Here is a 211,775-nt window from a genome sequence, read left to right as displayed (position 1 = left end):
GTTGGCACTTGTGGTTCTCCAAGTGCCAACATGCCCTGGCTGCCGTGGGTATGCTGGTGCTTGTAGTTATACAAGCAACAGCATGGCCACAGTTTTTAGGGCAAAAAAAAATGGTGTCAGTTTGTTTTTTTAACACTTTCTCGCCGTATTACCCTACTACCCACAGCCCAGGGGTAGTAGGAAGAGCCCTAGTGCTATCAGCACTGGGCTGGTTCTAGGGGGGGGGCCTGCTCGTTTTTTTCGGCGGACCCCACTCCCTAGGGAATCCAGCCCAGCGCTGAACAGTCTAGGGTTGGTTAGTCATTATGGCAGGGGGACCCCTGCCGTGCGTCCCCCTGCTATAGTGCCGCCAACCCTGGCTGGTTTGCCTAGTGCTGGTAAAGTGAAAATCGGGGGGACCCCACGCAAAATTTTTCCCCGATTTTCACGGGACCAGCACTAGTCAGGCAGCACTAGGGTTAAGCATAAATAGTGGGGGGACCTCACGCTTTTTTTTTTTTTTTTTAAACTTTTATCTATTCTTTAACTTTTAACCAGGGCCAGTGTAACAGTGATGTGTTGACAACTCACTGTTACAACACAGGCGAGTTTGCAAAACACAGGAGAGGTTGCTAAACTCGTGAGTGTTTACATCGCTCAAAATCGCCAGAGATGACCAGAGATTTTGAACATGAGTGTCAATATCGCAGCTTGATACATTTCCATTTTTTTTTTTAAAACTCGTGGGTAAACACCCTCGATTTGCCGCGATTTAAACACGCTGGCAAACTCGCACTTTGATACATTTACCCCCTGGAGTGAGACGGTTCGTGAAATGTAATCCCTGCTCTATATTCCACGGTCAAATGTAAGTGATATTATTAGAAAATGGAAGCGTTTAGGAACTACAGCAACTCAGCCACAAAGCAGAAGACCACGTAAAATCAGAGCGGGGTCAACGACTGCTAAGGCGCATGGTGTGTAAGCTGAAGAGTTCTGAATTTTCATCTGACTGTGTGGCAGTCAAATGGGCGAGTCTGGGTTTGGCAGATCTGGGAAAATATTATCTGCCTGACTGCATTATGCCAACTGTGATGTTTGGTGGTTATGGTATGGGGCTGTTTTTCAGGGTTTGGGCTAGGCCCCTCATTTCCAGTAAAGGGCAATCTTAATGCTTCAGCATACCAAGTCATTTTGGACAATGCTATGCTTCCAACATTTTGGCAACAATTTGGGGAAGGCCCTTTTCTATTGCAACATGACTGTACCCCACTGAACAAGGCAGGAAATATAAAGACATGGTTTGATGAGTTCGTTGTGAAAGATCTTGACTGGCCCACACAGAACCCTGGCCTTAACCCCATCGAACACCTTTGGGATGAACTGGAACAGAGATTGCGAGCCAGGCCTTCTTGTCCAACATCAGTGCCTGACCCCTCCCACAGAAACACGCCAACATCTAGTGGAAAGCCCTCCAAGAAGAGTGGAAGCTGTTATCACTGCAAAAGGGGGACCAACTCCATGATAAAGTATATGTATTGGAATACAATGTCATTACAGTCCCTGTTGGTGCAATGGTCAAGCGTTTGAATACTTTTGTCCATATAGTGTATATAATTTGTGTATATTGTATATTATTTGTGTTAAGTTGAGCAAAGATGCACTTATTCATGTGTATTGACTTTTGATGTAAGTTATAATGTATTAATGTTTTTACCGCTCTTGATGTCATTGGATAATTTTCAAACTTGCCTCTCAAGGGACATAATAGTAGCAGCTAAAATATATGTTCCTGTGCAGCATAAAGTACCAAAAGCTACAATAAATGTTAGAAATATGGCATATTTTTATTTTGTTAAGCTATGTATAATCTCCTATGATATTCAGTCAGCTGGAACATTTACTTTGAGACACCAGCTATAATGATGCTAGGTTAAAGCTCTCCTGTTTATAAGCTTTTTGAATAGTATCTCACCCCATTTAACAAGGCATAGATGCCCCTCTCTTTATCTTGCAGTTTCATAGAATGTCTGGGAACATTCACAAGCGGTTTGCTCACAGTCAAGGTTCTGGTCAGAGAGCCACAACAATCTGTAAGAATAATACAGAGAAATAAATTGGACTTGACTTGCAGCCAATGTTTGTGAGAGGCAATCCTAGGAGGGAATATTTCTTTTTTTATTCCATCATATACTGCAAGATACATGCTCACAAAGAGCTTAGGACCAGATTTCCACACAGAAATGAGAAAAAACTTTAATTTCTAGAAATTATTGATAGAGATATTCACCTATCATATTTCTGCAATCCAGACTTTGACATACACTCCACCCATGGCAGGCTAATTTGATTTGACCTTTACCTGTATATAGGTGACTGCAGGGCTTTGCATGGTGTAGCAGCTCTGAAAATCTGTCACCTCACAGAGTTGCAATGAGTGACACACATGTTTAAGCTTCTGGCTTGCTTCTGACCTTCCCTCTGGATCATCCTTGTGTACTGCGCTATCGTTTGTTGGCATCCGACCCGGACTGTACGACCATTCCTGTTCTTTCCTGCTGCACTGTTAACTAGCTTGGAGAACCCGCGCACCTCACGCAGCCAAGCCCATACCTCCGTGTGGGGGGTCCCTGGTGAATACCGGTGGGTGCATTAGACTCCGCCCCTCTGTCTAGTGGTGTCAATATCAGTCAGCGGCAATCTCAAAAGTAATTATCGTGACAGTATATTACCACAACGCTGTTTTGTTAGCTAGTAAACTAGATATATGGTAGGTATATTCTGACTATGTGATGGACATAAGCAGGGGCGGTTTAAGATATTTGAAAACATTCTGAAAGTGGCCTCATGTAGTAGGTGTGGCCATTTTTTTTAGTGGGCGAGGTCAAATCAGCAGGAGGCAGGTCACTGGTGTAGGTGCTGCCATGTAGCCAGATATGGAAGTGACCAGCATGCTATTGCTTTAGACGGTATTAAACCATCCTCCAAACATACCAGCAAAGCTGCGCACTCCGTTAGCTGCAATTAGTTCCCCCTTAAAGCAAACCAGCATAAAGAGGGACATAATTCCCAGCAGTCGGGACAAAGTCCCACCACAATCGAGAACTTTGTCAGTCTCTCCTACCTGTTCTTGCAGCTTTCACTACCTGCTGGTGACTTAAGTTCAGTTGCTGCTGGAATGGACCAACTCCAATTGTAAATCAATAGCATTCACAGTTAACAAATAGACTTATTCCCCCTAAAAATTCCCCCAACATTATATTATTAGCATCTTCCATTACTTCAATAAATACCCACACAGACAGGCTACAGCAATCAGTTACACCCCGACATTACAGTACAACCCCTCAGCACATTCATATTACTGCAACCCATAACCCCCCTCCCCACCCCACCCTCAATCCAATATCACCCCTCTCCTCCCACATAACACCAATAGCTGAGAAGCACCTGTACTAAAGTCCTCCACAAATTCTGCCTGTCCCCTCCAGCATTGCACGAGTCTTGGGTTAGGATGCAGTCTTGTGCTTTAATGAGATTTCTGTTTGGAAGCGTACAGATAAAACTCATAGGGGGGAATTCAACTGACCGCATTACTGACAAAAGTAACGTGGCCTGCGCTTTATTACTGATATTACGGTAATAGTGCGCATAATTACCATTAATACGTTGGCAGTAATAGGCTGCGATATTCTGGGGGGCATTGAATTCCCCCCTTAAACCCCTGATCCTTACAATTTACTAACCACTGAAACAAACCCCAGAAACCTGGTGATTGTTATATTTAGGATCTTAAATTACTCAGGTGAAAGACTAATATTTTATGCTTGATCCATTGTGTTGCAATAATTTATGACTTAATATTTCATGACTGCCAAAAAATAACTTATTCAGAAGTTATTCAGCTTCAGCCAGAAAAGATTATATTATAAAACCATTTCATCTGTAACATGCTATTTCCACCTCCCTGCTAATATTGTGTATACAGCATGTATGTATTTTTTATTGTATAATTTGTTATTCTCTTACTCAATGACATAAGATGTCTAATATTATTTAGGAAATATAGCACTGTTCACACGTGAAAGGTGAAACAGCTAGAGTGCTAAAAAGGTCACTTATTTTGCATGACTAACTTTTGTGACAAAATACCAAAAACCTAGAGTCCCCACACATTATACCAATACCAGCCCCACCTCTCTCCCCACACTACACCAATATCACACACACATCTCCTGCTGTGTCTGCCATTCAGATACACATCACTTTGAGCAGGAAGAGCATCAGAGCTCCCTTCCCTTCTGATCAGGTTCCAAGTCTTTTCAGCAGTCACTGAGCAGTGAGTGATAGCCCCTGTTGCTGGCTGCTGACATTGCGAATGCAAGGGGTCTGGGTGGGAGGGGAACGGTAGAGCAAGACAAGAAGCAGGAAGGGGAGGGACCATTCTGCCTGAAATAGTACCACTAATTCCACAGCGCTGTACAGAGAACTCACATCAGTCCCTATCCCAATGAAGCTAAAAAGTTTAGGGGAAAGAAACATTAAGTGGCCTCATGACTTAATGGGGCTTGCCGGCCTACCAGGAAAACCCCCGATGAGGTCTATGGCCAATCTGCCCCTGGACAAAGGGCGATATAATATGTTGAACAATTAGATGTTATGTGCACAAGATTTACACATTGTTACTTATTTGCAATACTTTAAACACTTAGGGGGGTATTCAATTGTTAGCGTTAACGGAAAAAAACGAGCGCTCAAAAAATTTTAGTGTTAATACGGTAATTACTCTCGCCGCTCCCTGAGCGGGGAGCTGAAATTCCGCGAGTAAACTACTATATTAACGCTTTTCTCGCGCAATATTACCGTATAAACGGTAATATTTTTTGAGCGCTCGTTTTTTTCCGTTAACGCTAACAATTGAATACCCCCCTTAGCATTTACTTTATTCTGTTTGATTTTTTTATTATATATCATGCAAGTGTATTTTTTTGTCATCAAATCATACTATGCACAGCGAGCAAGTTTCAACCTTTATTGTTGTGGTGCCATGCAAAGTACAATCAAAGGGTCACAAACCGGCAAATTGTTTCCCGCATTGACTATTGCAATTCTTTGGTTCTGAAATGTAAGTGGCTACAAATATGAAATTCTCCATTGGTTGTTTAAAAAACATCAACCTTTTGGACATTATTTTTATTGGTAAATGTAATGTATTTTTCAAAAACATTCCTCTACTTGTTGGTAACTTAAAAGACTATACCTTATTGGAGATTTTGGGCTAGATTTAATAAGAATCGAGTTTGGTGGCAGTTTTAAACCACCACACATCGCCGAAGTTTAGTGGTCCAAACCACGGCATTTGCTATAGGGCGTTTTGAGGCTGTGATTTAAAATGGATGGCGATGTGTAGCGGATTGAAAGAGCTAAACCGACATCAAAACTGCCATCCAAAAGACAGGACAGGACAGTTTTAATACCTGTTTCTGAATGGCTTGATAGTAAACACCATTGACGTTTAAATTATTTGGACAATCATTATTTATTGATCAAGGGGCAAAATTAATTTAATATTAACTTATGGGGATTGTTTTTTCCCCCCATTATATTAAGGGCACACAATTATTTAATTGTTATATTATTCAGACACTATGCAATGCCAGTTGTGCAACATAAATAAGTATATCCATCATTAACAATCACTTAATATTATTATATATTCACATTTGCCACATAATATATTGCTATAATAGTGCCCCCTTAAAAAAAAAAAAAAATTCTCCCTAAGTTAATATTAAATTCATTTTGCCCCTTAATTAATGATTGCCCAAATATTATAAATGTCAATGTTGCTTTCTCTTATGTTCTGAATGGCAAAATAGATCAATCAGCAGCAGTTTGAACAATCTCGCCACTCACAACCACCTCTTTTATTTTGGCCATTTGGATGGCGGTTTTGCAAAACCCAGCTTAGTAAATCCAATGGTCTGTATGTTCATCATTTTTAAAATCGGGACGGCGATTTGTAAAGTGGTGGTTTTGAAAATGACAATTCTGGCCATTTTGATGGTGGTTTGGGCTTTAGTAAATCTGACTGTTCAAAACCGCCGGAAAAATCGCAGAAAACTAGCGGTTTCAACAAACCGCCCTTTAGTAAATTTATCCCTTGGTGTTCTCCAGAATTTGATGTAGTAAACCAACATAATTTGTTTCCCATAAACATAAATCTACCTGACGTGCATACCTACTTAACTGTCTGCCCTACGGCTGAGGAGGAAAGACTGTTCAGTGTCAAAATATTCTGGTACCATTAGATACACTGTTAGATTGCTAAATTACACTGGCGATATATTTTTACTAAATTGAAGCTATAAGGATTTTTTTTATTGTGGCAATAAAAAAATATTTATCTTTTGGTGGAGTAAAAGACCTATTGATGAATAGGTCTCTTCGTCTATTTCTTCCTGCTTCTTTAGATTATCACATTATCACACTTACATGTAGTGTTGTCCTCACTAACATCACACAAGGACAGGTCACTATTTTCTACAAGACCAGAACACTCATCTTATAATGTAATTTGTGCTACTGTGAACATTCCAAGAATCTGATTGAACAGGGTGTTCTGTCCCTGCATACTTCAAAATTAGGGATATCTGGATGAGCTAGAGAATATATAAAGCTGATCTGATAATTAGTTTTGCCTTCAAAGCCATTGCCGTTTTAAATTTCCCCTGCAAACTCGCTGAATATCGGCAACTTGCAAAATCCGCACTTTAATACATTTAGCCTCCAGGTTTTTGACCACCTGGTGCACTGGAAAGGTTCTAGTTTTTCTGGACCTATCCTCAAACAGAGGATAATGCATTTCATATCTAGTTGTCATGCATAAAGAGTTTATATTCTGTGGAACAATATAAAACATAATTAATTGTCTTATTAAAATTGACCTCCCATGTTGCCATTGGGAAATCTTTAAAAGATTAAACGTTTTCCCATATTCATATCAAGTGTGATAAGGGCACACTTCTGGTGATGCATACACAAACAACTTCTTCTTGAATAAACAGCGCTTTTCTTGTTCACTTTACAGATAAATAGCACAATTTCCATCAGGATGACACCAAGAAACCTAACACTGACTAAACACAGCTCTTCTGTCTAGACACCGGCTACTATCTGGGATTGGTCACACTGAACAATGATTCATTTTAGCCAACACATATTTGTGGTTCTTCAATGTCCACTGTCAATATTTCTTTACAGTAATAAAGTTGGTAACAGATGCTATTGACACATACCCCTCAGATCATTACAGATGACATACAGTTATTAATATTGTGTATAAATCTGAAAAATAGCATATCTTAGGGATGATATATGCTTAAGATATAAGATGTGAATTTAGTATTTATATAAAAACCAATATGTACGTGATGCCTGTATAAACAATAAGGCTATAGTTTGATAGTAAAGTAATTGATAGGAATAGTCCCCAAATAAATTTGAGACTAATCCATAATAGATGGAATATCCTACAAAGGTGTAAGATATCCTAGATTAATATGTGGGCTTCAGAAAAAGATATAACAGCTGTATCTGGGGACGATCAGGAGATAAACCAGCTGGTTAGGGCACTTGGTATCCTTAACAGACGATCAGATATAGAGGTAAAGTGCCAAAATAATATTTGGTGAAATATGATAGCTGTATCCCCTGGATCGTGGGTTTGCCAAAGCCTTACGGAGCGAAACGTGTGTTGGCATGTTCGCTTTGCTACACTCCTTCCTTCCGCTCTAATCAGCTGAACCCCCCGATGATGCCGAAATTATCATTAGGCGGGGACTTTTCACATAAACCCATCATTTTAGGTTGAAACTATGCAGTAGACCACTATAAAACAAATACATAGGTGTGCAGATCTCACCCTAGTGATCCCACACACCTTTACCAGTAGGCCTCTCTGTGTGTATTTGGGCCTCCTAAAATCGAGACTATTATATTCCATCTTAGACTCTCCAGCATGACCCCCTCTATCGTGTCCAAAGTGCTCTGTTCCCAAACTTCGAATTTAATTTACTGTTACAGTTACCTGTGCTGAATTAAATAATGAATGTGTTTTTGTTTTTTGAACACCAATTACTTAACTCAGCACGGGTACAGCAACTGCAGATTAAGTGGGGAATGGGTGAGATTCACAGGGTGGAAGGGGGTCATGGTGGAGAGTGTGCTATCTAACACGCATATTGAACAATCTGTGTATATTGGCCTAAACATCAACAGTCTTCTAATTAATATTTACCTGCTGCCTCTGCAGAATAACTAGATCTAATTCATATCTGCTATGTCTACCATGACTTAAATAAATAACATGTGTTTCTTTTTGTATGTTCAATACTTATTACATAAACAACAAAAGGAAGTCTCAAATTCCAGGATTTCCTTGAGCTACTGAAATGCTTGACAATAATTTTTGAAGCCAGCACTTTATAAGAAGACGCCCTTCTGCAAAGCACAATTTTAGCAGGCACAGATACGGTACATTCACTAACCTGCAGAACCGATTACACAAATTGCCTAGAAATTGAGGTCATATATTTGTTAAACATTCCTGATATTAAACATTAGTGGCTACATTTATTTATGGACTATGTGCGCACTTATACCCATCAGTACATGAAACAGATAAACATGACATGACATATCTGATCTCGGATATAAGACATTAAGCATTAACTGAAAGCTCAAGTAGCAAGCTATACGGCAAGGAATGAGTACTTGAAAATTTCACAACACTAATGGGCATTAACAAAACTAAAGAGTGTATTAATTAATATGCTAAATAGCTTGTCACTGGAGCAATATAATTAGAAGAGCGGGTGCTCACATGTTTAAATTTGCTTTTTAAAAGGTAAACACTGCTTTAGACTACTAAAGGTGCATTTATATAAAGCAGTCACAAGAGTTGTTACAGATTTCAATTATTTTTATTTGTGCATATTTATATTTTCCATTGTTGCTAATTTTTTAGTTCAAATTGCTGTCCACACCTTTTTAGAAATGTTACCACTGTGTATTCGAATTAAGTAGTATTCTTCATAACAATTGTAAAACGACTCCCCACAAATTAAGCGGACTTGCATTTTTGTAATATACAGTTGCTGCTACAGGTATTGTTTTGTGTTTTTACAAATGGTACGTTCTGATTAAGTTGGCCAACCTTAACTCTACTGGTAGTCAGTAAAAATGTAGTGGAATTTTCAGCCGCCAGCAAATCTTTCTGAGAACATAATGGTTGTCACAGGAATACCAGATTAATGTAACTTAAAATGACTCTGTAAAGTTGTAAACCCCTCACTTATAGTCCCTACACCCCACTTTCTCGAGATGCTGCTAATACATTTAGGTATCACATAATAATGTGTCCAGAAAGTGCTGGGCCTCAGGAAATTGTTGTAAAAATTGTAAGTAATAAGTATTTCCAGAGGTTGCAGACATTAAAAGTTATTTACAAACAGATAATATGCAGACGTGCAGCACATTTAGTGTTGCTCAAATATATTTATATGACCACTTTGCATATACTACTTTGGTGGGGGGAGGTTTAGTCCCCTTGTGCAAATGCTTTGTGCAAGTAATTATGGGAAAGTCCATTTTGAAAAAAAAGTTTTTTAAAATGTCTCTCCAAAGCTTTCTATCACTTTTAGACAACCCTCTCAATTTGTCAATGATCTTATAGGTGCACACTTGAGGCAGGGGGTTTGCTGTTGCCAAGAAACGCCCCTTAAGACCCTATTTCACTGTAGATTAGATTTATGCATTTTTGCATTCATGAGTAAATCTGGCTGCAGCACAGTCTCCTTGGAGCACTGTCTCAGCGAGCTAAGGAGACATCAGTGTCAGTGATCAGAATCAAAAAGTTGCTTATGACTGTAACCCTTAGATGAGACTGACGCCCCAGAATGCCGTGTACATTGGCCAGCACTCTAGCGCTTCTTTCAAACATGCTCATGGTGGAAGTAAGCTCATACGTATACCATACTTGCCAACTCTCCCGGAATGTCCGGGAGACTCCCGCATTTTGTGAGAGTCTCCCGGACTCCCGGGCGAGTGTGGCAAAATCCCGGATCTGCCCACTTCCTAGTGAAGTGTGAAGTGGGCAGAAAAAGGTCACAAACGCCGCGATTCCTGGTGAATCGCGGCATTTGGCCCCGCCCGGGTCCAAAATGACGCGGATTTTGATGGCCCGCCCCCCATGACGCTCACCTCCTCCGCAGGCTCCCGGATACCAACATTGTAAGGTTGGTAAGTATGACTTATACTGTATGTATATTGTGGCAATTGGGATACTTTGACACCTTCTAGTGGAGGAAAGAGTGATGGTACCTGGGAAACCACAGCCTAAAGGTGCAGAGAGGGTTAAATCTACTCTCTCTCTCTCACACACACACACACACACACACACACACACACACTCTCTCTCGTGATAATATATCTTAATATACCTAAATTTGAAGCGTTTACAGTGACAGACATTAATAATAATGGATAATCCTAGACAACCTTCCACAAGAATGGGCTATAAAATCCAGTTGTGTGAAGCAAAGTGGTGCATTTAATAGAAAGGGTTAATGTCACCTTTAAACAGAGTAATGTGAAGGAATGGGTGTTTTTTCCTGTATGTCCAAGTAACGGTTAGAGTGAGCATTGCCTCTACTCAATTCATATTCAAATATCAAGATACAAATTGCAGTAACAGAGTGGAGCAGTTAATGAACACAAATAGTTATTTGTCCCTTTCTGACAAGCTAGGGGCTCCCACTTCCCCATCCAGACTCCATAGCTCAAACCGCTTCTTCCGCACTGAGTTACACTAAATGTGCTGTTGATTATTAAGCAGATGGGCTGCACATTCCTTTAACCCATGCTATTTCTCCTCTGAATGCTGAGAAGGCGCATCCTGAAGAAATTGAATAGTATTTTAGGTTGTGTGTTGTAGTCACAAAACAATTATATATTTTGTATATAAAATTCTATGCAAAGTTTCCTGTATCTGTGATGTTGGTTTTGTGCTTTGTCTGTAGCATGTCCTGTATTTGTCCAGTGTCTTAGCAATAGCTTTTCACAAGGTTTGTGAAGGCGAGAATGCATTGATATTTAAAACCATAAGCTATAGCCTGATAGGCTATTATGACTTGGCCAGCATAGGAACAGGATTAGGAGGGGCAGATGCAATTGGCCGCAATGTTGTTGAGAACACACACACACACATTGCGGCCGGACTTTATTACTGTTTATACGGTAAAAAGCACCTCTATGTGGTGAGAGCATCTCCACGTAGTGTCTCGTGGCCCTTCTGGGACACTACGGGACGATTATATTTAGAATTAAATCTGCCCCAACATGTTGAATCTCAGTAATATTGAAAATACAGTTAAAATACTGCATTGTTCAAATAAAAAAAAAATAAACTACACAAAGAGGAGCCTTCAAATAGCTATAATACAGTTTACATGTCTGGGGTGCTAAGGTTTTGGTTGCACTATAACGTAATGTAATGTCATTTTGCTACTATTTTATATGGAGGTATGGATTTTATAATGTTACAGTAGACTATAATTAAAATGAGAACTGTTATGACCGTCTAGTTGCTATCCAGTAACGATTGCCACTTCCAGTGATGTGGTTCCAAAGCACAATGTGATTTTAAAGTAGCAGAATAACAAGTCAGAATAAAATAAGTACAGCCGTTACTTAGCAGGCGCTCTGGATCCAGTATACAGCATTCAATCCAGAAGTCTGTGGTCAAAGAGACTGAATACTGGTCCCAGAATCCCTGCTTATATACAGTTAGTGATACAGTGAAAACAATACATATAAGTTGACTTGCTTCCATAGGTTTAGGCTTCAGGAGGGTCCAGTGCAATGTAGGTCATTGGCCAATTCAAAAGATCACATCCAAAGGTGGGGGTCAGCTCTCCTGGAGATGCATTCCAATCTTCCTGCCAATAACCTGTTTAAACTGGTCTATTTGCATTACACAGACAATATCATTCTAACCATTTATTCCCTACAATCCAGATCTAGCATAGGCAAGGTGCGATCAGTTCAGCGATTGAACCTGACGTCTGCAAATAAATAGGGGCTTAGAATGATACCAGACATGATATGTTTCCTGTGACCTGAACCTTAGATCTCACTAACGTATATATAACATTATAATATTTAACCATAAACTCTGCCACTTTCTACCTAAATGACTATGTGTTGCAAATACTTTTACATATGAGCTAATTACAAGTGTATGCGTGCGTGTAAATGCGTGTATAAGTGTTTGCCACGTGTTGCGGTTAAATTATGCTCCTCCACGCCGTAGCGTTCTATTCGCATACCTTCAGACAAAAGACAACCAAGTTGTTCGATATTAATTAAAATGATCATATCCAATTATCTGACTTCGACAGAACAGAGTATGCTGTGGATGTGCCGCAGCTCTCGCATTTTTTGCATCTATTCGTGATCATGGTTGATGCTGAATGATAGTAAGGAGGTGGGTTCTACAGCCATGTTTTAGGTCGCAGCACCCTTTCTTGTGATGCATTCTGAGTGGCTGAGCACTATTGTTTGATAGTAGTGGAACTGCTGATACAGCGCTCACTCTGGACCTTGCAATCCTGTCATCCAGAGGAACAGTCTAGGTAGGTGCTGGGGATAACATATTATTGTGTTGTATCTATTCATATATGTTATCAGGTATATACTGAGCTTTCTTATAGTATTATATGTAGGCTTGCAACTAATGTGGAACCACATGTTCCAGTATTTCTGCCAGGTTTGCACCACAGTTCGCAATTTACAGGTTGCCTCATTCGTGATTTTATAATACATTGTGTTAGATTATTGTGAGCCTAGACTTGCTTAAGACACTTGCAGAAAATTGTTATGTACATATACCAGCATCTATGGAGGGAAACCAGATCTATTGGCTGGCACACTCGCTATTTCATGGGCCTCTACCATTGTATTCCCCCAGGGGGGGCTTTCATGCCCCAGTCAGACACTGGCCACTGCTCACTCTCATCCTAGCTGCTGGCTGACACTACTTCCCTCCCCATGTTATAAGAGCAACTGGATTGGTTGCTCTGAACAAGTAGGTGGGAGGAGGGATCCAGGACAGATTGGTGGTATATGGGGAGTTACAATCTAGGGCAGCGGTTCCCAAAGTGTGCGCCGCGGCTCCCAGGGGTGCCGCGGCGCTGTCACTGGGGTGCCGCCGGCCAGCCATAGAAAAAAACAAAGAACACAAAAACTTACCAATCCGTGCGGCGCTGGGACCCAGCATCTTCCTCTCTCACGCAGCTTGTCATTCAGTGGATTGGTAAGTTTTTGTGTTCTTTGTTTTTTTCTATGGCTGGTGCGCGGCAGAGGGGGCAGAGTGAGAGGGAGCGGGACAGCGTGAGAGAGGGCAGAGGAGGGGGACAGCGTGAGAGAGGGCAGAGGAGGGGGACAGCATGAGAGAGGGCAGAGGAGGGGGAGAGCGTGAGAGAGGGCAGTGTGTCTGGATGCAGAGGGGGCAGTGTGTCTGGATGCATAGTGTCTGGATGCAGAGGGGGCAAAGTGTCTGAATGCAGAGGGGGCAGAGTGTCTGGGGGCAGAGGGGGCAGAGTGTCTGGATGCAGAGGGGGCAGTGTGTCTGGATGCAGAGGGGGCAGAGTGTCTGGATGCAGAGGGGGCAGTGTGTCTGGGGGCAGAGTGGATGCAGAGGGGGCATTTTTGCATACAACTAAATAAGTATTTCTGTCCTGACCTAAATACTTATTACAATTTTTTGACCCAACTACTTCTAAAACAGGACTGCTCAGTAATTATTTTAGAGGGGTGCCTTGAAAAAATTATGGAGACTCTAAGGGTGCCGCGAACTGCAAAAGTTTGGGAATCACTGATCTAGGGGACTTGTTCAAAAGTGAAAAATATGGATATATGATTTGTGAAGACAGAAGAAACATTTTAGCTCATGTTCAATGCATGAAATACTTCTTCCAAAAACAAAGTATCAGATTAAATAAAAAAAAAATAAAGAATCTTGTATAATTGTAAAATCCATTAACTGCATCATTAAGCACAGAAATATTTTCATACATAGAAGCAGAAACCAAACAATTTAAGTATTAAAATCTGTTTGTCCACTGACAACGTCCGTAGATGTGAAAGCAGTGGCTGATTATGTCATAGTTTAATTACAAATTAATTATTATCAATATTTTCTTTTTATGGCTGGGTATTTATATGTCACAGCTCTGTGTACCCTCTCTAAGAGAGAGAAGTAGGCAGAACCCCATCAGAAGCCTGTCAGTGACTACATGTCACATTGTGTGCCTAGAGCAAGCTGTTCTCACTGCAGTCTGATCTTCACGCATCACCACCAGCAGCCACAAAGCGAGACATTGAAACAGTCGCCCCTTCTAACATTACGGCTAACATCGGAGTCTATACTTTGTCAAGTCACACACTGTATTTATTTTGGGAGATGTGCTTGCAAAATTACAAAGTAATTGGGACGTCCTTGTGATTGACGCACTGTCCTCTGCAACCAAACAACAGCTGGCCAATAATACAGCATAAAACACAAGATCTTGCAGAGTAAGGCAACGCATTAAATGCTCTCACTTTATTAAATATAAATCCTGCACAAGCTGGAGGATTAGCATTTAACATTAAAGGGGAAGTGAAATAAAAAAGGAAGTTATATAGTATATTGACCTGTCCTTTTCTGAACATCCTCAAAGTATTTTATCCTCCTCCTCTTCCAGAGATGCTTGGGAAAAGGTAGGCCAGAATAGGTATCACTGCTGTGCTCTATGGAGTTGCTGTGAGCATTTGTACAGAAATCACTGACAGTCATTTACAATGAGTGGGCACAGCCCAGTGCAAGGCCAAGATTGCCTGTTTGTGATGTCATTGAGAATGCATTTGCGCTCTCTCTTTCTAGATGCTACATGATATGACACCATTCTACAAAAAAAGCAGTTCAAGGAAGTTTAGATTATATACCACAATGTATATTTATAATGATAGAGACATAGAATTTGACGGCAGATAAGAACCGCTTGGCCCATGTAGTCTGCCCATTTTTTTTTATTAACCTATGGTAACCTCAAACCAGTTGGCGGATCCAGGGGGGGGCGATTGGGGCAATCCCCCCCCCCCCCCTAGCAGGGGTTTGCTGCCGGCGGCTGCTCACTATGTGCAGGTTTCGTTCAGCAGGTTGTGTTTTAAAAACAATCAGAGCGTCTGGGCAGCACACTCTCCCTGCCTGTCTCTACCGAACGGACCTGCACATAGTGTGCAGCCTGGGCAGCCTTAGCTGTCAAGAAAGGGTGCGGGGACTAAATCGCCCTCCCTAATTCGCCCCTAGTAAAATTATTTTCTAGATCCGCCCATCTACCCTATTTGGTCCTTTAATCTTTGTAAGGATATCCTTATGTCTATCCCAAGCATGTTTAAATTGCTCTATTGTATTAGCCTCTACCACCTCTGATGGGAGGCTATTCCACTTATCCACTACCCTTTCTGTGAAGTAGTTTTTCCTCATATTTCCTCTGAACCTACTTCCCTCCAGTGTCAGTGCATGTTCTCATGTTCTAATACTTCTCTTCCTTTGAAGAATGTTTCCCTTCTGCACCTTGTAAAACCCTTGATGTATTTGAAAGTTTCTATCATGTCCTCCCTTTCCCTCCTCTGTTCCAAACTATACAGAGTAAGATCTTTTAGTCTTTCCGGGTACGTTTTGTGCTGTAGATCATGCACCATTTTAGTTGCTCTTCTTTGTACAGTCTCTAGTGTATTTATATCCTTCTAGAGATATGGCCTCCAAAACTGAAGACAGAATTCTAGATGAGGCCGTGCTAATGACCTATAGAGGGACATTATTAATTCTTTCTTTCTGCTACGGATTCCTCTCCCTTTGCAACCAAGCATCTGACTTGCCTTTCTCATTGCTTTGTTACATTGCTTATCTGCCTTTAAGTCACCTGAAATAGTGACTCCTAGATCCCTTTCCTCCTCAGTAGTTTCCATTATATTGCCATTAATACTTTATTTAGCCTTTGGGATTTTGAGACCCTAGTGCACGATTTTGGCATTAAACTATAGTTGCCACGCTCTTGACCATTCCTGTAGTCTACCTAGATCATCGATCATTTGTTTTATCCCTCCTGGTGTGTCTGCCCTGTTGCATATCTTTGTGTCATCTGCAAAAAGGCATACTTTCCCTTCAATACCATTTTCAATATCTCCAATAAAGATATTAAAAAGCACTGGTTCAAGTACAGATCCTTGGGGTACTTGAGTGGTAACCTTTCCCTCCTGTGAATGCACTCCATTTCCTATAACTCTTTGTTTTCTATCCTGCAACCAAGAGCTTAACCATTCAACCATCTTAGAATCCAATCTGAAGCTTCCAAGTTTATTTAACAGTCTGCGATGTGGGACAGTGTCAAAAGCCTTACTGAAATCCATATAAGCTACTACTACGGCCCCCCTTGATCTATTATTTCAGTCACCCAGTCACAAAAGTCAGTAAGATTTGTTTGATGTGATCCCCCCCAGTTAATCCATGCTGTTTGGGATCCTGTAACTTACTGGATTTTACGATATTCTACAACTCTTGCTTTTAAGAGTGTTTCCATTATGTTGTGAATAATGCAATTAAATGTACACATTTGTGGTTAGTTGCTATCGTATTGTACACTGTTGCGATCACATCTGTTTTATTAATACTATTGTTTTGTTGTGTATAAAATCAGACTTTATATAACATTATATTAAGAATGCTTTTGTAACTCTTTAATGGCGGGAGCCTGAGTGGAAATACTTGTGTAACCAGTACCTGGTGGGTGACTGGAGAGATGAGCAGTTGGTCACATGCACAGTTACAATGGAGAAAGACACAAGCCTCAAGAACGAACAACTGAAGAGCTGACCTATAGTGAACAGTGTTATTGGACTGTCCCTGACCTTTGACCTACATGAAAGTGACCAGTGTAACTGTGACTGAAACTCCTGTTATACAATTGACCGTCCTGCATCCTATTGTGCATTAATAGCTCATCCCTTTGGAAAGCAAAACGTTCATTATTGAAGCTTGGCGTTGGTACTGGCTGCGCGTGTGCTTTAACCTCAGGCTTTTGGCGCTATTTTGAAATTTTTTGTATATTATTTCTGTACTTGAACACAACTCTATTTTTAATAAACTGCTTTTTCTGCTTTGGTTCCACAACCTGATCGGACATCCACTTATTTACCTTTAATATAGTTTCTGGTTAAAAAACAAAAATTAAAAACAGCCCCCACCCTAGAGGGTTCAGGATCACTGATGGCCCAAGTCTCTGGGAACAAGTCTATGCTTTTCTTTATCTGTATATTCCTTAATATTTGAAGCCAGCTTGAAAGAAGGACATACAGGAAGTTCAGTCATTGCAGAACCTGCTAACATTGCTGATTGGAATATATTAGGGCTGAGTTCCAGTCCACTCAAACTATTAGAATTAGAACTTCCCTTCTCATTCACCTCTTAGCATGATCGTGTCCAATGCACTGAAAATAGAACAGGTTCTAGGTTCTATATAGCACTAAGATGTAAACAAGAAGGATAACTTGTCATAGAAAACAATGTTTATCCAGGCTAATATGTTAATGTCTTTAGTGTTCTACTGACTCCTCTGGATCACTGTCTGCCTGATGTATCTGTGAGGGGAATATGCCAGAATAGCAGCACATTGGAAACCCAAATGTTAAATCCCAGGAGGTTCCTAACACTATGTTTTGGGGGAAAGGGCATTTTAGGATAATAAGGGGAGGGGTAAGGGAAAAAGGATATTTGAAAAGTACAGAGAAATGGAAATTAAATATAGGGTGGTAAGAAGAATAGATATTCTATTTTTATCACATATTCAAACTATTAGAGGGATGTTGAAAAAATCCAATTATTAGGTGCAAGCAAACTACAGGAGTTCTGCATTATGCATTTATTAGAAAACAGTATCTGAGTGTAGAGGCAGCCCTTTCCAGGGTTGTATAATATCGATTGAAGTCTTCACTCACCAAATGGGGTTGCAATGCCTCCACACGGATCTGTCTCTCTGGGCTCATATTTGGTAACAAGTTAACCCGTGCATGATACTCATGCATTCTAGTCAAATCAAGCTACTTAAGGTCTTAAAAAGGTTCTTGTCATGCGTTTGGGCCTAGCCCAGGCCTCCTCAGGGGAAGAGCGTTACTTCCCGACGCAAGCGGCCTTTTTAATGTGTGTTCATGAGGTAAAATTACCTCACAAAAATGAGTTTGACCCCTCAACTCGTAAATTTAGCCTTTACTACCCCTCCCACGGGGGGAAGGGGGGATGATGGAAGTTAACTGACTTGACTATTCTAATTTTTTTGTCAAATAATGTCAGTATACCAAATTTCAGGTCAATTGGATGAGCCCTTTCTGAGAAAATAGTTTTTTCCACACACACACACACACACACACACACACACACAAACACACACACTAACGCACGCCTCTACACATGTGTGTTCATGAGGTAAAATTACCTCACGAAAATGAGTTTGAGCCCTACCAAATTTCAGCTCTTTTTGAATTTTTTTTCCCACACACACTAAGAATTTAGTAGGTCAGTGTATAACTCCGCCCAGCAGGTGGCGCTGCAGCTTGGGTTTTTTTTTCCACACACGCACAGACAGACAGACGCCACTAAGCATTTATATATTAGATAGCTGGGGACTCCACCCACCAGAGGACAAGCTGGGAGAACTGGCAACTGTGCTTTTGATGCTTTCTGGATTACTATATATGTGCTATAGGCTCTTACACTAGGGGGTATATTTACTAAACTGCGGGTTTGGAAAAGTGGAGGTGTTGCCTATAGCAACCAATCAGATTCTAGCTGTCATTTATTTAGTGCATTCTACAAAATGACAGTTAGAATCTGATTGGTTGCTATAGGCAACATCTCCACTTTTTCAAACCCGCAGTTTAGTAAATCTAGCCCTAGGTGTTATCACAGCCTTTCAATTTGGAGGGTGCTGCTGGCAGTCCCATTCTCCAATTGCTTGATTCTTGCTCCTGTGGGCAATCTCTCGGATGCTGATTCTTGGTATATTCTTATTTATATTGCAAGTGAAATACAATAATGAACCAGCAACAGTTGTAATAAAGATTATATGCTGTCTTTCCTTAATTTTTTTCCATGCTATAACTATATAACATGTATATTGCTCATTTATTGATCTATATGCCCCCCTAACTAGTCTATGCCCAACATGACCCCTTCTCATCAGTCTGTGCCTTACCTACGTCCTCCTCCCTTGCTTGTAATCTTCTAAATCTGCTGTTTAACCTGCAGTCCACATGATCTCTTTACCATATGACTGGAATAGTTACATGACATTGTTATGCCCTTAATGCAAAGGGGAACTAGTCGCTACCATAGCAGGTATGGCCGGTAGAGGGACATATAGGAATAGAGTTCCTACACCTGAAGTAAATGGTGGAACAATATCCACTTTAGCGCCTTTCTTTGATTAGCCATATACAATAAGGTTTAAATTTGACAATTTGTTGGTGAAAGTAGATAACTATTTCTTTGTCTCCCTGTGTCATACCAAAGATAGACAGTAAGCTCAAACAGGCAGCAAAACTGCCTTAACACAACTACCTTGTTCATGAGTGTTTCCTCTGCACTGCCTGGCTTTCTAGGTGTGCTCTCAAATCTCCCACCTTACTTCCTGTCTGCCTTCTTTGTTTATCTGCAACTCAATATCGTTGTAGCATTCCATGCCTGCCTCTATTTTCTCAGGTCCACCATCATCTTTCTTGTCTGCACCCTATGTTAAATTATTTGCCATCCCCAAGCCATTCCATCTCGGCAGCCACCTTCTTGCATGTCCTCCTTTGACTTGGGATTGAAGCTATAGTCTGATTGGTGGCTATCGGCAACACTTCCACTTTTCCTTTTTAGAAGGTTTTATAAATAAACCCCTAAGTCACTTAGCTTTTATAGATCATTTTGCCCATTGAGGATATTGTCATGGCAACAAGGATGTAAACTAAGCCCCTAAGCCTAATTCATTGAAGTTTCTGTAGCCTCCTTTATGGTGCTTGATGTTCTCTTCATATAAAAACCTTGCCCTAAATGAGGTGGCATTTCCCTACCTTACAGGTGTGCTGCTGTGTGATTTGCCCCTTGCTACATATTTAACTTTGTATTCGGTTTGCTTCAGTGCATGTGAAACTCGAGCAGTGGTCCCATGGATCCATTCAGTAAACAGCAGTGGTGGCTTAGAATTCTGTTATTGTACTCTGTTACCTGGCTATTGTTGGGATAATGAAAAGAACAGAAAAGAAAACAGCTCAGTTTCAGAGTTTAAAAGGGGAAACTATCACTTGGTTCTCCAATGGAACCCAGGAAATTTTCCAGTTCCAATTAAGGTCAAAATTAGGTTAGACATATGAATAAATAACAAAAAAGTTAAGAGCACTTTTAAAACAGAGACTGAACAAAAGTTTCTGAGTATCAATTGCTAATGAAATCTGTGTTGCTAGCAGCTCATTTTGAAACATATTGTAGCCGTCTCAGATATGCTAGTAAAAATGGCATACATCCACAGAAGACAAAAAAAAGTTTCCAGTCCATCAAAGGGTTTCTTCACACACACAATACATACTTTACTATTTAGTTAGTGCCTTAAAAAACGTTGCTGCAGTGAGCCTGTTATGGCACAATAACTCGCGTTTACTATGCAGATGGGAATGTCCTGCAGACATCCAAATTTCAGGGAGTCCTCCCAGACTCCTGGCAGAGTGGGCCACAATGCTGAAGCCCGATTTATTATTACTATTATTATTATTATTATTATTATTATCTTTTATTTATAACACGCCACAAAAGGTCATGACATATACAGAAAGCAGTGATCCATTGAACATTACATGATACATAAAGAACAAAATACAAAAAACAGTCATACTGAATAAACAAATATCCAAATAAAACGTTAATGCAGATCAAATTATTTATGGGGCATTGAGTGAGAGTGATGGTACATAGCTTAAGAAATCAGGGCTAGAAAAGCAGGCCTAGATGTACAGTGGGTGATGGAATAGTAGAAGGGGAACACAAGAAAAGAGGGTCCTGCTTGTGAGAGCTTACATCCTAAAGGAAATGGGTAGACACATATAGCGATTGATGGAGAAGGGGTTAAAGCTGAGACAAGGGAGTTAAGTGGAAGTCTGATAGGCTTGAATAAAGAAATGAGTCTTAAGGGCACACTTGAAGCCTTTTAGAGTAGAGTCTAACCTGATAGGGCGTGGGAGATCGTTCCACAGCTGGGAAGCAGCCCAGGAAATATGGCCGAGTGACAGCAGGAGACATGAGACATAAGGGAAGGGGAGAGGTCACGGGATGAAAGATAGATTTGGGTATGATCATCATAGAGGTGATATTGGAGGCCAAAGGAGAGGATAAGGTCACAAAGGGAGGAGGTATAGAGGGAGAAGAGCATGGGGGGCCATTGAGAAACTCCGACAACTAAGGGAAGAATGAGGGATGTGGAGTCATGTGTAGAGACTTAAAAGGAGCAATTGCTGAGGTGAGAGGAAAACCAGGAGAGGACAGTGTTACAGAGGCCTAAAGATTTGAGCGTTTGCCGAAGAAGGAAGTGGTCAATGGTATCGTATTGGAGTGGGTCAAGGAGTGAATAATAAGAGAGAAAAGAGGTGAGAAGGTTGTAGCCAACCCGTTCGAGAAGTTTGAAGGCAAAAGAAGGGAGCAGATAGGGTGATAATTAGAGAGAGAAGCAGGGTCAAGGGATGTTTTTGAGTATAGAGGAGATGGAAGCATGTTAAAGGAGGAGGGGAAGGTTCTAGAGAAGAAGGATAGGTTTAGGAGGTGTAAAAGGTGGGAGCAGGCCTCAAGTATAATGCGGTCTTGTGGGCAGGTGGAGGGGCATTAGGAGGAGAGAAGGAGGGTGGGCTTGTAAGTAGGGGTAACAGTGGGGAGGAGGAGAAGGACATAGCATCTACAGAGGAGAGTGGGAGGTTGGACAAAGTCTATAGGGAAGGGGGAGTGGAAGGCGAAAAATGGGTCTGACGGGAGATGTCATTACGTATTGACTCAATTTTTTAAGTGATGTGGGTAGAAAAGTTGAGTAGCAGAGAGTGATGAGGGGATTGGGGAAGGGAAGAGGAGAAAGTTGAATGTGGTTGTAAGGTGGCGTCCCCGCTGTTTCTCCTTAAAGCAAGGACAGTCGCCTGGTGGTTCTGGCCGGGGGCGTCCTGTTGCTAAGCAACATGTATGCAGCGTCCCTTTGCCATCCTTGCGCCATTGGGCGTATGCGCAGTTGTGTGTCCCATTGCTATGCAACGGACACTTTCATTGTTTCGGCGGTCAGCCACGCTGACCGTCTACTTCCTTCCCCAATCACCTCCTTGCTGCCTGTATTTAAACTCCCCTCTGGCACCATTAGAGTGCCAGAGTATCAGGCCTCCTGTCTCCAGCTATATTCCTGTTTATTGTTGTCTCTTGGTTTGACCAGGCTTCCTCTGACTCTTCTCCTGGATTGCAATATTCTGCCTATTTGTTGTGACCTCGGCTTCCTCTGACCATTTTCCTGGATTGCGATATTCTGACCTCTTGACAAAACTATATGTGGTGAAACGTACGTTGGGGGTTATGGGTAATTGACGTCATTAGTGACGTCAAACCCGGAAGTAGGAGCTAGTGAGCGGCGGTACCGCTGAATGCTCTCTGATATAAACAAGTTATTTTACTGGTCAGTGGTTCTAATATTCTTTAATAGCCCGCTTCTTTTTCTCCTGGGCCAGCAATAACTTTTTGCTATCAATCGGCGCTGTGTTGTGTTTTCACAAGGAGGGATAATGTTTACATGCGCAGTACACTATATAATAAACAGCGCTGGTATCTGTGGGCTCACAGTATCTATGAACTAAGCCACTAAAGTCCTACTAACTGATACAAGGGACAATGTTTATATGCGCAGTGCATTATACCAATAAACAGCGCTGGATTTTCTCTGTGGGCTCACAGTATTTATGAATAAGGAACAAATATAACAAGTGACAATATTTACACACATACAATGAGCGTCTGACCATACCCAGGCATAGCAGGGGTCTCTCTTTTGATCAGCTAACAATTATACTAATTCAGGGACTACTGACCCCAAACAACTTATAAATTAATGTTATGCTGGTTAATTTTTAATCCATATATCTGGGATTATTTTGATTTAACCTAGATCCAATAAACCCATTTATGTCCTGGTATTACTATCCCATGAGATTTCTTAGACTATTTAGTCCCAACACTAAGGACGATTAATTGGATGCTATTGCCTGTTTATTATTTAGACCACAGACAAGACATAACACCAATTGGAATCCATTCTCTATCAGGATTCATAAATATCTAAACTTTGAGTATAGAGGGTTGGCAAACTATTTATGGGAACTATACCCTTAAGTATTGTTTTTGCTCTCTTTTATTGGATTATACAACAATTATACACCCCTGCTATCCTCCTAGCTCTACTGTCCGTGGTATATTTTTATACACTTTTTGTACTTGCTTTCACACGTTCATTTTTTCTCTTTTATTTCACTTTTACATTAAGAGGGGTTCTCCAATCTCAATAGAGATATGTTTTTAATTTGTCAATACTAATAAAGGCATTTGCCCTATCATAATATAAATTTAAATGTTGGACCATTTGATATGTTCCCACCATACCATTATTAAACCAGGTATTTCCCTGGAATTTGAGAGGTATTCTCAATTACTAAGACCGGATTATGAGTGCTCTAATAATCCATTTTTTTCTCTCTTTCTGTCCTATTTTTGCAAGTACACTCAGGAATTATTGAAATAAAAATAAAAACAAAACTTGAGTCAATACTCAAGCCATAGTAAAAGAGCACAGACACCACATCAGAGACCACCTCATCATAAAGAGACAGAAAGAGAAACACAACAGACATAAGAGTAGGAGGCACTGGATACTTACCACACACCAAAACACAAAAGGCACCTTGTACAATCCCAAAATATTTCCCGAAACTGTGTAACAGATAATCTGTTAGGGAGGGGGGGGGGGCAGGTAAGAAAGAGAGACAAGAAAAGGGGCCACAAATTAAAGCAAAATATAAATAATTCTGTCAAGATGCAGTCCCTAGTCAAAGTGACAAGACACAGTGCAAGAATAATTTCCAATACTTTACTCCTATCATCCAAATCCAAATTTAAAAAAGTAAATGTAAACCCCTTACTTCGCAAAGTAGAGAAGCTTATAATTAAATTAGCATTGGTGTATTAAACAATAAAATGCATCGCAATGCTATTTTAGCTCATAAAACATACTTTGATTTGTGAAAGATAGTGCGCAAATACCTCCAAGCAGCACTTCTTTGTCTGTCTTACTCACCAAAACCACTGAACTCCCAACAAAAAACAAGCACAGCAAATGCTGTTTTAAAGGGAAGCATAATTAAAGAAGTATCTGAAGATGCATATGTTGATGCTGCTCAGATGACGGCAGACACTGGTGCGTTTAGAGAGCGCAGGGGTTTGTTGTGGGCTAAAAATCCCCCATGCATATTTTTGCATTGGATTACAAAAAATTATGTAAGTGTATGGGGTTTGTTTGATTACATTTTCTGCTAATATACTTAGGTGTTTCTTCTGTGTAAAGAATCAGGTTTCTCAATTGCAGATATGTTGCATGATCTATTATTTCAGTGTAGTCTATATAACATATGTACTCTTTAGTCTAGACGTTAGTGTGGTGGCTAGCCATTCCATCTGGCAACAGTAGGGTACTAAGTTTGCATCCTAAATGAAGAACGTAACTGTACAGACTTTGCATTTCACCACATGCGTCACTGAAAGAACAGTACGCAAGTATATGGACATGTTTCAGATTGCGTACCATTAGCCCTTACATCCGTATTCATGTTTATTGACATTTTTAAAATTCCTAGGACACAATTTTCGTGATGGAGAACAAGAAAATGTGTATGTAATTCTTTATTGTTTATTCTTCAACCTTCATGTTGGCAGTAATGCATGTGTTGAATTGTATGTTTGTTTAAATCTGAAGTATGCCTTACCGGTTAGAGAAATCATCTAGCAACAGCAGGGTCATGAGTTCGAAACCAGAATCATTCATGTATCTGTGCTGACTTTATATATCCCCATGTTTCTGTGGATGTACTCCAATGTGTCACTTATAGAAGAGTACGTTAGTATATGTTTCGCCGTTTGCTATGGCTAATGTTGTGCATATTTATGATTGCGAATTTTTAGGCGTTACATCCGCATCCACAATTATTTACATTTATAAATTTCCTATGACACATTTTTCGTGATGGAGAACAAGAGAATATGTGTGTGTAATTCTTAGTGTTTATCCTTAAACCTTCATGTTGGCAGTAATGCATGTGTTGCGTTGGGAATTTTCCTATCCTAAAATTAAAATTGTGCATGTACAAAGTATTGAGGGCTCCAATATTTCATTGTAGAATTGATAATAATAACAAAATTGATTGATTGTTACATTAATTAAAATTAATAAAGTACAACTGTTTGTTATGAGAGACATTCATGCTCGGCTTTTCCTTCTAGTCTGTTTCATACACATACTGTTTCCACCGGCACGTTGGCGTAGCAGTTAGACAATCCACTTTTCCTCAGTGGGTTCATGAGTTTGATTCCTACTACATTTTGTGGAATATGACTAAATGGCATGTTGAAAATTGTGTGCAGCTACAACACAGAGAAGCAGCTGTTCAAAAAAACTTGATTGCAAAGACATAGGAAATATCCACAGACGAAAGTTAATAAAACCTAAGTGCCCAAAATATTAAAAAAAAGACAATCAATTTGAAATCCAATTATTATTATTATTACAATTATTATTATTAGTATACATGACTGAATTTCCATATCCAAAAATGTGAAATGTGCATCTACCAAGGATTTATGTCTATAATATTTCAAATGTATAATTATTGACATTAATAAAAATAAAAAGGGAAAAAAGCATGTTATGAGAGAAGTTTATGCTCAGCTTTTCCTTCTAGTCTATTTCATGCACATATTGTTTCCACTTGCACGTGTTTTTAGACAATCCACCTTTCAACAGTAGAAACCTAAGTTTGAATCCTCACGAACGCCCTTATCGCTCTGGAGTTTATATATCCTCCCAATGTTTGTGTGGATTTACTATTTGTCCCTTATGTAAGCGTACGCTTTGTTTAAGTCCGCACACATTAACCGTTCAATTTTCTAACTAGCTGTTATGCTTTTATATTATTACTAGCGAATTGTTAGCTGTATTTAACAAATATCAGCAACTAACTGTTGACACATCAGCCACTTTACAAAGCAATTTATTATAATGGTGGTTGAAATTAAAAAGAGGTTGCTTTTAAAAAAAAATTAACACAATGTTTAATGTTTGATATAAATCTAAATTATTTAAAAAAAATTCTGGTGAAGTGTATTAAGATGTATGTTGTGCATATTTATTTGTGAGTGTTTTAAATGAACAATGCTTTTAGAACAGTTTATTGTTGTTACTCAGCGCTGCTATAGCTGGTTTGGATTTAAACATGACCCTGAGCTTCCTTATGTTTCAGCAAGGAGTTAAGATAAAACTCATAGGTTTTTTTCTTAACTATCTGACGGCTCTGGAGGTAACGCCTACTCTTCTTAAGTCAGTACAAATAATGCTTATTCTTCTTACCTTCTTTCGGATCTCCGCCCATTCCCCTTCCATTCCCAACCCCTTTGTCTTAAGTTGTCAGAAAACTTCTTAAGTGCAGTTACAATGGATTTTCATCTTAACTTAAGAAATTCTTAGCATACGCAACGGAATTTCCTTCATATCTCCCATTTCTGGGCATGCGCAGAGAAGATTTTTGTAAGATCCGCAAAATACAGCATATCCAATCGCTAATGAATCAGGCCCTAAGAAAGGAAGTTTAAGCAGTAGCAATCACAATATCTGAATAGTGTCAATGGTGATATATCTCATAGGAAGCAACAAGATGTTAGCTTTCAGTTTCTAAACCTAATTCGAAAAATAACAGCTACAATCTGATTGGTTGCTATGGGTTACAGCACCTGTTTCACAGTTACTTGTGCACTGTTTGTTTTATAAATGCCCTCCATCTTCTTTATGGTGCTATTAACATTTACTTGTTAAGCTCCATTTTTTGGAAAGCTTTCCCCCCTAAACTATTGGATTGATATAGACAAAATGCTTATTGGATAGTGTGAAAGGATGGACCGGTGGGTTTACCACCGCCCCGTTTATTTATTCCAAACGTTCCCCTCCAAGCGCTATAAGGGGCGCTCTATGAAAATAAATACATTTACACTCCCAGTGCCATGACTTATGCATATCGGCACTATGCGCCGGTTACTAACTGGTACCACAGCGCCCATATATAAATATATATATATTTAAATTAATAAACATTCCCTTTAATATATCTGTACACCCCCTAGTGCTGGGGTTTAACCCATTCGGCACAATAGCATCGGGTATTAACTCATTCAATGCTGTTGCAGCCTTCTTGACCATGGGGGAGGTGATGAGGATGCAGCCACATATAGATACAGATATATACGCATAGCCATGGTCCAGGACACTAATTACATGCAAACCCATTTGATTTACAATTACAGGGTCAGAGACACAGGAAATGGCAATCCACACGGCCTTGAAAATCACATTTGTGTTTTAATGCTATCGCGACAGTGTTAAATGACTATATGCCAACATGACTCATTTCATGAGGATCTGACTGGTTCAGGATTTCCCACTTATAATTTGAATGAATTAACTAGACTTAATTAATTAATGTAAAAGGCATGTTTGATGTAAACTAATTAACTGAGCCCAGGTTAATACAGTCAAAATGTAAATGGGAAATCTAGGACAAGACATGTCTCCCTTATGATAGTAATTTTGGCACGTCTGTCATGATCATACTAGCCAACTTATGGCAAGTATGATCCGGGAGCCTGCCGGGGAAGGTGGGCGTGCAGGGGGCGGGGCTCCAAAAATCGCATGATTTTGGGCCAAACGCTGCAATTCCCGGTGAATCGCGGCATTTTGGAGCCAATTCTGCCCACTTCAATAGGAAGTGGGCAGATCCAGGAGATTGCCACACTCTCCCGGGAGTCCGTGAGACTCACGCGAAATGCATTCCGGGAGAGTTGGCAAGTATGGTAATGATACACTTAGCTAACCTATGGCTCACCAGCTGTTCCTGAAATGAACTTTCCAGCATGCCTAGCCAAGCAATATATTCTAGGATATGTTGTACAGCACCTGAAGAGCCACAGGTAAGTAAGGACTATAATATAGCTTTTTGAAGATTTTTTCAACAGTTATAAGTAATAACTTAATAACTAATAAAGAAAACGGCATACATATTTTGTGAGAAACAGGATACCTCAACATTGCAATTTCAACCACATTGATATAGCCTGGCTCCAAATACAATAGCATAACAAATGATTGCAAACTGCAGAATTATGAGGAAGGAGTCCTATCCCCTCCACTACCACCACAAAACCTCATGCCTCCTTTTGGAGTATTTCATTACATTACTGTGTGCAAATTGCAATCCTGTATTTGGACTTATTTTGTCAAATTAAATCTCTATGAGAGAAGAAGATGTAAGAAATGAACCTATACGGTCATGGGCTGTGGGGCCAGTCCCATAATGGACTACCTGCATTTTTTTATATTTAAAAAGTTCTTAATAGGCTGCATAGCCAAGGCTTTCCCCTGGGCTAAAATTTGCCAGCCAGCCCCTGAATATCGATGTTTTAAACACGTTTTTTGGTCTGAATACTTTGTGAGTAATGATAAAATTTCATGTGTGACACATAATGGAGAAAAATGTAAATTGTTCTGCTGCCAAAATGTCATTCATTCAAACAGGTTCCAATCAAGACTGTAAACTGGACATAAATACTTAATGTTCAGGACATGGGGTAAGAGAGATAAATATGAGACAGATTTGTTGCGTGTGATCAAGGCACGGGTGGGTAACTATTGTAATTTAAGTCTCTTTGATCTGCCAAACCATTAGTAGAAGATGATTCTAGTCAATACATGTTTGTTTGCATTCCCAGTAAAAAAAAATCCACATAAAAGTAGATAGAAAATCCCTTTTTTAAAGAGATGTACTAAATGTCTTAAATCAGCTTCCTCAGGAGGGTGTGGTTCTGTTTCCACTTGTTAACAAACATGTCTTAAAGGAAGAATTATCACCAAATAGGATACATTGTGCAGCAAAGAATGTTTTGATGCTTGTTTTGTACATAGCGACTGCTTGTTTTGGGCCAAATTCTGCATCTGTATGGCTTATTCAAACAAGCATTTTAAGTTTTTTTTAATCTGTTTATGATCATGTTCCACACAAATAGATTTGCCACAATCCACATTTAAAATAAAATCAAGCATAATGCTTTATACCACATAGCTAACTACAAATACTTTTGGCAATAAAATAACATTAAATGTTTATGCAAGGATTTGATAGTTCTAATTTAAATTTTTTGACATGGTCCATGATTGTTGTTATTTACTGTCCTTAGATGCCCAGGAGAATCTGGGGTGAAAACTTTCGAGTGCTTACCTGTTACAAGGTGTGTAGGGATTCCCTGTAGTGTCGTAAGTGGCTTCATCCATACCCACCCACCTCCGTGAACACGGGTTGGCAGAGGAGTGATGATACTTATCATTTAATAAAATTATATAGAAAGTGTTCACAAAAATAGTAGAGCAGATAATTTCTTTGGTTTCAAAATGAAAGGATATACTAGGAGTAGCGACCAGTGGTGAGTAGATCAACATGTTTTGTTCCAAAAGAGTTAAAAGGAATCATGAAGACATGTTTTGTTTTCTCTTCTGGCAACAAATTGCTTGTGTTCCTGTACAATTAAGGAAACACTTGATGAAACAAGGCACACAGAGATATGCATTTCCCAGTTACCCTGCCAGCAAACAGTAGATGTATTATCCAATGTGATATGATGCCAGGAACAATATTGTGCTGTGTTGCCTGGTTTCTAAGTAAACCTTAACCAACTTCAGTGAATATATAACCTCCTGTTGACCTCCACTGGAAGACTCGTTACCGGTTACAAAGTTCATAAGGGCACTTTGCCCTCCTCTAGCTGGAAACATGCTGAGCTTTGTTGTCTCCGTTATGCTGCATTAATTAATTGGCCATTAAGTGACCAGTATCTATACACTGCAAACAGTTAACTCTGCTTACAAATTCATTTATAATGCGTCAGATTGATGACATGGTTACCTGGCCATTAGCAACAAGCATTCGTCATCATCATCAGTTATATATATAGTGCCACTAATTCTGCAGCACTGTACAGAGAACTCATTCACACCAGTACCTGCCCCATTCGAGCTTACAGTCTAAATTCCCTTACATACATACACACACACACACAGACACAGAGAGAGAGACTAGCAGCCAATTAAACTACTAGTATGTTTCTGGAATGTGGGAGGAAACCAGAGCACCTGGAGGAAACCCATGCAAACACAGGGAGAACATACAAACTCCACACAGATAAGGCCATGGTCGGGAATCGAATTCATGACCCCAGTGCTGTGAGGCAGAAGTGCTAACCACTAGGCCACTGTGCTGCACTCTTTTGTAATCAGTGTTCCTAAGGACAAGAGAAGCATTTGAGCCGATTGCACTTAAACATATACATTTGGATTTAAATACACTAAACATTTACCTGCAAGGTTTAAGTTTTTATGGTAGTTTCAAATCTGCTAATGGGAGTTTGCGAGGGAGTGGTTAGGATGAAGTTATAGAAGTCCTCTCTGTCAGTTGCTCAGTGTCAGTTTTTCTTCACAAAATTCTGTGAGAGACCTGTGACCTGTGCCAGCAAAGAGAGAGACAGGATTTGTATCCAGATTGACCTGTTTTTAATTGTGTTATTTATTGCTAATATTTCCAAACGTAAGCGGATGGCTTCCCGCAGGGCCGTAACTAGGGCAGTGCGACAGGGGCGACCGCCCAGGGCGCAACGCTGAAAGGGGGCGCAATTTAGGAATATTTTAGGTTAATTTGGTTAAAATTGAGGGCTAGGGTGGCGGCATTTGTCTTTCTCGCCCAGGGCACTAGAATTCTAAGTTACGGCTCTGGCTTCCCGTCTTCTCAGGCTAAAAGATGGCTCCCCTTATACTTACCAACTCTCCCGGAACGTCCGGGAGACTCCTGGATTCTGGGTAGGTCTCCCAGGAGAGTATGGCAGCCTCCCGCATCTGCCCACTACTTAGTGAAGTGGGCAGAATTAGATCCAAAATGCCGCAATTCTCAGGGAATTGCGGCATTTGGCCCCGCCCCTCTGTCAAATGACGCGTTTGCGTCATTACGTTATGGGGACGGGGCCAAAATGGTGTGATTTGCATAGCCTCGCCCCCAAAACACCCACCTCCCCCAGGCAGCTCCCGGACGCCGATTTAAGAAAGTCGGCAAGTGTGCTCCCCCTTCCTCAAGGCGGCGGGCGGCCACCCACCCCTCCAATTACATCCGACAGAGAGATGCCCAGTGTTGCTCACCGGAGTGTGATGCCCCCTGCTGTCCCTATGGGTGTCCCTGGATCTGGGGCATTCATTGGTGGGAGTGGGAGAAATTCGGGAGTCTCCCGGGAATTCCGGGAGAGTAGGCAAGTATGGTATTGTGTGTGTGTGTGTGTGTGTGAAAATGGGGAATATTTTTTAAAAGTGATTATGAATTATTTAATGCCTGTGATGGTTGTGGGAAATGGTAATATTTATTAAACATTAATGCTATTTAATTTATTGCTGGGGCGGTTTGGAGGGAGGGAAATAGGTTTATTTATTAAATGGGAATATTATTAATTTAATGTCAGGGCTAGTTGGAGAGAAATAGGTCTATTTATCAAATGTGAATACTATTATTTGTTGGAGTTTTCTAAATTGCATGTACCCATTTTTTTTCCAAATAGGGCCTCCAATATTCCAGTATCCAGGCAAGCGGAAAACGAGCTAAAGAAACCAACAGCCACAAGTAGTGAAAGTGACAAGAACAGGTAGGAGAGAGCAGGACAGTCTGCCAACTTTCATGAATCTGGTGGGAGAGTCCCAAAATTTGGTGACTTCTCGCTTACTACAGTTGGGAGGTATGTCCTGATTCACACTGTACTGCTTGTGAAGGCAGAACTGCGTGCACCTAACTGTCACGCACACAGTATTGCCTGTGTATTTGTCTAAAATGATAACCGTGTTACATCCTAGGGGCTCACTGTCTAAAGTGCCCAGGCCCCCCACAGCCTTAATCAAGCTCTGGGCCAGGGAGTCAGATTGACATCTAGTGCTCTGCTCCTCCTCCCAGCACAACCCCAAATATAATTTGGTTTAGGTTAACCCTAAAACAATTAATAACCCTGTTAATAAATAGGGCAAAACAAAAACAAGTCCTTTTGCTGGCAAAAACATCAGGTTTTTAAAGCAAACGGGCTTGGTAAAAGATAAAAATAAGGTGCTTTAGAGAGAAGGAACATATAAAATAAAAAAGTGCAATATAAAGTGAGGTTTGTTTTTGTTTCATTATTTATTTTATTCAAGATTTATTTATAATAATAATAAAGTATTGCTGGATTAAGCAACACTAAAATAGCTTCTTTTTTTTTTTATATTGATAAATATATATTGCCCCCCGGGCTAAAGTCTGCCAGCCAGCCCCTGACGGTGCCCCTCTGCTTCTTGCCACAGTCACCTATCCAACCTGGGTTCTGGATTGCTGTGTCCCTTGTGCGACGTGTACTCAAATACAGTTCCACAGGTCCCAGGATAAGTTGCCGCCTCCAGCACACGGTGTTGGCCTGGATGTTAATCGCAGGGGCTTACAACATCAGTATTAATCTGAGGTTTATGGCAGAACGAGGGTGTCGCATATTATACCAGCATCTAATGTGTCTCTTTCTTCAGCTCCTCAGTTTCAACCGAGAGAAAATTTATCTACCTGTGCTGTGGAAATAATGGAGTGTCGGAGGATGCCAGGCGATACATCAGTATTGCAAATGGAAGAACGAACATACACAGAGTTTGGGTTGAGGGCATAGAGGCCTCTATGGCCGGTGAGTATGTTTCTCTATCTACATACAGTGCACATCATTTTAGTTTGCTTATAGATAGCACGAGAGAAGAATCATCAGCTGCAGAACAGGGCACGCGCAAGGTTCTGAAATTGCTTCAGACACATGTAGGTAAAAAACTGTCACGGTTGGCTTATGGGAAATTGATCCCTATGCTCTGCTGGATGTGGCTTAGCCCACCCACAGGCGCAGAGTCTAACAGGCAGGTGGTTTTCACCAGGAACCCCCGCAAGGAGGTATGGATTTAGTGGCACCAAACCTGCAGGTCGCGGTCCTGTGAGTGAGTGAACAGCAGAACGGTGTGGAGGAGCCAGGTAACACGGGTAGAGACAAATGAGGCGCAAGGAGAATAGATGTCCTGTGGTACAACGAGGAAAAGCAGAGGCTGTCACAATGGTGTATCCAATGGTGATTGGTAGAGATACTTGAACAGCGGGAGTACAGCACTGGAGTATGCTGAGCACACACGGGAAAGCAGAGGTAGATGAGGGAGAACAGCCAATGAGGCAGTTGCGGCTCACAGTGATAGCGGTTATAGAACTGGAGCTGTCACGATGAAGTACATCAGAGATGGTAAAGAAGTACTAGAGCAGCAATAGTTCAGTACAGCAGGAGTCTGAGAGTAAACTGACGTGGTGAAGGTAACTCGTAGTAACAGCCTATGATTCACAGTAGTAGTAGCGGCTCTGAGTGGTGGCGGTGAGAGAACTGGAGCTGTTACGATGAAGTACACTGGAGATGGTAGTAGCGGTGCTGGAGCAGCAATAGTTCAACACAGCAGGAGACTGAGAGCAAACTGAAGTAACAGAGGTAACCCGTAGTAAGAGCTGATGAGTCACAGGTATAGTAGCGGCTCTGAGTGGTAGCGATGAGAGAACTGAAGCTGTCGCGATGAAGTACACTGGAGATGGTAGTAGCAGTGCTGGAGCAGCAATAGTTCAACACAGCAGGAGACTGAGAGCAGACTGGAACACAGGCAAACCACGAGGAGAACAGGAACCAGAACCACAGGCTACAGGAAGTGAGCTTGAAGAACAGGAATCAGACAGGTGAATCCAGGAGGTTTAAATAGTGCCCCAGAAGTGCTTAGCCAATGAAAAAGAGGGAGGAGGTCCTGAAGTACAATAGGCTTGCACCTGCACAGATCTGAATATAGCTGAATGAATGAATGAAGTTAGTCTGATGTTGGAACATGGCAGTTTCTAGATAAATGAAATGCGGGTAATGGGACAGGTACTACTTGTGGGACCGAAGCGTTACAGAAACATTTGTGTGCAGCGTACCAAGTAGTTCCCCGTTTGGTAGCACGTGGGCACGATATGGTTAAACGTTCAAATACCGCCTTGTATTTCAGTTGCAGAGATGCACACCCTGCCACCGAATGCCCCAGATCCGCTTCAGGCTCTGGCAAGGGAAGAGGTGCTTTAGTAGCTCCTGCCCACTAAAGCTCCCTCTCCGGTTAATCTGCAGGCACTAGGACGATGGCTTCGCCTTTGTCATGACATAACTGTGGCTGAGTTTTTGAGACAAGGTTTTACTTTTGGGGTTTAGAATACCTGTCCAGTTTGATTTGCACAAAACAGCTCCGAAAAATTTGAAATCTGTGTATACCTTTCCATACATATTAGTGGGGAAAGAAGTTTGTTTGGGCCGCATTCCCCTTCTGCAGATTCAGCAAAAGTGATGGGGTTTGAATCAAATTCAATTTTCAAATTCATCTACAAATTTGTTGGTGGGTTGTTGGTTGGCTTAGGTCATGTGATTAAAGGACGGCAGCGGTGGTGGGAAAGCACTGCAATCAGCGACTGATACACATGGTGCTATAGATGATTGGCCGCAGGTAATTTCCCTCTACTTGGCCCTTTGTGTGAAGGACCCCTTGACCTGCTTCGTGTGGGCATGTCATTGTGAGTCTAGAGGCGGTGTAGTAACTCTGACACCGGTCATACAGTAAGGCAGGTTATCTTTGGTTAGTGGATTCAGGGGCCATTTGGCCATCCACTCCTTTGATTCGGGTCATAAGTTGGAGCTGTTCCACAGTTGCTTTCTCTGCCACCAAAATATTTTTTAAATAAACTGTGACCTAAATTTGCCACAGTTAATATGTGTCCGTATCTTTATTTAATATTTATTGAGTTAAGTTATAATTGTGGAAGGTTTATGTGAATGGTAGGGTGGGCATCAATGATATGCAGTTTATGTGATTGTATTGACAGGTATAATATACCCTCCTTTTACTCCACATCATGCATAATAAGGATTGTTTACATAACTCATTGTGACTACCTTTAGTGTTACTGTTGTAGGAAGTGTCAGATATTGTACAACATTTATAGCCATATAACTGCTTCATTTATTTATTTTTGGTTCATTTATTGTTTGCTTAACAAATACAGTGGGTATTATTGGATGGACTTTCCACAACCCACCTTCTTCCATACCCTCATAATAGTATATCAATAAGGTTGCTCCTTAGAGAACTCCACTGCTTTTCCTATAAAGTTGGCACCAGTGCCTACTTATACTGGCAACCTATTCTTGATGGGCGATTGAGGGGACATACCTGATGCACTGACTCCAGTAGATAAATATTGCAGTCAGCACTAAAATTTTTGCCTCTCGCCTATTTCTGTTATTCTATTTTCCACTGCCTATGTAAATTATACCAACAGGGACTGTAATGACATTGTATTCAAATACATATACTTTAATATGGAGTTTATCCCCCTTTTGCAGCGATAACAGCTTCCATTCTTCTTGGAAGGCTTTCCACAAGATGTTGGAGTGTTTCTGTGGGAATCTGTGCCCATTCATTCTGCAGAGCATTTATGAGCTCAGGCACTGATGTTGGACGAGAAGGCCTGGCTCGTAATCTCCATTCCAGTTCATCCCAAAGGTGTTCGATGGGGTTGAGGTCAGGGCTCTGTGCAGACCAGTCAAGTTCTTTTACACCGAACTCATCAAACCATGTCTTTGTAGTCCTTGCTTTGTGTACTGAGACACAGTCATGTTGGAATAGAAAAGGGCCTTCCTCAAACTGTTGCCACAAAGTTGGTGTCACACATCAATGCAGAAATCACAGCTAAGGAGCCCGGAATATGGTGAAACACACAATGTATATTGCTGGAAGGTACAAACCAGATGGTGTAGAAATGAGGATTGCAGGGAGATGCAGAAAGCAAATACCAGGAACACAGCTGATGCAGGTAATATGAGGAAATCCCAGGAAGTGGGTGAACCAGGAGCACAGCATGGAACAACAGGGAACAGCACAGCAACAACAACAACAACAGTGACCAGCAAGGTGCGCAAGGAGTAGCAGGTATAAATAGGGAACACCCAAGTGCAGGAAATAATTAGTGCAGCAAGGTAACGCCTAAAAGACAGAGAAGCAGGCAAAATACCAGCACCTCTGGTGGATCAGAGGTACTGCCAATACACAATCAGTGAAACACAATAATAAAGTCCAATCCAATCTCAGAGGCAGGAGCTGCTGGCATGATGCAGCATCCTGACACGATGCTGCAGAGGAAGCAAATCAGATCCTGACAGTTGAAAGCATAGTATTTTCCAAACTGACTTGGTATGCTCAAGCATTAAAATTGACCTTCACTGGAGATAAGAGGCCTAGCCCTAACCCTGAATAACAGCCTCATACCATTATCCCTCGTCCACCAAACTTTACAGTTGGCATAATGCAGTCAGGCAGGTAATATTCTCCTGGCAGCACCAAACCCAAACAGAGAAGCGTGTTTCATCACTCCATAGAACACGTTTCCACTGCTCCACATTCCAGTGTCTGTGTGCTTTACACCACTACATCCGATGCTTTGCATTGGTCTTGGTGATGTGAGGCTTGCATGCAGCTGCTTGGCCATAGAAAACCATTCCATTAAGCTCCTGCCGCACAGTTTTGTGCTTACATTAATGCCAGTGAAAGTTCAGAATGCTTCAACTATAGAATCAGCAGAGCATTAGTGACTTTTATGCACCATACACCTTAACAGTCGTTGACCCCACTCTGTGATTTTACATTGTCTTCCGCTTAGTGGCTGAGTTGCTGTTGTTCCTAAATGCTTCCACTTTCTAATAATATCACTTACATTGGACCTTGGAATATCCAGCAGGGATGAAATTTCATGAACTGTCTTATTGCAAAGATGGCATCCTATCACAGTACCATGCTTGAAGTCACTGAGCTCTTCATTTTGTATCACAAATGTTTGCAAATGGAGACTGCATAGCTAGGTGCTTGATTTTATACACCTCTGGCGACGAGGCTGATTGAAACACCTTAATTCAATAATTAACAGGTGTGGTCAAATACTTTTGTCCATATAGTATACTATTTATTTAGTACATTATTTTGAATGACACACAATATAATCCTGTCTCTTAGTTCACAGGTAATCACTCCAAAATCACATTTCTTTGTCACCTTTTAAGTGTGGGCACATATGATTCACATTTTTGATTTGTTGTGTCAAAGATATGTCTGCTCATGGTAATATTTTTTACTGGAAGACATATTTCTTCAAATGAGTTTAGTAGTATTTTGGAGACTTCTCTATTTCCCCCCCCCTCCTCAAAAACCAACATTTTAGATTTTTCTACTGCCTCTGCACCAGCTAAGTTAAGCATATTGTATGCCTGTATCTTTTTGTTTGCTCCGAGAGTCCTGGAATACAGTAGACATGCCATTCTTGAATTGATATTATATACATGGCTAAACATAGTTAAACAGCTTATAACACATATTTCCTGTACAAAATGAGTAGTTCATTGAGGCACATTTACAGACCTTATAGTACTTTCATCTTTTCCTAGAGGGGTTGGGTCCCCTTTCCCCTCCAGTGCACATACTGGGGAAAATGTTGTCACTAGTTATCATTCAGGTAAATAGATGTATAAATGTATGAAATAAAAATAAGTTAAGAAAATGTTTACGAGGTTGAGGTGGGGTTGTGGGGACATGATGAAATTTTACAGCCACTACTCCAGTTTTGAGTCAGGACTGGAGTGCAGAAGAACCCCCTTCTCCTGGTGGTCTAGTGGAGTTGCCAATACATTGAAGCCCTCCCAGTAGGGCTGGATGGGTTTGATTAGGTGGTTTGCTGATGCTGTGCACCAAGAATTAAGTGCCAAACCTCCTGGAGCTAAATTCAGTTTCCAGGCGCTACACCTCTGGGTGAAAGAAGGCATACAGGAGATGTTGGAGTTAGGTGTTAACCAGGCCACGGGAATCCTCCTCTCTTTGGTCCCCAAGAAATTCAAAACAACATGGTTTTGATGCAAGTTGAATGATGTAACAGTGTCTTATTTATGTTCTGTTAAATGAGTTTGAAAGGGCTTGGTTTACTTTTTTCACAGATTTAAAATATAAAAATATAGAATTATAAAATAATACCAAACATATGGAACCAATAGGAAGACAGAAGAGAGGGTCTGGGGAAGGGTTGAGGGCAAAGGCAGAAAAAGGGTAATATGTGGGTAGTGAGGAGGTTTGGGAGGACCGTCAAAAAGCTAAGAATAATATACTATTAGAGACGGGGGAGTAAATGATATATAGAAAACCATGATTATCACCTTTGCAGCATTGCTAAGATTTCTCAGAAGAGACTTCTTGTATTTTCTGATGGGTATGTTGAACAAAGTTATAAGCCAAAAGTCTGGATCTGCTGGTACTTCGCAATTCAGAACTTTAGTTTTTGGTATTCTCACCAAATATGCATGTAACTGCCTTTTCCATTAGAGCATTTCAACAGTTGCCAGAGGTCCCAGAGCACATTTTCTTTAGAAAGCTTAGGTATCTGTAGCAGCATGCTATAATCTTGTATTGGGTATCTATACCTGAAGCACTGATTGAACATGCATGGGTAATTTGGAAAACTTTCCACCATTTCTCTTTGCTAATTTCTCTATTCTTTATAAAGTGACAGGTGGGTAGGAGTGTGAGAGGATATACAGAGTTTCAAATAGGGTAAGTTCTCTGTGAGCTGCTTTGACTCGATTAGCAGAGTTCAGAAAGTGGCAAATCTGTCGGTATTTCCAGAATTCTGGGTGAGTTGCCATATTGGTTGAATCTCGGATGGACCTCTAACAAGTTCACTAGCTGACCCACACAGGAGACCACAGCCAAAGTCCAAACATGAAAAGCTGGTAAGTTCCCTTTGGGAAGTCTGAGTTAGCAGAAAATAAGTTAGTGGGAATACCTAGGGGGATATGTATGGTGAAACTTTTTCCAACAAGCAAAAGTTGGCAATATTGTTGGATGGCGGACTGGAGACAAGCTCGGTAACCAAGCTGCAATTTCTGAGAGGAGATAGAGGAAATGTTCTTCTGTAGCTACCCTTTGTTTGATATATTTTGCTCTAGTCCACTCCAGAACTCAGCATTAAAAATTGGTAATAGCTAGATATGTGTGGATGCTGAAGGCTTTCCAGGTATTTATCCTGAAATAGAACACCATGTGCGGAGTTTTTCTACCTCGCATAAACCGACTACTTTGCAGGGATACAGTCTAGAGCTATATAAATAAGGTACAGATGCATAGCCAGATATCAGGAAGCAGGAGACAATAAGTTGCAGAGCCAAGTATCTGGACCAGGAGACTGCTGAATGCAGAGCCAGGAGACGGCTTGATGCAAGAAACACACAAGACACAGATACAGGAATCAGGAAGCTAGCATGTAACACTATCACTGACAATGAGTGCAGGAGAGGTTATAAAGTGCAGCGGTCCAGTCAAAGGGAGACGCACCTGAACTTCATTGCAGATCTAAGTAACAAGCAGAATGCAAACCAGATGAAAACCTAACTATGCCACTTGGTATGAAGAATGCACCAGCCACTTTCCAGCAATTTCCAGCACCTAGTCAACCACCTGCTGAAGTGGTTTGAAGAATTTGTGGAGGAAAGAGTTTGCAGCTCACTGTCTAGATAGGTACCAACGTTCTTTGGCACTGCAGAGTACGACACATGGTTTTTACCTGACTTTAACACTGTAACCTAGCCCCTGGCAAGCTTCACCAATATGTGGATTTGTCAGGCGCCATCCCCACAATCCTCCTAAGTGCAGGGGATGGTCGCCTGCTCTCCGCCACTCGGTGCATCCCGTTGCCTAGCAAGCTTAATTGATTTTACCAATTATTACCAAAAATTTATCAAGAATTTCTCCATTCTTATCTTGCCCATCATCTCTCTTACCCGAAAAGGGAAGATGGGTCAGATCTTGGCCTCAGGAGGCTATACTTGCATTTAAGGCCTTGAAACAGACTTTCTCTTCCACCCATTCAGTGTCAGCCGGATCAAAACAAACCCTTTTTATTGGAAGTTGATGCTTCTGTGGTAGGAGTGCGGTGCTCTCTCAAAACGATTCCTCCTGTAAGCTCAGACCTTATCGATTCCTGTCTAAAAATTTCTCCTAATGAAGCCAATTACTGTATCGGCTACAAGGAACTGTTGGCCATCAAAGCTGCTCTTGAAGAATGGCATTACCTGTTGGAAAGGGCTCTCTTTCCCATCACAGTATTTACTGACCATAAAAATTTAACCTAGCTACAGTCTGCTCAATGCCTAAATCCTAGACAGGCTTGATGGTCACTGTTTTTCAGCAGTTTCTAATTGATTCTGACTTTCCGTCCGTGCACCAAGAACTTCAGGGCTGATGCCTGTCACGCTTCAAAGTAAGTAACAACTATGGAGCCCAGGATGTGATAAAGAATATAGGTGTTTATTGATCAAAATGCAGATAAATGGTACAAACCAAATAATGCTGAAACTGAGCAGGAAAATCAGAGATGACTGGATACTGGTTGCAAGGAGTACTGCAGATACAGGAGGAATGGTGAGATGAAGAGGGATCCAGAGTAGAGATATGAAGTCCAAAGACACAGGAGAACCAGGAGACAAACCAAAGGAGAAGGCAACAAAACAACAATGACCAGCACAGGAGAGAGAGACAGGTATAAGTAGGGAACACCCAGGTGCAGGAGATAATAAATGAGATGGGTAACCCCTAGTACTAACAAAGAAAAAAAACAACATCAGCACTTCCGGTGAATAGAGGTACTGCCATAATATATACAATGCACACAATAAAAAAGTCCAGAAGGCAGTAGCTGCCAAGCAAAGCAACATGCAATGCAGGGAGCTGCAGCAAATCTTGACAGTACACCCCCCCCCAGGGCATATTCCAGAAGCCCAAATTACCAAAAATGGTTAAATTAATCAGAATCATAGTACACAATGGGGGGCTCGGCATAAAGATCCTCGTCCATGGACGAGAAGGCAAAAGTAGTCGTGCCAGAGCGAAGTTGAAGCACGGCAGACCCTCCTCTCTTCTTAGGTCCTCTCCTTTTACTGGATTTCCTCGGAATAGGAGTCTGAACCAACTGGATGGAGCACAAAGGTAGTTCTAGGACTGATTAGCTGGGTGGTATTGCCAGATGCACAGGTGACCCACAAGGTGACACTGCAGGAAATGGTGTAAACCTGTCCATTACCCCCTCGACAAAGAGTTGTAAATCCGATAGGATGGGATGGTTAGTCTCCATATAGTGGTTTGCCCATTCCAAGGCTTTCCCTCTAAAGTGAGAAATAAAAAACAGTACCTGTGTCTTTGGGTCACTGACGAGACTAGGTACAGAGGAAATGTATGAAGCACCAAACTTCAGAAGAGCACTAAGTTGGCATAGGTGCCCCTAGGTGATGGCTCAGTCTGGAGACCCTCGGCAAGAGGCGGCTTGGACTGGACACACTTGGAGGAGGACCTGGACGAGGCACACTTGGATGAGGACAGGCAACGTCTCTGGAACAGGCTTTAGGGACAGCGTCCTCTCTGAAGCAGGCTGTAGCTCAGGAACAGAGGCAGCGGCTGGCGACTCGGAACTGGAGGCAGCGGCTGGCGACTCGGAACTGGAGGCAGCGGCTGGCGACTCAGAACTGAGGCAGCGGCTGGCGACTCGGAGCTGGAGGCAGCGTCTGGCGACTCAGAGTTTGAGGCAGCGGCTGGCGACTCGGAGCTGGAGGCAGCGGCTGGCGACTCGGAGCTGGAGGCAGCAGCTGGCGACTCGGAACTGGAGACAGTGGCCGGCGACTCGGAACTGGAGGCAGTGGCTGGCTACTCGGAAATGAAGGCAGCGGCTGGCTACTCGGAACTGGAGGCAGTGGCTGGCGACTCGGAACCTGTGGCAGGAGACTCGGGAATGGACACAGAGGCTGGAGACTCAGGACCGGACGCAGTGGCAGGAGACTCAGCACGGATGCAGAGGCTGGGACCTCGGAGCTGATGGCAGAGGCTGGGACCTCGGAGCAGGAGGCAGAGGCTAGGACATATGGACTGGTGGCTGGAACTGGCGCCTCAGGACAGGCAGCTGGAGCTGGCGCCTCAGGACTGGCGGCAGAAACTGGAACCTCGAGACAGGTAACTGGGGTTGAAAGATTGCGCCTCATCCCAGGGAGCAAAACAGGCTGAAATGCAGCTATGGGAAGTGAAGTGCAAACAAATTAAGAATGCGGAGGGGAAAAAACAGAAGACGGTTCTGTAGGCTGTTGTGGTCTGCAGAGAGGACAGTCTTGTAAGAAGTGAACATTACTGGCACAGTAGAGACATACTTTGTTAGTTTTTCTACGCCACCGCTCCACTTCAGTCAGGTGGGGACATGGACAACCTATGAACCTGGAGTTTGTTACTCCGTAGTTCTGGGTAAACTGCAAATTAGACTTTTAAGAGGTACAATATGCACAGACTCAGTGGCAGAGAAAGTTGATTGATGTAAATCAGCAGTATTTGAATTGTGTGAAACAAAATCTGACAGTGTTCTTAGTGGGTCCATAAGTAAGGCAGAAAACTGAGCCAGCTGAGATTGCAGCAACATCATGTCTGCTTGTAGAGTCTGTAGCAATAGTACGTCAGTAGTTAGTGAGGAAGATATGTTGCAAGAGGAAACAAATGAAAAACAATTGCAAAAGAGTCCCAGGAGAAAATCTGAAACAGGATTTTCACACAGCTCCAAAGCTGTCTTTTTGGATTGTCATACTGTCAAGCTTCAAAGTAAGTAACAGCTATGGAGCACAGGATGTGATAAAGAATATAGGTGTTTATTGATCAAAATGCAGATTATTATTATTATCATTATTATCATTTATTTGTTGGGCGCCACAAGGTTTCCGCAGCGCTGTACATAGTACAAACAGTAGACCATACAGGGTAAAACAGTACAGAACAATAAACACAAAGTACCAATGCTTCATAAACTCCGGGACAGACAAATGGAGTAAGGACGGAGCAGAAGAGCAGGTATGGAGACACGAGGGAAGAAGTGCCCTGCTCAAACGAGCTTACATCCTAAGGGAGGGTGGACAGATCAGACACGAGAGGGAGCAGTGGTGCCAGGGGAGAAAATTGGACATGGGGAGAGAGGAAAGAGCGAGCAGAGTAGATGAGGGGTTAAGTGGATGGTTGGTAGGCTTTGAGGAACAGGTGGGTTTTAAGTGCTTGTTTGAAGGAGCACAGATTGGGAGCGAGACGGATGGAGCGAGGGAGGTCATTCCAGTGCAGTGGGACAGCTCGGGAGAAGTCTTGGATTCTGGAGTGGGAAGTGGTAATTAGAGTGGAAGAGATGCGACGGTCATTAGCAGAGTGCAGGGATCAGGTAGGAGTGTGAATGGTGAGGAGGTCAGAGATGTAGGGGGCAGTAGACCGGGAGAGAGCTTTGTAAGTGGTGGTAAGGAGTTTGAAGAGGATTCTGTAGGAGATGGGGGGCCAGTGTAAGGCAAGGCAGAGAGGGGAGGCAGAGGAGGAGCGGCGTGAGAGAAAGATGAGTCTAGCAGCCGCATTGAGTACAGAACGGAGGGGGGCGAGATGAGAGAGGGGGAGACCAGTGAGGAGAAGGTTGCAGTAGTCGAGGCGGGAGATGATGAGTGCGTGGATGCTGGTTTTGGTGGCGTCTTGTGAGAGGAAGGGTCGGATGTGGGCAATGTTGCGCAGTTGAAATCTACAGGTTTGGGCAAGGGATTGGACATGGGGGGCAAAAGAGAGAGAGGAGTCAAGGGTGACACCCAGGCAACGGAGCTGGGTAACAGAGAAGATGGTAGTGTTATTAACGCCGATAGAGAAGTTGTGGTGGGAGGGGAGTCTGGGGGGAGGAAAGACAATGAATTCAGTTTTAGAGATGTTAATTTCGAGAAAGCGGGAGGACATCCAGGAGGAGATGGCAGAGAGGCAGTCAGATACACGACAGAGGAGGGAGGGAGAGAGATCAGGAGAAGAGATGTAGAGTTTAATGTTGTCAGCATAAAGGTGATACTGAAGACCAAAGGAGGAGATAAGCGCACCAAGGGAGGAAGTGTAGAGCGAAAAGAGTAGGGGGCCGAGGACAGAGCCCTGGGGGACTCCTACTGGGAGAGGGGAGGGGGTGGAGGAAGAGCCAGACGTGGAGACAGAGAAGGTGCGGTTAGCGAGGTAGGAGCAGAACCAGGCATGGACGGAACCGGAGAGGCCGAGAGAGAGAAGAGTTTGAAGGAGGGGGTGGTCCACAGTGTCAAAGGGCGCGGAGAGCTCAAGGAGGATGAGTAAGGAGAAGTGACCCTTAGATTTGGCTGATAGGAGGTTGTTGGTAACTTTGGCCAGGGCAGTTTCAGTAGAGTGGAGGGGGCGGTATCCAGATTGGAGAGGGTCAAGGAGGGAATTGTCTGAGAGATATCTGGTGAGGCGACAGCAGACTATCCGCTCAAGAAGTTTGGAGGCGTAGGGGAGAAGTGAGATGGGGCGGTAGTTGGCGACAGAGGTGGGGTCAAGATTGGGTTTTTTGAGGATAGGAGAGATAAGAGCGTGTTTAAATGAGGAGGGTACTACACCGGAGGAGAGTGATAGGTTAAAAAGATGTGCCAGGTAGGAGCAGGTAGTGGGAGAGAGAGAGAGCGAAGGAGGTTAGAGGGGATGGGATCGAGAGGACAGGTGGAGGGTGGAGAGGAAAGAATAAGGGAGCGAACTTCTTCGCCTGATGTGGGGCAAAAGGAGCACCAGAGTTGATTGTTGGAGGGGGGTGGAGCGATGTGGACAGCGGGTGAGGGATTTGAAGCGGAGATGTCTGAGTCTGATGACTTCAATTGTGGAAGAGAAAAAAGTGGCGAAGTCAGCAGCAGAGAGGGAAAGTGGGACCGGAGAGGGAGTGGGAGAAAGGAGGGAGTTGAAGGTGGCAAAAAGGCTTCGGGGATTAAAGGACTGAGAGGAAATGAGGGACTTAAAGAAGGTTTGTTTGGCAAGGGAGAGGGCAGAGCAAAAGGAGGAGAGGATAAATTTAAAGTGGAGGAAGTCAGCCAGGGAGCGAGATTTCCTCCAGAGGCGTTCCGCAGTGCGAGAGCATTTTTGGAGGAAGCGGGTGAGTTTGGAGTGCCAAGGTTGGGGAATGAGGCGGCATCGGCGGATAGGAGAGGCGGGGGCGACAATATCCAGGGCAGTAGTGAGGAAGTGGTTGTAGAGAGACAGGACGCCTAGTCAGGGCAGGCCAGGGAGGGAATGGGAGAAAGGAGAGAATCAAGAGAGGAGGAGAAAGAGATGGGGTCGATCGCTTCAAGGTTGCGTCTGGTGAGCGTAGCTTTCGGCGGGGGAGGAGCAGGGGAGGAGGACAGAGTGAAAGAGAGCAGATGATGGTCAGAGAGTAAGAAGGGAGAGTTGGAGAAATCAGAGAGATCGCAGAGATGAGAGAAGACAAGGTCGAGTGAGTGACCAAAATGGTGGGTGGGGGAGGAGGTCCACTGGGAAAGGCCTAAGGAGGAGGTGAGGGAGAGAAGCTTGATGGCGGCAGGGTCGGAGCAGTTATCGATGGGGATGTTGAAGTTACCAAGTATGAGGGAGGGAAGGTCAGAGGAAAGGTAGTGGGGGAGCCAGGCAGCGAAGTTATGTAGGAAAAGGGAGGTAGGGCCAGGGGGACGATAGATGACGGAGACACGGAGGTGGATGGGAGAGAAGAGATGGAGTGAACTTCAAAGGAGGAGAAAGAGAGGGAAGGTAGGGTGGGGATGACCCGAAAAGTACAGCAGGGGGACAGGAGGAGGCCACTCCACTTCCTGGACGTTCATTTGGTTTGGTTGAGTGGGTGAAGGAGAGGCCACCATAGGAGAGAGTGGCGGGTGAGGTGGTATCAGAAGGAGTAAGCCAGGTTTCAGTGATGGGTAGAAGGTTAAGAGAGGTAAGTTTGTTACGGATGGATCTTGAGTTCCAGAGGGCGCAGGAGAATGGGAGGGAAGGATAAGGAGAGATGTGGATAAGATTGTCGGGGTTAATGGAGCGAGGGGGGGAGTGAGTTGGACCAGTAAAGGGGGCTGGGAAAGAGGTTGATGGAGCAAGGGGGAGAGATGGGACAGTGAGAGAAGGACTGGTGAGGACGGCCCGGAGAGAGGATGGTTATAGGAAAGGAGCGGAGCGGCATAGTGAGAGACGGGGGACAGGAGTGAGAGACACACAGCAGCAGAGGCAGGAGGAGAAAAAATGGAGTTTAGTTAGATAAGTATTGACGGAGCAGAGAAGGACAATAAGTGGGCCTATATAGGATTGAGGAACGGATTGAAAACAGAAGGGCAGAGGCAAAACAAAATAAACGATGCAAAGTGGGGAGGAGTAGGGGCAAAGCACTGTAGACAATGAGAGTAGAGGAGAATAAAATAACAATCTAAGCAATGAAAACAATGTGTGGTGGGGAACAATAAAATAAAGGTGGGATGAATAAGTATGATTCTTTAAAAATAAATAAATAAATAAGCAAATAAATTCTAAAAAAAAAAACGGTGGTAAGTTGAGATGAAACACAAGAAGCAGTGATGGGGCTATAGAGAGCTCTTACCAGGAGAGACGGGAGGAGAACTCAGGAACGGGGGGAGTCCAGGAGGATTTAGGTAGTCACCGAAGCCGGAGTAGAATAAGGGGTCAGGCGATCTGGAGGTAGGCGCAGGAGCTGGAATGGTCCAAGGGGTCAAGCGATCCGGAGGGATCAGATTTCCAGAGGGTCAAGCCAAACAATTCAGTTCAGAGTCCGGCGAGAGCAGGTGGGCCCAGGGGGTCCAGAGTTTAGGTGAGTTCGGTTGGATAAGGTGGAGGGACCCGGGGGTAAGGAGTATAGGTGAGTCCAGTAGGATAAGGTAGCAGCACAAGGAGTGGCAGGAAAGAGAGGGCCTATGAGGACCAAGGAAACGGGCAGGGGGCACAAGATAGAGGGTGTTAAATGTACATGAGCCCTGTAGCTTTATTAGCCCATAGGTCTATGCTGTTATGATACAAACATATTCCAGGGCAGGGGGCACATGAGGCAGACCAGTAAGGAGGTTAGACACTGGAGACCCTGAGGCAGCCCAAGATGGAGGCAGTGCAGAGGGGCCACAGAGACCACAAGGGATCGGGCACAGGGGCACCACGTGGAGAGGCAGCAGGCGGGACGGGACACAAAGGGTTAAGTAGAATAACCGCAGTAAGCAGGCTGAAATTGCGGCCTGTGGTGTGGTGGCAGGAAGCAGAGGGTGCCTAGGAAGGGACAGCAGGCTCACCCTCAGTCGGGGCGACGGGAGACGGCGGGAGACCCTCAGTTGGAGCGGCGGAAGACCACAGCAGTTGGAGACCATAGCAGTGGGAGACCACAGCAGATGGAGCAGCAGGAGTCACGGAGGGGATCAGCTGGAGGAGAACAGCAGCGTCGGTCTGGAGGAGCAGGAGTGAAGCAGCCACAGGAACACAGCAGCATAGATCCACAGGACAGCGGGAGCAGCAGTCATGGAGGTCCAGACGGCAGGCGATGAACAGACGAGCAGAGCAGGAAGAGGAGCAGCAAAAGTCAGCAGCCTGGCGGCACGAGGTCCAGCATCAGGTAGGAACACGAGGAGGCTGGAGAGTGAGGCCAAAGCCGCGGCCTGGTTTAGAGACAGTAGCAGAGGATCAGCGGGAAATACCCAGAGGGAGGGAGACAGAGTTCACCAGCCATTAGTGGTAGAGCACGGTGGTAGAGGAGGCAGGCATCTCCGTGTTGGAATGCGGGGCCCAGAGGGGTTCCAAGCTGGGCTCCAACGGAGAGCAGGAGAGCAGGCAGGACACGTCTGTCCTGTTCAGAGGTCAGGAATAAATGGTACAAACCAAATAATGCTGAAACTGCACAGGAATATCGGAGATGACTGGATACTGGTTGCAAGGAGTACTGCAAATACAGGAGTAATGGTGAGATGCATCCGGAATAGAGATATAAAGTCCAAAGACACAGGAGAACCAGGAGACAAACCAAAGGAGAAGACAGCACAACAACAATGACCAGCACAGGAGAGAGAGAGGCAGGTATAAGCAGGGAACACCCAGGTGCATGAGATAATAAATGAGATGGGTAACCCCTAGTACTAACAAAGGAAAAACACAATAGTAGCAGCTCTGGTGAATAGAGGTACTGTCATAATATATACAATGCACACAATAATAAAGTCCAGAAGGCAGGAGCTGCCAAGCAAAGGAGCATGAAATTCAGAGAGAGCTGCAGCAGATCCTGACAATGCCCTTTCTAGGTCATTCGACTCCTCTGACAACGTTTCTTCTCTGGTATTCAAGCTCATTATTACCCCATCTAAAGTTTTACACTTGACCAAATCCTCTGTCAAAACTCCTCCTATTGGCAGATCTTTTGTCACCACTCATTTGCGCACCAAGGTCTTGGCATGGGCTCACAAGGCTATGTTTGCTGGACATGCCGGTATCAAGAAGACTGTTGCTCTCCTCTCCGTCTCTACTGGTGGCCTTCCCTAGTCGCCGATGTTAAGAAATATATTCTTGCCTGCGAAGTTTGTTTCAGACACAAGACCCCCAGACATTCACCTCCGAGTCTCCTTCTTCCTCTCCCTGTACCAGAGTCTCCTGAGACTAGTGTTTTTCATGGATTTTATCACTGACCTCCCCAACAGCCATGGTTACAATTCTATCTGGGTCATAGTTCACCGTTTTTCCAAGTTTGCTCGCTTTATTCCTTTGCATGGACTACCATCCCTTCTACTTTAGCACTACTTTTTATAACGAACATCTTCTGCTTTCACGGTTGTTTTCTGGAAATCGATTTGGACCGAGGGGTGCAGTTTGTCTCTAAATTCTGGAGAGCATTCTATAAACATTTAGGGATTAACCTGAAATTTTCTTCTGGGTATCACCCACAGATGAATGGCCAGACCGAACGAGTTAACCAATGTCTAGAATCTTATCTTCGGTGAAACTGCTCTGAGCGGCAATCCTCATGGAGTTCTTACCTTGGGCGAAGTTTTCTCACAACAACCATCAACACGAGTCTAATGGTCTGTCCCCTTCTTCATTCTTTATGGAAAATATCCTGTGTTACATACTCTCACTGAGCTACCCGAATCCTCAGTGCCAGCAGCTCAGAATACAGCTCGTGATTTGCCCGGGTTTGGTCCCAAGTACAGTCTAAATTGCAACAATCTTCAGATCTCTGCAAACGAATTGCCATAGAAGAAACCTTCTGGTTCTCCATGTAGGGGACAAAGTATGGCTGGCTAGCCGCAACCTTAAGCTCAAGGTCCCTTTCATGAAGCTCGCACCCCGCTATATTGGTCCTTTTTCAATTTCTCATATAATCAATACTGTTACCTATAAACTCCGGTTATCTCCTTCTCTCCGGGTACATAATACTTACCCATTAGTGCGCCAGAGTATTAGTTCACACCAGCTCCAGCACGTCCTGTTTGTATGCTCTTTTGTGTTTTGCTGACTTCTGGCTTGTTCCTTGGCTTAACTCCTGATCCTGATTTGGTACGGCACAGTCCATTTGGTATTGACCTTCTGATCATCCCTGACACTTCTTCTGGTTCGCCTTGTGTACTGCGCGACTGTTTGGCTTGACCCCGGATCGTCTGACTATTCCTGTCTACAACTCCACCGCACTGGTAACTGACTTGGAGAAACACATCCCATGCAGAAAAGACCATATCTCCTTGCGGGGGACCCTGGTAAAGACTGGGGGTGCGTTAGACTCTGCAACTCCCTGTTCAGTTGCACAAATACCAGCCGGTGCCCCCTAAAGTGTCTATAACCGTAACAGGATTGCTAAAGTGGTAGACTGGCATGGTAAATAAGAATAAAAATTACGTTTGCCTGGACATTGTTACCCCTCATTTCCTATATTAAATGGGCTATGATCAAGATACTTTTTACCCCTTTTATGTTTCCCGGTTGCCCCACGTTCAGTAAGAGGTGGGTACCGAACCTTGTCCAATATTGAAAGAACTGCATATTGGTTTCTGAGAACACCACCAACATCTACAATACCTACAAGTACAGTTTTACACGCTCACATCTTGCATGATCTAAGAAGTGCTATCCATTGATTGAGCAAATTTAATTTCCCTGGCTGCTGTGACATGAAATCTTTCCTCATAGAGGGGTCAGCCCTGAAAGCTCATTAAAATGATGGATAATGCTACAGGAAAGAAACGCAGGGTATATTTTTAGATCCTGAGTGGCTAGACAGGCAAAATAATAGAGGCCAAGCCAATGAAAGGAAAAACCTTAACACCTTTTTGTCTCCAGGGAACTGCTTGTGTTGCCAGGTGCTGCTAAACCTCTGCAGCAACTCTGTAATAACAGTCCCCTGTTCCACACTGTCATCTATATCTCTATAACTTACACAAAATGTAGGCCACCCGAGTGTCTAAACACATTTTTCTAAGTTACCAGTCTAGGCACCCATGTACACACATACATTCCTTTACTGAAGTCATGGTTACAATCTGTATGGTACATGAGAATTAACTACACTAATTGCTGCATTTAGGACATTAACCACTTATCTTCCTATCAATTTTAAATGCTATATGCATGGCTGCAGTTTAAAAGTATACAGGAAATTGTAAACCTTAAGATCAACTCCATCAGATCCCACAGCAATTATAAATTAAAAGACTAGTGGTTACTGGCAGTAAGATACTCATTACCAGCTGCCACACAGTGTTCTCCTTTTCAATGTCAGTTGATGATACAGTGGAAACAGCTTATTAGTGGTCAACACCAGTGGGTCAGTTAAAGCTGTGGCCATACTGTCCTCATATGATACACAAAACACCATGGGCCTGATTAGTCATGGAACGTTAACAGCGATTTTGTGTGTGTAAACTGCACTTTATCTGCGCATGCCCAGAACCAGACCGTACGCAACTAAACGCAGCAACGTTCATCTTCGTATGCTAAGGACACTTACTACAGCCAGGGCCGGATTAAAGGAATGGAGGCCCCTGTGAGATGAGCCGCTCCAACCCCCTTCCCCTTTGTGCCCACTCACGAGATCTTCTCTGTAAGGAGATTACAGAGCACCGGGGAAGGTTCAGCAGCATCGATCGGGCCGGGGGCACCCCCGCCCCCACACCGGTCAATAATGCTGCTGAGCACTTTCAAGGGCCCCCTGGATGCCAGAGGCCCCTGGGCTGTAGCCCAGTTAGACATCGGGTTAATCCAGCCCTGACTACAGCCTACAATTTCCTGGTGAGAAAGAGGCGTGGAAGGGTAGTTCATCCGTAGCAATGTACAGGAAGGGCGTGTCAAACTTGAGTGCACGTAGCCATGTCTGATTCAAGCTTTGGGCATCTCAAATTACTTGTTTTGCTGCCGTATCGTTTGCTTCAGCTACAGGGCTAGTCTAAGTCATGATTAGTAGTGATGACAGTCTTGTATGCATGTTATAACAGGTGTTTGCAATCAGGAGCAACAGTAAAAATGTATTTTATGTACAGAAGACATTAAGATCATCCTAATAAATGTTCAGAGCAGAGCAGACCCACACCCGAATCCATCAGCGCACGTTCCTTGTTTAATTAAGTACAGAAAGACGACTTACGTGCATTTTAAAACAAAGGCACGTTGCGCTCAGTATACCTTCCTTGATGAATCAGCCCCCACAAGGTTGACTTCAGGGTCCACAACCCTGGCACACTGTCTGCACTATAAATACTTCTGCCACTGATGTTGATATTACTGAGTTGTTAAGGTGACATGCAGTCTCTAATAGGGATAAACCCTTTTCCACCTTTCAATATAACAATTCATATCATTTTGATGTCATTCCATTATATGTTGGAACATTTAAAATGTAAATCTCTTTACGTCCAATGGAAAAAAAAGTGCTATGAACTGTTGCTGTTATTATTACTTTCCAATTAATCAAGTATAACATAAGGTTCTATGACCTTTGCGTACATGCAATGTTTTTATACCTTTTATAATGTTTTTATAATGTTTTTATGTGCTTAGTTTCACAGATACATACTGAGTTTTATGTGTTGTACAAACCCCTTTAGGAAAGAGAAACATTTCTGTTTTCTTTTTAAAGCACGCAAGGCTTTTGTGAGCAGGTCAAGCGTGACTGGGAACTTAATAGTGGCAGTTTGCTACCATTACACCTTATCAAAACTATGATCACAACCCGGGAGGCTCACGTTTCATGTGGATGTTTGCTTTTGACCAATATGATAACATTCACTTTACTTCCGTACTTGTACTGCCTTCAGCCCACATTTATTCTCTTGAATGATACCCTACGCAGTTCTTCTTCACGAGTCCCCTGGCCACCAGAGGCTATTTACAATTTACTCCAGTAAAGTCTTTTTCTTGAGTATTCTCATATCTTTTGTATTGTTGTCTCTTAACCTAATTTAACAACTAAAAAACTGTAAATATTCTGATGCCACAAACTACCTAACACCAATGGCCATACCAAAATGTAAAACTCATGAAAGTTTATTGGAAGACATAATATTGTCAGAGAGGCTTACCTGGGTTATAAAGGAGAAATAGGACAACCCACTCACTTAAAATCCATTACTGTATTTGCAATAACAACTTGTGAGTGGAGAAAACACACTCTTACTTTTAGTCAAACGATAACATGAGACAAAATGTTAATCCCATCTACACAGAAGTAGAGTCAATCCTTGGTCATTTTAAGGGAAATTAACTGGGTCTTAGAAGAGGATCATCTGTATTTCTCTCATCATTTATTATGATCTCTTAAACAGTAAACGCAATTTCAGGAAATTCCAGACGCTAGTGAACCCCACTCCCTACGTCATTCCTGCCGAGGCCGTTCCTCTAGCATCGCTCTAATATTATATTCTGTAGCTTTAGCTTCTGCTCTTTAATATAAAACATTTATAAGCTTTACGGCACAAAATCATCTGGACCATTTGATGGTCTAAAAGTGCTTTGTGAAGTGTAATTAATCTTATGAAAAGTTATAAATGTCAAGTAAGATCTGTTTACCTTATACCAAGCACTATTAGCATATATCGGTGAGTGGCTGTTTTTTGTATACATGGAGTAAGTAATACTATTATAATATAGTATATATTACATTTTTGCACCTGGGCCACCTAGTTCCGCCACTGCTTACCATGTGCAGTGAATCACATCATAAACTACTTCATTGAACAACGAGTGAGTAGAAGAGTGATGATGTCATTATTATTATCCTATGCTTTGCCCCTCCCTCTTGACGACACAACTGGTATCACCATGTCACACCCTCTTCTTTCATACTTTGTGTCCGCATCTCCCAGAAGTAAGGTATGAAAAGTAAGCAAGCCTGGATAAATGTTGAGGGAATGTCAGTGTTAGTTAGCTCTTTGAAAATACTCCAATTTTCTAGGGACACCAAGGGAGCAAAACCTGTAGCTGGGTAACATTGTTAATCAGTGGCTGTATTGCAGTGTTGCATATCCCTATCCTTTCTGCCCCAACTTCACAGGCGTATTACTATTGTGTTTGTTTACAGTGCTGTTGCCCTTCCCACATGTTAGTAATGTGGGTGCACAACTGGGTCTTGATATTTGGATTTATGCCCAAGTTCCCTGCAATTTTATAATTATACAGGCTAGCTCAATCTCCTTACATCCCTGTACTCTGAGTGTTAGTATGTGGAAAGGACACTTGCACTTGCAAGTTTGAAAACCAATTTGGCAGTAGGAGATCGCAGTTGGTTGGTACAGTTATAGGCATCAGACTATCCCAATAAAATCCACTGCTTTATAAACATCTCCAGCACAAGCTTATCAGTTGCAATAAACTTTTATAGTGTCTTAGTGATTCTCCTTGGGGATAATCAGATTCATTTTTGTACTGTTCACTGCCTTCTGTTGCATTACTCCTGATTGCCCAGTATCTGGTTATTCATACACCACTCTAATGTCCCTTGTCTCTTCCTCTCTTTGGATATGGCTGTTCCACATGGTAGAGGTAACTTTGCTGTTCCACGTCATCACAACTCCACAGACACCATAGGCTGATTTAGCAATTTCAGGCTTGGAGCTCTACTGATCTCTCTGCATGGCTCTTACTAATCTCCCAGTTGTAGCTCTGCCTAGTGCATCCCATGACCACAACTCTCTCTCTATATCTTGGATGTCAGGTCTCTGTTCAGCACACCTCCAGTCATCTACCTATCATGGCTTATAAATGAACTGCACTAAGACACTGCTCATACTCCAACCAACTACTTGGAACTAAATTAAGGGTAGGTGGTAAACTACTCCACCTGAATATCTGTACATCTCTATCTCCATCAGAAAGGATTAATACTCTGTTGTCATACCTAAGCCTCATTGGATAGAAACAAACACTTTTATATTTGCATGGGATTGGATCCATATTTAAATCCTCTGATCACATGACTAACAATCCCCTCAGCCTGGGGTTTAACTTGCTGTCACCTCTATTATAGCGCACAAGCCACTAAGCAGCGTTCAACATAGGGGGAGTTACATTGCATTTACTTTCCTGTTTTTATTCCAACCTTTGTTGGCTATGGTAATATTTAAGGGATTGTCCTCTTACACACACACACACACACACACACACACACACACACACACACACACACACGGTTGGCCATGGTACTTAAGTATAAATTATTACAGATTCTGTGGTAACATGTTTGGATGCAAGGAATGGAAGGGGATACCTACTGAACAGGGAGTGGTTGCACCAAAGCGGACATGTAATAAGCAGAAGTACGCAAATGTTTCACTCCAGTTTGCAATTCACATAAACATTGTTTGTTCAAGGACCAAGATCAGATTTCACAGCAGCTCCTAATTAACAAACTAAGATCTTGCAAACATTGGCTTCAATTTTATGCATCCACGTGTAAGCATTGAAATGGGCATAGTTTAATGCTGATCCTCCAACAATAATGTAAGTTAATAGACTTGTATGTACACACACACACACGTACTGATAGGTCTTCAGTTTGCATCCACTTCGACAATGCCTGCAGCGTTTAATCAGTACAATATAATGCAGTTCTATGGGAGCACTCATTTAGTACACAGTACACTACGCTCCAAATGCTGTGCTAAAAGTGAGAATGCAAAGTTTTATTTGTCTTTGCTTTTAACAGGTATGGTCAGTGTATATGAACCCTAAAATTATAGAACTGATGTAATTTATTATAAAATACCAATTTGATCATGTGTATAAATGAACCACTTACACGGAGCTTTAAAACAAGTGATTTGGATTTACATTAATAATTCCAATGTTATATCAAGTGCCTTCATTTGTGATAATCTCCAGAAGCTCTTACATATAATTTTTTTAGTTGAATACATTTTTTTTCATATACCTTATTTAATATAAGATTGAACAATCTTACAGCGACATTTAAACAGAAGAGTCAAAAGATCTATAAGAATATAAACTTGTCAAAACAGCTGGAAATCTAGAAATACAGATGAAAGTTGTCTGAAACATAACTGCAAGAAGGTCGAAGCAAAGTTCAATGGAATAGCTGCTGAAAAATAGTGGACATATTAGGTTTTGCAACAAGGAAAAATGGGTAGCGGTGGTGATGGGGAGATGACCAAAGTGAAGGGAGAGGCGTAGAGACTGGGGGGAGGGGGGGGAGGCAGTAGAAAAATGAATGGCTTTATGGAAGTAAACTGAATTGTGAGAGGGTAAAAGCTCAAGACATACAATTAAGTCCATATATATTTGGACACTGACACCAAACAAGCTGTTTACCAAAACATATTCAAGTTACAGTTATATACTCAACATGGGCCTAAAGTGCAACTTTAACATGAGGGTATTCACATCCTAATTGGAGGAAGGGTTTAGGATTTACAGCCGTTTAAAATGTAGCCCCCTCTTTCTCAAGGGATCAATAGTAATTGAACAATTGACTCAAAAGTTGTTTCATAGGCAAGTGTGGGCTATTCCTTCACTACTACTCATCAATTAAGCAGGCAAAAGCTATGGCGTTAATTCCAAGTGTGTCATTTGTATTTGGAAGATGTTGCAAGATAAACAGACCATGATGAGGCATCAAAAAATATAAAATTCATCAGAGAAATAGCAGGAACCTTAGGAGAGGCCAAATCAACAGATACACTCTGAGAAAAAAAAAAGACTGCACTGGTGAGCTCGGCAACACAAAAGGGCCTGGATGTCCACAACAGTGGTAGATGACTCGCAGGATCTTTTCCATTGTAAAGAAGAAACCCTTCACAGCCAAGTGAAAAACAGTTTCCAGGAGGTAGGCATTATCATCATCATCATCTAAGTCTACCATACAGAGAAGACTTCACAAAAACAAATACAGAAAGTTCACTAAAAGGTGGAAACCAATCATAAGCCTCAAGAATAGAAAGGCCAGATTAGGCTTTGCCAAAAAACCATCTAAAATAGCCAGCCCAGTTCTAGAACAGCATTCTTTGGACAGATGAAACTAAGATCAACCTGTACCAGAATGATGGGAAGAAGAAAGTATGGTGAAGGCATGGAATGGCTCATGATCCAAAGCAAATCACATCATCTGTAAAACATGCATGGCTTCCAATGGCACTGGGTCACTACTGTTTATTGATGATGTGAAAGAAGACGGAAGCATCCGGATGAATTCTGAAGTATATAGGGATATATTGTCAGGATAATCGGAATAAACAGAATTTAGGAGAGAGTGAGAGGGCGAAGTGTAGAACTGAGCGTATTAGGTCTCAAGACATTCAAGAGGCTTTATAATTTGGGACAAGACCACCAGATATGTAGAAATGTACCAGGAGCTGCGCATGCTCTCCTGCATCTGTCAGAGCCATCAGCGTTCATCTTGATTAATCCAGTTGGTATATAGTACCAACAGTACAGCAATTTGTAAGCATTTTCTTTGATCTTTACACAAATAGGACTGGAAGAGGCATGTTCCCAAATCTCTGCCCTGTCCTCTCTGTCCAGGGGATTCTCCAATATCTAATTCATAACTTTACTTTTTTAGTATACCAATGTATTTTCTTTTTGTCACTTTTATACAGTTATTACAAGTCCATTTATTTACATAATAGTGTAGTGTAGACAGATAAATCTCTTAAAAATATACTAAATATGTGTAAGCTATGCTATTCTAAACCTGAATAAGTGATAGTAAAAAAGTAGGTATGTATATTAATTTCTTTCTACTTTTCACATCAAGACGAATTTATCATTGGTATCCCTTTTGCCACCACTAAATAAGTTAGTGTGCAGTAGATTCAATATGCTTCTATTAGTTCGTTTCTATGGATCTTATAGGTATAGCAGACAGTACAGACCTATCTCTCCTGGACTACTGTATGACCGTCCTTGGCTGGATGAGGTCTAAAGGCGTAATTATTCACAGTCCTAATCTATTCAAACATATTGGTTCAAGTATGATGAAAATTGATGAAAATTGATTAAGTGAGCTTGGCGTGAGGAGCTTATCACATATTCCAATGAACTTGAGATGCAGTACATATTAATATAGAAATAAGGTGATCAGTTATGATAAAAGTACGTGAAGAGGGAGCCCAAAACATGATCACCACCAAGGGTCCATAGTAATCTGACATTAAGTGACATCAGGGTCGGACTGGCCCGCTGGGTAGCCGGACTATCCCCCGGTAGGCCTCGACTCGGATGGCTCCCCTCTTCGTTGGTGGGGGAGCGGGTACCTTTATAAAAAAAAATAACAAAATATTCACGTGATCACGGTGGGGCTGAGTTTGAGGTCTATTTATTAAATTGAATATGAATTATTTAATGGTAGTGACGGTTGCGGGAAATATGTATATTTATGAAATGTAAATGCTATTAATTTATTTCTGGGTGTCAGGAAACTTACCTTCCGTTTTGATCGCAGCCCATGCGCCGGGCTTTCGGGCGGTGATAGCTGCGGTCATGTGATCCGCTAGGCGGGGAATTCAAATCTCTCCCCTATTTCTGCCCGATCTGACACACTACCTGTGTCAGAGCAATGAGTTTATTTGGCATCTGGCTTTCTCTCCTAGTTCCTGTGCCTTCTACGTATCTCTCTGTGTATGACCTGGCTTCTGTTCCACTGGCTATTCTCCTGCTCATTCCCTGGCACATCCGAACTGGCTGATTACAGCTATACCTACTGACCATTCTCTTGATTCCTCCAGCACCTCGGATCCAGAGTGTCGCTGAGACACGTCAGGATTTCATTGTTAGTGCAGTTATCCTCTGCTAATTTGTCCTGCTTGACTTACCCTCTCTGAGTCTGGTCACTGGATTATCCATCTCATAGGCCCCTGCTTTTACATCAGTGGGCTAACCTAGGGGCCGCGACTTGCGTTTTTCCGGCAGCTAAAACCATCCTGCCTTGCAGCGATTCTTGGAGAAGACCGGGGTGCCGTTAGACTCCACGCCCTGGGGAGGCCGGTGCTAATACTGACTAAAGGCATCTCCAGTGAGACGTAACACTGGGGCTGTTTCGGGGGAGAGAAATAGATTTATTAAATGGGAAAACTATTACTTTAATGTTGGGGTTGGAGGAAGGCCTAAGTATTAATCGTGGGTCCTATTTATTTAATGCTGGGGCTGGTTGGAATTTTCTAAATATACTCATTTTTATTTTCCAAATAGGGCCCCAAACATTCCAGGATCAAGACAAGCTGCAACTAAAGAAACCAGCAACCACAGGTGCTGAAAGTGACAAGAACAGGTAGGAGAGATCAGGACAGTCTGTGAAATGTTCTGATTCTAGTGGAACAATCCCGATTTTTGGTGACTGTTCTGCCCCAAGATTGTGTACTCTTTATATACACACTGCATTCTTTATATACTACATTATGGTGCTAGCTGTCCTTCGTGGGCTGACCACTCCCCCTCTAGTGTCTGGTCTCGCCTCCATGATGGCTGGCCACATCCCCTCTGGTGGGCCCCTGGCGTTGCAGTCCCCCGGTGGACCCTTCATGCCCCAGTCCGACACTGAATGACATCATACAATTTCCTCTACAAATGAGGAAACAGAGCATAGCATCCACTTTGAATAATGTGCTGAGTTCAGGGTACCAGGAATCAAATGAAATGGTTCCTTGTATCCTCTCTGGATTCACTGTCTGGCATTGACAGCTGTGATTAGCAGCCCAGCGCACGGTTAAGTCCACATGGTGTTTACAGTTTGTCTTTCAAGCATGAATCAACCAAACAGAAAGGTCTTTTACAATAAAGTAAATGCCCAATAGGCACTGGAAAGGAGAATGTAACAGTCGTGATTTAAATGTAACACTAATTTAAATAGGTTGTAGATTAATAAAATTCAATTTGGGGATAAAGGGGAAAAACACCTCTTGTAAATGAGCATATATGAGCAGAGAATGGTAATACGTAATTACAAGTTAGTACACACTGATCAATGCTTCCAGAGTACAAGATGGTAATTAGGGCAGCATTCTGTAGTAAAGAGGAGAATTGGAGAACCCCTACAGACAAACATCAGCAATCTTTTCTAATGAAATCCGTTATGAAATGTAATGACATATTTTAAAGACTATTTACAAATATTTTTAGATATATCTATCCTTGAAATGATTTGATTTTCCTAATTAAACAACAACATATTTGTTACTAAACTGTTTTTATGTAACCAGTATACATGATATACTTATGGACTGTGCATGCCAGTGCAAATAAAGTGTCCATAGAAAGACACAGTATGTATGTCCTTGGCATGCAAATAATTCACCTGACTCTCCAAAACAATACTTCTCCTGAACAATACTTTAAAAAAATATATATTTATTACATTTTAGAAAAAAAAATCAATTGGCAAAATAAAACATGACCAGCTTAGCCGCTACAGCTCTCTTGTAGATGGTAGAAAGCTCACATTGGATTGAAGATCAGATCCCGGAATAACTTGTTATACACATTCTAAACAACAACAAAATAAGCGGCTAAATTTGTTATTTTCCGCTGAAGTTTCCTTGACACAAGCTTATCTAGTTGATCATTATCTGGACTTGGTTTTTCTCCTACAGGTTTTGAATTGTTTGAGCCATTGCCATTTCCATTCTCCATAAGAAATGTAGAAAGCCTAGAAGGTCTCTGAGCGGTGCTTGGCTGAATACTTACACTGACCTGCTCAGACTCCTGCCTTTCTTATTGATAAACTTACTGTGATTCAACATGTTCCCTCAGTACATCCCCTTCTGTCACCTTGCCTGCCTGCATTACACTTTATGATGTCCTCTATGTCACAAGCTTGCTAGATATTTTGAAGTTTTTTTAGTTCTTACTTCCTTTCCCATTGATATATGTTGACTGACTTTGAAGACCTTTAATCAGACTCCAGTATATTGTACATTATTTTTCTTGGCAATTTTATTTTCATTACTTTCACTGTTCTCACCCTCACCTTCAGTCAATACTTTAGTAGTGGTCTTTGATGTGGTGGCAGTGTAATCACTGGTTTCCATATCTACACATACCTTTATCTTTATCCGCAGGGGGCTCTTTCAGCCATCTGCTGCGGCTCCGGAGTCCGGTTGTTAGTGGCAAAGGAGGTGACAGAGCGCCTCGCTGTCACTCCCTTTGCTAAACTAATTGCAATTTAAAAATAAAAAAAACGAATGGGTGCCGGCCCCCTTCCATCAATCTAGTGCTCACCCCAGTTACATAGGTATATCACAGATAACTTCTTGCATCCATATGACTCACATCAACAGAAAACCAGATGGTACATCAAGATGGATACATTTTTACAATTTGATTTGTACTACAACAAGAACTTTCAAACATTTTCTATAAAATCTTGCATAATATGTTGGCATTCTATAAGTAAGGGTTAATAAAAGTCTGAAGAGACACCATGAGAATAAAAAGGAGATAACAGATAAGAAGCACTACAAGCTTTGAGAATATAGGTTATGAGGTACGCCTGCTTTCAAATATCTGTATGCATTTTCTTTTGTTTTATATTGATTTCTCCCCCCAACATTATGTGTGCTAGGTTAAAAGAGTCTTTCTTGACCTAGATAGGGTATTTTTTTTTTAATAACGCACAGGCCTGTTGTTGCAGCACTGACGTACACTGGTGTAGTTAGTTTTCCAGAGCTGCATTTGTTCCCAGTTCAACCCTGTGATATCTATAAGAAAGACGGTCACAAGATACAACACAGGTGGTCATATGAGCAATACTTAGGACATGGATTGTATGAAAATTTTTTTCACTGACGATAAATCTATCCATGACTTTCCATTTTCACTTATTCTGACTACATGAACGCTGGATAAAAAATAGATACATACAAATTATAGGTAAAGGTTCTGTTCCGTTTAATGTGTGTGGTGCAAAGCTTTTATCATCTATTTAGGTGCATTTCTCAACAACTAAATGAATTGAAAATGAAAATAAGTGCATTTAAATGAATGAAAAGACAGCAGTTTCTGTGAAAATGTTGATAGCTGGATACATTTATACTAATATGGTTCCTTTAAATATCAGTAAAGGGCTCTGGCTCTTTTCATAGAAATATTATTCTTTAGATTTGGTCTTACGTCAGACCACTATTTCATCCCCCCCCCCCTCCCTTTGTAAGTACTGGTGAGACATAGAACAACACACCTAACCAGACAAGAATGCAGAAAGTCATTACTGTACTTACCATATTATTATTATTGTTAAGTATTTTTTTTATTCCCTCAGTGGGACCAGTGACACTCCAAGAAGCGGGAAGTGTCTTGAGAGATTAACATTGTATCAGTACATGGAATCTCTACTTACATTAACTCCTTACTTTCCACAGCTGTGAAAGCAAAATATATAATATATATATATAAATATCCTTTGCAAAAACAAATCACTAGGGAAGAAATACAATAGCACAGCAGTCCCAAAATGCATGTCCTTCATTTACTCATTAGTGAAACTGATCCACTCTTTTCCTCTTTTAAAATAATGGCCAGCATAAAATAAAGTAAAAGCTCAAAAGGTCCAGATTAGAAATATACCCCCCAACAGTATAGCACAGAATACAAGCTCAAATATCAAAACACACAGGGGCTCATTTATAGTAGAGCACAAGGCCCATATTTAAGTGTAAATACACTTTCATGAACTTTGCTTCCCTGACTTGTGTTTCCTTACATCTGTAGAGCTGGGCTAACCTAGGCGAGGTGCAGGAAAGACGTGTGCGTTTACGTACTTGCAATATACTTAAGAGGTAGAGACAGCCGCAGATACGCCTGTAAGGAGATGTAGCTGTCTGGGGTGCTGATGATAAGTGACAATCATCACAGACATTTTCAGTAGAACCCCTTCCCCCAAAATAAAATTACATGGACTCAGCACAAGTACTTATTGCTTAGCCTGCATAGCAGCAATTGTGTGTATGTGTGTGTGTGTGCGTGCAATGGAAAATGCGCAGTTAGGTGTACCTGAGGACTGAGTTTAGGAAATGCAGCTCTAATGGTTTAATATTTAAAGGATACTACATTAAGATCTTTTATTCTGCAAAAGCAGCCCATTTTTAATTGACTGTTTAGAAATCCAAGACTCCAATAACATCTACAAGCTATTACTGCATATAAAATAAAGCAATTGTTAGGCTACTGGCCCTGATCACCAACCCACAGAACTAGATGACGGAGGTTTTCACCTTTAGCAGCCGCCTTTCCCTTAGAGCTAGATGCGCTCACCGGTACTCAGATGCCCCCAGGACTTAACTCCAGATGTAGTGTGGGTTGGTAATGCAGGACCACAGCGGCAGGCCAGGAGACTGATAGAAAGCAGCGGGTAGTCAAACGATAGCCAAGGTCAAGGGTCACAAGCAAGCAGGGTGGTCAGTTAACACGCCAGAGGTCGGGGTCACGGGCAAGGTAGCAGGGTCCAAAGTACAGGCCAGAAGGGTCAGGGTCACAAGAAATCAGGCAGAGTCAAAATCCAAGCAGGGGGTCATACACGGGAGATCCAAACAATGTATCCACAGGACAGCAACAGGGAACCAGGAGCAAGTCAGCAAACTGGAACAGCAAGTTATAACCGACAGTGAGGTTCAGTCCTCACTGCCTTAAATACTACAGCTAGTCAGAGCCTAGCTCTGAAATCACTCAAAGGCCCCTGCTAAATAATTAATTAACCGAAATAGCCTGCAGGCTATTGCAGATCTTTGCGCACGCGCCTGGCTGTTCTCTGCTGCCGGGACGCGGCGCCACTGCAGCCAGCGTCCGACCGGCCAGGCTGTATCCAGAAAGGACGTCCCGGTCGTCAAGGTGACGGCCGGGACGCCAGAGGGCACTAGAAGCGGGCCGCTGCGGTTGTGAGTACCGCCGTGGCTCGTGACAGTAATACAAGTGATTCATTTTGGCGTCAAATTATTACTGTGTGCAACTACTAGAAAACGCCAAGACTAGGCTTTAACACAGCAGCATGGACTGTTACATAATAATAATAAAAATATTTGTGGTCAGAAGTATTTAATTTTAGAGATTCTTTTGTTTGATTCTGAAATGAATACTGTAAATTTAAACCAGAAAATGAAGAGAAAAAAAACAACAAACTGATTGGCACCCTAGACTTACATTTGGTATCACGGCCTTTGGTTAAAATAACTGCAATCAACCACTTCCTACAGCCAAGGATGAGCTTCCTGCACCTCTCTGCTCCAGTTTGGTCACTTGGAGTATGCTAAAATCATGGTCGTATTTGTAGAACCAGCTTAAGATGACATGTGCTTTGTAACATGGCACATTATTCTGCTGGAAGAAGGCAATAGAAGATTGGGAGACTGTGGTCTTAAAGAAAGGCACATGGCCAGCAACAATACTCACATAGGATGCGGCATTTAAACAATGCTCAGTTGGCATTATGGGGCCTGACGTGTACCAAGAAAACATTCCCACACCATTACACTATTACCACAACCCTAAACATTTGACATAAGACAGGATGGATTATTGTTGTTTGTGCCAAATTCTGACCATCTGCATGTTTCCTATTCTTAGCTGACAGAAGTGGAACCCAGTTTGGTCTTCTGCTGCTGTAGCCCATCCACTTCAAGGTTCTATGTGATTTTAAGCAGACATACTGTCAGAATCACTAAGTGGAGTTGATGATACCTGCCAGCAGTTGGCGCTACTGAGTACTGAGGCGCGGAGTCTAACACGCCCCTGGTTTTCACCAGGAACCCCCGCAAGGACGTATGAACTTTGCGGCAAGGGATGCGCAGGTCGCGGCCCTCAGTATCAGTCAGCTGGCAAGGTAACAATTGAGGCAGCGGTGACAGCTGACCAGGATGCTGGATGGAAGTGTTGTCAACAAGCCGGGTCAAAACCAGAGGAACCGATATAGCCAAATCAGAAGCAGGAGAATGGTCAGGAAGCCGGGTCAATACCAAGTATCACTCTAAGCCAGAATCAGGAACCAAAGGAGAAGTCAGGAACAAGCCGGGGTCAGAATCCAATAAACAGCAACACAGGAACAAACGCTGGCGCAAGGTTGAAGACCAAATACTCTGGCAAGCAAATGGCCTCAGTGTGTTCCTTAAAAAAAGGGAAGACATCCCTGATAGGTGCCTGACATTGTGAAAACCGCAACCAATCGCTAACAAGTCGCAGGGCGATGGAGCGTGGAATCTTGCCCATGCGTATGGATGGTAAACGTAAACAGCGTCATGTTGCTAAGTAACGGTTTCCAAGCTCGGCATATGCATGCGAATAGAATGGAAGCATCTCTAGGTAGCGGGACGCCGATTCAGCAAGGAGACAGGCGTCCATTTAGAGACAGAAACAGGACGGCGCCTGACAGTACTCTCCCCTTTCTTCTTTTACAAGGTTTGCAAGGTCACCTCTCTCTCCTTCAATTTGGCCAATAAGCGAGGGGCATGTATCTCCTGTACATCGATCCAAGATCTCTCCTTGGGGCCATAACACTCCAGTCAACAAGATATTGGTGGCGACCCCTGGAAATCCGGAAATCCAGAATCTGATTGATCTCATACTCCTCCCCATGATCAGTCTTTACTGGGACCGGGGGTGGGGTTCTTTTGACAAATCTGTTGAGAACGAGGGGTTTTAGTAGAGCAATATGAAACACATTGTGAATCTTGAGTGATGGAGGAAGTAGGAGTTGAATGTCACGGGATTGATAACTTGAGTGATTTGAAAAGGTCCGATATAATGGGGTGTGAGCTTCATGGTTGGAACTCAAAATCTTAAATTCCTTGTGGATAGCCACACTTTGTCCCCAACTCGAAGACTGGGGACTGGTCTACGGCGATGATCGGCGCTAGCTTTGTAGCGTTGGGAGGATTCCAATAACTTGGACTTCGCCTGAGACCATATTTGAGAAAAGTCCTGAATGAGATTCTGCACGACCGGAAGCACTGAACCAGGTTGGGAAAGTTCAGGAAGGAGAGGGTGAAACCCATAGGTAAAATTGTTCCAGGTCTTGGTTGACCCTCTCCGTTTGGCCGTTGTTTTGAGGGTGGTACCCTGAGGAAAACTTTAGATTGACCCCCAACTCTTTGCTGAATGATCTCCAGAACTTGGACACGAACTGTACTCCTCTATCAGAGATAATATCCTGGGGACAGCCGTGAAGACGGAAAATCTCCTTGATGAAGAGATTAGCAAGGATAGAAGCTGAAGGAATCTCTTGAGAGGTATGAAATGTGCCAACTTGGAAAATTTATCCACTACCACCCAGATAGTATTGAATCCATGGCTAGCTGGTAAATCGTTGACGAAATCCATAGAAATACTAGTCTATGGGCTCTCTGGAATAGGGAATGGTACCAAGGGTCCTGCTGGAGACTGCCTGGGTGTTTTGTGTCTGGCACAGATTCCACAAGCGGCAACATAGGCCTTAACGTCAACCTGGATAGAGGGCCACCAATAATGCAGAGAAATCAACGAGAGGGTCTTCTTGACACCCGCATGCCCAGCAAACAGAGAATCATGGGCCCACTTGAGAGCCTTGGGCCGAAGCCTGGAAGTGAGAAAGGAGCGACCAGGAATAAGAACCTTGGTTGAGGTTCTAGTGATGGCCACAATGGTAGTAGGATCCAAGATGGTTCTGGGGGTGGGGTCAGGTTGAAGATCTTTATCATCAAATGACCGGGAGACAGCATCCGCCCTGATAATCTCATTTTGACCTTTCAACCTGGGGTCAAGAATAAAACGGGCAAAAAACGGACCAGCGGGCCTGATGTGGGTTCAGACACTGAGCTGTTTGCAAGTAGGTTAAGTTCATATGGTTCGTGTAGACAGTAACAGGATGCTGAGCCCCCTTAAGCAAATGTCTCCACTCTTCTAGGGCTGTTTTGATGGCCAATAATTCTTTATTCCCGATACCGTAGTTTAGTTCGCTGGGGGAAAATCTTCTGGAGCAGAAACCACAGGGATGAAACTTTCAATCAGAATCTCTCTGTGAAAGAATGGCTCCTATGCCAATGGAGGATGCATCAACTTCAACAAAGAAAGGCCGAGACAAGACAGGTTGTAGCAAAATTGGGCGGAGGAGAATGCCCTTTTTAATGACTGGAAGGCACTGAGGGCTTCGGCAGACCATGATTTTTCTGCTCTCCTGCAGGTGAAAGCAGTAATAGGAGAAATGAGAGTCGAAAAGTCTCGGATAAAGTGCTGATAATAATTGGCGAAGCCAATAAAACGTTGGATAGCCTTGAGACCCAATGGTTGTGGCCAATTGAGAATGGCAGCCACTTTCCCAGGATCAATGGCAAGACCAGCACCGGACACAATATATCCCAGGAAGTGGACCTGAGAGGCTTCAAAGACACACTTCTCCATCTTGCAGTAACGGTGGTTGGAACGTATTAGAGAGAGCACCTCCTTGACGTGACCTCTATGGGATTCTAAGTCCCTGGAGAATATAAGTATGTCATCCAGATAGACAACGACTGAGAGATAGAGTAGGTCTCGGAAAATGTCGTTAATGAACTCCTGGAAGACCGCTGGGGCATTGCAAAGGCCAAAAGGCATCACCAGGTATTCATAGTAGCCATCCCAAGTGTTAAAAGCAGTCTTCCATTCATCGCCCTCACGAATCCTAATCAAATTATAGGCGCCCCTGAGGTCTAGTTTCGTGAAAATTGTGGCACCTTTGATCCGATCAAATAATTTGGAAACCAGGGGTATGGGGTACCTGTTCTTCACGGAAATGGCATTGAGTAGTCTGTAGTCAATGCATGCTCTTAGAGAACCATCCTTCTTGTTTACAAAAAAAAAAAATCCTGCACCAGCAGGTGAGGAGGATTTTGGAATAAATCCTCGTTTGAGGTTTTCATATACATACTCAGTCATGGCTCGAGTCTCAGGGAGGGAAAGAGAGTACGTTGTACCACGAGGAATCTTCTCTCCAGGAATAAGGTCAATGGAACAATCACAAGGACGATGGGGTGGAAGCGTCTCAGCTGCAGTCTTACTGAAGACATCCACGAAGGCAGCGTATTCAGATGTCAACCCAAGACTGTGTCTGAGAGTGTGACATCTAGTAGGCAGGGTATTGAGGCATCGATCAGCGCAGGGCGCACCCCAGGAAGTAACCTGAGCACGTTGCCAATCAAATTGGGGTGAATGGTCCCTTAACCAGGGTTGTCCTAATATTACTGGATTAACAGTCTGTGGAAGAACTAGAAACAAGATAGATTCAAAATGGAGGAGACCAACTTGCAGTCGGATCGGGTGGCCTGAGAGATAGATCCATTGGCCACTCTGTTACCACCCACCGCTGTCAGAACCAAGGGTTGCAATAATGATTCCAGGGGTAGATGAAGGTTAGCTGCTAAGGATGCAGAAATAAAGTTTCCAGCTGCCCCCGAATCCACGAAGGCCTGAAGGGAGACCGGTCCCTGGGAAGCATGGATGACGATGGGCATCAAAAAGTCAGTTTTCTCTGGAGAATAGGGGGAAGATGTACTCAGCCCTAGACCTGCCTTCCCGGAACCAACTAGGATCTGGAGTTTGCCGGTTTCTTGGGACACTGTGATAGAATGTGAGAGGGGTCAGCGCAGTAGAGGCATAGATGGTTTTTAAACCTTCATTGCCACTCTTCCACAGTTAGACGAGAACGCTCGATCTGCATGGGCTCCTCAGGCAGAATTGGTGGGTTCTGAAAAGTGGGGGCCAAGCGAGGACTAGCCCGGCGAGATTGTTCACGTTCCTGATTCTGCTCCAGATACCGGATATCAACCTTGATGCATAGGGAGATCAGATCATCTAAGGTAGCTGGTAAATCCCTGGAGACCAACTCGTCCTTGATCTGAGGCGAGAGTTCTGAACTGAACCGCGTACTGACCCACGGGAAGGCTTCCCTGACCTAGCTTTAGAATGCTGGAGGCTGCAGAAGCAACTCGACAAGGCTCATCTAATACTTTTCTGAAGGTTTGTATGAAGGAAGACGAATTTTGTAACAGGGAGGAGAGGCCTAGGCAAGCGCTTGATCCATGAGTAATGATATAATATATGCCACCTTGGCTCGTTCTAAAGAAAAATTTCCTGGTGATAGCTCGAACTGGATAGCACATTGGTTGAGAAACCCTCTGCATTTTCTCGGATCACCACCTAATTTGTTGGGAGGTGGGATGCGAATCCCTCCAGTAGGATTAGGTGCTGCAGCTGAAGCAGAAGAGCCGACAACGGGGGGTGCGGGAGCAACAGATCCTCCGGGAGAAGTCAGGCTTCTCTGTAGAGTATCCATGCGTGTAGCCAGTCCCTGAAGGCACTGCAGGAGCTGAGTCTGGTTAACCTCTTGTTGATCAACACGGCGAGTCAGGTGCTGCAGAAGGTCAATAGAAGAGAGATCACCGGTGCCCTTGGCATTTGACATGGCCAGAGTATACTGTCAGAATCACTAAGTGGAGTTGATGATACCTGCCATCAGTTGGCGCTACTGAGTACTGAAGCGCGGAGTCTAACACGCCCCTGGTTTTCACCAGGAACCCCCGCAAGGACGTATGAACTTTTGCTGCAAGGAACGCGCAGGTCGAGGCGCTCAGTATCAGTCAGAATCAAATCTGCTTGCAGATGTTTTATCCACATTTTTTTTGTTGTTGAAAATATTTGTATAGAAAGATTTCATAATAAGAAAATATTAGAAGGGGAGGGGAATACAGAAAGGAAGAAGGATGTGACAATTTTACAAAACAGCATATTATGTGGTACAGGGGACAAATCCAGATCATCTTAACATTAACCATACCATAAACAATAAAAGGTGTTAGGTGGTAGAAAAGGATAACTGTAGGGTAACGCTGGAAGGTCAGAGTGAAGGGACTCAAGGGAATGCTAATAAGGAGGTAGGGATATTGGAGCGTCTATTATACGTATGTGTGGCTGGAGATGAACAGAAAGCTGGAGGGGGTATCCTCATAATAAGTCCAGGTGGTCCAGATTTTGGAGAATTGAATGGTGCGGTCATGGATAATACTGGTAACTTGTACATCTGCCAGATTTTGTGTGTTAGATCTTAAATGGAGGGGAGGTCTACTTTTTTCCAGTTTAAGGCAATGAAAGATCTGGTTGCCAGTAGAATGTGGCTACTTAACTTTTGTGTATGTTTTGAGACACCAGGTGGCCTTCAATGTCAACCCACAGTCTAGTCCGAGTGTAAGTGTGCGCTAGCACTACCTGTGTGAAGCGCGAGGCCAGGTAAGATTTCTGGAGGCAAGGGAAGCCGCACAACATTTAAAGTTATACTTTCTGTAAAACAGTTGTTAATTATCCTCAAGGAACATGAAGTAAATGCATGTGTGTAAGAGTGGGTGTTGACACCAGTTACTATGATGTAGAAACCAAAGCTCTACTGCAGATTATGAGAATAGAAAGACTGAAACAAATTGTTCCATTTAGTTTGACTCCAATGATAGTTTACCAGAGCATTCTAATAAATGCATTTCTAGGAGATTCCCAGATGTGAAATATAACCAGCTTAAACACACTGTGTACATTAACGTGATGAGAGAAGGAAGTGATTTATTGCACTAGGTCAATTCCAATGTCAAAGACACAGTGTAAAAAATTTGATACAGATGTTCATGAAAGCGAAAAGAAAAATCCTCAGAAACAACCTACAAGAGTGCCATCATACTTGGTTGATTAACTTATGCACTACCCCACACAAAATTATAATTTCTCCTCACTGATAGAATACTATGCAGGCACATTAAAATGCTTTATGTTAAAACAAAAAAACTTGTTCCAAGACAAAAATAACCTATACTAAAATGTTTTTTTAAAAAATAAAAAAATAAATTAAAATAAAATAATGACCATTTTATACTCTCTTTATACTGAATCTCTGCAATGCCCACTACTAATCGTTACAACAATCAGTACTAGTGTCATTAAAATATTCAACAGTATTACTGTAACATAATACACACCAGTAGTAAATGGCAATGTGCCATTATATATATATAATGGCAAGTAATATACATAGCACTAATAGCTGTGCTCAATATAGAATTATACTTTACTGCAGGCTGCAACCTTCTGTCCCCTGACCACCACATTATCCTCTTGCTTCTAGGACTGTTGAAGCCCTTTTCCTTCTGCATTCTGCATAACGGGACAGGACATTTGGGCTTGTGCCATGGCAAGGCATCAAAATGCATTCCTCTAAGGGGGCATTACTAATTTTAATGGGGCCACCAATGTTTCTAGGGAAGGACGTCTCTGGCCTTCTCCACCCTTACCTTAATGACAGCCGAGGTGGCTCCTCCAACAATACATTCTGCTGTGCACATCACTTCCTGCTCAGAGAGGAAGGGAACACCAGAGCTACCCGTCCCCTCTGAGCAGAATTTGATCTTGAACCCCCGGAATACTGGCTCACGTTTGGCGTTGTTGGGCTTCAACTTCCTTGTGATATTGGTGGTCAAAGATCAATAGGCTCATTAAGTTCCCGGCTGACAGTGCAGAGGGGAGCAGTTTTCTAGACTTGCTACCTAATGCCACCTATCATATTCCCCCGACTACCCTGAATCTGAGAAAGCTGCAATGCTCCTGGTATAGAGTGGAAATTTCTTTGTATGTATATGCAAATAAAGGTTTGTTATGTAATTAGTTAAATACAGTGCAGAGAAAAACTCATACTGCAAACTGGTACCAAGTTGACCATTTCTGTGAACTGTGAGAATGCTACACTCTTCATAAGTAGCATAACACTTTAAAACAACAGGCTAGCATATAATAAAGTAAAAGACCCAATACTCCAGATTATAAATAGCCTTCAATTGTCCAGAAGACAATACAGCACTCAAAAGTAAAGCCCAATATAAGCTCAAATACTAAACATTTAATGTAGCCCTAATTGTTCACAAATTATGCAGCCCTAGAGGGCCAGAATTACCTACCACTGGATGACCTATTCTACTACTTGTTGCCAATTATTACCATTGAGCGGGCACATAGGTACTAGCAAACTTTTCTGTTACTGGATATGGCTGCTTATCCATCATGTAATCATGAATTCAAATTGAATGATATTAGAGACCACAGAGCTTCCTAAGCCCCATGTAAGGCATGCTTGGTGATATTGTGTTTTACTCTTCTATGAAGGGACCAGCTGTCCATCCTTACAACCATCCCACTCTTCTTAACGTTGTATCCACACTCCCAGTTCCAATGACACCATCATGCAGTACATCTACCATGTTCTCTGTATAGCGCCCACAACTACAGTACCTCTCCTGTGTTCCCCCATAAAGTCCTATGCCCACAGTGTACAGTGGCTATGTACCTATGTACAGTTCAGTATTTATGCACCCAATATAACTCCCATGCCTGATATAATAGTTTCACATAAAACCAGAGTCAGTATTTCTGGGGATTTCAAGGGACTGTTGGAGCTCACAGCAGTAGCAGGCAATTGGTTTTGCCTGGGGGCAAATGCAATGCTTCTGCATGTTGGCTTATTTTTTAGTTCTTTTTACCCATTCTGTCTCACAGATCCCCCCAAGGTTTAATGAGATTTTCCTTACAGGTTTATCCATATACTTTATGCATCGTATATTGTGCATATCCTAGTCTCTGGGAGTTAAGAACCACCTATTAGGGAACGGTGGTAAAGCTTGATTAAGCTGTCAGATATTAGGGCTTCCAGAAGATAGTTTCATGTGGTCTCTGTTTACCCTATCAGCGGGAGAACAGATGGAAACCTGTTGATCATGAAGCTGAATATTAGGACTGTTTAGGAGTTACTGCTCCCACCGGACCGACTGAAGAATTGGTGGCTAAAATAAAGGACTGCAAGGACTGGCAATCTTCTTCCTTTGTCCCGAATCCCCGTGGGTCTTGCGGATCTGTGTGGCCACTGAAAGAAGGACGACAGTGAAGCTGGACTGTTGTTTTACTAACAGTAACAGGAAAGGAGCTGTGACATAGGTGACAGGTTTTGTTTTTTTAAATATGTTCCCCAGTTCTTTGTTTAAGATGTGTGTTGGTTTTTTCTCCCCGTATTGGAGTACACACGGTTATTCTCAGAAATAGACAACAAACGTAAGATTACAATAATCTTGCCATCTAATTTTTTCTGTTATTCATGTTTGAACCAAAAAATTTGTCATAACACCAAACTTGCAAGGTTTACAGTCAATACAAAGATAGACTTTTACTCAGATAAAAGTAAATTAAACAGTGAAACAGTCTTAACAGTGTTTGTCAAAAGTATTACAGAAACCAACAAGAAGCAATATCACCTCGATCCAACCTGTACATGTAAAACAAAAAGACAAACCTCATATATATATATATTTGGCAAAGAATATTTTTAACAAAATGCAAACCTTATAACAATTGGCAGGTGATTTTGACTGTACAAATACAACTAAAGCCCCAATGTGCTCAATTACTATTTTAGCCCAAAGTTGGTATACGATTCTGTATTTTAAGGTCACCTATCATTTTGTTAATCCCTTAGAAATGCAGGGTAGAGCAGACCGTCTTCATTAGATTCTTAAATTGGGCTCCAGGTACAGGCACAATATATAGCACTTTCAGAGGCTATATAAGATCCCCTTGTTCTGCCTTCATACGTTTCAGCAGGTGTTCTGCTACTGCAGATAGTGGGTTGACTTTGTAGCAAGGGTTTTTGATCAATTCCTGGACCCGAGACACTTCTTCCTCCCTGTGAAAAATATATGAGAATGAGAATTTTGGTGAAATAAACCTTCGATAACAGTTCTTCACAACACAACATATCACAAGATTTCAGCCAGGATCTCCAGTTTTTGAAGAACAATTCCACTTTTGGTTATTTTTTTAATTAAATGTAATCAGTCATAATGAAAGATTACTCCTTGTGTGCTCCTTCTACTATTCCATTACCCTCTGTACCTCTTGGGCCTGCTTCCCTAGTCCTGTTTTCTTAAGCTTTGGCCTACTTCTCGCTGATTTCTACCATCACTTTCACTCATTGTCCCAGAAATAATTTGATTTGCGTTACCATGTTACCTGTGTGCGTGTGTATATATTTATATATTTTTGTTCTTCATATTTTGCTTTTTATGTATCATGTTGTTTCACGGATCACTGTTTTCTGCATATGTCATGTACTGCGCTGCGGACCCTTTGTGGCGCCTTATAAATTAAAGATAATAATAATAACTGGTAACAATCGAAGTATCGGTGCCTTCTGGCCATTTAATTAGAGCTCTTACAGCACAGATGGAGGGATTCCCATGAATCAGTACCCATGATTCAAGTAAGGGAACATTTTGAGATTTGTAAGGATTGTGTGTGAAAAAAAAAAAAAATGCCCTAAAGTGGATTTATACAATAAAAGTCCCACGGTGGCAGGGCAAGATGGTATTTTTAGTTCAGCAGATGCTGAAATTTACCTAGGCAAAGTCATGATAACTAAATAAAATTGACTTAATAAAACAAAATATAGTATGCTAATATATTTGTGATTAGCAAACATTGTGTTAGGAATACTGCACTTAGATGTAGGACTTGGTATCTATTTTTAACTTCACAGTGTGGCAGGCACAGCTGATGAAAGTTCACTGAGATGCAATCATGTGATCACCGACATCACAGAGGCAGGGAGAGTTGAACTCCCAAACGCTATATAAACCTGCTCTGCCTGCAATTTCCTGACAGAGTATCAGCTTTGCTGTTCTGAGCTCCTGAACATATTATTCTGTTTACTGCTTGATTACTATTTATTGACCCGGCTTGTTCCTATCTTTGTGATACTTGGATCCTGACTTTGTACTGATCTATCAAATTGGTTTGTGACGTTTTGTCTTTTCTTGACTATTTCTCTGCTTGCAGATACTGTTAGTTTAACCTGCATCCTGCTGCCCTCTGCTTGTCTGACTATTCTGTCTTCAAAGCTACATAACTGTAGTGCTCCACCCAACATGCTACAGGTCATTTTGGTAGACTGCGACCTGGTTAATACATGCAGTTAAATCCATTCCGATTTGCGGCAGGCTCTAGTGAATATCAGCAACTTTAGACTCTGCAATGTCGCTCTCTGACTGTATCAATCTTAGCTGATGTTGTGTCCTCATACGTTTGGAGCGTTAGGAATGTAAAGAACAATGTATGTTTGCGAACTTGTCGCAGCCAGAGGATGATCATGAAAACTGTACCATAACAGTGGACCCATAAAATGTATTTACTCTGCCAAAACTGTTGCAGCTGGAGGTGAATCTATCTCAACCATAAATTTCTTTAAATTGGCAGTAAGTTGGATAGAGAAATTTTCTGTATTTAGTAAAGGAAGATGCACAACATTTTGTAAACAAAGTAACATAGGAACTTACAGTAAACCACAAATTAAAACGTGTATTGCACTGCATTTAAATTATTCCACAATATTATTAAAATGTAATATTAATAGATGCCATGAAATATAAACAAACATAATAAGAACTTGTTAGAATTAAGGCTATGAAAGATAAAAATATAATGATGCAGAAATACATTTTCCTATGCATGCCAGGCTTCTCAGCTTACTTAGCAGGATATGCAGTGAGCCTTTCAGACCCTAAAATGACAAACTAAACAAATTCGCAATAATTGATAGCAAAGTCAATAAGAAATCCGGCAAGACCTTCCTTTCCAATTACAATGCCTCATGGATACCATGGGGGGGAATTCAATTCCCCGCATTGTTAAAAAGAACGAGGGGTGCACACAATTACCGTTAGTATGGTAATTTCAACGCAGATTTCTGCTTGCGGCTCAGGTAGCTGCGAGCAAAAATCAGCATTGAAATTACCGCAGTAACTGTAATTACTGTACTAACAGTAACAGTGAGCACCCAGCGTTGTTCTTTAGAACAATGCAGGGAAGTGAATTCCTCCCCATGTGTCCATTATTTTATTAGGGCAGCTGGGAGCAAACAGCATCAACTCTCACTTTGCCAGTCAACCATGCTCTCCTAAATTAAATCACCAAAATTATAAACAAAAGTATTTCTTTCATATAAAGTGAATAACTATCCAACATATGGGCATAAGGTAGCAGCAAACATACATTGTTAACATTTTTATAAATATTCATATATTACATTATATCTTTAAAAACAGCCCTGTACACTAAAAACAAGGTTATCATATAGCCAAACAGTCCAGAGGCTATGTGATAGAATTTCCGTTGGCTTCTTTAAATGCTTACAGTGTCAAATGTTGTGCTCAAATAATTAAAAAAAAAAAATAAAAAAAAAAATGTTACATACTGTGGTATTGAACTGCAAAACCTTGGGAAATCACACTCAACCAATTGTGGTATTCAAGGAACCTTTCTATTCATGTCAACTAAAAACAAGACTTTCTAAAATGCTTTCTATATTTTTAGAAATTATTTTTATTCTCGAACATAAAATGGTTTTAAATGTTTTGAAAAAGTTCACCTGCAGACCCACATGGCACAGTCATGGGAGCCAGGTTAGCTCATAGTTATTCTAATTTACTTAGAGTTCTGGGGGGGAGGGGGGGTGTCTCATTTGAAATAACCCCTTGCAGATAATCTTTTAGTTTCTAAACAAATTTGAGAAATTATGAACCTGGAGCCCACCCCAGTGGTTAGTACCTAACTAAAGTAGTTCAAGGAGGGACAAACGCTGAACGGGCCATGGGAGGCAAAGGCTAACTAATCTAATCCAATCCCACAGAAAAAGCTACTGTAACATAAATTGCTGAAAATGTCATTCTAGCTATAATAAAAAGGTGTCATCACAGCTTGCTGCATATGGGGCTGTGTAGCCGCTGACCAGTCACAGTGCCCATGCCGACACCTGTCCACATACAAAATCGCCTATAAGGACCCGTGAGAGCCAGAGCTGGACCTAGAAGCAATAGAAGTAGGGGGCATAACCTGATGAATCAAGATGGCAAGCTAGTAGAGGCAGTGTGATGCTCTGTGCAATGTTCTGCTGGGAAACTTTGGGTCCTTGCATTCATGTGGATATTACTTTGACACGTACCACCTACATAAACTTTGTGGACCAAGTACACCCATTTATGGTAACTATTAGCCTCTTTCAACAGGCTAATGCACCCTGCAACAGTGCAAGAATTGTTCAGGAATGGTTTAAGGAACATGACAGAGTTCAAGGTATTGACGTGGCCGCCAAATTCCCCAGATTTCAATCCAATCTAGTGTCTGCGGGAAGTACTGGAAAAATAAGTCCGAGCTATGGAGGCCACACCTCGCAAATTACAGGACTTAAAGAATCTGCTGCTAACATCTTGGTGCCAGATACATTCAGTGGTCTTGTGGAGTCCATGCCTCGATGGGTCAGAGCGGTTTAGACAGCATGAAGGGGACCAGCACAATATTAGGTAGGTAGTTTTAATGTTGTGGCTGATACTTGTATAAGGCTATAGGTATAAAACATGTAACAAATGCGAGATCCCTACTAGATGCATTCTTTGAAGATCGTCAAAGGAAACAGTTTTTCAAGTACATAAAAGATATTTAAGGATCTTATTTTTAAAGAATGGGGACAATTTGACAGACAGCAGTCTAAACCTAAAAGATTGGATCCACTTCAAGATTAGGAATTACATCACATTTGGAGGCTTCCTCAAGTTGATGCAGCTGTTGCCAGTTATGAGCAAAAATTCCCATACCCTTAGAGGATGTTGGGCCTTTAAGGGACTCTATGGATTGGAAAATTGAGAGATGTTTAAAAAAATTGCATATTTCTGCAGGAACATTAAAGTAGGTTTTTTTTCTCATGTATCATAAGCGCCAATTTCTCCTCCCACTTTGTTACTGTAATTAAAGCAGCAGTGGTTATGGCCTCAGTTTCTAAAGCATTAATGTTCTGGATGGATATTTTATGAAAGGATGATCAGGGAAAAAAAGTAGTCAGTGCCTGCTCAAGAATAACAAACAATTTACAAGGCAATTTGGGGGAAACATATTGTCATTTTGTTCCTTCAGAGGCAAAGCTGGACACCCTAGAGCTAAAAATATATAATGATTTTAAAACAGTGCAGCTTCCAGAAGTTGCTGTAGGACGAAGAACTTCAAGATACTTGGAAACTTGGGATACTCACAACTCAAGATCGGTGAATGTTGGGGGATCCTGTCAAAAGGTTACAGAATAGAAATTCGAGAAACTCCCAGAGGGAATATTTTTGTGGAATCCAGACACAACCTCCCCTCTGTATTTGGTGGCTCTGTGCAGTATACTAAAGAAGAGTCATCTCCTTTATCTCTACCAACAAGACAAGTGATTTTATTCCAGGCTTTACCTGGTGGACTAACAATCAAGATATTTCAGGAAAATCTTAGATCGTAGAAGACTCAACCAACATGTCCAAACACGTAATTTTCATATGGCGCAAGCAAGTTCAAACCTTAGGGCTATAGAGAAAGGAGATTACTTAACATTAATAGATCTGCTGGATGCTTACCTACACTTTCCTATAGTGGACTAGCATGATTCTGCATCGTAAGTTACTATTTTCAGTCTCTATGCTACATTTTAGCCTTTCCACATCTCCAAGAACAATTACCAAAGTTCTGGCAGTGTTTATGGCAGCTTTAAGAAAATAAGGGATTGTAGTATTGCCATACCTAGATGAAATCTTGGTAATGGGGTAATCCAGATGCTTTGTCAAGGAAAATACAATGAAAGTAGCCACCTTTCTACAAGTTAATGGCTGGATCATAAACACAAACAAGAGCCAGCTGGTACACACACAGCAGCTTCATTTTCTGTGTGTGTATATAAATACATAATTTTGAAAGGTCACATTTGAAATGCTTTAATACAAATAAACTACTTCTTCTTTGATATATTAGCGTATGGGATTAATATTGCAGTTGAATCTGTTCTTATTAGTAAACAGAGCTGTATGAACTCCTGTTTTCTATACTCCAATAATAAAATTATAAATAAGAACAGATTCATCCAAAAGATGAATTAATCCATTTTGGCCATATAATAAATTATTGTTAAGGGTAGATTTAATAAACTATCTAGAAAGTGGAGACGTTGCTTATAGCAACCAATTAGATTTCAGCTAGCATTTGCTAAAAATGTACTAGATAAATGATAGCTGGAATCTGACTGGTTGCTATGGGCAACACCTCCACTTTTCCTTTTTAGAAAGTTTAGTAACTCTACTCCTTAGAGAGTTCTAGTCAATGTTTAACTAGGGCTTCTCCACTAAAGAATGTATCCCTGTCCATTGAAAAATATTTGATCAATAAGGACCCGATTATAGTCTTGGTTAAATGAATGGAAACTTCATTATCTAAACATTACTAAAAAATAGAGACTATCTCACTTATATTTTTAAAGATTGCAGATTTCATTAGTACTTTTCAACCCCCATTAAGGGCCTCTAATGTTTTAAACACTAACAAAGTTTTGATCATTAAATAGCAATCAAGCAAATAAAGGGAGACTGCAGAGATTGTGTTTCCCACATAAATGCAATTACAATCTCAAGGAAAACTTCCCCTAATCTAGAGCAGTTATTTTCAAAGCTTGAGCCATTCCCTCTCTTTCACCTATCCCCTATTAATTGCATTTGATGTTTTAAATGAAATATAGCCCTGATCAGTATTTACACAGTTGAGGGGAGGACCTTGTCTATCTCATATATACTATCTTAATACTACAATGTCATTAAATGTTCTTCCTATGTTTAGATTGGCATTTTATTTGGATCAACTTTGTACCATTTATAAGATTTAATCATGTATTTTTATTTTGTGATGAAAGTCTTCATGCAAAACAAAGTTGACGGCTGAGGCTGCTATTTTCAGATTTGTATGAAACTAGTAATCAAAGCCGTGCATAAATCATCCTCTTAATTTATATATTGTAATGTGCAATATTTGTATTACTTCTATATTCTCATTTATTTGGGTTGAAAATTAGTTTTTTACGCTGGCCATTGAGTATTACTTTGTGATTTTATGAAAGTTGAAAACAGTACTTTAGAATAGAGTTTTACTTAATATCTGTATTTAATCATTTGTCTTATTTAGTGAAGGTCAAAGGTGTCAAAATTGTTCCAGACAGCACTGGACTCTAAGACCCCGGCCTGTGTTCTTCCCTGATGATGCAAGCTGCGACTTGTGAAACTATAATATATGATATGATTTGACATTTGTAAAAGTGTAAGTGCATCCTCTAATTTACTTATAATACATAGAAAGTACTGCATTATGTTATCATTGTTTCTGAACTTAAATTAACTTTTGGTATAATGGATTGCTGTAAATAGAAAGGCCATTGCCTCATCTATTTAAGGTGAGTAGTTATATATTTATTTAAAATTACTATTTCCACACAGAGTACACGACTGTGTTTTTATTTTTCAACATTACACTAAAAACACAGAAAGGGAGACGAATGACTGGTGCAAGACCCATAAACACCTACTTTGGACAAGTATATTTTCACACATCTGACGCCAATTCTATTCGGACAATATACATTATATAGTGTTGAGTTGCTATTGGATGAATTCATCGAATGGTTGATGGGAGTTGTAATGTATTGGCAAAATCATTGTGCACAGTGTTAATGGCACTGCAGGCAGTCCTTCCACCACTAGGACAGCATTTTAAAAAATACAAAGCCATAAAGCTACTGCTAGGATTCAGAGTCTATATAAATGAACTGTATATGTATTGTATAAAAAATCCAATGAATAAAACAAAAACATGGACTATATATATATATATATATATATATATATATATATATATATATATATATATATATATATATATATATTAAAAAGTAGAATTACCTTTTAAATTTAATATATCTAAGGGGTTTTATAACTCAAAGGTGCTTACATTTTAAATGTACTTGTAATTTTTTAAGGCAATTTCATCCTGCCCTCATAAGTACTTTAGTGGATTTACAACCCATTGAACAGTGGCCCTTTTGATCAATTCTGCAAAGTTCTGGTATGGTTGATGGCATTGTGGCACAATGGTTGGCATTGCTACCTCATAGTGCATGGGTTCCATTTGACTAAGGCACAATTGGAGTTTTTATGCTCTCACCCTGTTGGGTTTCCTCCACATACTCAGATTTACCCTCCCAGTCCAAGAACATACTGGTAGGTTTATGGTAGTGTGTTTGTGTGGAAGATAATTTACACTGTAAGCTTCACTGGGGCAGGGACTAATGTGAATAATTACAATTATTTTAAGTAGGAAAAAGTAATGGAATAGGCTTTATATTATGTTCGAGAAGGGGGTTATGAAAGTCCTTGAAGTCAGTAAAGACATGGCATTAATCTCTTAGCTAAATCTCCTTCCAGGTTTTATTTCCCTTTACAGCTGGTGACACAACCAAATCAGAGTTTAGCAAGTAGCACAAATGAAGTCACAGTGAAAGGTCTTTCCCCATCCAAGCACAGAGAGAGTTAAATATTTCTCCACCTATGACAGCTGTGCCAGCTATCTCTGCACATCACAACTATGCCTGAAAAGTGACTTCGTTTACATTGACAATTTCACACAAAGCATTTTCTTTGTTCATATAAAATGCCTCTACATTTCTTTTAAAGCAGATCAATATCACAAGCTTTATATTTTTCTCTGATGAAATTGCCCTGAAGGCAAAGAAATGCGTCATTTATTCGTTTGAATTGTTCCATTACTCCGACAGCTGCACCTCATTCAGTTTATGGTTTTTGTGGATATAACGCTACCTCACTTTGGGAATCTGGATTAGGTGGACATATGCCATCGAGGCGATCCCCTCTACGGTAGATCTATACTGCCGTTTCCCTTAATCGGTTTACATTGTTGCATTGTGGACATCATCATCGGACAGGCTGCTAATCCTTAACCCTCATTCCCGTTACATCGATCGGGACTGTAGCATGGAGCAGTTACTCAAGTGTCGACTATGTGGAGCTCAGTAGTGCAGCCGAATATCTGAAAAGACCTCAGTATTTAACATTCGGGATCTTTACAGCGTGATCACAGGACAGACAGGTTTGAGTTCCTTTATCAATTCGGAACTGTAAGTCTGCGGTCCTTGTTTTCGTCCATCTATTGATGTTTTCCATAAGCGTTACAATCAGCTTATTTTCATTATATGGCTGTACTTTAATTCCAACTTTTTATCCATCCGACATATTGTGTACAGTAATTTTATCTGGACAATTAGGCTTAAGAAATCAATCATTTATAACAGTTGAAGGTTTTTTTTGTTTTTTGTTAACAGTTTCACATTTTACATTTTATATATGTTTGGTGTGTAAATTAAATTAATATCTTTTCAGCATTGTGTTTGATTCTCAATCAGTTCCAGCACTGTCTTAGTTTTACATTGCTCTTTGTATGCTTTGCATTGTAGGGCCACACAGCCCTTGACAGCTGTGTTACTCATTGTGTATTTGGTTATTTATATATATTTTTTCAATTTAACTATAGCTTATACTGTGCGCCAGTTGGATCAAGTGTGTTATTTTTTGGTCACATCACAACTATGCCTGATAAGTGACTACAGCTCCCTAGGATCTGGAATCAAAATGTTAATTAAAAAGCCAGGAAAAATAATGTGTGATCCAAAGCTAACTGCACAAAGATGGAGGTGATGTAAATCATTGTAGGCTTTATATACAAATTTTATCAAAAGTAGAGTTACAGCAAATATCAGATCCTCATAAATGGCAATTATAGGGCTGCAGTGTGAACTGGAAACGTTTTCGGAGAAAATCATTAAATACCCCATTAGTAAGTAACACTTTGTTTACATTGACAATTTCACCCAAAGCTTTTTCTTTATTCATATTAAATGTCTACATCTAAGTGGTGATAATTTCCTTTCAGACAAATGACTCAACAATCAGATATCCCTACTTTAGAGACCTTCCAGAAAACTGAAAGGCAAACTGGAACTGCATATATACAGCGGCTATAAAAAGTTTCTGCCCCTTTGGCATTTTTTATATTTTATTTGAAATTCTCTTTATTGGTTTTAAAGAAGAGAAAACAACCACAATAAGGACACTGAACATTTAAACAATTCCATAAATTAAAGGCATCCCAATATAAATGATAAGATCAGCTTGACTTATCAGAATAAAAATTGGTTAGATTTAGTCAAAATAGACATCCTATTTGCATAACGATGACCAATAACGATATTATAATGGAATGTATAGGAATCATGAGCATCCATACATTAGAAAGAAAAAAAAAATCCTATGGGGCAATAGGGTATAAGAGGATATTAACAGGGGATAGTGAAGGAATGGTAGTTGTTTACTCCAGGGTAGCATCAGGTTATGTCAATGAGGGGAGACCCCCAGTTTAATGATGAATACATATATGGGGAGGGGGGTGGGGGGTTGGAGGATCTCCACAACCGGGAAACAAGCATGTTTACCAAAGATCAGAAATCATCAGTGGTCAAGAATCGGAAGGACAGGACATGTGTAGTCTCAGCTCAACCGCTTAAGAAGATACCACGTGGTAAATTCAAACAGTTTGAAAATATTCTGTTGAACAGGGGCTGTTAATGATTCAATGAACAATCCCCACTTAGATAGATAAATAATATCTAATATTGTTGTCTGAAGTTCGACCAAGGTTGGAAAAACAGGAGCTATCCATTGTCTTAAAATCAGCTGATTGGCTACAGTGACCATTATTGATAGGGCAGGAAGCAACTCAAGGGAGAGTAAAGCATTCTTCCAGGCATCGAAATTAACGAGGAAGAGTGGTTCTTTAGATGCAGTTACGTGTATTTTGAAAATATGATTAATGAGATCTGTAACTTTATTCCAAAATTTGCATTCCCAAAAATTATGTTAGTAATCCGCTATTTGCGTTTTACATTTTGGACATAACCCAGTGTCCTCCCTAAGCATGAAGTGGTGTCTGGCCTGAGTAATGTAAGCCCTGTGAATCAATTTTAAATGGACCTCCTGAAGTCAAGTTAAGGTCAGAGATTTCTAAGCAGAGTCAAAGTAACGAATTAAGGTGTCTGAGTCAGTTACGATTGGGATATCTTTTTGCCAAGCCTCCAAAGCTCATCTCTAGGTAGTTGTAGGTTCTACATGAATGAGATCCGCATATAGATATCAAATTCTATAAGGTGAAGAGTTTTAAAGGTTAGTAGGACATCTAGACCATTCGGTGTCTCAGGTGTGATTATCGGCAGCTGAACTGAGGTGATATAATGTTGAAGTTGAAGATACATGTAAAATTGTGTTTGGAATACCAGCTTTTTTCCGCGATTGTTGGAAAGTATAGAGTTTGCCTTCCAGATCAAATACATCTTTGATTGCTATTAATATACCGTTCGTACGCCACACCAGGAAATCGACATTTTCCAGACTAGGTGGCCAGATAATCCCAAACTCAAATGAATCTAGTATATTTGAAATTTCTGTTGTACTTCTTATTAATGTGAATCCAGGTCTTATATGTATCTTTAAACAGAACAATGATGAAATTGTGGAGTATCAGGGATATTGGCGAGTGTAGTAAAGCCACTGGGCAGTATTGGTGGATTAAAGTGCTTTTCAGCGCTTGGTTTGCAAAAATGTTCATGGAGGTACAGCGTAACGGAACAGAGCACCCCACGTAAAGGAAAAGTAAATCCGGTAACCCAATGCCCCCTTGGATCCTTTTGAGGATTAATTTATGTCTGTCTATACAAGGTTTTTTGGACTGCCAGATAAATTTAGAGAATATTGTGGTAGAAGTATGTAACTCATATTTAAGAAAGCCTATTGGGAGCATCTGAAGTGGATAGGATAGCTTGGTAAAAATTACACTTTTAATGGTGGCATTGCAGCCCAGGAGGGAGAATGGGAGATTATGCCAACTGAGTAGGAGTGAAGATATTTTTTGATGATAGGTGGATAGTTAATGGAATAGAGATTTTGTAATTTAGCTGGGATGTACATTCATAAATATTTGATTTTAGTGTAGGATAACGTGAATTGGGAAATAAGTTCTGAATCACGCATAATAGTGGGGATTCCCGATAGGGGCACTAGTTCAGATTTGTTCAAATTGATTTTGTAACCAGCAAAGGAACTAAACCCATAAATAGTATGCATAATGGCAGGGATGGATCTACTGGGATCAGAGACCATAAGTAGTACGTCGTCTGCTAAGAGCGCCAATTTAGTCTCACATCCCGTAGATGAATGCCGCGTTATTCGGAATTATTTATCAACGCTACTGCCAGGAGTTCCAAGTCTAACACAAACAGCAGCGGGGATATTGGGTATCCCTGTCTGGTGCCTCTTTATACTACAAATAGAGAGGAAATAAAACGATTTGCCAAAACTTGCATGGTAGGGGATTGATATTGATATATCTATCAGGAAAGCAAAATCTATTGAGGGTCCCAAACAGATGAACTGACATCACAAGATCAAATGCTTTTTCAGCATCTAGGGATAATAAAAGGGTGGGACAATATGTCCCAGACACCTCCAAAGCATGGAGAACAGTTAGCGTATTTCTAACATTTGTCACTGAATGTTGTCCTCATATAAATCTAGTTTGATCTCTGTGTATTAGTGTTGGCAGCAATATTTTCAACCGTTCTGCCATTATCTTCGTAAAAAGTTTGTTATCCACGTAAAGTAGAGAAATAAGTCTGTAAGATCCTGGGAGCATTGGGTTCCCGAGTCGGGGAGCACTTTAAATATGGCATTATTGAAATAAGCACAATAAAGAAGTCTGCTAGAATCGTTGCTTCACTATCTTTGAGGATTTTATAAAATTCCCTGATAAGTCCATTAGGGCCCGGGGACTTAAAAGATTTTAAATTCTTGATCACTGAAAGGACTTCATCAGTAGAAATGGGTGTGACTAAAGAGCCAGCTTGTACTTCCATTAGTAGTAAGGAAATCGACTCCCAACAGGAGTCACGTAAATCTGTATCAATTGGATTTTGGGTATAAAGCTCAATGTAATAGGCCTTCAGAACCTCTATGATCTCTGCTCCCTTATGTTTAAGTGTGCCATCCTGAGCTTGCAGAGACGGAATAGTGGCGTGTATTCTAGTGCCATTCAACAGGTTGGAGAGGAGTCTACATGACTTATTGCCAAATTTATAAAAAACGCTACTCAACGCTATTTGCCGTTCACTCTGCTGTTGTAAAATATGATTGAAGTGGACTTGCTTCTGTTTGTAATGGGCCATATTGTCTGGTGTAGATCAGCATTTAAATACTCAGGCAATTTATGTTGGGCTGCTAGATAAGCTGTTTGGCATTTTTTTAATTAAGGAGATAATATCTCCCCGGATAACCAACATATTTTATTTTTAAAACCATACTTGCCTACTCCAAAATTCTTGGGAGTGCTCCCAGACCCCTGGGAGAGTAGAGGCACCCTTCCAAACCCCACTGCAGGATGATGCAATTGTAAATAAAAAAATAAAATAAAATATAAAAACGTGCAGAGAGAGCAGGGTCACGATGACGTAAATCACACTGTCCCAGCCCCCAACACATGCCCTTTGAATGAAGCAAAAAAAAAAAAAAAAGTATGCAATTATGTCCGTGATTAACGTGTAATACAGTGTAATGACAAAAGCTAAAAAAAATAAAGATAAACAAAAAAAATGAATCACAATAAAAACAGAATGGATGGATGGATTTTTATGCACTAAATTCTAAGATGCACCTAAACAAACTCTGGAGCAATCAGTTGGCTTTAGAGATAATTATTTGAGTGAAGTCCACATGTCCATAATTAAAACGGTTTTCAATGACTTAAATAGAAATACACCTGTATGCGAGATCCGACAGCTGGCTACTGCATTTTCAAACAAGATCTTCATCATTAGCCCAAACACCAATAAAAGCAAATTTGAGGGGGGAAAAAAAAATTAAAAAGCACCAATCAGGATAGAAGATTTTAAAGACTTTTAATATCAGACCCCACCCTCTGCCAAATCCATTATAAAGAAATGGACAGAATAGGGAAAACAAAATTTACTTACCGGAAAATCTCTTTCTCTGAGTCCATAGGGGACACTGAAAATCTTGACAATGGGGTATAGAGTGAGTGTTCGCTAAGGAGTTCGCACAATAAAGTTTGTTTGAAGTGCTGACTATATGACTTTATGCCCCTCCTACAAGCCAGTTTAGTACTGTGCCCGAGAAGAAACCCTTAACCGATCTTTAGGAAAAAGATTAATAAACCTAACTCCAGATACCGTAACTGAAAGATATAGACATAATTAGTCAAACATAAATGAAACATGGCAGGAAAGGGGCCCAGCGCAGGACGGAAGCCCATTGTGCCCTATGGACTCAGAGAAAGACTTTTACCGGTAAGTAAATTTGTTTTCTTTTTCATCTATAGGGGACACTGGAAATCTTGACAATGGGGACGTCCAAGAGCAACCCTACCGGGAGGGAGAGCCCTGGGACCCCTGCAATACTGATCAACCAAACTGAGAGTCAGAGGCCGATATAGTATCAAATTTGTAAAACCGCAGAAAAGTATGTCGACCCGACCAAGTGGCTGCTCTACATAATTTCTCAATAGGTAATGCTTCGATGTGACCTCCTTTCTTGCAGCAATCATAGTTGTAATGACTGTAGAAGGAAAACCTCTGCGCCTTAGGATTGCCCTTTCAGTAGCCATGCCGTCAAACGCAAGCGCTGTAAATCTGGATGAACCAGTGGTCCCTGCAGAAGGCGGTCTCTTCCTAGCGGCAGGGGCCAAGGGTCATCCGGAAGAAGGTACCGAATTACAGAATACCACGCTCTCCAGGCCCAATCCGGCGCTATCAGGAGAATCTTTACCCCTGACCTCCTAATTCTCTTGAGAAGTTGAGGAAGCATGAGGAAAGAGGGGAACACATACCTGTACTGGAAGTTCCATGGGGCTGTTAACGTGTCTACTGCCACTGCCCCTGGATCCCTTGTCCGAGCGCAATACAGTGGAAGTTTGTCATTGTGTCTTGACGCCATTAGGTCTATTTGTGGCAGACCCCATCTGCTTACTAAAGCCTGAAACACTTCCGGGTTCAAGTCCCATTCCTCCTGCAGAATGTCTTGGCGACTTAAAAAGTCTGCCTCCCAGTTTTCTATCCCTGGTGTAAACAAGGCCGATATCACATGATTCTCTGCCCAGTGCAGAATGTGACTTACTTCATTCACTGCACTTCTGCTGCAGGTTCCGCCCTGGCGATTTATATATGCGACTGCAGTTGCATTGTCTGACTGCACTTGAATAGCCCTTCCCTGGAGAAGGGACTGTGCTCTTTACAGAGCATAAAATATTGCTCTGAGTTCCAGAGAATTTATTGATAGAATTCTTTCCTGCCGTGACCAGCAACCCTGGAAGATGTGACCTAGAGTCGCTGCTCTCCAACCTCTCTGGCTCGCATCTGTGGTCAAAAGGGTCCAGTTTGATACACCGAAAATCCTGCCACTCAGAAGATGGCTTGACTTTAGCCACCACGTTCGGGACAACCTTGTCTTTGGGGCCAAGGTTACTGACTGTTGTAGAAACAGATGAGATCCTGTCCACTGACTTAGTAAGTCCAGCTGCGGGGTCCGGAGTGGAACCTTCCGTAAGGTATGGCCTCGAACGTGGCCACCATCCTCCCTAGCAGGCGTGTCCATGTGTGGACCGATACTCTGCAGTGTTTTAGTATTTCCCCTATCATGCACTGGATGGCCACTGCCTTCTCCTGGGGGAGAAAAATCTTCTTCTGGACATTGTCCAAAATCATCCCTAGAAACTTTAGTCTCTGGGAAGGAATCAATCTTGAGTTTTTTTAAATTGACCACCCATCCATGTTTTAGTAACAGCTGATGAGTTAGGGAAATATTTCTGAGCAAAATCTCCCGACTAGGAGCCTTTATAAAGAGATCGTCCAGGTATGGGGTGATCATAACCCCTTGAATATGAAGCAATGTCATCATTTCTGCCATTATTTTGGCAAAAACTCTGGGAGCAGAGGACAGGCCAAAGGGAAGGGCCTGGAACTGATAATGCCCGTCTTGTATCGCAAACCTGAGGTAGCTTTAGTGAGGCGGCCAAATAGGGACATGTAGATATGCATCCTTTACATCTGGGATACCATAAACTCCCCCTCCTCCAGGCTTACAATTACAGACCGAATGGACTCCATTCTGAATCTGATTATTTTTAGAAAAGCATTCAAATTCTTTAAATTGAGGATTGGCTTGACCAACCCATTTGGTTTGGGTACCAGGAAAAGCCTGGAATAATATCCCATGCCCTTTGAGTAATCTGGTACTGGTATTATCACACCTGAGTCCAGAAATTGCCGAACAGCCCTTTGAAGGAGTAGGCACCTTTCTGTGGAAATTGGCAGCCTGGTTGAGAAAAAACGACACTGAGGAATTTTTCTCGTCACCCATGCATCTGAGCAGGTCTCTCTCCAAATCTGAGAAAAATCCCGAAGGCGGCCCCCTACTCTGGGATCCCCCAGGATTGAAGACTGTCATGCAGAGGGCTTAGTACTAGATCTACTCTCCTGCGAAGAGGATGCAGCAACAGAGTGACCTCGACCCCTGAATCCCCTTAGAAGACATGGTAGCTCCTCTGAATCTTCACCTGTAATTGGTGGAAGTCCGAAAGGACCAAAAAGATTGTGCAGCATAGCTTTTGCGTGGGTTAGGAGTAGCTGAAGGCAGAAAAGAGGATCTTCCCCCTGTAGCCTGGGAAATCCATCTATCTAACTATTCCCGAATCAAGATCTTTCCATTGTAAGGTAGAGCTTCTACTCATCTCTTAAAACCCCCATCAGCCTGCCATTGTCTGAGCCAAAGATTCCTGCGGCCCGCCACTGCCGATACGCAGGATCGACCATACCCAAGTCTCTATCTGGTTCACTTAAATAGTAGGCAGCTTCAGTAATATGGTCTGTTAACCTTACTAAATCTTCAACCTCGGCTCCCTCAGCTATACCAGTCCTGAGCTGAGAAGCCCATTTCTCTACAGCTTTGCTGACCCATACACTAGCCATAATAGGCCGCAATTGTATTCCGGCTGCAACATATATACTTTTAAGAATGAATTCAAGCTTCCTGTCTGAACCATCTTTTAAGGATGTAGCTCCAGGGACTGGTAAGGTCATTTTCTTAGACAACCTAGACACAGAAGAGTCTACTAAAGGAGCCGACTCCCAGTCCTTCCTATTATCCTTAGGGAAGGGATAGGATGCCAAAAAGCTTTGGGGCACCCGAGAATCTTTTATCAGGCTTTTTCCATGCCTCTGCAAAATGCTCATCTAGCTCAGCAGACACTGGAAACATTATAGCAGGCTTATACATTTTGGTAAAGAACATTGGCTGAGATGAAACTGGGTCAGGCTCACTAAACTTAAGGACATGGCGGACTGCTATAATCAAAGCTTCTAGCCCTTGTGACACTAACCTCCAACCCTTCCTGATCAGATCTGTGTCTGAATCTTGAAGAGACTCACCTTCTTCCAAAGGAGGTAGTTTCTCAACATCAGCTTCATCTGACTGTAATATGAAAGGCAACCTCTTTTTTTAGTCCCTAAAGTGACATGGGGCCCTGAAGCTGCCAGGGTTACAGATTTTGCTAAGAGCTCAAACCTGTGAGCCAAAGACTGGGCCCATTCAGGTTCAAGTTGAGACCTAGACGCTTCCCTTTCATGTCTGGAAGCGGCTAGCTCGGCTGTTAATGCCGACATAGCTCCGGCCATCTGGGCTACCCCGACCGGGGTCACCTGGATCTGGGGGGAGAGCCGACTGGGAGGTAACAGGAGTAATACAATTCTCACAGTATTGTACAAGATCACTCTGCCCTGAAATGAACTTAACTTTGCAAGTTCTGCATACTATAGATTTTTCAGAAATCTTAGCTGCCCCCTTCCCCACCATGCATCATAACATACAACACAGGGAAAAAACAATGAAAGGAAAAAAACCAGGAGAAGCAGATAGAAAGGATATGAGCTATGCATATATCTGGTATACACTGTGTGTAACAACAAGCAGCGTCTAGACCTGTGACACCATACTCACAGTTTCTGCAACTCAATGCTCTATCCCCATTGTTCTGGGCTTTGAGTGATTCGGCTGGTGTGGCGAGGAGTGACTACAGCGTGCCTCTCGGCAAGCGCGGGCTGGGAAGGGAAGCCCCCCCGCATCTGATGACACGAGATGCGGCCGCATCACATGACACGGGATGCGGCCGCATCACATGACACGGGATGCGGCCGCATCACATGACACGGGATGCGGCCGCATCACATGACACGGGATGCGGCCGCATCACATGACACGGGATGCGGCCGCATCACATGACACGGGATGCGGCCGCATCACATGACACGGGATGCGGCCGCGTCATTGATGGCCTACCCACCGGCCCTAATAGCGGTCTGACTGAGCGCTGCTCCCCGGGCCGGCCCGCCCCTGCCTCTCGGGAATGAGCGTGCTGGAGAGGAACTTTTTTGAACTTCACAGCCGCGGCATTAGGCTCCGCTCCTTCCGCTTCCAGCCTGCCCAGTCTTGCTCCCACAAGTGGGAGGAATCAGCTATACTATACCTGCTGCCTGGCTTTGCCGGGTTGCGTGGTATAGCAGCGGTAACCAGACGCAAGCTTCAGCAGCTGTGGTGCGATACCTAGAGACAGTGGACTCATTTGCTGGGATGCCAAGCTTCAATCTGTTTGTGAGATGGGCTGGCCCCCCCAGCGGATCCCTCGGTGCATATGAAGGTAAGAGGCAGGGTAACTTATCTGTCCTCAGGCTTGAGATTCTCTAAAATTAACAAAACTTGTGAAAATAAATAGAATCTATTGGAGAAGCCCAAAGTGTGTCCAACTCCTCGGGCACAAAATCTAAGCTGGCTTGTAGGGCGGAATAGTGAGGATATAGTCAGCACGTCAAACAAACTTTATTGTGCCAACTCCTAGCGAACACTCACTCTATATGCCATTGTCAAGATTTCCAGTGTCCCCTATGGATGAAAGAGAAATAATACTGCTGTGTATCTGTCTACATGAGGCCACGCTGCAAGATCAAGCATCCCTATGAGAAGGGCACTTATCAGGGAGTCCACCAACAGGCAATAGTTGGTGTCTTTCATAACAAGGGTGGGAGAAAAGATCTGTGGGAAAAAAAACAGCTGCAGATCATACATGAGTCCCCTCTGAGTCCACCTCCTGTACTAAAAGCCTTTAGTCCAGAGTATCATGGACTATTATGACCTACAGGTTTTGATTGATTTATGTTTTGCATGACATTTACAGGTGCCGAGAAGCATGGCTATATAAAAGTAGTCCTAACCGTGAACATACCACAGCTCACACCGACTGAACAAGTGGGTCACATGTCTTACTTTCTTAAGTATAAACTTCAACTCTCCACAATGTGTGGCATTTCCTTTCTTCACATCTACCATTAGATAAACAACATTTCATAAAGACATGGATATGCAGCAAAAAAGGAAAAAAATCCTTATTTAGTGATTCCTACCCCTAGACCTGCAGAATAACATTGCCAGCGTGTCTGGCCATGTCTCCACTGGTTTCTCACAGGTTATGTAGAAGGTTTCCAGGCTTGCAAACACTGAAACACGTCAAACGGCTGCCTGCCAGCTGCTAACAGCTGATCCAGCTCTTATTCTGTCCCACTGGAGGCAAACAAGTGATGAGAGTAAGCAGCACGCGCACCTCGAGCCTGCAGATTGTGTCACCCAGGGAACACATGGAACAGATGATTCTTAACAATGATTTGTACAATGCAGTACACCACATGGAGATAATGGCCTTCTTCTAAAACATCAATGTCTATAGAGAGATGCTAGAATATTAAGACAAACTCTCTATTAAAAAGGTTGGTGAGGACAAATAAAAAAGCTTTTTTTTCTTTTTTTAAATAACCGAAACATCTCAGTAGTATGATTAGGTGACCCCTTCTCATATATCACCTTCACTTTGTTTCTACACCGTTTATCCTTTAATTTAATATACACAGATAGAGGTCACGTTCAAAATGGATTTACAGCAGTTGTTCCCCAGTTAATGGATTCTGTGTGTTCTGATGAAACATAGCAAGAGATTCATAGCTGCTGTACTGTGGATAGCAGGTTACAGCCGACTATTTACAACAATCATCCGCTACAATGCTAGCCAGCTGTTATTTTATACAGCAGGGTAACCCTGTGAGTGGAGAGTTTTTTTTGTTGAGAGCTACCAACACTGCAATTTAGGTTAACAGATTAAAAAGGATGGTGAGGGCAAAAAATTAATCTAGTTTATATATAAATACATGAAATAACTGGACTGTTTATATTTACTGAAACATGTTCACCTTAACCTCTTTCATTCCTCTGCAGCTGGTTACCTAGGTAGGAAGAAAGTGCTTCTCTAACTAAGTTGCCAATTTGAGTGACAGCTTAGAGACCTTGATGTGCAGATACCCACTGTTTTGGTTTATAGACACGGGCAAGGCCAATGATGTCACAGTAACTAATGCCTGCAGAATCAGCTATTTCACCTGTATGATAACCCATTAGGACCTAAAGATGTGGGAGGAATTTCACCCATCTATAATGACGTGTGGAGGTAATACTTTTAACAGAGCTGCAGTGGAATATTTGGATAACACCAAACAATGTATACACCATCATAATTCATATCTGAACATTTAAAATTAGTGGTTTAGTTGTCCTTTAGTAAATCTATGGAACATACTGAACTCTGTGCTACATTACTTACAGTGGCAATTACAGGGACGATTACTTAGATTTACAGGGGGGAGATTCAACTACTGGCGATATGGTGTGCGGACATCGCGCCGCACACATTGCCGGCAATTATGGTAGAAATCTCAGCTCATTTTCTCCTTGCACCGCATAGAGGTTCGAGGCAAAATGAGCGGGGATTTCTGTCAAATTTCCGCTGTGAGGTGTCTCGCGGACGTTCCAGAGACACTTCATGGCTAATTGCATTTGCAAGTCAGATGTACACTTTGCACTTTGGATAGACTGGAAATATTGCATTACGTAACACTACTGTGGAAAAATGTTTTGAACATATAGAACTATGTTTAATTTGTATAGATACATGACATTGGCATATAATATGCTGTTATGTAGACAGTATGTATATATATATGGATATCCTGTTAGATTATTGGTGTTAATTTGCGTTTTTATTATCAGTCAGCATATAATTAAATGTTGTTATTTTTTATAACACTACTCCAATAACTCCATTCATTACTAATGAGATATTGTGCAGTATATACAATCCTCCTTTAGACAGTCTGCAGGTTACATTAGCTGTGCTGGGCCCTTATCACCTCTCTGGGACATATTTATGCACATATTCCTTATTCCTGTTTAGTCTGAATCTGCTGGAAATTGCAGGCTGTGTTTTGATCCAACACTGATGCAGGCTGCACACATATCTTAATAGAATTACCACACTCTGGTGGAATGCCTCATATATACAGTTCAGAACGTAGCAAACAGTCCCCAGAAGATAAAAAGACTGTTCCACTGGATAAACAGTTAGGGAGAAAAAAATGAAAAGCTAAAAAGGAAAAGAAAACTAAAAAAAACATCCAAATGTTTGTTCCCTTTACGGGTGACGTTTATTTATGGTGTAACTCGGTGCATGAGAAAAGGTAAAATGTGGGTTGCTTTACATTGCTATGTGAAGCATGAAACAAAATGTAATCCAAGTTTATTGGGCCAACATACAAGACCTGTGTAAGCTATGTCAAAGACGATCCACACAGTATTAAATTCCCACAACAAAGTAGCTTAGCTATATACATTTCAGATGAACTGTAAGGATGTGGCAGCCTGAAAAAAGTAATATATTAAATACTCATTACTGACTGTTCTCGCTATCTGCACCTCTTATCTTTGCAACATTAGGCAGCTACTTTATAACATAGTGCTCCAATAAACCCACATTTAGTTTGGAAGCAATATTCAGGCAGATAGCAATACACTCTCCGCATTTTGTGGGCATGGCTGTGTTCGCACATCGGGACAATTGAAAAGACCGATTCCTTGGGTGTACTGGCTATAGTATGATTTAATCACTGTGGATAGCTAGATATGTAGCACTGTTAAACCTATGGATACTTGAGTATAATACAGGTTATCAGGGCGACTAATATACCCTAATTGTGGAGACTAACTATTTTAGATATTTTCACATTCAGCAGTGCTATACCCAAGGAAATATGTATATATAATTGAGGTTATTAGGATATACTTCCCTCCATCTCCGCCTCTAGCATAAGTCCTTATATAAATAAAGAAGATTATTGGTTCAGATGGCAATTTTAATCTCACCACTGTGTTTGTTCACATATTTGGTTTTATATTTCATTTATTTTAACTACTTCAATAAAAGCTATATTTTAACTTTGTGATGATCCCTAGAAATATATATGATTGGAGCGGATAGTGCATCTTATTAGCAACTTCTTTCATTTCCATTATGACCAAGTTTAGGATTGCACCCCTTGTAACAAACATCTAACTATATGCATGAAAATTAATAAAAATACAAGAGATATCCTGATAATAAAAATAATAATTTAGGAAACAAAATATAGCCAGGGACTCAGCTCCCTACAATTAGTGCGACAATTCCTTTTCTCTTTACTGTACACACCCAATTATGTCATACCCCGACCTAATGATGTCCCACACATTCCTAGGCCACACCCCCAAGCTATTGTATGATGAGATGATTACCATACTTGAATAAAAGATAAAGAAAAGGTAAAGAGATTATGGGGAAAAGAAGACAGCACAAAAACAGCTCTACTAGGTGAGTTCTGCAGCCTTCACTTACCAATACCATTACAGAAACTAGGTCTTATAACAAGATTACTATACATTCATACCGTATTATTTATATTAGAGACAAAAGGGGGAAAACATAGGGTTCCTTCAACCAGGGGCGGACAGAGTCTTTTTTTTATGGGGGGATTTAGCATAATCACGCCCCTCCTTCATTCTGAATGGCTGGCCCCACCCGTTTTGATCGGCGGTGCCTTGGAGCAATTTAAAGTTAGGTTTGTGCTGTTGGGGGGAAGAAAGGGGGGGGGGGGGGGGGGCAACTGCCCCGGTCAACCCCTCCCTGGATCCGCCACTGCCTTTAAACACAGGTTTAATAATACACTCACATTATTTTACGTTTCTGGGCAGGCCTCATTTTGCTATAATCTGTTTGCTCCGGCTTCTTCTTCTTCACACACCTGAAAGAGAAAAAAAAACCAAGAAAGACTTAATTAAAATGACCCTACAATTAGTTGTTACCATAACATGTGCAATCAATGGGACTGAGGAACTGACTCTTCACAAAGAGACATTCATTGACAGTATAATGTAAATGACACTTTGGGCCTGATTCATATAGGAAAGTAAGGCAAAAAAAAGGTGTAAGTTTTCTCCTGGACAAAACCATGTTACAATGCAAGGGGTGCAAATTAGTTCATTATTTTGCACTTAAGATAAATACTGGTTGTTTTTTTTTCATGTAGCACACAAATACTTAATAGCTTTATTTTTACACTGAAATTTAAAGTTGATCTAGGAAATGCCCTACCCCAACTATAAATCTGCCATCACATTTTAAATATACTTCCCCTGCCAATACAACATGGTTTTGCCAAGGTGCAAACTTTTTTTTTTTTTTTTTTGCTTTACTTGCCTTAATGATCAGGCCCTGTATGTGTAACTTCCGGAGTATTGTTCGTCTCCTGCAAACAATTTACTAACATTATATAAACCTTGAGCTTTTTACCATATGCATTTCAATTTAAGAAGTACAATACAGCACAGAGGCCAAATGCAGGTTTTCATAAAGCAACAAGCTGTATGAGCAGAAAGTAAATGAAATGCACCCCTCACTGCTCCGAAGTTTAGGGAATAAAGATATTAAGGAGAGAGTTTTGCAAATCGCCGATATTCTGAGACTTTGACAGCTAAATTTAAAAAGGTAAGTTTTGGCAATAAACGCATTGCCGTTTTAAATATAGCTATCAAAAGTAGCCGAACATCACCTGCGACTTGCTATCACTTTTGAATGCATTAATAGTGCGCACACATTTTTCATTGCCAAGAGAACCATAAAGTTGATGCTTTTTTTGTTTTTTGGCGGAGACATTATTAAGCTTAAAAATGTATCAAATAACTGTCCGTTCATAAATAAAAAGTAGACGTTAAACACCGGCGGACCAGTCGGTAACATACTCCTTAGCAAATGTCTCCAAAAGTTAGGAGCCAGATCCAATTTTAGAAGCAAAAACTTCAGTGAGAACTTGCCCCTTGTATCCCATTGAATGGTAATGCAAGCAGCCTGGCAATGCTGAGTCACCAGGATGTATGCTCTGGTCACCATAGCACCAGATTTTGTTGAGCCCGGCTGTAACAATATGCAAAGTAACAATGGAAGAATAATATGGCATTAAGGAGCTGTTGAAAACAAATCTAAAACCCAACAAAGAGATGCACATTGTGAGGTATAGCAGAAAATAAAGCTTAAACAGAACATTTGTAGCGGTCATCGCTACCTGCGGAATTGACAAATCATCCATTTACTTATTGACAGGTGTACATTATACATGTTGCCTGGCTAATTAAAAAAAAAAAAAAAAAAAAAAAAAAAAAAGACAGACAAACTCCAATCAGCCACAAAACTCGTACCATTTATGTCTGCCAGTAATTAGAGACAGACGTTGATAGCTCTGATGTTCACTTACATTTAAAAAGCATGAATAGACTAAGAAAAAGGACCATTTATCATTATGGGTGTGTAGAAATCCATGGCTTTATGACCATCTAATGCAATGATGCACTAAGTCAGCATAACATGAGAGTGAATGAGGAACGCTGCTCCCTAGTCATACCAAGAGCCACATACACCACTGACAGTGTAATCGCTTTGGTGTGACAAGTGTAACAGTGTGTGTTCCCCATACACTTTCATGTTATTCTGAGTGTATTGTACATTTAAAATGCTATGGCGTACTGGAAAAATGACACTGCAAAGTTTCAGGATGCAGAGGCTCATGTTCCGGACACCAATTCAGGCACAAGTCCAAAAAACATAAGCTAAAGTGTCAAACTATAAAAATATTTATTTATGGTGAACAAAAGACATTTTGCAAATAAAATAACAAAAGTTGAGTGATCGTGTGATGACATGTTAAAGAGAATGACACAAATAGACAGACATACATTAAGCAGTACTGTTTTACTAGAAGCATGGTATGAATAGCTAAAAGCTCTTGTACTCAGAGCTCAAAGTTTCTAAGTATCTGTACTGTTCTGTATTTATTCCTATGATTAAGACTGTAAGAGCATGTTCTCAGTGAAGTGCTGGATTTCTTGTTCGTGTATTATAGACTATTCATTCTAGTCTGAAGCTTCTGTGCGGTCTCCTCTATAGAATCCTTAAGAGGGTTACAGGGCCATATTTCTCCATTAGGCATCGAATTTCTTCATTTCCATGAGGTACAATCCTGCGGATCTGTCCGACCGGATCAGAGTTGTGTGAGTGGTGGGCCGGGTATTATTAGTCCAGGGGCCCTACAGACTGCCAGGGGAGCACAGATGATTAGGATTTCTCTGCATACAGAAGCCTGCCTACAATGCACTATACAACATTTTCAAATAGAACACCATGGGGTGGGTGCAGAATTTAGTTTATACAAGTTTGATTACTGGAAAATACGCTAATTTGCACTGTACATGCCCACACACAATAGCTTACACATACATGTGAATGCAGAATTGGTAGCATGACACTTAAGCTACTTTACGACTGGAGAGGTGAAATGGGGGACAGAAGGGGCAGGCCAACGCAGGCCAAGGACAGCAAACGTGTGTTTGTCTAATTGTAAATTATACTGACCTGAAGAGACGACACACAGGTACGCCTTTCAGTAGGCTTATCTCAGGTGAATAGATCCTTGCTGATCATAATGATCATCAGTATGGACTTATGCAGCAGAAAAAAAAAAAAAAAAAAAAAAGAAAACAGCCCATACTGAAAGTACTAGTGTGTGTATATTTACTAAACTGCGTGTTTGAAAAAGTGGAGATGTTGCCTATAGCAACCGATCAGAATCTAGTTATCATTTATTTAGTGCTTTCTACAAAATGACAGATAGAAACGGATTGGTTTTTTAAACAAAATTTTATTGAAATTTCACTGAAATCAATGGTGTGAAGGAGGGGTAAAAAAAATAAAAAAAAATAAAAAAAAGGTGCGGGGAGGGGATAGAGATTGGAATGTTAACATATACATATCAGAACAAGTGCAAATACACAATACAATTAGTTATTAAGAGAATGAAAGTATGAGAGTATCTCAGTGTGAGATTGCAGATATATGAATCAAACTAGTACAGACAGATGTATAGGGCGTAAGAGAGTAAGGGAACAAGGGGAGGAAAGAGAGGGAGGGGGGAGCGGGAAATATTAGTAGAGGGAGAAAGAAGGAGTAGGTAAAGGCAGAGTGGGGGGGGGGTGAGAGGGGGCCAATATATGAAAAAATGTGTAAAGAACTCTCATCTCCTTTGAGAAAACAAACACGAAGAATAGAAGAGGACCTTAGGTATATAAGTACTCCATCCAAGTATGCCATGTTGATAAAAAAATAAGTTGGGATTGTCGTGAAGTAAGCTAGTGTTGTGTTACGTTTTATATATTTGCCAGATATTGGCAATTAGGGCAGGAACTGTGGGGGATTCAGGATTTTCCTAAATTTTTGCAATTAAACATCTGGCTGCAGTTAGAATATGGCCAGGAAGTTTCCATTCCAGTCTGTGGACTTCTCATGGTAGACGAGTCAGAAGGAGAATGAAAAGAAACTGACAAGTGTGATCTTATTAAAGTTCTAATACTTCTCGCCAAAAGGGTTCAATTTTAGGGCACCTCCAAACATGAGACATGGTACCCAGTTGACCACAGTTCCGCCAGCAACGATCTGACGAATTGGGAACCATTGCATTCAATCTGGAAGGGACCAGGTACCAACAAAAGAGAAGTTTATATGAATTCTCCTGGATAAGAGTGCATATAGAGGATCTGGCAACAGCTTCAGCTTCATCTCCACTTTTTCAAACCCGCAGTTTAGTAAATCTACCCCTAGGGCTCTTCCCAAACTCCCCTGGGCTGTTAAGTAATAGACTTTAAATTGATCATTATTTTTGTGCTGGTGCTCTAATACTCCCATGTTGGCATGCCTGAACAGATTGGGTATGCCAACGCTTGTATGAGGCCCAACACCAGCATGCTCTGGCATCCTGGGCCCCATGGGACATATTATCAATGAACTCCACTGATAAAAATGGTCCGTGAGGATCAGCATATACGTGTAAATGCATGTTTTAGTGTGATCAAAATTTGTATCGTATGAAATAAAAGATTTTCCGATGGTTCCAAAGCACAAGAATTTTAATTGCAATATAGATTACAGGGTAAAGTATCTCATGTACACGGCTGCGCGGTCGGTACTGACGACAACAAGCTTCTATAGGAATGTTCTAATTTCCAAAGCCAGAGGTGAACAATTTATACACTTTACAGAAATAAAAAACAGTGACATCAGACAGCTACAGTATAAAGGTCCACATCCATAGGTCGAAGGGTTTTGAACTCCAAAGAACTCGACGCTCCATTGGCTGATTACACTCTAGACACTGTCCCTTGAGGTGGGGGTCATCTTTACATGTGTGGACAGGTGTACATCCTCAGGCTCCTGCCTTCGGATCTGTATAAACTGTTTTATGGCATGTATAGAGTTGCAATTTGGTGTATGAAATCTAATATTAATTATGCCTAGTGTTCACAATGTGCGAACGCTTCATAAATACAACTGGAAACATTCTTATGCTATTTTGAACAGAAGGAGACCAAACTCGATGTGATTAACATGTTGGAAACATTAAATACCTTATTTACCACATTCCATTATTATTTGAACTGAAAGAAAGCGATTAATCTTATTTTCATGCTGTTTGTGATGCGATTAATACGCAATCGAACAATTCTCATAGCAAACGATAACAGTGTACAGAAATTGTTAATAACCAACTTCATCCAATTATTAAACTTCAAAAGCACCTGCAAAAGCATTCATCTCAGCATTGGGCACTGTGTGTGCAGGTATAAAAGCCTAAAATATACAGATGTAAACCCAGCACAGCAGGACATAGTGCCTTTGTTACACTGATGGGAACATGTAATATGTATAATGAAGTCTGTGTTCCCTAATAAGATATTACAGCATTAACCCAATAGACCTGATGAAATCTACAAATTAAGAGATACAAATTATTAGATAAAAAAAACGAGCGAAACATAAAATGTGTAGATTGGAAAATCTTTACCATAACTAGTTGTGCATATTATGGTACCAATTTACTAAAGCCTACTACATTTCCCATAATGCAATGTAATAGCGTGCAAGCATAAACTTGATAGGATGTAGCGCAAATTTCATAGACAGATTATTCTTCTGTAGAAGACATTTAATCCCATCTGCTGGGATGGTGGATTATAAAGTCTACAGGTCCATGGTTCTCAGCATGGTGACCTCTGGCAATTTATTCGGTAAACAGAAGTAGCTAGATGAGTTTCTTACAGGGATGTTTAAGATATTTTCTACTGAGACAGAAATTCTTTCGGTCAATATCAGTCATTGCAATATTAAAGTTCATGGATTTCCAGTTTATTTTTGGCAGCATAGAGATCGCATCCCTTTGAGACTGTCTGATATCAGGTCCAGTACGTACAATGGCGTCTGGTGGAGTACATAGATTATCCTTTTAGGGATAACAGATTTGTATGCCTCAGTGTGGGCTCTTCAAACAGCGAAATAGGATATCTTGTGAGAGAGTGGTCTCTGAAGTTCATATGTAGTCCAATGTGTTCATTATAATCCAAGGAACCTCTCCCGTCCGCCAATTTAATTATATTGTCTTGGTTCATTTTAAGTGTATAACAGTCTTGTTGACTAAGCAAGGAAAGCTGCACAATTTGCAGTTTGTTTATCCAGTCTGTGCGATTCAACTTTGTTTCTAAAACAACCTGATATTAAGCTGAACACAAGCTTACCATCTATAGGCTGGTAGAGTCTGTATGGGGTTATATTCATTAAAAAGGGTCAATGTATATTATTACTTTTGTTGTTCTAACCATACAAGGATGTCTACTACCGCATCCTTTCTCCTGGATAACAAGATATAACTATATTCTGTTTACATTTTAGCTTTCAAATATTGAATCTCACTTTTTTTTTGGACTTCAACCAAACGGATTTATTTAAAAAGAAAAAAAAAGTTAAACACAGAAAGAAAGATGAAGCTGCTGGAAGTGCTGTTGCAGGATATTTTGGCTGGCTGGCTAGAAGTGCATCTATTGTTTTATCGCTCCTATCCGGGATGGCACGCAGTGGGGTGCCTGCCCTGCCTTTGTCTGAATATACAAGAGAGTCCGTTATTTAATTACTTATTGCTGCATGGGAACATGTGATGTATTATCAACTGCATTCCCTATACAAGACCCCTCTAACATAGCTGTGCTTCGATCTTCTGAATGGGTGGAGACATGGGTTTCCAGCAGTAACTAATCTTTTATTAATAACCCTTACAAATGGCTCGAGGATTTTATGTTTCACCACACATCAATTCTAATATCTTCAAATAAATGCTTCAATTGAAATGTTTATAGATATCGACATCAGATAGACGCTGTGCCAGAAAATGCTGGTATTGTTATAGAGTAATTAAACATGTAATCCTTGGGACTTTGTATTAGCAAACAATCTGGGTGGATTCTGGGATTTTGTCCTTTATAGTCAGACTGGGTATCTCATGGAATTAATTAAGGTTTTAAAGCAGTTACTAGACTTGTGTTACACAGGACGACAGCAGAAAAAAAGAAAACATTTATTTTGAATACACCATGTGCACCAGAATGTGACAGTGTCTAGATTGTTGCGTATCATAGACTTGTGTCGCCTTATGTCTGAAGAGGAGGAACAGGGTCAGGCAAGCATAAGTATAGTACAGTAAAAACACGTTGGCGTAAATGCAACATAAGATACGGGATGGTGACCATCAGCTGCACTAGCTAGTCACTTCTGATTGGCCGTTTGTGTATTGACCTCTCCAGCCAATAGTACGGAGTACATTAGCATCGTAGCTATAGTATATCAAGCCATGGCCATCTGTTTGCGTTACTTGTCATTTCCATTTTAACTACTGCAGAAAAGAATATTCCCATTGGATCTTTTAAAGGGGGGTAAACAATAGATGTGGAGAGGTTCGTATTTAATTTCATCTTGTCAAAAAAATGCAGCTTTCACATTTAATAATATCAGTTAAGACAATATTCTCTTGTGTATATATGACATTTCATTACATTATTATGTCATGTATAAAAATAGGATGATGTGACTAGGATTTACTATTAACACTGTTAAGTTGTCTCTACACTATAATTAGGTGTAAGTGTGCACACTTGTATGCCTGGTGTAAACACTACTGTTAATGCGTTGGATGCATCTTGCGATATTTCCGACTTAAACAGATGTATAAATATACTTTTTTGCATATGTCTTTTTTTTTATCCAGGTAAGTATGGCATGCAAATGCATCAAACTCTAAATAAGGCCTATACTGTATAAAATTCCAAAATGACATACTGGTGTTTCGTGCACCCATCAAACAGAGTTCCCGGAACACTTGAATTGATGAGTTATGTAAACGCAGTGTGTGTCAATTGCAGAGCGTATTAGTGCTAGCAGGGTTTGATAAGTGGGTGCAATACAGCACCTGTGTGTTGCCAAGCTAAGAAAGTTAATTAATAATACTGCCACTTATAAACCAAATAGCAAAACTAAAAAAATAGTGATGGAAAATATCACACACCAAACTTAACCATAAAAGATCAGGTTAAACAATTCCTTACAATGAATCTGTTCCCAACAGCTGTTAAGCGATAGACAAGGACCACCACTTTGTGTTCACCTTGTCTGATATAACTACGGTGGAAACAAAGTGCCTCAGAGAAGGTGAACACAAAGTGGTGCGCTAATTATAATTATGAACATAAGGACTGCATTGCTCCTCATGAGCCACAAGGTCCCTCTTGGAATAAATTTACCTCTAAGGAGGATTGTCCATAAGGACGTTTACCATTATTAGTACACAATGCTCTACAGATGTTACAAGCCCAGGATTTGGTATTTTTTTTTGTGTGATGATCTCTCATTATTAATATAACAACTGATAAGAAGTCAGCTAATTTTACTAATATTTTTTAATTTCCCCCTTTTTATTGCATGTTCTTGTATGGTTTCATTGTATTGTGTTCTATTTATTTAGAAAGTAATAAATGTTTCTAGACTTCAAATCATTTTGGCACATCGTGGTATTTAAATTTTACATATGGTTTGGGAAGTGGGTAGGCTGTAGGTGCTCCATTTATGATTATTTAGGATTGACTAATAGATGTCACACTTCCTCCAGGCTACAAATGAATTTGCATACACCCCACCCCCAACATGGAGGTTGCTTTTAACCCTGTGAAGCAGCTCTTTAGAGTATAAAATACTATTCAGAGTTCCAAGACCTCTGCAAATACTGTCCCGACATTCTTGCACAACCAGTCCAATCGCCAACGTACATGAAAATGCTGCGCAAGTCGAATTACCCATCAGCTAGTAACTATATTTATCTTTATACTACTGGTAGCATAGAGGTGCCTGAAAAAATAAGTATAATACAAATAAAGGCATTTTAGAATATTCTAAATATTCTGACCAGCTATACCTCATTGAAAGTTACACTCCATGGTTTTATCCAAACAGAAAAACATGTTGCATTCCTTCAGCACATTCCCTCTATTGTGTTCCATAGGTGTAGTGATTAATGAAGGCAGAGAGGAATTTTTGTGCATAGTGTGGATTTGCTTCTTTTCAGTCCTTCGACATGTTGGATAAATCCCTTCTTGTGTCTATCCTCAGCGAGTAATGCATTGAAGAAAAATTACATTTCATATATAGGAAGGGATGCATAAACTCAACCAGTAACTGGTGTGATTTTCTATGGATCTCACACACACCAAACACAAAACAACTTTCATGAAAAAAAACCAACCCAGCAAAATAACAAAAAACAAAAACAAAACACTGTTTTGCACATGGCAGTGTTCGCTGCATTCACATTCACGCTCCCAATTGTAAAGCGCTACGGAATTTGCTGGCGCTATATAAATAAATGTTGATGTTGATGATTTACATGGCAAATTCTGCTTGTCCTATTTCATAAAAATTTATTTACACTTTAAAAATAAAATGTAAAAAAAATGTAAATAATAATAATAGTAATAATAATAATAATAATAGTAATAATAATAATAATAATAATAATAATAATACAAAAGTAGTAAGGCACAGTATAAAAATGTAAACACAGTAGGAATCGATTGGAAAAAATGTGATGAAAACTGAGTTTGACAGCAGACAAGATTCAACTGGCTATAATCTCTGGGGCTTTTAAGCAGAACATTGGATGACAATTATACTACACTAATGCTAATATTAAGCATTTTGTAATGCCCACCACACCTTCTACATTGTTGTGCAGTTGTCTAATAAAATACTTCTCTCTTATGATTGAATTCCAGTACTGAATTGGTTTTTAGCGTTTGTGTCCTCCGAGAATACAAGTGATACAAATAAAATAAGAATGTTTGCTATTCATTGCTGACAGTTATATCCTGCATCAGCTACAGGACGTACTCGTGCGCGTTGAGATAATAAAAAAAAAAACAACCCAAACCCCCCCCCCCCCCTCCAAAAAAAAAACAATGTTGGTAAAGGAAGGACAAAGGACAAGGTTGTGTCTATGTTTTAACAGTAGCGTGTTCATAAACACATCTCCAAAAACTTTCCAATAGCAGAGTGTACTATGTACTTCGAGTGTTTATAGGTCCATATGCTTACTTGATTATTTTTTGGGGGACTTTCAGTGTTAAAGCATCTTTATCACATTTTAAATTCTTTAAAATAATGCACATGTACAAGTTTATTTTCTCAGCCATAGCCCAAAGAATGTTGAGGACATTTCTGAAAGTGTAATTAAAAAAAAATAAAAATGTAAGTGAGTATTGCCGTTATTTGACACACCTCCTCGTTAGACATCTAGGCGTTGAGTTCTGCAGCACTGAAACCAATCTCCTGTGCGGTATACAGCTGCTTTACAACACCAATAGAAGAACACCACCTCAGCCACACACATTGACCGATGTCCCTTCACTCTTGATAAATTTAAGACATAGCTGGAACAGGCAGGATTTTAGAAGAAATATAGTGATGATCCTAAAGTTGTAGTAGGCAAACTTAACATCTGCAATTTCAGTCTGACCTGGTTTTTGGGAACTGCCGACAGAAAAGCATAAATGTGGGTTCATGATGGCTGAATAAGGGCATTTGCGCAAAAAACAGAAGACTACAGGCCATATTTTATTTTCGTTTGTAAATGCATTGCTGTGTGTCCATATTGAATTTCCATACCGCATTCCCAGCTTTGGATAGAACTACTCTAAACTGTTTGGTTTTGCTTACACTGACTAATACTTGCATTTGACAGCACAAACACACGTCCAATACTCCCCCAGCTCATAATAAAACGGTTCTGCTGACAATGACCAAAGCGTTGGTGGCTATAAATGAAAGAAAATCTCCTTACTTTCGATTCTGCTAATTTTCTTGCAGAGATACCAGTTCTGCATACAGCACATGCTGTTTGTATACGAGAGGCTGTAAATTATGTGCTAAGAAAAGCAGGAGGCAATAAGCAGAGAATGAATTGTACAGTGTGGAAAGTGCAGGCCACAGACGATGGCAAGATTCATGCTCACGCTGATACCAGCAAGATCTTTAACCTCTGAAACAAATTCATAAGTTAAAGGATGTGAAAATACTGCATGCAAAAGTAGTTCTGTTTCAGAATGATTCAGGTGGCCCAATCTGCTAAAGATATGTCATACTTACCAACCTTTAGCAAGTGTTTTCCGGGAGATGGGCGTGACTCGAGGGCGGGAGGGGGCGGGGCGCGGCGCGGCAAACACGTCGTTTTGGTCCCGCCCCGCAACGGAATGCCGTTTTATCGCGGGGGCTGGGCCAAAATGCCGCGATTCACTGCGAATCGCATGATTTCGGGAAGGTAATTCACGGATGCGGGAGACTTGCCAGCTCTCCCGGGAGTCCGTGAGACCGACTCGAATTTCGGGAGTCTCCCGGACAGTCCGGGAGAGTTGGCAAGTATGAAATATGTTTATGTTACCTATAATATTTAGGCTAAGAACTCAATAACATAAGTAACAAGCAATTCAAGCAAGGTTTCTCCATGCTGGCAAAGAGGGGAACATTAAAATCAAAGTGTTAAAGAATACCCCTTGCTTGAGAACAGCTGATAACGTTATCTTTGCTGAAGTTAAGCAAATGGATGTAGGTGGTAATCAATTTCTGTACACTTATATTAGCCGATATGCGATTAGTTCGCAATCTAATAATTATTTTAGCAAACAACAACATGCAAATAAGTTTAACCTACTTATTTTATTTAATATAAAATATAATGTGATGAAAGAAGTAATTAATGTTTCCAACATCTTGATTACATCGAGTTTGGTCTCATTCTGTTTGCAATCGCATGGGAACTCTTCCGTTGTTATTTATGTAGTGTTCGCACTTTGTGCACGCTAGGTATAAATAATATAAAACTTTTCATACACCAAATAGCCAGTTCACAGGGTTCATAAAAGAACCAGTTTGTACAGATCTAGAGGCGGGAATATGAAGGACACCTGGCAATCTCAAGGAACAATGACCAGAGAAATCATCCAGTGACACGTTGAGTTCTTGGGAGACCAAGACTCTTTGACCTATGAATGTGGACCTTCATACTATAACTGCTTTTCACAATTGTACAGTGCATAAATTGTTTACCGCTGGCTTTGGAAACCAGAGCATCTAATAGAAGCTTGTGTTAACAGTGCAAGCATATGCATACCAAACTTTGCCTTGTAATACCTTGCAAATAAAACCTATGTGCTTTGGAACCACAGCGATTGCATCAGAGAATCTTTATTGTAAACGAATACATATGGACGTAACACTTTGTTGAAGGTCCACAAGTAATGAACTGCTTGTTCCAAAACAATCTGGTCTTTTGCCTGATAGTAGCTTGTCTAGCAGTAGATTTCTGTAACATTGCTGAATTGTGGAAATTGAGGGTTAAATAAATGAAATATAGTATGCATTTCCCACAGAACATGGAAAGCATTTCTCAAAGAATGGTTAGAATTTTGGTTAGGTAAGCAGCCCTAAACTGTTCAAATTTGCTGCATGTTGGCCAGTATGCTCCAAAATTGGCTCTAAATCCTTTTAGAGATGACACCGCGTCCTTGCAATCCATCAATGTTGGCCATGCATCAAATATGGCCGTGGTGGGGTTACTTTTATCTGTGCAAAATACCAACTGACCAAACCTGCCAGACTTCCTGAACCTAGCATACATGATCATACTAAACATCTGCTCTCTCCACAAACCCACCAGTTGGTCCAAGGCAGATAAAATCATTTTCAGATTTAGCTTTTTTAATGCAGTAGTAGATGCACGGATTTTTTTCTACCAATATGGCCTTTTTAGAACTTGTGGGAAAAGGCTCTTTCCAATTCAATGCACTTAACTGTACATTTTGTTTTATGGCGTTCTCTCTTTTTTTGTCCCATTGTTACTGATATAGTATGGCAAAAGCAGCAAAAGCTTCAAAAGGTACAGCGAGGCAAATACAGTAAGAACGAAACTCACTGTATAACTGTGTAATTGGTGCACCAGTTCAAATATGCAGATCATATTAAAATTCTACTTTAATGATTTTAAGAATTGTAGGATTATGGAGGCAGCGTTACAATTTGCAACAGAATAGAATCTCTGTAATGTAATCTAGCAGCAGGCCGTGTATTATCACTTATAAATGAATATAAAGCCAAACCACTGGATTAACAAACCACTAATGACCCCAAAATCTCCTAATGTCTTTGCATGCATGACGTGGGTTTAAACCCTGATATAAACAATATCCCTTACACGTCACTGCAGAATTTAATCCATTCTCTCAGTATCACATCTGTCCTCTATCCTGTCCATCAGCAATGAGAAGATACACAGCTGTGTGGAAAGGAATTATTTACATTTAACTTATCCTGTGCTCAGTAAACTGTTTAATATATTATATAACATTGATTGGGATGTGAAATGCAACACTAAATATTTAGTAAAGTATGTCCTGAGCCTCCATGTTTTTTGCATTTGAAGTTTTTCCTTTTTTATTACACAACTATCATGTAAGCTGCTCTGGTCTATTTCTTTACTATATACACAGATACGGATTCGATATATGCAATGACAAAGTACACATCTTGCTACTCATGGTATATAAATAGTATGACATAACAAGTTTGCCTGTAGCGCTCACACATCTGTGCAAGATCTGCACCTCAGGAGGCACCACAAATTGGTGCATTTACATTTTATATTTATTTTGCTGGGAATAACTTTCTTATTTACTTTACCCAACAATTCATGAGATACACTTATAAATTTCATTCTGTGAATTCTAATATTTACAGGGATATCAAATGTGACTACTTTATTGGGGAGTTGGTCTACTAAGTGGACCATAATTAATAATATGACAAATGTATCTGCAAACACAGATTACTAGGCAGACTTCAGGAGAGATGATTATAGGACTTTCCGGATTACAAAAAGGGACCCACAATGCAGTTATTGATTCATTCAGGAAGACAACTACCAAGAAATTTTCTTCCACATCAGTAAATTATACTAAACACAACCTAAGACCATAACCCAATACCAAGGAGAATTTTCAGGTGTGTCATTACCAGGGGAGTGGTGGCAAATTTTAACCCGAGGGGCAAGATTCAACTCAGCCCAAGTTAGCCCACTATGGAACCAGCCCAGGGGGCCGGTGCCCCCCAGCCCGGCCTGCCCCTGCTCAATAGAGGGATAACAAGTTTTAATGCCAATTCAAACCACTTCAGTTCTTATTAGCCAATAGCAAAGGTGACAAAGTTGTGGTATATCAATTTGGGAATCATGGGTGGCTATAGATGTGTACATGAGGTTGGAAGTGAGGCGGCATAAATGAAGTGCCATGACATGGCACAGCTGGTGAGAATGCAGGCAGTCACAAACCATGACTGTTGAATGGTTTTCACGGACCACAGAGGGGGTGCTGGGTAGTGTTCGAGGCTGTACAAATATCAGTTTCATACATAGGGCATACGGTTATGTGAGGAGATAGTGTGGTGTCTCTACTAATCCCACAGTCTCCCAAACCAGCTGCCTTGGCATCACACTTTAGTCCGCCATCTGCTTCATTTCTCACATCTAGTTTCTCTATCATCATCATTTATTTATATAGCGCCACTAATTCCGCAGCGCTGTACAGAGAACTCACTCACATCAGTCCCTGCCCCATTGGGGCTTACAGTCTAAATTCCCTAACACACACGGGTCAATTTGTTAGCAGTCAATTAACCTACCAGTATGTTTTTGGAGTGTGGGAGGAAACCGGAGCACCCAGAGGAAACCCACGCAAATGCAGGGAGTACATGCAAACTCCGCACAGATAAGGCCATGATCGGGAATTGAACTCATGACCCCAGTGCTGTAAGGCAGAAGTGCTAACCACTGTGCTGCTATATGACACTGAAAAGACATTCATTCATGCACACACAAACTGCTGAATTAACTATTACAATTCTAGGCACATTCCACTACTGCTTTCAGTGCAGCAGGAAACAGTTTTCATGTTCAATTTCATTCTGGTCACACTGCTGGCACAGTTGACTCCACCTGGCAGTCCATGTACTTCTGTGGCACACAGTCTCTATTTCCAGCCTGTGAGCGCTCAATGTCACCCAGAGCCTCTCTCAAATTTTGGCTGGCTGATCTCCAGGTAATATTCTTGTATAATTCCTGATTCACCACAATGTTACAAAATGTGTGTGTGTGTGTAGCACAGGGAATGTTACTTAGCAGGCAGGAAGTTACTCCCTGCAGTAGTGCTATACCACTGTATCATTCCCTGTATAAGTATAATTATGTATCCTGACGTGTTCCGACACATTTAAACTTCATTTATTAAAATCTTTTTAATTAAAAAAAAAAACAAAACAAAATAGGCCAGGAGTATAGAAGTAACAGTAGCAGCTTTCAAAGGAGCCTGTAAATCCAAAAAGAATAATACAAAAATAAATGAATAGTGCTTATTTATTACTACAAAATATGCAAAATACTTTAACTTATACCCGTGGATATAATGAACAAAAACAAAGAGTAAGTAAATTGGTCAGAAATGAAAAATGATAAATATCAGCTGCAATTGAAAGGTAAAAAGCTCCTTAGGTGGTTAGACGAAAAATAAAAATACATACTCACCAGATAATATAGAAGCTGCCCGAAAAGTTCTGTTTTGGTCATTGCAGCCACAGGTACAAGTTTCAGTATTTTGGATATTCTGACGTAACAAATTAGCACTGTTAATTTCTTTTTGTATCCCGTTAAAATCATGTTCAGTTTTCTTGTGCAAAGAAAATGTTTGCCCACCTCTGGCCAACAAGTTACTTAGACGACATCCCCACGACTAAGCTTGAACAGCAAGTACAGATTGTGTCGGCCAACGTAGACAGCTTTCTTCTATCTGTGCATGGCTACAATCTGGAAGGTGGCTCATTTTCAACGGCACTCACACAACCCCTTGGGTTACGGGTTACATTTGCATACAAAGTGTAAGGATTTTGCAGGCATTCAATCGGACATGTATATTTAAGGATGCCAGCTAGAAAAAAATATCTCTGTTTTTACTAGAGTGGATTTATAAGACACTGGAAGTCTTCTTTTCTCCTCTCCTGTGTAAACATGTATAAATCTCTAGTATATGGCTTTGGATTTTAAAATTCTAATACAGGCTAGACAGACTGTCTGCAAATATAACCAACTTGTGCAGCGCAAACTGGGTGTGACCCTTAGTTTTATACCCCTTAGATAACTCCTTATCCACTACTTCTGAACATACTTTGCCAGTCATGTGTCTAGTACCATGAAAATGCACTAGAATCAACACTGTGAAACAAGGGAATAAAATTACTATTCAGGTTATATGACTATTAAAGCCTAACCACAAGTGTTTAAAGGACAAAAGGACCCCAACCTTAAGTGAATTAAATAGACCTAAATGGCCATAATTGGTAATAGAAGACCCTGCCTTTATAGTTTAGCACACATTATTACAATAAACATTAATAATAGCAGTATAAAAAGTCTTTTGAATGAGAGCCTATTACATGCATGTTTTTCTCCAGCATGTAATGTCATTCAAATCAACAGTGTACATCAGGACAAACACTGAGCAAGAATGATCATGTGTGATCCCACCCTTAAGCCGAAATCAGTTTTACAGGTTCTTTTCTTTATACATTCGCACGAACAGAGTCTATTCTGTCAGTATTAGACGCATTCAATCACCAAAACTGATCTTCATGAGTGCAATCTCATATTACCTTATTACATTATGTGAAATCACTTTCCATGTATATATAACGATCAGCCACAACATTAAAACCACCTGCCTAATATTGTGTAAGTCCCCCTCGTGCCACCAAAACAGCACTGACCCGTCGAGGCATGTACTCCACAAGACCGCTGAAGGTATCTGGCACCAAAACGTTAGCAGTAGATCCTTTAAGTCCTGTAAGTTGCGAGGTGGGACCTCCAAGGATCGGACGTTTTTTTTTTCTAAAGCACATCCTACAGATGCTCAATTGGATTGAGATCGGGGAATTTGGAGGCCTAGTCAACATCTTGAACTCTTCCTCACGTTCCTCTAACTATTCCTGAACAATGTCTGTAGTGTGGCAGGGCGCATTATCCTGCTGAAAGAGGCCACTGTAATCAGGGAATAGTGTTGCCCTGCAGGTGTGTACTTGATCTGCAACAATGTTTAGGTTGGCGATACGTGTCAAAATAACATCCACATGAATGCCAGGATCCAAGGCTTCCCAGCCGTCATTGAGCCTTGAGCGCCAAGACCCTGTTGCCAGGTCACCAGTTCCCTTTTCTTGAACCCCTTTTGGTAGGTACTAATTACTGCATACCAGGAACACCCCAGAAGACCTTCCATTTTGGAGATTCTCTGACCCAGTTGCTAGCCATCACAATTTGTCCCTTGTCAAAATTGCGCAGATCCTTATGCTTGCCCGTTTTCCTGCTTTCAACACATCAACTTCAAGAACAAACTGTTCACTTGCTGTCTAATGTATTCCACAGGTGCCACTGCACTGAAATAATCATTGTTATTCTCTTCATTTGTCAGTGAGGCTTTAATGTTGTGGGTGATCGGTGTATGTACACACAGTGGTTGTGGGTGATCGGTGTATGTACACACAGTGGTTGTGGGTGATCGGTGTATGTACACACAGTGGTTGTGGGTGATCGGTGTATGTACACACAGTGGTTGTGGGTGATCGGTGTATGTACACACAGTGGTTGTGGGTGATCGGTGTATGTACACACAGTGGTTGTGGGTGATCGGTGTATGTACACACAGTGGTTGTGGGTGATCGATGTATGTACACACAGTGGTTGTGGGTGATCGATGTATGTACACACAGTGGTTGTGGGTGATCGGTGTATGTACACACAGTGGTTGTGGGTGATCGGTGTATGTACACACAGTGGTTGTGGGTGATCGGTGTATGTACACACAGTGGTTGTGGGTGATCGGTGTATGTACACACAGTGGTTGTGGGTGATCGGTGTATGTACACACAGTGGTTGTGGGTGATCGGTGTATGTACACACAGTGGTTGTGGGTGATCGGTGTATGTACACACAGTGGTTGTGGGTGATCGGTGTATGTACACACAGTGGTTGTGGGTGATCGGTGTATGTACACACAGTGGTTGTGGGTGATCGGTGTATGTACACACAGTGGTTGTGGGTGATCGGTGTATGTACACACAGTGGTCGAAGTAAAAATTTAGAAATGAAGGAATGAAAAATGTTAGTGAATGGAATTTGATAGTTTTATAATCAAAACAGTTGGAGAAGTGGCAGAATGACATACCACCATATACCAGCCCACTACTGTGTATAAATATATTAATTACATCCTTGGACAGAAAACAACTCATAGTAGCAGCGAAATTTGCACTGAGGGGAAAAAAAACAATGCGAAGCAGGTCCCTGCCTTAAAGAGCTTACAATCCAAATCCCTAAAAAATGTGGCTGTTCTAGAGGTCAACATATTTTACCTCAATGTATTCCAGTTTTATATTCTATTTAAAGTAAAATCCTGCTCTTTGCAAGTCTCCTACTCTCAATTTGTTATAAGTTTTCACCTTCACTTTAAATATATTCATCCATAGTTTCAGCCCAATGAATAGCAAGGTAGTTCTACAGTTATGTTGGTCAAAAATGATTACATTAATGATAATTATCAGCATTTATTTGTAAGGCACTACAGTGTCCCGCAGAGTGGGGAAATTAGGACATATATAAAAAAACAGGGACATACAAGGTAGACAAAATAAATGCAGACATGAAAACAAGGGGCATTGAGGGCCCTGCTCATGAGAGAGCTTACATTTTAATTGGAAACGTGCACACCCGAAACAGGAACAAGTGTGGTTCAGACTGGAAATTAGGACAGTTGTGAGGGTGCATTGGTGTGGGTAGTATAGGTGGGAGATGGGTTTTCATAGAGTATCTAATGATTTAAAAGCTGTGAGAGAGTCTAATCGGGCATGGTAGGGTATTCCATAAGTGGGTAGCAGCATGGCATATCAGAGGTATATCTAAAAGGGCGAGAGGAAGAGTTTAATTGGAGGAGATTTGAGATGTATTATGTAGTGGCGTTGTTGACGTCCTTATAGGGAAGACTGAGTAGAATTGAAGATCAGTTTCGCTGCAGCATGTAAAATGGGGAAAGATTGGTGAGAACGCCATACAGAAAGTGGTTGCAGTAGTAAAGGTGGCAGATGATGTGAGAATGGCAAAGAGTTTTGGTAGCATTGTGGGTAAGTAAGGACGTATTCTGCCAATACTTCAAAGGTGGAGGCGACAGAACTGGGAGACAGACTAGATATGAGGAATAAAGCAGAGGACCGAGTCAAGTGTGCCACTAAGGAAGCGGGTTTGGGAGTCTGAGAAAATAGTGGTGTTCTTTACGGTAAGGGAGATTTAAGGGGGGGGGGGATTGCAGAGTCTCTAAAATGGAGTGAGAGGAGAGAAAGTGTAAGCAGCTTTACACAAGTCACTCAGGTAGTTTGGAGACAACGGTGAAGCGAGAAATAGGGTGGTAGTTGGCGAGAGAGGGGCTGGGTCAAGAGAATGATTCGTTAGTATTGGCAAGAGGAGTGTGTGTTTAAGGGAGAATGGAAACAGGTTGAAGAAATGAGCTACAGATGAGCACGCAGTAGGGGAGAGTAGGTGGAGAAGTTGAGAGGGAATAGGTTTGAAAGGGCATCTAGTATGAGGGTAGGCAGATCAAAGGATATGAAATAAGTGAGCCAGGCAGTAAAGGAGTCAAGGAATAGGGAAGTAAGACCTGGAAAGTGATAAATGACAGCAACACGAAGGTGGAAAGCAGACCATAGACAGATAATGTGGACTTCACAAGGAAGGGAAGAGAAGAGATGGGGTCTGGGGTAGGGCTCAGAAGGTACAGTTTGGGGAGAACAGAACGCCTACATTTCCACTTTCCCAGTTTCAGATCTGGGAGTAAGGCTGAGGGAAAGTCACACGATGGGGAAACAAGCAGAGCATGTAGTTATAACAATAAAATACAATCATAATAATCTCACTTGTGCATGTAGAAGTTAATAGGCCATTTCGGGCACACTTATCTGCATGCCTGGCTTTGCCTTTAATGTGTACCTGTCATGCAAGTCTGCAAGTGAACACATCATTACCTATGCCCAAATAAAACACAAATGCAATTTAAACAAATGACCTTAAATGTACCTTTATAGTGTAAATCATCAGTAATACTTTAACCATTCATCTTTATCTGGTGCTTCAATCTCATTTGCCTCAGGCTTAACATTAGAAGCTGCCAGGCTGTCATGCAAGCTCTGAATTAAATTTGCCACAATGCAGCGGGTACTTGAACTAGGATGTGTAAGCTTATGTTATCTCCGTGTACACATCAAAAGCAATTGTTGATTATTTTTGCAATGAAAAAGGCGAATGATAACAAGCTTTGGTTGAGTTTTGTGACGCAGCTTTATAAATCACAAATATGACATTCATAAGCCTTTATACAGCACAAAATACTCAATGGAAAACATTTAATACCGGACACACAAGAGTTTTTATGATACAGAAACACTATACACATTCGTTTCCTATGTATTCTAACTGCTTGGTTACTGCACTTTTCCCCAACTAAGTAAAATTGATTCCTAAGCAGACACATTTTGATGTGAAATGTGGCCTTTCGGTAAACTCATACTTTATGTACAAAACTGAATGGAAAGTTAATAAGGGAAAATTAAAAAAAAAAAATCCATAGCAAACAAACATCCAGAGTGTGGAGGAGATATAGTGGTCGAACTGGACTGGTAAATGAATTATCTCACTGTCATGAAACCTATTATATTTTATATATAGAGACAAAACTAATTACCGTATATTCCATGTGTTTATACCAATTTGCACTCATGCTTTTGTCTGCATCATATTTTTTTTCAGGCATTCCTTACTCAATAACAATGCATTAAAAGAATGTCACTGCAAAAGTCCATTTAGCTCTGTATACATACCCACTGAGGTTAACAAGAGAGCATTGCGATGTACCTTTCCCATTCTTGTCAATGAGCTATTCATTCCACTGACCCATTCATTTCAATGGGGCGCACTTCATGTAGAAACCCCAGTGACATGAATGGGCCAAGCTGTATTGATATTTTTTTTTTTCACACATCAACAAACTTTTAAAATTTGTCTTTACAAATGCATGATCAAAGCAGGAACACCCAAGGACTCCTTACTGCCAATCACATCTTGGGAAACATTCACAAACACCTGGAAGTGCATATTAACTATATTTGAACTTCATATCAAACGCCTATGGGATACATGCTGTTTGCACAGCACCAGTGGTTAAGACCCTTAGGATAAATAGTTTCTATTAAAACGGATTGCATGGTCTAGAAGCCTTGACAATTTTTCTACTATGTTGAAAAGAGCCCATCCAAGCCCTCCTCCTTAATCCTTTAACTCTGTTATCACCTCCACTTCTCTACTCTGTGCCACTTTATTTGCATCTTCTCCTTCCCTCAAGGATGCAAACTCTCACAAGCAGGGTCTTCTTTCCTTGTGTTCTCGAAAGTAAACTATGGCTACATAGAGACCAGATCCAAGCCAGATTTGTTTGATCACTTGAAAAGTGGATGAAAATCATAACCAAACTAAAAATTAATGAATGTGAATGGAACTATTCCACACTAAGATTATTTAGATAATGACAACATTATACTTGATACATTTGCATCTAAAAAAAACTAAACAATCCCTGCTTTACACTCTACAAAGATATTTCAAAGCATTTCATTCAGCAGTACTTACTCTTTAGGCTGCTTCCTAGGTGCTCTGGGTTTGCGAACAGAGGTCAATTCAGAGATATCAGGCAGGGCATCCACAAGTGGTTGCAGGTCTCCAACAACAGGGGTAGCTCTTCTCTTGGCCTGAGCCTTCTTCGTCTGCTGAGCCAGTATTAAGGTATCGATTTCTAAAACAAAAACGAGGTATTAAAGAACAATAACAATGCTTCATATTTCCAAAATGAACTGTGTCAAAAATATTATTCTGACAAATAGTGAACGGCTGTTCTTGTGAATGTATTTTGATAAATATGAAAAGATAGTTTTCAATGCTTATCGCATAGATAAATATTGAACGATCTTTCATATTATGCAATGCTACATAAATATGCCCCAAAGTACAAGGGAAATGATGTCTATTCAATGTAGAGTTAACAGAAAAAATTTATATATTTTCATATACCTGAGTTTATGCCAAAATTTTGAAATTCCTAAATTTATGTCTTGGATTTATGTCTTGGTTGTTCAGATGGGACTTGGATTGCTACCAAGTCCCATCTGAAAAACATGCACTGTAGCTATATTTAAATTTTAAACTGCTGCCTTTGCCGACACACTGTAATTGACCTTTGTAATACCTGTCCACGTAGTGTGTAACCACAGTATCACACATTTTACAATGTATCTTCATATATGCCAGAGACTCTAAACTCCCAATTATTTGTTAGTGGGAAAAAAGATCTTGGATAGAGGATAACGAGGTAGAAAGCATCTGGAAGAAAGAATTGTGTTAGGAAGCTCTACAGCGTGCAAAGCTCAGTTTCCATCTGGCTTGTATGTACAGGGTGTTTGGGACATTGGTTAATAGTGATTAACTGCCCTATAAAAAAACAAAACAAATGAATACAAATAAAATGATATAAAAATATTTGAAACTGACTCAGAAACGGTCAGCTTGAACTGAAATGGAGTGAAACCAGGCACAAAGAGCAAGTGAACACAGATGTTGAAGTGCAATAGAAACATAGTGCTGACACACAGTAAATTATCCACCCTGCTAAAGCTGCAACGCAGCCATAGCTCACTTCCACGATTATCTTTTACGTGTATGCTTACGTGAGCACCGACACTGTACTGTGCAACTTTTTTTTTTTTTAACTTAAAAGCTTTTTATTGAATTTTAGAACAGCATATTACAAACATAGCAGTGATTGCAGAGTACATACAGCAGATCAGTTATATTGAACAATCCACACTGATTAGATAAACAATCAAACAAGTAAATAAAAGTGAGAAAAAAATGCACATCTTATGACCCAGTGTACATAAGCCGAAGATGGCAAAGAGAACAGACAAGAAAAATAGACTGATAGACGGGGGGAGGAGGACAAGACAAGACAAAAGACTATCCGGTTATAGAAAGTGTACCTGTGGGTCTAGCCCAAGTACCCAACTTGACTCAAAAGCCGTTCCACAGTACTCACAGATCGGAGATTGAACTATGATCCGTAAAGTACTCATACCATACAAACCACTTAACAAGCGGGGAGGAAGCCCCTGTAAACTGATTAAAACCTATGGTTTCCATTTTGTAGCTATGTTGGATTTTGTTAATAATTTTTATACTGTGAAACTTTAAATAAATAAATTAAACCTATTTGGTTCCATTCTGTTAACTAAATGTGCTGAGCCTTTGAGAGCTAGGAGGGATGAAAACAGGTATAAGGGCAGAAACAAGTGGCTGCATCTATGAACCAATTGCTTTCATTTAATTAGATTATTTGTGATATATATGGTAAGAGAATCTTTTCAAAATGGATGGACTTTTATTTGAAGTTTACCAACCATTTCAGAACCGTTAAGCTACTGCACAGTCAACTGCAAATACATTTGTATTGTTAATATCAGTAATCAATCACCACTATATATGCAAAGGGAAGTAGAACATTTTCTTGCAACATCCAAGAAGCCAGCATTCGTAAAATCCAATATTTATTAGCTCATAAACATAACTGAGTGAAGAAACCAACAGCAGCCATTTCGATCCACGAAACAGATCTTTATCATGGCACACAGATGAGAAGAAAACAAGCAGTTTCTAAATGCTGGTGCCTTTAGCTCTTTACAAAGGTCTTGTCTTTTTGGATTTCACAAGAAAAATGTGGGTCGTACACATCAACAATCAACACAGGGTTTCAAACGGACCGTTTCAGATTCTAATGAATTTTGGTACAATAAATGCTGCCATGGGTATAAAGAAAACCCCCAAATCTTAGGCTGATATGTGCACTGGTTTTGAAGTTATACACCCTTAAAGTAACACTTTAACAAAAAACTTGCTTTTACGTTTTTTTTAATTGCACCTGATTGAGGTCTCATTTTAAACCTCTTTTTATGGGCTTTCATATTTCAAGAAATTTTCAGCATCATGTTTCAAGAAAAACATTTTTTTAATATTTTCAAAAGCAACATTTTGATTTTCTCAAAAAGCCTTATTTTTAAGTTTTTGAATAACATCTCAAAAATTGTTTATACTGTTGTTAACTCTAACAGGTCGAATGTACACCCTTTCTGAAACGGAAATACTAAAAACAAATGAAGCCTTCAGGAAGATTCAACCCATCAAGTAGCACCATCCATCCAGAGCAAAAGCACCAAACGGTAATGATCTGTAGTAAGCTTTCTTACCTATGTGAAAGCCATAAAATTATGTCAAATGTTTTTTTTAAATATTTCAGTACGAAACAAAATGTGTCATTGTATATAATATACATCACAGGGATTGTTTAACAGTCCAAAATGAAATCTCTTGCAGCAGATGATCTCAACATGATCCCAAAATAAAACTTTGGGGATTTATTAACAACAGTATGAATAATATTTGAGAGGTTTTCCCCAAAAATTAAAATATGGCTTTTTGAGAAAATCAAAATTTTGATTTTGAAAATGTTATATTTTTAATTTTAATTAATTGAAACATGATGCTGTGTTATAGATCATATAAAGCCATAAAAAGAGAGGTTTAAAGTGAGACATTGCCCAACTCTCTAGCTCAAATTAGGTCAGCCACAAATGCAATTAAAAAAAACAAAAAAATGTTAAAAGCAATTTTTTCCTTAAAAAAGTGCAACTTTAAAGGTGTATAACTTCAAAATCAGTGCACATATCAGCCTAAGATTTGGGGGTTTTCTTTACATCCATGGAAGCATTTATTATACCAAATTTAATTGAAATTACAAAATAAAAGGTAGATTTTTTTTCTAAAATTTAGTTGATTTAATGTGGAATGACCCATGTGAATTATCTCCCGTTCATTCCTTTCCACAAAATACTATGGTTTGCTTCAGTTTTGTTTAGCAAGACAGGTCACACAAACAACATCCCCTCAGAGACACCTCCGACCCTTTGAGGTATGGACGCCACAAGACCTCTGAAGGTGTCCTTTGGTATCTGGCAGCAAGACATTAGCAGTAGATCCTTAAAGTGCTGTAAGTTGAAAAGTAGAACCTCCAAGGCTCTGAATTGTTTTTCCAGCACATCCCACAGATGCTGGTTCCGACTGAGATCTGAGGATTTTGGAGGCCAAGTCAAAACCTTGAACTGTTTGTCATGTTCCTCAAACCCTTCTGAACAATTTTTGTAGTATGGCAGGTAGCATTATCCTGCTGAAAGAGGTCACTGCCATTAGGGAATACTGTTGCCATGTAGGTGTGTACTTGGTCTGCAACAATGTTTAGGTAGGTGGTACGTGTTAAAAGTAACACACACACACGAATGTCAGATTTCCCAGCAGAACATTACCCAGAGCAACGCACTGCTTGAACCGGTTTGCCGTCTTCCCATATTACATCCTGGTGCCATCCCTTCCCCAGGTAACAGATGCACACACACCCGACTGTCTACACAATTTAAAAGAAAATGTGATTCATCAGACTAGGCCCACCTTATTCCATTGCTCCATGGTCCAGTACTGGCGCTCACGTGCCAATTGTGGGTGCTTTTGGCAGTGGATCGGGGTCAGCATGGGCTCTCTAATCAGTCTGTAGATACACAGCCTCAAACACAGCAAGCTGTGATGCACTATGTGTACTGACACCTTTATATCATAGTCAGCATCAACTTTTTCAGCAATTTGTGCTACAGTAACTCTTCTACGGGATTGGACAAGACGCGCATTAATGAGCCTTGGTGGCCACTTATGGTAGGTACTAACAACTGCATGCTGGAAACACCCCACAAGACCTGTCGTTTTGGAGATGCTCTGACCCAGTCGTCTAGCCATAAGAAATTGGTCCTTGTCAAAGTCACTCAGATCCATCCTTTTGCCCATATTTCCTGCCTCCACCAACGTGAAGAACTGACTGTTCACTTGCTGCCTAATATATCCCACTCCTTGACAGGTGTCATTGTAACAAGATAATCAAAGTTATTCACTTCACTTGTCAGTAGTTTTAATGTTGTGGCATATATACATACACACACACACACGCACACGCGCTGATAAAGAAATCTGAACTGAATGGCTGGGGGCTGCCAAGAAGCTTTAGGGATTTTAATAGTGTAAAATTAGATACTTTTTAACACTATATTACATAAAACATAATAAATGATACAAGGCTATGTACACTGTGTCCCTCACCTCTTCTGTGTCCAATTACCAGGGAATGCAAGCAGTGGAACTCATAGGCAGAGGTCCAAAAAAGTGTAATGCACATAGTAGATAGCTCATTCTCTCATTCAAGAGAGAAGAGAAAGTAGGAGAGCGGAGGACAGGAGACATTAGGAAGGGGGCATGACTTGAAGGAACGCAGCTAATTGGTGGCTAATAACCTAAAAGAACCAGTCATATTTAAGCTTACTGTATAGTGTCTGAATGCTGTAGATGGTGCCAAAAACACCTACCAGTGTAACCGAGAACCACTTAAATAAACATCATAACAATACAGACATAACGTAATGGTGTTACACTTGTTGCTTACAATATTTCTAAATATTGAACTGACTACATTTGAAAAATGGATGGTACCTAGACCATCTAGTTCTATACAGGACAAAGGCAGCTAGCAGATTAGATCATTCAATGTCCTGCTAAAACAATTGTGGGTTTATCAAAGAGTAAGGGTGCCAAGATTGGATCCATTAATTAAATTTTCAATACAAATTACTTTGTTTTGTCATATTCAAAATAGTAGACACACACAAACAGCCTTACGTCCAAACATGAATCATGTGTTGATAGCACTGTACATTTCCTATTAATAAACAACTTTCTGATAAAGTATTGAAGGGAACATATACCCTGTTTAACAGCTCTATTGGGAATGACAGGAATCAGAACACTAGCTGAAACAACTGTTCTGTAGATGTAGTATATGCCAGCATTAGCCCTTAATCCGGTCATTTTCCAGTGTTACAATAATGTAATGGGAATATTGTACAGTCCTGGAGAATCTATACTTATTATTGCAATAAACTGTTAAGCTCTGCTCTGTCAGAATTATAAAATCAAGTAAGTCTCGCCAATTCTTTGAAACTAAAGGTTTGTGAACCACAATTACGTGTTCTGCAGCATTCAAGTGTACTTTACCCTTGTCTAACCTCTAAAATGGAAATTAAGGAAAGTGAATAAATTACATTTTTGAAATCATGAATTAAACACATTTTCCTATGCCTAGAGCTTAGCTCATCGAACATTTACTAGTTTGGAGAATGTCAAAATAAAATGTAATAACTTAAGATATAGAAGCTGATGGGATTGGGGGGGGGAGGGGGGTGGTTAATGAAAGGGAACAATAATTAAGCCATAGAAACAGCGCCAACAGCCAAAATGTTTAGATAGTTTTTAAGCATTTTTCAAACAGGACCCAAACTATGTCAGCTTAGTGACCCATGTTTAGCTTTTCAACAAGATAATGGATAAGATACTGGGACATGATCAGTACAGCTACCCAAAGCTGCAATAGCAAAAATGACTATTCTATGGGCAAACAGCCCACAATAATTAAAGTGTGTTTTAGACAGCAAAAATGGAAGGCTTGTACACCTACAGGATTATGATCTGGGCTTTTGGAGCCTGAAATAGCACATACTATTTGTAATACTATTCATAATAGCACACTAACATGTATGTCATTATGTTTTTAATACAACGCTACTTTTATGTTTATTATTATTATTAATTTTTATTTATAAGGCGCCACAAGGCGTCCGCAGCGCCGTACAGGGACAAACAAATTACAATACAATGGGAGACAGCACAGTACAGTAAACAGTAAGCACAGTAACTCAGTAAGCTCAATGCACAGCTAGAGAGGGCGGGGAAGGGGGAGGGAGGATCCGCAAACGACGGGGCCCAAGAAGGAGGGCGCGGAAGACAGGGAGACCCCCAGGGGGGAGGAGGGAGCAAGAGGGGACGTGGGGTGGAGGACCCTCGAGGAGGAGGGCTAAGTAGCTGAAGAGCAGAGTTAGAAGTGGTGGAAACAGGAGGAGAGATGGCCCTGCTCAGAGGAGTGTACAATCTAAGGGGAGGTGTGGACAGACAGAGAGAGACGCAGGGGAGAGAGGGAGAGTAGGGGGACGGAGGCAGAAGATAAGGTAGGAAATTAAGTGGGAGACAGAAAGGCTTTAAAAAAAAGGTGGGTTTTTAGGGCCCGTTTGAAACTGGACAGATTAGGGGAAGTTCTGATGGAGGGAGGGAGCTTGTTCTAGTGGAGGGGGGCAGCGCGGGCGAAGTCTTGGATACGCGCGTGGGAGGAGGTTATAAGGGGGGAAGAGAGGCGACGGTCAGAGGCAGAACGGAGAGGGTCGGGATGGAGCATGAAGAGAGAAGAGGGTGGAGATGTAGGGCGCAGTGGAGTTGGGGAGGGCCTTGTAGGTGAGTGTGAGGAGCTTAAAGAGGATTCTGAAGGGGAGTGGGAGCCAGTGAAGGGCTAGGTAGAGTGGGGAGACACAAGAGGAGCGGCGAGAAAGGAAAATAAGCCTAGCGGCAGCGTTAAGAACAGATCGAAGGGGATCGAGATGAGAGTGGGGGAGGCCAGTGAGGAGGAGGTTGCAGTAGTCCAGGCGGGAGATGATCAGAGAGTGGATAAGGCATTTGGTGGCATCTTATTTTCCTTTCTCGCCGCTCCTTTTCTGTCTCCCCCCTCTACCTAGCGCTTCACTGGCTCCCATTCCCCTTCAGAATCCTCTTTAAGCTCCTCACACTCACCTACAAGGCCCTCGCCTACCTCACTGCACCCTACATCTCCACCCTCCTCTCTATTTTTTTTTTTGTTTATGCATTTTAATGTTGTCAGATGGGGTCCCCTTATTAACAATCAACACAATTGGTATTTTGAATCATGGTTAATATATTATTTTTGTCATTTATCAGGGCAGTGTATACGCCATATGAATTTAGAGACTAAACTAACATTTCAGCCCGATATATGCAATTCTACATCTGTTTAGTGTGATGAGATTGGTTTGGATTATTCAATGTGATTCAAGTTTTCCATTGCCAATCATGCAAAATAAACATACAGGACACCTTCAGTTAGAAGGGCTTAGAAGGGGGCATGGGTGGTGGAACTACTGCCCCAGTAGCACAGTTACCAAATAATTTGACATGAAGTGAATTAAAAAACAGTGTTGCATACTTGCATGCCATCATCCATTGGAAGAAAACATACAAATTTAAAAAACTTCCAGCACTTTTCTGCCACTGTAAAGATCTCAAATCCCATGGGTGACGATATTGACACCAGGTCCATAATACATGCACATTTTATATTACCAAATGTAAACCAAGTCAATCCCTATGCATTTAAAATATCTGAGAAATATTTCTACTGATTACCATTGCATTAGTTTTATTCTTTACTAATAAAACTTAATGTATTTTTTCATTATATTTAGCAGAACTGATCTCTGAATCAGAGGAATCCCTCTGGGTACTCTCATCACAGATTGAGAAAGCTCTAAAACACTTGAGTAGACTGCATGCCGTAAAAATTTAGGCAAGTAAAAAGTAGTACGTACCTCAGTAATTCACATCATGTGGCAAATATGAATGCCTAAACAGGTCTTTAATGCTTATTTTCTATTAGTATTTTAAATAAAAATATTAAAGAGAGCAAAATTTCTAAGAACTGAAATTCCAAAATAAAAGTTCTTTGGGTTGTTTGTTTTTTTAAATGTGACAGTTTTATTACATCTTTAAAGAAAAAAGACAAACAAATTCCACAAATTAAAATATGTTGTTTGCATATGCATACCTGTGTAGTGGACAGCTCTAATTTCTACACTGGTGGTATAGATCCTTACTTTAACATACATAAATCATATTTTTATTGATACAAGTTTTTTTTTCTTCATTTTATTTATTTAATTTTCATACAGAAAGACATACTCACTCTGCAACCATTGTTCCCGTCTTTGCTTTGCCTTCTCCTTCTTGGGCAGTAAGATCTTCTCTTCTGGAATAAGAGAAAGCATAGGTAAGAATTGAGCTTAAGTTACACTATCAGGGCCAGGTGAACTGTTGGCAAAACCAGATTTTGTAGCAAAAATCTGTTCTAGTGCCAACTACGTGAATTTTTTTTTACCTTTTTTTTTCCAACTGTCTTGATAAGCCTTACCTACGTATACATGACATATGGGTGTAAGTGTGTTAATCAAAACAACACCACCTTATCTGTCTAAAAATGACTAAAATCCCCCAAAATTATCTCTCACATTTACCATTACCCACCCACTTCTAATATCAGTAAGATTTAGTTCAAGACGTGACACTCTTTACAAAGTCTTCAGTTACTCTCTGACACACTGTAAATACAGGCAATTGTTTGGTTTATTTACGTAGTTTATAAAGACCAAACCTGACTTGTGAATTCCTTAAGAACACAATGAGGTAACTTTATTAAGTGGAGTTTAAAATGAAAAAAAAAAAAAAAAAAGCTACCATGCTTATTGAATTAGAAGTGATAACAAAAACTGTCATACAGAAATAAAAATGCAACACAGTGGTCTTGAAATAAAACAGGAACAAAAATAGAAAAAGTCATATCACACACTCAAACCCGAGGAAGACTAGAAGGTCTGGACAATTGATCAGTAGAAAAGACAGACCCAAGAGCTGAATGTCTCACATCATTTTTCCTTTGTTTGTAACATCAGGCAGGTGGTGTGCTGGCATGCTTATTCATTTCACGGCTACTTTTATTGCCCTTTTAATTCAAACGCACTTCTATTCATTCTATAATTTGGATAACTGTCATTGGGGAACATTACATATAATATTATATCCACCACACAAGTTATTGGTTTCCACCCATAAGCAAAGGAAACATGAATATGTTATATCGTTTCATTGGGAACAAACATTGTTTCTGTCAGTTCCTTATGGGCTGGTATCTATGACATGTCAAGCGACTGGTTCCACTAGTTACAAATACATGGCCCTTCCTAGTCAAAACATCTATGGGGTTGTCCCATAAACCATAATCGACTAGACATCTGGACACAAGCATCACTGCATAAATAATGCAAGCTACGTGAAAAAACACAGGTCTCTGAAGTGTACATCAATATACACTAACCCCTTGCTAAGTGACACCGTGATTCGCTACAAATAATGTTATTGAACTCATGTCTTTGGAAGAGATCATGATTAGATAAACATTTTCCTAACCTGATTAAGGCATAATTATGACACCAGCAATGAAATAGGTATCCCTTCATAAAAATGATATTTGGGGAAAAGGGGAGTGGGTTTAGAGGTAAAATAAATAATTTAATTACTTTAAGATAGTGTAGCAGAAATGGAAAAGATGGATGCACTAACTTAATGGGTAAGGTAGCATTAATTTTATTCCCCTCACTAATGTGGCCAAGATTTAATGATAATTTAGTGAAAGATGCAATTGTTGGTATACTCCAGGATTGGATAATGGTAGCCTTGTTGCATTTACCATTGGATTTAAAAAGTTAACATAAATACCAAATATGAAGTGTAATTTAGTAGAGCTAACATATTGTTAAATTGTATAGGATTAGCCAGAAACTTCTTAATGAAATAGAAAATAAATTTCTAAAAGTATTATTTTATGCCAGCTTTAGGAGTACATGAATCAGGGAGCCCATAATTCCTCCAACATAAGATTGATGTGGAAGAATACATTTTGTGGCATTTTACTGGAACCATGTATAGATATAATTCAACAGTGTTTCTACACAATTTAGACTGATTGACTTAATTTACATTTTTAAAAACATCCAAGCTTAGGGGGCTCGGTAACTCAATATTTAGTAATGATTCCCACTGCTTCATTTGTCCAGCTTTTAGGACTTCTTTGTTGTTTGCAAGACCCCTGTAGAAATTGGAAACTTTTTATTGATCACAGGGGGCCAAAATATGTGTTCCTTAAAAGCGTTGAGAGCTAACTGTAATCTAAGAAACCGATGATGAGAACACAAGCCAAATCCACAAGTGTGAATAAAAATCCTAAATTTGGGGTAACGTATTAATATGAAATCTATAAAAGTTGGCTGACCTACTTGCTACATCCAGCAAGAAGTCACCCACCTCAGGAATTCCTTGGTTGCACTAATAAGTTTAAAAAAGGCCTTTAATTTTGTCGGAAATGTATTTAATGGGTAAAAATTAAAGTTTAGGTTTTATAGGAAAATATTAAAGATGGGTACTAAATAATAGAGTTTGGTGTTCATGATTTAGGTTATAGTATTCAGTCTCCCAATAGTAAGGAGCAATAAAAACTGGAAAAAGAAATTAAGAAAAAAAAAAATGGTGTTACCACTCCACATTAGGAAGCCTGAAACAAATGCAAGCTTATATAAAACGTTCTAGAGATCACAAAATAATGACAAACCAGGATTAAATAAGGCCTAAACAAATATCCACCCTTCCCCACCAAAATGTCTGTAGTTAGTAATGGTGATAATGGTTGACAGTAGTATACTAATAACATCTAATAAAAATAGTTTTAAATATGCAAGCCATTATGGATGATGAACACCTCTTTATAACCTTATATAGAATTGTTATGTTTGCGAGACAGACTGCCAAATATATGACATTCTTCTAAATATACATTTCCTCAAAGCCCTCAGTACTGTAGGCTTGCCAGAAAAGAAGAAGTATATTATCATCATATAGGACAGATGAAACAGTATTGGGACAGAAATATGTGTAAACCTATAAACTCTATATATACAAAAATCAGCCACAAAATTAAAACTACTGACAAGTGAAGTGAATAACATTCTTTCATGTTACAATGGCACCTGTCGAGGGGTGGGATATATTAGGGAATAAATGATGTGTTGGAAGCAGGAAAAATGGGCAAGCATAATGATCTGAGTGACTTTGACAAGCACCAATTTGTGAAGGCTATATGATTGGGTCAGAGCATCTCCAAAACGGCAGGTCTTAAGGGGTGTTCCCGCTATGCGGTGGTTAGTACCTACCAAAAGTGGTCCAAGGAAGGACAACCGGTGAACTGGCGACAGGGTAAAGGCACCCAAGGCTTATTGATATAATTGGGAGTGAATGCTAGCCCGTCTGGTCCAATACCTCAGAAGAGCTACTATAGCACAAACTGCTGAAAAAGTGAACACGGACTATGATTATAAAGCCGTCAGAACACACAGTGCATCGCAGTTTGCTGCACATGGGGCTGCATAGCCACAGACCAGTCAGACTGTCCATGTCGACACCTGTCCACTGCTGAAAGATCACAGAACTGGACAATGGAGCAATGGAAGAAGGTGGCCTGGTCTTGTGAATCACGTTTTCTTTAACATCATGCGGATGGAAATTGTGGCATTTACCTGGGGAAGAGATGGCACCAGGATGCACTATGGTAAGTAGTCAAGCCAGCGGAGGCAGTGTGATGCTCTGAACAATGTTCTGCTGAGATACCTTGGGTCCTGACATTCATGTGGATGTTACTACATACACGCCTATCTAAACATTGGTGCAGAACAAGTACACCCCTTCATGGCAACAGTATTCCCTGATGGCAGTGACCTCTTTCAGCAGGATAATGCACCCTGCAACACTGCAAAAATTGTTTAGGAACGGTTTGAGGAACATGACGAGGTGTTGACATAGCCTCCAAATTCCCCCAGATTTCAATTTGATCGAGCATCTGTGGGATGCCCTTGAAAAACAAGTTCGAGCTTTGGAGGCCCCACCTTACAGGATATGTAGCCAATGTCTTGTTGCCAGGTACTACAAGACAACTTCAGAGGTCTTGTTGAGTCCATGCCTCAAAAGAGTCAGAGCTGTTTTGCGGCAGGAGGGGGACTTACACAGTATTAAGCAGGTGGTTTTAACGTAGTGGCTGATTGGTGTACATTCTTATCAGGAAAAACAATTAGTTCAGTAAGTTCATAAACTAACTTAATGCTTTGCACAATAAGCATAAAACCACTAATAGTGTTGGTTGTCAAAGAAATTGGTAAAGGAGTATGATTATGTTTACACAAATATTATAGCATTGTAATGTTAAATAAAGAACTAAGAGTAGGAGTTACTGCTACCTCAGACTGCTTGTGACATTGTAACAGTAATAGAGAAGTTATAAATGAAATCATGGACTCAATCCCACAGAGAACTCCAGGGTCTCCGACAAGTAATAGAGCATTTATGAATCTCTAGAGCTCTGCTAATCATGAACAAACCGAAAAAAAGCAACATTGTTAAATAAAGATATAGGTGGATATAGATAATGTTCTTGAGTAAAAAAAAAAAAAAAAAAAACTTCAAAAGTTAAAAACAGAGAGAAATTGTCAAGTAGGGAATGTTCGTTTAAAGTATCATTTTCTTTAGAACTTGGGTGTTCAGGAGTGGATCATTCTGGCTTTAGGTGCTGAGGAGAAGCAGGTTTGCTTGTCCATACTATAAGGATCTGAAATCCATCTTCTGAAGTTGAGATGACTTTATGATCTCTAATCTTTGAGACGTTCTAGTATTTCTGAAGCATGTCAGGCATATTTCTTTAGATATTCTCGAATGGTTTATTCACAGTAAAGAAATGGATCTTAATTAAGACACCTTAGAGTATCAATCTCCATATGTTTTGACCTAGGCAACTTGTGAGACCTGTCAACCAAGAATTCCAAGCTAGTAGTAAGATTTGTGAAGGTTCCTGTTCATATGGCTGCAACTGCTGATTTGCAATTGTTCCAAAAAAAACATATGCAAGTTATTCCAGATAGCAGGTCTTGGAGATCTGTTATTTTCAGGTAAAGTTGTTGTATTGCTTTATATCATGGCACTGAGGAATCAATGCATTATGGTTTTTAACGAGATCTTGACATTTACCTCTCAGGGACCGATTTCTCTCTCACAAATCCTTAAATTCTTCCCTGTTGGGAATTTCCAGTTCACATGGACTAAATGAAGCTGCCCACAGAGGCAATTCTTGTTTATTTTGGGTCAGCTGAAATCAAGTAGCCGCAGTACCCTCGAAAAATTTCTTAGAACTGCACGTGCCAGTCGCTTGTATTTCTTGAAGTGTCCCTTAATTCGGATAGGGAATGTTGCCGCTGTAATGTATTAATGCACACTATTTCTAGCCATTCTATTCTAAGGGTAATCCATCTTTAAAGACAACATCCGATGTATCAGGCCAACAAATTCATGCACTAAGAATGCTGGGATCAGTAGTGCCACACTTCCCCAAAATAAAAAGTAGCTTTGCAATATAATTTTACCAGCAGGATAAAGACTAGTATAAGCAAGCCAGTGCAGGCGTCCCACTAGTGCCTGGTTCCTCTCTACCTCTCCCTCTGCCACGCTCTAGACCCCCAGTGGATTCTAAAGCCCACATAGCATACATGCAAAATGGAGCGCTCTACGTGGATTTCTTACACTATTTCGGAGCCTGCCTCCGTGCTTCTGGCTCATCTTGTGGGAAGCTGGCTGAAAATGAACTCTACATCTGGAACACCTATATAACTGATCCAGGCTAAAGTATGTTGAACATGATAAATGGATGAAGTTGGTTAGGCAAGGGAGAGCTAGAGGAAAAAACAAGCCTTATGAATAAAGTTGGGTCTAGGAGCATTCGAGCACATATCTGCTCAATAACACCACTTAGAAAGCATTTTGGAAAAGTCGCTATTTCTAATTTCTTTTTGTTTTAGAGACTTTTTATTTGAGACGGTAATAATATCATATTCCTATGTAAAAGCATGCCCATTTGTAGCAAGATACTTACTTGATTCTGGAGCTTTTGGGTGATGTTAAAGTGTATAATGAATTATATGCAATTCTAGAGATAGGGTGTAGTTGTACCTGCATATTGGCTACTATGGTCATTAATTTACATTAGTTTATGAAACATGTACATGAAAGGCAGAAGGTTGAAATGCAGGTAATGGCTATTGATTTAATGATGTAATTTAACAATTTGTGACAAACAATATCGATTGGGAAATTTGATAGCCCCAAAAAATAATTTTCAACCCCTTAGTGTTTTGCTAATGTAACAAAGGTTGCAAAAAATGTGAGCTCGATTTCCAAGAAATACAGGTTAAGTTAAATAAATGAATTACCTGCCAAATAAACACTTTAAGAACCCAGTTGGACTGAGCATTAGGTTTGTGTTTTATAAACAGACTTGAGAATGATTTTTCAAGTACATATCTCCATGCTGACATGTTACTGTAATATGGCCTTGCACTGCATTCCAGATCTCTGTGTTGTACATCTACTGTGCAAACAAAATGTTCTGTCTAAACCAGCAATAATCACACATCAAACCTGAGGAACATACCCATGTGCACATTTCCATCTCATTAGTTCTATGAAAGGAATAAACATGAAAATATGGGAGTACTGCTGGTGTGATCAGTGTGCAGGGGAACTGTAGAGGTCTGCAAATGGAAATGTGCTACAGTGCGTTATGCCCATTTGCTCTTCAAAAAGAAACTTTACGGTAGTAAAGAAAATGTATTATGCATCACACAAAAAGGTGGAAGTGGATATGTAGTTAAATGGGCATACCTTTGTAGGCAATTTTCCTAAGCAAGTAACTGGGTCCAGCAAATTACCAGCATTAACACTACACTCTACACGCTCCAGCCACCACGGATTCAGTGTTTGTTCAAACCTGTCTGCTGTTGACACGCTTTTCAGCCATGTCTAAAAACGCATTAAAAACAGGATGAATGGTTTGTTATGAGCTTGTTTCCACCATTGCGTTCCCCAAATGATAAAGTGCACTACAAGCACATTATATTGTATGTATTGTTGAAATTGCAATGCCGGTAAAATGCATAATTTAATAACTATAAAGTATGCATTTGTTTTTATGCATTACCACCCAAATTTTCAGCACATTTGAAAATAAGCCCTCAGTTTAAACTACATTGAATGGTAGCCATTATGACAACTACTATTAGATCCAATTCATAGATGAAATCCTCCAGTTACTTGTGATAGTAAAATTGCAGCAGTTTCAGATGGCTATAGCTGATAATACGAACCGAGGGCACCCAAGGCTGATATGCCGAACCATACTGCAGAGGAGTTCAGTTGGTGCTGTTACAATGCAGGTGCTTCTGTACTGTTGTCACAGCATCTGTCAGCCACAGCACAAGTGCAAATAGTGACTCCAGAATCTATAGTTAAAGGGACAATTCTCCATAATCAATGTTCTCAGCTACAGCTTTGCTGTTTTCATTGCCCAAAGAGTGCAAATATAGATGGAAAATGAGCCATATCCTTACTGGCAGAACCCTCTTAAGAAAGAAATATTGGAAGTGTTTGGAATCCCACACGTCACCTTCTGACACTGTAATAGATGGGACATATCACTAGCAGTAAAGTCTCCATTGCTCACACAAATATGGTGACCTAAGGAAAACCACAAGCTTCTGGGATCTTTCAGCTAGGATCATATTCTGCTTGTATGGCCCAGCCCCCTACATCTGCAGCATGTGCCTGTAGAGATATGAAACACTTCTTATAGTTTGTTAATGAAAAGAACACACAGGTCACATAAGCTGTAAAATATGAAGAGGAGAATTGGCAGGCCCTCATTTGTGCAGAGCGGAGATGTAGACTTCTGGCAGAGGCTGCAGAGCTGCATGGGGAAATGATTATGGGAGGGAGAAAAACCACAAGATAATCCTGAAGCTAGAAATAGCTTTGCGCTTTTTGAACAACAGAAATAACGTAAGTGACTACATCTTGTGTGTGTGTTTACAACCCAACTCGAGAAGTGTTTGTAAATTCTGTAAATATATAGGACATAAATTGCAAGGAGTGAAACCAACACCAGGATAAAATGTAAACGGTTTGTTTATGACATTAAGATTAAAAGTAAAGATTTAAGAATGGAATATGTTAGGTGTCCAGCTAAAGATCTCTAAACATCCAAAAGAAAGTATATGCAGGTGCTGATCTTTACTTTTAATTTGAATCATTTTAAACTTGTGTTTAGTTTTGTCTTACACAGTTTTGGGACCACAGATGAATTTTAAAGGATTAAACCTGTAACGGACAGAACTTAAAGGCTAATTGCATCCAAAACCTAAATTTTACTTTACTCTGGGTGAAAAGCTTTACTTAAATATTAATACAGAATAACACTTAACGGGGTCCAGCATTCCACCTAATACAGTGCATCTTCACTTGGCCAGCAGGGTGGTGATGGACTAATATGGGCAGCATGATGTTGATGCACCAGCAGAAGTGGAGATGCTGAAATTGGGTGTGATGACAAACCCCAGATCAGCAATAGGAAGCATTAAGGTTGATCTTATGCATCTCCACCCAAAACGAAAAAAAGTTATTCTATCGGCAGTAAGAGAGGGTACAATCCAACTTGCAGCAAGTATCATGTTTTCTTCTGTTCCTCAAGAGTACGTGCTAGAATTACCTGGGCCAAGATTTGTAAAATTTAGACCAGGCTGACATAGGATTGGGGGAGAGAATAGATTTTTCATTACTGGCCAAAATTCAGACATATACCCCAATAGATTGCAAATATCGTCAATGTAGTCAGCAAACAAACATGGCAAGCTGGACAATGGAAATCACACAGTGGTAACATCATGGACAAGACATTCCAACAAGGAATCAAAAACAAATGCATAGAGAGCAATAAAAAAAATATATGATTTATTTAATTTACTTGTTGTATAGTGTGAAACAAATGTATCAGGGATCCAGCCAGTCAGGACTGGCAAGTTACCGACTGGTACAACAAAGGGGTTGACTAGACCACCAAAACATTAGTATGACAGTAACCTAGGCTAAAATGGAATAAAGTGGTTTGTTACTGCATTACACTCAAGTATAGCAATATAAAAGCACAAAAGTAAGTTGCTAGGCAAGGGTCAGGGTGATCAGGTTATTATTACATAGGTTGCATAATATATCTATAAGCTCCTGAAAATAATATCTGTATAAATGGCAAGTACTAAAGTCATCACGTCCAAGTTCGTCAAGAAAACACCCTTCTAAATTATTATCGATCCCTTTAGATTTCCATGACTTGACCTGTGGTCCCATGACTTTATATGGTCACGGGACTCCTTGGAGACTTATAGCATCCTTATAAATTTACAGTAGGGAATGCATCCTCCCATATATATTATTCTATAGCTACTGGAATGTCAGAAACAATGAATAACTAGCTGTGTGTGCCAGGGATTCTGTGAACTACTGTTTCACCGAAATTCATCTCCTCTACTATTTTGGCAAGTCAATGTTTTACAACCTGCAGGTGTCACTGTTGATATATTGCTTTTCTGGTTTGAAAACCTTGAAAGATATTTCATAACATATGTCAATTTGCTATATGGTAACCTTATGCTTTTCCTTTTTTGGACTCAAGATTTTATACTAGAACAAGGCAAATATTTATTAAAACCATATGTAAACAAAAAACAGGAAGAAAATGAAAACCAATGACCACTAACATAATTGAAAGAAAAGAAAAAGCAATACAAGAAAATGCATAATATTTATCACATCTTACATTCATTTGCAGATGAATTAACAGATGTAATAATGTTTTCTTTACAGCTTTAGGTATATTGCATTTAAACAAGTAAAAATTGCAGTCATTAAAAATATAAAAGTAAACTATAATTAAGTCAAGAAAATTATAAGATGTCTTTGTTTACCTTAAAAAAATGTAGTGATTAGTTACCACCAGAAGAATTCTTTTTTCCCAAACATTTCCAATTTAACCTCGGTTATGGAAAAATGTAGTATGACAAGAGATAAAGTGAGATTAAGTGTGCTACGGTATTGTTTCAGGTTGACATGCCTACCTTAGAATAAAAGTGTCAGATAATAGTCAGCGACTACTATCAAATTAAATCAGCAGGGTGCAACTATGCAGGTTCAATGAGAAAACAGTATTTGTCATTCAACACACATGGCTTTCCCTGGTTAGCATAATGTCCAGGCTTGCCATTCACATATGGCTCATATATTTACTGAAGGTACCCAGCCATGAAAATCATGAAATCAGCTCAATTTAATTGAATCAAGTCACAAGAGCTCAATGCAAAAGCTGCATGTAAGCTCCTATCTTGTGACACACATCGTTCTAAAGAAGTTTTCATATGGAACATGGAATGATTAAAGATGAAAGCTAGTAAGCATCTTCACAGGTAATGGGATTAAATAATTAAATGAAATGACTATACATCCCAATAGAAAAATAACGTCTTTTTGAATGGTTAGGAATATATAAAAGTATATATAGTTGGTTAGTATTAAGGTTCTGTGCTTGATGAATCATTAGTTCACCATCAGCAGCTATTTATATAGTGCCAATAATTCCGCAGCGCTGTACAGAGAACTCACTCACATCAGTCACTGACCCACTGGAGGTTACATTCTAAATTCCCTAACATGCGTGCGCACTCACACACACACACACAGGGTCAATTTGATAGCAGCCAATTAACCTACTAGTATATAGTATTTTGGAGTGTGGGAGGGAACCGAAGCACCCAGAGAAAACTCAGGCAAACGCTGGGAAACTATTCAATAGATCTATTTTCATTTTTGTAAAAAAAAAAAAAAAAAATTAAAATAAAAATCTTCCTTTCAGCCTTTATTCCTTTGTATTTTAAATACAAAATACATTTTGCTCTAGATAGTCTCTTGCAGTGCCTATCAGAAACAATTGAATCTACAAAAGTATCAAAGTTCAGTCTCATCATATCCCATCTCTACTCCAAGAGCTGATCATGTACAGCCTAAAGTCCTTACAGAGAATTTTAGTTATACATCTCGTGCACCATTTTTGTAGCACTTCTTTCAATTGTTTCCATTAAATTAATAGCTTTTTCATGATAGCAGCACAACAGTATCCCAGTAGGACGTTTGATCAAAATGTGCATTAAAAACCTTATACGTTTTTGCTTATTTTATTTAAAATTAGTCACAATGGCGATGCACCTTTTCATACAAAATTTGCAGACTAAATCCCATATAGATCAGGCTAGGTGGTGCTAGTCAACAACCTGTTCAGGCACAAACTGTAGCATCCTCCCCCACTGAACTGAAACAAGGTGGGACTACACCAACCTGCAGCCCAGGATAGAGGCCCCCAGGTCAATCATCATTCTCCTATATGGTTTAAGAACTACCAGTTGTTCCACAACATCTTCCCTCTTTTTTTTGTCACCAGATACAATAAATCATGATGCCATGTAAGGATACAAAAGCCTGCTATCAGGTTCTAATTTGTTCCAATTAACCATTTTTACATTTTCTCTGCCTTTTACTAGAATCGATTGTTCAGAGGCAAAAAGGTCTTTCCTCACCTCAAGAACAGTCACTTATTCAACAGCATTCCTTCCTCAATAAGGAGGTACATCACTTTGCACCAAACTATTGACCTCATTCTTCTCCGTCTCCACAGCCACCCTTACTACTTCAGGAGTTTCAGAGGACACACCCAATGGCATTGGTCAACTAGCTCAATCTAGCCGGTTATCACCACAATATAAGTATATATCAAAGCTTTTCTTTCTTCCATTTACTTAGTTATTTACTCTGCACACCTCTGATGTAGGTTGTCCCAGTGCGAGCTAAGCAGACAATCTCTTTTTAGTATGGCCTGAAGCAGAGTCCCCACTGGTAGGGCTGCAGTACAGGTGCCATTTTGTTTGTGATCACCCTAGGAGATGGAGAGGCCATTTTGTAGATGCAATTAATGTCCTTTTTTGAGAGGCAGGGACACCACCAGAATCCTTAGCAATACAGCAGTTTCTGCGTCCCTTCTCTGGTTAACACCCTGCCCCTCCCCAGAAACAACCTACACCAGAATAAAGAACTGAGTAAATAGGGAAGTTGCTGCAGAGCCTCTCTGGCAAATAATGAGTCTCATATAATGACACATGGGTATAATCTGGAGGAGTGGAAGAGTTGTGATCTTCAACACAATCCCTGACTCAAGTTGAGGTCTTACTAGTGACATATGACATGACAAAATAACTTCCCTCTTTATGCTAAAAATACTTCCACAACCAAGTATCATCATCATCAGTTATTTATATAGCGCCACTAGTTCCGCAGTGCTGCACAGAAAATTCACATCAGTCCCTGCCCCATTAGAGTTTACAGTCTAAATTCTCTGAGAGAGAGATTTTAGCCTTCCCACTGTTTGCTCACCTTCACTGCATCTAAAACTGTAGTTCCTCTACACCACCATTCATTCAGTATTACGCTTTTGGATTTGTGTCCCACATGCATTATCTAACATTTTAAAGTATTAAGATTTCACACTGTGCACCAATGCTCTATTTTTCACTATGTGTTCTGTAAATCTTTATATCAGCTGCAAAAAGACGTAGAATGCAAAGTAGCTAGTGAACACGACACAAAACAAGACATAGAACCGATGCCTCAGGTACTTCACAGATTACCTGCCCTTTAACAGAATATACATAATTGATTATACTATGTCCTATCACCAAAACATTATCCATTCCACCATCTTTGAATTATCCCATAAAATGTGATAAATATAATGCATTAGAAAATTATTTAATTTTTTTTAATTTATTGTGCAATACAGTTTCAAACGTCCTGCTAAAATACAAATAAGCTATATACACATTGATCCACCCTGATCACTTTGGTTACAAGTTCCAATAATCCTGTTTTTTTACACCATCAGCAAATACATGCTCATTTGGATCTTGTAATTTATTCAAAACAAGTCAATTCCTTTTTGTTTTTAAAGTGCTTCAATTAATTTCTTACTATTGATGCAAGACTTACAGATCTTGTATTCTTCCTTACTGCTTTTTTGTGCAATTGTAATTGGTTATCAGAGATGGGTTAAAAAGCTTTATTAACAGTACTGCAAACACTATTTTTAGTTTTTTAATACTCTTGGACATATCATGTAGACCTATTGACTTTTCTACTTTTAAAATTTGAGTGTTCATGCAACACCTTTTCTGTAGCAAATATATTTCTCTCAATTGCACAACAGTGTACATCCTTCTTCTCTAGTATAGGTGACTTCTCTAAGTTTTCCATGGTAAATACATAACAAAAATAGTTATTTAATCCGTACATCTTTTTTTTGTCTTCAACATATCCAAAGTTTTCAGTTCTGGCTTTATTATTCCTTGCTTTCTTTTCTTCCTTTAAATATTGTATCTTAAGAACATGGTGGCATTCTTGTAACTAACTATGCATTCATTTCCTCTGCTGCACGCATTTTATTGTGTGTTTAGTCTTTCAAACTACTTTTATATGCTTTTTTTTTTTACTCATTTGACTGGCTGTCTACATTTCTTAAAAGGCATTTTATTATTATCTATAATTTATAAAGCTTCAACATATTACACAGAGCTACACATGGAGCAGATCAGGATACAAACTAAGAACATACAACAGAATGTAAAGATGGCCCTGCCCACACAACCATATACCCTATTTGGTCTGGGGAACATTGATACATAGAGTATCAGAATAACAATTATAGCTGTTGATGGGGGTACATGATGGATACAGGTGAAGTGGTACTTTTTGATTCCAGGCAGTTGGTAGATACAAATACTGTGCTAGTTCATGGCCCTGTACAATGGAGGAGTAGCACTTAGGTCAACTGTCAATTCCTTGCAGAACCATATTAGTTTACAATTTCTTTGACCAATATATCTGCCACAAAGTTCTGTTGCATTTAATAATGCATTTTTGCCCTATTTTCCACTGTTCATGCAACAATCAATTCACACTGTGTCAGGGGTTCACATAAATTACCTCGTCAGCATTTCTAAAATGCCCCCAAGTTCTTTCCTAACGACATATTAGAAACTACATCTCCATTTGTAAAAACTAAATCTAGGATGTATCCTTATGTGTTGCTTCCCTAACCAATTGCTTTAAAGATGCCCCATGCAAGCAATATAAAATTTCATTGCGGAATCTGCCTACCACCTCCACTTGGTGTATTATTATTCATGCACTAAATCATTGGAACCATACACCAATTATTTAAAAATGTTTAAGTGCGTATTTTGGAATGAAGGATTACCCCCGAAATATCAGTTTTTATTCTAGCACATTCATAGGGTATAGATGAGGCATTGTTTAATTAGAGAGATAACTTGGAAATAAAATTTTAATCGAATAATGATACTCGTTTTAACAATTTAGGTTTTGCATATGTTTTCCAGGTTTCAGTACTATGAACTCTGCAGAGTTCTGGCGAGAGGTGATAGCGCCCATAAAGCAGTTTCGTTTCATTTGGTTATAGTCAGCTGAAAGTGTATGAAACAATGTTATCAGACTTCTCACCAGATGTATAGATCAAAAAAATGAGCTTAAACTGTACATGACAAAGCACAAACCTTCACCCAATCTAGAAACAAATATTCTCTATCCTGTCAAAATATTTAGAAACACCTGCAATAGGTGTGGCTTGTCTGATGGGGAAACTCAATTGGATATAATGAAAAGAATCACTTGCGTGCTAGAGTGGGACAAAAATTAGTGGTATTGTGTATAAAGGAAACAAAGAGATGAGACGGAGAATGCACTGTGTGAAAAAAGGTAAAAAAATGTAATATAAATAATGCATGTATGGTGGCTCTGTAGATGAAAAATAGGAAAATAGTAATAATCAATAAACCAGCATAGTTAAAACTATAAATATACAGTTTAACATTTATGAATTTATCATATATTTTCGTACTTATCTATCTTGCTGACCTGTTAATGGTGGTGTAAGTTTGTATAACAGCTACAAAACATCTTTTCAAGATCTATGGGTGTGATGTTAATGTTAAGTATTGTGGTGACAAAGTAGTAGAAAGATGGTGGGGTGGGGGGGGAGGGAAGAATAACATTACCGAGAATCCCCCTGCGTCTATCCTCTAAGAACGGCCCTTTCATGGGCTGCTTCTTAAATATCATATTGTCTGCATTAATTCCTTATTATAAATACATTTATGTAACCCCAAATAGCATAATTTTACACATTTTAAACTTTAAAATTACCTAGAAGTTTGCAGAAAATGTTTTCCAAATATGTAAAAAAAATATACTGATAACCTCAAACTTGCCATTAGATAACATCTTACACAATGTGAATAAGCAACACTGTGCAACGGAAATGTATTCAAAATTTACACACTGTAAATTATACTACAAAAACAGTGTTTGTGACAAGCGGATTACAGCAAGTTGTTTTTTTGTGTTCTGAAATCAAGCATTTGGAAGCACCGTTCTAAAAGAAATCCTGCATTGGTCCCGATTACCTATGTAACTGTACAACCGACAGAAAACATGAAAATGTGGAATAAGTTGTGTTTTGAGGTTATTTAAAACATGGATTACTGGTGTTCTAAATGTTCACGTTTACAAATGTGAACATCCAGAGCAAGGCTGTGCAATTTCCACAGTTCCTGGTAATAAAGGCAGATGAGAGGTTATGCAAGGTTTTCAAAATTAACATTACTTCACCGAGGTCTCTTGGGCAATTACAGTTATAACTTGTCAGAAAAAACTAATATAAAAAAAAACAAAAAAAACAACTGCACTACACTGCCTATAGCAATGACCAGACAGGATTTTTTTTAAAATCCCTGAAATCAAAAATAGGTTTAATTTTAAAATACCATAGTCTTCTAAATCAGGACATTGCTATGTACAGTGTAGATTTTCAAGGTGGCAATAGCTAAGGCTGAATTCCTAGGTTTGCCATTTGTAACAAAATATGAATTACTGATAAACATTTATATATTCACTGATATGTATGCATGAATGATTTGCAAAGTTTAGACATGCCAAAAAGGCCACTTAAATTATAAATTACAGATGAAACTTGACTTTATCTTTTCTCCCCCTCCCCCCTCTCATGCATCCGACTTCATCTCCGCCAACTCCTCTTGGATGTCCTCACGTGTTTTCAAAATTAATATTGCCAAAATCGATCGCATTGCCTTCCTTCCTTCTAGATCTTCATCCCACCTTGATCTCTCTATCACTGTTAATACCACCATCATCTCATTTGTTTTCCAACTCCGCTCCTGGGTGTCATCCTTTACTTTTCCCCCTCTTTTGTCCTCCATATTCAACATGCAACATCGCCCGCATCCAGCCCTTCCTATCTCAGGATGCCATCAAAACCAATATCCATGCATGCATCATCTCCAGTCTTCATTACTGTAACCTTCCCCTCACCGGCCTTCCCCACTCCCACCTCGAACCCCCTTCATTTTATACTCAAAGTGGCTGCGAGACTTACCTTCCTTTCATGCTGCTCTTCTTCTGCTTGCCCTCTATGCCTTGCCTTACACTGGCTCCACCTCCCCTACAAGGCCCTCTCCCACTCTACTGCCCCATATATCTCCAACCTCCTCTCCATTTACACTCCCTGCAATCGGCCAATGACCATCGCCTCTCTTCCACTCTGATCATCTCATCCCATTCCAGAATCCAAGATTTCTCTTGCCCCCCTCCACTGGAACGACCTCATACGCTCTGTCCGACTGTCCCCTAATCTGTGCTCCATCAAACAGGTACTTAAACCTCACCTGTTCCTCAAAGCCTACCAGCCATCCACCTAACTCTCTCTCCATGCTTGCTCTCCTCACTGCCCCTTTACCCCTTCTTCATTTGCTAGATCACACTGACTCACCTTTGTGCCTGCTGTCTGTTTGCCCTCCCTTTAGGATGTAAGCTCTGACGAGAAGGCCCGCTTCCTTCCTGTCTCTATACATATTTTTCTGAACCAACTTCACTGTACCAGCTATGCTTGGAGCTTTTGGAGTCTTCGTGTTATGTATTGTTCTGTACTGTTTTACCCTGTATGTTCTACTGCTCGTATTATGTACGGCACTCCGGAAATCTAGTGGCGCCCTATAAAGGATATCAATAATAAAGTGATATTTCAAATCCGAAATACACTCTTGTACACATACATGCCAACAGGAATGTCGATGTATTCAAATATATTTTTCTCTCCCATCACCATAGGCGTGGGTCAACATAACGAACACCAAAGCGTTACTAGCTAGAAAAGCACTAGTGTTAAAAGCCCCTGTGTAATAGCACCAAATTCTGCACACATGTTGTATTATTTTTCTTCTTTTTTTGTTGTTAAAAAATAAAATAAAAACAACAAATAAAAATAGATGCAAAACTCAAAAAAAGTAGACGGTGTCATCTAATAGACACACAATTTTAGAGCTAGAATCTACATATCCTTAAATTCAAGCCGACATAAAACCATCATATTGTCAAATTGAGGATTTAAGTGCTTAATGAACAGGGCTTAAAGTCCAAAACTCCATTATTGTTTATTGAACATCTACGATGAAAGGCTACAATTGCTATATTATATAAATGAAGGAGGAAAAAGTAGCATGTTATGTTGAATTGTTGAATACAGGAGTACAGTATTGTTGGGAAGAAAAAAAAAAAGTCTATCGAGTGGAAAATTCTATACAATGATACATCATCAAGTGCACATATAGGCAAAACATCATTATCATCTATAACAAACTTATTACCTTCTCCACCTGTGAACACATAATACAATTGGAGAAATAAAGTATTTTAGCTTTCCCAAGAGCATCTCAAGGACTTGAGTTGGCAAACATTCGGAGCAGTTTTTCTTCATAAACATGAACACAAACTGGGTATGTAGTCATTGCTAAGTTCTGCCAGGCACATGTTCTTGTTCACCAGGTCTTCTAGATAGGATGGGAGCAGTACAGTAATGGATACTGTTCCAGTGCAAATCAGGCTCATTTTAATAAAAGGTGCACTGTGCTCACCATTAGACTTATTAAGCCATTTACTTAAACATTTTTTTGTATGTGAAAGAGTGATATCTCCAAGTAACATATACATTTATAAATGTCTAATAAACTACACTAATGTATAAAGCTAAGGTATAATAAACTAGCAAATTACAACCTGCACTTGTGGGTCCAATAGATAAATAAGACATGGGAACATCAATCACACTGGTGTGCACTCAGGAGTATTGTGATAACACACAAAGCTTTTCGTCATCAACCAGACTTGGCATTAGAAGATGTAGACAGTTAAGTCTGCATTATTTATAACAGGCTTTCTTATATCTTCTCACACTGGCTCACAATCTAGTCGGACAGCTGCTATTGATGTCAAACATCTCCGTTTTCACGGAAGACCTACGCATTGTGCGCCAGACAGGCTACGTACTGTGAATGAAATATTTACTTTTATAGGTGCTTACTGTTATTTTATTTCTTTAGAACTTGCAAGTGCCGATAACATTTATAACTAGCTTCAATTCCATAAATAGAATGGCCAAAAGCAAACTGGTTCTCTAACACTAATAAGGGCTATTATATGCCCACTGCAGTAATTGTGTACGATTTAATTAATGTCTAATGGCCACTGGCTTTTACTTGCCTTTCAACAGTACAAAAAGCACAAGTCAAATGTGTAAGATATTTTTTTTTTACCAGCATTTTAGAGCCCAATATAGGCATTAGAAATTGTTGTATGTGGTAAATGCAAGATATATAAAAACACTACTGCAATACAAAATAAAAATTTTTAAAAAAGCCAATAGGCATGGTACAACGGTTTCTAGTTTCAGACTCTTTTACACATGCAAAACACATGTAAGAAACGTCAGCAGTATGAACCTCCCCAGTATCGGGCAGTTTTAGGGAAAAAAAAGAAAGAAATAAGAAAGGACGTAGAGCTTTGATCTTTAGTACTCTTCTCTGAGGAACTTCCCACCTGCTGTTCAGTAAGGCTGGCTACACACTACCATGTTTTCAGCAGATTATCAGGCCAATCAGAGGATAAGCGACCGATTAGCCCGATAGTAGTGTGTACCCTGCAATGAGGAACGATTATTGTTCCAAAGCACATAATAAACGCTGAAAGATTTCTAAACTGAACTAAAAATCTCCTTCAATGATCGACCAATGTCGTTTCAATTCTGCAGAGTGTATGCACTCTGGAGAATTTGAACGACAATTTAGCAGCACAGTTGTTTGACAGCTCCTGTCACTGGTGCAGCTTTTTTATTTGTTTTTTTGGAAAACATAGCTTATTTTATAATGACAAACTGCTTTCTGCCCAAATCCTTGAGAATTACACACTGGGTAAACGAATGGTGATGCATACCAAAAACCCTTAACAAGCATACTGCTTGGCTTTGGCTGATCCTCTTGCAAGACATAAATAAATAAAAAGTAAAGTTCAACACGGTGAAGATGGGGTGAGATAGAGCAGGCAGAGCATATATGGCAGCAAAATGAATCTTCCACCTCTAACCATTTGGTGAGTGAGCAAATCGTGTATAGTGTGTACACATGAATAGACATGCCTGTAGTGTATACCCAGCCTAAGGCTACATATAGACACCGTTGAAGACTAACTAATTGCAGAGGACACTGATGATAAAGGTCTTAACTGCTGTCATGAAATGAAGTTTCATACACATCAGGGGTAGGCAAAACTATATAGGATTCAGGAGCCAGTGAACTCAAAAGGAGCCTGGTGTTTCTTTCAAAAAGAAGCCTGTATAGAATGAACACAAATTTGCATTACAATACTATACAGTAACTGTTTCAATCAGTATTACAGTTTAACATGTACCAGCAGTAGTGCCAGCTTGGGGTACTCTTAGCACACATCTCAAAAAGTCATTCATTCTAAAATCCTACTCCCTGAAAAATAAAAATGGCAACAAGCCCACCCCAGCACTCTTAAGTTAATAACCAGTGCTTGAGTCTGCACTGGTTACCGCTAAAGCAGGTGGACAACAAATGTGGGCTACCACTACAAAAGAAGCAACCAGTGCCAGACTGAGCTAGTAATACCATAACAGGGAGGGTGGCAGAGTAGAGTCCCACTGTCATATGAAACCAGCACCAGCTCGGCTAGCAGAGTATGGAATTCCCAAGGGTTATCATCCCTGCAAAAAAGTGTGACCCCCTCACACAGAAAACACTGGGGTAGCGGGTGCCTGGGAAACAGTGTAAAGCTACAAAATAATGAGCACTGTAGTACAGTTGTGTAACTACATACTCTGACTGCTTGGACATTGCCGATTCTTGTGAAACAACATAGTAACACAATGGTTAGCATTGCTGCCTCTCAGTGCTTAAGTCATGGGTTTGATTCTGACCAAGGGCCTATCATTGGAGTTTGAATGTTCCCTTCCTAGGGTCTCTTAAGTCAAGGAATGCAAAGCCAGAATGTTTCCTTGCAAACCACACATTACTTAAAATGACCAAAGTAAGAAAAACATTGTTTTAAATGTGCCTTGTTGCCAACATTTCCAGCATAAACTTTGTAGTTAAGCATGGGGCAGGGTGCATGAAATTGGAAGCTTGTTCTCGACAACTGCAGAATTCCCTTTCACCTTTTTTTTTTTGCCATGCTTAACATGACTCATAACTGGTGTGGCGATTATGTATTGCACCTAATCACCGATTATTACTTTCCCCTGAATATTTATGTATGCATGTGTGTATTTTGTATGCAACCTTGTAAAATAATGTAACAAGTGTGCTCTGCTCAATGACTTCAGTTTGACCTATGCAAGTGTCTAGAGTCTTTTGAAAGTAACCAGGTCACGCAGATAACATCTCTGAGGCGTGACAGAGTTTAGGTATACAGTCTGACCAGCCAGGCAGAGCAGAGGTGAGAAATCCTATTCTATGAAATGCCAGATATATATCTCAGGAAATGGATAACTCACTTCGAAAGCTTCCTGTCATTCTAGCAAATGCCCTGACATTGGGTTGATATAGCTAATCTTCAAAAGTGGGGGAGAGAGCAGTGTGAGAAGTTAAAATCTGTTGCCTGACTCAGTAATATTGTTCATTTCTATGGGGAGAACTGTCAAGGTAGAAATGTGCCATTGCTCCCAAAGTGTACTCCGCTCACGCCAAGTCTTAAACTAAAAAGCTAGTGACTTGATTTTATTTCCAATTTCATTTACGAAACTTATTTGTGCAACTTATCTTGTATGTCTTGTTATTAACAACGGTTTTGTACCTAATCCTTGGGAAAAAAATTCAGATTAAATAGATTTAATGTACTACAAGGCTATATTGTAGGCACATGTAACCGATTCATACAGCACTTGTCACAAATCTCACAACCTAAGTTTGTGCAGACCAAGACTGATAAAACACATGACAAACAGGTGAAATGCTTGCAAGCAATAAAAAACAAACGCAATAAAAACAACAAAAAAAAGCACATCCACAATTCCTGTTTATCAATACAGTTAACAACTTGCAAGTCCATATGAGAATTGTAAATACTGTTCAATAACGAGGATCTCCAATATGTTATTGAGTCCCAATAAGAGCATATAAACTTTTCCAGCAATTTTATAAACACAAAATTCTATTTGATAGTAAAGAGTGTCAATTACCAATTAGAGTTTATTAGGGTGACCACATTCCAATAATTCACTCACACCTACTAGGACATTTATCAACGCAGCAAAAAAGATCAATAATCCACTGACCAACCAGTAGGGGGCTTTACTTGCTCCTTTAAGAGGTCATGCTATTCATGCTTGTCCTTTTTGGAATCCAGAGCATCCGCATTGAAGGAATGTTAATCACAAATAAAATAAAGCAACAATAAAAAAAGCCTAGTAGTTGTTACTTTAAAATATAAAGACATCTAGGGCACCTTGAGGGAGAATAGCTAGACGCAATAGCTGGACCAGGCCCAAACAGCTACTACAAATTGAAGGGCAATGAAGGACTCACTATGCATATAAATACTTCTTTACACTTTACTTAGCAAGTTTTCTGCTGTCAAAGTCAGTACTCTCAGTCAGCACCTATTTAAACTGCATTGCGTGGGCTCACTGTTTGGCTGGAGTTTTGTACAACCAGCCATTTAAAAACAATGCCGATTAAAAACAATAGACAAAACCTTTGCACTAGATGGATGCTAAAAGAGACGCTAACGCAGGCCCATTTGCTTACATTTTTGGTGCCATCAGCATTAAAAGAGACTTTTGATAGAGAATACCTGAAACCTTTTATTCTCCATCATGAAAGGGTTCATGAAACATTATGAAAATGTTGAAAATGAAGAAGGGTGCTGACACTAAGAACAATGAATAAAAGACGACAAAAATAGTATACCAAAACAATAACTAAACTTACTTTATTGTGAGCTTAATTCCACATCATAGCGGTAATATAATTTCTGAAACATCGGACCCCCACTGTTGAGAAGAATGTGGAACAAACAATAGGAAAATCTCATACTATCCAAATAGAAAAGAAGCAGGCATGGGGCTGTGATCAGTCTGGAACAGTGATGGCATCCTGATACACTTCGGGGGGGTCCCATGGTACAGCCTTCTAACTTTCAAAAGGGCCACACAATACCCTTAATCATAGTAATAAGTTAAAACAATATACTTAATCCAAGAAATATACACAATGTTACAAGCTATAACAAACATATCTGACAATAAAGCAGGAAGTAGCTGGGAGCCACAGGTGAAGTCTGGGAGGGCCTCATGCTGCCCTAAGGACGCTTGTTGCCAATCACTGGTCTGGAATATATGGTAATGACAAGAAACCAAGGAAACAATAGCAAGAAAAAGCTTCTAGATGGTGGCTGATATTTCTGATGAATGAAATAGCTGGCTTGCTATATTTTAAAGAAAAATAAATAAACCTGTATGCTACCCCGATCTAAAAAGATTCTACAAACCTAATACTGATGGAGTCAATATAAACTGCTAAACTATTATGAGGTGAGGGCTTGCTTTACCTGCACACTGGCATGATAGCAGGAAGCTATGTGCCCGTGACAACCTAAATACTGTCTTTCAGGGGGTCTTTGGGCTTGGCAACGTTATTTGAATCTGAGCAGCGAGGAAGGAGCTATGATGACACGATTTACAGCGCCAATCTGAGCGCTAGAAGACAAAGGGCAGGAGAAGTGCTCTATTACCAGGAATGTTTCTCCATCTGTTAAGTTCACCTGGCTGTCAGCCTACTGCAGAGGGAGTGAAAACCTTCAGGGTCAGGAAATTCATTTCATTCAAATACTCCCACCAGGAAATACTGACAAAAGCTGCAGAAGTTTTTGTGAGGGGAAAGGGGCATTATTTCCTGAAGAAAAACAAAAAAAACCCACATACACACACACTATAAAAGGCACTTTGTGCTACAAAAAACCCCCAAAAAAAACCAAAACCAAAATAAAAGTGGAGCAGTGGCAGGAAGAAGCAGAGCTTTCCAAAACACTGGAATTTAAAAAAAAAAAAAAACAACTAGCATGCACTGAAGGGCCCCATAGTCATTGCACCCCGTGCAACAGCGGAGTGTAATGGTTTACTATTGTTTAGGGTAGGCCATCAACAACAGTTTGGATTTGGCTATATCTATATATACACATACACATTAAAGGAAATGGAATTGTAGATTGAGCATTAATAATTAATAAACACAATATGCATTTTAAAACCTGTATTTTTCTTTATTTTGGGAATGTGGTATGCCATGCAATGTAGGATGAAATGCAGCTTTCAAACGGATACTCTTCACTTTAAGAACAATTTCCATAGAATACAAAATCAGTAGCAGCATTTACCTAAATTTGCAGATGATTAAATGAACAATGTGTTGCATAGTTTTGGCCTTTTTGCTGCAGTTTGAACATGTTTAAAAGGTGCAATCCACCTTCTTTAATGCAGATTTTTTTCACTGCCATTGGATATAAAAACAGGTTCACGATTGTGATGCATGTAAGCTGCACATATGTTACTGGTATTTAAGGATAACAAAAATTAAGAAAACTGCATGCATATAGGATTCTCTTAAAGTGTTTTTTTCTCTTTATTTGTTAACCTATAAAGTAAAATATTCGCCAAATCAGAATGATTTGTAATTATGCATTTCTTTGTGAAGGATCCAAAATTTGTCCAAATAGAACAGCAGGGATGAGCAACTTTGGTCCTGTAGCTCTATGTCTCCAATGGAGTTTAATCAGCATGGGAGAATACATGGTGTAGAGAAATTGGCCCACTACAACAATGTAAAAGCAAACTGATTTTATGTGCTGTAAACCATAAGTTGCACCACTCCTGATTTTACAGTACAGTCTGCATTTTTACCTACTGTTTTCACCGAATAAAGTTTGCTTTTGTTTAACATACTAGAATGGATGCGGATAATTAAAAAACATTATATTTATTAAGTCTGGGTCTCTCCAATTTGCAGTGATGCTTACAATTTACAGATGGTGTAGCCCTTGTCCAGGGCATGTGTATTAAAAAAACAAAACAAAAACAGGCTTCAGTCCTTTCTAGAGCACACAATGAAAACCACTGATCAGCTGCTGACAGTAATTGATTGCCATTTTCCTCTAATGAATTACAGATTTACTGGACTGTTGATGCCAGATTTATGTAAGAGGAATATAAAATAAAGAGGATAATGCAGAGGTAGGGAGAAGCCCACTTTGCTGCAAAGTGAGGGACAGCCTGCCTTGGTATGGTAATATTTAAAGGTTGTTATAGCAACAGAGCACCACAGGCCTCTTGAGAGCAGTGAGTCATTCTTCTACACCACAACCAATGTTGAATATACCTTCTGAATCGACCCTTACCATTTGAACGCCCAAACATTTTGTTAAATCCTTTATACTAGAGGGAGATGGGGAAGTTATATATATTTGCTTTACTCATTCAATGACATCACTCAATGTGAAACTTCCTTTAAAGTGTACTTTATGCAGAAAAGCAATATTACAGATGTTGTCCACACTTCGTGTCTGCATAGCTTATCTAAATGCAAAGAGTCGTTGAAGCATTATTCACTAGAATCAATGGAGACTGGGTTTCCTTACAAAAAAGGGTCTGAAATGTATGTATAATGCTATCATATGCAGCCACTATATGTATCTAACATACTTGCCAATTTTTGAAAGTTGGCTTCCGGGAGCCTGCCGGGGGAGGTGGGCGTGAGGCTCCAAAAGTCGCGTCATTTTACAGCAGGGGCGGGGCCAAACGCTGCGATTCCCGGTGAATCGCTGCGTTTTGGACCCAATTCTGCCCACTTCACTAGGAAGTGGGCAGATCCGGGAGATTGCCACACTCACCCGGGAGTCCGTGAGACTCCCACAAAATGCGGGAGTCTCCCGGACATTCCTGGAGAGTTGGCAAGTATGGTATCTAGTAGAGCAACTAAAGCACTGAACACCAATAAATATATATTTATTATGTGTAGTACTGCTAAACCATCACCTCTTTGTCACCTTCAAGTCTCTCCTCTGCCCACTTCCAACTCCTCTATCCTACTCTCTAAAAGCTCCTGCCAGGCCCCAACTGCTTTGTTTACATCCTCCCACTTTCCTCAACTTGTCATCTGTTCTCTCCATCCCATCTCACAGGATAAAGTTCACGCTCTTCTGTTATTTTCTTCCCTTCTACCTGCCCCTCGACCCCATATTCACCTTCTCCACTCCCATCCTGTCCGTACTTAGCCCACATCTTCATCTTGTCTCTCAACTGGCATTTTCATCTCATCCTTTAAACATGTTCCAGTCTCGCCTATCCTCAAAAAACGAACGCACAATTTCACTCCTCCCATTCCCTTCCATATCTCCCCACACACATCACCCTGAATATCCCTCCTGCTTCTCACATAGTAAGCCACCCGCTGTATCAGCACACCCTGTATTCCACTTGCCTTCATGGTACTGTTCTTCCCTGGTTTACTTCCTACCTCTCCAACCAGTACTTTACATGTCTACCTCCAGTTCCAGTACAAGGCACCATCCTCTGCTCTCCTCCTTTGGTGAGCCAATCAATTCATTTGGTCTTCAGTACCACCTCTATCTAAGCGAATGATACACAAATCTCTCTCTCTCCTCACCCAACCTCTCTGCTTCCCCCTTCCTCAAGAGTCTCCAAATCTCCCCACGTCTCCCTCTCTCACTCTCCATAGACCAAACACTTTTCTTTGATCCTCACTTGCGCCGTCTGCGTGTCACTCTTTACATCCTCTCATTCTCAAGGATAAGGGTCCACCTATCCCCAAAACATAGACTGTGGGTGGGGCCTGATAACTATAGTCATATAGAGCTCCAGCTGTTGCAAAACTATTGCATTTGACAATATTTACTGCAGTACAGTTTGAACTCTTAACCTTTCAACACTTAACAAACGCTACTTCCTATTCTCTTTTCTAAAATCAGTAAATGGTCATGAGAAGATGTCAGTTTAGACTTCTACACTGCAAGATTGCAGAACAAGCAGGGCATTGTTAACACCAACTATACAATGTGATAACTCAATAGAGAAAATAAATTTTGAACAAATAGGGTCATGGTATTCTATCTATACAATAACACAATAAATATGAATAGTCAGATTAATTTTAAATTTTGTAAAGTTTAAATGGGGGTATAAATGTATAATGCAGTGGTTCCCAAACTTTTGCAGTTCGCGGCACCCTTAGAGTCTCCATAATTTTTTCAAGGCACCCCTCCAAAATAATTAGAGCAGTCCTGTTTTATAAGTAGTTGGGTCAAAAAAACATAAGTATTTAGGTCAGGACAGAAATACTTATTTAGTTGTATGCAAAAATAATACGCATAGATCCAAGGAAAAAATAATATTTTTATATATTTTTTTCAATTATATTTCTGTCAAAGAATAATCGACAACTAACTCACACTGTGACCTCCTTCATCTCCACACACTCTGCCCCCTCTCCCGCTGCCCCGTCTGCCCTCTCACGCTGCCCCTCTGCCCTCTCTCACACTGCCCCTCTGCCCTCTCTCACGCTGCCTCATCTCACTCTGCCCCTCTGCCATCTCTTACGCTTCTGCCTCTCACCCTGCCCCGTCTGCCCTCTCACTCTGCCCTCTCTCACGCTGCCACTCTGCCCTCTCTCACGCTGCCTCCTCTCACTCTGCCCCTCTGCCCTCTCTCACGCTGCCTCCTCTCACTCTGCCCCTCTGCCCTCTCTCACGTTGCCTCCTCTCACTCTGCCCCTCTGACCTCTCTCACGCTGCCTCCTCTCACTCTGCCCCTCTGCCCTCTCTCACGCTGCCTCCTCTCACACTGCCCCTCTGCCCTCTCACGCTGCCACTCTGCCCTCTCTCACGCTGCCTCCTCTCACACTGCCCCTCTGCCCTCTCTCACGCTGCCTCATCTCACTCTGCCCCTCTGCCATCTCTCACGCTTCTGCCTCTCACCCTGCCCTCTCTCACGCTGCCCCGTCTGCCCTCTCACTCTGCCCTCTCTCACGCTGCCTCCTCACTCTGCCCTCTCTCACGCTGCCTCCTCTCACTCTGCCCCTCTGCCCTCTCTCACACTGCCCCTCTGCCCTCTCTCACACTGCCTCCTCTTACACTGCCCCTCTGCCCTCTCTCACGCTACCTCATCTCATGCTGCCCCTCTGACCTCTCACTCTGCCCTCTCTCACGCTTCCCCTCTGCCCTCTCTCACGCTGCCCCTCTGCCCTCTCTCACGCTGCCCCTCTGACCTCTCTCACGCTGCCCCTCTGACCTCTCTCACGCTGCCCCTCTGACCTCTCTCACGCTGCCTCCTCTTACTCTGCCCTCTCTCACGCTGCCCCTCTATCCTCTTTCACGCTGCACTCTCTCTGCCCTCTCTCACGCTGCCCCTCTGCCCTCTCTCACGCTGCCCCTCTATCCTCTTTCACGCTGCACTCTCTCTGCCCTCTCTCACGCTGCCCTTTCACTCTGTCCCCGCTGCCCCCTTCTCACTCTGCCCCTCCTCTCACTATGCCCCTGCCACTCTGCCACCCTCTCTCACTCTCTGCCCCTTTCTCTATGCTTCTCTCTCACTTGGCCGCCACTCTGCCCCCCTCCGCCACTCTGACCCCCCCTTAGCCGCTCTGACCCCCCCCTTAGCCGCTCTGACCCCCCCTTCACCACACTGCCCCCCCTCCGCCGCGGGCAGCCAGAGGGAAAAGAAAAAAAAAAAAAGAAAAAACACTTACCAATCCGAGCGGCGCCGGGATCCAGCATCCTTCTCTCTCCTGCAGCGCGCCCCACAATCAGTGACAAGCTGCAGGAGAGAGAAGGATGCTGGATCCCGGCGCCGCTCGGATTGGTAAGTGTTTTTTCTTTTTTTTTTCCCTCCGGTTGCCCGCGGCACCCCAGTGACAGCGCCGCGGCACCCCTGGGAGCCGCGGCGCACACTTCGGGAACCGCTGGTATAATGGATAGAATGGATTGTAAAACCACGTAGCACTGAGACTTTTCCTGTACAATCACATTTAAAATTAGCACTCTGTCTTATCAGATATGCAGTACAGAAAGGTAGTGTGAATACAAAAAATTACTAAAATGTCCAAAAATTTTATCTCACTATTCGTTTGGTTTACAGTAACTCCTTCCACCACTAAGATGTAGTTCAAGAGCGGACACTTAGGAATTCTTCAGATACTGTATACCAAATAACTCCCTACATAGATGTAGCATCACAATAATCAAGCTCGATATGTGAATTATTTAAGAACATAAAAACGGAACTGTGCTGAAACAAGGTATTAATATCACCTTAACCAGCCTGTCCCTCGTTTCTCACATAATGTGGATTATAGCAAGTGCTTTTTAAAGCCCTTGATTTGTTCCCCAGCTTAACAGAGTATTGGTTATTGTATATTAATGATGTGGCAGTGAGGTTGTTATTCATTGTCCTTAAAGTGAAGCTGGGTGGATTATGGGTAAAGATCAGGTGGCGTCCAGGATACAGGTGAGGGGGCTGGAGCTGCATTCATTCTCCCTCTCCTTCCTCTACAGGAAGCATGGAACAGCTGGGGAACCTGTGACATCACAATGTGAATTTTAGGAGGGGCTGACTTCTACCCTATCTTTGGAGGTGGGGTAGGCCTATTGGTATCCATTGTTCCCCATATGTCTAGTCCAGACGTTTTGATTGCATCCCAGCAGGGGGCTTCTGTAGAAGCAGAGCGCATCTTCACTCCCTCCTCCAATCCAGGACCTACCAATGTTTATAGAGAAAAACCCAGGGGTTTGCCCAGAGAGGGGAAAGCCACTCCGGGGAAGGGGGGGGGAGAGGCGATTTTCATTCTGGGACTGAAAGCTGCAGGGCGGCCGGTTTTAGAGTTTCCAATCTCTACCAGTGAAATACATTGGCAGATCCACGGGTCTTTAAGTCCGGACAGCCAGGTGTCTAACTCCTTAAGGTAGTGGGGTAAGAGACAGTAAATAAATGCCAGGCAGGTTTACCACATTATCTGTGTGTATAGAATAATCTAGTGATTGCTCTTATTACAATAATGTATTGCTTTCTAACTGCATTTGCCTGAGTGACTGAGAACCCTAGATGGTACTGGGTAGACTTTGCTGGCATAGTAAGGCCAGCCAGCATGAAGTGGGTAGCGTTGGGTCAGATAAACCCAGTATCTTCACAAGAACATTTTTAAATGTGATTTAATGTGCCAAAGTCACAATGCTTATGGAACAAAAATGGCGCCAACAAACGACAGAGTTTCTTTAAAATAAAAAAAGTTTTAACACACATGTAGCCGTTTGTGTAATCGCTAGAAAGTATGGACAATTCATCAGTAGAAAACCGAACCCCAAGAACTGATAATTTCTAAAATCATTTGTTCAAAACCAGTTCAAGCAATGGGTTCTATAAATATTACAATTCTCTCCTGGAACATGAGAGAGATAAGAAGTTCAGCACACTAAAGATGCAATGATTTTCTGCAAATATGCATAGGATTACGTTATACGGATTCCTTGAAGAAATACATAAAGCATTTTAAGTTTCTTACAGGACATGTATACATCAATTACAGGTTATGTTGTTAACTACAGTTACAAATTTATACACAAATCTTCTCAATCATGGCTTACAGAAAGTATGACTTTGATGCAGCAGCGATCACACAGGTGTGCAGAGGCCAGGATCAGCAGTGAGCTGGTTAGGCAAGGTAGAGGGTTGCCAAGCAATGCCCCCTGCCTGCCACCCCCCGTTTGCCCGCCAGCTGGGCAAAAAAAAACAAACCCTTACATTTCCGGCTCCTACCCTCTCCCCTCCTCTGTTTTCACTGAATGTCGGGCGTGATATCATCACAACCAACATTTTCAGTGAAGAGGAAGGCAGCAGTGAGGAGCACATAAGAAAACAGAAGAAAGAAGAGCAAGTAACATTTAAGACAAGCGGCACAGGGTCATGGGCACATTGTGAAGGGGCGCAAGTGGTATCATGAAGGGGCCTAAATACTTATGTTATTTTGACCCAACTACTTAAATACGGGACTACCCGGTAATTATTTTGGCTTAGGGGTACCTTGGAAAAGGCGACCGTAGAAATGCCTCAACAGAAAAAGTTTGGTAATCACTCCTTTGATGTATTATATTGCCCATAAGGAATATGCACTGAAGCCTACATGAACATACATCATCCTGTTGTGTGCTTACACACAGTGCTTTGCTGGAAACCATGTTATTTGAAGCAACGTTATTTTTTTAAGGCGTGATCATGAGGATGTTGATATATATTTTTCTAATTAAGCTATTGAGACTTCTGCATTGTGTATTAGTTTTTGGAAACAAAAACACTAAATATTCTCAGAGCCAGTAATAATCCATGTTCTAGTAACCCCTCTACTATGAAGTACCTTTAAAATGACATTTATTAGTTCAGTACCTCTTTTGGATTGCAATTCTACCGTCCCTCTTATCAGATATACAGAAATGCAAAGAAATCCTCCTGCATCGGCTTCCAAAAGTACCTATCTGGTACTTACCTGGAAATAGTGGCATCAATCCTCTATATTATTTTAAGATGCACAACCTTGTAGTACCAGTACATGTGTGATTTCTGTTATTAGTGGCAAGTGTGACCTGGACATTGCCTGGGGTGAAATTAGAGTTAAAAATAATATTAAACCTGTGTCTAGTCCCTGTGTGTATACAGGGAAGACATGCTTGCGAATAAGCACTTTGCTTGTGTGGAAGGTGGTAAACTGTAAGTATACCTGGCTAATCTTCATTTTCCCAGATAATGGCGACATCATAAATTAACATATACTTCATGCAAGTGTTGCAGAAAGGCCAATCTCCACATATATTGAATCTACCCTCTGCTGCTTTTTGCTGGTAAAAAGGGTTAAAGTTTATACATATTGGTTTTACACTCACAGACCTCAAACACCTCCTCAACTATGATTAAGTATTTAAAAAGTAAAAAAACTAATTATAATATATATATGTTATTTCCATTACACCATTGGCAGCGTACAGTAATGTGTATAATGAGTTACAAGAAGTTCTGAAAGCAGCGTGTGAAATATTTAAGTAGCAGCCCGTAAAAAAAAAAAAAAAAAAAAAAGGTGTGAAAGGGAGTAAGGCGCACAAAGCATTCTACCAAGCATGGTGAGAACACCGAATGTCTGAGCATAGTTCCTAACTATTAGGGTACACAAACCCAGATAACTTTATACATCACCATAGAGGCAAATTATTTAAGTCAGACAAGCATTAGGCAATTGCAGTGCAAAATAAGGAAGGGGGCGAGGCAACCGCTTAGCCTAAAATAATTGACTTGCATAAGAAGCAACAGTAATAAATACATAGACATGCAGCACTTTTAGGGGCATTAAAGAATTGCCCAACCAAATGGGAGTTTCTAATGCTCCCCCTAAGACCCCCTCTCTCGCTAACTAGCAAATTAGCAAGGATAGACCCCACTGTTTGCGAACTACCTTTCCACCCATGGAGCCATGCTACAGGCTAAAAGATAGTGTGTTGGAACAGAGAAATAGGCATCCATTTTAAATTAGTGTTTGGGATGCATGTACCTTAAAGTATCCTGTGTCTATAAAAGGCTTTGGAATGACTGAAGACTAAAAATAGATGGGAAATTCTGTTTAAGGTTCCGTTTTCTAAATAAGAATATAAAAAAAAAAAAAAAAAAAAGGATGGAGACAAATACATTTTTGCAGGGATCCCCACTTCTCTGTCTGCCAGGAAGTCATTTATGAAGCTCAGTGCAAGCATCTGCCCAGCATATAGGGTGCACACTTACTCACAACTCTCAGGAGACGCCTCTGTAAACCATACTTACCAATGTTTGAAAGTTGGCTTCTGGGAGCCTGCCAGGGGAGGTCGGCGTGATGGGGCGGGGCTCCAAAATTTGCGTCATTTTGGATCCGCCCCGTGACGTAATGACGCAAACGCGGCATTTTACGGCAGGGGGCAAGGCCAAATGCCGCGATTCCCGGTGAATCGCGGCGTTATGGACCCAATTCTGCCCACTTCACTAGGAAGTGGGCAGATGCGGAAGAGTGCCACACTCTCCCGGGAGTCCGTGAGACTCTTGCGAAATGCGGGAGTCTCCCGGACATTCCGGGAGAGTTGGCAAGTATGCTGTAAACTAGAAGTGTACTTAGGTGTGCAGATAGGTGGAAACATCTGATGAGGTGCATTCGTGTATTAGTCACATCAAAGTACAACTACCACTTTAGAAACATCCCTTTTATTAAAGCTTATATATAAAAGAAAACAAAAACAACAGCAAACAAAAACAAAAGCAAACAAAAAAAAGGATTTTCTCAGAAAACACGGCTTGCTTGGCCTCATTTATGGCTTACACTATGCACGGGAGCAACGGAATTCGAGGGACTTTAGCTTCTTATTACACTGGTCACTTCTGTTGAAAGCTTTTCATAACATTGCTCTGAGGGCAAGTAGAAACATACTTCTCCAAAATTTAAAATGAAGACACAAAATATGTCTCAATGCAAGTATTGAGCAAGACATGACTGCTAGTTCGGAGCTGGTGTAAAGCTCAAGTCCTACTGCTGAGTAAAAGAGGTCATGCACCCTCTCCATCCATCATGTCTCAATGATCTCGCTCTGCAAAATTAAGTCTCATTTTGCATTTTTAGCAGCTTTTGACAGCACAATTAACTGATTTTCCAAGAAATTTTAATCCTGTATCATTTTAACCTCACAATACACATCTACATGTTAATGTCATTTATTCACCTCTACGAATAATTTAATAATGTCCATTATCAAAATAAAGGTTAAAAAAAAACTCCAGAATAATAAAAAAAAAACAAAAAAAAAACAAAAAAAAAAACAAAAAAAAACAAACCACAACATTCTTTGTATGCTAATAAATACCCCGACCGGCAACTGTGATACAGGTTTCTGCAGACCTAACAATCTGAAGGAACAATCTGTGAAAGGTTGTCATTGTACTTAATGGTATAAGCCAGGGGTCGGCAAACCCTGGCACGCGTGCCAGACATGGCACACCGACCACTTCTGTTTGGCAAGCCGGGCTCCTCAACTGTCAAACTAAAAAAGTTGAAGATGCCTCAAAAACGGTGCTGCTGCGTTTCGGCCACCTGCTTTAGGGACGCAGCTCACAGGTTGTAGTGAAGAAGCCATTCGTGGAAGCGATGACTCTAAAGGTAAGTATGAGGCACATTTTGAATTGGGGGCACAACTGTGTGGCATAACATGGGTTGGGGCGATTTATGTGTGGAATAAAATTAATTGGGAGGATTAGTGTGGCATAATATGAACTGGGGGCACTATTGTAAGGTATAACATGAACGTTTATTTGTTGGTCCCATTACTATAAATATTATCATGATATTAGCGTGATAAAATAAGAAATAATTAAATATATATATTTATACACACACACACACTGATCGAAATGGGAATTCAGTAGTGGCAGTATGGAGCAAGTATGGAAAATGTAAGTGGATGGAATTTTATAGTTTTACAATCAAAGCAGTAGAAGAATTGGCAGTATGGCTTGGCTTACCATTGTATACAGAACACTTCGACACTTCTATATATATTTTTAATGGCCCACAGAAGCAGCAAGATACTAAAATGCATTCACAGTGCTCACATCCATAAGCTAATCAAATGTATCCTAGACAGCAACACAAAATGTAAAGCATAGGCGATATGCAGCCAGATATAGGATATACAATAAAATGGGGGGGGGGGGATGAAATTTTTATAATATCTCTCTTTCTCTCTGGGGGATCGCTGTAACGCACCAGAACGGAGCGCGATGGTAAACCGCGGCACCACAAGGAGGCTGATTTTCCTTTGCACCCTATAGGGTTGCGAAGGAAAACCTGCGTTATTGCAGTACCGTATTCCCTTTGGTAATGCGCATTCCATGTGTTACCGCAATTACGGAACAAATTGAATATGCCCTTCTATATCTATATCCCACTCCACTAGATGCTGTAGCCCTAGTAATTATATAGAATAGATAATCACCGAAAAACAGTTCTCTATAGTAGCATATGAACCAAAACACTGAAAGTGCCTGGAACCCTTCACAGATAGAATTGTATATAGGACAGTATTTGAACCACTCTATAAAGATATGCATATTACACAAAACCAACCACAATTACCAGTAGAATATTAGTTGGTAAAAAATAATCCCCAAAAGAGAAAAGAAAACATTGTCTTTTAATTATATAAAAAAAAAAAAGGAAACCAGCATTATTGTCTATTAGACTTCTATATGGTTATATACAAAATTTAGATTATATATAATCTAAATTTATATATATTCCTCACAAGTTCTTCATCAAAGTCTGATTTTTAGACATACGGACAACAAAGCACATTTCAAGGTATAGTTAACATTTCGCTCCCAAATAGACCTTATAAAATCATCTTTTCCATGAGTTAGTCTTACTTAGTCTTTCCATTTTATTGTATGGACAATCCTATGATGTACGTGAAAGCTTATACAGTTTTCTCCCCAGTTCCTATTTCCGGGATGCTCCACCGGGCTGTGTTTACTTGCCACCCGACTCTTGGAGCCCAACAGAGTCCTACTGTAACAGGATAAACCATTATAACAGGCACAATGTGAGCACTACAGCCAGCAGTGAGTCTGAATAGTCCTTCTGGCAGGTATGGGCAAAAACCTCAAAAAATTTTCCAATATTATTGCAAAATATTACACTGACCCCAGCCGACTACTTCTTAGTGCCACCTGGCTGGCAACATTTTCTAGGGAGGTCACTGCTTATATATAATAGACATATATGTGAGAGGACATCCAGGATACCAACTTTTCCCTTAAATTCAAACATGGCTTATTCAATATAGTCTGTATTTTATACAAAAAGCAACACTCTTCAAAATACTTCCGTTAGAAATGTCTTTAATAGGTAACAGATGCGTTCAAAGGGAGATTTAATATTTTTTCATTTTGCTCAACAGCGTCATTTACAAAAGTGCAGAAAAGTGCAACTGTGGTTTTGTGATATGATGCACTCTTTTTTTTTTTTTTTTAAAAGCGTTTAGCTAGCAGAGGCGCAATTTGCAACCTCCAAACGCACCTAAAAAACAAGTCCAGCCAAAACACACATAAGCGATCAAAGAGCAATATTACCCAGCAGCTCCAAAAAGTCAGGAATAAAAGCATGCTTCTTGTTGTGTACAAGGCAAAATATTAGGTTCATTTACGCAGAGAGAAATATATTTTGCACCATATAATTTTCAGTTAATAAAAAGACAAATTAAAAGGAAATGTTTTATTTAAATTCATATCCTTCAGTCGATAAGAATTGCAAATATTTTTACTCACTTTTTCTGCTCGTTTATGGTTGAAAACAATATATAAAATGTTCTGTTTTTATGCAGAAAACTGCAACATTGTTGTGACAACGTAAAGAAGTACAGTAATCACTGTTGAATACAACAGGGAAGGGAAAGTCTGAATTATAATAAGAAAAAGCAATAGGTTGCGCTTCCTCCAAATATGTTAAGCAGCCAAAATAGGAACCTGAGATTGAATGGGAGACCCCTAAAACTCCCGACCAAGGATAGATGAATATAGAAATAGACAGGTTCTGGGCGCTTGTAAAGAGGTATGAAAACAGTTTAATGATGATAAGACTTTATAAACAGTGTGTTCCGGCCGGAACAAAACAGCATAGACTGATGTTGTGAATACAATAAAAATACACACATGTAATTGCAGTACCAACAAATAAAAACAAATATTCAATCAGACTCCAAATGATGTGCACATGAGTCTATGGCTCACTATGGAGCCGTGGGAGTATGCGGTGCAACAATGGATATATCAACGTGATGCGCACTAATGTGGAGAAATGTCCAACGGTGTTGATTTGACAAAAAACACTAGGCATAGGAGTGTTGTCATGCAGATCGATCTAAAACCGCATGGTAAATCACAAGATGCGGGAGTATAAGGTAGTCTATAATTGAACAGCGGTGGTCCCGCAATAATCCTTAGTACTGTTGTATGATGATAGCGTACTAAATGCTGGATTTGTAATGATGCGATTGGTATCGACAACAAAAAAGTTATAATGTCCTGTGTTGTGAATTTACAGGTACTAAATGGCGGTTCAGTTCGCACCCAATAATCAACATCACTATTACAGACTGCGGGACCGCCATTTAGTACCTGTCTGCACTACAGACATTTAGACGTTCCCGCACCATACACCTATTACGGAGACCAGCCCGCAGCGTGTACACGCTTATCCACAGCGGTACCACCTCCTTTCCTGTCCAGCCTCAACTTTCAACGAGAAGGAGAGAGGTTTTTCCGGGAACTAGGAGGACTCCAATCGGATCTATTTACTGGCATCCTGCCGGGTGCCTGCTTACCATCGGAGGTAAGCGTTCAGTTCGCACCCAATAATCAACATCACCATTACAGACTGAGGGACCGCCATCGAGTGCCTGTCTGCACTACAGACACCTAGACGTTCCCGCACCATGTGAGTGACTGTTTCAGATCCTTTCATCATGCCTGCATTGTCTTTATCAGCACAATTTCTTTAATTCACAACACCGGACATTATAACTTTTTTGTTGTCGATACCAATCGCATCATTACAAATCCAGCATTTAGTACGCTATCATCATACAACAGTACTAAGGATTATTGCGGGACCACCGCTGTTCAATTATAGACTACCTTATACTCCCGCATCTTGTGATTTACCATGCGGTTTTAGATCGATCTGCATGACAACACTCCTATGCCTAGTGTTTTTTGTCACATCAACACCGTTGGACATTTCTCCACATTATTGCGCATCACGTTGATATATCCATTGTTGCACCGCATACTCCCACGGCTCCATAGTGAGCCATAGACTCATGTGCAAATCATTTGGAGTCTGATTTAATATTTGTTTTTATTTGTTGGTACTGCAATTACATGTATGTATTTTTATTGTATTCACAACATCAGTCTATGCTGTTTTGTTCCGGCCGGAGCACACTGTTTATAAAGTCTTATCATCATTAAACTGTTTTCATACCTCTTTACAAGCGCCCAGAACCTGTCTATTTCTATATTCAAGGGAAAGTCTGAAGCTATTTTTCCCCACTGAAATTGATAAACAGCAGTTAAACTCTCCAAGTCTTTAAAAAAAAAAAAAAAAAAAAAAAAAAAAAAAAATGCAAATTTTTCTAGAACAAAGCAGTAGAACAAAAAAATACTGTGCGGAGTTCAGTTATAGGCCACAGACACGCATTTTATTTGCATTCATTATTCTTAACTTCCCATCTGACAAAGCTGGACATTATCTTGTTCAAGTCAAATACACACTTGTTAGCCGCATATTATAGTGTTTAAAATACATGATAAATGAATGCAAGATTAGTGTGTTTCAGGCAAAATACAAAACACTGTACTGTACATTAAGTACACGTTAAAATGCAAGTATGTTGTCTCTTCATTTGGAGCAATGATCATTTTCACTTCCAAACTAAAGTTCTTAACTTGCATATGTAGCCTAAAAGTGAAAGGCGTCCTAAAATACTTAATAAATTATTTTTAAACCCATGCGTCAGTGTGGCTCTGCAGCAGGTTATATTCCGGACAGCCAGATGGATACATTGCTGCTAAGTATATTTTGTGGTAATGTATGTACATTTGCTCACCACAGTGCAAGGACGGTAATGCTGGTTTTCCAAATGACGGGGTAAAAAAGCTACATATTGCACATAACGAGTTTCAAGAATGGGAAGTATAACTTCTATTAAAAGGGGAACTACGCTTTACACACAGACATATAAATTAAAGAAACAATCTTACAAGTGCCTGTATTCTCACAGAAAAACAAGTGTATATGTTTGGAATTTCTTACATCTTGTTGCAAATCTACACCCCTTTCCTTTTCTTTATTGACTGTACAAATATTTGCATATGTATCATCATCAATGTAAGTCTGTAGATAGGTTTAGTTTCCTATATCGGAGGAAGGCATAGTCCTAAAGCAAATGCTAACAGTTAAAAAGGTCAAGAAATATCAGGTGCAGGAAAAAAAAAAAAAAAAGAGAAAGTCATTGTTAAGGACAAACGTTGAAGGATATTTTATTTGTAGCAAGACAGCTTGCTTGTCAGAAACAGCTCCTGCTAGTGATCCGCTATTATGCAATAAGTAAAAAGTGCAAACTCCATATTAATATAAATGCAATATAGCAAGTGAGACACTGCTGAACGCAAGCACATGTGCCCTAAAACAAATTATTCTTTGTAGAGAAAGATACAAATATTTTAAATTTAGTACGGTGAATTACCTTGTTTTATACAACCTGGCAGCACCTGTTCTACAAAGTAGCAACTTCCTTTCTGGTACGCAATTGCTCCATTCCTGTGACATACCAATTCAGTTAACACACACGCAGAATCACAGAGACTGTAACACAGAGCAGCATAGACCACAAATATAAAGATACACACACTGTATTAACAATGCCTCTGAACTCTCCTCTTCCCCCACCCACGTCAAAGCAAAAATGCTACCCACTAAAGCTACATGTCCTCACAGGTGTCATGATTAGCCCCACCACCTGTCTGGTTATGAAGCCATTACAAGAGAGGTGGGCTGGGAATAGAATCAGGGTATATCCTTACACATATACAGACACCAATATACCCATACACATTATCTACCTGCACGTGGTTTGTCTCCAATTGCACTATGCCATATGATCTTTACATTTTAGTTATGGTGCTTCATTTCCATTCTCATGTACAGCAACCCTTGACCACTATACTGTTCTGCTACAGGCAACAACAATGTCAATATTGCTAGTCAATTTATATAAGCAGAACTATGCAAATCTAACTAGCCATACACTGGACATATTGCAGCAATATTGAGCATTTTTCAGGAAGTATGACACCAAAACAAGCCCAATGCTCTATAATATTTCCATCAAAAGTAATCAGATCATTATCAAAGATGACCGCTACAAGCCCGTGTGCTCCACTGAATGTCAAAGTGACCGGGGCTGTTTGGCCAGAACAACCTGATCTTCTCTAATTTGACTATTTGGATATGTAGCCAATCTGTACACTATTCCTGTCACTTGGACTGACACATGTGTGACAAGTATTTTTAGGTTGGGATTCTTTTGCACAGTTTGAAATCTAAAATTAACAATGTGTGAGTTAGCACACCTTTAAATTCACATATGCCGACGGGACTGCTTTCATTGTTAGAATATGTGAATGAGCTCTCTGTACAGCACTGCGGAATCAGTGGCGCTATATAAATAACTGGTGATGATGATGATGATGAGCATTAAAAGCAAAAAATGCTAATTTCTTAATTGACAATGAATAAACCTTATAATTACTATTCCATGCAAAGAGCTCATGAACCATACATGGGTTTCCCCTCTGTTCCAAACAGTCACAGCTTGTTATGCATTAACTATGCCAACTGTCATGTCACATACCCAAAGTCATCATGTTTAAACAGACTGGTACAAATAGATTCTCAAAGTAATCTGCTTTAAACTGCTGATGCTGGGTAAGTCACATTGTGGTGGAAAAAAAGAGGACTGAAGATGAAGACTATTCACAAAAAAGGTGATAGTTAGATGCACTCTAGCAGAGTGTATCTACCCATTAATTAGAGTTAGTCTAATCATACACTTTAAAAATGTTGGTGTATTTTCATGCACCTTAACTTTACAAATAATGCAGGATGTAAAATAGCTGCCGACCTTCCCCCTAATGGCAGGCCAATTATAATTATAGGGAAAAACCTTATTAATGAATCCCAGGAATGTCTGGGGGAAAGAAAAAGCCCTTCCAGATGGCACAGCTATTCCCTACCCCTATAGCACTTTCAGCCCCCTCTTACAACATACACAAGCAGCGGATAGAGGAGCGACGATCCTGGGTATTACACATCAATTTGCAGCATCAATGATTAGCTGTAAGCAGAAAACTGGTAACACGTGCAGCGCAGTGATGACGACAGCTTTTTAATGGCCCACAGAAGCAGCAAGGTATGCAATACCCAAAAATAGCCCCCCCCCCCCCCTCACCACACACACACACACACACACACACACACACACACTCTACCTGCCACTTGTATATAAGGGAAGAAGGGTCTGGGGAGAATGAATTGCACAGGGAGAGGGAAGAGAATGAACAGTATGGAAGTGGGTTGTGCAGGAGAATTAAATTTTATGGAAGGGTAGTTGAAAATGAACATTGGGTGGAGAGACCGATGGTACGGGTGCTGAAGGGAGAGTGGTGGGGGAAATGAATTACAGTATTAGGTTTATGTGTTACAGCTGAGACTGAAGTGCACTAAATTGAAAATATCAAAACTACCTTTTGGCAGACCAAAATGTAAACTTGACATAACTGGGTGACCACCCAAAAAATGATGTCATGCCCTTTAATATATTGCTAAAGTGCACTAAATCCAGTTTGTTCCTTATAACTTTCATTCAGTCAATTTGAAAATACAAAATTACAAACACATTTTAAAAAACACACACAATAAGAGTCAATAGATTGGATCATAGAAGGTTTAGTTAGTCTCAAGTGAAGCATAAATTGGATGTTAAGGCAGATAATTACAAGAGGACTTGTTTCAAAATTATAGCCTAAAGTATTAATGCAGTGTTTCGGTCTTCATTCCTGTTGAATATATTTATCGAGTGTTTGAAAGCCCATCTGACCAGGTTTGAGTGCAAACCTTAAACCATTGTAATAATAATAAAAAGGAATTGATAGTGACCTCCTGCACTATAGTGTCATGTTATATCCATGATCGGTAACGTGAACCACATCAGGGGCCGCATGGCACGGCCCTCTAATCTACAAAAGTGCCGCACATTACCCTTAATCTCATTACAGACGGGTGTTTCTTTGATTAAATGTATTGATTAAATGTATTGATTGAACTTTCTAACACATCAGCAAGCATTTTAAATAAATGTTACAAGCTATAACAAACAAATTGGACGATAAAGTAGGAAGGAACTGGGTGCCGCAAGTGAAGGCTCAGAAGGCGGCATGTGGTGCCTGTTGCACATCACTGTGTTACATACTGCCAATTACATTTGCAGATAACTCTTCTACCTTTGGTATGTTCTGCTCAACCTTCTGATTGTCGGTCTGAATTAGCTTACAGTCACAGCTAGGAAGAGCAGTAACTAGACTGACTTTGATAAAGTTTACCATTAAATTGTAGTTCGCATGTAAACATCAAAACATAAAATGACTCTGCAACCAGTTTAGACCCCAATTACTAAAATAAAATAGGTTATCGTAATAAGGCCATTGAAAGACTCCACCATCCATCATTGGAGATCAGCTGTATGGCAGCCTAGTCTTCTGCTGTACTCCCTCCACAACACATGCCACTGCGCTAAGAGTACAGTAGCAAACATATAGGCTATATAAATAAAACATATCCTGCTGATGGAAAGACACAGGAGCTATGGAGGAGTCATTAAAGGACATGCTTAAATGGAAAGCTACATTAGTTTTGGTCTGATGGTGCCATGAGCAAAATGCATAAATAATCAATTCTTAATTGATTTTTCCTGTTAATGAGACCAAGAAAAAATAAATATATATATATGTATTGAAAACCTAGGATAGAGCAGAGAACAGAGCCAAATAATAAAAAAAGTGTCAAGCAGCAGCAGTACGAGAAGCTCCAGGGAAAACTAATCATTACACAGATGCAGACGTAATAATAGGAGCTGGTAAAATGACCTCTGAGCAAGCTCAGGGAAATTTATTGTTAGGAAAAGAAATAGATTGTTGGCCGCTATCGTATAAACTAGTGTCCTAAACACTTCAAAATACAATATGACTAAATCCCACCACAAGGCAACACTATTTAAAAGGTTCCATATACAAAACTTGGCATCAAATAGTAATTGTAAAAATTGTGCAGATCTGCTACCGCACCCTATGAAGTAAGGAAGATGTAGCAATAAGTGGATCACAGAGAAGAAAATAATGTGTATGTCTGTAGAATTTTTGAACAATGCTGGATGGTTCATTTGGTTCTACCCATGCGAGTAATTTGTGATCCCCCCCTCTGCAGGGTCACACAGTTTGGTTTATTGCCATGGTGAGAGACGAACCACAGAGAAAATTGGCTAAATGGAAAAGTCCCTGTGGCTTCTGTGAGGGGTGCCCCTGGGAGTGCGCCTTTAAAAAGGAGCTATATGAACTACAAATGATCATTAGACGCTCAATACTTCCTGTCCCAATATGGAAATGAGCTCAGAACAGACCCTATGTTTTTTGTTGTTCTAAACCACCTCTTATCCAACATTGTGTTTCAAGACCTAGGGGTAAATGTATCAAGGTCCGATTTTCTCAGCGTTTTAATAGCAGGTGATAACCCACGGTTTTAGTCCTCAAGTCACCAGATGTATTAAACTGCGATTGTAACTCTGATCTAAAAATCACAGGTAATCTCTGGTGATCTGCTGCGATGTCAAACACTCCCATGTTTAGCCAACGCTCCTGTGTTGTCCTTATCTAGCTGCGCGATTACTAAACACATCACTGTTACACTGCCCGTCTATACAGTCGGAGGCTGTTAAAAGTGTAAAAACAAGTTTAAGAAGAAAAAAAAAGCCTGGGGTCCCCCCACCCGAGGCACTATTAACCCTACTGCTGCTGGTTACGTAAAAATCTGGGAAAAATTTGAGTGGGGTCCCCCTGATTTTCACATAACCAGCACTAGGCAAACCAGCCAGTGTGGGTGGCACTATAGCAGGGATACCCCTGTCATAATGACAACCAACCCCCAGCTGTTCAGCGGTGGGCTGGATCCCCTAGGGAATGGGGTTCACCGAAAAATAAACAAGCAGGCCCCCCCCAGCCTAGGAATACCAGCCCAGTGCTGAATGCACTAGGGCTCTTCCTACACACCTGGGCTGTGGGTGTAGGGTAATAACGGCCAAAAATGTATTTTGTTTTGTGGAACTACAAGTCCCAGCCATCCGGGCTGTCATAAACAGTGTGGGCATGCTGATGCTTGTATAACTACAAGCACCAGCATACCCATGGCAGCCAGGGCATGCTGGCACTTGGAGAACCACAAGTGCCAACATGCCCCGACACCCAGGGCTGGCTGGTTTTGTGGAACTTACAGTCTCAAAGGTTAAATAAACCACAACTCCCTGTTTTTAACTACAACATTTAAATAAAAATTATAAAATCTCAATAAATACAATACACACCCTCATCCATACCACATAAATTTATTCAAAATAAGAAAACCCCAAAATACTTTCGTCAGCAGTTTATAAGCCAAAAATGCTTAAAAACCATGTCCAAATAAATTTGCAATTCCAAAGTCCCTGCTTGTAAAGTCCATAAATAAGTTTGTATTCAAAAAGTCCATGTTTGTAAAAATCTTCATTCCTTTTTGCCAGGTGGGCCACCTTGTTGATTGCAGTCTTATCTTCAGCCCAGGAGGGGCCCCATATTTGAATTCCACACCGGAGCATGCTTGGTTAAAAAATAAAAAAAGATGAGACGCGCCGCTAAACAGCTTGTACAGTGTACACGCTCCGATACGCAATGAACTTCGTTCAGCCGAGAGGTCCATTTATAGTATAAGGCAGTTGTTCCCAAACTTTTGCAGTTCGCGGCACCCTTAGAGTCTCCATAATTTTTTCAAGGCACCCCTCCAAAATAATTACTGAGCAGTCCTGTTTTAGAAGTAGTTGGGTCAAAAAATTGTAATAAGTATTTAGGTCAGGACAAAAATACTTATTTAGTTGTATGCAAAAATGCCCCCTCTGCATCTAGACACTCTGCCCTCTCTCACGCTGCCCACTCACGATGTCCCCTCACGCTGCCCCCCTCCTCTGCCCCCTCTCACAGTCCCCCTCTTCTGCCCTCTGTCCCCCCTCCTCTGCCCTCCGTCACGCTGTCCTCCTCCTCTGCCCTCTGTCACGCTCCCTCTCACTCTGCCCCCTCTGCTGCGCGCCAGCCATAGAAAAAACAAACAACACAAAAACGTACCATTTCGCACGGCGCCGGTCACGCAGCTTGTCATTGAATTCAGTGACAAGCTGCGTGAGAAAAAAGGATGCTGGGTCCCGGCGCTGCGCGGATTGGTAAGTTTTTGTGTTGTTTGTATTTTCTATGGCTGGCCCGCGGCACCCCTGTGACAGCACCGCGGCACCCCTGGGAGCCGTGGCGCACACTTAGGGAACCGCCGGTATAAGGGAATTTCCCTATGACAGCGTGGGAAAATCACGCTGCTAGGATGCAGCGTGTTGTGTCTGGCTAGAGTTTGCTTAATCGCAGCTTCATACATTTGAGACTTGTATAGCTAGAGTGGCAAACAGTCGGGACTTTGATCTTTATCAATTGAGGAAATAGCGATTTTGACAGAAACATCTCTGGCGATGACATGAAAGCTCAGGTTCATACATTAGCGGGTTTCAAACCTCCCAAGAAAATCACTCGATTTTCAAAATCAGAGTTTGATACATTTACCCCCTATATTGGTCAATCTCTAATGAAAGCTTTACCCCCAAAATACCATAATGATGAGGGATCCTCACCAAATTTTAATGTAGAAACTGGGATTGTCATATTTTTTTTCCAGAGGGCAGAAGTCTACTCAATTATCTTACTCTACTGGACGTAGGGAAACTCCCACCTATAGAATGAGCTGCTTAGTTACATCCATCATTAGTTACATCCATCATACAGAGATAGTGTTTGCACACCATAAAACTGTGTTACACCACAAATAAACATGCACACCTGTATTTTCCCATTACATTGCTCTCTTATCTACAATATGTTACACACAGTATTGGAGAAGTTTTAGGAAGACAAGCTGTACTATGAACATATTCGGGAAGAAAAAGTGATCACCCACACGTTCCCCATTTTAAAATTATACATATACCATATCAAGAGAGATATAGGCACATCATTCTACTAAACTTACCATGTACAAAATAGGATATGCAGAGTCTATGAATAATTAATAAATGGTTTTGGCCCATTAACCTTATGAAATTGATCTCATTGATTCCAAATCACATAGGTTAACTTTTCAAACCAACATGACCTTCAGCCATTGATTGTTTTCTTTAACGGTATCACATTTGAGATGGAGATCCTATTACTATCATTAAGATCTACCACCTTTCAAACAAACTAATAGAGTATTCTGCAAGCAAAAGCTAGCAGCTTTTAAAAGACAGACAAGGATCAAGTAACTGTTTTTCTGTAGTTACAGCACAAGTCTTCCTCTGCTTGGTCCTCTGTTCGTTAATGTTCCTGTATTTTGAAACCAGAGGTTGATGCCAGCACTTTAAGAATGAAAATAATTAACAAGACGTACACTGTGAACAATTTAAAATTAGAAGGTCAGTGTTTAAATCATATGTTAACTTTAAGAGAGAAAAAAATATATATATATATAGCACAGCATGCTATCTGTATTGTATATCCATCACTAATAGTGGTCACATTAGCATGCAGAGCAGTATAATACTGCTTTGCATTGCAATAAATTTTGCCCGTTAGGTCCGCCTACCATTATGTGCTGCATTAGCCTCGCCTACCACTGACGTGACTAGGCATAACTGTGTGCTAACCCCACCTACTTTTGTGTTGGTACTGCCCACAATGGATTTGGTCCTGCCTACATGGCGCCACTTTCAGATTTCTTTCCAGGGCCACCTTAAGTTGCCAATCTGCCCCTGTCTACATAAGAAGCACTGTCCATAAAAGTGACAATAACCTCAAAAGTGTTCTGTGCTTAACTGTGCCAAGCACAGTGAAATGTACTATAAGCTAGACACTTAAGAACCTTGCTATCAGACAATGCCCCCAATATATTGCATTGCCAGAGGATTTTCACACCTCAGCATGATGAACGTTTCAGTTGCCGACTCCGGTAGCAGAAAGGTAATAAACACCCTAATCTCAGGAAGAGAAAGTCTCTATATAACTAGAATGTTTTTGTATCTGTATTCCTTAATATTTATAAAAACAAATACAATGAGAAAACATACAAATTGGGTAAGGCTGGGTACACACTACAGAAAGTGTCTTCCGATGCGATATAGCTATCAACGACTGAAAGTCACTGTCAGCATGCCAATTCATTTGCACATATTATACAAAGTAAATTTTCTCCTGGACAAACCATGTTACAATGCAAAGTGTGCAAATTAGTTTATTATTTTGCACATAAGTTAAATACTGGCTGTTTTTTCGTGTAGCACAAAAAATTCTTGATGGCTTTATTTTTACACTGAAATTTAAAGTTGATCTAGGACATGCCCTACCCCAACTTTAAATCTGCCATTACATTTTAAATTTACATCCTCCTCCAATGCAACATGGTTTTGCCAAGGTGCAAAGTTACTCTTTTTTTTGCTTTGCATTTCTTAATGAATCAGGCCTCAAGACTCTAAACTCTATGCAGATCTGCCTACAATGCTGGTCGGGGGTGCAAACACACGTATAAAGTTACATCAATTACCCCTAAAAAGCTATAGGGGTTGGGGGTCATATCTCTATTTACATTTTTATTGAGGGGTGAAGGTAGCTTAGCAAACTGTACTACTGAATACAATCTCACAGACCGTTTTAATGGCTTATCTTAACTCTTGACCCCTGGAGTAGATCAACAGTGTTCAAACTATGCACAGTATTGTATTTCATGTGGAGGCAATGGGCAATCTGAAATCCAACCAAAACTCCTAACTTCAGACTAACAAATAACCCAACTACCATCAACATACAAAGCTGAACAGTTGTATACATCTATTTTTGTAATATTGTTTTGCAGACACCCAATGGGAAATTATGTTACAGAAAACATACTGGACCCACTAAAGGTAGCCTCATAATATCTCTAGTAAGAGTTATTTAAGAAACAAATTTATACATATTTTTTTAAAACTTCTCACAAGTCTGTGGGAAGACCACAAACACCTTAATCATAATACACTAACACTCCCCTGACGCTGTATCCTGCTTACTCATTTCCTTTAGTATTTCAAGAGTAACTTGAAGGTCTACAGGAATAGCATATTGGCAACAAAAATGCCATCACAATCTTTAACTCCTTCATAATGAAAAAGGACAATGACCGATTACAGCAAAAGTCACATTGAATTTTGTTTTTAATTTATGTATTGGAAACATTACAATGTACTGGAGAAACCTATTGACAATCTGTGGGAATCTGATGGATCTTGAATAATATTGCAAAACATGTATTAAAAAAAACAAACAAAGCATGAAAAGATTAATATTTGCCAATATATAGGCAAAAACTGTCAAGATAAGCAAAGCTGGTAAACACTTACCCAAATACTCAGCTTAAAAGGAAGCGCATGCTATCAAAATAAGCAAGGTGAACGTGTTCAGGTTTTTCAAAAAGAAAATGCTTTAAAAAAGTTTGTTTTTACTAAATCGGAATATTTTGCATCAATACTAGGAATTCTTAAATAAATCCGTTTTGGAGTACAAGATGTAAAAAAATAAAGTACAGAGAATCCCATTAGGGGAAGGGGGGTTATTATCATGTTATTTTTTTATAACCTCTCTGTACACAGACACCAGAATCTACAGTGTGGAATTTACTTAATAGGGATTCCGGTTTTAAAACAGAAAAAGACCCAACAGAGTGCTCTCTGGACATTTAAGTTTAAAACTGAAAAGAAAAATGTGAAATCCGATTGCCAGACAGGATCGCGCCACAGCATTAGGAACCATCCACACTCTCCACTGGCACTGCAGCAAGTCCCCCGCTTATCATCAGTACTCGACTCTTGCATAGAAACTTAACAAGCTTTTACAATATAAGACCAGCATATCCACTTCCTGTTTCATCATCACCAGTAATCATGGCGACATCAGGGCTACACCAAACAGAACCGGCTCTCCCCTAGACCAGTGCAATAAACAGTGATCATAAAACACCTTGTATAGATATGTTACTCCAATAAATGGAGGAACTGTGGAAGCGGGGTATTGGAATATTGTTAAAGTGCCAGGGAGGAGTGTGAAAGATCGCCAAAGTGAAGGGTGGGGACCCAAACATATTAATACCAAGATGGCCCCTTTCTAGATGATTATTCCCTAAATCTACTTGAATGCACAATAGGACAAATTATATAGAGAATACAACAACCACACCAGCTACTTCAAGTATGTCAAGCAAGGTTTCATTTATCATGAAGCTGTAACAACCAATGCATAAAGCAGACTATGCAGGCACAACTCAAAAGCAATATTAATGCAAAAACCAGACTCAAGACAGTCATCAGAACAATAGATTCAGCAATTCTGTGGAAAATGAAAAATGACACATTGCAGCACAAGGGAAGATACGGATCTGCTTCCTTTTCCCTGAGGAGCTAGGCAATCTCACATCTATATTGTGTACACAGAGAACAAGTAACAGAAGGCGGCTGCCCTGGGAATCCCAGGAGAGGAAAGCATATCCCAATCTCCTGACTACCAATACTGAATGATATCCTTAAAGAAAGCTTAAACAACCTAAACAAAACCCTGCTTGTAAGGTCCATGAAATGCACAAGAGATGCAGAAAAGACTGAAAAAAGGTAAATATACCTATAATAATACAAAAGAATAAAGTGTGTATGACTGTTCATAAGTTTCAAGAAAAATTGTTGTGAATGCAGGGTTTTTTTTTCTGCCCTACATATAGAAATAGAATATAAATGGTCTTTTCTCCCCCCACCCCCTTAAATAACCCTTTGCGCATACCCCAAAAGCGTTTCTCTATCCTCTTTTGCCAAATGCTTCATTGAAGCATTTGGCAATATCACCATTATCCACAGTAATGCTAAAGGTGTAACGTTGACTACAAGATCTATCCATGCAAAGAATTAGAAAATGTGTCATTTTATAAAGACACAATGGAACATCGCGGCTAATTGAATCTGCCTCATATTGTTATAAGGTTGATCTAACACATGGTAAGTCGAATATGTACTTGCCCACTTTTTGGACCTTCCCTCCAGGAGATCCTAGAGGGGAGGTCTAAAGAGCAAGTACAGGATGACACTTCTGATTTTTTACCATTTAACTTGCATTATATGTAAATGTAACTTTTATAATTATTTAGCAGAAACAGTAGTATTTTACAAGATGATACATTTATTTCATTAAGTTTGTGTTCCAATTACAAACTATTCTTTTGAAAGGATTATAGTCAGATCATTTTAGTACTTTTAATACTTTTCACTAAATTGGGCTTTAAACGTTCACTTAGCAGTTTGGTTAACTCTGCTTTATGCGTCCAGGACGTGAAGTGTAGTGTGCTCACATGATGCACTTTTAAGGATATATGGCCAACATATTATCGATCACTTTGCAATGAAAGAATATTTATTAACCTCCAGTGCAGCTTTCAAATGGCTCATTGAAGACACTTAAACATAAACTAGGGCAATTAAAAATCCAGTTAAACTATCAGTATTTTTTCAGATTTTGGCAAGTAACCAAGCTCCAAGAGGAAACCCCCTTGAACAATGGGAGAGCAGACAAACTCCATGCAGATTGTACCCTAGTCAAAGTAGAACCTTGAAGCCCCGGAGCTACAAGGCAAACATGCCAACCATTGTGTCACTGTGCTGGCCGTGACCTGTAGGGAAGGTATCTGGCAAGCTAAAGACTACTTCCATGTGTAGGGATTGAAGCAGAGGAAGGGAAGACGTTTATGCGCTTTTGACATGACTAGAGACAATAACCTACGAACAATGACAGGTACAAATGCAGCTATAGATTCTACCAACTCTAGTAAGCAAATCATACAGCCAAGTTAGAAACGATCACCTCTGGAGGACATTAAAATACGAATAAGTATAGAAGAGTTAGATATTAGTTTAACCATACTGTTAGCATAAGTAAACCCGACATGGATACAAACAGCCTTGTTGCCTGTCTTTCTCATGAAAACAGTGACTTGTGTCTGAAAACATTCACAAAAACTTGAGAAGTTGATATGTAGCCATGTTGAGTTGCTAAGAAAATGCACAAGAGATAAATATAGATTTAACTTTCATCCGGGTGTTCCGGTTTCCACCCACCCATCCATGCTGATGGGTTATTTTTAGAAGGCAATTAACCTTAGTGTGGGTATGTATATCTGTGTGGTAGGGAATATAGATTGTAAGCTCCACAGGGGCAGGGACTGATGTAAACAATTAAATATCGTCTGTAAAGACTTGTGTAAATTATATAATATTCTGTTAATAAATTTAGCTTGAGGGATATTAAACCTCATGCAAGCGAGAACAGAGAGTTAAGCTATGCATACTACACAAGATAAATTAACCAGAGTGTGTTATCGTGTCAGCTCTTAAGTCTAGAAGCTTTCACTGTATTCAATCTATATTCACTTCCAATATCTTAAGAGTAAGCATTTTGTTTCTGATCATCTAAGAGTGTACATCATTTTTCAAAAGATTGTATTTGAGGGCATCTTGTTTGTTTCCAAGGATTATAAGTCCTTTCATGTCTCTATTATATGGGGAATAAAGTTTAATTTGAACATCCTCATTCACACAGTAAGAAACACTGACAGATAGAGATCTTGTTTTCATGCTGTATAGCTGAATATATGGGTGCGACGATATAACATGACACCAATTACAAAATATAGTCTAAATTTACTTTTGTTTTAGAAGTGGAACAATCGATTCCCTATAGAATACTACTGCTGTCACTCTGTGTTTTTAGGGGACATAGGAACAGTAGACAATTTTGTGATGCTTACTCAATATATATTGATCAAAACTGGAGCACATATTCAGTGCATTGTATTAGAGAGCAGATTGTGGCGAGTGCATAATATTCAGTAGAACAACGTAGCATGGTGTCTATTCAATACAGGTTAGTTTATACAGTGTTTAGCATCGGTCGCCTGTCTATGACATCAAACGTCAATCACTGTCATACGTTTCGTCTTAAGCTTCATCTTAGGGCAAGACATGCCCATCAAGTCTCATGCAATTTAAATAAAGTTACTATCATACAATCTGCTAAGCTACCCTTAACAGTGACATACTGCTTAAGTAATATGTCACTATAAATACCTCAATGCCATTCATGTATTACACGTCAAAGGCTCTTAACCCTTTTGGATCTTTTCCATGGAAAAAATGTTTGCTTCTGCAGTTAATCACTTTATTTTCTGAGCGCCACATTTCTAATAATGCCACTGTGACTAGATCACTAATAAATAACTTGTGGTGTGAATTTATTTTAAAGGAAATAGCGCATGGCGCATATTTATATAATTGCATATACACTTATTTTTTGAATTGTATATATTCTGAGATAGGAAATCGTTATTTCTGAGACCAGGGTACAAACTGTTTTTTCCTGTTTTCACCTTAGTAAAGGATATGCCTTATTTCTGATGCATATATCAGATACAATAGGCCTTTGTAGATGGAGGTCTTGTGTGTATTGAGATGCATTTTGTATGGAAGGGTCATTGTTTGGGATTGTAAGGTTGCTAGTAGAAACCTCCAATTAGGCATATGTGGAAGAGAGTCCGATAGCAGGAAGTGATAACGAAGTTTTGTGATGAAGTGTCATGCCTACTCTGGGCAAAGGCACAGCAGGGGGTCGTTACTGTGTGTCCTTTTGTCCAGAGTGAATTTCATAGATAAGCGCAAATTTTGTTAGCTTTGCAATGCATGTAAATCCATATTTGTGGAAATAGGGTATATCCTGATGCTAAAAATAGCCTGTGTCAAATGTATAAAAGGCACTAGCTTGTATTTGAAAACTGTTCTTCTGATTTTCATTTGACCTGATCACACTGCTATCTTCCACCAGTGTGTGAGAGCAAATAAACATCTTACTTCAAAGACCTGCTTGGAAACATCTTCAATATTGCTGTATTCCTGTGATCTACAGATAAGACCCTAAATCTAATCCATTCGCCGGCTGTCTGAGGTTTGGACCCAAACTTTTTCCAGTACCACCGCTCTGCCCGCTACCCAGCAGCCCCGGTCAGTGTGATAGGCCAGAGGGGGATCCATCCACAACAACCCTGATCTATAGTGAGAAGTCAGGGGTACCAGCCCAGGTACACCAGCAACAAGGTACGCTAGCAGCATCAACTACCCAGAAGAAAAACGGTTCTCGATTCCGGTATAGGAGTCCAGTGGTGGCAGCCTTTGTAAGCCCCTCCTACTGCGACAAGAGGGTGCATTTGGGATAACAAAAGGGAACGGTGGCAAAGTAAGCCCAGCCGGTTTCCAGCAATAACAGACAGGGTGGCATAGGCGGTCCATCCTGTCACAGCCACTATGTTCCAAGAGTCTTTGTTAAAAGAGTCTTGTGATCATTCAAACATTATTTGTGGCACAGACAGGTCAAGGAGTAACTGTCACTGAAGGTTTTACATGTTACAAAAGTTATTCATTTTCCAAGTGTATACATATTTGTCCTGATTCTGGGGATTTAATTGTATAATCATATGCTTTGCAGCTTCCACATTTATGGAAGCACTTAATGCTTTGTTTACTTATTGAAGGTTTTATGGCATAATGACTGTGCACTTATCTTTTATATTTATTGCCTTTTTCCAATTTAATGGACATTCTTGGGCTTAACCTCTGCACGATCTGGATCTGCCAGCAAGATGTACCAATTTTTCGGAAGGACATTTCAAATTTCCTCTCACTTTCCACAAAACCTTATAATCAATCTCATTGGTTATTCGGACCTGTAGTTAATTTAGTTTTTGAATATAAGTGATGTACCATCTTATTTACTGGCTAGTAGGCCTTCTTAATTTCCTGTTTTCTATAACCCCCATATAGAAGTGGCTGAACCAAGATCTAAGCTCAAAATCTCTTGATTAGAACAGTTACTTATTTAGCTCAGTAATCAACAGACTGACTGTAAAGCAAAGATAATTCCCTTTTGTAAAGCAGAACAAATCCGTTTCATCAACATAGTTTTGCAGAAACCGAGACTGAATGTATGAATCATTAACCAACTTCTTGGTTTCAAGTCTAAATGGCTCATACTCGTGAAAAAAATACATTTTGCACAAAAGTAGCCTAAGAGTGGGGACACATGACAGACTTTCTTACAATGCTGCTGCCTAGTAAAACACATGTAGAAAATGAAAGAAAGGAGAAAACTTACAAAACTGATGGGTTTTTTTTTTGCTCCCTGGAGTTGTGATTGCCATAAAGAGCCAAGAACCATATTTAACCTACAGTCTAAACTCTTCTGCCAGTGTGACCATAGATCAGTCCTATATTATGTCCATGTATGAGTTCCTATAGGAACTTGCAAATTTAAGTGTCCATAAAACAGTAATTATCTTTTATTAAATGTAAAGCAGTGTGTACATTGTTAGTGCTTTATAAGTACTGGATTACAGCATTAATTTCACAACTTATGCAATAAAGGATGATCCATGAGGAACAGCAAGGGAAAAATAGCAACTATTAAAAAAAAAAAAAAAAGGATAAATAACCTGTTCTATAATTGTAAATGTCATTAAACATTTATTGTCAGGTGAGCTTCTTAATCACATACCTTTTTTAACGGAGACCACACTTTTGGTGTCCACTTCCAACTTTTGAGTTAAAATTTTAGGGTCAATCGTAGTTGAGGCAAAGATATCGGAGGATAAAAATGTCCAATCCTGATGGGGAAAAAGATAAAATATTAGGGTTTAACATATTGCTAAGAAAAGATGAAATCTGGGAACAATGACACTATATTAAATGCCCCTACAAAAAATTATAGGAGTAGCATTGCTGAAAAAAAAAAAAAAAAATTTAAATAAAATACATTTTATTTCTTAACAAATAAATTGTGTTTATACAAAAGCCATTGGTCATGAACACTGATAAAGTATCATGTAACACAAACAGACACTAACAACTATCAACAGCAGAATGATCGTAGTGAAAGTATATTGATATGCCTTCCAACTGACACACATTTGGTGGTGGGGTATAATCTATAATGTTTAACAAAATCCCCAGGTCACGTCTTACTTCCACACGGTCTTTTCAATCGATCATGTAAATCATGGACTTCCCAAGGTCTACATATCCAAGACAAAAAATTTCTACCGTCCTCCTAGAGTGGCAACTTCCCTCCAAACCTCCCTCCCACCACAAAGAATATGCCCTTTACTTAGCCAAGCTTCCTCCTATATGGCATTCTGCTCACTCATCAGTCACTGCGTCAATCTGTCCTTAATACTGCTGCAACACTGATCTTCCTCTCTTGCCACTCCACATCCTTCACACCACTCTGCAAAACCCACCACCCCTTCATACATCTCAAACCTTATCTGGGCATAGTCTCGCTCTTATATCCATCTTTTACCTGTGCCTCCCCATCTCTCGGATATCCACTCTCACCTACAACATGCTTTAGCATGCACCTACCCACCTATGGAATTCCATACCACACCAGACCAGACCTATGGAATTCCATACCACACCAGACCAGACCTATGGAATTCCATACCACACCAGACCAGACCTATGGAATTCCATACCACACCAGACCTATGGAATTCCATACCACACCAGACCACTTCCCCCTCTGCAGTAAAATCATTAAACCCTCTATGAAAAACCACCTCACTGCTAGATTATATGCTATTGTAACCTATAACTCTCACACTGGTACACACTCATCTCCATTCTGAGCCACTCAATCCTCTTGTCTCAAGCTCTACCCTCTTTCCACTAGGCGATTTGTTCTGCAACTTTGTCAGGGTTACGTTTTGGTCCACAGGTTCACTATATGGACAAAAGTGTTTAGACACACCTGGCAATTATTGAATTGAGGTGTTTCAATCAGACCCATTGCCAGAGGTGTATAAAATCAAGCACCTAGTCATGCAGTCTCTATTTGCAAACATTTGTGATACAAAATGGGTTATTCTGAAGAGCACAGTGACTTCAAGAGTGGTACTGTGATAGGATGCCACCTTTGCAATAAGATGTTTCGTGAAATTTCATCCCTACTAAATATTCCACGATCAACTGGTCAAGTGATACTATTAGAAAGTGGAAGCATTTAGGAATGACAGCAACTCAGCCACGAAGCGGAAGACCACGTAAAATCACCGATAAGGGTCAACGACTGCTAAGGTGCATGGTGCGTAAAAGTCACCAATACCCTGCTGATTCCATAGCTTAAACGTTCCGAACGTTCACTGGCATTAATGCAAGCACAAAAACTGTGCAGCGGGAGCTTAATGGAATGGGTTTCCATGGCCGAGCAGCTGCATGCAAGCCTCACATCACCAAGACCAATGCAAAGCGTCGGCTGGAGTGGTATAAAGCACACAGACAGTGGACTGTGGAGCAGTGGAAACATGTTCTCTGGAGTGACCAATCACGCTTCCCTGTTTGGCAGTCAGATGGGCGAGTCTGGGATTGGCAGATGCCGGGAGAACATTACCTGCCTGACTGCAGTATGCCAATTGTGAAGTTTGGTGGAGGAGGGATAACGGTAAGGGGCTGTTTTTCAGTGTCTGGGCTAGGCCCCTTATCTCTGGTGAAGGGCAATCTTAAAGCGTCAGTATACCAAGTCACTTTGGACAATGCTATGCTTCCAACTTTGTGGCAACAGTTTGGGGAAGGCTGTTTTCTATTCCAACATGACTGTGCCCCAGTGCACAAAGCAAGGACTACAAAGACATGGTTTGATGAGTTTGGTGTGGAAGAACTTGACCGGCCCACACAGACCCCTGTCCTCACCCCATTGAACACCTTTGGAGTGAACTGGAATGGAGATTGCGAGCCAGGCTTTTTCATCCAACATGACTTGAAGTTGGCTGAAGTTAGTTGATCCTACATTTTCTGATGGACAGGCTCTAGTCACAGAAACTTACATTCAATAGAGATTTTACCGCACTCAAGACATTTAATTAAACATGCAAGAAAATGTACCGAGTAGCAAAATTAGATATGAATATAACAATAATAATATTTGCCTTAGAGAAATATATAGTTGTAGGCAATAGCACTTTATATTATTAGGCACACCTGTACGCTTGCTAGTTATTGCACATATATAATCAGCTAATAATGTGGCAGCAACTCAATGCATAAATAAATGTATGCAGAGTCTTCAAGACTTTCAGTTGCTGAGATCAAACACCAGAATCAGCATGAAATGTGATCTAAGCGACTTTGACCCATTGAATGATTGTTGGTGTAGGATGGGGTAGTTTAAGTGTCTCAGAAACGGATTTCCTGGGATTTTCATGCAAAAGAGTCTCTACAGTTTACAGAGAATAGCGCCCAAAACAAAAAAAAACATCCAGTGAGCAGCAGTATGTAGGCAAACATGCCTCGTTAAACAGAAAGGATAGAGTAGAACGGCCATACTGGCTTAAGCAGACAGGAAGCCAACAGTAACTCAAATACCCATGCGTCACATAATGAGTAAGCAGAAGAGCACTGACTACAGGAGCAGAGGACCAAACCAGGTACCAATCCTATTAGTTAAGAACAGAAAACTGAGGCTGCACTTTGCACAGGCTGACCAAAACTGGACAGTTGAAGAATGGAAAAACATTGCCTGGTCAGACAAATCTCAATTTTTGCTGCAACATGTAGATGGTAGGGTCAGAATTTTGCGTTAACAACATGAATCCATGGATCAACCCTAATTTGTGTCAATGGTGCCACAGAACATCTGGGTATTGCTGCTGTCCATGTGCATCCCGTTATAGCCACAATCTACCCGTCGTCTAATGCCCTACTTCCATCAAGATAATGCACCATGTCAGAAAGCTCACTTCCTCTCAAGCGGATTCCATGAACATGACAATGACTTCAATGTACTACAATGGCCTCCACAGTCGCCATGTCTCAATCTAATAGAGCACCTTTGAGATGTGGCGAAATAGGAGATTCACCGAATGAATGTGCAGCAGACATATCTACAGCAACTGCATGATGCCATCATGTCAACATGGACCAGAATCTCTAAGTAATGTTTCCAGAACCTTGTAGAATCCATGCCATGAAGAATTCAGACTATATATAGTGCTCGAAGCAGGCCTGTAAACCGCAGTATGCCATACCACCACTTCTCCCACTGCTGTGACTGATTTGGTATGTCTGGTCTGTGTGCAGAGTTCGTGTATCCCACCCTCCTGACATTGTCTCCCTCTCCTCTCTGTATAATCATGCACTGGTTCCTGCTTCCGTGAGCTGCTGTGACTCCTCCTCCCCCTGGACAAGTGCTGTTGATGTACCCGACATCTGTCACCAGCTCATTTTACTCCTGCCAGGGATTACCGATGTGGGGGTAGGGGGTTGGTAACTATGGGTCCTTTCACCACTCAACAGCCTTATGAACATGTGCAGCAGGTATTTTTGCAATTTTAATATTCATTTTAACAATCTGTCATTTCACATTTGCTGACTGCCCTGAGCTGAAGGCAGTAAAATAAGAATTCAATGCTGGTTACTTTTAGAAAATATACTAGTTATATATACACTAAATATATATGTGAACAGTTTCCACTTGTCTGCTTGGTTATAATTGAGGTGGTGCTGTGTGTTTGGTACTCCTGGCACCCTGTGACTTGTGCACTGCAGGTAATCAGGATGTCCTTTGATATCCTTGTACCTCATCCAGCTGCCAGCTCTGTGCTGCTGCTTGCAGAGTCCTAGAAGTTGCTGATTAGTTACTTTTGACACTTGTTTTGAGTCGGATAAGAGTATGCTGCATGGCACATTTCTATGGTGTACTGTAAACAGTGCAGGCGTTGCTAAAATGATCAGTTTACAACACTACCAACTTTACTGTGGCTGATGGGTTTTCTTAGAACTAGCTTCAAGAAGCCAGTATATAAATTTCAACATGCCTCTTCCCCACCTCACCTCCGTAACCCCTGCCTAGCTGTCTCCTTTTTTATCCTTTCCATCTTATCTTACCTCCACCAATACTACTTCTCTACCCTTCACACTGTCTCAACCTCTTCTCCCTCCTATCCTACCATACCATCCTTGTTCCCCTTCCTCCACAGCACACTTCTTTTAAGGATCATATAAAAATTATTACACTTAAAAAAGAAAAAAAAAATCATTAAGACTTATGTTTAAAACTTGTGTTATTACATGTTAAAACCCATATAGGAAAGGGTAATGAGTAGAGAGAAAAAAAAAAACAATGGCAACTGATGGATGTTCATTGATGAAAAAGTGCATAATATTGGAAAAAAAATAAAAAACACACACACCACTAAACAAAACAAAATGATGGCTATAAAATAAATATATGCCTTAACATCCTAAAAATTGAACTATATCCTTATCTCCACCCATTGGCTCTAGGGCAGGGGTAGGCAACCTGCGGCTCTCCAGGTGTTGTGGAACTACAAATCCCAGCATGCCATCCCACCTATCTACTGGTTATCTACTGGCAAAGCATGCTGGAACTTGTAGTTTCACAAACACCTGGAGAGCCGCAGGTTGCCTACCCCTGCTCTAGGGTATGCAGTTTGTATATCCATAAGTATACTTATCTTGATATAAATCATCATCAACATTTATTTATATAGCGCTAGCAAATTCCATAGTGTTTTACAATTGGGAACAAACATTAATAAATCAATACGGAGTAATACAGACAGAGTGGTAAGAGGGCCCTACTCGCAAGTTTACAATCTATGTGACAATGTCAGTTTGATACACAAGGGAACGTGCTACACCATATTGATTATTAGTCCAGCTGGAATGCAAAGGGAAAAAGTATTGAGTGGGCCATATGATCAGTCACACAGCAATGTTGGTCAGAGGGTTGTTATCTTGTGTTACCTGTGTAGAGGGTGGTAATAAGGTAACCTAGGGAAATGAAGATGGTGGTTGAGGAATATTATAAGCTTGTCTGAAGAGGTGAGTTTTCAGACAACGCATGAAGGTTTGAAGACTAGAGGAGAGTCTTATTGTGCGAGGGAGGGAAATCCACAAATTGGGTGCAGACCGAAAAAAATCCTGTAACCGGGAATGGGAGGATGTGATGAGAGTGGAAGAGAGACGCAGATCTTGTGCAGAACAGAGGTATCGAGTTGGGAGATATTTTGAGACAAGTGAGGAGATGTATGTCGGTGCAATTTTGTTGACGGCCTTGTATCTTAGTAGAAAAATTTTGTATTGGATTTGTTGAAGAACAGGTAACCAATGTAGAGACTGACAGAGTGGCTCAGCAGAGGAAGAAAGGTGTGCAAGGAAAGTCAATCTAGCCACTGCGTGCAGAATAGATTGTAGGGGTTTGAGTCTGATTTTGGAAATACCAGTAAGGAGGGAATTGCAATAGTCGATATGGGAGATGATGAGTGCATGAATTAAAGTTTTTGCAGTGTCTTGTGCGAGATATGTGCGTATTCCGTAAATGTTTTTTTTAGATGTATGCAACATGAATTAGATAGAGTCGATGTGGGGAACAATGGATCATTGCGAGTCAAGGATTACACCTAGGCAGTGAGCTTGTGGGGTGGGATTTATGGTCATGTTATAAACAGAAATAGAAATGTCAAGCAGGAAGCTTCTGTTTTTGGTTTGGAATATTATTAATTCTGTTTTTGGGTCATTCCACATCAAATCAACACATGGTTTCAAACTGACCGTTTCAGATTGTAATGAAATTTGGAATAATGAGTGATTTCATGGGTGTAAAAAAAAAACCAAAAAAAAAAAACACCCAAATCTTAGGCTGATATGTACACTGGTTTTGAAGAGGGTTTTATCAGCCACATGAGGCTGTTAATTGATCTGTGCGTGCGCTTGGCTGTGTCTAATTCTGGAGCGTGGCACTGTCAGGCCGATCGTCCCGGCCATTGACACGGTGACGGACGGGACCCAAAAACCATAAGTGACGTCTCGGCTGTTGCCATGACAGCTGGGACACGACTAGGAGAGACGAGCCGCAGGACGCCACGGCTCGCAAGACTAACCACACCCCCCCGTCCAGGGCTCCCTCACCTTCCCCTCCTGTATCTTTCTGTTAATAAAACTATCCTTACTTATGTCCCTCAAGTCCGATGCCTTGGAATCATCCTCGACTCCTTCCTGTCCTTCAAACTTTACATTCTGTCCCTCTCAAAATACACCTCCGGAATATATCCAAGATACGGCCCTTTTTTTGGTGGCTTTCACAGTGACACTCTTATTCGCTCACTTGTAATTTCTCACCTTGATTACTGTAACCACCTTTTCTCTGGTCTACCGAACTCTCACTTTGACCTTCTTAAGTCTATCCTTAATGCTGCTGCTCACCTTATTTTTCTCTCCTGATGCTCTCTCTCTCTCTGTCAGCTGTGGAACGATCACCCATGCCCTATCAGGTTAGCCTCTACTCTCAAAGTGGAGGGTGGCAGAAGCCAGATTGGGGGTTCAAGGAGGGAGCTTTCCAAGAGGTGCCTGGTGGGACGGTTGCAGACAACCCACTCAAGTAGTTTAGAGACATAATGGAGAAGTGAGATGGGGCAGGAGTTCGTGAGAGAGGTAGGATCAAGATTGGGTTTCTTAAAAATGAGGAGATAAGGGCATGTTTAAAGGAAGAAGGGACAATGCCAGTGGAGAGTGACAGATTGAAGGTGTGCGCAAGGTAGGAGCAGGCAATGGGGGAGAGAGAGCGAAGGAGTTGAGAAGGTATGGGAACCAGGTGGCAGGTAGACAGAGAGGAAAGAATGAGGGAGTGGACTTCACCCGAAGTAGGGCGGAATGAGCACCAGAGTTGGTTGTCGGAGTAAGGTGGAACGATTAGGGTGGCAGGAGGGTGTGGCAAAAAGGTGATGATGAGTCTGATCACCTCCTTTTTCTCCTTCAAAATCGAGGCTAAAGTCAGTGGCAGAGAGGGAGAGGAGAAAGTTGAATGTGGCAAAGAGGCGGTAGGGAAACACCTACTAATAATTATTCCGAGCTATAAACATAGAGCTATAGACATTTAGTGGCATACAATACTACACTCAATATACACCACATCAGAGCTATAGACAAAAAGCAAAAAAAAGAGCTATAACATTTTAAAACTGCAAGAAAAAAAAAAAAAGCTATAATCACCTGATGCAATCACCAGCACTCAAGTATATTGTCTGTACCGCTACTATTGCATATTTCCACCCCCATCTTTCTCCCCCTCCCACATCCCTCTTATCTCCTATAGATTGTAAGCTTGCGAGCAGGGTTCTCTTACTTCTCTGTCTGTATGTATTACCCAGTATTGTTTTATTAATGTTTGTTCCCAGTTGTAACGCGCTACGGAATTTGCTGGCGCTATATAAATAGATGATGATGATGATCTCCACTAACAGGCACCTAAAGTTGCGCCATGGCAGAACCAACAAAACACAAGACTACATCCACGGGAATCTGAACACCAGTAAGGCAGCAATTACTACCAAAACACACAAGACAAGCGCAGACGTCCAAGGTAAACCCCCTAAAAAGGGTCCCTACAACCTCCATACATTTTCCTCTAATGCCTTACTGTTTTCTTCCAGCTTGGCTTTTACACGTAAAAGTACACTTTTTGAGTCATAAAGAACAAGGTCTTGCTTGGTCACGACTGATCTACGAAGAAGATGCCTCAGTGACAGTTGCAGAACTAGCACTCAAAAAGAAAGATGAAGGCCCGATTCTTTCCTTGTCACTGTATGTGTAGAATGGCATGTTGGCAATTTTATTTTTTTCAGCAGTTAACTTTGCCTGGAGTACAGTTCTTTTTTTCTTTACCAAAGTAAAAGGTTTTTTTTTATATTTTTGTTTCCCTGACTTAAAAACACTTTGCACTTTAACATAGCCTTTAGCAGATGACGCAGAGGGATTACCATCATCATGACTGGTGCCAGCAGCTGCTTGGTGCTCCTGATCTTCTGTGTACTGCTGTGATCCATTTTGATGACACAGTACAATGTCACTGGAAACTTAAGAACACTGCCAGCCCTATTAATTCTATTTTAGCACTGAGAATGAGCAATGGAGCGAGCAATGTGTGCTATAACTCAGTAGAATGTCACTGAAGACTTTTAAGATAACTGCCACCCCTCCTCTTTCTGTTTCAGATAGGACACTGCCCAATTGAACTAGAGACTGCCAAGAACCCTGCTACTCCTCCTATGACTCTCTGTGAAACGGTGCAGGATCTCCATGGAGGGTGGCATTTATAGAATCCAAAACTCACGAGATCCAACGACACAACAATGATGTTTTGCCTCGTTTTCAAATGCGAGGGCGCGCCAAAGTACAGAGCCAGATCTCCGATGTTCAGATGGGCCCGGTTTTCCAGAAACCGGGCCCAAGCATCTATACTTAAATGCCATCAACCTCCCCACTTGCCATGAGATCTATCCAAATTCTCCGTACATGCCATCCTACCTTCCTATATACATGTCAAACAAGCCCCCCTCCCACATGCCTACAGACCTCCTCACATGCCATCAGATCTCCTTACATGCCCACCAACCTCTACACTACACTCTCACCTCCTCCTTCCCTGATTGGATTGTCTATGACACTGTGGCCTCTTCGCATTGTTCAGAGGAGGGCACAAGTATGGAGCATGTCCAGCCCCACCCAGTGGAACCTATGTTATGAGCAGCATACCACCGGAAGGGATTTGTGTATGGGTGGAATGTAGCCAGAGTCATATAGTGTAGCAGGACTGAAGGGAGGATAAGCAGCTGAATGTTTTCCAATCTAGCCCTGTCTGCACCTAGACAACTATAATTTGTTGATGCTCCCAGTCTGGAGTAACATTTCAAAGCTCAAAGAGCCACATGTGCCTCTAGAGCCACAGTTTGGCCACTGCTGATATAGAGCATCAAGATTGTGCCTACAAATATACTTACAGAACAGAAAATACATTTGTTTAGCAACTTGAAACGGAGACAGTAACAAAAAAAAAACGTTAAAAGAATTCAGATTAGGGTGAGGCAAAAGTACATTTTATATAAATATCCCAAGATTGTCCTTCCGTAGAAACAAAAATTACAAGCAATTTAAATTTTAATTTCTGTCAGGCCAAAAGTGCTCTTACCTTCCCTGCCACCGGCTCGCTCCATGGAAAAGATCCCAACAGATCCGGTGCACTTGGCGTACTGCTCTCCGGGCCACTCTGTACATTTTCCCCCGGAGAACTGACTCGTACAGCTGCATGATGCAGTTTCTGCCGACCACGTTTTATTTTACCCACCATATTTTCAGAAATACGGAAGTGAGAGCCGCGTCTCCACGGCAACGTCCATACCAAAAATACTTCCCCCTTCGGCAACAGTAAAATCGTTCCGGTGGTGATTGGTACCGGAAAATAAATTACATTATATCTTATTCTGCAAATGCTACAAAACACACTAGGCTGCAACCAGGAGCCACTAAAAGTGCTTGTACTGTATGTGCAAGTTTAAAGTGTAACTCTGATTAACCAGTTGCTGGGGAGGCGAGGGCGGCGGTGCACAGCTACATGTAGTCCCTACATAGCACCATCCACACACCAGCCAGTGAGATCCTTATACATTATCCATCGTGACCCAGAGTGGCTCCTGACGAGCCTCCCTCCTCAGCCAATGAGAAGTGTTCTGGATGACAGGACAGCCTGAGCTGACACAGGAAGAGATGAATCGTAGGAGCAGGCAAGGAGGGGTCAGAAGGCTAAGAGAAGAATTAAAGGGGTACTAAATGGGGCAACAGAGAGGGTAAAAGTGAGGGTCCTAGAGAAGAACAGAGAATTAAAGCACATAGAGAATAAGATGAGAGCAGCGTAAGAGTTCCAAGGAGCTGACAGAAAGATCAACCAGAGGCAGAAAGAGTAATGAAAAGTTTTATAGGGCAGTTTATGAGAGAGTTGTAGGTAGTGATATATTACTAAGAGAAATGTGACAAAGAAAGAGAACCCAAATAAGATAAATATTTTTTCGAGGAAATCAAACAATTTTCTTATAAAGAATTTAGGGCCAGTTTTTCAGTGCCATAAAAAGTTTATTGCAGCAATAGGGATTTTCTTCTTTTGCTTTGCTCTATTTATCCCCCCTCCCCTCCAGCCCCATTATCAGAAGGAACCAGACCCCATGCCTTTGCATGGAATATTTTATTATTTCAGCAGTGCATCAGTAATTTCACTGCTGCGTTGTTTGATTATCGCCGGTGTTGACATAACTTTTAAAATAAAATTTAAAAATTATCCTCCCTTCAGTCCTGCTACACTATATGACTCTGGCTACATTCCACCCATACACAAATCCCTTCCGGTGGTATGCTGCTCATAACATAGGTTCCACTGGGTGGGGCTGGACATGCTCCATACTGTACTAGATAAGCCCATGGGTGAACATAGACACGTAGCCTTTGGTTGAGCAGAACACAAACCCCTTTGATGGATTTTGCTTGCAGATTCTCCCTGGAATTATTTTTCAAAGTTGCCAAGTATGGTATAGTTCTGTGGTCCAGCTGAAATGAATATATGTACTCATGAGCCAACTTCTCATTTACAGACTGGTCCTCCATTATTTTTGCTATTTACTTAAACTCAATTAGGGGTCTGTCTATGACTCCTAATTGTGATAATTGCTTGTTATCTTTTTAAAGATCTACTTCTGAAGGCCAATTCTTAGAATTAGTGATGTTTTTAGTCAATGCAGTAATGGGTTTAACTAAAGAAAACAAATTCTAAATGGGTCATCTATGATAATTGTCGAAACCATAAGGCATCTGGAAGGATTTTGAGTACTATAGCTTAAAGTTTTCCTGGATTTATGTATAACCCTGAGCTGATGATTGCATATCCAACAATGGTAGTTTCAGAAATATTTTTTTTCCAGTGTAGCATACAAAAAAAAATTTCTGAGCCTGGCCAACACCAAATCAATGTGTCTACAGTATTCCTCCAAGAAAGAAGAGGGTATTAACATGTTTTCAAGGTGAATGACTACAAAATATCTAATACATTATCTACAAATGGCATTAACAAAATCATGATATATGGCTACAGACACCAAATGGCGTGACTAAATATTCATAATGCCCATCTCTAATATTAAAAGCTATTTTTCTCTCATGCATTTGTCTGATCCATAAAAAATATATTCCTTTCACATCTAACTTGGACAAGATTTTAGTTTCCTGTATTTGATTGAATAGGTCAGTTACAAGGGGTAAGGACAATTTATCATTGGCAATAATTTTATTTAGACCTTAATAATCAATATATTAGTAAAGACTTCCATATTTTTTAGCAATAAATAAAATCCTGCTCTGCTATGTTGTCGGACAACAGATCCATAGGACAATCATAGCTACCCACCTGAATGCCCCAAATGGGTTTGGATCCAGTGAGGAAATCACCATTGAAGCTGAAGACCTCAAGGGTGGCACTTATGAAATCCTAGGAGATTCTGTCAAATGCTTTTTCAGCATCTAAGGAGAGTATAATAGGGGATCGCCTGGAGTTTGCGATATTGATAACACCACCTGGCGTTAGACCTCGCCTGGCATCTAGGATCATAATGAATCATGGAGGGGAGGAATGTATTTAGACGATTTTGGCAGGATTTTAGTGTATATTTTCAGGTTGAGATTAAGGAGGGAGATGGGCCAATAGCTTGCACAATGAAGCGGGTCCTTATCTTCTTTAGGGATCACTACTATTTTGGCTTCCGGTATTTCAAGTGTGAGGGGGTCTCCTTGGAGGACATTATTAAAAAGAGAGTGCAGGTGGAGAACAAGCAAACCTGAAACTTTCTTATAATACGTGGCCAAAAAACCCGTCGGGGCCAGGTGATTTGCCATTTTTTTACTCTTTAATGGTTTGCTGGATTTTTTTTCTATCAAAATCTCTTCATTGAGATGTGCAAGAGCGCGTCGGGGCAATTTAGGGAGTCTGGATTTAGCAAGAAAGTCAGAATTAAGGGTGGAATTGGTTTGATGCATTGGGGAAGTGGAGGAGGCCAATAGATTGTAGATAGTGGTGTAATAGTCTTAAAATGCAGCACTCATAGTTGTAGGATCGTGAATCAAGCGATTATGTGAGTCACGAATCAATAATATTCCCGAATGGAGGCGTGACACAAGGATTTTATCCGTCTTGTCCCCTTTCTCATAAAAGGTTTGCAAGAGCCATTTGAAATGTTTGGCTACTTGTTTAGAGAGAAGGAGATCAAGTTGGACTTTAGTCTCGCGGAGGGCAGTCAAAGTAGCGGGATCAGGGGCCGCTTTCTGCTGTTTGGAGATTGATGGATACTTCATTCGTCTTAGTAAGAGATTTTTTTTTTAATTTTTGAGGCCATCCTGAGCAATTGTTGGAACGTGGGTTCCCCAAGGTTGTAGCCGATCCTTCGTCAGTGCAAGGTGGTGTGGCGGGAAAGGTAGGAAAATGTCCTGGGTGATCCTGACAGGATTCCAGTAGACTTAATCTTGGGATTTTGTGTCCCATTTGTGGTGGCGCCGAAACCACGGCCAGATGTGAGGTGGTAGCCGTCCGTCAGGCCGGTATGGGGTATTGGAGGCTCTGAGTATCCGGGAAGCAGGTTCGCCCTCAGGGAATCTTCGCCGCACCTGACAGGCATTGAGACCCGCAGAGGGAGGCTGGTGCACTGCAGGTGCGTCCCTCTCGTTGTCCAAGTCATAGGAGCAGGCCCAGCGATATGGGGTGATCGGAGAGCCAAAGCAGTGTAGCACCCAACAGGTAAGTGAGTATGCAGCAGTGAGGCCTGGTTTTGGGTGGCAGGAAGAGGAAAATGTCCAGGTTTGAGACGGAAAGTGTGGTTAGCAGGAGCTCATCTAACGTGCTGCTTCTCAGTTCGGCTGCCAAGCCACTCTTCTGGTTTGTTTGTTTTATATTGTTTTATATGACGAATATGTCTTTTTTTATTTCTTTTTTTATATATGTGTAATTTTATAGTAAATGATGTGTGCTATTTTTTCTCCTGTGATTAATGCAGTTCTGCAATAAAAAAAAGTTTTTATTTTTTGAAAACTATGTAGTACCTTTCATTCTAATTTGTTAAGAAAACTTAAATATTCTAGAACTAGCTTTTAAAAGCTTTATGTTGGTGTGAATAAAATGAACATTTGCTTTTTCATTTCTGATTGTGCAGCGCTGCAGATTCTGTGGCGTCTTAGAAATAAACGAAGGTGGTGATGATGATGTCCATGATATGTTTATTTTGCTACTGATATTATCAATATATAATATTCTCCAAGCCAGTTTCCATACTATTTTGGTTAATATGATCTATCAGTTTCTGATTACATTACATTATTGCTTTCTCCATAGAATGATTCTAATATTGATAAACTCTGAAATTATCCTTATCCAGAACTTTTAGAATTTCTATAATTATTTATATAGCGCCAGCATTTTCCGTAGTGCTTTACAATTGGGAACAAACAGTAATAAAACAATACTGGGTAATACATACATACATACATAGAGGTAAAAGTGCCCTGCTTGCAAGCTTACAATCTATGGGACAATGGTTTGATACACAAGGGTAAGTGCTACATCATATTGAATATTAGTCCAGCTAGAATGCAAAGGTTACATTTAGTTTGGCTAAATGCTCAGTCACACAACTATGTTGGTCAGAGGGTTGTTGTCTTGTGTTAGCTGTGTAGAGAGTGGTAATAGGGTAACCTAGGGAGATTAAGAGGGTGGTAGAGGAATACTATAAGCTTGTCTGAAGTGGATTTTCAGAGAATGCTTGAAGGTTTGAAGACTAGAGGATGTCTTGTGGTGCGAAGGAGTGAATTCCATAAAGTGGGTGCAGCCTGAAAAAGTCCTGTAACCAAGAATGGGAGGAAGTGATGAGAGTAGAAGAGAGACGCAGATCTTGTGCAGAACGGAGGTGTCAAGTTGGGAAATATTTTGAGACAAGGGAGGAGATGTATGTTGATGTAATTTTGTTGAAACCTTCTATGTCAGTAGTAGAATTTTATATTTGATTAGTTGAAAAACAGGCAACCAATGTAGAGACTGACAGAGTGGCTCAGCAGATGTAAAACGATTGGTAAGGAAAATCAATCTAGTCACTGCGTGCAAAATAGATTGTAGGGGCTTGACTCTGATTTTGGGAAGACCGGTAAGAAGGGAATTACAATAGTCGATGCGGGAGATGATGAGTGCATGAATTAAAGTTCTTGCAGTGTCTTGTATGAGATATGTACATATTCTGGAAATGTTTTTTTAGATGCAAGCAGCATGATGTAAATATAGAGTTCATGTGGGGAACAAGGATAGTTGCTATATCCATATGTTAATATAAGTTAAATAACTTTGAATATTGTGTCTTAATAAATGGGGGGCTTTTTATAGATAAAACCAATGTGCATATTGACTATCTGACAAGAAGGAAAATTAATTAGAAACAAATATACTAAAGAAACTATCATCTTTTAAAAGGTCTATTATCGAAAGATAAAGCCAAGAATGATTTCCAATAGACACAAATTCAATACCAAAAGCCTTAGCAAACTTCAATTTACTGCAGAACTATAGTCTAGGGACTCTAAGATAAATAATGAAGAAGTTAAATGGTATATATTTGCTCTGTCAAAATTTGGAGAAGGTATCTGATCATCTAGTTGGATTTCTCTGGACCCATTTAGAGAATGGTGTTTCCTGCTTTCTTAAGTCAGACTCAAACTAGATGACTTTTGTCATCACACTAAAGGCATTGGTCTAAGTTTAGATAACATGATAACTTTGCCTGTGTGAATAATCTGGTAGACCCAATTTAGCATGGGCTCTTCAGCCAATACTATGGTTTATATTGGAAGAGAGTCATAGGTGGAATAAGTGAAAGTACTAAATCCTCATTCCAGCCTACTCTCTCAGGGCCTGAATTATTAAGGCACGCATTCTGAGCGCAACCCATACTCAGTATTAAATTTAGATTTAGGCTTTGCGTGTGCCGAAATCCAGCAAGGGTCTGGCGGCATTAGAGCCGCCCAACCCGCTGGCTCTATCAGTTGTAAAAATGAGATTAAAAAAAAAAATGAGTGGGTTCCCTCTCTCCTAATGTTATTAAATCTAGAGCTGGTTTCCACACATTCGGGGGCAAACCAGCTGGGGTTGGTGGCACTATAGATGGGGGACACGAAACAGGGGTCCCCCTGCCATAATGACAAACTAGCCCCAGGCTGTTCAGCACAGGACTGGGTGCACCGCCCCTAGGGTGTAGAAACAGCCCTAGTGCTTTCAGCTCGGGATTGGGTATTCCTAGAGGAGGGGGCCCACACGATTTTTTTGCAGACCCCTCTCCCTAGGGAATCCAGCCCTGTGCTGAACAGCCTGGTGTTTGTTTGTCATTATGTCAGGGGGGAAAAATTTCCCCCTCTATAGTGCCACCAACCCCGGCTGGTTTGCCTAATGCTGGTTTTCATAAAGTCTGGTGGACCCCACACTTTTTTCCTCCTCATTTTGTGGCAACAACCAACAGGCTGGCAGCACTAGGTTTAATAGCATCAGGAGGGGGGGACCCCCACACATTTTTTTTTTCTATTCTATTTTTAACACTGTATAGAGCTGGCGGGTTGGGCGGCTGTAATGCCGTCTGACACGCCGGCTGAACTTAGACTAGCCCCATAGCTGGAGCAAAAGATAGAGCAAGTTTATTCCCACAGCCATAGAGCTTGCACGCCCCTACTGTACATTGCCTAGGGCAAAACACCCCTTCCCGCCCCGGTCACTCCCCTTTCCTGTAGGCTGTAGTAAGTGGCCTTTCCGTTCGCGGCCGTAGGGAACAGGACTGCGTTACCAGTTGTATCTGCTGGTTCTGGGCATACGCAGAGTGATTTTGTGCATGATACACCCAAAATCGGCAGATACATGCCTTGAAGAATCAGGCCCTTTATGTCTATGGTCAGTTTTAATGGCACTTGGATTTGTCTGTCCAAAATATCTGCAAGAGGAAAATGTACATTTGTATCTTTTAGAACGTTATGCAGCTCCAATCCAAATTTACAATGAAATGGCAACATCATTCCACTGAGAGTTAGTAGCCCAACAGCAAAATTCAACACAATACTTAGAAGACATCCTTCACTGTCTCAAAAATTGCAATGTAGTCTTTACAGTGTGTCATGTGCAAGCTAATGTTTAGGCATAAATCTGCAAATATATGTTTGTGTATTACTTCCTAGAAATAGTGTGACCTGGTTCTCTTAGAAGCTGTTAGATCAATGGGTTTTGTGGATGTTAAACCACCCAGGGGGGCTGGTAGATAAGGATAGCACCTTATACCATTTATGGCAGGATGGCAAATGTGAATGCCTTTGAGGAGATCTCTTGCAAGACAATGAAATCTCACACATGTTTGGGAGGCCCCAGACAGGCCGACTGCAGAGACTGGGTTGTATGTTAATGACAGATTCAAGCTGAATAAGGGCACAGGAAAAGATCATATCATTTTCTCCAATATCATACATACCAGAGGCATGTGTGGTATGCAGATGAAGGGAAGCTTAGGACCTGTTGTGTGAAGGTAAAATCATGTTCGTAAACCATACTGTTGAAAAGTTAGGACGGTGTAAAGAAAACTTGACTTAGAGGTATTCAAACAGCAAAGTCATAAGACCCTAATTTGCATTCTCCCCTCCTGTTGGTTCTGACCTCACAGGGAAGGGGGCTGGGGGGCCCTGTAGCTTGACTTTAAAACTGTATTGAAAATGTAACTCTGGGTTGTTCTTCTGAGGGAGTCAATTCGATATTGAAGAGGTCCCATTTTTCCTGCTTCTCCCGGCAACGGAAACTTGATTCTAAGTGAGGTATCAATTCTGTGTTTTATCCTTTTTATTTTATAAGAAACAATTGCACTCTATTTGTATGTCATTTTATTATCTTTTTATCTTAAGCATTGTAGATGTGTCTTCCATATTAAATTACACTTAATAAGTTCTAGTCTCTGTGTTCTTATGAATTCACGCGACAGTTTGGTCCAGACGCTACCTAATTGAAACTGTGCAAACCTTGTGGTTTAAGTGAACTCTGATTAAAGTAACTTGCTAGGGAGTACCGAAGGCTTCCTAAATAAGAGTGTCAGCTCTTATTCGAAAAAACCTTGGTGGTTGTAGTTAGTATCGCAAAGCTAGTGTGTGGCATTGATAGGGAAGTATTTAATCATTTTAGACATACCAAGTGGTTGTTGTGTGGTTAACCCTGTGTCACATAAGCGTCACGCAGACTCAGGTGAGTGCTGTTCGTGACACAGTGACACATCTGTCTGGGTCATCCTACAGAAATCCTAAAGCCTCAAAAATGTAATTAACCGAAAAGAACTCCAGACTCAAGGGGGTATATTTACTAAACTGCAGGTTTGAAATCGTGGAGTTGCTGCCTATAGCAACCAATCAGATTCTAGTTATCATTTATTTAGTACATTCTACAAAATAACAGCTAGAATCTGATTGGTTGCTATAGGCAACATCTCCACTTTTTCAAACCAGAGTCTGAGTATCTCCATTGAGAACTCTGCTAGAAAAATCCTGGGCAGTTTTTATCATCAGGAATCGGAGCAGGACTGGATTTCATAATATAATATTTATGTTGTCTGTTATAATGTAGTGGTCTCTAGTGACACCAGTAAGTACCTTACAATCACTAAGTACTGGAGTGCATGGCTGATCCACATCCTCTACCACCATCATGGTGTTTCCTTCAGCTAAGTCATCACTAGATTTTCTTTGTCTGACATGAGCAGCAAGTGCACGTTACACAATGGAAGCAAAAAAGGCTAATTTACGAAACTGCCGCACAAATTCTGTGATATCATTCACCTACTTTTGCTAAAATGTGCCAGTTTTTTACAGGTCAGTGCATGAATTGCAGACCACGATAACCACATCTATGGGGATGCAAAAGTTTATTTGAATTTTGCGGATTGGGGGCTTTCTCTTCTTTGTATGTATTAAGAACATGAGTTCACTTACTTTTGCATCAGCAAGCAAAAAATAAGATATTAAAGTAATTCTATCGTTTTAAAATAAGCATTGCCCAATCAATTGTATGTGTGTCCAAAGCACAAAGTAATTTATTTTAGCAGATGTAAATAGTCAACAATTCAATACATTATTATATAATGATAAAGTACAGTACAGCACAGCCAATACCAAAAGATAAGTACATACCAATGCAATCGCTTGCGCACGCTGCGCACCCACGGGACCCGATGGACAATATTCTGTATAGAATATTGTGTCAGAGTTGACTGAGGCCCCAGTGAGATGCAGCTAATATATATACAGTCAGTGTTTCATCGTGAACAATAGAGATGACGTAGATTGTTTCTATAGGTCCAGACGTTGGGTGGGTCCAGGCCAGACAGGTAATAGGTTGATTCAATCTAAGGAATCCAAAGGTGGGGGTCTTCTCTCCAGGGGGTCTGCTCCTTTTCATAGCCAGTATCATACAAAGGTTTACTCTCTAATATCAATAACTAAAGTATGATATCAGGCATGACACCTTTCCTATTACCTAAACCTTTAATAACACTACAATGTACATATAATCACTATATATATATATATATATATATATATATATATATAGACTAATAATAAACCGAATACTATCTGCTCCGGAATTACAGTGTAACAGAACCAATATGAAATTATATAAATAACTAACTGTTGTAATGCGAGTGTGTGCGTGCGTATTTTACCGTGCGAACGCACCACGTCATGTAACATGTGGCGTATGCTTCGCAATACGCACGGCAAACCAATATTAAACCAATATACTTTCGTTCATCCAATTATACGACTTTGACAGTCCACCCTTTGATAGTACAATAAACTATCACCTTAAAGATGTTATATGCAGGATCTCAGTACCACGTTTCATTGTTATGTAATACAAATCCCCCTTAGTGTATGTCCACGCTGTTTGTAGATCTAAACAAGTTATCATAAGAGAGAGTCTTAATCCTCTAAACGACTTCTTCTTTTACTATAAACCATACACTTCTGGAGCTTGGAGATAACTTTTTGTATGCCCTTCAAGGGTGCAATAAAACACTTAATACATTATTTGGAAAGGTACATGGTACAGTAGAACGTGTATCAGCTATACAGAATTCTCTACTACAGTTCTTCAAGTTTAACAGGGTCATCTGTCCAACGCATGTCTTTAAGCTCAGAATACATTTAAACACTTCATGTTCATCAATAGCATCATCCTATGTCTATCAATAATGTCATATGTAATCTCCTTCAGCTTGCGTTAATATACACACATATAATAATGTCACCAGTTCTTTTCATCAACACTTGTGGGCGGGCTATTGTCTGTTCGTTCTTCCCAGTCTCTCAATACTCAGATTTAACAGTGATCGGCTTGCAAAGCATTGGGAGACTTCAGACTAAGGGACCTAGGTGTCCTACTTTTTCCCTTAGTGACCTCCCGCCTATAGTTCGGGTACCTCAAGAATATTTAGTGGAAAGAGAACTAATCCTACTTGATATAATCACTGAGGCACGTGTGAGCACGCCCAGCACTTTGTTTGGTCTAAAACCTTACCCTCCCAAGAATGATAATCATTCTCAAGGATGCCTGCTCAAGTCCGAATATTACTGGACTGGCATCGCTGGGTGTGTCTCTTTTTAACTATGGGGTCGCCATACTTACGGACGTAATGCTACTCAGACAATAGCCCCTCACACTTTCTCCAAGCTCCAAGGTTTCTAAATTTTCCTTTACCCCTGAATTGAATAGAGTAATTGACTGGACTGATTATGCTACTAACTTCTTCCTCCCCAATATCTCCTTATCATTACCTGAACCAGTCTCTGTCACCTGCTAATAATCAAAGGAATTAACCGTCCCGAGAAGAGAGTGAAATGAGAGAACACAAAAGAGGAAAAACTACAACTTCATGCTGGACAACAGTCTTAGCCTTTGGCTCAGGTGCTACTAACTGCATTCGAGGCCTTCCAGTACAGACTCAGAGTGCCCTTGGACCCTTCTCTGAGTGTTGGCCCCTCTGCAGTGGGTGGTATGGGCACCAATTTGTCTCTGCTACCCTTGAAGCCGTGAGGCTGGTAGCCTACACCTGGTACCTGTCTGGCAAATAACCTAAGCTTAAGAGATTTCTGCTCCACAACTTACTCTCCCGATCCAACATCCTGACAGTTAGTGTGACCTTTCAGGAAACAGTGTTTTGGACGTTCTTGGTTACTGTCTCACTATTTACCTTCTCTCAAGGTCTAACCTAGCCTCCCAGTTACAATCTCATCTCACGAGGGGTCAAGAACATTTCAAAAACTGACAGGTTAGGAGTCTGCCCAGGGGTGATCTTTTGGTAGCGGGAAAGGACTAGTGGCACTTCAATCAAGTTCCAACTCTTATTCTATTCAATTCATTCTACCGAGTACCACTACTTTATGTTAACACTGGTTTATGGCTAATTGAAAGTATGTGATTTGTTACCACTACTCATACATTATACATCTATTATTAATAACATGAATACCCCTATCATCTATTATAACTCTAGGACTATTACATTGAATAACAAAAGCTTTGAGTATGATACAGTAATACATTAGACACATTTCAATACACCTCTACCCAGACATTTTTCATTGGTACACCTGTGTATACTTGAGGATCCTGCATGGTGGTAATTGGATGACGTGTATTTGTTTTACCTGGAGGAAAACCCATCAGCAGGAGGGATATGGGATGGCTCTATTGGTCTACCTTGTCCATCTCTCCAGAGTTCACCAGACTCCTCACCACATCTCTTCACCTTCCAGACAGTTTATCCCTCGGGTAACATAAATCTTCCTATATTAACCAATATGTGTATGCGTGCATGTGTGTGTGTGTGTGTTCACCTTTTTAAAACTAAAACAATACAACGAAAAACAATCAAAACATAGATTTGTTAGCTGTCACATAAAACCCTGTTGTCTATTTGACAGCTATGTTCTCCCTGGTGTGACAGCCCTGTATGGTTGTGCGTGTAAGTGTGGACCTTACTAGCAGCTACTTCAGTTGGTAACTGTGTCACTGTCTAAAGTCCTCTATGTAGTGTCCTAATCATGTGCTGGTATTGCTATAAAACGATTTCTCAGTCACCTCAACATCGCCCTCTAGACTAGAAAAATGCTAAAGACCAATGTATATCAATCGATTTTCCCTCTGCCAACTCACATGTCATTCTCAGTACCTCATATTCAGCTACTTGACTAAGTGGGAAAGGCAAAGGGGTCTCTTTCTATAACACTTTCTTCAAATATAACAGTATCCAGTACATGCCTGTCTAACAGTGAAAAATATAAAACATGAAAATTCTACATTTTCTAGGGTTTCACATTATGTCGTATCTTGTGGTAAAAATCCTACTCCAGTGTTCTATACAGAGATGCATATCTGTATGCCTATCCTCTAGCAATCTCCTGTCTCCACCCTTTGTGCATCCATAAAAAGGCACATTTTTGTACAGGAGGCACGAATCATAAAACAAAAAAACAAAACAGATATGCAATCTATAAAACATGAATCGTATTTCCACAACAGAACCTTTCTGCTTAAACTCAGCAGTTTCTATACACATGAAAACAAAACCCCTGACTGTTTCTGTAACTCATGTCAATCTAGTGTGTGTATCTCTAAATTTGTCTTATGTAAAAAAATAAAATATGTTTTAGCCCCATTGTTGAGACTGTGTCTGATTTTATCTCTACCAGAGCAGAGAGAGCGAGAGAGAGAGTAGAGAGAGAGAGAGAGAGAGGGTAGAGAGAGAGAGAGGAGAGAGAGACTAGCATTTGTGTAAAGAATGGGAAATAGGAAAGCAATGAATGATGGGAATACAAAGGTTTGAATACAAACATACATGTAGAAAGGGAGATTTTTACAACAAAATGACAGCTGGATTGGACTCTGACTCTATGGGGAAATGGCTGTATTCATTCCACTGTTCCCCTTAGCTATTTGCTAACTATGACCCCTCCCTATACTTGACTAGGGGGTCTTAACAGTGCAATCCAGTGTCGTCCGTCATTTGTTCATTAGGAACTCGGTATCTCATTGACTACATACCTTTTCAACGGACTTTTCTAACTTATGATAGAGAAATGTAAAAATGTACTCTTAGTGACTCATATTTTCTCTGAAATACATAAAACGATATTTTGGAGCAAAGTATGTACATACTTCATTGTTGGATAATGATTCTCAGCCAAACAAATTATCATGAGACACTGCAGCCTAAAACAAAAGAGTGTTCCAATTGTCTATTGTTAATTTGTCTTTCAAGAGTGATTCTTCTATTTCTCTATCTCCCCTTTTGATCACTTAAGTCTATACTCCTTTTGTGTCCCCTTTACCTGTGAGAAGAAAAACAAGATAGTTATCTTAAAACAGCAAACACAACAAACATTTCTATTCTTTGCCGTCGGCTAGCAATTTAGGAAAACAAACATTTCACAACATAAATGAACAAACAAAATCAACAAAGGTTACCTTTTAGAAATCAGTTTCCTGCACACTACTACTTACCACAGTTTAAACCCCACCTGTTAGTAGGACTACAGGTCTGACCTAACCTCCAGGGTTGACTATGGTTTTCCCTCAAGGCATTGGCTGCTATGAGGTGCACAGGAAACTGTTGAGAAGTCTCCGAGACTTGTGTGCGCCGTCACTGTGGGTGTCTATGTGATTCCCCCTTAGGTGGGCCAAGTCTCTTTGCTTCGTGTCCCATTTTCTTAGCCTTGGCTCTAATATTTTCTTTGCAATCTTTCCTCAAATGTCCCTTTTTAAGACAGTTAAAACACTTCAAAGATTTCTGTTTCTTTCGTCCCTTATAGTGGTTTTTATAATTCTGAGGTTGTGGATGTAGTTTTTCTAATGCCTGGATACTCAACATCATTAACTTATCACTCTGTGCTTTTTCCTTTTTACATATATTTGTATCATGTTCTATAGCATGTCCTCTAATATCAGTTACCGTGAGACCTCTCCAATTAGGAAAAGAGGTTTGTATCCAGGTCCTTAGATCCTCCCGGAGGCCGTCCATTAGTACTGCAACAGTTACCTCCCTGTAATGTGGATTTACCATTATATCCCATATTCCTGTGTACTTAATAATGCCCGCTAGCGCCCTTGAAAAATAATCAGTTGTATTCTCATTACCTTTTTGTTTGATGTTGTATATTTTGCCCCATTCCACAGTCACTGGAAAATATACGGCCAACTCTTTGATTATACATCCAATATTACGCTGATTGTTATCCTCAGTTAAGGGTTTATCCTTTTCCAAGCTACAACCCTCAAGGAACTTCTTTATATTAGTATCGAGAGGAAGACAAGCTCTAAACAGCACTCGCCAATCTTTATTAGTAGATTCATGTGCATTACCTAAATGTCTAATAAATTTCTGACACTTGGCCAAATCTTTTCTAGGATCAGGGAAATCAGACATAATTGTAAATAGTTCCGTCTTAGTCCATGGAGAATACACTGCTACCTGTTTCATGGGAACTACACCATCTCTGTCCGCTTTCCCATTGGGAACTGCTGTTCTGCGGATAGGATATAAGCCTACTAAATCACTCTGTTCTGACGTAGTTGCTGGAATTGCTGTTGCAGTATAATGAATGTCTCCCCTTGTGTTAACCTTTTCATTATTCTCACCACTTTCAGCAGCTGCCCCTGCTGGTGGGACCGTTCCTCTTCTTTGTCCTGAAACATTACTTAAAACACCATACAAGTTACTAGTTACCATTTTTACATTTTTGGTATTGGCTGTACTTCCCGCCCCAACCGAATTTATCGGGGGCGTGTTTGCGCTCAGTTCGCCACACTTTGCAACGCACACTTCCGGAATGCTTGTTTCCGGTACGCTTACTTCCGCTGAACACGTGTTTTTCGCTACACTCACTTCCGCTGTGCGTTCGCTGCTCTGCCACGTGTTACCTTCCATTTACCACAATTTTAAACAGTCATCATGTTCAATTCTCGTTTTTGTTGATTTAATCAACCGCACTTTATCTCTAACATTATTTAACACCTCTGAGTCAAGAGTACCTATGTTTGGGAAAGGTTTCACACACTCCCGGGTCATCTTGACCCATTTGTCGCAATATGCCGTAGCATACGCACCGTATTTATTATACATAACATATTTTGCCGAACCAACCGGCCATTCATTAGGCAGCACAACATGAACTATCTCTAGCGTTTGCTTCGTATCCATTGTGAAAACAACCTATTTCTCAACGCTACACAAAAAGACTTTTACCTGTTCTCCTTTGAAACAGAACTTACTAGAGATTTTTTTATTCATGGACGTTTTCAACAGGCACGTCCCCTTAAGATATCAATGCCCTTCCTAGTTTGAGTACTTTACCACTGTCAGCACCAGATATCAATCAAGAATATCAGTGGTTGCAGCGTATTTCCTCCCACATCTCCCAAGTCGCAATCACGGCTGCACTAAATCAACCATGCGGTCCGATCGCACGGCTTACGGATACTAACTATCGGTAAGCTTTGCGATTAATATTTGGGAATGCCGCGAAAACCTGTTATTTTCGCTTCGAGTATGCCATGCATACTCTGTGGTGTCTCTTTATCACCTGCTCTTATTAGAACAGAACACCACTCACACAAAGGTTTCTTTATATCCTGCTCAGCCCTAGAACAGAACCTTTGTTATCAGGTCACCTTTTTTTAACATGCCCCGTCAGACACACCTGAACTAAAGCGCTATGAACTTTAAATAGTACCACACTGCCCTCCCAATACTCAATCACGGCCTTGCCATGCGGTCGATTTGCATAGCTCAATGATTCATTATGCGGACCACAGATAACACCGCAATGCTCTGTCTCTTCCAGCAAACGATACCCTTTATCAGTGAATGTCGTGATTAGTATTGGGTGCACGTGCGAAAACCTATAGTTGCCTATAGTTACCAGTATATTTTTGCCTTTATGTATTTATTCACATACACACACATAACCTTTGTTTTCTGTACAGAAAATAACTTTCCCAAACAATGGCACTATCTTTTCAGAGACTTTACCAAGTGCTTACAGTATGCATATAACAACTATCAAAACTATTGTTCAACCACGTGGCAAATCTACCGGAAGTTCGCGTACGCACAGCAGGAACTACACATACGCACAGCAATGCAATACACTTTAAAACATAAAACGACAATAAAAAGAAACATTTTTCTTTCTTGTCCCTAGATTCTAATTAGCGTTCCTTCAGTCTATGCAACAACGGACATTCGGTTTCGCAACACACAGTGAACCACAGGTATTAGACGCATTACGTTCTTTCCTGCTTTATACGACGCGTCCGTCAATCCACCCTTTGTTGAGGAACCGAATATCGTAAGCGTTGCATACCTGCCGGTAACGTAACTCCTAACTCACGAGCCCCCAAATTATTAAAGTAATTCTATCGTTTTAAAATAAGCATTGCCCAATCAATTGTATGTGTGTCCAAAGCACAAAGTAATTTATTTTAGCAGATGTAAATAGTCAACAATTCAATACATTATTATATAATGATAAAGTACAGTACAGCACAGCCAATACCAAAAGATAAGTACATACCAATGCAATCGCTTGCGCACGCTGCACACCCACGGGACCCGATGGACAATATTCTGTATAGAATATTGTGTCAGAGTTGACTGAGGCCCCAGTGAGATGCAGCTAATATATATACAGTCAGTGTTTCATCGTGAACAATAGAGATGACGTAGATTGTTTCTATAGGTCCAGACGTTGGGTTGGTCCAGGCCAGACAGGTAATAGGTTGATTCAATCTAAGGAATCCAAAGGTGGGGGTCTTCTCTCCAGGGGGTCTGCTCCTTTTCATAGCCAGTATCATACAAAGGTTTACTCTCTAATATCAATAACTAAAGTATGCAATGTGCGATCTCTTCGCCGACTGCACCGGACAGCTGCTGATGATTAGGGCTTCAATATGATATCAGGCATGACACCTTTCCTATTACCTAAACCTTTAATAACACTACAATGTACATATAATCACTATATATATATATATATATATATATATATATATAGACTAATAATAAACCGAATACTATCTGCTCCGGAATTACAGTGTAACAGAACCAATATGAAATTATATAAATAACTAACTGTTGTAATGCGAGTGTGTGCATGCGTATTTTACCGTGCGAACGCACCACGTCACGTACGCTTCACAATACGCACGGCAAACCAATATTAAACCAATATACTTTCGTTCATCCAATTATACGACTTTGACAAAGATTATATAAATAGGATGATGACATACTCCGTTTAATCTTACTATTAAACAGCATAGAGAATATTATCAACTGGATGCAGAATACAGTGTGAGAGCTGGACCAGATGCCTGGTAAAAACTGCATTTTGACCGCATTGGCAAACTCATGTCAAAAGCATCCAGCGCTTAGCAAGTTTATATGATCCTCCTTTAAATCCAATATTAGTACACAAGAATACATCAATCAACATGCGGTCTTACTAATGTTTTTATGTCCATTAAAATTTAAAATACAGCATTTTAAATGTCAGTGGTTATGTGATCCAATGATCTCATTGGCAGACAGTCAATGTAACAAACCCGCCAAGCAAAACCAAGCATTCAAGCCCCCAGCAAGTTCCATTCTTGATGTACATATTCAGGAAGTTGTTGCCAAGCTTGAAGTCTGTGTGTGTGTGTGTGTGTGTGTGTGTGTGATGAAAAATGTGGTTGTTTTTTTAGAGGTGCTCTGATATACAGTCTGTTTGCAGAGAGCAGCAGCAAAAGATTCACACTAAATCCAATAAACTGGGATATCATCCCCAACTTGTTGTCCCCTAATGTCAGGCTACTCACAACACAGTAGGGGTTCCTAACAGTAAAGGAGAAATTAAAATATTCAGCCTAAGTGATAGGGTGTTAAATGACGATGAATTATCACTACTCTTGAAGGGACTTAAATTCTCACCTACCTCTTTGCCTGATCCCTTAGAGGTGTTTATGGATGTACAGAATTATATAAGAAACTTGACTATTAAGAAATTCTTTAATAAACAAAGAAACTGGAAAAGAGTCGATTTAAGACAACTGAAATATCAGGGGATATAGAACCCAAAATATCCAAGTTTAAAAAGAAGTCAACATTCTTTCCTATCTATATCAAAGTCCCATATGTGGAGACTTTCTCAAAATTACTGGTAGATGACCTTAAGAAGGTGTTGGGTGACAACAGGTATAGAACTACTTTTAACCTTGCGAAGAAAGAAAGAATGACCTTATCCTCCCTTAAGAAAGATAACAATATAATAATAAAATCGCTGATAGGGGGGGGATTGTTCTCATGGATCGTGAAAAATATGTCAAGGAGATTGAGAGACATTTGGAGGATGGGATAACTTATAAAAAATTGAGAAGGATCCTACATTAGATATTAAGAGCAGATTTGGAAAATTAGTCGCTAAGTACGAATCTCGGCACACTATTTCAAAGGAGGTAGCTGACTTTTTAAGAATCGATGCACCCACCACTCCACATCTGTAAATTCTACCAGATATCCATAAACATCAGACGTATCCCTGCGGACGTCCGATCATTTCAGGAGTTAATTGTGTGTCTACGAATCTATCTGCTTATAGATAGTCTCCTCCAGCCTCTAGTGAAAATTACCCCCTCTTATCTGAAGGACACGAGGGATGTCCTCTGAAAGCTTTATTCCTTACTATGGAAGGAAGAATATTTTTGATTACTGCCGACGTGACCTCTGTCTATACTGTAATACCACATGAGAAAGGATTACAGACTTTTGAAATTTTCCTCAACAGTTCAGATTCTGAGCCGAACTTGAAATTCTTTATTCTGGAAGGGATACAGTTTATCCTGTCAAATAATTATTTCTATTTCAATAACTGCTACTATATGTAGAAGGTCGGCACTGCTATGGGTACCAGGTTTGCACCGAGTTACGCAAATCTTTTCATGGCATATTGGAATCATCTTCATATTAAACATGGTGCGATCAGGGCAGGCCTAGTATCCTGGCTGAGATACATAGATGATGTTCTCTTTGTTTGGTGTGGAAAAGACGGTGATAGTCACTTCAGCAACTACAGTAAATCCGACAGCAGTTTGACCAATTGGTAGACGAAACATTGTAGAGGCTCCGCTTCCTTAAATGACCACCTTAATAGCGAGAATGTATAGGTCGCACTTTAACATGGCGTGATTTGCAGGCGCCGGGATGTTCATTCGGCGGAATTCTTTGTAAGAGTGATTTCAAGCAGTCGTCCACCCCTCCAGGTAGGACAGCTGAAGTTTGCACTTCTCCTATCGGTCAAACTGCTGTCGGATTTACTAGAGTCGCTAATTTGTACCCAACCTGGAGAAGAGGGGTCTGTCAAAGAATTTTGTACCTACTTGAACAATAGCACTTGGAATATTCAGTTTACCTTTAATGTCAGTAAACTTACTGTCAATTTTTTAAGAAATATCAAAAAAGGCTTCGCCTAACATGCAGTCTCCCTACATTTTAAAGAAAAGCATAATAGTTCTGTTTCTGAGATGTCATACTTTATGGGGATTGATGCTGTTAGATAAGAAACGTGGGTAATAAATTAGCCAAGACTGAGATATCCTGGTTATTTAAGTTGGACTGTCTGAGCCCTAAGGGACTCAATAAAGATTTTGAACTTAAATGTTTTTTTAATTTAACTATTATCAGTTTATCTAATTATGATGCTTCTTTATACACCTTTTCTTTCCCAGTAAAGATTGAATACACAACAAAGATGAAACTAGAAAGATAGATGAATATTTTCCTATTTTTATTGTTATTTTTATATTTGAATGTACAAAACGGAGATCTCAATGTTAACATACTGTGCTGTCGCCAGTGTTTATAAGTATTCATTTAATCAAGTTTTACACTTGGTGTTTCTATGTTCATCAACTGTTAAGCCTACTATGCTGTTGTCAATGTTTACTATATGAATATTTGTATGATTTTTTTTGGCAATCAAAATCGGAACTGATGTTTCGATGTCTGCTTGTTCTCTGGAAACCGGAAGTGACGCCAGGAAATGAAACAGGAAGTGACGATGCGTTCCATGGTGCGTTCCACTGACGGAGAAGGGACTTCTTATCTGTTTATTTATTTTCTCTTGTGTTTTTCAATGGAACTTTATATTCATATGTGATATACTCTCTAACTGGATGTGTTCAAGTCATTTTATAATCCCCTGGAAAACTTTCTTAAAGATTTTTAAGATTTTTTTATTGATTATTAGTATTGTTTAATTCACTGTGTACAATGTAAGTTGATTGGTTAATGTCAGCATTTAATGGAGTGATTCCATAGGCTCTCCATGCACTTTGACAAAGACTCATATGAGTCGAAACATGTTGGAGCAGGAGAGCTGAATATTAACCTTATCCATATTGACTGCGTGACACACCCTGCCTATATACCATCATAGATGTGGGGAACTTCCAGTGACTTGGACTTATCCAGGGGCCCATGTGATTATATCCTTGTACAGGGCTGTATACCCGAATCATCTCTCATACTCCCTTCTTTGTTTTATGTTATGTATGACGTCTATTGGAGATTATATTGGATGCCATGACTACATGGAATTGAAACAAACAGAAGAAGCTTAAAGAACTGTTTCCAAGGCCCATATTTTACTACTGTCTTGTGAGTAGCCTGACAGTAGTAAAGGAGGACAAGAAGTTGGGGATGATTGCCCAGTTTATTGGATTTAGTGTGAATCTTTTGCTGCTGCTATCTGCAAACAGACTGTATATCAGAGTACCTCTATAATATTACACTATTGTCTACTTTCTTTCTCATTTTTATGATAATATGAATGTACGGAATGGCTCTTCCATGGGAGATGTATTAACATTAGACACATAAGAAAATTCACCACGCTGAAATATAAGTATTTCCATTAAGAGATTTAATCACGCTTAAAGGGGTTTCATATTCTATTCTGCGATATAATAATCATGTATTTGTTTTTCCGTTAATTTTTTTTATTATACTTTTTAGGCAGCAACAGATATGCAAGGAAGAAATGTCTTATTACCCCATTTGGTAGGCCAATGGATGGGCAGAAAGGTACTACAGTAGAGTGCATGGAGGCACCTGCAATATAATAGAATGAAACTTTGTTGCACTGAAAAGCTGCTGGTGATGTTTGAAATAGACAGGGAGGGCATTAGTGTACAGCAATGTAAAGGTGTGCAGGATAATCTACTGTTATTTATATCCTGCACAACTTCGCCATCACAACGGGACAGGAGTTATAAGTTGTCCAGAATCTGTGGGCACCAGTCAAAGGACTTCCCTGGGAGGTAAAGAGGGATGGCATAGCTGCTAGACACCAATATGAGCTGATTATATCTAAGTAATCTAATTTTCCACATTTATTCTTGCAAGGTTTAACAAAAATATCTACATAAATGGTGTAACTAACACTGTTGTCAAGCACCGGACCTTCCAGTGTACTATCTGTGGTCTGGTGCACGCCCCTCATTCCTCCAGGTGGCGCCATGGGGTAGCTCTGTCCCAAACACCTTTCTTATTGAGACCCTTCTTCCTCTCCAGTTGGCTCCTGCGTCCCCGTCCCCTTTATTGCTTCCACACTATTTAAGGCAGCTGTGGTTGCAATATGGTGCCAGCTTATCAAGTCTCTTGCCTTGCTGTACTTACTGACTGTTTGGCTCCTGTTTCATTGTGTTCCTGGTAATATTATCTGCTCCAGTATGTTCTTGGTATATTCTGCTCCAATGTATTCCTGGTATCTTCAACAATCCAGTGTTCTTATACCACTTACATGCCTGTGACGTATGGTACCTATACAGAGGGCCGCAACCTGCGTGAGGATAGCAACAAAGCCCATACCTCCTTGCTGGGGTTCTTGGTGAATACCTCCTTGCCTTAGACTCCACATTTCCACTATAGGTGGCTTTAAACCAGACTAACGACTTGAGTCCACAGTTCCTGTGTGTTCCTGACAATCATATTCTTCACATGATAGACATAAATAATTGATTTGGTATATTCAAGTGTAAAAGAAACTAAACTTTTTTTTAATGTAAGTTTTATTTTAATATAAGTATAAAGTGCAGTGATTATTAATCAATTATTTGTTAGTAATGCACTTAATATATTTATCAAGTCTCTTTTGTAATGTGTGTCTCTGTAGATATTTGTGTGCTAAGACCCAGTATGCTGAGACTTCAACAAATAACACATGTTGCCTGCTACAATGTAGCATAGTCAATAAACGTTATATAT

The 211,775-nt window shown here is 40.5% G+C and overlaps 1 protein-coding gene and 1 long non-coding RNA gene across 2 annotated transcripts; one reads left to right on the top strand and one right to left on the bottom strand.

Annotated features, from left to right (window-relative positions):
• Positions 1–73,120: 73,120 nt before the first annotated feature.
• On the bottom strand, positions 73,121–189,928 carry SLX9 (SLX9 ribosome biogenesis factor). Its single transcript, XM_075180256.1, has 6 exons — positions 189,521–189,928; positions 180,035–180,143; positions 126,053–126,115; positions 117,685–117,847; positions 96,130–96,201; positions 73,121–73,656 (listed from the first exon to the last, which is right to left on the bottom strand). Exons 1-6 carry the CDS (start codon positions 189,677–189,679, stop codon positions 73,533–73,535), a joined length of 690 nt encoding a protein of 229 aa, XP_075036357.1. The 5' UTR covers positions 189,680–189,928; the 3' UTR covers positions 73,121–73,532.
• On the top strand, positions 183,737–189,018 carry LOC142097027 (uncharacterized). Its single transcript, XR_012678088.1, has 3 exons — positions 183,737–183,849; positions 187,797–187,915; positions 188,547–189,018. It is a non-coding gene; the product is annotated as an uncharacterized LOC142097027 (long non-coding RNA).
• Positions 189,929–211,775: the final 21,847 nt, after the last annotated feature.

Source organism: Mixophyes fleayi, chromosome 7 (assembly GCF_038048845.1).
Source record: "Mixophyes fleayi isolate aMixFle1 chromosome 7, aMixFle1.hap1, whole genome shotgun sequence".
Classification (NCBI taxonomy): Eukaryota; Metazoa; Chordata; class Amphibia; order Anura; family Limnodynastidae; genus Mixophyes; species Mixophyes fleayi.
This window is presented reverse-complemented; position numbering and strand designations above follow the sequence as displayed.

Excerpts from the sequence above, each read along its gene's own strand:
- SLX9 (XM_075180256.1), bottom strand. The coding sequence starts at position 189,679 with ATGGTGGGTAAAATAAAACGTGGTCGGCAGAAACTGCATCATGCAGCT. Across the intron at positions 117,848-126,052 it reads ACGGGAACAATGGTTGCAGA|AAATCGATACCTTAATACTG; the intron begins GTGAGTATGTCT and ends TTTTTGTTTTAG. Across the intron at positions 96,202-117,684 it reads CCTAGGAAGCAGCCTAAAGA|GTGTGTGAAGAAGAAGAAGC; the intron begins GTAAGTACTGCT and ends TTTCTCTTTCAG.